At 36.6% G+C, this 288,358-nt stretch overlaps 1 protein-coding gene across 1 annotated transcript; it reads left to right on the top strand.

The window, feature by feature from the left end:
- Positions 1-96,942: 96,942 nt before the first annotated feature.
- Positions 96,943-232,444, top strand: RPS6KA6 (ribosomal protein S6 kinase A6). Its single transcript, XM_032620969.1, has 21 exons — positions 96,943-96,996; positions 133,651-133,767; positions 140,644-140,725; positions 141,395-141,475; positions 152,513-152,592; positions 163,042-163,148; positions 163,442-163,479; positions 170,842-170,984; positions 173,577-173,647; positions 173,882-173,970; positions 175,000-175,058; positions 176,748-176,850; positions 177,482-177,612; positions 178,053-178,175; positions 178,702-178,791; positions 179,966-180,124; positions 182,419-182,580; positions 187,217-187,293; positions 189,105-189,222; positions 230,861-231,001; positions 232,268-232,444. Exons 1-21 carry the CDS (start codon positions 96,952-96,954, stop codon positions 232,391-232,393), a joined length of 2,142 nt encoding a protein of 713 aa, XP_032476860.1. The 5' UTR covers positions 96,943-96,951; the 3' UTR covers positions 232,394-232,444.
- Positions 232,445-288,358: the final 55,914 nt, after the last annotated feature.

The following is a 288,358-nucleotide window of genomic DNA, read 5'->3' as shown; positions in this document are numbered from 1 at the left end:
TACGATTGGTGAGGACAGAGATTCCTGGAGTCCTGCCACTCCCAGGAGTGTATAAATGGGCAGCATTGAATTAGGATCTTCACAGGTGGTAGAGAGAAGGCAGACAGAGTGACCAGCACAGGCTCAGGAGCACAGAGCAGCAATCAGGTAAGATTTCTGATTGCTATGGTATATGAACAGCCTGAGCCTTTCATTAAGATTGTGTGTGTGTGTGTGTGTGTGTGTGTGTGTGTGTGTGTGTGTGTGTGTGTGTGTTCTGGGCACTGAGAGCTTCTCAAGCAAGTGTCACTCAAATCACAGATTTCTCCCCTGGAGAGTGCTCCAGCTTTCTTTCTACCCTGCTTCACACCTACCACATAGGTAGTTTGTGCCTGAAGAGTTGTTGGTGTTATAGAAGATGGATTCTTTTCCTGAGGAGGACTGGACCTCTCTAGGAGAGACTAAAGCTGATGAAGAATAATTAAATTCAGCTGGCATCATTAAGGAGGAAGCTGGCAAGAGAAGGCTGGGTGGGAGGGTTGGTGAAAGCTTCTGTTCCCAAGCCAGGTAGGACTTGGAGGGAGCAACCAGGGATTTGGGGATCCTGTGCCAAAGCTGAGGAGGCCTCGAGGGTGATACCAGAAGGACTGGCATGAAATCTACTTGGATAATAATCCCTAACACTTGTACAGTGCTCTTTGCTTTGCAAAGTGCTTCCACCTCTGTGATTTCATTGTGTTCTTCTAGTACCTCTGTGAGGTGGTTAGATCCGGTATTAGAGGTGAAGGAACTTGCTCAAGGTGACAAAACGAGTCAGTGACAGAGTTGGAACTAAAAAACCTAGGCTCCCGCTTCCCTGTCCTGTGCCCTGCCACCGAAGCAGACTGGCTGCCTCTGCATACCTATCAAAGGCCAACTTCTCTGTGGTGAGTAGTTTTTCAAGAGTGTTATTAGAACAAGCATGGAAGCCCCAGAGTGAAGGATTAACTTGTCACTTGTTATTCCTGGGGACTGGAGCTCCTTTTTCTCACTCAAAGAGCTTTCCAGAATTCAACTTTGCTTTCTTTAGCATCCATTTTCTAATCTCTTTTCTAACAGACAGTTGTTGGTTATTGCTTTCTTTTATTCTTCCATTTTTAAGAAAATGTTTATTTCTGCTATTCAAGCTGATAACCTTGCCAAACATTGATTTTTCTTCCTGCAGAGCACTGGAAATAAACAGGCAGGTCTTACACACCCCTTGTGAGGACCACTAGGCTGTCTTTTGATCACAGTCAGCCATTTGAAGTGTGGTTGCTGTTCTAGAGAAGTACACCAGTATTGGCATTCAGAAACAGAGAGACACAGAGATTAAGCAGGTAATCTCTTTTTGAATCATTATCTTCAAGCATTGTTCTGGTTGTTAAGGTGAGCTGAAAAATGGGCATTTTCTCTCCCTTAGTCAGTAGGCAGAACTGTTCCTGGAATATGACAAGCGGTGCTGATCTTCATGGGGTTGTAAATTTTAGGTACCCCTGTGGGCAGATAGAAAGTAAGGGAGGCACTTCATCAACTGGTACTAAAAGACCTGAAGCATATGTATGCAAACACATAAACATCACATTCCCTCTCTGCAGCCACCCCCACCTTCTGCTCCAAGTTACAGCAGTGAGGGGTGGCTTCCTTTCCTCTCCTTCATACATGCACCCTGAGGCTGACCTCTAAGTGACTACTCTTTCACTCTCAGACTCCTTGTTATTTCTTGTAACACAAATGTTGAAAGAGGGAGAACAACACGTGATTCCCCTAGGGCTCTCAATATCCTAGGGATGAACCTACCTTTAAGCAAGTTATTGAGCACAGACATACCTAGGAAGACTGCCTACCTACTTTTCTTCTCATTCATAATTGCGATATGAATTATGATAGATATGATAGATAGGTCTTTCTATCTATCCGTAACTACAGGTATAGCTCAGCTTCTCTCCAGAATCAAGCAACTCCCTAACTATAGAAGTAAATTTGGTAGTTGCCCTAACTTTGAATCCCTCTAGCTCCTGAGCTATGTCACTATTGTTTAAAACTAAATGAGAGCATATAATAATAATATCTGAAAGAATAAGAGAAAATCTCAAAAGTACATCATGTATATAAACAAGTAGTGACTTACACTCTGGAAGAATCTGATTTACATTACCCCACATGGGTCTCATGTTTCAGTTTTTAAAACACTGACAGTGCTATTAATTGATGATTTAGATATTAGTCTTATCAAAATGAGAATAAATCAGTCTTTATTTCTCAGACCTTAAAACTTTGGAAAGTTGCTACTGGGCGCACAATCCCCTTCCCCACCTCCCAACCCTCCAGTTTCTTCCTTAAGGATGGTTTCCTGCTTTTGTTTACATACAGTTTGTCAATGTTCTGATTCTTCAAATGTGCCCTCCCTCAAATATATACACAGTGGATATGGTATGCTCCATTCAGAGAACTGTGTAAGAGCTTGATCTGGACTGTACTGTTTTAAATGACATTAACTTTATTTTAAATTGCATTAGCTTTGTCTATTGGTGGTGGTGTTTTCTATTCCTGGATTTTTTTTTCCAGCAGCTACTGGCTTATTGTGCTTACAATCAACAAAGAAAAACCTTCCAGTGACCATTATATTGATACTGCTGTTAAGGCAGGTCTCCTTGTATAGATAATTTCATAAACTAAGATATTTTGCATTAATTACTTTTTCCATTTCATGTGGCTAGATTTTATCCATCCTTTCAGATTGGCATCACACTCATGTGCTCTCCCTTCCAGTTTTGTCATCTGCCAATTTAAAAAGCATTCCTTTTCTATTTTAATTTTCAGGCCCCGATAACAATGTGAATAAAATAGGAGAGCCTATAACTTTCCACTCTTGTCAACAACTAATTAATTAATACATTTGGTGGAATGGTTGGTTACCTAACTATAAATCCTCCTATTACCTCAGGCCACACTTTGTCTGTCCTAACAACAGGAAGATGATGTTTTGTTCAATTCAGATATGCTAGCTATAAGGCATTCATCTAATCTTTCAGACTATCAAAAAAGGAAATAAGGTTAGTTTGGCCCAACTCGTTCTTTGTGAACCCTTGCTAACTTATTGAAGGTGAAATGATCTCTGTCTTGCCAGTTCGAGTTATCTGGATTTAACAAGGATAAATTATGTGCCCTCAGACTTCAGAGCACTTGTACTGTCCTAACCAACCCCAGAAGTGGAACTAAAATTCCAGTCGACAGAGCTCATGTTTCAGAAGCAGCCATTTTTGATACAAAACTGACCCAGAAGTCAGGGTGATAGACAGAAATAAAAGCTGGAAAATTATGAGAATATGACCTTTGTCTAATAGGAAAGGAAAGGAGAGAAATACTAGTCTGTCACATTTTTGTCCATTTTAAGCTTGGGTTAGAGACCAGGTGGAAATTTAAAGTATGTGTGTTAATAGTAGGATTGAAGCAGCCTTAAACATCAAAAGGAAGCAAAAGAACTTAAGGCAGCTGTGGTCTAGTAAAAAGAGAGTAACTTGAGGTAAAAACTTGATCTCAAATATGAGACTCTAGTACATATTAGCTAAGTGACCTTGGGTAAGTCATTTAATACTTTTGAGCCCTGGTTTCGGGGTTTTTGCTTTTTTTCAAATGGATGGTACCTCATAAAGTTTTTGTGAAGATTAAAATCCTTCTTCACAAAATATAAAAGCAAAGAGAATCTGTACTCAACAGGGACTTATTTTCCTGCTCTTCTAATTTTGGGTACTGTCTTTTTGGAGAGTCTTAGTTTGCCATTTTGTAAAGTTTCACTAGTGCAGGATACACATGTGAAACTGATAAAGTGTTATAGGAATCTCCATGACTTTTGAATTGATGGCAAAGCTTGAAATTCAGAGAGCATTATTAATGATGACTATTTTACTATTTTTTTACCTTAGAAATTCAAAGTATGTTTTTTCTATAACCTGAATTTCTTATCAATAACCTTGGTTAGACAAATCAATATTTTTTTTTCAGTTTTTCAAATTGGAAAGACAAGGTATAGCTAAATTATTTAGATAAGCGGTCTGCAACATGGGCTGTGCAAAACAAGCTATTGGAATATGGTAAGAACAATAGTATAATTATTTATAGTTACTTTTAACTCACTCTTTTACATTTTCTACTTTTTGTATAAGTTTTATATATAATTAGATTGATACATTAATATAATTGCCCTACAAATTTAGGGGACACATATCCAAAATTTACTGATAGGGTGTACAAAGTTTAAAGATCAGTGGTTTGGAGGATGAAGAAATAAGATTGGAGAACTTTTGCCAGAAATTCATCATGCCTGAAATCAAATGCCTCTGTTTCCCTTATGAATCTACTTTTCCCCTTGAACTACCTGGTTCTATAAATGATATGATCATTCTCCTAGTTATTAAAACTAGGAACTTAGGAGTCATTCTTTGACCCCTCTCATGCATCACATAAAATTAGTTGCCACGTTCATCATTTCTGAAACATCTTTCACATCAGCCTCTCGTTTTTTAATTCTACTGCCACTGCACTAATTCATGCTTTAGGTTATTTTTTTTCTTGTTCCTTGTTTGTTTTTAACGTGGGTTACTGCAGTATTGTAACAGCTTCCTAACTGCCTCCTTTTCTCTTGACACAATTTAACCTACCCACTTTTTTGTATGTATGCATGTCTTATCCCTACTATTTAGAGTATGAGCAGGCATGGGCATGTCTTTTATCTCTTCTTATTTGGTGCTTTGCATGTGGTAGGCACTCAAATATTTCTAAGTGAATAAAATTAGATTGGGATTTGTTTTTCTGTCTGGAACTGAATTAGGGTTCAGGCCTTGGGGTTTAGAACTCACATAATTCTCTCCAATTTATACAATCAAGTAAGGTTAGAGTTAATATGGCACTCTGAAGAAAGCAGTGCTTCCTACGATCATATTCAGCTATTTATTTATTCTTGTTAGCTACTCTGAAGAATCTCACTTTGTCTGAGAAAAGTATTTCATGAAGAAAATAAGCATTATCATGGATGAAATGACACTTCTCTTTCCCAAAACATGCTCACAGGGAGCATTCTTTCATTCTTTCTCTTTGTCTTGGAAATCAGTGTTGAATTCTGGGCTGTACTTTTTATTCAACTTCCTACGATTACCTGGGTGAATTGTTACAAATCATAGGTTTGCTATGTTTATAGAAATAATCAGATCTGCCCTTCCACCTCCCTTTACCTACCTTCCTCCATCTACCTTATAGAGATGGAAGAAATGTGATCCTACATCTGACACGGCTTAATATTCTTAGAAGAAAAACTCTTTATAAATTCAGAACAATGTGATAAAGTTGGGAAGAATGCGGAATGAAAATAAGATCGAACTGGATCATTCCTGTATAATTATGAACTTGCATTTTTACCTTGTTTAAAGATCTTCAGAAATAGTGTATATCAAATAGTCTCCATGAAAAGGACTTATTGAATGAATAGATAGTAACGCCTATAGTCTTTCATATTCATGTTACAAATACACTTGGTGAATTCTGCCCTCCCTCCCTCTACCTACCCAGCCACCAGCTCTAGCATTTCCCTTCGAGTTCCCCATGACAATTCCAATCCAATTTTGTATGGTATTTAGAATATAAACCATGTTCTTTCTATAAATCTCTCCTGTTTTCATTTTAAGCACTAATTCACATATTTAATATACACATCTTTCATTTCATGTTTCAAGCCCAAGTCTTCTTCCTTTTGTTTTTATCCGATCGTTTTAGCACCAGTGAAACTGAGCACTCAATGCTGATGATGACAGCAGTGGCTTCTCCTTGCTTAAGACTGATTATAGCCAACTTCTTTAGGTCTGCATGACAAAGAGGCTGCTGACATCACCATTGATTGCTCTGTTTCTCCCACACCAAAGCAATCTGTTAAATCAGTGCAAAATTGATTTTTGCAACTGAAGCTACAAGGATACAATTGGTTTCTAAGCTGCCACATCAATCAGATGTTTTAAAAAATCGTTAGTGAGGCTGGGCGTGATTCATGGATGTGCCTACCCATGTGATTAGATGATGTGTTCTATCTACATACATTTTTTCCTTGAGGATCATGTAATATGTGCAGAATAAAAAAATGCAGGGAAGTATACCATACTGTGTAGGCTACTTCACGTAGGTTACTTGCTGTGAATTACAGCAATTGTTACAGCAAATTTCTATGCAACACTTGACTGTTGAAGGCCATTTTAAGCTGATAAAATCCCAGAGGCATTTTCTTGACCAGCTTCTAATTTGGTGAATTAAATTTTGCCATAGATCTACTGCTTTTAGTAGTTCCAACTGAGTAAGGTATAATTCTCTGGAGTCATTAGGGCTTCTACAGTTATCTCCATTTCACACATCCTATCGAAGTTTATTATAACAGTTTGCCTGAGCTTTAACTCTGTCAAATGTACTCTACCAAAGAATTAGCTTTGTTATAAAGATGTATGGACAAATTTCTACAACTGTTATGTTTGTGAAGAGTTTTTAGGCTGTGGAGAGTACAAATAACTTCATAGTATTGAGAAGGATGGGATTTTGGTTTCTTTCCAGTACTGAGATTTTTATGAAACTGTCACACATGTTAGAAATAAGAATTTATTGTTTTGTAGGCATTTTCCGGTACATAAGACCAGTACATAAATTGTTTCCTGATTGATATTCCTTCCTACTGGCTTCCTGGTGATTTATTCATGAGTTCTTAATAGCTGAGACCCTTGTATAAGGGTCCAATGCTTCATGTTATTTTAAGATCAGCTATACTTACTGCCACTATGTTCACAAGGAGAGGGAGTGCCTTAGTTCTGCCCTTCTTACCTCCTGTTTATGCACAAGGGAGTGTCTTTTCTCTGATCCACAGACTAAGAATTAATTTTATAAAATTAATGAATTAATTAATAAACTAAGAATTAATTTTATAAAAATGACATATTACATGCAAGGTATTTTCATATAAGCTATAACTATTCATCTCCATTACAATCCCCATTTCACAGTTGAAAGAAGTAAAGCTTACATATGTTAAGTCACTTATCCAAGGTCACAAATTAATAAAAGGCAGAATTGTTATTGGAGCCCCTCATCCTCTTGGATTGTTAATGATGAGACTGGAAGAATTTAGCTCTACCTGGACCCAAATACAAGCACCCAGGAAGAAACCATCTCCTAAGAGATGCTCTTTGTTTGTTGCTAATCTGGCGTAAATTCTTCATAACATGAAATCAGTTGCCCAATATTCTTACAGTAATTTGCTTTGGGGATATAAATATCCTGATAACTTGAAATAGTCTCTATAAATGTCACTTTGTAGATTGCACATGGACATGATCTATAACCAGGATTTATCAACCCTCTCTAGTTACCAAACTGATGCCTGGAAATTTATCTCCCCATTTACCAAAGCTACATACTTAATTATTTTTTATGTAAGTTTTTAAATATATACGTATTGAGAGACAACTGTGGAAAAGCAGCATGAGAGAGACTTAGAATCTGAAGGTCAGATTTTATGTTCTGGCTCTGTTGCTGTGACCTTGCACAGGCTAGTTAGTCTATGGGAAACCAAGCTTAAATTATTGGTTGTAATGACTAACAGAGATGATGTTTGTGAAAGGCTTTGTGAACTGTGAAAGTACTATAAAAAGTTTAGATAGTAAGCATAATAGCTACATCCGAATATAGCACAAGTGAACAAGTGAACTATGTCAGAGGGTTTGCTTAATGGCCAAATTCTTTGTCTCTTGGCCAGACTTTATTGGTTTGTTGTTATAGCTCCTCCCCAATCCATTTCATGATGATGATGAGAAATAGCCATAGAGTTCTTTTATCAGCTTTATTTGAGAGATAATTATTGGTGAACCAAATGTGGTGAGGTCTTGTCTCTTGTTTTAAAATCAACCCTATATTTTTCACATGTCAGTCTCTCTTAATTTGCTGGTGAATGCTGGGACCATTACTTTTATTTTGGTCAATATAATTTAAGAATTGCCACACATATTTGTAAGTTAAATGTGTGCCTCAATCACTCTTCCTTTTTAAAACAAAATGGAAACTTTTAGTTTATCTAAAGGATGTGTAGTATTTTTATAAATCTCTGAAGAATTTGATCTGAATGTTATTTTCAATGACCATAATCCTAAATCACCAAACCCTTCAGTGTCACTAACCAAGCTATCTGTTTTTAGCCTTAAGATTAATTAGATGTATGGGCTTCCCTGGTGGTGCAGTGGCTAAGAATCCACCTGCCAATGCAGGGGACATGGGTTCGAGACCTGTCTGGGAAGATCCCACATGCCGTGGAGCAACTAAGCCTGTGTGCCACAACTACTGAGCCTGAGCTCTAGAGCCCGTGAGCCACAACTACTAAGTCTGTGTGCCACAACTACTGAAGCCCACATGCCTAGAGTCTGTGCTCTGCAACAAGAGAAGCTGATGCAGTGAGAAGCCCATGCACTGCAACAAAGAGTAGCCCCTGCTCACCACAACTAGAGAAAGCCCACGTGCAGCAATGAAGACCCAACACAGCCAAAAATAAATTAAATAATAAATTTTTTGAAAAGATAATTAGATGTAGCTTTACATTTAAAATATTGCCTAAGCCAACATAAATCAGAATAATGAAACTCAGTTTTCAAGGTGGATTTTCCTCTTAGGTTGTTGTAGTATAATTAAGGAACAAATACACCATCACCCACTCTTATTTTAGTGGTGTAGAGCTAGTCATTTCCTCAATACTATTATATAGATTATAATCATACTTGCCCTAAAAGATTTATTTCAAGTGTGACAGTTTGGGGGCAATTTAAATTTTCAATATTTATTATTCCTCTCCTTTGCCTCCATGTGAAAAGCCTATGGTTCATTTGCAGCTTTCAGGTGAGACATGATATTTTGTCATTAGTAGTCTGAGACTTCTGTCTGTTTTGTCCATTCTTATAAGCCGGCAGTCAAGTGTCACCAAAAAAAGTTGAGATTCTTTATAAACCTCTATCCCATTTCCAAATGATTACTAGTAAGTATCCTTAAGTCCTAAACTCCAAACTCACTTTCTCTTTCAGTAGTCCTTACATTGACCTTGCCAGGATGTTCGTATAAATGAGTCCTTTTTCTTCTCTTCACCTCAAATCTCCATCTTTTCACTCTCTAGCATTTCCACATTCCCTTCTCGTTATGGAATGTGTCATTCCTTTATTTACATTGCTAACCCCTATATCCATGTCCATAATTTTACTCTTATTCTGCCTTTATAGGAATTTTGCATCACCTATTATCAAGGTCTGTACACAGGACCAACTTTTGGCCCAATAACAAATCAAGTAAGCAAATTTTTCTTCCTCCTTCCTTTATTTTAATATCTTCTGCTGCAATCTTGCCCTAAGGGTCCTTTCCACCATAGAGTGTAGTACTCTCAACTAGTAGTCACATTTGTGAATTTAACTGTTAAAGTACTATGGTGTTAACAATTGATAATTATAAAAAGATCAGTGTTTGGCCTTCTTGTGGAATAATTACATTTCAATTTGGGGATAAAGGACGTGCTGAAATCTACCAGCTTTGGAAACCTTTTATTTGTGAATCCTTAAGGATGGAATTTCAACCATTAGTTAAAGCGGTAATTTGGGGCATATGCCTTTCCCAATGTCTCGTAAATCATGCCAGATAGGCAAGCGAGCCTATTTTGGCTACTTTAAAATCAGCCTTGTTCACCATTCATATTATTCTTGTCACAGTTTGAGTGGGTATTTTCTAGAATTATTTGGTAGATGGTAAATGTCCACATGGTGGAATTTAAAGCAGTGCTGTCTAGTTCTGTTTTTTACAATATTACCTAGAAATATTTTGCAATAGCTCTGGGTATTGGCATGAGCATCTTGTATTAACAATTCTGCAACAGTTCAGAACCCAGTACTTTCAGATGGCTAATGGGTGTGGATAGAAAATTTTGTCCAGATAGTCTAGTGGGTAACATTTGAATAATTATCCATTAAATAATTTCCCATTTTGTTTAAAGCATGTTGCTTCAGTGCTATATTTTGTTGTTTCCTAAGTGCTTGCCTAAAATTCCAAAACCTTATAACTGAGTGCCCAACCTCCTAATATTCAACTTGGAGCAGTTGTAATCAGTATAGCTTTTATTTTGGTTCTTCTAGAAATTCTTATTGAACTTAGCATGTGAATATTTTTCTAAATAGGTGACTTGTCTTCCCCTTCTGTCCAGCTCAGCTCCTGCTCTTTGAGGCTGGAGCTTATGTAAAATTCCAATTTTCATAAAAAAGTTAATCAAGGGGGCTCCCCTGGTGGTGCAGTGGTTGGGGGTCCGCCTGCCAATGCAGGGGACGCGGGTTCGTGCCCTGGTCTGGGAGGACCCCGCATGCCGCGGAGCGGCTGGGCCCGTGGGCCGTGGCTGCTGGGCTTACACGTCCAGAGCCTGTGCTCCGCGGCGGAAGGTGGGGGGTGGGGGGCCACAGCGGTGAGAGGCCCGCGTACCGCAAAAAAAAATAAAGTTAATCGAGGTTATTCATTAACACTTCTTCTAGACAGTGCTGTGACGTCTATAATCTCTACTATTATGAGACACAGCTTTCTTTTTTTTTAATTTATTACTATTATTTTTTAACATCTTTATTGGAGTATAATTACTTTACAATGGTGTGTTAGTTTCTGCTTTATAACAAAGTGAATCAGCTATACATATACATATATCCTCATATCTCCTCCCTCTTGCATCTCCCTCCCACCCTCCCTATCCCACCCCTCTAGGTGGTCACAAAGCACCGAGCTGATCTCCCTGTGCTCTGCAGCTGCTTCCCACTAGCTATCTATTTTACATTTCGTAGTGTATATATGTCAATGCTACTCTCTTACTTCATCCCAGATTTCCCTTCCCCCTCCCCGTGAGACACAGCTTTCTATTTGTGGCCTTTAAACTAGGCTATTCTTTCCTCTTTATTTGCAAACCTTTAAGTAAATACTTAACAGGGAATGACTAGAGTTTAAAATAAATTCACAATACTTGCTTTGGAATATTTTTAATATTTGACAGATTTGATGATATGTAACTTTTGGAGGAGAACATCCCTGGAATTCTGTCCAATGGAGCTTTAATATTTTTAAATAAGATCATGATAACATTAAGATAGTTTTCTATTACGTCAAACAGTTATAGACTCTTCATCCACAGGCACCACTTGATCTTTCTTTGTCTTCTTTCATCATTCCAAGCAATAGCTTCATCTTCTGATTCATCAGCTGCAGGGGCACCTTCATTTACTATTTGGGTAAGTTTCCATTCTTCTGCGACCTCCTGTTTAAAGGCATTGATTTTATCTGTAGATAGCATGTTTCTTCCACTATGGCTTGCTGCCAATCTGAAATATTTTGTTCATTTTACCTACTTTCCTGTTCTGAATGAGGATGCAAGGGAAGGGGTGGAGGGGAGCTGTAGGGATCCATTGCTGGCCTATCCTTTGTTTTATCAGTTTCCAGTTGAATGGCTTAATAAGAATAGCATAATTCCATCCCACTTGTCTATTTAATGTCCTGGGAAATGTGACTGGGTGATTAGTTGACTTGTATTTCAAACAATCACCCAGTATTTCCCAACCCCCTCTGAGACTATTGTACTGGATCTCTTGAAATCTTTTGTAGTGCCTAATCACTGGGTAGTAACAGTCATTCCACTGTCCACAATTTGAGAGTGACTTTTGGTGAAAGCAATCTTTCACTTTTGCTCTGCCTCTTCTTATTTTAGTCATAGTAATCAAGACCTCCAGGAATGAGCCTTCACCATACTAATTTTATTTTCTCTCTTTTGGGATTGTAAAATCATCTTAAAAGGAACAAAATGGCAACCATTTCTTGATGAGGAGCCACTTGTATTTAACTGAAGGTTGTGATGGCTGCAGATATGCAGGGAAATACAAGCTGCTAATTTAAATGATTAGTTAGCCCTGAACCAGATTGTTGCATGCAACCTCCCTCCACTAGGCTTCTCTGTAAATCTTAGAGAGGAACATGTGATTGGAGAAGCAGACCTACATATCAACCTTTCAACCCTTGATCTACATGGCTTGGAGACCACCCAGGTAAGGCTTTGAGATCTACTAGTAGATCATTATCTAATTGTTGAGGACAGTTGACCTAGGCTGATAGGACTATAAGATGTTATATTTTGAGAGGATTGTTATTATTATTAATGACTAAGAATCCCACTAATAAAGAAAAAGCAGATGGAAAAAGCCATAGGGGAATAAGAAAGGGCATATTGACTCATTCTGTTCTACCCAAGCTGCTGTTCTTCTCCATAAGGGATTGTGGCTGATGATGCAAAGTGGATGGTATAACATCCCTCTGTAAATGATGACTAAGATAATATCTCCAGAAACCCTTATCATTCTCTTCATAACGAGGGATTCATTCAAAACTTATCCTGAAAAAAAATATTTTAAAGTATTTTAAAAGATCATCTCTATTTTCTTTTTTTAAATTAGTTATCATTTCAACCAAATGATTTTGCCTAGATTAAGTATCAGCAAACGAGTCATGAAACTCCTGAGTGGTAAACCATCGAAGCTTGAAATTACAGATAATAAAATGGATTAAAATGTTAAGAGGGGAAGCCACAACAGCGAGAGGCCCGCGTACAGCAAAAAAAATAATAATAAAAAAAAATGATAAGAGGATTTCAAGAGTTGAAAAAAAAACTTAAAAAGAGATAGAAGAGATTATTACAGAAAAAGTAAAGATGAATAATGAGAATTCCAAAAACAAAGAAGAGAATGATGGTCAGTAGGGAAATAGAGATAGACAGTTATTGCCAGGAGAGTTAGAGATTTCTAAAAAAAAAAAAAAAAATATATATATATATATATATATATAGTTTACCAAGAATAGAGGGAAGGAAATAAAATATTGATGCTTCCCCCCTATTTACCCCTCCTCCCCAAAATAATTTTTTTTCTGGAAGAAAGGAGGAGGAAAATGATTATTCAAGAAGAGAATAAAAAGGAAATGAAGCATCTCAAAGCTGTCAGAATTCAAGGACTACAGACCAGGTTGCAAAGAAACTTTTCAATCATTGCTTTGAATGAGGAGATGTTAAATTTGAAAATCGAGGAGGGAGAGGGAGATATGAAAACTAAAAGAAGGAGAATGGGTGGGCAGAAAGCAATGGTAGCTGGCATATCATGGGGTACACCATTAGAGAGGAGAGTGAGCAGGGGAAGAAGAATTAACAGCTTCAAAGTTATTGTTAGAAAGTTATTAGGTTTTTAAGACATCTGAAATCTTTGGGCTCAACTCAAAACTTTATACTGCTAAAAACTTGATCAAAATTAAGTACCTCTGAAGTTTTGAGCTCCTAGTTTGGGCTCACAAGAAAAATAAACTCTTAATTGGAATCTTATTTAACAGCAATCTACCCACCCCTACAGTATTCACTTAGCAGAGCAGAGCAGGCACTGAATATGGATTGAGTAGCTCAGGTTTTCTAATGATTCAACCCACTGTTAATGAAAATGCATCCCTTTATATGACTGCCTTAAGTGATGAATAATGAACTGCTTTGTTTACCTCTCTCTATACCTTCATATCTGGTTACTGTAAACTGTGCTTTTAGGTACATTCAGAAATAAGGGATTCTGGTTTGTGGACTGCTTTATCCTTAGGTCCTTTTGTTATTGCTGTTCCACAAGTATGAGCTATTTGATTTTCTTTTTTTCCTGCAGCTCTAGAAGGTAGACTTCATTTGTAATTTGAGAAGACAAAACTAGAGGGGCAAAAATGGCAGTGTAAGGATTCAGTTTGGAGCCTGCGATTTCCTTTGAGAATTGACACTCTTGTCAACAAGTATTTATTGAACACATAATGCAGATTGGACTTTTTAAAACGTGTGTAATTAAGACGTGGAACACTTTCTTTTTTTGCCAGCTGGTAGAGTTTGAAGTAGCAGGCACAGTGCAGTTAAGTGATTTTCTTCTATTACTCTGTAAGTAGAGGAAAAGAGGTAGGAGTTGGGGGTTGTCAATGAACCAGGCATCCCTATTTTCAATCTAGTATTTCCTCTGGTGGCTCTCTGCTTCTCACTTCAGTCTACTCTAATTCAGCCAAGGACTATACTCATAGAAACAATCAGTAAAATCTAGAAATCAATTAAACATTATATCTAACCCCCAAAATGACTATTCCTTTTAAGACCACAGCAGTCTGCCAGATTGGATATCCAGAGCCTCCAACTAAAAAGAAAACTTGAATCTCATCCATTACCCAAATAGAAAAACTCTTGGAATGCTGTTTGTGTATGCACTGAACTTATTGGGATAAAAGTTTGAGACAGGCAATTTGTATGATTTGTAAAGTATTTGTCATATCAGAGTTTACACCAGATTTCTAATTTTGATTGCAAATCTAAGAGAGTTTACCTATTGTGGAAATATTTCTTCAAGGGAGACAATAATATTTGCCTTCATGGCCATAATCTTCCCAGGAATGTTGAACAGGTTATTAATTTTAAAGAATATTTGGATTTCAATCAGTGCGTGCATCAGTAAATGATTCCACATAGCCTGAGTTAGTATATACCGTTCAGAGGAGAAAAACATTACTCATGTGTACATTAGCATTTTCACTTTTACTGCAGCAATACATCATGCCTTTTTCAGGATGCTGAGAAGTGTTGCTGCAAAATGCACTCCAGATCTCAGGTAAAAGTCCATGACTAGCTTTTAAAAAGCTGCTCATTTAAATACAAATATCAGCTGAAAGGCAAGGGAAATATGCTTCATCATCTTTGCCTATTTGTTCACCCTCTCCCAAGAGAATTAATACCTTCTGCTTCTTCTGTGTGATTATTAATTGCAATTTCTGATGCAGTGCTTGGTCAGTAATTAGGCAGATGGGCAGGAAGGGTTCTAGCACCACTAGTTGACTCCAATGACTCAGAAAAAACAAGTGACATTGGTTACAGCAGCTGCAAAGAATGATCATTTAGTCTCTGACAATGTGGACTGTAAATGAATATGTAGGTAAGAGTATGGGGGAGAAAAGAGACCTAGAGATAGAAAGGGAGATGGAGAGCTAATAGTGATTCATGGTAATTTTAAACGCAATGGATGACAGACTATCAGATAAGCCCACTTAACTCAATACTAAGGAGAAATTGTGCTTAATGCTACCAAGTATTTTTCCTTAAAAAACCCTGTTTGGATGATTTGTATGGCTTTTCATTTTAGAATTTCTATGATAGGTGTTATATAAAACAGAGCTTAAGCTAGAAAAATCTGAGGTGAGGTAATAAAAAATAAAAATTAAAGAACAACTTTCCCATCCACCATTTGAGTTAATAACCAACAGGGAGAAATGGATTTTCTTGACTTGAAATAAACAAAAAGAGCTTTCAGAATTGTGTTTATGGGAAATAATTAAGCAAACTTTGAACTTTAGTGCTTTCAATTGAGCATATGAGCAGTTCTCAAATGGGTTTGGATTTATCCATGGTATTAATGTTTTAAAATGCCATCCCTAGCATATGTGTAAGTAAGTCACAGAGTGTAGCCGAATGATTTGATTAGTGTAGCGGTGAATGGGTCTCTGCAAGGGCTGTACAGAGGCCTGACTAGGCACGTCCCCATTTGGCCTCTCCTTGCAATGCACAGGCACTAATTGGGTATTGCCAGGAATGTGGGATTGAAAGGAGCACTGAACCCAGAGTATCCATTTGCCCCTAAGTGCTAACCAACATGATCCTTTTACTGGTTTACTTATTCTTTCAGTTTATTAAGAAAAAGAAAAAGCCAAATGCAGAGGACTCTTGAGCATATCCATAATTAATAACATAGGTGTCTTTGTCCAGGCACTTAACCACTTGCCAAACAGGGAGAATCACAATGTTAAGGAGGGAAAGAAAGGAGAAGATGCCCCAGGCAACATTTGATAAACTATAGAGGTTCTTTACTTTCACTGATTGTAAGTGATAGGTAATAAGGTTTTTTTTCTTTTCTTTTTTTTTAACATCTTTGTTGTTGTTGTTGTGGAGCACAGGCTCCGGACGCTCAGGCTCAGCGGCCATGGCTCATGCGCCTAGCCACTCCGCGGCATGTGGGATCTTCCCGGACTGGGGCACGAACCCATGTCCCCTGCATCGGCAGGCCGACTCTCAACCACTGTGCCACCAGGGAAGCCCTAACATCTTTATTGGAGTATAATTGCTTTACAATGGTGTGTTAGTTTCTGCTTTATAACAAAGTGAATCAGTTATACATATACATATGTTCCATATCTCTTCCCTCTTGTGTCTCCCTCCCTCCCACCCTCCCTATCCCACCCCGCTAGGTGGTAATAAGGTTTGATAGGTAAGAATAAAAGGAGAGAAAAAGGAAACTATGTGCCTGCTATCAATCTGCAAAGAAGCTCAAGAGATTCTGGTTGGCCTCTGCAGGATGATTTAAGGAGTACTAGAGAAGGCCGAAATCTCTCAAAAGTCTTCCATAGTGCCTGAAACTATTGCACTTTGGGGTTAAGAAGATGTGGAAGGCTCTTATCACAGTCCTAACTTGCTACCTCAAAGCAGAAACTCATTAGGCTTTTATCATCTATTATCTTAATATGGGTTATTTTCTCAGATCAGTTTCAATTACCTAGCAAATGCTTGAGAGAAAAGAACACAATAATAGGTGAGGGTTGCTAGTGAGAAACAGGAGGAGAAATAGCCAGAGCATAAGTGGCTACTCCAGCCAAACAGGTTTGGGTGGGGAACCTAGACAGTCTAGGTGATAATATAAAGACAATGGAGGCCTAGGCATCGTATAGGCAAGGGCTAGAAGAGGTAGAGAAAGAAGACATAAGCACAAGGCCAAAAAAGCTTCTCTCTCTCTTTTATAGCTTAGCTGAGCATACTAGCCAGTCTAATATACTGTCTTCTCTCTATGGCATCTATTTTTTTCAGCCTTTGTTGAGCAGATGATGGTCATGGTAGTGAAAGAAGACGCTTAGTAACCACAGGCCATCTCCTCACCTTTCTGGTCCTTTACTTTTAAGGTTGACAGAGAGCGAGGAAAAATATAAAACCAGCCTGACTCACAAGAGACTAGGACATTGTTATTCCTTGTGGGCATAGAGTATAAAGCTGAGGAGAAAAGTCTTGAGAAAGCGTAGAGTATAATATCAATTAATTGGAAACAATTTTGTCAAAATTTGTGGGTTGGTTAACACACTTCTTTGTGAAAAGCCACCTGTAAGGGAATAATCAGCTTGCAGAAATTCCATATTATTAATATTGCCTTCACGTGGAATCTGGCTGTAAAGAAGAGTGACATTGATAAAGAGCTAGAAGTTGTATACCATGAGTAATTCATTAGTGTTTTTTAACCCCTACACACTCTCATTTGCAGACTGGAATTAATAAGAAAAAAAATAAAGACATTGCCTTTGTGTAGTTCTGAATAGAGGATTGGAAAAGACAAAGGCATTCCTGTTGTTTTGTTAAAATGCAGGTAATTATCCTCTAAGCTGGGTATCTTTTATTACTATAAAATGAGTCTTTAGTTAATTTACTTTTTGGAAGTAACATTCTATTTGGTTTAAGACTTGGAAAAACTGGAGGGACTCTCCTGAAAATAATCAGCAAGACTGAGACTCAGCCCTAACACAATTAAGGCTACTCTGTCCAAAGAAGACAATAATAAGGGATATTGTAGTTGCTGTATACAAGAAAATGTAGGGGGGTTATGTAGAGGAAAGAGAGACGCTGACCACTTGTCTTCTATAACTATGAAATAGTTTGCAGAGGGAAAAAACAACTTAATTTTAAAGCAGAACAGATCTGGGTTGACCCAAAAATGCTTTTGAGCATTAAGTCAAAAAAATTCATGGGAATGAAAACTGTGTGAGAAAGGTTGGGGAGTCTCTCAGTTCTTGAGGGATAATAATCATGAAGACACAGGAATTTGCTATAATATTCTTTACAGCTTTTTTTATTTTATATATATATATATATTTGCCACACCATGCGGCATGCGAGATCTTAATTCCCCGACCAGGGATGAAACCTGTGCCCCCTGCAATGGAAGAGCGGAATCTTAACCACTGGACTACCAGGGAAGTCCCTGTTATAAAAATATTTTAAAATAATAAAAACAGAATAATGATACCATTGTAGGAGATTATTTTCTTTTTAAAAATGTTCTGTATTTTCTGATAATCCTACAATGAACACTATCTTTTTTATAATTAGATAAAAAGTGATTAAAGAGTGTTTATGTTGAGAAAAAAATACCTCTATTTTCTATAGATTGGAAATTTTTATATTTCCTTACCAAAACATCTTTGACATTTTTCTCTAGTTTTCATTTGTCTGCCCTCTTCATTTTGTTAAGATTTAAAAAAAAATATTCAATAACTTTTTAAGTGCCAATGTACTGTATGAAATGCATGGATACAAATATGACCAAAGCACAGCCTCTACCTTCACATTACTTACAGTCTTATGGGGGATACAGAGAAGTCAATGAAATAAATGGGATAATTATCACAGCAGAGTTGTGAATAGTCAGTAATGGAAACCTAGAGGAGTGAAGTCTTGGAGGGATACCTAATATAAAATCTGCAAGAGTCAAACTGAGTGAGATAAGTAGGAAATGTCCTAAGAAAAAAGAAAGAAAGGGGAGAATTTTAGGCACAGGAGCACTATTTGCAAAAGCAGAGTGTAGGGAATGTCTAGAGAAAGGGCTGACCATGTCTAGAGAATGGTGAGAAGTTCAGTGAAGAAGGAGGAGTCAAGGTTGACATCTAGCTTTCTGGGTTAGGAAAACATTTGGTTGGCGAGTCCATTTACTGATAATAGAAACAAAGGGGGAGGAGCTGTTCCAATATTTTTGGGCTGGAGATGGGTGTTGATAAATTCAATTTTGGTTATGTTGAATTGGAGTAGCCTGAAAGACGTTCAAGTGGAGAAATCTAATAGTTTAGAAGGGAAGTCTGGATTGAGGATGAAGTTTGTGATATATTAACATACAGTAATAAGATCACATGGAGAAGAGAGTGTAAAATGAGAAAAGTTAACGGCTAAGGGTAGGACATTGAAAAAGACCAATGTTTAAGGGACTTTTGAAGGAAGTAGAGTTCCCACCAAAAAAGACTATGAAGCAGTAGCTAGGAGGAAAAGCAAGACAGTGTCTTATTGTTTTTTAAACACATTTATTGGAGTATAGTTGCTTTATAATGGTGTGTTAGCTTCTGATTTATATCAAAGTGAATCAGTTATACATACACATATGTCCCAATATCTCTTCCCTCTTGCATCTCCCTCCCACCCACCCTCCCTAACTCACCCCTCTAGGTGATCACAAAGCACCGAGCTAATTTCACTGTGCTATGTGGTTGCTCCCCACTAGCTATCTATTTTATGTCTGGTAGTGTATATATGTCCATTTCACTCTCTCACTTTGTCACAGCTTATACTTCCCCCTCCCCATATCCTCAAGTCCATTCTCTAGTAAGTCTGTGTCTTTATTCCCGTCTTACCCCGAGGTTCTTCATGACCTTTTATCTTAGATTCCATATATATGTGTTAGCATACGGTATTTGTTTTTCTCTTTCTGACTTACTTCACTCTGTATGACAGACTCTAGGTCCCTCCACCTCACTACAAATAACTCAATTTCATTTCTTTTTTGGCTGAGTAATATTCCAGTGTATATATGTGCCACATCTTCTTTATCCATTCATCTGTCGATGGACACTTAGGTTGCTTCCATGTCCTGGCTATTGTAAATAGAGCTGCAATGAACATTGTGGTACATGATTCCTTTTGAATTATGTTTTTCACAGGGTATATGCCCAGTGGTGGGATTGCTGTGTCATATGGTAGTTTTAGTTTTAGTTTTTTAAGGAACCTCCATACTGTTCTCCATAGTGGCTGTATCAATTTACATTCCCACCAGCAGTGCAAGAGTGTTCCCTTTTCTCCACACCCTCTCCAACATTTATTGTTTGTAGATTTTTTGATGATGGCCATTCTGTACTGGTGTGAGATGGTATCTCATTGTAGTTTTGACTTTCATTTCTCTAATGATTAATGATGTTGAGCATTCTTTCATGTGTTTGTTGGCAATCTGTGTGTCTTGTTTGAAGAAATGTCTATTTAGGTCTTCTGCCCATTTTTGGATTGGGTTGTTTGTTTTTTTGATTTTGAGTTGCATGAGCTTCTTGTAAATTTTGGAGATTACTCCTTTGTCAGTTGCTTCATTTTCAAATATTTCCTCCCATTCTGAGGGTTGTCTTTTGGCCTTATTTATGGTATCCTTTGCTGTGCAAAAGTTTTGAAGTTTCATTAGGTCCCATTTGTTTATTTTTGTTTTTATTTCCATTTCTCTAGGAGGTGGGTCAAAAAGGATCTTGCTGTAGTTTATGTCAGAGGGTGTTCTTCCTATGTTTTCCTCTAAGAGTTTGATAGTGTCTTGCCTTACATTTAGATCTTTAATCCATTTTGAGTTTACTTTTGTGTATGGTGTTAGGGAGTGTTCTAATTTCATTCTTTTACATGTAGCTGTCCAGTTTTCCCAGCACCACTTATTGAAGAGGCTGTCTTTTCTCAACTGTATATTCTTGCCTCCTTTATCAAAAATAGGTTGACCATATGTGTGTGGGTTTATCTCTGGGCTTTCTATCCTGTTCCATTGATCTATATTTCTATTTTTGTGCCAGTACCATACTGTCTTGATGACTGTAGCTTTGTAGTGTAGTCTGAAGTCAGGGAGCCTGCTTCCTCCAGCTCCATTTTTCTTTCTCAAGATTGCTTTGGCTATTTGGGGTCTTTTGTGTTTCCATACAAAACTACAGGCCAATGTCACTGATGAGCATAGATGCTAAAATCCTCAACAAAATACTAGCAAACAGAATCCAACAGCACACTAAAAGGATCATACATCATCATCAAGTGGAGTTTATCCCAGGAATGCAAGGATTCTTCAGTATACGCAAATCAATCAATGTGATACACCATATTAACAAATTGAAGGAGAAAAACCATATGATCATCTCAATAGATGCACAGAAAGCTTTCGACAAAATTCAACACCCATTTGTGATAAAAACCCTCCAGGAAGTAGGCATAGAGGAAACTTTCCTCAACATAATAAAGGCCATATATGACAAACCCACAGCCAACATCATCCTCAATGGTGAAAAACTGAAGCCATTTCCACTAAGATCAGGAACAAGACAAGGTTGCCCACTCTCACCACTCTTATTCAACATAGTTTTGAAAGCTTTAGCCACAGCAATCAGAAGAAAAATAAAGAAAAAGAATCCAAATCGGAAAAGAAGAAGTAAAGCTGTCACTGTTTGCAGATGACAGGATGCTATACATAGAGAATCCTAAAGATGCTACCAGAAAACTACTAGAGCTAATCAATGAGTTTGGTAAAGTAGCAGGATACAAAATTAATGCACAGAAATCTCTGGCATTCCTATACACTAATGATGAAAAATCTGAAAGTGAAATTAAGAAAACACTCCCATTTACCACTGAAACAAAAAGAATAAAATATCTAGGAATAAACCTACCTAAGGAGACAAAAGACCTGTATGCAGAAAATTATAAGACACTGATGAAAGAAATTAAAGATGGTCCAAATAGATGGAGAGATATACCATGTTCTTGGATTGGAAGAATCAACGTTGTTAAAATGACTGTACTACCCAAACATTCTACAGATTCAGTACAATCCCTGTCAAACTACCACGGGCATTTTTCACAGAACTAGAACAAGATAGTGTCATAGAAACCAAAAGGCAAATAGGCATTTTGGTAGGAGAGAGAGGTCAATATAACCATTGGATTTAGCAATAATTTGGTCATTGTAGACTGTGGAAATTCCAATGGATCAGAGGAGTGGAAACAATATTATAGTAAGTGGCAGAGTAAATAAGAGGTGTGGACATTGAACCAGTGAGTGTAGACAACTCTTTAAAGAAACTTGGCTCTTATGCAGAAGGAGTAATATTTCAGTAACTAGAAGGGGACATCAGATTAAAAGGAGTCATGTTTGTTTGCTTGTTTGTTTTTTTGAAATAGAGACTTAAGCATGTTTCAGTGCTGTTGGGAACTAGCAGGGAGGTAAAGATTAAAGATACAGGAGAGAAAAAGGGTGAGTTTTGGATGGGGTCTTGATAGAGTGGCAACCCTGAGATATCAGGAAGCAGTAAGATTAAGAACATATGTTATGTGGCAGAAGTGGATCATCTGGAGAGACTGAGAGCTGAGCAGGTATGTCTATAGGTGGCATGGCAGAAAATTTGAGGGTTTCTCATATGATGGTTTTTAATTTCTCTACAAGCAGGAGGTGAGATTGTCTAAAGAGACTACGGGGCAGAGGGGTGGTGGTGGTAGGAGAGATGAGAAGATTTGAAATAGCTGTTAAAAGAGAGGGTGATAGGAGGATAACTGGGTGACATTGAAAGCAAGTCAAGATTAGAGACAAAGAATTTGCATTAGACCAATTTGTAATTTTATCCAACAACATTCATGAGTTCAATACAGTAGGGCTAGAGATGTGGACATTTGGGTTGATATATATTTTGGAATTTACTGTGTGGATGCTACATAAAGACAGTGAGTATGAAAGGTGAGGACATTGGCATACTGAAGTGATAGATAATGGGATCTAGGCTGGATAGGGCAGGTAACATAAGGAAGGTCTCTTGATTAGTCTGCTTTTCCCCTGATTGTGTTTCCAAGGGATATGTAGTCCAAGAAAGCAGGTAGACAGTGGAATTACAGTTTCTGGGTTCTTAACTATGTCAAAACATTAGTAATCTTTATTGCCTAGCAGGGCTACTCGATATGTTATATAGCCTTATCAGAAGAGCAAAGATAAAAATTGAGTCTTGGAAGGCAATAAGTGTTAAATATAAAACACCAATCCTTGTAACTAAGATTTTAGTGGAGAGTCTTGGCAGAAGGAAGTGCTCAATGTATAGTGATTTGGGATAACAGGGTAAGTAGTACAGTGAAAGCATGGGATTTGGATTTAGTGAGATTCTGAAGGCACAATGCAAAATGCTGGTGGTAGCTTTGTATGTCACTCTAGCTGTGGCTTGAGCAGGTGTGTCCAATTGACCTAAAGGCATAAGAACAGTGGGAAAGGAAGAATTTGATAGGAGTTGGTGATTGACTTGATAAAATGGGTAAGATGATGAATTGTAGATGGAAGAATGTTATGAGAGAGAGAGAGAGAGAGAGAGAGGGTGGGAGACAGGAAAGGGACATTTATGAGGAAAATATGATGAGTTCTGTTTTGGACTTGAAGAATCTATAGTAATGATTATTAGCCATGTAAACATTTTTAGTAAGATGTGTGAGACTGGATATCGCCCAAAGATCTAGATTTAGCTGTCATCAACACAGATGTGATAGAATCCATGAAAATGAACGAAATTTCTAAGGTAAAGAGTGAAAAAATGGCGGGGACATTAAAAACTAAGTCCACAGTAGCATGTAGAAGTAAGAATAACCAGTGAAGTAAATAAAGAATAAATATGTGGGGAGAAAGGAAAAGAGTCAGGATAGATACTGTTATGGAGGTCAGAGGAAGAAAGAGCTTCAAGATAGAGGTGATGGGTAACAATGTGCTGTGAAGAGAGAATGTGGATTTTATTTTAATTAATTAATTAATTAATTAATTAATTTTTGGCTGTGTTGGGTCTTCGTTACTGTGCATGGGCTTTCTCTAGTTGCAGCCAACAGGGGTTACTTTTCATTGCGGTGCACAGGCTTCTCATTGCGGTGGCTTCTCTTGTTGTGGAGCACGGGCTCTAGGCACATGGGCTTCAGTAGTTGTGGCACGTGAGCTCAGTAGTTGTGGCTCACGGGCTTAGCTGCTCCGTGGCAAGTGGGATCTTCCTGGACCAGGGCTTGAACCCATGTCCTCTGCAATGGCAGGCAGATTCTTAAGCACTGTGCCACAAGGGAAGTCCCAGAATGTGGATTTTTTAAGAAAGAGGTTAGTGGTGAACTGTAAGAGAGCAGTTGTCCTAGTGGGGTGGGGCAAAGTAAAAATTGAAGTACTATGTATAGGGAGGTTACATAGAAAAAGGAGAACGTTTATGTACACCATTTGAAAAGTTTGACCATGAAAGAAAAAAAAAAAAAGGTAGTAGCTAGAGAGAGCAATAGGATATCATAATAGTTGTTTTCAAGGTTGAGTATATCTATGCTTCCAAAAAGTTGTTAAATATTAAAATATTTAATTATTACATGCATATTCTGGTTATAAAATCTTCTAGTTATTCTTCAGATCCATCAAGCTGTCATCCAATGTACAGAGCCAATAAAGACCTTTAGTTGATTGCACATTGGTGCTAAAATATTAATGCTACAGTCATGTCAGCTCATGTTTAATCATGTATAATATACCCTGACAATGTTTTCCTTTAATTTGATCTTTGGAATAGAGTCTCAAGAGTTTATGTGTCGGTATAAATGATTAGATTATAAACACAGGCTAAATTTGGAGGCTTGAAATATTAATGGCATTTAATGCTTAGAAATAACAGTTCTCAGGTTTAATCCTTAGGATTCATTTTTCTGTTCTTTATTTCTAGATCCAGGAAAGAAAACTCTGAATCCATTTTTATAAACATAATTTATTTAGAAATAGTTCAACTCTGTAAAAATATTTTGGAACTGAATAGAGAAACTATATTATTTTGTTTTATTGTTCAGTCAAAATAGAAGAATAGGGCTTCCCTGGTGGCGCAGTGGTTGAGAGTCCGCCTGCCAATGCAGGGGACGCAGGTTCGTGCCCCGGTCCGGGAAGATCCCACATGCCGCGGAGCAGCTGGGCCCGTGAGCCATGGCCGCCGAGCCTGTGCGTCCGGAGCCTGTGCTCCACAGCGGGAGAGGCCACAGCAGTGAGAGGCCCGCGTACCGCAAAAAAAAAAAAAAAAAAAAAAAAAAAAAAAAAAAAAAAAAAAAAAATAGAAGAATAGTGGGGAAAGGAATGAGCCACTCTACTGGAAATTAGTTTCTGTTTTTGTGCCTCATTCTTCATTATGTTCTCCCTTTACCAGAGTGCTGAGAGATGGAAAAGACACAGCCTTTGGGCTCAGATTTCAATTCCAGTGTGAACTATGCCACTAATTAGCCATGGGCACTTAACCTCTCTGAACTTTAGTTTTCTTACCTGCAAAATGGGGATATTATCTACTTTAGGATTTTAAGGATTTAAATTGTGTAAAGCATCTAGCTGATTGTCTAGCCTAGATTTTTTTCGTTTCTTCTTGCATTTTCTTCTTCATATCAGCTACAAGGCTTATAGCCAACTATTAATTCAATCCAGGGTCATTAACAGTCATGAATTTGGTGGCCTTGGTAATGGATTCTAACAAATGTGAAGAAATGTTTTCAAAAAGTAATGCTGATGAATGAGGAAAAAGACAATGTCATATAGAAGTCATATCTACCTCTAATGAGGTGAACTCTTTTTTTTTTTGAATCACATTGTGTTATTGGAGAGAGTTGAAAAGGAGGGAGATAGGGACACATTAGTTTGATGGAGAAAAATGTTCTATCACCCATCCATTCCTTAAAATAAAGATCTGCTCTTGCAGCAATACACTTTGTAATCCTCATCATCACTAAATACTCCTATAAAAAGGATACAACCATTTTTCAACCTAGTTATTTGGGGATATTTAAGTAAAAATAGAAATGGTGCAAATATACAGAATCTTTTAAAAAATATTTGAATGAAATACTTCAAGAGTAATTGATGATAGCACATCTCCAATTCAATGTCAGCTGCTGTCTCTAATCATTTTTAGAAGTACGTATAGTATAAGTTATAAATAAATAAAATAAAATTTCAATGTCAGACTCCAGCTGTCCTCTGTCCCACATAAATCTAAGTGCTTAAAACTGCAAATTAACTTTACCTACATCAATACTAGGGAAACTGAAATGCCAAGTATCTTTTCAATTAGCACATACTTCAATCTCCCCAAACGCTTAATACTTGGTATTATCTATTTTAAGTTTCAGCACAAACTTACATTGACATAATAATACACTGGTTTATTGTAACTTAGTATATATTGAATGTGAATGGCATAGTAGATGTCGTCGATCAGGTTCACAGTCCAAATTAATTACTCATGATGATATTTGTAACATCTAAATGCTGTATAATTAGGGATAATCTAATTATTGATAGAAGAGACATGCCAGTTGGCTGGAGGCCCAGAAGGCTGAGCTGAGGTGGAAGGGTATATTTATGCCAGGAACTGCCCAGGGATAGAGAAAGTTCTGAGATGGGAATGCCAGGAATTTAAGTGAGAAAGAGTAAGTGAAGATCCCAGGAGAAAATAGATGAAAAGGGAATAATTCAGCCTATTTTCTCCTTCCGTGCCTGAGGAATATGTAAAACCCAGGCTTTATAGAGGGTGAAGTCTCATTCATTTTTTCTCCTGCCTTCTCTTCCCCTTGTCCAAGAGAGGGAGTTAACCTAAAGAGTTGCATTATTATTATTATTATTGTTATAGCAAGCATAAAACTTTCTGCATCCCCAGAGAGAAAGGGTTAAGGTAAGATCACCTATTCTGGAAACTTCTTCCCCCACTCCATCTCCTCTCCCTTCCCATTCATTGAACTGGTGTGTTTTCCAGCTCCACCACTGTTCTCCATCCCAGTCACATGTTTTTTTTCAGGCTGTACTCCAGGGGGAACACACTTATAGATAGTATCCACTTTGAGGCACAATGAGTTCTAGAAGGACACACAGTAGAGCATCTGGCAATAGGTCCAACTCCAATTTAAGCCTGTGCTGTTGCCTTCCACACTTCAAATATCATTGGGGACCTGAGAATCAGATAAGAACATCTAGAAACAGGGCTTTGGGTTGTCTTTTGTTTTGTTTTGTTTTTAAATAATGCTTTAGCCATCTCTGCTTTTATTTTTTATTTATTTGGCTGCGTTGGGTCTTTGTGGCATGTGGGATCTTTCGTTGTGACAAGTGGGCTCTTTGTTGCGGTGCACAGGCTTCTTTCTAGTTTGTGGTGTGCAGGCTCTAGAGCACGCAGGTTCACTAGTTGCAGCATATGGGCTTAGTTCCCCTGCAGCATATGGGATCTTAGTTCCCCGGCCAGGGATCGAACCCACATCCCCTGCATTGGAAGGCAGATTCTTAACCACTGGACCACCAGGGAACTCCCAAGGCTTTGGGTTTTATTAGGCTGTGACTAAGGGGCAAAAATTTGGGAAATGTTGAGTGTCTTAGTGTCATGACTGTGCAGATCTGCTAAATAGGTTTATCATGCTTGAGAGTTTTTCTAAGGAACTCATACAAGTCCAAAGAATTCTGCTTTTGTGGGTGGGTGTGGGGGATTGAGGAGGTGGGATAAGATTGGGATTCCAAACAATTTTGACAAGCTGAAGTGGGTAAAAATAAACAAAACAAAGTCTATTAAAGGCAAACTCACTTAGGGAGGAATACCAGATTACAGAAATGAGTACAAGATGGTTCTGGATTGGTATGTATAAGTATAGGAAATAATTGCCTTGGGACTGTGGGAGTCATGAGTCAAAACGTCAGTAATAAAGTGCCATATGGCTGAAAATGGTGAACATTATCTCCTATATAGATACAGAGATAAATTAATAGCATGAAAGGGCTGAGATGTAATGTTCTTTTTGTATTCTGTATTAGTTAGGTTTTTATCATGTCTTCTATATGATAATATATTCTATATATAATATATATTCTATAATATATTGCTTAAGTATCTATGGCTTAAATGAGATGTGGGGTATTTAGAGAAGGACCAGGGTAAGCTAGCCAAAGTGATTCCTTTGAAAGATTTAGAAAATTTTCTCTGTAAAATAAGCCTAAGAGAACTGAAGGGTTAGCTTAACCACGTCTTCAAATAGTTGGAAAGATATCATATGAGGAGTGGAAGGGGTGGATCAGGCAACTGTTCAACATATCCACTCAAGTCAGACCAGAGGAGATAAGCTTTAATTATAGTGGGGCAATCAAAAGTTTGTTTTTATGTAATAACACTTCTCACTCTACAGTAAGGAAAAAGTAGACTTCTTTAATAGTAAAGATAGATTTAAAATTTTTCCCTTTTGAGATTTCTTTGAATAGAGCAAACAGCTAACTTTATGAAATGACTGTATTGCAGATTGGCCATATGGCAAAGTGAATCTATTAGTAGATTTTTGGAAAGTCTTTTAAATAATAGAAGTCTGTGAAATAAGGTTCATTTACGTTGGCATCAACAGTTCAAAGGAAAAAATTGGATTCCTAAACATCTATTTTGTTTCTCATTATAATTTTGATAGCGTTTGCCCTCAGGGGTGTTGTTAAACAGTTTCATAGACTTTAAGATGTCCCGAGCTCTTTTACATTTGTAAATATTTAACAATGACCTTTATTTTTTCAGTTCTTAATGTGTCTACGCACTTGTAATTTGTTTATCCTAGGCTGTGTTCTACCAACATAAACATGATATATGTGAAAATATTTCTATTTAATCATCACATTTCTGGTTTATCAGATTATTCTAGTTTTACTTAGTTTTCTTTCTCTAGATTTTTTCTCCAAGTCCAATGTAGATATTTGTGGTAATTGCTAAAATAAAGTGAGCTACTAAGCTGCCCCTCAACTCATTTTTTATTCTGTACTGACATAAATTCTCATAACATAAACTTATTTCAAGAGATAAAATGAGCAATTGAAGAAAAGCAAGAATTTTTAATGCTCTAACTCACTGAATATATATGATTGAGCACTGTGGTAGGCATGCTGAAGGGATGCTTATTTTTCTTTATTCCAATTTCACCACGGCTATATCTAAATGCACTAAGGCTGGATAACCAAACAACTGGTAATTTCAGGCAATTAGCAACTTGTTTGGGCTTAAAGATACTCAACACTGGTTTGTGACTATTTTTTTTTTCACTGAAAGTTTCAGTGGAAGTTTCACTCAGTTGTTTCACTCAAAGTGAAGTGAAGAATTGGAGCAATTATCCACATGATTTAAACAAAAAGATGACCTGTTTGACCTCAATTATAGTACCTGAATATTTTAAGCAAAATGTGAGTTTTGCTTGAAAACTGGAAAGAATGTTGGTGTTAAACATTTATAAATGTAAAAATTGTTGAGAAACTGCCTAAATTCTCAAATTATTTATTGGCGTATGTGTGTCTGAATATTAACTGCAATAATGCTAATTAATGCAATGTATAGTATACTGATTCCTGATAAGAAAGGCATTGTTTGAAGACAAATAGCAATTCTAAACTATCCTTGTGAAAACAAGCTTATTAAAAAAGGAGAAAAGATAACAGAGATTCTTAGCTGTCTATAGTTACTTGTGTGGTATTGTACCAAAAATGTGTAATAAGGAAAAATAGCCTCTAAAATTAACATTTGAAATGGCAGCAAGTCAAATAATACACAGCATACTAACAAGTGGCAACAAACAGTGGTGGCTGAGTAATTGGAGGGTTTTTTTCTCCGCTACAAACATGCATCGTTATTTCAGTGAGCTGAAATAGGGCAACAATAGTCATTTATTGCTGAACAGAGCTTTAAAACAATAGAAAATGCAACATAATTAATTTATAATTATTACTTAGCAAATCAAGAAAACAGGAAAGCAAATCAGCCCAGATAACATGACTATGGAATAAGTTGTAGAGTCAGTGAATTTAGAATTTTGAAATTGAGGGTATTTGTATCACTACAGAAAAACAGACAACACAATTATATAAATTTTGGCCTAGTGTGATCAATATAAATTAGTAACAGAATGGGCATACATTTGCAATAATTAACCATTACTATGGCACCTTCCATCCCCACCACCCCCTCCTTCCAATTGCTAGTGGGCATTTCCATATATTATCTTTTATAATTCTCACAACTACTCTACAAGATAGCTTCAGTTACATAAACATAAAAATTGAGGAATTGGAAGTTAAGAGAGCTTAAGTAAATTTCCCAATATCACATAGCCAACATGTGGTACAAGCCATAATTTAAATCCAAGTCTGTCAGAAGATACATCACACTGCTACTTGTTGATGACAGAAAGTCTATATAGAGAAGTAGCTATTAAAACAATTGTTAGTGAATAGATGCCACTGTTTATGAATACATTTATTATGTTACAAGGTTTATTTGGAAGCCAATTTGTAATATTTACTAGCTGTGTGACTTTGGGAAAATCTTTTAATCTGGGCCCAGTTTTCCTCACTTATAGAAAAAAACATGCAAATGTATAAAGCCTTTTCTTGGCACTTCCATCTATATCATGTATGTAATTTCATCAAAACCTCTCTGCTTTCAAGATAGTAGAATAGTCATGTACACAGGTAAGTGCAATAAGAGAGATATGTACAAAGTAAAGAAGTGACACAAAGGATCAATATTTATTCATCCAAAAATTGTTTATTGAGCATTTACTATGTGCTAGGTGCTGTGCTGGATGATGGAAATATGCAGTGGTGAGAAAAAGCAGATATGGCCTTATCATCTTATAGTTTACATTTTAGTGGAAGACTCAGATAATAATAAAATGATATCACAATACCTGTATGTATACAGACTATAAGTGCTCTGAGGGAAAGGTATGTGATGTTATCAGAACAAAAAGGAGAGGAATTTGGCATGATATGTTGAGATAAGAAGGCTTCAGAGAGGAAGGGTTCCTTGAACTAGGCTACAACAGAAATTTAGGAGTCATTTACGTAGGTAAGGAGGAGAAGGGAGAAGTACAGAAATGGCTTATACAAAGACACATAAACTTAAGCAACATGACATAGTTAAGGAAATACAAGAAGTAAATGGAGAATTGTCAGAAGATGAGGCTGGAGAGGTATACAGGTACTAGTTCATAGAGGGTCTTATATGCTACTGAGTTTAGATTTAATTCTGAATGTGATGGGCAGTCGGTGAAGGCTTTTTAAGCCAGGAGATGATGTGATCAGACATATATGTTAGGAAGATCATCTTACCCTTCCTTCAAAGTCCAACTTAAATCTTAAATTCTAAAAAGCCTTCTTTTATTTTCTCATCTTGTAAGAATAAATATTTTCTTTTTCCATAATGACAACATACAATCTGCTTTCTATCAATATTTCTGACATATGAGTCTGTCTCCCACATTAGACTGTAAACTTCTGAAGGTTGGGACATATCTTGATCTCCTACCATATCTTCAGGGGAAAGGCGCATGTGAGAAGCCAGAGAGATAAAAAGAGGAGTCTCAGAGGCTTCACAAGTTAGACTCCCAGTTTAGGTCCAGAAAGCAAGTTAAGGAGACTATTTGGAGGCTCTTGAAATAGTCCAGATGAAAAATTATGGTGGGGACCAGTAAAAGGAGGAATGGAGAGGAGAGGACAGATCTAAGAAATTCATTTATACATGCATTTAATTTTTTCACAAAGATTTATTGAGCCCCTTATATGTGTCAGGAACTAACTTGGCTGTTGAAGATACAGCATCGAACAAGACAAATATAGTTCTTGTCCCAGTGAAGTTGGATGCAGTACAATATGGTAGTTCAAAGCACTGGCTCTGAAACAGCTGGGAATTGAACCTAGGTTCTCTCAGTTAGTTGTGTGACCTAGGACAAGTTATTTAACCTTTCAAATCCTCCTCATCTGTTAAATAGAGATATAAAAACCACCTGTCCCATAGTAAGTTTTCAATAGATATTAGTAAAATTATTATTAATAAGTGATACAAAAGTAAAATAGAGTGGCTTGAAAGTGTTTGGCAGGAGATTCTAATCTAGTGGAAGGGGTGGAGCCAGCAAAAGCTTTCCTAAGGAAAGGAAGGGAGCAGTTACATTGGGCACCCATGGACGAGTAGGAATTAGCTAAGCAAAATCTGAGGCATGGGGAAGAAGGTGGGAAAAGGGTCAGTGTGACTGGAATTTAGTAGTAAAATTAGGCTGGAGAGATACACAGAGCCTAACAGGCCATTGAAAGGAGTTTGGATTTTATTTTAGGCATATTGAAGATCTGGTGAATGTTTTCAGAAAAGGAGATAGGATGGTTTCATTTGTGGAGAACTGACTGAACTTGTCAATGGGATGTGGGAAATGAGGAAGGCAGAGAAGTGAAAGATAATTACAATGTTTCTAACATAAATGGCTGTGTGGAAGATGATGGGGAGAAATAATGAATTTGGATGGTTACACATTGAATTTGAAATGACTGAGGGATTTCATGTAAAGGTGTTTAGCAGGTGTTCAAAGATTACATTCAGAGTCAGGGAGAGGGTCTGACTGAAGACATTGATTTAGGAGTTATCAGTGTATAATGGTATAATGGGCTGGTTGAATCTATAGGAGTAGATGATGGATTGGATATGAGAGAGAAAGAATGAGAGAGAGAGAGAGAGAGAGAGAGAGAGAGAGGAATAAAAGGAAAAAAATGTCTATATTTTAGAGGTGCTCAGAGAAAGAGGAGTCATCATAGAAGACTGAGGAAAGGTCATAAAGTTATGAGAGAACTTGAAAGATACATTGAGAGAGAAGCTAAAATGAAATATAGTGAAGCCCAAACATATTTTATAATCTTTCAGACACAATCTGAAATGGATCATCCTGTTGAGTGTTTGGTGTGAGTACTCTGGCATAAATATTTATAGTATATTGTTCCCTGATGAAATCTGTAATCCCCAGTTGTCTGGAATCTTTCAAAAGTCAGTCAAACCCACCTTGCATTAGTTCTATTCTGGGAAATGACCATTCGTCGTTGAGGAAATAATATATCTCAGTTGAGTGCTAAATATTGCTAATTTCCATCATTTAACTACTTGGATAATCATATGTAGATGAAATAACAGGAAAAGGTAGAACAAGTGATCTACCAAAAGAAAATGGTCAAATTGCCAGAGTAAATACAAAGGACATGAACAGAAGTGACTGCGTTGTAAATCCATACTTTTCAGAAACATTATGTATCATGCATGCCAAAACACACATACACATAAACACAAACTCACCTTTTGCTCCAACACAAAGAAATTATATTCAGTCCCCCCAAAGCAACAGGCTTTCTCATGCTTCAAGACTTTTGTATATGCTGTTTCCTTTTGCCTAGAATATCTCCACTAATCTTCCCCTTTCCCTGCTCTCCCTCCTTCCATCTTCAGGACAGATGCAAGCAAATCTCCATTTTCCCTTAAAGACTAATCTCTTGGAAACTCTCCAAAGATCTCTCTCACTGAAGGTGTCCCCAATTGCCACAACACTGAGTACTGTCACCTTTCCTGTACTCCTAAATTACATTATACCTATAATTATAAAATTTATCACACAGATATACTTTTATTTATCCATTCTCCAGTATTCTTCTCCCACTAGACCATTTCATTTGTAATAAACTTTTTACTCTAAAACTGTTTTAGATTTACAGAAAAGTTGTGAAGATAGTACAGAGAGTTTCCATATATCCCACACCAATTTCCTCTATTGTTAACATTTTACATTAATAGGTACATTTGTCACAACTGATATTGATACGTAATTACTAACTAAAGTCCATAATTTATTCAGATTTCCTAAGTTTTTATTTAATGTTATTTTTTGTTGTTGTTCTGGGTTTCCATCCAGGATATCACATTACATTTTCTAGACTGTTTATCGACATAAGCTACCATGTTTTGTTCATTTCTCTATCACCACTACCTAGTAGAGTGCCTGTAGATGCTTAGAAAATATTTGTTGGATTAATAGAAGAATGAATGAATACAGAAATTGGTGAATAATATTTTGAAGAGGTAATATGCTCTCTACCAAGGGCAACTTTTATCTCTTCTGATAGTGTTAGATTAGAGAATAGATTTGTGACTTTAACTACACCAAGATAAGAAATACATATTGCAGATTTCATATTACACTACATATTATTAAATCTCTAATTACAAAATAAGATACTGCAAATGACTATGAAAGTCAACTGGAAAAATGATCCATTGAAACAGAAAATTAAATAATTAAATGGCATAATTTCTTGTATTTCTCTAATATTTTAATTGCAGAGCTCTTACACATGTATTATTTTACTTGAGCTTCATAACAACGCTATGAAGATACCTTAATACTAAACATAAAGCAGAATCAAGATGGAACTGTTGAGGATTCCTCTACTTATGCACACTTAGGACATTGTGAAAGGGATATCTCATAAATTATGTGTCCAAAACAAGGCTTTTGGCAGCTAATTTCTATTTCTGCACAGAATAACTGTGGGTGAGACCATCTTGTACCCAGGATGAGGGCTAGGATCTTCCCTGTAGAGTTGGTCCTAGGCTGGATCAAGAAAGAGGAGAATGTAAATGAATAACCAAAAGTAGTAGGTTAAACAGAGATTAGGTCTGATAGAGATAGGTCTGGAGGGAACAAATAGTAAAGGAATCTTCTGTAGCAATAAGGTATTATCTGAAGAAATGGGCAGGAAGTGAAAGTAAAGGAATGGAGGGTGGGGTTTGGCAGAGATATCTTCTACTGAAGGTTTTGCAGAAAGAGTAGCTCATCCTGGACCAAATGCTACAATGGGGGGATTTCCAAATGGATTCGTTGTGCTGACAAAAGTTTGTAGCCAAATATTTCTGGCAACACAGTGGTTATGGCCTTTTCTTGACATACTATACACAGACTGAGTTTTCTGGCTTTAAAGACTCCCAGCCCTTGGGGACAAAAGTCTATGCCTTCTTTAGACTAGGAGTTCCTACCTCCCCCTTGCCCCCTGAAAAAATCCGTTTTAGAAAAATGGCATTCTACACTAGAAGGGAGTTGAAGAAATTGTCACTCTGATTTTTCCTTTGGGGTCAAGCCAGCCTCCTGGCAGCCTTGTATTTGACCATAATACTGACAACTCAGGCTCGATGGGGAGAAGTACTGGCAATGTAAAACAAGTTTTATATTGTGATATTTTACTTGTATTTTGTTTTCTATAAATTATCCTTACTTATTTTATTCACTTAGTTCTAGGACAGACTAAAGCAGGGAACAACCAAAAATATTTTAGCTATAAACAAGTTCTTCCAATGATTGAGAAAGAAGACCTGCCAGAACATATGTCAGGGATGATACACAGTTCATTTCTATAATGGTTATAAGGTCAGGTTCATTAAATATTTTCGGGCAGCTTGATTTTTATCTCTGAAAACAAGATAGGATTATTTATCATAATGAATGAATATTTCTAAATCAGGATCTTTATTCAGATAAATGGGACTTACCATATATAATTGATCTAATTCTAATTTATCCTTTAGGCATGTAAATCAAAATGCAGATTATTTTTAGAAGTATAAGTAGAAAAGTGAAAGTAATTTGCTTTAAAATTGCAAGTATATTAGCTTCTATGCTAGGTGGAGGTGATCTAATCAAAGCACAGCCCTGTGCTTCTGATAAAGGCTTTAGTGTTGGTTCTAATCAAGTTGAGATCAATAGTGCATTGTTCTCTTTCTATAATTCAGATGAAACAAATGGGTTACATTAATTCAGGCCTGAGTAGATGGATAGACATATCAGAGTAACACAATTAAGACTGAACAGTATCCTTAATTGAAGAGCTAACATGGATGCAAGTACTGAATAAATTCTAAAGACTCCACTCTTCTGTCTAGTCATTCATGTAGAGTTTACCAAAGTAGCAACTGCCTGAAATCTCTGTAGTAGGAGAGAGATTCAGTATGCTAGGAAGAAAAGCATACTATGAGTGGGTAAATGGATTAAGAATGCCCTCTGCCAGTAGCAGATGGTAGCCATGGGTGGGCCATTATGAAGGCCTAATAGTCTGATGACTCCTCTTTCCTTGCTGATGTCGGGCTGAAAATTTTTCTGACTACATGTACTATACTGACTCTTTCAGGTAACTGGAGCTCAGTATTGCAAGACAAGTGATTTAATAGAGATTTTATGATAGTCACTACATTTTCAGGAATTTGAAGAGAGTATGGCCCTAAGTTGTAGTTTCTTTTATTAAGACAATTTTTTAAGAGCACTTTTAGGTTTATAACAATATTGAGAGGGAGGTACGGATTCCCATATATCCCCTGCTGCCACACATGCATAGCCTTCTCCATTATCAACATCACTCACCAGAACGGTACTTTTTTTTTTTTTAACCATGGATAAACCTACACTGATACATCATAATCACCCACAGCCCATAGTTTACTGTAGAGTTCAATCTTAGTGCTGTACATTCTATAGGTTTGGAAAAATGTATAATAACATGTATCCATCATTATAATACCATACAGAGTACTTTTCTCTGCCTGAAAAATCCTCTGTGCCCAAAGTTCTTTCTCCTTTTGCATAAATTATTGATCATCTCTTTTTCACAGCTTACCTACTACCAGTTCTCCACCCCAATGACTAAAGGAGAAATGTATTTAGACTTCACAATGCTATCTTTTTAAAAATTTTTATTTATTTATTTAATTTTGGCTGCATTGGGTCTGTTGCTACGTGCAGGCTTTCTCTAGTTGCGGTGAGCGGTAGCTACTCTTCGTTGTGGTGTGCGGGCTTCTCATTGTGGTGGCTTCTCTTGTTCCAGAGCACGGGCTCTAGGCACGCAGCCTCAGTAGTTGTGGCGCACGGGCTTAGTCGCTCCGCGGCATGTGGGATCTTCCCGGACCAGGGCTCAAACCCATGTCCCCTGCATTGGCAGGCAGATTCTTAACCACTGTGCCACCAGGAAAGTCCCACAATGCTATCTTATCCAGGCAATATAAATCACTATCTTAGAACATGAGTAGAATTGGAAGGTTTCCACATGCAACTTGATATTACATGTATCACTTCTGTATTGAAATCAAGTCTTTTCAGGAGATGTGATACATTTTTTTCAAATTCCTTGTATTAAAAACCTGCTTGTTGGTCAGCAAGGGAATATTATTTCTACCACCTTAATAAAATTGGAAATTGGATTATGTAACATACAATATGTTCTAAATAATTCTTTACCCATTTTATTAAAGATACTCAGATGTTCTAGCATCCATGTTTACATTATATTCTGTTGTAAGAAGAATAGCAATCAGAATATATGATCACCACTGTTTATATCAGAATGGGAACTCAGAGGAAAGCATGATAGACCATATGCCATGAGAGGTGAGTAACTGGAGTCTAACATGCCCAGTGGGATGGCCACTTTGGAATAAGTTTAGTTGCAGATAATAAAAAGACACACTGAAAGGCAGGTGGGTGTTTAGAAGGCATAGTGGCAGCTAAGAGTTGGTAATCAAAGTAGTAATAGGGAGGTAGTAAATGAGTGTTCCCCAAATCAGATGAGGGCCTAAGAGGAGAAGGGAGGGAGGGCGGGAGATCAGGGCAGACATAAGGAATGAGTGAGAAGGTGGCAAAAGGTTAGGGGACTAGGCCTGATGAGAAGGGAATGAGGGAGTAAGGAGAGAATGCAAAGGAGAGAGAAAGGGTGAGTTCTTGAGGGAAGAAGCACGATAGAAGGGCATGGAGAGAGTGCAAAGGGGCTCAGGAAGCCTGAACATGGAATAGGGAGAGAAGGAAGTGGGAAGGCAGAAGCAGGAGGGGGTTGGGAAGGGAGGTTGAAGGAGATGAGGTATTGTGGAGGCAATCAGCTTGTTATTACAGATTTTATGTTTTGCAAGCAAAGAGGATGGATGACATCTATGGATAATTTAATTTCTATTAATTTGAGTCACGTATTTAATTCCTATTTCTTTGCTCCAGTGAGTTTAAACAATGTGGCTCCTCAAATTGTTTTGGGGCATAGGCAGAGTAAATAAATTATATATGTAAACAAAGTATTAATAAATAATACAACTCTTTCACTACTAATCTACCTTCTAAAAAGAGGTACAATTAAGATTAAGCAATGGGATAATTAACAATGGCGTGTAGCCACCTGTTTGGAAGAGATGTTAGTTACTGAGAAGACTGGTATTATAGCTATCTTTTCTTTTCAAAGAAGATTAAAGTGTTGCTTCTTTCTCTGAAATACTTCCATCTTGAATTTGTGATAATGTGAGAATGTGCACAGGCTTAAATGGTCATAAGAAACTACAAAAGGCAGTGTGCAAGAAGTAGTGTTAGCTTTTACTTTAAGAAAATATTTGCAATATCAGTGTTTATTAAATCTGTACATACAGCATATTTATTTCTCTGATATTGAATATGAATGTTACATTTTAACGATATTGTCTTTCCCAAACATACATTCTTAACTATACATATTTCAAACACTTTCTAAAGGAAATTAAGATCATTCAAATAATGATTTTTATTCCTCTTGTAAAATATGTTAAAAGGTAAGTAATTTCTTTGCCATTTAATAAAGCAATTTATGCTCTACTGTGGCCTCATTTAAAGAAACATATATAAAATGTAAAATATCTAAATTTGAATGTGCTCCTTTCTGGGGATATCCAACAAAAATTTTTTAGGTGGAACAGTTGATGCTAGGGTGTAGCATATCAGAGCTATCCCTCTGGGCCTCCCATTTTAGGATGCTGTGCACTATTGTAGGGAATGTGTTGCTTGCACTGCACAAATACTCTGGAAGGACAGTGACTCAGTATGTTAGTGGGAGGGAAAAATCAGGTGACAGAACAGGCTATTGCTAAAAAGGATTTGAGGTATTCTTGTATAATTAGCACATAAACACCCACACCCATAACCAAGGTAACAAGGCTAGTTTGGTCACAAGGTTTCCTGCCCTTTAAATACTTTCCTTGGGCCTAAAAATGCCCTTTTGCAAAATCCACTCTTTATACTTCCTTACACACTCCTCAACTCTCTTTACATTACCCTTTACTATTGTTCACATTTTGTGTGTGTGTGTGTGTATTTCCTTTATTTTGGTCTGTTTGATGCCCTTTTTAAAAGTCAAGTTTATTGAAGAATACTTTTTATACAATAAAACACTATTTTAGGGTATAGTTCTATGTTTTGATAAACACATAAAGACATATAATCAAAAATACATAACTTTTCCATCACCCACCAAAACATCTGCCTCTTTGAACAAAGCCCTTCCTTTCACCTCCAGCCCCCGGCAACCACTAATCTGTTTTCTGCCCCTACAGTTTGCCTTTACCAAGTTGTCACACAAAAGGTTTAAGAGAGTATGAAGCTTTTTGAGGGTATGATTTTTCACTTAAAATAATGTATTTACAATTCATTCATGTGCTGCAGGCACCAGTGGTTCCTTCATTTTTATTTCTGACTAATATTCCTTTCAATATACCACAGTTTATTTATCCATTTTCCAGTTGAAAGGCATTTTGGTGGTTTCCAGTTTTTGGAGATTAGGATTAAAGCTGCTATAATCATTCACATGCAAGTTATTATGTGAAAATATATTTTAATTTCCTTGGATAAATCTAGGAGTAAGGTGCTAGGTTATTTGATAATTACATGTTTAACTTTACAGGAAACTGTTTTCCTAAGTGGCTGTAAAATTTTGCATTCCAGTTAGCAATCAAAGAGTGTTCCAGTTGCTGTGTGTTCTCTTTAGCTTTTGGTATTGTCAGGTTTTTCTTGTTTGTTTTTTTAGTCATACTATTAGGTATTGTCTTAGTCCATTTGGGCTGCTACAACAAAATACCATAGATTGAGAGGCTTAAACAAAGAGCCTTTATTTTTCACATTTCTTGAGGCTGGGAAGTCCAAAACTAAGGTGCTGGCAGATCTGGTGTCTGGCGAGGGCCCACCTCCTGGTTCTTAGATGGCTGTCTTCTCATTACATCCTCACACGGCAGAAAAAGGACAAGAGAGCTCTCTTGAGTCCCTTTTATAAGGGCACTAATCCCATTTATGAGGGCTCCACCCTCATGACCCAATTATTTCCCAAAGGCCCCATTTCCTAATACCATCACATTGGTGTTATGGTTTCAAAATATGAATTTTGGGAGAAAAGAAACATTCAGTCCCTAATAGGTGCTCAGTGGCATCATATTGTGGTTTTCATGTGGATTTCCCTAATGACTAATTGTGTTTAGCATTTTCTCATATGCTTTTTCTTCATCAGTATATCTTTTTGGTGAGTTGTCTGTTCAAACAATTTGCACTTTTAAAAAGTTATTTTTCTATTTATTATTGGGTTTTGAGAGTTCCTTATGTATTCTGGATACAAATCCTTTGTCAGATATATGATTTGCAAACATTTTCTCCTACCCTGTGGCTTGTCTCTTCATTCTCTTAATCGTATCTTACAAGAGCAGACATTTTAAACTTTGATGAAGTCCAATTTTTTCTTTTATGGATAATGCTTTTAGTGTTAAATCTAAGAAACATTTGCCTTAAAAACGTCACAAAATTTTTCTTCCTTTTTACATTCTTTCTTCTAGGAATTTTATAGTTGTAGGTATTACATTCATGTTTATGATCCATATTGAGTTACTCTTTGTATATGCTATAAGGAGTGGATCAAACGTCATTTTCTTCCACATGGATACCCAATTTTTACACCACCTGTTGTTGAAAAGTCTACTCTTTCTCCACTGAATTGCTTTTCCAACTTTGTAAACAGTTGACTATGCATGTATAGTTCTATTTCTGAGTCTATATTGTGTTCCATCGATCTATATCTAATAATACACTCTCTAGATTACTGTATTTTTATAATAAGTCTTGAAGTCTGACACTGCACATTTTTTAACTCTTGTTTTTGAGTTGTTTTGGCTATTCCAGGTCTTTTGCCTTTCTATATCAATTGTAGAATCAGCTTACAAATTTCTGTAAAAATCGTGCTGGGATTCTCATTTGAATTGCATTGAATCAATAGAGTATATTGGAGAAAATTATGTTAATAATATTGAGACTGAATCCAAATGCAGTCCATCTCTCCATTTACAGAGGTTTTCTTTGATTTCTTTCATCAGTGCTTTGTAGTTTCATCACATAAAGTCTGAAAATATTTTGTTAGGTTTATATCTAAGTGTTCCACATTCTTTTATGCTATTATAAATGGTAGTTTATTTAATATTAATTTCCAATTCTTTGTTGCTAGTATTTAGACATAAAAATGATTTTTTCATATTGGTCTTGTGGCCTGTTACCTTGATAAACTCACTTACTAGTTCTAGTAGATTTTTAATATATATTTTTGGTTTTTCTGAGGAGATACTCGTTTTCTATGAATAAAGAGTTTTAATTTTTCCTTTCCAATCTATATGCCTTTTAATTATTTTTCATCTCATATTTCATTGGCTGGAAGTGCCAGTGTAATGTCAAACAGCAGTGGTGAGAATGGGCATTCTTACCTTTCTTCTCCCTGACTTTTTTTTTTTTTTAATTTAAGGTAACATTGGTTTATAACATTATATAAGTTTCAAGCGTACAACATTATATTTCTACTTCTGTATACACTGCAGTGTGCTCACACACACAACATTTTAGTTTCCATCCATAACCATCTGGTTGACCACCTTTACGCATTTCATCCTCCTCCCCACCCCTTTCTCTCTGGTAACCACTACTCTGTTCTCAGTATCAACATGTTTGTTTTTGTTTGGCTTCCTTTGTTCATTGATTTTGTTTTTGTTTTCTGTTGATTTGTTTTTTTATATTCCACATACAAGTGAAATCATATGGTATATGTCTTTCCCCATGTGACTTATTTCACTTAGCATAATACCCTCAAGTTTCATCCATGTTGTCACAAATGGCAAGATTTCATCTTTATGGCTGAGTAGCATTCCATCGTGTGTGTGTGTGTGTGTGTGTGTGTGTGTGTGTGTGTTTGTGTGTGTGTATCTTACATCTTTATCCATTTGTTCATTGATGGGCACTTAGGTTGGTTCCATGTATTGGCTATTATAAATAATGCTGATGAACTTGGTCATGATCTTAGGGGGAAAGCATTCGGTATTGTATCATTGAGTATGAAGTTAGCTGTATGTTTTTCATAGATGTCCTTATTCAGGTTGAGGAAGTTTCTTTCTGTTCTTAATTTTCTGAGAGTTTTTATCATGAATGGATGTCAGATTTTGTCAAATGCTTTTTCTGCGTCATTGAAACAATGTGATTTTTTCTTCTTCAGTCTCTTAATTTGTTGAAGTGCACTGATTGTGTTTCCAATATTGGACTAATCTTTCATTCTCATGAGAAATATCTTTTGGCCATAATGCCGTTTATTTTTTTTTAATTTACTTGTGGACTCTGCTCATATTTTGGAGAAGATATTTGCTTCTGTGTTCTTGAAGTATACTGTATTTTTATTTTCTTGTTATTTCTCTCTGTTTTGGTATCAGGTTAATATTGGAATTAAAAATAACTTGGAAAGTGTTTCCTCCTTTTATTTTCTGGAAGAGTTTGTGTAGAACTGGTATTAGTTATTAACTAAATATGTGTTAGAACTCACCTATTGAGCTATCTGGACCTGAATTTTCTTTGTTGTAACGTTTTTAACCATGAATTCAATTATTCTAATAGATACAGGATTATATTCATGAGATCTATTTATTTTTATTGATATATAATTCACATACTATAAAATTCACCCTTTTGAAGTGTAGAATTTAGTATATATACGAGATTTTATCACTGACACCACTATATAATTCCAGCACATTTTCATCTCCCCCAAAAGAAACCCACTACCCATTAGCAGTCACTCCTCATTTTCCCGTCCCCCCAGCCCCTGGAAACTACTAATCTACTTTCTATCTTTATGAATTTGCCTATTTTGGACATTTATATAAATGGAATCATAGGGGACTTCCCTGGTGGCGCAGTGGTTAAGAATCTGCCTGCCAATGCAAGGGACACTGGTTCGATCCCTGGTCTGGGAAGATCCCACATGCTGTGGAGCAGCTAAGCCCATGCACCACAACTACTGAGCCCATGCTCTAGAGCCCATGAGCCACAACTACTGAGCCTGCGTGCCACAACTACTGAAGCCTGCGTGCTCTAGGGCCTGCATGCTGCAACTTCTGAAGCCTGCACTCCTAGAGCCCGTGCTTCACAACAAGAGAAGCCACCACAATGAGAAGCCCACACAGTGCAATGAAGAGTAGCCCCCTCTCACCACAACTAGAGAAAAGTCCACACACAGCCAAAAATTAAAAATAAATAAATAAATGGAATCATACAATATGTGGTCCTTTGTGTCTGGCTTCTTTCATTTAGCATAATGTTTTCAAAGTTCATCCATGTTGTAGAATGTTTCAATATTTCATTCCTTTTATGGCTGAATAATATTCCACTGAATCTTGAGTGAGCTTTTGTTTGCTTCTTTCAAGTAACTGGTCATAACCAACACAACATTATAAATCAACTATACTCCAATATATTTTTTTTTTAAAAAGTAAAAAAATTAAAAAATATATAAAAAGAAAGAAACTGGTCACTTTTATCTATTGGATTTATTGGCATAAAGTTGATTTAGTATCCTTTATTATACTTTTCATATATATAGAATTTTTAGTGATATTTCTTACTTCATTCTTGATATCTGTAACTTGTGCCTTCTACCTTTTTTCTTGATTGGTGAAGACAGTGGCTGATAAATTTGATTCACCTTTTCAAAAAGTATCAGATTTTGGTTCTATTGATTTTCTATATTGTTTTCTGTCTTCAATTTCATTGATTTGCAGTCTTATTTTTATTATTTCCTTCTTTATGCTTGCTTTGAGCTCAATTTGTTCTCCTTTTACTACTTTATTAAGGTAGAACTTTAGGTTATTTATTTGAGAAATTTCTTCTTTTCTAATATAAGCATTTAATGCTATCGATTCTAAGTATTTATCTAATATTGGGGAGACAAAAACATTCATACCATACCAATGTTGAATATCTTCTTTTTAAAAAAATAGACACTTTAAAGAGTAATTTTAGGTTCACAGCAAAGTTGGGAAGAAAATACAGAGATTTCTCATATACTCCCTGCCTGTATATATGAACAGCCTCTCCCACTATCAATATCTCACACCAGATGCATTTGTTACAACTGATGGACCTACGCTGAAACATCATTATCACTAAAGTCCATAGTTTACTTTAGTGTTCACTCTTGGTAGTGTACATTCTATGGGTTTTGACCAATATGTAATGGCCCGTATCCACTATTATAGTATCACACAGAATAGTTTCACTGCCCTAAAAATCCTCTTTGCTCCACCTATTTATCCCTTCCTCCTCACTGACTCCTGATAACCATTGTTCTTTTTATGGTCTCCATAGATTTGCCTTTTCCAGAATGTCATATAATTGAAATCACAATCTTTTCAGATTGACTTCTTTCATTTAGTAATATGCATTTAAGGTTCTTCCATATATTTTAATGGCTTGATAGCTTATTTCTTTTTAGCACTGAATAATATATTATCTGGATATACCACAGTTTATGTATCCACTCACCTACTGAAGGACATCTTGATTGATTCCAAGTTTTGGCAATTATTAATAAAGCTGCTATAAACATCCATGTGCAGGGTTTTGTGTAGACATAAGTTCTCAGTTCCTTTGGGTAAATAGCAAGGAGCACAATATCTGGATCATATGTTAAGAGCATGTTAAGTTTTTTAAGAAACTGGCAAACTGTCTTCCAGAGTAGCTTGTACCATTCTGCATTACCATTAGCAATGAATGAGAGTTCCTGTTGTTCTACATCATTGCCAGCATTTGATGTTGTCAGTGTTGAATATCTTTTCATGTGCTTATTGGCACATATGTTCTGTCTGGTGGGGTGTTTGTTCTAGTATTTTTCCTATTTTTAAATTCAATTTTTTTGGTATTTTTTTTTCCTTTTGAATTTACAGAATTCTTTATATATTCTGGATCAAGGCTTTTGTCAGATATGTAATTTGCAAACATTTCCCCCAGTTTGTGGCTTATGTTTTCATACTTTTAATAGGATCTTTTGCAGAAAAAAATTTAATTAGATGATGTCTAATTTATCAATTTGTTTTTCTATGGATCATAGCTTTGATGTCATATTTAAGAACTCTTCATCTATGACTCGTGACCCTAAGTCACAAAGATTTTTCGTATGCTTTCTTCTAAAAGTTTTATAATTTTAAATTTTACAATATGATCCATATTAAATTAATTTGCTGTTACTTTTTATTTGGTACATGCTAGCATAGTGGTAGGACAAGGGGACTTCTCTGTTGTCCCGGTGTAGTCTCAGTCTTAGACAGACCTTGTGTACTTTGGTTTACCAGAGTGGAGTTTTCTCAGCCATACTGCCTCTCCTCTGCATGGCAGCTAAATATTGCCTTATATCTTTGGTGGGCCTTTGAAGGAGAGTTTTCTGCCCCTTCTCATTGCTAGGAAGCCTCTAATTGTCTGGGTCTGGGACAGATTTCTGCCCCTCTCCTAAGGAACAGGGGGATTTTTTTTCCTTTTACCCTTCTTTGGAAACAGGGGGTGTTTACACATTTCCTGAGGGGCAACAGTGTGCACTGCCACACCTCCCCCTACCAGCCAGTAGCATTTGTGCAGAATTTTTGCCTTTTCTATAGCAATGGCTTCCCCTCTCTTCCAGGCCTGCAATATTCAGAGAGGCTTTACCTGGTGTTCTGCCCTGCCACCCATCTTTCTCATGATCACCAGGTGTAAGTCTGTGGAGAACAGCCTGAAAGTGGATGCAAACTTCCCTGGTCTTTGCAGTTCCAAGTTTTGTAATATCATGGCACTCCACATTTGGACTTTAGAAAAATCATTTTAAAATTTAACTCAATTCTTCTTACTACTTTATGGCATCATATATCTTTTACTCCTGTGTTGTGCTACGGGTGAACCAGTGCTAGCATTCCATCTCTCCTTGGAAGGCTTGTCTTTGGATTTTAGGCTACTCTGTTGCCCTGTAACCTCAGCTTTCTGATGGGCTCAAGAAAAGTTATTACTTTGTTATTTATTTTCCTTTTTTGTTGTTGTTAGGATAGAAATGATGCAGTTACCATCTTTTCTACATCCTAGGCTAAAGTGGAATTCTGGGTGATATCTTTTAAAAAATCAATTTGTTTAAAGAATATTTAGGGAGGGGTCATATAGGAGTTTCCTTTGGCACTGCATGTCCTTGTGTATAAGCCTAGTCATCTATTTTAGTTCTAAGATGTATTGCAATGTTAATATTTTATTATTTTTAAAAGGAGGTCAAATCTTCCTTGAGTTAAGGTATAGTATTTATGTTTTTAATGAGATTTTTTCTCATTTAAATGCCATTTGATAAACAACAAAGTGTTTCTAAGGTATGAAATTAGATTCATTTTGAATAGCTATTAATTTAAGTAAGGCTTTAACTTAAATTCTTTTCTTGAAAGGGATTAAAATCCAAAAGATAAGAAATGCCATTGCAGGACCTCTGATTAAGGGTTATTTTACTAAAAATTGAATTACCATATGAACCAGTAATCCCTCTTCAGGGTATATACACAAAGGAAATGAAATTAGTACTTCAAAGAGATATCTGGACTCCCATATTCATTTTGGAATTAGTCACAGTAGTCAAGATATGGAAATGACCTAAGCGTCTATTGATGGATGAGTGGATTAAGAAAATGTGATATTTGAAATATTATTCAATCATAAAAAATAAGGAACTCCTGCCATTTGTAACAATATGGAAGAATCTGAAGGACATTATGCCAAGTGAAATAAGTCAGCCACAAAAACAAAGTACTGCATGGTCTCACTTATACGTAAAATCTAAAAAAGTTGAATAAGGCTTCCGTGGTGGAACAGTGGTTGGGAGCCCGCCTGCCGATGCAGGGGACACGGGTTCATGCCCCGGTCCGGGAGGATCTCACGTGCCGCGGAGTGGCTGGGACCGTGGGCCATGGCCGCTGGGCCTGCGCGTCTGGAGACTGTGCTCCGCGGCGGGAGAGGCCACAGCGGTGAGAGGCCTGTGTACCACACACACACACACACACACACACACACACACACACACACACACAAAAGTTGAATACATGGAAACTGAGAGGAGAATGGTAGTTACCAACGGCAAAGAGGTGAAGGAAATGGGGAAATATTGTTCAAAGGGTACAAAGTTGCAGTTATGTAGGATGAATAGGTCTAGAGATTATCTTCAACATGATGACTCTAGTTAATAATACTGTATTGAAACCTGGAAATTTGCTAAGAGAATAGATTTCAGGTGCTCTCATCAGACATCAAAAATGGTAAATAGGGTGGGATGGGGAGAGTGGGAGGGAGGGAGACGCAAGAGGGAAGACATATGGGAACATATGTATATGTATAGCTGATTCACTTTGTTGTAAAGCAGAAACTAACACACCATTGTAAAGCAATTATACCCCAATAAAGATGTTTAAAAAAAAAAAATGGTAAATGTGAGAATATATGTTAATTATCTTGACTGTAGTAAACCTTTCACTATGTATATCGAATTATCGTATTGAACACCTTAAGCATATACAATTTTTATTTTAAAAATACATTTTATCTTGCTTGAATTAAATGTCCAATTACATATACTAGATCATACTCAAAGATGTAGAAAGCACAGAAGTTAGGTAGAAGCTGTGTTGCCTTTAAGAACTTTTCCTGATTATATAGGTTGTATTTTCTAAGAGTGTGCTAAAGAGTTACAAGATTATTCTCTATAACATTCACTTTGAAAATCTCTTGAAACTAGACTTCAGGTCAATTCAATAAATAATTTAGGAGCTAAATGAACTCTGAACCAATAAATGCAGGAACAAAATAATAAATAGAATCTTCAGTTTTAGGATGGAAAGCCAACTATTGTTTTTTTTATTTTAACACCTTTATTGGAGTATAATTGCTTTACAATGGTGTGTTAGTTTCTGCTTTACAACAAAGTGAATCAGTTATACATATACATATGTTCCCATATTTCTTCCCTCTTGTGTCTCCCTCCCTCCTACCCTCACTATCCCACCCCTCTAGGTGGTCACAAACCACCTAGCTGATATCCCTGAGCTATGCAGCTACTTCCCACTAGCTATCTATTTTACATTTCGTAGTGTATATATGTCCATGCCACTCTCACTTTGTCACAGCTTACCCTTCCCCCTCCCCATATCCTCAAGTCCATTTTCTAGTAGGTCTGTGTCTTTATTCCTGTCGTACACCTAGGTTCTTCATGACCTTTTATTTTCCTTTTCTTAGATTCCATACATATGTGTTAGCATAATGTATTTGTTTTTCTCTTTCTGACTTACTTCACTCTGTATGACAGACTCAAGGTCCATCCACCTCACTACAAATAACTCAATTTCGTTTGGCTTTATGGCTGAGTAATATTGCATTATATATATGTGCCACATCTTCTTTATCCATTTATCTGTTGATGGACACTTAGGTTGTTTCCATGTCCTGGCTATTGTAAACAGAGCAGCAATGAATATTTTGGTACATGACTCTTTTTGAATTATGGTTTTCTCAGGGTATATTCCCAGTAGTGGGATTGCTGGGTCGTATGGTAGTTCTATTTGTAGTTATTTAAGGAACCTGCATACTGTTCTCCATAGTGGCTGTATCAATTTACATTCCCACCAACAGTGCAAGAGTGTTCCTTTTTCTCCACACCATCTCCAACATTTAATGTTTCAAGATTTTTTTGATGATGGCCATTCTGACAGCTATGAGATGATACCTCATTGTAGTTTTGATTTGCATTTCTCTAATGATTAATGGTTTTGAGCATTCTTTCATGTGTTTGCTGGCAATCTGTATATCTTGTTTGGAGAAATGTCTATTTAGGTTTTCTGCCCAATTTTGGATTGGGTTGTTTGTTTTTTTGTTATTGAGCTGCATGAGCTGCTTGTAAATTTTGGAGATTAATCCTTTGTCAGTTGCTTCATTTGCAAATATTTTCTCCCATTCTGAGTGTTGTCTTTTGGTATTGTTTATGGTTTCCTTTGCTGTGCAAAAGTTTTTAAGTTTCATGAGGTCCCATTTGTTTATTTTTGTTTTTATTTCCCTTTCTCTAGAAGGGGGGTCAAAAAGGATCTTGCGGGGCTTCCCTGGTGGTGCAGTGGTTGAGAGTCTGCCTGCCAATGTGAGGGACATGGGTTCGTGCCTCGGTGCGGGAGGATCCCACATGCCGCAGAGAGGCTGGGCCTGTAAGCCATGGCCGATGAGCCTGCGCTTCCAGAGCCTGTGCTCCTCAATGGGAGACGCCACAGCAGTGAGTGGCCCGTGTAACACACACTAAATAAATAAATAAGGATCTTGCTGTGATTTATGTCATAGAGTGTTCTGCCTATGTTTTCCTCTAAGAGTTTGATAGTGTCTGGCCTTACATTTAGGTCTTTAATACATTTTGAGTTTCTTTTTGTGTATGGTGTTAGCGAGTGCTCTAATTTCATACTTTTACATGTAACTGTCCAGTTTTCCCAGCACCACTTACTGAAGAGGCTGTCTTTTCTCCACTGTATATTCTTGCCTCCTTTATCAAAGATAAGGTTACCATATGTGCTTGGGTTTATCTCTAGGCTTTCTATCCTGTTCCATTGATCTATATTTCTGTTTTTGTGCCAGTACCATACTGTCTTGATTACTGTAGCTTTGTAGTATAGCCTGAAGTCAGGGAGCCTGACTCCACAGCTCTGTTTTTCATTCTCAATATTGTTTGGCTATTCAGTGTCTTTTGTGTTTCCATGAAAATTGTGAAATTTTTTGTTCTAGTTCTGTGAAAAATGCCAGTGGTAGTTTGATAGGGATTGCATTGAATCTGTAGATTGCTTTGGGTAGTAGAGTCATTTTCACAGTGTTGATTCTTCCAATCCAAGCACATGGTATATCTCTCCCTCTATTTGTATCATCTTTAATTTCTTTCATCAGTGTTTTATAAATTTCTGCATACAGGTCTTTTGTCTACTTAGGTAGGTTTATTCCTCGATATTTTATTCTTTATGTTGCAGTGGAAAATGGGAGCGTTTTCTTGGTTTCACTTTCAGATTTTTCATCATTAGTGTATAGGAATGCCAGAGATTTCTGTGCATTAATTTTGTATCCTGCTACTTTACCAAATTCATTGATTAGCTCTAGTAGTTTTCCTGCAGCATCTGTAGGATTGTCTATGTATAGTATCATGTCATCTGCAAATAGTGACAGCTTTACTTCTTCTTTTCCGATTTGGATTCCTTTTATTTCTTTTTCTTCTAGGATTGATGCAGCTAAAATTTCCAAAGCTATGTTGAATAAGAGTCATGAGAGTGGGTAACCATGTCTTGTCCCTAATATTAGTGGGAAGGGTTTCAATTTTTCACTATTGACGACGATGTTGGCTATGGGTTTGTCATATATGGCCTTTATTATGTTGAGGAAAATTCCTGCTATGCCTACTTTCTGCAGGGCTTTTATCATAAATGGGTGTTGAATTTTGTCAAAAGCTTTCTCTGCATCTATTGAGATGATCATACGGCTTTCTTCCTTCAATTGGTTAATCTGGTGTATCACATTGATTGATTTGCGTATATTGAAGAATCCTTGCATTCCTGGAATAAACCCCACTTGATCATGGTGTATGATCCTTTTAATGTGCTGTTGGATTCTGTTTGCTAGTATTTTGTTGAGGATTTTTGCATCTATGTTCATCAGTGCTATGGGCCTCTAGTTTTCTTTCTTTGTAACCTCTTTGTCTGGATTTGGTATTAGTGTGATGGTGGATTTGTAGAATGACTTTGGGAGTGTTCCTCACTCTGCTATATTTTGGAAGAATTTGAGAAGGATCGGTGTTAGCTCTTCTTTAAATGTTTGATAGAATTCACCTGTGAAGCCATCTGGTCCTGGGCTTTTGTATGTTGGAAGATTTTTAAACACAGTTTCAACCTCAGTGCTTGTGATTGGGCTGTTCATATTTTCTATTTCTTCCTGATTCAGTCTCGGCATGTTGTACATTTCTAAGAATTTGTCCATTTCTTCCAGGTTGTCCATTTTATTTACATAGAGTTGCATTTAGTAATCTCTCATGATTCTTTGTATTTCTGCAGTGTCAGTTGTTACTTTTCCTTTTTTATTTCTAATTCTATTGATTTGAGTCTTCTCCCTTTTTTTCTTGATGAGTCTGGCTAATGATTTATCAATTTTGTTTATCTTCTCAAAGACCGACTTTTAGTTTTATTGGTCTTCACTATCGTTTCCTTCATTTCTTTTTCCTTTACTTCTGATCTGATCTTTATGATTTCTTTCCTTCTGCTAACTTTGGGGTGGTTTTTTCTTCTTTCTTTAATTGCTTTAGGTGTAAGGTTAGGTTGTTTATTCAAGATGTTTCCTGTTTCTTAAGGTAGGATTGTATTGCTATAAACTTCCCTCTTAGAACTGCTTTTGCTGCATCCCATAGGTTTTGGGTTGTCGTGTCTCCATTTTCATCTGTTTCTAGGTATTTTTTGATTTCCTCTTTGATTTTTTCAGTGATCACTTCGTTATTAAGTAGTGTATTGTTTAGCCTCCATGTGTTTGTATTTTTTACAGATCTTTTCCTGTAATTGATATCTAGTCTCATAGTGTTCTTGTCAGAAAAGATATTTGATATGATTTCAATTTTCCTAAATTTACCAAGGCTAGATTTGTGACCCAAGCTATGATCTATCCTTGAGAATGTTCCATGAGCACTTGATAAAAATGTGTATTCTGTTGTTTTTGGATAGAATATCCTATAAATATCAATTAAGTCCATCTTGTTTAATGTATCATTTAAAGCTTTTGTTTCCTTATTTATTTTCATTTTGGATGATCTGTCCATTGGTGAAAGTGGGTTGTTAAATTCCCCTACTATGATTGTGTTACTGTCGATTTCCCCCTTTATGGTTGTTAGAATTTGCCTTATGTATTGAGGAGCTCCTATGTTGGGAGCATAAATATTTCCAATTGTTATATCTTCTTCTTGGATTGATCCCTTGATCATTATGTAGTGTCCTTCTTTGTCTCTTGTAATTTTATTTTAAAGCCTATTTTGTCTGATATGAGAATTGCTACTCCAGCTTTCTTCTGATTTCCGTTTGCATGTAATATCATTTTCCATCCCCTTACTTTCAGTCTGTATGTGTCCCTAGGTCTGAAGTGGGTCTCTTGTAGACAGCATATATATGGGTCTTGTTTTTGTATCCATTCAGCCAGTCTGTGTCTTTCGGTGGGAGCATTTTAACCATTTACATTTAAGGTAATTATCGATATGTATGTTCCTATTACCATTTTCTTAATTGTTTTGGGTTTGTTATTGTAGGTCTTTTCCTTCTCTTGTGTTTGTTGCCTAGAGATGTAAAGCTCGTTTGGTAGTGTTGAACTCTCTCAGCTTTTGCTTGTCCTTAAAATTTTTAATTTCTCCATCAAATCTGAATGAGATCTTTGCTGGGTAGAGTAATCTTGGTTGTAGGTTTTTCTTCGTCATCACTTTAAATATGTCCTGCCACTCCCTTCTGTCTTGCAGAGTTTCTGCTGAAAGATCAGCTGTTAACCATACCCTTCTGTGTTATTTGTTGTTTTTCCCTTGCTGGTTTTAATACATTTTCTTTGTATTTAATTTTTGACAGTTGGATTAATATGTGTCTTTGTGTGTTTCTCCTTGGATTTATCCTGTATGGGACTCTCTGTGCTTCCTGGACTTGATTAACTATTTCCTTTCCCATGTTAGGGAAGTTGTCACCTATAATTACTTTAAATATTTTCTAAGTCCCTTTCTTATTCTCTTCTTCTTTGGGACCCCTATAATTCAAATGTTGGTGCATTTAATGTTTTCCCAGGGGTCTCTGAGACTGTCCTCAGTTCTTTTCATTTTTTTTTCTTTTTTCTGCTCTGCAGTAGTTATTTCCACTATTTTTTCTTCCAGGTCACTTATCCGTTCTTCTGCCTCAGTTATTCTGCTATTGATACCTTCTAGAGTATTTTATATTCCCTTTATTGTGTTGTTCATCGTTGTTTGTTTCCTCTTTAGTTCTTCTATGTCCTTGTTAAATATTTCTTGCATTTTCTCTATTCTATTTCCAAGATTTTGGATCATCTTTATTATCATTATTCTGAATTCTTTTTCAGGTAGACTGCCTATTTCCTCTTCATTTGTTAGGTCTGGTGGGTTTTTACCTTGCTGCTTCATCTGCTCTGAGTTTTTCTGTGTTTTAACTTTGCTTATCCTACTGTGTTTGGGGTCTACTTTGTGCAGGTGCAGGTTCATAGTTCCCGTTGTTTTCAGTGTCTGTCCCCAGTGGCTAAGGTTGTGGCAGTGTAGGGTTCCTGGTGGAGGGGACTAGTGCCTGTGTTCTGGTGGAAGAGGGTGGATCTTGTCTTTCTGGTGGGCAGGTCCACGTCTCGTGGTGTGTTTTGGGGTGTCTGTGGCCTTATTATGATTTTAGGCAGCCTCTCTGTTAATGGATGGGTCTGTGTTACTGTGTTGCTAGCTGTTTGGCATAGGGTGTCCAGCACTGTAGCTTGCTGTTCATTGAGTGAAGCTGGGTGTTGGTGTTGAGATGGAGATCTCTGGAAGATTTTTGTCGTTTGATTTTACATGCAGCTGGGAGTATTCTTGTGGACCAGTGTCCTGAAGTTGGCTCTCCCACCTCAGTGACACAGCCCTCACGCCTGGCTGGAGCACCAAGAGACTCTTCTCAACACGGCTCAAAATAAAAGGTAGAGAAAATGAAAGAAAAAAGAAAGAAAGAGGATAAAATAAATAAAGTTATTAAATTAAAAATAATTATTAAGGAAAAAAATTTGTTTTATTTTTTTAACATCTTTATTGGAGTATAAATGCTTTACAATGGTGTGTTAGGTTCTGCTTTATAACAAAGTGAATCAGTTATACATATACATATGTTCCCATATCTTTTCCCTCTTGCCTCCCCCTCCCTCCCTCCTTCCCTAACCCACCCTTCTAGGTGGTCACAATGCACTGAGCTGATCTCCCTGCGCCATGTGGCTGCTTGCCACTAGCTATCCATTTTATGTTTCATAGTGTATATATGTCCATGCCACTCTTTCACTTTGTCACAGCTTACCCTTCCCATATCCTCAAGTCCATTCTCTAGTAGGTCTGTGTCTTTATTCCCATCTTACCCCTAGGTTCTTCATGAGCTTTTTTTTTTCATAGATTCCATATATATCTGTTATCATACAGTATTTTTTTTCCCTTTCTGACTTACTTCACTCTGTATGACAGACTCAAGGTCCATCCACCTCACTACAAATAACTCAATTTTGTTTCTTTTTATAGTTGAGTAATATTTCATTGTATATATGTGCCACACCTTCTTTATCCATTCATCTGATGATGGACACTTAGGTTGCTTCCATCTCCTGAGTATTTTAAATAGAGCTGCAATGAACATTTTGGTACATGATTCTTTTTGAATTATGGTTTTCTCAGGGTATATGACCAGTTGTGGGATTGCTGGGTCATATGGTAGTTCTATTTGTAGTTTTTTAAGGAACCTCCATACTGTTTTCCATAGTGGCTGAACCAATTCACATTCCCACCAGCAGTGCAAGAGTGTTCCCTTTTCTCCACACCCTCTCCAGCATTTATTGCTTCTAGATTTTTTGATGATGGCCATTCTGACTGGTGTGAGATGATATCTCATTGTAGTTTTGATTTGCATTTCTCTAATGATTAATGATGTTGAGCATTGTTTCCTGTGTTTGTTAGCAATCTGTATATCTTTTTTGGAGAAATGTCTATTTAGGTCTTCTGCCCATTTTTAGTTTGGGTTGTTTGTTTTTTGGTTATTGAGCTGAATGAGCTGCTTGGAAATCTTGGAGATTAATCCTTTGTCAGTTGCTTCATTTGCAAATATTTTCTCCCATTCTGAGGGTTGTCTTTTGGTCTTCTTTATGGTTTCCTTTGCTGTGCAAAAGCTTTTAAGTTTAATTAGGTCTCATTTGTTTATTTTTGTTTTTATTTCCATTTCTCTAGGAGGTGGGTCAAAAAGAAAAAGAAAATTAAAAAGTAAAACACAAAGAAAAATACGGACGTACGGATCCCTAGGACAAATGGTGAAAGCAATGCTATATAGACAAAATCTCACACAGTAGCATACACATACACACTCACAAGAAGAGGAAAAGGGGAAAAAATAATCTATCTTGCTCCCAAAGTCCACCTCCTCAATTTGGGATGATTCCTTGTCTATTCAGGTATTCCACAGATGCAGGCTACATCAAGTTGATTGTGGAGATTTAATCCGGTGCTTCTGAGGCTGCTGGGAGAGATTTCCCTTTCTCTTGTTTGTTCGCACAGCTCTTGGGGTTCACCTTTGGATTTGGCCCCGCCTCTGCATTTAGGTCGCCTGAGGGCATCTGTTCTTCGCTCAGACAGGACGGGGTTAAAGGAGCCGCTGATTCAGGGGCTCTGTCTCACTCAGGCCTGGGGGAGCGAGGGGTACGGATGCAGGACGATCCTGCGGCGGCAGAGGCCAGCGTGACGTTGCACCAGCCTGCGGCGTCCCGTGCGTTCTCCCGGGGAAGTTGTCCCTGGATCTCGGGACCCTGGCAGTGGCAGGCTGTACAGGCTCCTGGGAGGGGCGGTGGGGATAGTGACCTGTGCTCACACACAGCCTTCTTGGTGGTGGCAGCAGCAGCCTTAGTGTCTCATGCCCGTCTCTGGGGTCCGCGCTGATAGCTGTGGCTCGCGCCCGTCTCTGGAGCTCCTTAAGCAGCGTTCTTAATCACCTCTCCTCGCGCACCAGGAAACAAAGAGGCAAGAAAAAGTCTCTTGTCTCTTCGGTAGCTCCAGATTTTTCCTGGGCTCCTTCCCAGCTAGCCATGGTGCACTAACCCCTTCAGGCTGTGTTCACACTGCCAACCACAGTCCTCTCCCTGGGATCTAAGCTCGGAAGCCCAAGCCTCAGCTCCCAGACCCCGCCCGTCCCAGCGGGTGAGCAGACAAGCCTCTCGGGCTGGTGAGTGCCGGTCGGCACCGATTCTCTGTGCGGGAATCTCTCTGCTTTGCCCTCCGCACCCCTGTTGCTGTGCTCTCCTCCATGGCTCCGAAACTTCCCCCCTCTGCCACCCGCAGTCTCCACCTGTGAAGGGGCTTCTGGTGTCTGGAGACCTTTTCTCCTTCACAGCTCCCTCCCACTGGTGCAGGTCCCTTCCCTATTCTTTTGTCTCTGTTTTTTTCTTTTGCCCTACCCAGGTACGTTGGGGTGTTTCTTGCCTTTTGGGAGGTCTGAGGTCTTATGCCAGCATTCAGTGTGTGTTCTATAGGAGCAGTTCCACGTGTAGATGTATTTCTGATGTATCTGTGGGGAGGAAGGTGATCTCCGCGTCCTACCCTTCCGCCATCTTCTCCTGTCTCCAATTATTGGTTTTAAATGTCTTGTTTTGTCTAAATATGTCAGGACCCTGACATAGGCATACTTGGGATTCTGGATGTTTCCGATAGGGGTTCTGAATGTTACTTGGGAAATTAAAATAATCCTCTGCCCCCTAGTATCCACGGGGTACCCTTTCATAAATGTGTGAGCTCCTTGAACATTCATAATTCTAACAAAGAGTGAGGTTCTAAATAGAAAATAAAAAGTCATTGGTGAGGCTAGACTTAAACTCAAAGCAAATTCTCCTCCAGGGAGCTATCCAGGGTACTACACTACGTTTACCTGAAGTTGTCCTGATCCCCTGGACAAGAACCCTCTGCCCATATCAATGTCTATGTATCTTCCTAATTTCAACTTGCTTATCTCTGACTTGTTGACCATAAAACCTAGAGGCTTTGTCACCTGTCCCGGTCTGTGCCCAATCTGAATCTGAATATATATATATATATATATATATAACTTTTTCTTCTGTAGCCACCTCCAAATTTGCCTATTTTCCCAGTTGAACTCCTAATATAGGGCATCACAAAAAAGGCACTTTTATTACCTTCAACTGTATATACTAATAATAAGTTGTTAGCTTGCCAACTGTTTTTATATAATGAGGTCTTAAAGGGCTTCAGTGGAGTTTGTACCTTTTATAAGATTTCCTTTGTAGATTTTTTTTTGCAGTTTAAATTCGCATTTACTTTCCAATACCTATAATTTTTTATGTGAGTTTAAAAATCTGAAATTTGAATGAATCATATAGGCTTTTTGAACAAAATTACTCTCTAAAATATCTGTCTCTTACTTTGGCTTATTCTAACTTAAAACAGTGGTTCTCAAAGTTTGACTCTAAGACCAGCAGCATCAGTATTACCTGGGAACTTGGTAGGAATGCAGACAGTCAGTCCCCAATCCAGATTTAATGAATCAGAAACACTGGGGCTCAGCAACCTGTGTTTTGACAAAGCCCTGTAGGTGATTCTGATGTGCACGAATCTTACCAATGACTCAGAGTACAACGTTAATAAGACCATGACCATAAGTCTGAAATTATCTGGTTCAGTTTAACATAATTCCTATTTAGAAACTTTAAATACCGGGGGAACCTAGTGAACATGTATGGATGGGCCCAGGGAAATCTTTTATCATTACCTCAGTCATGGGAACTCTAATCACATGTTTTATTGTAGGTGACAAGAGTCTTGAAAATTATATGCAAAAGACAGTCTGACACTAGGTAAATTGGTGGATGCACAAATTTACATTTTTTATTGCTTTACAGATTTATGAGTTATGTTTGAAGTCTTAGCAGGGAAACATGGTTACTCTCATATCCTTAATCAAAGAATGGTCCACTTTTATCTCAGAAAGAACTCTCCTCAAAAAAGTTCTAAGATTTGCAAGGGACCCAATTGAAAATTTGTGAGCTAGGGAAGAAACATTATATAACCAGTCAAATTAATTGGCTCTACCTTGGTTAATAATGCTGTGAAGGATGGGGGCAGCCAGATTACCTTCATATCTGGTGCTATTGCTTGGGCTTATAAAAATGTATCTGTTTTGTCAACTATGGCTCGTTATTACATTTATGTATGTCATCCTCGGAATTCATTTCCTGTTTAGTAGATCCATCATTCTAACATTTTGGCAAACCCACTATTAAGATCAGCTGGTTTTTTTTGTTTTTTTCCAGAAAATGTCATTATAACCAAATATGTTGGCTGGATTTAAAGATATTTAGAAATAAAAAGAAAATAAAATTTTACTTTTTTATATTTTGCTTGTATATAATACAGAAGAACTCCTTTGTAACCTGTGCCATTGTTAAAATGAAATGAGTTGGAGTTCTAGCTAAATGGTAAAATGTAAGTATCTTTCATAAAAATCTTAGGAGTTAGACTACAAACAATGGTTAATACTCTTCTCCCTCTCTAGTATTATTAAGTGATTTTACTCTCTGTGTACTATAAACTTTACTGTCCAAAGAGGAATAACTACTAAACTATGGTCATATCTATCATCTATTTACTGTTTAATCTCATTCATCTCAACAAAAATGCAATAATGAAACATATTTCACAAGTATGTGTGATTTGCTCCCCCTTTTGAAGTTGATTTGTAGAGGGACCGAAGTTACTTAGTATTTTTAGAGAACAAAAGTTATCTGACAATCCTAAGGAATGATTTAAATATAAGTATTTGCTAAAACAAAGGTTTCCTGTTTCTCTACATAGATCCCATTTTTATATTTTTCAATCAGAGTATCTCCAAGATAAAATATTTGAATATCTTTCTAATAGTGCTTTTATGCTCTGTGTTGGCTCATCACTTTCCAGCTATTTGGATTATAAACTTCGGGGAACTAAGCAGAGATTACTGAGAGATTGTGTGGCTCTTTCTATAATTATACCCTAAATATGCATTACTTTGTATATGTCACAGTTTTGGAATCAGAACCACAATGTAGGATCTGTGGGTGTTATGTGATCTTCTGATCAACGGTCCTTGGTTCATATTTCACACCCCCTTAGTGGAGCCAAGATGGGTTGTGTTTTATCTCCATATGGGTCAGTTAACTTTTTTCATCTGAATTGCATGATCACCCACTTTCACACCTGACCCTGATCATCCAGTGTGTGCCATTTGTCACAGGGCAAAGAAGTCAGTGTGGAGGTTTGTGTACCCTTTCCCTAGTCCTGGAAATACTCAGAAAACATGCTCTAATGATGGTAGAGTCCATCTTATCTTTTTTTTTTTTTTTAGTTTTTGTAGCTGAGCATTATTTTCTTAATTTTTAAATGTATTTTATATTGGAGTATAGTTATTTTGAACAATGTATTATTTAGAAACTAGTTATAGTACATCCCAGTTACAGAACCACCAAAATATTGCCAAATATTTTGTAAACTTTTAATGCTATGCTACAATAATTGGAAATCCAGAGATACATAGGCATATAGAAATTTTGAGGCAAAAATATCCTGAAGACTGAAGGGAAAGCAACAAACTCTGCTGTGTATACTTTGTAGAAGATTTAGAATTTCCACTCTTCATGTACTTTGTAGAAGATTTAGAAGTTCCAATCTTCCTTAGTATATGCCTTTGTGCTTAAGTAAAGTCATCATATTTTTCACCAACAATTCAAGGGTCTTCTCGGCTAGTAGAAATTAGATCTAATAGTTCCTGGTTACTAATAACTTAAAATCAGATAATACATCTTTTATACAGGGAGTCAACACAGAACAAATAGGCACTAAGCTTTGCAGAGTTAAGTACTGTCATACATTTTTATATCAGATCACAGCTTTAATACAGTGCCTGGCTAAAGTAGAGACGTGTTGTTTGTCCATCCAACATATTTATTGAGCACCAGCCATATGCTGTGAATGCAGAGCTCAATAGGTTAATACAGTAACATAAAACAGCTCAAAGTTCTCTGGTAAAGAAAGATAAAGAAGTGCTAAAATTAGTATATGGAAAAGATATTATGGAAGTACAGAGGAATGGGTGACTAATTTATCCCTGGGATGAGTGGAAGGATGGAATGAAGAGGGGAAGTTAAGCTCAGAGAGGTTTCACAGAGCACCAGAGTGGGGTAGAAGGTTTGACACCAGTTAGACCTGGTTTTAATTCTAGATTTTTCATTTAATATCTGTGAGGTCTTGGGGGAAATCACTGAACCTTAGGCTCAGGTTTCTCGTCTGTAAAATATAGATAATATAAATTTTCACAAGTTGTTATGTGGGCTAAATGAATTCATGAAGAGCATATGTCTGGAGCATAGTCAGCTCTCAGTAAGTAGTAGTTAATGTTGACTGCTATTAAGAGAAAGTTGTCTAGGAATACTAAGATAGGGAGGAGACAATAACATATGCATAAATTTGACTGGAATATGAACTGGTAGATGAAGCTAGGAAGATAGTCAGAGGCCAGATGGGGAAAACATTTAAACATTTGCATTTAGAGCTAAGGAGTTTGGATATTTTACTGGAGATGATAGAAGAAACATTGGAGAATTTTGATCAATGGGCTGCCAAGTGAGGAGGATGGATTGGGGACAGTATAAATTTAGAGTCAGAGAGATCAGTTAAGAGGAATCATTGTTATCATTGGTTCAAGTAAATATTTTACAAGGTGGACTGAGTCAATGGCAGTGGGATAGAGCAGACATTGAAAAAATATTTGAGATAGAAGAAAAAAGACTTGTTAACTGATGGAAGGATTTGAAAAATGGGAGTCTATTAAAATCATTGAGTTGAGGAAGGGATTTTCATTAATTTTTTAATAAGAGAGACATATGTATGTTTATATGCTAAGGGGAATGTTGAATGAATGAACGTATATGAAAGTTAAATTGTATATAGAAGCAGAGTAATACATTCATAGTGAGGAAGCTTCTTAATATAGTTGATGTGTATTTATCAAATGCATAAAACAAGAGCAAAGGACAAATTCATTCATTCAGAAAATATTTACTAAGCCTCATTATGTTCCAATTATTATGCTAGGTGCTGGAGGGAATAAATACATAAATAAATAATATACCACATGTTGATTGGTGTTATGAAGAAAAAGCAGGGTGAGGTTAGATAGTTATGGGATGGTGTTTTAGAATGGATGGTCATAGAAAGACTCTGAGGTGACAAAACCTAGTGGATGGTGGAGGTCATTAATTATTCTGAAGAAGACTAGGTGAGGAGCTGGTTGGTTAGGGTCGAATCAAGAATTCAGTTTGAATGGGTTGTTTGAGATCCCTACCAGGTATCCAAACAGAATAGGCAGTTGCATGTACAAGTCTTGATTTCAAGAAAGAGTTTATGGTTGGAGGTAAAATTTGAGAGTCCTCAGCATACAGATGGGATTTAAAGCCATGGAACAGGATGGGATATGGAAATGCCTAGAATGTTGGGGAAGGTAGAGGTCAAGGACTAAGCCCTGAAGTTCCAACTTTTAGAGATTAGGAAGGCGAAGGATGATCTGGCAAAGGACACTGAGAAGAAATGGCCAATGATGGAGGAGGAAAATGAACAATGTTTTGTTCTGGGGGCCAAGTGAAGAAAATGTTTAAAGAGTCATGAACTGCATCAAATGCTAATGAGTGGTCCAGCAAGTTGAAGTCAGTAACAGCATGTTTTTTGTTGTTGGGAAATGTCCAGTAGAGGGAGGAAAATAGACGTTGTGAAAGGGGCGGGCGGGGGATTGCAGAACAAAGCCTTTGAGTAGGCAAGAAAAGATGATATCCAAATCTCAGAAGCATTGGCCTAAGACCGTTGTCAGTTCAGCCAAAGGGGAGTTTATGTGCGTGTGCGCACACACTCACATATTTTCACTGTTTATAGCCCCATGCCCCCACTACTTTCAAAACTTTCATTTTCACAGAATCATATTCATAAAGCTCACTTTCTCCCTGGGATTTTAAGCAGAGTAGGTGGGAGTGACCTACTAGTGATCTTTGTTTGCGATTCAGGGACAATCTCTGTGGTCCGCTTTACTTTGCTAACGCTGGACACTAGATGGTGAAATAAATAGAGGGCACAGTTCAACGTTTTCCACGAGCACAGCACCACAGCCCTAGGTGTAGTAGGTGGGAGGGGGTGCTTTATGTCTACCATTAGAAACCTCTCCAAGATACTGAGCTGGCTTAGTCGCTGTTACAGTTGCTTTTTTAAGTTCTTTTAAGTGTCAAATATGGAATAACTTTTTAACTTTAAGTTCTGAAGTATTTCCATGAGCAGGATCTTGATCATCTCCTGTGTATGAGGCTGTCCTTTATCTCAGTTAAATTGCTAGCACCTAGTACAGCGTGTGGCTTAGAGTAGCAAAGCAGTAAATGTTTGATTTGGAGAAGAGAGAAAAATGATAATTACTGTCACTATAGGTCCAATATACTCAGAGCGGGGTGGAGGTGAGGTTAGCTTCATACATTCTGCCTTTACTGCCACAAGTAGAGTCCAATAAGTGGTGGTGTATGTGAATACTGGAAACATTGTGTGTCATCAATAATATGAAGACAACCAGCGTAAACACCAACACCGTGAGCGGAACAAGCGGGGGGCCGGGAGTTAGGGAGCGCAGGTGTATTGTTTTATTTTAAAAGGATTTTATTCCTGTCACCAGCTTCTAGGAGGATAATGTAAAATGGATTAAAACCCCCGCCCTAGTATTTGTCACTAAGTACCAAAACGGGCGTGGTTCGGCGTATAGGGCGCCTGCTTTTGCGAGCCCGGCAAGCAGATATTCCTGGAGTCCTCCCCTGACACTGACCCCTCCAACGCTCAGGAGGGTCCCCGGTTCCCCCAACCTTTTTGGGAATCCTCCCGCCGGCAAGACTGCTCGGTAGACTTGAGAGGGCCTGCTGAGCCTGTGTGAACAGCGCCGCGCATGCTCTGTGGAGAGGGCAGATTTACCGAGGAGCTAGCAGAGGATTTTACTACTCCTCTCCCGCCTCCCCCGCCCAGCACACCCCCCTCCCCTCTTTCCCACCCCCCACCACGCCGTCTCCCACACCCACCCATCCCCTCTTTCCCAACCCCCCTTCACCCCAGGCTGGGGAATCTCCATTGACGTTCGGGTGACGCTGCTGTGCCGCCGCGGTGGGGGGTTTCCAGGCGCCACACAGGTAAAGCCGCCGCTGCCGCCATATTGACAGAACTGGGAGCTGGGAGGGGGCCCGAGGAAGCGGGGTGGCCGCGGGGGGAGTCACCGCTGAGCGACTGTCGCGGAGGCTGCAGCGGTGGCAGTGGTGAGCACGAGCCAAGCGGCAGCTCTTGGAGAGGCAGCACAGAGTTGTCTTCTCTATGGGGAGTAGCAGCCTGCGGCGGCGGCGACCCCTCGCTCCGAGTCTCTGAGGGACCCCACGGCGAGGGCAGCTGTCGCAGAAGGCAAGGCTGGGGATCCCGGCGGCGGCAGCGGCGGCGGCAGTGGCAGGCAAGCTCCAAAGACGGGATGCGCGGCCGCGCGGGCGGTTGGCAGCTCCTGTTCGAGTGCTCCTGAAGGGGCGATGCTACCGTTCGCTCCTCAAGACGAGCTCTGGGACCGAGAAATGGAGCTGTTCGGCGGCAGCGCAAGCGGCTGCGAGGTTAGTGCGGTGGCCAAGAGGGGCTGGAGCTGCCACCCTCCTTCTCTTAGGACCACTGCCGGGGGCCCGAGAGAGAAGGGGCGTGGGGCTGGGAAGCGAAGTGCCCAGGCCAGCCTCCTTGAGGCTGCGGGGCGGCGGAGCACGCTTTGCCCAAACCGAGCTTTCGCTTGGGAGCTGGCGGGGACTGGGCGGTGGGCTCTGGAGTTGGGAGTGAGTGCAGCCCGGGCCCGGGCTCGGCCTCGGGCGGAGTGACTGCCTCGCGGGCCACGCCAGAGTTGTGACTAAGTTTCTTCACTTTGCGACCTGAAGTGGAACTGGGGGATGCGCCAGGTGCCGCGCCTGGCTCCGCGTGTCCCTCTTTCTACGCTGCGCCAAGTTTGCTAGTTGGGAACATTTTGGGGGACAGCTGCTGACTGCAGCTCTCTATTGAACCCCGGGCGCCTTAGGAACCCAGCGCAACAGAAACACAGCAGAGTGACAAACTCTGGGGAGATATGCACAGAGGGATGAGTGCTCCTTTTCTCATTTCTTTGTGGCTTATTGTGGTTCTTTGTAACAACCTAAGTGGAGATTAACTGGAGGCGAGGTTTCTTTATCTACATTCAGGTGATGTTCTGCAGCCTCCTTTGCGGTCCCCTGAATTCTACTGCCCTCTTCCTCCCGCCCCTTCTCCCTTGCCCAACTGTTGTCCCCGCCCCGTTGGTCAGTAAAAGAACACGCAAAGTAAACCCCAGCCCTTATGAGACCAATCTTTGGTAAGACAGCGAGGTTCAACCGAAGTATTTTGGTTTGCCTCTCTTCCCGCTCTTCTTACTTTGAAACTGTTCTGGTTGGGCTTTGGTCAGCTGTACAGTGAGAACTTAGATGTGCACAGGTACTTTGTTTTTATTATTGCTGCTTTGTTGTTTGTTCTTGTTATTAAAGCAAGAGACATTTAAACACAAAAACGAGACTTTGTGGATAGAAAGTCAGATATTTTTCTGATAACCTAATCATTGACAGCCTAGTAGTACAGTAGAGATCATCACAATCACAGACCTAAAAATACTGAATGCCAAATTGATTCACAGTAGGATATTTTGAGGTAGGACTCGCAAGCCTCCACATCTCTAGGTGCAAATTTGTCTTGAAGTACTTGCTTCATTCTTAAAAGTACACGTTGGACTGCTGTCTAACTTGTTCTTTTTTCTTTTCAAATTTCCAACTGAACTGGGGTTAAAGTTACATGCCAGAATAACATTTAACAAGAAATGTAGTGGAAACGTGGAAGGAGTCTAAAGTTGAACCCTCTCTACTTATAGGAAATATTTTACTAGTACAATAAGGAATTCCTAAGTACATTTTAATATTCTACATCTCTTAAGAACAGGATAAATGAAGAGGGGTTTATTTCTTCTTGGAATGTTTCATAGTTGCAAGAATTTTCTAGAATACTATTCAAGGGGAGAGGAATTTTGTTTTATTTATGTATGTAATCTATTGACTTGTAGTTCCAGGCATCTGGTTTATAAAAACAGTTAAATGCTTGGATATAAGGTTGGGATGGGGGGGGTTTCGCATGCCTACTCATTATTTTTGTTAACTTTGAATGTAGAAATGTTTTAAATTGTAATTACTGCATATGGTTTTTTTTTTATTGTTTGCAGTATGTTTTAGGTATTATAGAGATTTAACAATGGGTCTCTCTACCTCAGCAATTTGGAAAAATACTGGAGTGGAAATTGTTAATCCCTATGAAGTAAAACGAAAGGTGAAGGTAATGTGGTAAAGATAGTATTTCTGCCTTCTTTGTCTAAAACAGTTATGATTGGTTAGATTTAACCCTGCAAGTGACTTAATTAAAAATATTCTTGGTGAAAACTAAATGCTACATCTGAATCTGCTTAGACCTGCTTAGTACTTAGAAGAGGGTTTTGTTGTTGTTGTTGTTGTTGTTGTTATTGATGTTTGTTTATAATGGTATTCTTTTGATAAGAAGGAAACAATTTTACTTCCCAGAATTTATATTTATTTTAATTACATGTTTGTTGATGTTGGCTTTAGAAATGTTAACCTTGAGCATGAGCTTTGCAGCCCTCAATCGTGATAGTTTTTAGGACTAAGGGTGCTTTCATTGTAGAATATATTTTTTGAAAATGTGTTGGAGTCCTTAAAGAAAATGTAAGTAAGAATCTGTTAACTTTAATGTCAAAGGAAACTTTAATGTCTATTTCTGTGTGTGTTAAATCTTGGTAAAATTAAAGATTATATACACTATTATATATTGTGGAGTGTTTTTCAACATCTTTTACCTGTCTTGTTTCATGGGCAGCTGTTAACCTTTGAATTATCATCCAGAAGTGTGAGAGTTGGTTGTTTAGACTCAACATATTTTTTCACAGGAAAAAATTATTAAGGATAGTTACATTTTTAGACCAGTGCACAATAGTGAGGTACAGTGATGAAGAGTCTAATCATTGTTTGTAAAATTGTCCTATGGGAAAATGTGTCAGAGGTTTCAAACAAGAATTAGGTTGGCTCCAGTGAGAGGTGGAGAATGGGCCTGAAAAATGGAAATATGGGCTCTATCGACTCCTGAGAAGAGGGTTCTTGGGAGAGGGGAAATAGGATAAGCAAGAAGCTTTGGTTGTGAGAACTCTTACAGGGACTGTCTCAATTAGGTCTACTGGGAATAGGGACTTCAAAGGGTATCAACCCTCAGGCAGCCATATTTTACCTGTTGCCTGGATTCTGTCAGGATCAGGGAAGAGGTATAATGATGAAGAGCCTAATCACTGTTTGTAAAATTGTCCTGTGGGAAAATGTTTCAGAGGTTTCAAGCAAGAATTAGGAGGTGTGATAGGTATTGGTCATTCCTGGACAAGGGTCATTAAGAATAGCCTGTTTTAGTAAAGTGGACGTTTCATGAGGTAGTGCCATGTACATGGTTTGTGCGTTTTGTGTTTTGGTGAGGGAGTGCTTGGTTCCTGATGGAGTTTACTACAGAGTTTTCAAATTGTATATTATATCATATCATCATATTATATTAAATTTTAATTGGTACTTATTTCTTTAGCAATACTGCTTTTGTTTAAGGAAGTTAGCTTTGAAAGTAATACAGTTCACTGCTAAAAACAGTTTGGAGCTAAAGCCACAGACTCTAAAAATTTAACTAGGATGTCAAATATATGTCAGATTGGGAAAAACTGCTAGTTTTAATTAACTTCATGAGACCCTGTAGTAATAGGGGAAAGAATATGGGCTTTGGAGGCCAGTTTAATCTGGGTTCCAATCTCACCTCCAACGTATACTAGCTGTGTGGCCCAATGCAAGTTACCTAACCTCTCTGAGCCTCAATTTCTTCATCTGTAAATGGGAGAAGAACCATCTTCAAGAGTTGTTATGTAAAAACTGAATACTGTACTGTGTTTAATTCACTTGGCAAGGTGCTTTGCACATAGTAGGCCTCCAGTTCCTTCTCTTTCCCCACAGTCATCATCATGCCCCTTGCTCTGCCCCTAAACTCTGAATTATTGTAAACTATGTTAAAACCTTGGGACTTAGATAGCCATGGTTATAGCTCCAGCTTTTTTTATGAGCAGTTTTTCTTAAGACCTCCTTCGTAGATCTGATTATTTCATTTAAGTATGGTGATCACATTTGTAATCACAGGATGATTAAGGATGAAATATGAAGTCATATTTAGGACTACTTTGGGGGATAAAGAGAGAAAAATAATTTAATTTGTTATAACTGGCCAGTGAGGTGTTTCACTGACATTTATTTTTTCCTATTCTAAACTTTTGTCATGGTAGGAATTGGTTTAATTCATGAAGTGTTTATTTGGTACACGACAGTGCAGTACATAGCATTGTAGTGCGAAGTGTCTAAAAATATAACATCCTGAATCCCATCCCAGTCCCATGGGTTTACATTCACGTGGGCTAGATAGACATACACAGAAACTGCTATTATACAGATCACAAGACCATCAACAATGGGGTGGTTGTGGTGGTGGTTTAGGGATGGATCTAGTAAGGCCTTGTGAAACTGGTGGAATTCGAGCAGGGCATTGGAGAGTGGATTATATTTTCACAGACAGATTAAAGGAACATATTTCTGGTGTATGGGGACAATATAAACAAAGGCATGGAGGTGTTCTTGGAGGAAGGAGGAATCTGATATTGCTAGGATATGTCTGTGATGTGAGAATGGGGATATAGTGTGAGATGAGGTATTCATCTAAAGGTAGGCAAGGCCCAGATTGTATGGGGCTTTTAAAGCTAATTTAAGGGTTTTCAGTGTTGTTCTGTAAATGGGAGCTACTGAAGATTTTTGAGTTCATGAATGACATGACCAGACCTATGCTGGCGATAACGGATGGCAGTGTATAGGATAGATTGGAGTTGGGGAGAGACTGAAGGTAGGGAATATTAATCAGTGGAAGTAGTAATGAGATTTTTAAACTAGGACAGAAGGGGTAAAAGGTGAAGACTGATGGGAGATACCTTGCAGACTTAAAATAGTTTGGCAACTGATTAGATGTTGGGGAGTAAGAGAAATTAGGAGTGTTGTGGTAGGACTTAATTCAATATAACAGATATTTAATGCCTGTCTGCCAATAAAAGGGTCTGTGCTAGCCACTGGACTAATATAAATAGATATTTGCAGCATAGGGAGATAGAAAGCTAAAATGACCCCCCCCCACCTTAGTGTCTTGAACAAGAGCAAGCCACTCTAAAGATTTCTGGTTATGCTTGGCATGCTTAAAATCTTTACTAATAATGGTGAATACACTTACTACTAGCTAAAAAGTTTTTCAGTGCTTTTAAAATGGTGCTCAGGCCTGTAATTTTTGCTTTATCAATATTCATCTTAAATAGCAGCCCCCAGTGCAGAGGGCTGTGCTGAAAATAGTGACTGGTGCTTCTTTCTAGAATGTGGAAAAGAGAACAGGCACATCTGTATTTCTTATATACTTCCACCAGGTTTATTTGGACTAGAAAGTGGGGAGTGGCCAACAGGGCCCTGACCCCTCACCACCACTGGTGCCTTCCCAGTTTCTCCAAGACTATCTTCCTTTGAACCAGCCTGGTCTGGAAATATTCAGGTCAGTGCCTTCAGGGCAGGACCTCTATATTTCCCTACCTTGATTATTTCATCGAGAGGTAATCATTACCTCACCATTCCAAAATAAGGCCTGACTTGGTGCCGTTGCTTTCTCAGGCCATGTTGTTGTTTCAGTACCACCCCTCTCAGTCTCTCTCATGTATAATTTTGAGAGGGAAGTATAAGATTTTTTCCCTTGTTATTTCTCTCTTGGTGGATGCTGTCATTATCTTTAGCAGCAGTTCTCAGGATCTGGTAAGTACTTCGAATCTTGAGGTCTTACATTTTAGTACTTTGTCAGAATTTGCTGTATAATATTTACACATTTATGATATTTCTAAAGATTATTTACTGTTCTTGATGATAGTAGTTGTTTTTCTTTGTCTATATTGTTTTATTTTGTTTGTTTTTAGGTGGGAAGGGAGTTGAATGGGAGAGAGATTTAGAGCTAAGCTTAAACTGGCTTTTGTAGATAATAGAGATGTTTTCTGAATTGCCCTGGAGGCATTCTATGTAACTGATTTTGCTGCTGGATTTTAACTTGTATCTGTACATTTGAAGTAGGTCCTGCTGTGTGTGTGTGTTTGTGTGTGTGTGTGTGTGTGAGAGAGAGAGAGAGAGAGATTGAGAGGGAGAGTGTGTTTTGCTTATTCCTTGCTTCATTTCATCAAGTATTTGAGATGGTTTATAGGAAATAAAATCCAATAAAAATCATTTTGATATTCAGGATATAGGAAAACATAAAGTAGAAGGTATATGGAAAGGATGGAGGATGGAGTTGGAGGGCGAACTAGAACACAGGTAAGCAGGTTCTAGAGGTTTGCTACACATTTAAAATATAGTTGAATTGCAAATTTGGCCTTGAATTTCCTTGGGCTGGTAGTTCTCAGTTTTGACTATAGATCAGATATACCTGGGAATTAAAAAAAATTTTTTTCCATGCTAGTGCCTAACACAGAGATTCATATTTAACTATCTGGTGGGTGCCTGGGCATCATTTCCCAGATGATTATGATGTACAGCCAAGGATAAAGAACCATAGCTCTAGGCCAAAGTAAAAAGAGAAATAGTCATATAGTTCTCATTACTCAACAGGAAAACAGCATATCAGTTCCTAAGCTAGCAATTAGCTCTAAAATAAATTTTCTGTGAATTGTAATGATTTTCTGTATGTTTTATTCTGTTGTTGTTCTAAGATATGACTGGGGCAAAGGAAGTATTTGAACTGTCTTGTATGCTCTTGCTGTGTAGTTCTGAGGAATTTGCTTTTCCATAAGAGAAAAAAAAATAGTGTCCCAGCTGATTTTTGATACAGTTTAGCCTTATAATTTGGAAGCTAAATAATCTGCATACCTTATTTCTAGCTAAGTAAGGGGATAGTGACTCCGTTGTGAATAAAATACCCTATCACATGTCTAACAAAAATTTCAAAGGCGACGAATAATTATTCTTACTATAGGACCTGTCTCTCTCTCCTGTAAAGTGGTTGGGGACAGACTTCAAGAGGAAATAGTAATTTTAACACCCAATGTAAATTTTTTTACCCAAAAAGACATTGGACTCCATTCCATCTTAAATGTATCGCTTAACTTAAGGGAGAAATAAATGACATTTATTGAGCATGTATTATCTTTTCAGTTTTATTCACTCTTCAAAACAGTTTGGTGAGAAAAGGTGTATCTTTTTGATACATCTCATCTTTTAGACAGATGAGAAAGACATATAAATCAGTGGAAGGCACAGCTGGAATTTGAACATAGATCGTTTTAAATTCATGCTTTTTCCTCTATACATTGTTGTCTCCCTTATAAGGACGATATTGAAGATACGGAGAAGATACAGACAAGTTGTTGACAACCATATCAGATCAGTAAATCAGACCTGCTGATTCAATAGCTATTTTTACTCAAAATGAAGGTCAATAAAATCCAACAAGGTTTTATGTAGACATAGACAAGTTTATTCTAAATTTCACATGTAAAAGTACAGGACCTAGAATATCTATAACAATTTTGAAAAAGAAGACTAAAGTGCAAGAAATCACTCTATATGGGATGGTAATGCAGTAACAAGTAATTAAGGCGGTGTGATATTGGAAGAATAGACACATAGATCAGTGGAACAGAATAGGGAACCCAGAAATAGATACACACAAATAGGCTCAACTGATTTCTGAGAAAAGTGCAGAAGCAGAGTAAAGGTCTTCAGTTTCCTCATATATAAAATGGAAATTAATGTGTTTATCTCTGATTATTTTGAGAATTAAATAAAATGTTCTTTATGTATAATATTTGACAAGAATAATAAATTTATTGTTTTCAACTCTTGTCTTAACTCTAAGATTTAGGTGTCCTAGACAAAGTACTTCTTTTAGCCAGATAAATAACTCAATGGACAATTTAGACTTATCTCACATTCCCCAAGGTTATATTTTAATGAAATTTCATGGACCTCATATCTCTAAGAAGTTACTACGGTGAGAAGAATTACTGCTAAAGAATGCTATATATATATAGATGTGCATTCATCTGTACTACACACAATACGTGTATCCTTTGAAAGTAAACGTTCCAAAGCATATGTTGTAGTTCATATGAGACTGGCCAGATGGCCAGTGCCTTGGCATGGGGAACATTTTGGAGCTATTTAGAACCATTAAAGTCATTAGCTATGATTTCATCCACACAGAGTAAACATATTCCTGCCTGTACAGTAACCAGGGAAGCTGCTTTACTGTCACTGGACCAAAGTTTTAAAATGTTCCACAGGGCTTCCCCGGTGGCGCAGTGGTTGAGAGTCTGCCTGCCGATGCAGGGGACACGGGTTCGTGCCCCGGTCCGGGAAGATCCCGCGTGCCGTGGAGCGGCTGGGCCCGTGGGCCATGGCCGCTGAGCCTGCGCGTCCGGAGCCTGTGCTCCGCAACGGGAGAGGCCACAACAGTGAGAGGCCCGCGTACCACAAAAAAAAAAAAAAAAAAAAATGTTCCACAGATACCTTCTAATGTATATATAATATTGATATGCTTAGCTCAACTCATAGTAACCTATCATTTGCACAACTACCAGTCCTTTTAAAAGCATGATGATACTTAGATTGGTTTTAATTGGTTCTAAATATTATTTTGCATGCATTAATTAAGCAAATGATCATTAAATGCCTACCTGTGTAAGTTATTGTGTTAGTTACTAGATAGGATTCATTTGGTTATTGCTCCGAGTTTCTATTGTGATAACTGAAAACCAATTAACTGTATATCCATCCATTCTTCATAGTCACAAGGAAATGTCTGAAAGGACAGTATATTATGTCACAAAGACCAACACATTTAGGCTGACAGAAAGCTTTTTAAAATTTTAACTTTTCTGGGGTATTAATGTCTTAATTCCATACTCCTGTGAAATTACTCACAGGTTCACTGATAACTCCTTCCAACTCCTTTGCTTTTTAAAAATATTGATAGTTTTAAAAAATATTAATAGATTTTCTCCTATTCAAATCAGCTATCAAGAGTGGAGCCTCAGTATGTATGGCAATTCTATTTGTCTTATTTTTGCTTTATGTACCTCCACTCCTGGCAGTGGATTATGGCAGTTGAGGAAGATTATTATTTGGGGGCATGTGTCCCTTTTGCTTTTATTTAGTGTTCTTCTACAGCCATTTTTGCTACATGGGAAAGGAAATATATTTTCCTAATGAATTGTCTTTGAATTTGGGTCTCTTAGTTATTGATATAGAAATAATGAAGAGTCTACATGTTGGTTTTCTGGGTTATCAAGTTACCCTTCAAGTTGCTAGTGATGGTTGTGTTTGATCTTGTGTATTTCACCTCCAAGTTTCTGAGGTGTATGCTAAAATATGGCAGAGAACATAAATGACTATTGTAGTAGTAGTAGTAAAATTTTGAAATTAGGTTTATCCTCATTGTTTTCATAATGAGATTATTCAGAAGCTGGGTAGCAAGATAAATAATAGCTTATGTGACCAATTTTAACAGATAATGTAAGCAGTCGCTGGGAAACATGGGCTTGGCTAGATAACATAGGACTGACTTAGGCCCTTTTATTTAAACTTTTGGGCTCTGTGTTGCAGACAGATTATTAAGAGGGCCATGGCATGACTCTTTTTCTAGAAATAACAACGTCTCTGAAGATACAGAGAGATCCTGAATTAGGGTATTATTTTGAAGACTCATCCCAGTTGAATAAATTTAGTAACTTTAGAGTCATTGTCTCTTTTTAATTTGAGAGAAACAGAAATGTCATAATCATTATTTCAGTTTTTACATTTTTAGATTCTTTGTTTTTAAAAAGCAGTGTACTTGCCTCTATTTGTTTTAAATCCTTGTAACACTTAGTATGGCCCAGTGAAATACTGAAAATGATTTGACTGAATTATGCCAGTTCCAAAAAGTGAACTAAATATTCATTAGTCTCTTATTAGGGCTAACAACTTCTAAAAATCTAACATACTCTTCTTCCTGCCTTAAGGGAGGTGATTATCACAAGTTTCTGTCAATAAAGTTATTGGTTTCAAAAAGCATGGAAAATAAGAATCCATTCTGCTGGCCTTTTTTTTTTTTAATTTACAGGGTACAAGGGACATTGGAGTAAAAGTAAATTGAAAATACAGGTGGAGTGGTATGAAATTATGAATATAATCTGGATGAAGCAATATTTGTGTGTACTGCAGCAATTATAATCCCATAGAGTAGATAATTTTAGTTTGTTATTTCTTTGCTAGGCCAGTTTGGTACTCTTGTGCATTTTTAAAAGTAAATGCTTCTAATTACTAAAAAATTATATAGTTTAGACCAAGGAGTGGTAAACTTTTTCTGTTAAGAGTCATATAAATATTTTAGAGTTTGTTTGCCTTTTATAATCTCTATTGAATATGTTTTAAACAATCCTTTAAAAATATTTAAAAAAAAATTAGCCTATGGGGCCCAGTTTAGACAACTGGCTTTAAAATGTGGTTTGCAAAGTTAAGTTTGTACTTATCTGCTGACAAAATTTAGGGTTATGAACCTTACTGAAAAAAAAATATGAACCTTTGAAATAACTCCCATGCAGTATATGAATTATCAAGAATTTATCATTTTTTTCTGAAAAATATCTTACAAATGACCAAAGCTATGTGTTTTTAAAATGATTTTGAAGAAGTTCAATTTCTGTTGGCTGTTAGAATTTAAAATTCAGTCAGAAATGATAAGCAAAATGACTACTGGAAATACTTCATGAAATTAAGTTTCCAAGTTGCTTTTAAATGTTTCAAGTAAGAAAATTAATAAAAACTAAGGAAAACCTATAGCAGCTACTTATTACTGAAGCTATTTTTACATTTAATTCTTTCAGATTACAAATTCAGTCATTCCATTCCACAAATATTTTTCCAGGATCAATTATATTATAGATAATATGCTAGATATTGGGGTTACAAAGAGTCATAAGACATGATCCTTTCCTCAGGAACTTACAGTGTGATAGAGGAATGCGACAGACACCTAAGTAAGACAGTATTTATGGATAGAAGTCTGTGTGTGGTAAGGTGGAAGGAAAAAAGGGAAGATGTGACATTGAGTCTTGATAAAGGTGAGTTAACATTCAAAAGCACAGGTATTTTAGAGATTAATCCTTTGTCAGTTGCTTTGTTTGCAAATATTTTCTCCCATCTTTAGGGTTGTCTTTTTGTCTTATTTATGGTTTCCTTTGCTGTGCAAAAACTTTTAAATTTAATAGTTCCCATGTGTTTATTTTCGTTTTTGTTTTCATTACTCTAGGAAGAGGGTCAAAAAAGATCTCGCTGCAATTTATGTCAAAGAGTGTTATGCCTATATTTTCCTCTAAGAGTTCTACAGTGTCTGGCCTTACATTTAGGTCTTTAATCCATTTTGACTTTATTTTATTTTATTTTTTTATGATGTTATCTATAGGTTTTTTTTGACATCTTTATTGGAGTATAATTGCTTTACAATGGTGTGTTAGTTTCTGCTTTATAACAAAGTGAATCAGTTATACATATACATATGTTCCCATATCTCTTCCCTCTTGCGTTGCCCTCCCTCCTACCCTCCATATCCCACCCCTCTAGCTGGTCACAAAGCACCGAGCTGATCTCCCTGTGCAGTGTGGCTGCTTCCCACTAGCTATCTATTTTACGTTTGGTAGTGTACATACGTCCATGCCACTCTCTCACTTTGTCACAACTTACCTTCCCCCTCCCCATATCCTCAAGTCCATTCTCTAGTAGGTCTGTGTCTTTATTCCCATCTTACCCCTAGGTTCTTCATGACATTTTTTTTCGCTTAGATTCCATATATATGTGTTAGCATACGGTATTTGTCTTTCTCTTTCTGACTGACTTCATTCTGTATGACAGACTCTAGGTCCAATCACCTCACTACAAATAGCTCAATTTCATCTCTTTTTTATGGCTGAGGAATATTCCATTTTATATATGTGCCACATCTTCTTTATCCATTCATCCAATGATGGACACTTAGGTTGCTTCCATCTCCTGGCTATTGTAAATAGAGCTGCAATGAACATTTTGGTACATGACCCTTTTTGAATTATGTGCCCCTCCATCCCCCCAGCCTGAGTGAGCCAGAGCCCCTGAATCAGCTGCTCCTTTAACCCTGTCCTGTCTGAGCAAGGAACAGATGCCCTCCGGCGACCTACATGCAGAGTCGGGGCCAAATCCAAAGGTGAGCCCCGGGAGTTGAGCAAACAAAGGAGAGAAAGGGAAATATCTCCCAGCAACCTCAGGAGCAGCGGATTAAATCTCCACAATCAACATGATGTAGCCTGCATCTGTGGAATACCTGAATAGACAACGAAACATCCCAAATTGAGGAGGTGGACTTTGAGAGCAAGATTTATTATTTTTCCCCTTTTCCTCTTTCTGTGAGTGTGTATGTGTATGCTTCTGTTTGAGATTTTGTCTGTATAGCTTTGCTTTCATTATTTGTCCTAGGGTTCTGTCCGTCTGTTTTTTTTTCTTACTTTAAAAAAATTTTTTTTTCTTAATAATTATTTTTTTAATTTTTATTTCAATAACTTTATTTTCTTTTATCATTTTTCTTTCTTTCTTTCTTTCTACTTTTTCTCCCTTTTATTCTGAGCTGTGTGGATGAAAGGCTCTTGGTGCTCCAGCCAGGAGTCAATGCTGTGCCTCTGAGGTGGGAGAGCCAACTTCAGGACACTGGTCCACAAGAGACCTCCCAGCTCCAAGTAATATCAAATGGCGAAAATCTCCCAGATATCTCCATATCAACACCAGCACCCAGCTTCACTCAACGACCAGAAAGCTACAGTGCTGGACACCCTGTGCCAAACAACTAGTAAGACAGGAACACAACCCCACCCATTAGCAGATAGGCTGCCTAAAATCATAATAAGGCCACAGATACCCCAAAACACACCAGCAGACGTGGACCTGCCCACCAGAAAGACAAGATCCAGCCTCATCCACCAGAACACAGGCACTAGTCCCCTCCACCAGGAAGCCTACACAACCCACTGAATCAACTTTAGCCACTGGGGATAGACACCAAAAACAACAGGAACTATGAACCTGCAGCCTGAAAAATGGAGACCCCAAACACAGTAGGATAAGCAAAATGAGAAGACAGAAAAACACACAGCAGATGAAAGTGCAAGATAAAAACCCACCAGACCTGACAAATGAAGAGGAAATAGGCAGTCTACCTGAAAAATAATTCAGAATAATGATAGTAAAGATGGTCCAAAATCTTGGAAATAGAATAGACAAAATGCAAGAAACATTTAACAAGGACCTGGAAGAACTAAAGATGAAACAAGCAATGGTGAACAACACAATAAATGAAATTAAAAATACTCTAGACGGGATCATTAGCAGAATTACTGAGGCAGAAGAATGGATAAGTGACCTGGAAAATAAAATAGTGGAAATAACTACTGCAGAGCAGAAGAAAGAAAAAAGAATGAAAAGAACTGAGGACAGTCTCAGAGACCTCTGGGACAACGTTAAATGTACCAACATTCGAATTATAGGGGTTCCAGAAGAAGAAGAGAAAAAGAAAGGGACTGAGAAAATATTTCAAGAGATTATAGTTGAAAACTTCCCTAATATGGGAAAGGAAATAGTTAATCAAGTCCAGGAAGCACAGAGAGTCCCATACAGGATAAATCCAAGGAGAAACATACCAAGACACATATTAATCAAACTGTCAAAAATTAAATACAAAGAAAACATATTAAAAGCAGCAAGGGAAAAACAACAAATAACACACAAGGGAATCCCCATAAGGTTAACAGCTGATCTTTCAGCAGAAACTCTGCAAGCCAGAAGGGAGTGGCAGGACATATATAAAGTGATGAAGGAGAAAAACCTACAGCCAGGATTACTCTAGGCAGCAAGGATCTCATTCAGATTTGATGGAGAAATGAAAACCTTTACAGAAAAGCAAAAGCTGAGGGAGTTCAGCACCACCAAACCAGCTTTACAACAAATGCTAAAGGAACCTCTCTAGGAAAGAAACACAAGAGAAGAAAAAGACCTACAATAACAAACCCAAAACAATTTAAAAAATGGAATAGGAACTTTTTGAGTTTATTTTTGTGTTTGGTGTTAGGGGGTGTTCTAGTTTCATTCTTCTACATTTAGCTGTCCAGTTTTCTCAGCACTACCTAATGAAGAGGCTGTCTTTTCTCCATTGTATTGGGTTGGCCAAAAGTTTCATTCAGTTTTTTCTGTAAGATGGCTCTAGTAGTGCTTAGTTGTCGTTAACTTCATTCAAAACATTTTTGTTAGATTGTATTGTGACAGCTGTCATAGCGTGCATTTAAAAAAAAATCTTATCAAAATAGGTGAATTTTTGTGTAGCCATTTTAATATTGAAGATGAAAGGAAAAAAGCAACGTTTTCAGTGTATTATGCTTTATTATTTCAAGAAAGGTAAAAGCGCAACTGAAGTGCAAAAACAGATTTGTGCTGTGATTGATCAAACATGTCAAAACTGGTTTGTGAAGTTTTGTGCTGGAGATTTCTTGCTGGACAATGCTCCACAGTCTGGTAGATCAGTTGAAGTTGATAGCGATCAAATCGAGACATTAATTGAGAACAATCAACGTTATGCCATGCGGGAGATATCCAACATACTCAAAATATCCAAATCAAGCACTGAAAGTCATTCGCACCAGCTTGGTTATGTGAATCACTTTAATGTTTGGGTTCCACGTATGTGAAGTGAAAAAAACCTTCTTGACCGTATTTCTGCATGCGATTCTCTACTGAAATGTAACAAGAACGTTCTGTTTTTAAAACAAATTGTGATGGGCCATGAAAAGTGGATACTGTACAATAATGTGGAATGGAAGAGATTGTGGGGCAAGTGAAATGCACCACCACCAACCACACTAAAGGCCAGTCTTCATCCAAAGAAGGTGATGTTGTGTATATGTTGGGATTGGAAGGAAGTCTTCTAATATGAGCTCCTTCCAGAAAACCAAATCATTAATTCCAACAAATGCTGCTCCCAAGTAGACCAACTGAAAGCAGCACCCGACAAAAAGTGTCCAGAATTAGTCAACAGAAAATGCATAATCTTCCATCAGAATAATGCAAGACTGCATGTTTCTTTGATGACCAGGCAAAATCTGTTACAGCTTTGCTGGGAAGTTCTGATTCATCTGTCATATTCATCAGATATTGCACCTTCAGATTTATTTCAGTCTTTACAAAATCCTCTTAATGGAAAAAATTTCAATTCCCTGGAAGACTGTAAAAGGCACCTGGAAGAGTTCTCTGCTCAAAAAGATAAAAAGTTTTGGGAAGATGGAATTATGAAATTGCCTGAAAAATGGAAGAAGGTAGTGGGAGAAAATGGTGAATATATTGTCCAATAAAGTTCTTCGTGAAAATGAAAAAATGTGTCTTTTATTTTTACTTTAAAACTGAAGGAACTTTTTGGCCAACCCAATATATTTCTGCCTCCTTTGTCATAGATAAGGGGACCATAGGTGTGTGGATTTATCTCTGTGCTTTCTATCCTGTTCCATTGATCTATATTTCTGTTTTTGTGCCGGTACCATGCTGTCTTGATTACTGTAGGTTTGTAGTATAGTCTGAAGTCAGGGAGCCTGATTCCTCCAGCTCCATTTTTCTTTCTCAAGATTGCTTTGGCTATTCGGGGTCTTTTGTGTTTCCATACAAATGGTAAATTTTTTTTCTAGTTCTGTGAAAAATGCCATTGGTAATTTGATAGGGATTGCTTTGAATCTCCAAAATATACAAGCAGCTCAATAACAAAAAAACAAACAACTCAATCAAAAAATGGTAGAAGAAACAAATAGACACTTCTCCAAAGAAGACATATAGATGGCCAACAAACATATGAAAAGATGCTCAACATCACTAATGATTAGAGAAATGCAAATCAAAACTACAGTGAGGTATCACCTCACACTGGTTAGAATGGCCATCATCAAAATCTACAAACAGTAAATGCTGGAGAGGGTGTGGAGAAAAGGGAATCCTCTTAAACTGTTTGTGGGAATGTAAATTGATACAGCCACTATGGAAAACAGTATGGAGGTTCCTTAAAATACTAAAAATAAAACTACTGTATGACCCAGTAGTCCCACTACTGGGCATATACCCTGAGAAAATCATAATTCAAAAAGAGTCATGTACCACAATGTTCCTTGCAGCTCTATTTACAATAACCAGGACATGGAAACAACCTAAGTGTCCATTGATACATGAATGGATAAAGAAGTTGTGGCACATATATACAATGGAATATTACTCAGCCATAAAAAGAAACGAAATTGAGTTATTTGTAGTGAGGTGGATGGACCTAGGGACTGTCATACAGAGTGAAGTAAGTCAGAAAGAGAAGAAACAAATACTGTATGCTAACACATATATATGGAATCTAAAAAAAAAGTGATTTTGAAGAACCTAGGGACAGGACAGGAATAAAGACAGATATAGAGAATGGACTTGAGGACATGGGGAGGGGGAAGGGTAAGCTAGGATGAAGTGAGAGAATGGCATGGACATATATACACTACCAAATGTAAAATAGATAGATAGTGAGGAGCAGCCACATAGCACAGGGAGATCAGCTCGGTTCTTTGTGTCTACCTAGAGGGGTGGGATAAGGAGTGTGGGAGGGAGACGCAAGAGGGAGGAGATATGGGGATATATGTATATGTATAGCTGATTCACTTTGTTATACAGCAGAAACTAACATGCCATTGTAAAGCAATTATACTCTAATAAAGATGTTAAAAAAAAAGACACATGCACCCCAATGTTCATAGCAGCACTATTTACAATAGCCAGGATATGGAAGCAACCTAAATGTCCATCAACAGAGGAATGGATAAATAATATGTGGTACATATACACAATGGAATATTACTCAGCCATTAAAAGGAACGAAATTGGGTCATTTATAGAGATGTGGATGGACCTAGAGAGTGTCATACAGAGTGAAGTAAGTCAGAAAGAGTAAACAAAAAACAAATATTGTATATTAACGCATATATGTGGAATCTAGAAAAATGGTAAAGATGACCTTATTTGCCAGGCAGAAATAGGGACACAGAGGATAAATGTATGGATAGCAAGGGGGAAAGGGATGGAGTGGGAAGAATTGGGATATTGGGATTGACACGTATACACTATTGATACTATATATAAAATAGACAACTGAAGGGAACATACTGTATAGCACATGGAACTGTACTTAATTCACTGTGGTGTCCTAAATGGGAGGGAAATCCAGAAAGACGAGGATATATGTGTATGTATGGCTGATTCAGTTTGCTCTGCAGTAGAAATTAACACAACATTGTAAAGCAACTATACTCTACTCCAATAAAAATTAATTAAAAAAATAACGTTATTGTCAACAATACGAAAGAAAAAAGCACAGGTAACCTGAAATGGTAAATACTTCAATGACCATTCATATTTAAATTTGGACTCTGTTATTATGCTTTGATTTGAACATGGATGTGTTTTATCAGCTATTTTACTTTATAGCAGAGTCTCATATTTGTTTTTAAATACCTGACTAACCGAATAGCTCAGAGGTGGTTCTCTCTATCCCAACCCGAGACTCTCTTTTAAAAAGATAACTCTTTCAGAGGAATTCCTGTGCTGTCCAGTGTGTGACCTACTAGCACGTGGACTTGAGGATATGAGGAGGGGGAAGGGTAAGCTGTGACAAAGTGAGAGAGTGGCATGGGCATATATATACTACCAAACATAAAATAGATAGCTAGTGGGAAGCAGCCGCATAGCACAGGGAGATCAGCTAGGTGGTTTGTGACCACCTAGAGGGGTGGGATAGGGAGGGTGGGAGGGAGATGCAAGAGGGAGGGGATATGGGAATATATGTATACTTATAGCTGATTCATTTTCTTGTACAGCAGAAACTAACACACCATTGTAAAGCAATTATACTCCAATAAAGATGTTAAAAAAAAAAAAAAAAAGACTCCACTCTTCCTATCCCTGGTCAGGGAACTAAGATCTCACAAGCCGTGTGGTGCAGGCAAAAAAAAACCCAAAATAATAACTCTTTCAGATTGATTTGAAACACAATTACCCTTTCTTAAATCTTCCCTGAAGCAGTGACAGTGGTTAGGTGGGTATGTTTGAAAGGACTAACCTATTGGGGTAAAAACAACAGGAATATTGTATAATTAGAAAACCATAAAGATCAAAGCAAATCATTTTAATGAATATTGCAGGTGCTATTAAATTATCTATAAGTAGTCTGTTGACTGTAGAATTCAATCTAAAATATTAAAAATATAAAAAGTCTACTGGGGAAATGGCCATAACTATTAATAAACCTTTGAAAATATTTAGTAGTTTAAAACTCAGGATACAAATTAAACCTTCTATGTGGAAAGCAAAACTAAAAAGACTTATTTTTGGAAATGCCCAACTAAAAGACTGTTAGTGAAATTGATAAAATGTGTTATAGTAAAAATATGCAAAGATACTTTTCACTTCTCTCCAATTTGTGATTCTTAAAGTAAGGCATCTGTGCATGAATGTATGTACCTTTATGAGTTGATTTGGAAGATTGTTTTCAAAAATGATTCTATCATTATTTAAGAGTAATGTTCCCACGATAGAATGTCAAAACTAAATCTATTAAATCAGTAGCATATGATGATGTAGCAGATGATGTAGCAGTAAGTTTTGACTCACAGATATATTATTTTGCACACAGGTAGCATTATGCACCTTTGGTGAATTATTAACTAAAATGTTTCATATACTTTTTTCCTGTATTTTCTTTTTGGCGAGAAAACATTCACACATCAGGTATTTATTTAGCACATGTCAGACACTGTGCCAGCTGCTTTAAGAACATTATATTAATCCTGAAAACAAAATGGGGGTTATCATGATAATATGTTTTGTTGTTGCACAGTGAGGTAAATGTGGGTGTTTGGAAGCTGGATCTGACGTTTCCAGGTAACCTCAGGATTCTCTCGGAACAAATGTTCCTAAGGAACTGTTGGGCATTTGGTCTAGTTCTGTTGACCAAACAGGGAAAGGGAACTGTGGATTTGAGTAGATGGACACAATATGCTAGGAGAATAGATGAATTCTAAACAAGACATGGTGGGGGGATAGCAGTAAGATTGGAGGTAGCTAAGGTAAGGAGATCTCAGTACTCAGTGAGTAGTCTGGGGCACTGATGATATATCCAACAGTCTGTTTGATTTCCTGCAGTGACTAGACTTTGGGAAATGTGGACTAAGGGATTATTTTCCCAGGCATAAGGGGTCTGTATGGATATTAAGAGAGACGTTATAACAACATAACTCTAGTGAAAGAACTATCCCAAGAAAAGTCAGCCATTTTAATATAAAGGGGAGTAAGGGTGCCTCATTGGCCTTGGTTATTGAAAGAATCCCAAGCTGAACAGATTAATCAGATGGCCAAGAATTGGGGCCAGAGGCTTATTCCCAGCAGAGTTAAAGCAAGATCTATGGTTTTCATAGAATTACCACCAACAGAGGATGCCCACTGTATGTAGTAGGGCACAGAGCATTAAGAAACCTGTAGCCACAAGGAAGAGTCCCAAAAGTTCAGTTCTCCAGTCCTTCAAAATTAGGGGACCAAAGGGCCAGAGTCACTTTTTCTGAACTGTCATTCTAGGTGTAAACCCATTCATGAAAATTTTCACTCTTTGAAAATGTGTCTAATATAAGAAGGAGTATAAGGAGAGTGGTAGGTTGATGCATCACCAGATATTACATAATGAAGGAGATATCACAACTCTATGGTGACCACAATTAAAACAAGGGTAATGAGAGAAATTTCATTTCTGGGGATCATGGAGAGTACTGGCCTGGTCCAGAGTCTTGGAAGAGCCATCTATATCAGGTGTCATCTGTTTCACTTCTGGGTCAATTTCAGCTTTAGGTCTCCAACTGTTTCAGAGGCCCACTCAGGTGGAAACACCTTTTTAAAATGTGAAAAATGAATCCAAGAAGCAGTGCTTTTAAGTTTAGCAGCATAGGGGTTGGTTAAAAGTATTATGATAGGGTCCCTTCCATCTGGGCTGTAAGGAGTCCTTTAAAAGATGTCTTTTCCAATAAACATAGTCCCCTGGTTGTAAATTGTGGTGGTCTATACCTTTGTCCCCTGGGAGCACAGTGTGAAAAGATTTTTCAACCAGGTGCTCATTTTTCTTTAGAGCTGTAATGAGACTTTAACAATAATGTAAAAGGTCTCCCTCGACTAGAAGTGGCTCATACAGTCCTGAGTCATGAATCATGGGCCTTCCAGTGATTATTTCAAATGGTGACAGTTTCTGTTTTCCAAAGGGTATATATAGATCTTCAGTTTAATAGAACTATGGGTAGCAATTTAAGCCAACGAAGGCTGAAGGCCTTAGAGAGTTTTGCCAATTGAGTTTTGATTATGCCATTGGTCTTTCTACTAGACCAGAAGATTGAAGATGATAGGCACAGTGGAAATGTAATACAGGCCAGATCACAAACAGCATTTAGAATTTGTCCAGTGAAGTGGGTACCTTTATCTTTATGTAATTCCAAGGACATTCCCCAAGTAGGAATAGTCCTTTCCAACAGTATTTTGTCTACTGCAAGAGCATTTGCTCATTTGTAAGGAAATGCTTCTAACCAATGGGAATACATGCAGACCATCACCAGAACATATCTGTATCCTTGAGAGTGAGGCAGCTGGATAGAATCCAGTTGCCAGACAGCAAAGGAACCAGGAGGTAAAGGAAAGTGGCCTTGAGAAGTATGAGTAGGTTTTACTTAGGACAGATCTGACACCTCTGACATATTTTGGTTGCTACTGTGGGAAAAGGTTTCAAAAAGTATTGTTTTCCCCAGGCTTTCATTTTATCTGTTCCCCAATGAGTCATTTCATATGTTAATCTTAACATGGTTTCAGAAAGAGCAGGGCAACCATTTGGCCCATACCAAAGCCCAGTATGTTGATCAAATGTGCATCCTTCAGAAACTCACCTCTGTTCCTTAGCTGTAGCATGCAATTGCTCATCTCTGATAATACCCTTTCAATCTTGGTGTCCTTCCAAGTAGTAGGTAACATGGTGTAAATAGAATGACCAACAGGAGGAGGTTCCTTTATGGAGCCTGAATCTTGTAATGCTGCCACCTTAGTGGCTCTATCTGCTCATTAGTCCCCTTTCCTTCCTCAGTGTTGTCTTTGGGACATGCTAGGACCATTATTATTGTCAGTTGTTGTGAGCAAGATTGCATCCTGTAAGGCCTTAATAAAGGGGCCACTTTAAATTTCATTCCCCCCTGAGGTCAGGAGACCTCTGTGTTTCCAAAGCATTCCAAAGTCATGAGCTACTCCAAAAGCATACCTGCTATCTGTGTAAATGTTAGCGTGTTTGCCAGAGCCCAGAGTGCAGGCATGAGTGAGTGCTTATAGTTCAGCTTGTTGGGCTGAAGAAGTAAAGGGCCAAGCATTGGATTCTATTAAAGTGAAGGGGATAGTGATAGCATACCCAGTTTTCAGATGCCCATCATCATTTCGTAAGTAGGGGTCATCGGAAAACTAAGAAGCATCGGAGTTGTCTAAAGGTGTTTCTTGTAAGTCTGGATGTGGACTAGTCAAAAGATCAGTTGTGGTTATGCAGTCATGTGGGGTCTCATCTCTTGGTGATGGTAAGGGAATAGCAGTATTTAGGGAGTTACAGTGAGACAAAGTGACATTTGGAGAGGAAAGCAATAAGATTTCATAAGATGTAAGTCAGCTAGCAGATTGTGTTGTGTATAGTGTGAGTTCCTGAGTATCTCAACAGAGTGAGAGACAAACACTTGTAAAGAAGACCCTATAACTGTCTGTTCTGTAGTCTGCAGAAGGGCAGCAGTGGCTGCTGTTGCTCAAAGGCAAGGTGGAAGTCCTTGAGTCAAGGGTTCCAACTGTTGGCTATGATAGCCGATAGGCATGCTTTTGTCTCCGTGCAGCTGAACGAGCACTCCAAGGGTATTTCCATTAACTTCATAGTATAAAAGGAAGAGAATAATTAGGATTTCCTAAAGCAGGGGCTGTGGCCAACTGAGTTTTTAAAGTTTTAAAAGCTGACTCAGCCTCATGATTCTAAACAAGAGGATTGTGTCTCTTGTTCTTTAAAAGGGAATAAAAGGGTTTTGCATAAAAGGAGAAATTGGGGACCCAACTCCTATAATAGCCTGCTAGCCCAGAAAAGCCTCTCAACTGGCATTTGGTGACAGGAAGGGGAAACTGTGATATGCCTTGGATGTATGTAGTATCCAGCATTAGCCTTTGAGGGGTAAACAAATGACTCAAGCATCCTACCTTGGTTTTGTTGACTTAAAGAAAAACACACAACATAAGAGTTGTGAGTTGAAGTTTTATTCAAGGACCTTAATGAACACCTTTTTATATGCCTAGGAGACAGCCTCTCCATAGCTCTGAGGGAACTGCTCCACGGAGGTAGGGGAGAAGCCAGTATATATATGATTTTTTAGCTGGAGAATATGTGCAGGCAAGCATAATGCATCTTCCTAAAAGATTACTGCTAGTCACGAAGAACAGATATCTCAAGTTATGATTTCAGTGCTTTTCTATGTATGGGAAGATGCAAGAATCTGGGTTCATTAAAATTCTTCCTGAGATATATATCTAACTATTTAAGGGGCGTGCTTGTCCAAAGCAGAGAGCATCCTGTTGTTGTCTTAATTTCCTCTCAGACCGTGCTGTTGGTCAGTGACTGCAGTGGGTTGTGACTTAATCCTTGTAGAACTGGGTGGTGAGCAGAAACACTCTTTGCTCTTCTTTGTTTATATCTCGAACAAATTGGAACTTAGCCCTTGAGACCTTATGTTTTTTATGTGCTAGCTGAGTGAGGAGCTGTAGGCTATCCTTGAGGCTTGCTTTCTCAATGGGGGGAGCATAACAAAAGATCATCACCATATTGGAGTAAAGTAGAGCCTTGGGAAAAATATAAATTGGCCAAGTCTTGTCTCAAGATCTGTGAAGAATAAGTAGGGCTGTCTGTGTAGCTCTGAGGCATAACAGTCCGAGTAAATTGATGTCCTTCCCATATAAAGGCAAACAGGTACTGACTATCTGGGTGGAAAGGAATGCTGAAGAAAGCACTACATAAATCTCTGACTGTAAAAAACTGTGTGTTTAGAGGGATTAACTTGAGAATGGTATGAGGGTTGGGGACCACAGGGTGACACGGTATGACTGTATTGTTTATAGCTTGAAGATCTTGAACAAAATGCCAACCTTGACCATGAGGCTTGCATACGGGAAGAATTGGTGTGTTGCAGGTACTGGGGCATGGGCTCATTAGGCCCTTCTGGAGGTGTGCCTCTACATTGAGATAAATTCCTTCCAGGACCTCAAGCCTGAGAGGGTATCATCTGAGGTGAGGCAAAGTTTTATTAGGGTCTACCTGGATCTTAATTGGTGGTGCTGAATGAATGCATCCTATGTTTTATAAAGAGGTGGGCCATAGATAGGAAGAACAGAATTTAGCAAATCCTTGTGATTGGGAGTTGACAAGACAGGAGCAAGGAGGGGATCTCAATATTAGGACTAGAGTTAGAAGTAGATCTTGAGGAGTCAAGGATTTGTAAGTGTATTTCCCCTTTTGGGGAAGAGGAAATATTACGTTGTAATTTTTCCAGGAGGTCTCAGCCCAAAAGGTGTACATGAGCAGAAGGAGCAAGAAGGAACTGGTGAGTTCCCTAAAGAGAGCTTATCTTGAAAGACAAGGGGGCCACCATTTGTACTTTTTCTGTACTCTGAAGAAGGGGGGCCTTGAGACTGGTGGGGTTCAAGACAAAGTTGCTCCTGTGTCCATAAGAACAGTAATAGCCGTGGCTCCTATAAAAAGGTCCAGTTCTCCCAATGGGAGTACTGGGAAGACCCCGACACTTTCCTCAGAGCATCTCTATTCATGAGTGTACAAAAAGGAGGCACTTCTCAAATTTCTCAGAAAGTTCATGAAAAAAGTCAGAGCAAGTGGTCTCGGGCTGCTAATAGAACCTTCTTTTTAACTTTAGGCAATTCTTCCAGTGGCCAGTCTACTTACAATAGTGGTGGGCACTTGGCTCCTGGAAGGGGCCCTTATGGGAACTCTGGTCTTTCCATTGAGGTGGCCACTGAGCAGCAGCAGCCAGTTGATGCAGTTGCAAATTCATGATTTTAGTGGTCTTACATTTTTTTGTACATTTGATTGTTAGATAGCTGATTAGCCAAATTGACTAGATCAGGAGAGACCACTGTTTCCCAATTTGATTGTACCCATTTCATCAGCAGTCCAAGTTCCTCATCTAGTCCCCAACAACGATTGAATTAAAGAGGGTTGAATATTGTTTACCCCAGCATGTAGTCTGGAGTTTTCCCAGAATACTAATTTTAGGTATGAATGATAATCATGGACAGTTTTATCAGGTCTTTGTGTAGTAGACTGAATTTTTCCCAGTCAGTGGGGCGCGGAAAAGCCTAAGGAATTGCTTCATGAAGGGCTTGAGCCACCTGAGAAGCTGGTGCCATCACACTGATGTCCTTTCTGTGGATATCATCTAAAGGGTGAAGCCAGCTGGCAGTAGTTTGCAGTGTCTGGCTTGATTTTCTCCAACTAAGATTCTTTTTAGTTGATACAAGTCAGAGAAGCTTGGATCATAGGTTTATATCACAAGGTTAAATTCTTCTGCAAAGCGGAGGGGATCCTCAGTGACCTTGGGAAATTCCTTGGCTATGACCCGTGATTCTGCAGGGGATGAAGGCCTGTAGTCTACCAGATGGCAAATGCCATCAGTGTTCAAAGTAGTGACAAAGGGAAAGGTTTTTATTGGAGGGCTAGGAGGTGGGGGTAAAGATTTTGGAGGAGGAATAGGAGAAACAGAAAGATAGAATGGCAGCTCAGCAAGTTTAGGATACGTAGGAGCCAAAGGAGAAAGAGGGGAGGAAGAGGGCCCTTGAGCCTTTTCTGGAATATTTAGATGAGAGCATAGATCTTTATTTGCAGCAGTGAGTTTGGAAACAGTATCCTGAAGTGAAGCAGTTTTAGATTTGCAAACCTTTTGGGTTTCATGAGCTCACTGGGAGGCTTCAATGTACTAATTGAAATAGGCTTCCCATTCTATTTGTTTAGTTTTATACCCTTTAGCTTCTAATTGTGCACATAAAAAGACCAATTTTGAAATTTCAGAAGTTCCCCATTGTAGCCAGATGTTATCTCTGGTATACCATTGCCATTCATCTAGCTAAGCACAAGAGGCAGCACCATACTTTTTGTACAGGTACCCAGCTGGAGTCCCATATGGGTGAGAATCCTCCCCCAAAACAGTCTTAGACTATGAACATCCCATTATAGTGCACTCATCAAAAGGGAGCAAGCCCTTAAGCAATTGACCAAACAAAAGACACCCACAATATGGGCCTGACTCTCAACCTAGGAGGGGGGTTTGGGACTGAGAGGACTTATTACCCAGACTCAACGCCACTGGGGAGGCGACAGAGCACAAGGGGCTCATGCAAGTATCTTGCTCGAATCCACGGCGGCTTTGGAGATGGAAGGAAGACTGCTTTGGATCCCAATTCTGACACCAAAAATGTCAACCAAAAGGACCATGAACTGTAAAGAGGCAGAAAGACAGTTTATTTGGGGTCTTAGAATTGCAATTCGGGGATCACAGATTCTGGAGGAACCCAGAATAGTGTCCCACTGGAAGAAAATAACAGGTTTTTTAATAGGAAAAAGAGGGCAGTTAACATAGGCTTTCATAGGTTGTTTACCAAGAATTTGGATTGGAGGGTAAAATTGTTCTTTACATGCAATTGGGTTTTGAAATGTATCTCATTCATTACTAGGGAAAGGTTTGTTTTCTTTAGTCCAGAACAAATCCAGTTCTCAGCATTATTCTTTGCTTTTAGCAACACAGGAACTATTCAGCAGTTTTAAGTTAGAGGGTTCAGCAAAGGTCCAGCATGAACAGCAAACATGGAGGTCCTCAGGTCACATGTCATTCATTCCTGACATAGTTCTTTTCACAACTGATACCAACTTTCCCAAAGTAACCTGGATGATATTTGTAAAAGTTGATCCTGTGTTAATGCATGCCACCAGCATTACCCTGGCCTCCTGGATACTTCTCATGTTTGCCAATGCAGTCATGGCTATGGCTCACATGGCCCTTAAGTGTTTGGGTCTTCCTTAGTTTGGATGGCATGTCGGCAGCCAAGATCTGTGATCAGTGATCTTTGATGTTACTGCTACAATTCACTGAAGGCTCAGATGATGGTTAGACGTTTTTAGCAATAAACTATTTTTTTTTTTGAAAAGACATGGAGTAACTTTATTTTTTTTTTTAACATCTTTATTGGGGTATAATTGCTTTACAATGGTGTGTTAGTTTCTGCTTTATAACAAAGTGGATCAGCTATACATATACATATGCTCCCATGTGTCTTCCCTCTTGCGTCTCCCTCTCTCCCACTCTCCCCCTCCCACCCCTCCAGGCTGTCCCAAAGCCCCAAGTTAATATCCCTGTGCCTTGCGGCTGCTTCCCCCTAGCTATCTACCTTACTATGTTTGTTAGTGTGTATATGTCCATGACTCTCTCTCGCCCTGTCAAAACTCACCCTTCCCCCTCCCCATATCCTCAAGTCCGTTCTCCAGTAGGTCTGCGCCTCTATTCCTGTCTTATCCCTAGGTTCTTCATGACATTTTTTTCCTTTAAATTCCATATATATGTGTTAGCATACGGTATTTGTCTTTTTCTTTCTGACTTACTTCACCCTGTATGACAGACTCTAGGTCTATCCATCTCATTACAAATAACTCAATTTCATTTCTTTTTAAGGCTGAGTAATATTCCATTGTGTATATGTGCCACATCTTCTTTATCCATTCATCCGATGATGGGCGCTTAGGTTCTTTCCATCTCCGGGCTATTCTAAATGGAGCTGCAATGAACATTTTGGTACATGACTCTTTTTGAATTTTGGTTTTCTCAGGATATATGCCCAGTAGTGGGATTGCTGGGTCATATGGTAATTCTATTTGTAGTTTTTTAAGGAACCTCCATACTGTTCTCCATAGTGGCTGAACCAATTCACATTCCCACCAGCAGTGCAAGAGTGTCCCCTTTTCTCCACACCCTCTCCAGCATTTATTGTTTCTAGATTTTTTGATGATGGCCATTCTGACTGGTGTGAGATGATATCTCATTGTAGTTTTGATTTGCATTTCTCTAATGATTAATGATGTTGAGCATTCTTTCATGTGTTTGTTGGCATTCTTTATATCTTCTTTGGAGAAATGTCTGTTTAGGTCTTCTGCCCATTTTTGGATGGGGTTGTTTGTTTTTTTGTTATTGAGCTGCATGAGCTGCTTGTAAATTTTGGAGATTAATCCTTTGTCAGTTGCTTCATTTGCAAATGTTTTCTCCCATTCTGAGGGTTGTCTTTTGGTCTTGATTATGGTTTCCTTTGCTGTGCAAAAGCTTTGAAGTTTCATTAGGTCCCATTTGTTTATTTTTGTTTTTATTTCCATTACTCTAGGAGGTGGGTCAGAAAGGATCTTGCTGTGATTTATATCATAGAGTGTTCTTCCTATGTTTTCCTCTAAGAGTTTGATAGTTTCTGGCCTTACATTTAGGTCTTTAATCCATTTTGAGCTTATTTTTGTGTATGGTGTTAGGGAGTGATCTAATCTCATACTTTTACATGTACCTGTCCAGTTTTCCCAGCACCATTTATTGAAGAGGCTGTCCTTTCTCCACTGTACATTCCTGCCTCCTTTATCAAAGATAAGGTGTCCATATGTGCGTGGGTTTATCTCTGGGCTTTCTATCCTGTTCCACTGATCTATCTTTCTGTTTTTGTGCCAGTACCATACTGTCTTGATTACTGTTGCTTTGTAGTATAGTCTGAAGTCAGGGAGCCTGATTCCTCCAGCTCCTTTTTTCGTTCTCAAGATTGCTTTGGCTATTCGGGGTCTTTTGTGTTTCCATACAAATTGCGAAATTTTTTGTTCTAGTTCTGTGAAAAATGCCAGTGGTAGTTTGATAGGGATTGCATTGAATCTGTAGATTGCTTTGGGTAGTAGAGTCATTTTCACAATGTTGATTCTTCCCATCCAAGAACATGGTATATCTCTCCATCTATTTGTATCATCTTTAATTTCTTTCATCAGTGTCTTATAATTTTCTGCATACAGGTCTTTCGTCTCCTTAGGTAGGTTTATTCCTAGATATTTTATTCTTTTTGTTGCAATGGTAAATGGGAGTGTTTTCTTGATTTCACTTTCAGATTTTTCATCATTAGTATATAGGAATACCAGAGATTTCTGTGCATTAATTTTGTATCCTGCTACTTTACCAAATTCATTGATTAACTATTTTTAAATTAAGGTATGTACATTGTTTTTTAAGATACAATGCTATTGCACACTTAATAGACTACAATATAGTGTAAACATAACTTTTATATGCATTGGGAAACCAAAACATTTGTGTGACTTGCTTTATTGCAATAATCTCTTTATTGTGGTGGTCTGGAACTGAACCTGCAATATTTCTGAAGTATGCCTATATACAGACAAAGACCTTTGTTTTAGGCAGATGTGGACCCACCTCCAAATTTAGATTTGATTTGCTGTAGCTATTTAAATGAAGTGAAAATAATTGAAGAACTTTTGTTTCTGAATCTTTCAGCAACTAACCTGTAAACATGAAGCTTATTTGAGAGAGAACATTTTCTTTATATGTGAACTTCTTAAACAATTTTAACATTAGGTACTATATAAATATAGGACTTCTGTCTACTGGGTGGAATTTGGGGATCCTGGAGACTACTTGAAAGTTTATAATACTATCAAATTTGTTGTGAATACTGGTGTCCTAGGTATGTTTTGTTAATGATTTACATCACCCATACTTCTCACTTACCTTGTACCTTGTTCTTCCTTGCTTGTTTATCTCTCTACTTCTTTCTTCAGTATACCTGTCAACACCAAGTCATGAGCTTCTTGAGTTTGACACTGAGAAACAGATGTATGCTTAATAGTGTTAACATGGCCAGATTGCAGTCTTTTTACAAAACTCTGTGCACTTATGTGTTCATTTCCCACACCACCTCCAATTCTAAGGATCTGAAGGGAAAATATTTTTTCTCAGTTTAATTTTCCAGGATGAGCTGCTTTTGTCATTAGCAGTAAGAAAATGATAGTTTTGGGGTGACCTATATGATTTTCTGAGATCAGGTGAGTACTTTGACTCAGTTTAGTATTTCTATTTGTCCAGAATCTTTTAAAGTGATCTATTTAATTATTTTCTGAGAGGATGAAAATAATTTAAAAGAATTCTCCACTAGGCTCTGATATGAGAGGGTGTTCACTTGGGTTTGAGTATTTGAGTAAATTATTACTATCTTTATAATTGTTGATAAGCTTTTCAGAATCTTATGTAGGAATTTTTTTCTTCCCTATTTGGCACTTAATTGGGGAAAACAGCCTATCTGCTTGTTTTTTCAAATTATAAATTTTATTTTTGAAATAAAGGTTTATCGTCCCAGAGAATTCTGAAAATGTTTTTGTTTTCATGCAGGTAAAAATGACTTAATTTATAGTAAATATCACTGAATACTGAGGTCCCTTATAGGAATGAATATTCTTATGCTTCATGCTAAATTAATCATAAGATGGTATGAATTGGAAGTAACCAGTAACTGAGGTAACAGAGGAAAGCAGTATTACCTTTTTCTACAGATAGTCCTGAGAGCCATTTTGTAGTAAAATTTCAGTATTCTGAAATTATCAGTATTCTGTCTTAATATTGGTTTGTGGACTCTTGCTGAATGTGCCTTTTCCTATATGCTAGTGAGGAATTCATTACCGTGTTTTTTTTTTTTCATTCCCCATAGTCTATATGTGCTTTTGAGTTAAGATGATAAATAGTGGTGCTGTTTATTGAAATCGGGAACCCTGGAGGAAAGCAGATTTATGTGTGTGTGTGGGGGAGATCACTAATTTGTTTTTGTATTGGTTATTTTTGAGACATGTGAGATGAGCAAGTGGAAATGTCAAATAGGCAGTTCATTATATGGATCAGGAGCTCAGAAGAGTAGTGTCTGAGTAAATGTTAGTCATGTCAGTAAATTAGCTATCTGGGGAAAGAATGAGGAGCGAGATGAGAAGGTGAGCCAAGTCCATTTCCTGAGGATATACAATGTTTCAAGGATACTGAAAAGAGCAAAGAAATTGGAGTAAAAGAAAATTAAAGTATGGTATCACAAAAACACAAATAGAAGACAGTGGTTGGTCAACTGTGACATGCTACAGCAAGGTCAAGTAAGATAAGGACATAATTGGTGATGAACCATCATTTATTTGGTTCTTGTTGAGATTTTAGAAGAAAGATGCTAGCCAAGTAAATAATGCAGGGTAAATTACTATTTAATAAGTTAATTTTAAAATTTACCTACAGTAAAATTCACTCTTTTTCACGTAAGGTTCTGAGCTTGGACAAATACGTAGAGTTGTGTAACCACCACCACAATCAAGGTATAGATTAGTCCCATCATTCCCCCCCGCCACCCCCCGTGATTCCCATTGGTGCCTACCCCTGGGCCTAACCTCTGACAACTGCTAATCCATTCTCCATGCCTTACAGTTTTACCTTTTCAAGAATGTCCTATAAATGGAATCATACAGTATGTAGCCTTTTGAGGCTGTTTTTTCCCATTTACTATATAATGTATTTGAGATTCACCCATGTTGTTGAATATATCAATAGATAATTCCTTTTCATTGCTGGATAGTATTCCGCCTTCCTGTCTCCCCTTCCCCTGGAAACCAGTGATATGAATTCTTTCCCTATAGCATTTTTCAGTGTCATATACATGTAATCATACAATATTTAGCCTTTTGGGTTTGGATTCTTTGTCAGCACAATGCATTTAAAATTTATCCATGTTGTTACAAGTATCAATAGTCTTTTCCTTTTTATTGAGTAGTATTCTATTCTTTCTCCACGTTGAAGGACATCTGGAATGTTTCCAAAAAAGTTATGAACAAAGCTGCTATACACATTCATGTATAGAGATTTTTATGTTAACATAAGTTTCCATTTATCGCAGGTAAATATTCTCTTACTGGTTTCCGACCTCCATGATTTCTCATAAGAAGTCTGCAGTTATTTAAGTTGATGTCTATGTAATGTGTTTTTCTCTCATTACTTTCAAAACTTCTTCCTTTTTTCTTTTGATTTAGAGTAGTTTAATTCAGGTATGTCTTGAGGTGGCTTTCTTTAATTTTATACTTTTTGGGTTTCACTGAGCTTCTTAAAACTGTAAATTTATAGTTTTCACCAAATTTGGGAAATTCTCAGCCTTTTTTAAAAAAAATAGCTTTATTGAAGCATAATTCACATACCACATAATTCACCCATTTAAAATGGACAACCTTGTGTATACTTAGTATACAGTTCACAAATATGTACAACTATCACCACAGTCAATTTTAGAACTTCTTTGTCACATCAAATAGAAAGTTTTTACTATAGTTTTAGCTATCACCCCCATCTCCCCATCCCCCAGCCCTAAGGAACCACTGATTTACCTTCTGTCTCTACAGACTTTCCTCTTAACATTTTATGTGAATTGAATTGCCATTATTTATTTAATTTTTTCTGTGATGTTAATGATATAGATTTTAGATCTTCTGATATTGTTCCACATGTCTCTAAGACTCTGTTCATTTGCTTTTAATAATTTTCATTCTCTTCTTCATATTGGTTAATTTCTATTGATCTGTCTTCATTTATGATTTCCTCTGCCATCTCCATTCTTTTATTGAGCCCATCCAGCATTTTAAAAATATTTCATACATTGTAATTTTTAGTTTTAAAGTTATTTACATTTGATTTTTTTATAATTTCTTTTTCTCTGTCTATAACTTTTAATCTTCCCATTCAAGTGTATTTATTTTCACCCAAAAGAGCATAGTTATAATAGCTGCTTAAAGTCCTTGTTAGCTATTTCAACATTGGAGTTGTCCTGGAATTGATACCTGCTGATTTTGATTGTTTCAGCAGACAGTCTGTGTGGTTAGGTTCAGACTCTCAAGTTTTATCTCTCCCTTTTGGATGTTGGTTCCAATGTTAAATATGTTTTCAGAGTGTTTGGGTCAGCACCCTGCATTTGCCACTTAGTGCCTGTGCTAAGTCAGTGGTTTAGTCTGAGACTTGAGCAGTGATTGATATTGCAGTTCCATTTTCAAAGCCTTTTTTAGACTTCTTTGGTTCTATTCCACACATGTGCAGTTTGCTGTTGAGGCCAGGACTGTGTCTGTTCATACACAGAATTAGGGAATATCCTTTTCCCATTTGATCTCCTCCATGATTTCCTCTACGGATTCTCCAGTTGACATGGACTTTTTATTCTTCTTCCTCTGACCAGAACTTTGAATTTCTTGCATAGTCTTAGCCTTTCATGCTGTTACATAGCTTTGCACTGTTGGGGCTGCCTGTTGGGGTGAAGTGAAGGAGAGAGTGAAAAAAACAACAACAGGGATTACCCCCCATACTATTCTTATATGAGCCTCTTTTTCTGGTTCCTCTGACCAGACAGAGAGGTTTTCTCATGAATGAGACTTGCCTTGGAGCAGGAATGGCAGTCAAAAAAGGGGAAAAAAGTGGGAAAGAAAGAAAACGTAGGGTTCTCATTATGCTCACCAGCTCAAAAGTGTGTCTTTTTCTGGTCCTCTGTTTAGGAAGTGGGATTTCTCTTGGAAATTTTGTTCATACAGGTGTTCCATGACTCAGTGTCTCCTTGGTTCAAAATCAAGAGATAAAGGTGAAAAATAAACCCAAGAAACTCACCGGAGTACTAGTTACTATTCAAATTTTGATTTCCCTTCCTAATCTGCTTGCTATTATTTAGTTTTCAGAGTCCTCAGGTAGTTGCTTTTTGTGTTTTGTCCAAAGTTTTTAGTTAATAATCAGAGGAGAGATAGTCTTATTCCATCTTGGCTGTCGTCAGAAGCTCTATTTAATTTACTTTTTTCTTTTCTCTTTCTTTTTTAATATTTAAAAAATTTTCTGTGGACTCATAAATAGACAGTGGTAAAACTTGTTTTTTAGACCATCTTGCTGTTGCTTAATTTTCAAACATTTTAGATCAGTGGTTGGCAGACTTTTTCTGTAAAGGGCCAAACAGTAAATATTTTAGGCTTTGCAGGCATAGGTTCTCTGTCACCTGTTCAACTCTGCTGTTGAAGTGAGAAAGCAGCCATAGATAACATGGAAACAAATGGATGTGTCTGTGTTCCAGTAAAATATTATTTATAAAAACAGTGGGCCAGATTTGGCCCATGGGCTACAGCCTGCAGACCCTTGATCTAAGTTCTCTATGCTCACTCATTCCTGAAGTATTGCTTGAAGAGTATTATTATACACTAAGCTTTGTATTTTGAAATAATTTTGTTTCCATGGCCATTTATATTTTTCTCCTATAGTTTATTATTTCTTCTGTAGAGTAACTCAAATTTTAATTGAACTGATCGAAAGGAAAGGAATTCACAACAGTGCAATTATATGAAATTCTTCCCATCCTAATTTGCTTTGAATATATTCTCACAATAAATTTCCTCTGTGGTATTTTTCCTGTCTCATATATATTTGGTTTGGGACAGTCCTAGTGAATGTATGCAGGTCATATGTTCAGTATATGTTCATTCACCATAGCAAAGCTCTAAACAATATGAAATGAAATACACAGCTCTGAAATTCAAGGATTTTCAAAGACAATCTGGAAATCATATTAATAATGTTCCTTTTTTAAGTACCTTCTATGTGTCCTTTGTCCTTTTGTGTTTCAGTAAGTGTGGATCTTGTTAAATTGTGAAGGGCAGTGCCTAGGGTTATATTTTTCTTAGTTACTACTCTTGTTCTGTTACTCTTGAACTTCAGTTTTTGAACAATATTTTTCAGGTGAATGGTCTTAAAATGGTTGATGAGCCAATGGAAGAGGGAGAAGCAGATTCTTGCCAAGTAAGTACCCATGTTAACTTATTAAGCTACATTTTTAGACTATAAGGAAAGAGAATAATATGAAAGGAGAAAATCTTCTATCAAAGAAATGTATTTAGGTAAGTTAATAAGCAAATTCAATTATTAATAAAATGGCAACAGTTCAAAATACAGGCCAGATTTTCTTGCCAGAAATTCTTATCCATAAAGTTTTTTTTTAACAACTTTATTGGGGCATAATTTGCATGCCATGAAATTTACGCATTTTAAATGTAATGGATGAAATTTTTATTACCAGTATATGAGTAACTGGATTATTTAAATATAGAATCCACTGAATTAAATAAGACTGTCTTCAACTTTAGGGTAGAAAGGAGATCTAACGAGAAAACATTTAACTAAAAGGATAAACCGAGGTCATTTAAAATCTATTTCCTGGCTTTCAAAAAGGATTGCATGTAAATTATTTCAGAAATTTCTAACTAGTTTAAAAGACTGCTTAGCTATTAGGTCATTCTATGCAAGGTCTGTAATCCTAGTCTCTCATTTTACAAGATCTAGTTATACAGAAGAGAGTTCTTAAGATTTTAGGGAGGGCCTGACTAAAGTAGACATCCCCATCGATATTGTTATTTTGATTATCATTTCTATAGATATTTTCATAGAATTGTAGATTTTGTTTAAACCTGGAAGGAGCCTCAGAGATAGTATTCTATAATACCTTAATTGTATAGATAAATCTACTGAGACCTGTAGAGGTTATTATGATTTATACTAGGCCATAAAACTGACAAGTAGCAGAATCAAGGCTTAATGACCCAGTGTGCCTCATGTTAGGTCAGTTGTGTATTGTGTAGATGCAAAGAAGTGGAAAATAAGGCAAGCACTGTTCTTTTCTTATTTAGTTGTGGATAAAATCATCCTTCATGTCTTTATTTTCCCCCTGAAACCGGTTAAAGTGAATTTTTCTCAGATAGGAACCAGCAGAGATTAAAATTGGGTTTGTCCAAGACTCTCCTTTGAAATGTCCTATGTAAAAATCAACTTTCTCTGCAGATACTGATGTTGTAACAATAATCTCAGTTCTGATTAACAAGATGGGAGGTAAAATGTTGTCATTTTAGCTTTTGTAATTTACATAATAACTTTTATGTTAATTTTGAATGTAATTAAATGTAAACTTCTATCAAAATCATCTAGAGCTTTATCTGCAGATCATATGCGCTAAGGCATAGTAATATTTATGTTGTTAGTTTATAAACAATAGAGTGTAAGGAAATACAAAGGCAATGGGGAAGTGTGCATTTCAGTATTAATAAATTAACAGGGAAATACCATGCCCCACAACACAGGAGGGAAAAAAATGTGTGTGTGTATGTATGTATGTGTACATGTGTAGCCAATGTAAACACATAGAAATATGCATAGGATTATTGCTAAATATTTACCTTTCTAACTTTAATTAAAAAAATGATGGTACAAAAGAACTTATTTACAAAACAGTGTCACAGATGTAGAAAACAAACTTATGTTTACCAAAGGGGAAGGGGGGAGGGATAAATTGGGAGATTGTGATTGACATATACACACTACTATATATAAAATAGATAACTAATAAGAACCTACTGTATAGCACAGGGAACTCTACTCGATACTCTGTAATGACCTATATGGGAAAAGAATCTAAAAAGTAGTCGATGTATGTATATGTATAACTGATTCACTTTGCTGTACAGCAGAAACTAACACAGCATTGTAAATCAACTATATTCCAATAAAAATTAATCTTAAAAAATAGGCCAAGAAGTACAGTTTTAATGGAAAGACAGTAAAAATGTAGTGCTCGATGTTAATGTGATTTACATTAGGCAGTCAACTTCAGTGTCTAGAAAGGGGAATCTAAAGTTTTGCAGAATAAGGAACCTAGAATCACTTCCAAGGATTTGATTTAATTTGTGGCCTGAGTTATTGGTCCTTAAAACATTATGTATTTCTGCTGTGTGAGAGTTCAGATATTCATTTTGTGTCAATTAAATGATCTGGGTGATAAGAAACACTAACCATATAAATTTTATTTTATTTTTTAATTTTTTTGCCTTGCCTCACCTGGCTCCTGAGTCTAGCCCATAACTGATCACAGGGCCATGGGAATACTTGGTGCTGCGTGGATTGGATTTGACCAAAATCCTGGGTAGAGAACAGGGGAAAAGTGGGTTCCCAAAGGAAATTCTGGGAGCTGTTTTACCAGATGAGTGATGCTCCCTACTCTCTCTGAGGGAGGCAGGACAGAGAGAGCACTGGATTGAGAGGAGGCCTGGGTTCCCATTCTGGTTCTGCTGTGGACTCACTGTGTGACCTTGAGCAAGTTACTTATTAACTTCTGTGGGCCTGGCTGTAAAATGAGGGGGTGAGGTGGGATGCTCTCTAAGGGACCTTCCAGCATCAACAAGCTTACCACTCGGGGGCCTTTCCCATCTGTTTAGTCCATCTGTTTTCTTGTGCCTCTAGATTCTAGTAGTAAGAATCTTTAGAAAACCCAGTGGGTTTTTTGTAGGGAAAGTTTTGGAGAGTAGGGCTAAGTTTGGGAACTGTAGCACGGCTAGAGAGGTTTAATTTTCCACATGAAGGACTGGGTTCATGGGAGAATTTAGGGCCTGAGCAAATGTCCAGGGACTACTAAGATTTAGGGCTTGTCTGCCATTGGGGTTAAACCTCACCCTGTGCCAGGTGTCAGGGCTTAGTGTGTGGCCAGAGTTGGGGTCATTGTGAGCGTTGGGGTTATTTTTTTTTTTAATTTTCGAATTTTACTTTATTCTTTTATACAGCAGGTCCTTATTACTCATCAATTTTATACACATCAGTGTATACATGTCGATCCCAATCGCCCAATTCATCACACACCCACACCCAAACCCTGCCGCTTTTCCCCCTTTGGTGTCCATATGTTTGTTTTCTACATCTGTGTCTCAATTTCTGCCCTGCAAACCGGTTCATCTGTACCATTTTTCTAGGTTCCACATATATGTGTTAATCTACGATATTTGTTTTTCTCTTTCTGACTTACTTCACTCTGTATAACAGTCTTTAGATCCATCCAATTCTCAACAAATCACCCGATTTCGTTCCTTTTTATGGCTGTGTAATATTCCATTGTCTATATGTACCACATTTTCTTTATCCATTCATCTGTCCATGTGCATTTAGGTTGCTTCCATGACCTGGCTATTGTAAATAGTGCTGCAATGAACATTAGGGTGCATGTGTCTTTTTGAATTATGGTTTTCTCTGGGTATATGCCCAGTAGTGGGATTGCTGGATCATATGGTAATGCTATTTTTAGTTTTATAAGGAACCTCCATACTGTGCTCCATAGTGGCTGTATCAATTTACATTCCCACCAACAGTGCAAGAGGGTTCCCTTTTCTCCACACCCTCTCCAGCATTTACTGTTTGTAGATTTTGATGATGACCATTCTGACCAGTGTGAGGTGATACCTTATTGTAGTTTTGATTTGTATTTCTCTAATAATTAGTGATGTTGAGCAACTTTTCATGTGCTTCTTGGCCATCTGTATGTCTTCTTTGGAAAAATATCTATTTAGGTCTTCTGCCCAGTTTTGGATTAGGTTTTTGTTTTTTTAATATCGAGCTGTTTATATATTTTGGAGATTAATCTTTGGTCCGTTCATTTGTTTGCAAATATTTTCTCCCATTCTGAGGGTTCTCTTTTCATCTTATTGTTTCCTTTTCTGTGCAAAAGCTTTGAAGTTCTATTAGGTCCCATTTGTTTATTTTTGTTTTTACTTTCATTACTGTAGGAGGTGGATCAGAAAAGATCTTGCTGTGATTTATGTCAGAGAGTGTTCTTCCTATGTTTTCCTCTAAGAGTTTTATAGTGTCTGGTCTTACATTTAGGTCTCTAATCCATTTTGAGTTTATTTTTGTGTATTGTGTTAGGGATTGTTCTAATTTCATTCTTTTACATGTAGCTGTCCAGTTTTCCCAGCACCACTTATTGAAGAGACGGTCTTTTCTCCATTGTATATCCTTGGCACCTTTGTCATAGATTAGTTGACCATAGGTGCGTGGGTTTATCTCTGGACTCTCTATCTTTTTCCATTGATCTGTATTTCTGTTTTTGTGCCAGTACCATATTGTCTTGATTACTGTAGCTTTGTAGTATAGTCTGAAGTCAGGGAGTCTGACTCCTCCAGCTCCGTTTTTTTCCCTCAAGACTGTTTTGGCTATTCGGGGTCTTCTGTGTCTCCATACAAATTTTAAGATTTTTTTGTCCTAGTTCCATAAAAAATGCCATTGGTAATTCGATAGCGATTGCATTGAATCTGTAGATTGCTTTGGGTAGTATAGTCATTTTCAAAATATTGATTCTTCCAATCCAAGAACATGGTATATCTCTCCATCTGTTGCTATCATCTTTCATTTCTTTCTTCAGTGTCTTATAGTTTTCTGCATACAGGTCTTTTGTCTCCCTAGGTAGGTTTATTCCAAGGTAGTTTATTATTTTTGTTGCTATGGTAAATAGGAGTGTTTCCTTAATTTCTCTTTCAGATTTTTCATCATTAATGTATAGGAATGCAAGAAATTTCTGTGCATTAATTTTGTATCCTGCAACTTTACCAAATTAATTGATTAGCTCTAGTAGTTTTCTGGTGGCATCTTTAGGATTCTCTATACATAGTATCATGTCATGTGCAAACAGTGACAGTTTTACTTCTTCTTTTCCAATTCGTGTTCCTTTCATTTCTTTTTCTTCTCTCATTGCCATGGCTAGGAATTCCAAAACTATGTTGAATAATAGTGGTGAGAGTGGACATCCTTGTCTTGTTCCTAATCTTAGAGGAAATGATTTCAGTTTTTCACCATTGAGAATGATGTTTGCTGTGGGTTTGTTGTATATTGCATTTATTATGTTGAATTAGGTTCCCTCTGTGCCACTTTCTGGAGAGTTTTTATCATAAATCCGTGTTGAATTTTGTCAAAAGCTTTTTCTGCATCTATTGAGATGATCATATGGTTTTTGTTCTTCAATTTGTTAATATGGTTTATCACACTGATTGATTTACATATATTGAAGAATCCTTGCATCCCTGGGATGAATCCCACTTGATCATGGTATATGATCCTTTAATGTGTTGTTGGAATCTGTCTGCTAGTATTTTATTGAGGATTTTTGCATCTATATTCATTAGTGATATCGGTCTGTAATTTTCTTTTTTTGTAGTATCTTTGTCTGGTTTTGGTATCAGCGTGATGGTGACCTCATAGAACGAGTATGGGAATGTTCCTTACTTTGCAATTTTTTGGAAGAGTTTGAGAAGGATGGGTGTTAGCTCTTGTCTAAATGTTTGATAGAATTCACGTGTGAAGCCATCTGGTCCTGGATTTTGTTTGTTGGAAGATTTTTAATCACAGTTTCAGTTTCATTACTTGTGATTGGTCTGTTCCTACTTTCTATTTCTTCCTGGTTCAGTCTTGGAAGGTTACACCTTTCTAAGTATTTGTCTATTTCTTCCAGGTTGTCCATTTTATTGGCATAGAGTTGCTTATAGTAGTCTCTTAGGATGCTTTGTATTTCTGCGGTGTCTGTTGTAACTTCTCCTTTTTCATTTCAAATTTTATTGATTTGAGTCCTCTCCCTCTTTTTCTTGTTGAGTCTGGCTAATGGTTTATCAATTTGGTTTATCTTCTCAAAGAACAAGCTTTTAGGTTTATTGATCTTTGCTATTGTTTTCTTTGTTTCCATTTCATTTATCTCTGCTCTGATCTCTATGATTTCTTTCTTTCTGCTAACTTTGGGTTTTATTTGTTCTTCTTTCTCTAGTTCTCTTAGGTGTAAGGTTAGATTGTTTGAGATTTTTCTTGTTTCTTGAGGTAGGCTTGTATAGTGATAAACTTCCCTCTTAGAACTGCTTTTGCTGCATCCCATAGGTTTGGGATCATCGTGTTTTCATCGTCATTTGTCTCTAGGTATCTTTTGATTTCCTCTTTGATTTCTTCAGCAATCTCTTGGTTATTTAGTAACATATTGTTTAACCTCCATATGTTTGTGTTTGTTTTTTTTCTCTGTAATTGATTTCTAATCTCATGGCATTGTGGTCAGAAAAGATGCTTAATATGATTTCAATTGTCTTAACTTTACTGAGGCTTGATTTGTGACCCAAGATGTGATCTATCCTGGAGAATGTTCTGTGCGCACTTGAGAAGAAAATGTAACCTGCTGTTTTTGGATGGAATGTCCTATAGATATCAATTAAATCTATCTCGTCTATTGTGTCATTTAAAGCTTCTGTTTCCGTATTTATTTTCATTTTGGGTGATCTGTCCATTGGTGTAAGGGAGGTGTTAAAGTCCCCTGCTATTACTGTGTTACTGTGAATATCCCCTTTTATAGCTGTTTGCAGTTGCCTTATGTATTGAGGTGCTCCTATGTTGGGTGCATATATATTTGTAATTGTTACATCCTCTTCTTGAATTGATCGCTTGATCATTATGTAGTGTCCTTCCTTGTCTCTTGTAACATTCTTTATTTTAATGTCTATTTTATCTTATATGAATATTGCTACTCAGCTTTCCTTTGATTTCCATTTGCATGGAATATCTTTTTCCATCCCCTCCCTTTTAGTCTGTATGTGTCCCTACGTCTGAAGTGGGTCTCTTGTAGACAGCATACAGATGGTTATTGTTTTTCTATCCATTAAGCCAGCCTGTGTCTTTTGGTTGGAGCATTTAATCCATTCATGTTTAATGTAATTATCGATATGTATGTTCCTATGACGATTTTCTTGTTTGTTGTGGGTTTGTTTTTGTAGGTCCTTTTCTTTTCTTGTGTTTCCCACTTAGAGAAGTTCCTTTAGCATTTGTTGTAGAGCTGGTTTGGTGGTGCTGAATTCTCTTAGCTTTTGCTTGTGTGTAAAGCTTTTGACTTCTCCATCGAATCTGAATGAGATCCTTGCCAGGTAGAGTAATGTTGGTTGTAGGTTCTTCCCTTTCATCACTTTAAGTATATCATGCCACTCCCCTCTGGCTTGTAGAGTTTGTGCTGAGAAATCAGCTGCTAACGTTATGGGAGTTACTTTGTATGAGTTTTGTTGTTTTTCCCTTGCTGCTTTCCATAAGTTTTCTTTGTCTTTAATATTTGCCAGTTTAATTACTATGTGTCTTGGTGTGTTTCTCCTTGGGTTCCTCCTGTATGGGACTCTCTGCATTTCCTGGACTTCGGTGGCTATTTGCTTTCCCATGTTAGGGAAGTTTTTGACTATAATCTATTCAAATATTTTCTCGGGTCCTTTCTCTCTCTCTTCTCCTTCTGGGACCACTATAATGCGAATGTTGTTGTGGTTAATTTTGTCACAGGGGTCTCTTAGGCTGTCTTCATTTCTTTTCATTCTTTTCTCTTTATTCTGTTCCACAGCAGTGAATTCCACCATTCTGTCTTCCAGGTCACTTATCTGTTCTTCTGTCTCAGTAATTCTTCTATTGCTTCCTTCTAGTGTAGTTTTCATTTCAGTTATTGTATTGTTCATCTCTGTTTGTTTGTTCTTTAATTCTTCTAGGTCTTTGTTAAACATTTCTTGCATCTTCTCGATCTTTGCCTCCATTGTTTTTCCGAGGTCCTGGATCATCTTCACTATCATTATTCTGAATTCATTTTCTGGAAGGTTGCCTATCTCCACTTCATTTAGTTGTTTTTCTGGAGTTTTATCTTGTTCCTTCATCTGGTACCTAGCCCTCTGCCTTTTCATCTTGTCTACCTTTCTGTGAATGTGGTTTTTCTTCCACAGGCTGCAGGTTTGTAGTTCTTCTTGTTTCTGCTGTCTGCCCTCTGGTGGATGAGGCTATCTAAAAGCCTTGTGCAAGTTTCCTGATGGGAGGGACTGGTGGTGGCTAGAGCTGACTGTTGCTTTCCTGGGCAGAGCTCAGTAAACCTTGAATCTACTTGACTGCTGATGGGTGGGTCTGGGTTCCCTCCCTGTTGGTTGTTTGGCCTGAGGCAACCCAACACTGGAGCCTCCCTGGGCTCTTTGGTGGGGCGAATGGCTGACTCTGGGAGGACTCACACCAAGGAATATTTCCCAGAGCTTCTGCTGCCAGTGTCCTTGTCCCCACGGTGAGCCACAGCCATCCCCCACCTCTGCAGGAGACCCTCCAACACTAGCAGTTTGGTGTGTTTCAGTGTCCCCTGGGGTCACTGCTCCTCCCCCTGGGTCCCGATGCACACACTACTTTCTGTGTGCCTTCCAAGAGTGGAGTCTCTGTTTCCCCCAGTCCTGTTGAAGTCCTGCAATCAAATCCCAGTAGCCTTCAAAGTCTGATTCTCTACAAATTCCTCCTCCTGTTGCTGGACCTCTAGGTTGGGAAGCCTGACATGGGGCTCAGATCCTTCAGTCCAGTGGGTGGACTTTTGTGGTATAAGTGTTCTCCAGTCTGTGAGTCACCAACCCACCAGTTATGGGATTTGATTTTACTGTGATTGCACCCCTCCTACCATCTCATTCTGGCTTCTCCTTTGTCTTTGGATGTGGGGTATCTTTTTTGCTGAGTTCCAGTGTCTTCGTGTTGATGATTGTCCAGCAGCTAGTTGTGATTCTGGTGTTCTCACAAGATGGAGTGAGAGCACGTTCTTTTACTCCCCCATCTTGGTTTCTAATCCTAAGTGTTTCTCAACCATATACATTTATCTTCCCCCTTTTTAATATTTTCATATATAGGATTTGTTTTATTTATTTATTTATTTTTTGTCGTGGTTGCCTATTCCAATGTGATGCTGGCAGCTGTGTGTTTTTTTGTGGGTGGCTTTGTTTTTTTTTATTTTTTTACATAATGGTCGATTGTAGAGACTGCTGTATGATGCATAGATTCTTTGAAACAGTATTCTTTAAATTTGAAGTTTACGTATTGCCTATCCTGGCCTGATGCTGCTTTATGATTGAGTGTTTTAGATAACCAGTCTGCTCCATTGAAATTATTGTCACTTTAGACTTTCATGGCCATTTGATTTCCTCAATTAAAACAAGCAAAATTAAAGAAAATGCTTCCCACACTCCATATATATAATATATGATTGGCAAAGCTGAATTATAGTTAATACAATTTTAATATGTCTAGATTTGTTATGAGGAATTTGTCCATCTCCCTGAAGGCTGGAGACAGCCTTCACATTTGGTAAGCATTCAGTAATAGGTCACTGATAAAACATACCTGATATCATATTTCACCATTTGGTCCCATAATTCTCCAAACACTCTCCAGGTTAGAAAAAATACATTATGATTTTTCATTAGTAGATAACTGAAATGATTTAATTTTTTACATTGTCAAAATAAGCATAGGTATCATATTTGGTAGCTTATGACCCATTTATATTTAATTTTGTGTGTGTGTGTGTGTGTGTGTGTGTGTGTGTATGTGTGTTGCAAAGAGTGGCTGTATCTTTTTTTAACAACTTTATTGAAGTATAATTGCTTTACAATGGTGTATTAGTTTCTGCTTTATAACAAACTGAATCAGCTGTACATATACATATATCCCCATGTCTCCTCCCTCTTGTATCTTCCTCCCACCCTCCCTATCCCAGCCTTCTAGGTGGTCACAAAGCACTGAGCTGATCTCCCTGTGCTATGTAGCTGCTTCCCACTACCTATCTTGTTTACATTTGATAGTATATATATATATATATATATATATATATATATATATATATGTCCATGCCACTCTCTCACTTCGTTTCAGCTTACCCTTCCACCTCCCCATGTCCTCAAGTACATTCACTACATCTGTGTCTTTATTCCTGTCCGGACTCTATGTTTTTCAGAACCATTTTTTTTTTTTTTTAGATTCCATATATATGTGTAAACATAAGGTATTTGTTTTTCTCTTTCTGACTTCACTCTTCATGACAGACTCTAGGTCCATCCACCTCACTACAAATAACTCAATTTCATTTCTCTTTTTGGCTGAGTAATATTCTATTGTATATATGTGCCACATCTTCTTAATCCAGTCATCTGTTGATGGACACTTAGGTTGCTAACATGTCCTGGCTATTGTAAATAGAGCTGCAATGAACACTGTGATACATGACATTTTTTGAATTATGATTTTCTCAGGGTATATGCCCAGTAGTGGGATTGCTGGGTCGTATGGTAGTTCTATTTTTAGATTTTTAAGGAACTTCCATACTGTTCTCCATAGTGGCTGTATCAATTTACATTCCCATCAACAGTGCAAGATGGTTCCCTTTTCTCCACATCCTCTCCAGCATTTATTATTTGTAGAGCTTTTGATGATGGACATTTGACTGGTGTGAGGTGATACCTCATTGTAGTTTTGATTTGCATTTCTCTACTGACTAGTGATGTTGAGCATCCGTTCATGTGTTTGTTGATAATCTGTATATGTTCTTTGGAGAAATGTCTATTTAGGTCTTCAATCAATTTTTGGATTGGGTTGTTTGTTTTCTTGATATTGAGCTACATGTGCTGCTTGTAAATTTTTGAGATTACTAATTTGTCTGTTGCTTCATTTGCCAATATTTTCTCCCATTCTGAGGGTTGACTTTTTGTCTTGTTTATGTTTTCCTTTACTGTGCAAAAGCTTTTAAGTTTCATTAAGTACCATTTGTTTACTTTTGTTTTTATTTCCATTTCTCTAGGAGTTGGGTTGAAAAGGATCTTGCTGTGATTTATGTCAGAGAGTGTTCTGCCTATGTTTTCCTCTAAGAGTTTAATAGTGTCTGGTCTTACATTTAGGTCTTTAATACATTTTGAGTTTATTTTTGTGTATGGTGGTAGGGAGTGTTCTAATTTCATTCTTTTATATACAACTGTCCAGTTTTCCCAGCACCACTTATTGAAGAGGCTGTCTATTCTTCATTGGATATTCTTGCCTCCTTTTTCAAAAATAAGGTTACCATATGTGACTGGGTTTATCTCTGGGCTTTCTATCCTGTTCCATTGATCTATATTTCTGTTTTTGTGCCAGTACCATACTGTCTTGATTACTGTAGCTTTGCAATATAGTCTAAAGTCTGGGAGCCTGATTCCTCCAGCTCCGTTTTTCTTTCTCAAGATTGCTTTTGCTATTTTGGGTTTTTTGTGTTTGCATACAAATTGTGGAATTTTTATTTTTTTATTTTTTTTTGCGGTATGCAGACCTCTCACTGCTGCGGCCTCTCCCCTTGCAGAGCACAGGCTCCAAACACGCAGGCCCAGCGGCCATGGCTCACGGGCCCAGCCGCTCTGCGGCATGTGGGATCCTACCGGACCGGGGCACGAACCCCTGTCGCCTGCATCGGCAGGTGGACTCTCAACCACTGCGCCACCAGGGAAGCCCCAAATTATGGAATTTTTTGTTCTACTTCTGTGAAAAATGCCATTGGTAGTTTGATAGGGATTACATTGAATCTGTAGATTGCTTTGGGTAGTACAATCATTTCCACAATATTGATTCTCCTAATCCAAGAACGTGGTATATCTCTCCATCTGTTTGTGTCATCTTTAAGTTGTTTTATCATTATCCTATAGTTTTCTAAATAGAGGTCTCTTGTCTCCTTACGTAGGTTTATTCCTAGCTATTTTATTCTTTTTGTTGCAATGGTAAATGGGAGTGTTTCCTTAATTTCTCTTTCAGGTTTTTCATCATGAATGTGTAGGAATGCAAGAGATTTCTGTGCATTAATTTTGTATCCTGCTACTTTACCAAATTCATTGATTAGGCCTAGTAGGTTTCTGGAGCACCTTTAGGATTCTCTATGTATAGTATCATGTCATCTTCAAACAGTGACAGTTTTTCTTCTGCTTTTCTGATTTGGATTCCTTTTATTTCTTTTTCTTGTCTGATCACTGTGGCTAAAACTTCCAAAACTATGTTAATTAATAGTGGTGAGAGTGGACAACCTTGTCTTTTTCCTGATCTTAGCAGAAACGGTTTCAGTTTTTGACCATTGAGAATGATGTTGGCTGTGGGTTTGTCATATATGGCCTTTATTATGTTGAGGTAAGTTCCCTCTATGCCTACTTTCTGTGGGGTTCTTATCATAAACGGGTGTTGAATTTTGTCCAAAGCTTTTTTTCCATCTATTGAGATGGTCATATGGTTTTTCTCCTTGAATTAGTTAATATGTTGTATCACATTGATTGATTTGAATATGTTGTAGAATCCTTGCATTCCTGGGATACACCCCACTTGATCATGGTGTATGATCCTCTTAATGTGCTGGGAATTCTGTTTGCTAGTATTTTGCTGAGGATTTTTGCATCTATGTTCATCAGTATTATTGGCCTTTAGTTTTCTTTCTTTGTGACATCTTTTTCTGGTTTTGTTATCAGGGTGATGGTGGCCTCCTAGAATGAGTTTGGGAGTGTTCCTCCCTCTGGTATATTTTGGAAGATTTTGAGAAGGATAGGTTTTAGCTGTTCTCTAAATGTTTGATAGAATTTGCTTGTGAAGCCATCTGGTCCTGGGATTTTGTTTCTTGGAAGGTTTTTAATCACAGTCTCAATTTCAGTGCTTGTGATTGGTCTGTTCATATTTTCTATTTCTTCCTGGTTCAGTCTCAGAAGGTTGTGCTTTTTAAAAATTTGTCCATTTCTTCCAGGTTGTCCATTTTATTTGCATAGAGTTGCTTGTAGTAATCTCTCATGCTCCTTTGTATTTGTGCCATGGCAGTTGTTACTTCTCGTTTTTTATTTCTAATTGTATTGATTTGAGTCTTCTCCCTTTTTTTCTTGATGAGTCTGGATAATGGTTTATCAATTTTGTTTATCTTCTCAAAGAACCAGCATTTAGTTTTATTAATCTTTGCTATTGTTTCCTTCATTTCTTTTTCACTTATTTCTGATGTGATCTTTATGATTTCTTTCCTTCTGCTAACTTTGGGTTTTTTTTTTCTCCTTTCTCTAGTTGCTTTAGGTGTAATGTTTGGTTGTTTATTTGAAATGTTTCTTTTTTCTTGAGGTAGGATTGTATTGCTGTAAACTTTCCTCTTAGAACTGCTTTTGGTGAATCCCATAGGTTTTGGGTCATCCTGTTTTCATTGTCAATTGTTTCTAGGTATTTTTTTTTCCTCTTTGATTTCTTCAGTGATCTCTTGGTTATTTAGTAGTGCATTGTTTGGCTTCCATGTGTTTGTATTTTTTACAGTTTTTTTCGTGCAATTGATCCTAGTCTCATAGTGTTATGGTAGGAAAAAATACTTGATACAAATTCAATTTTCTTTAATTTACCAAGGCTTTATTTGTGACCCAAGATATGATCTATCTTGGAGAATGTTCCATGAGTACTTGAGAAGAAAGTGTATTCTCTTGTTTTTGGATAAAATGTCATATATATATATATATATATATATATATATATATATATCAATTAAGTCCATCTTGTATAATGTATAATTCAAAACTTGTGTTTCCTTATTTTTTTCATTTTGGATGATCTGTCCATTGGTGAAAGTGGGGTGTTAAAGTCCCCTTCTATGCTTGTGTTATTGTCACTTTCCCCATTTAAGGCTCTTAGCATTTTTCTTATGTATTGAGGTGCTCCTATGTTGGGTGCATAAATATTTACAATCGTTATATCTTCTTCTTGGATTGATCCCTTGATCATTAGGTAGTGTCCTTCTTTGTCTCTTGTAATAGTCTTTATTTTAAAGTCCAGTTTTTCTGACATGAGAATTGCTACACTAGCTTTCTTTTGATTTCCATCTGCATGGAGTAACTTTTTCCATCTCTTCACTTTTAGTCTGTATGTGTCCCTAGATCTAAAGTGGGTCTCTTGTAGACAGCATACATACGGGTCTTGTTTTTTATCCACTTGTCCAGTTTATGTCTTTTGGTTGGAGCATTTAATCCATTTACGTTTAAGGTAGTTACCAATATGTATGTTCCTATTACCATTTTCTTAATTGTTTTGGTTTGTTATTGTCGGTCTTTTCCTTCTGTTATGTTTCCTGCCTAGAGAAGTTCCTTTAGCATTTGCTGTAAAGCTGGTTTGGTGCTGCTGAATTCTCTTAGCTTTTGCTTGTTTGTCAAAGTTTTAATTTTTCCTTCGAATCTTAATGAGAACCTTGCTGGGTAATCTTGGTTTATGTTTTTCCCTTTCATCACTTTAAATATGTCCTGACTTTCCCTTCTGCCTTGAAGAGTTCCTGCTGAAAGTTCAGTTGCTAACCTTATGGGGATTCCCTTGTATGTTACTTTTTGTTTTTCTTTTGCTGCTTTTAATATGTTTTCTTTGTATTTAATTTTTGATACTTTGTTTAATATGTGTGTTGGCTTGTTTCTCCTTAGATTTATCCTGTATGGGACTCTCTGCACTTCCTGGACTTGACTGACTATTTCCTTTCCCATTTTAAGGAAGTTTTCAACTATAATCTCTTCAAATAATTTCTCAGTATCTTTCTTTTTCTCTTCTTCTTCTGGGACCCCGATAATTAGAATGTTGGTGCATTTAATGTTGTCCCAGAGGTCTCTGAGACTGTCCTCAATTATTTTTATTATTTTTTTCCTTTGTTTGCTCTGCAGTAGTTATTTCCACTGTTTTATCTTCCAAGTCACTTATCCGTTCTTCTGCCTCAGTTACTCTGCTGTCAATTTCTTCTAGAGAATTTTAAATTTCATTTATTGTGTTGCTCATCATTGTTTGTTTGCTCTTTAGTTCTTCTCAGTTCTTTCTAAACGTTTCTTGTAGCTTCTCCATTCTATTTCTAAGATTTTGGATCATCTTTTCTATCATTACTCTGTTTTTTTTCCAGATAGACTATTTCCTCTTCATTTGTTTGGTCTGGTGGGTTTTTACCTTGCTCCTTCATCTGCTGTGTATTTCAGTGTCTTCTCATTTTGCTTACCTTACTGTGTTTGGGGTCTCCTTTTCGCAGACTGCATGTTCGTAGGTCCCTTTGTTTTTGGTGTCTGCTCCTAGTGGCTAAGGTTGGTTCAGTGGGTTGTGTAGGCTCCCTGGTGGAGGGGACTGGTGCCTGTGTTATGCTGCATGTGGCTGGATCTTGTCTTTCTTGTGGGAAGGACCATGTCCGGTGGTTTATTTTTGGGGTGTCTGTAACCTTATTTTGATTTTAGGCAGCCTCTCTGCTAATGGGTGTGGGTTTGTTCCTGTCTTGCTAGTTGTTTTGCATAGCTTGTCCAGCACTGTAGCTTGCTGGTCATTGAGTAGAACTGGGTCTTAGCATTGAGATGGAGATCTCTGGGAGAGCTTTCACCATTTGATATTACATAGACCTGGGAGGTTTCTGGTGGACCAATGTCCTGCAATTGGCTCTCCACCTCAGACTCACAGGCCTGACACCTGGCTGGAGCACCAAGACCCTGTCAGCCACACGGCTCAGAAGAAAATGGAGAAAAAAGAAAGAAAGAAAGAAAAACATACAATATAATACAATACGATAAAGTTATTAAAATAAAAATTTTAAATAATAATTAAAAGAAATGTAAAACATAATAAAAAAATGGACAGACAGAACCCTTGGACAAATGGTTAAAGCAAAGGTATACAGAGAAAATCACACAAAGAAGCATACACATACACCATCACAAAAAGGGAAAAAGGAAAAAAAATAGCTATATATGAAAACATTTTAAAAGGAAGAGAGCAACCAAATCAATAACCAAATCTACCAATGATAATAAACTCTAAATACTAAACTAAGATAAACATAAAACCAGAAACAAATTAGATGCAGAAAGCAAACCCCAAGTCTACAGTTGCTCCGAAAGTCCACTGCCTCAATTTTAGGATGATTTGTTGTCTATTCAGGTATCCCAGAGATGCAGGGTACATCAAGTTGATTGTGGAGATTTAATCTGCTGCTCCTGAGGCTGCTGGGAGAAATTTCCCTTTCTCTTCTTTGTTCACACAGCTCCTGGGGTTCAGCTTTGGATTTGGCCCTGCCTCTGTATGTAGGTCCACTGAGGGCATCTATTCTTCTCTCAGACAGGATGGGGTTAAAGTACCAGGTGATTAGGGGCTCTGGCTCACACAGGTCGGGGGAAAGGCGGGGTGTGGAATGCAGGGTGAGCCTGCGGAGGCAGAGGCTGGAGTAACGTTGCAACAGCCTGAGATGTGCTGTGTGTTCTCCCAGGGAAGTTGTTCCTGGCTTATGGGATCCTGGCAGTGACGGGCTGCACATGCTTCTGGGAGGTGAAGTGTGGATAGTGACCTGTGCTTGCACACAGGCTTCTTGGTGGCTGCAGCAGCAGCCTTAGTGTGTCATGCCTGTCTCTGGTGTCTGCAGTGATAGCCGTGGCTTACGCCCATCTCTGGAGATCATTTAGGTGGTACTCTGAATCCCCTCTTCTCTCGCACCCCGAAACAATGGTCTCTTGCCTCTTAGGCAGTTCCAGACTTTTTCCCGGTCTCCCTCCTGGCAAGCTGTGGCACACTAGCCACTTCAGGGTGTGTTCACGCAGCCAACCACAGTCATCTCCCTGGGATCTGACCTCGGAAGCTGGAGCCTCAGCTTCCAGCCCCCACCCGTCCAGGCAGGTGAGCAGAGAAGCCTCTCAGGCTGGTGAGTACTGGTCGGCACTGATCCTCTGTACAGGAATCTCTCTGCTTTGCCCTCTGCACCCCTGTTGCTGCACTCTCCGCCATGGCTCTGAAGCTTCCCCCCCATCACACCCTGTCTCTGCCAGTGAAGGAGCTTCCTATTGTGTGGAAACTTTTCCTCCTTCACAGCTCCCTCCCAGAGGTGCAGGTCCTGTCCCTATTCTTTTGTCTCTGTTTTTTCTTTTGCCCTTCCCAGGTATGTGGGGAGTTTCTTGCCTTTTGGGAAATCTGCGGTCTCCTGCCAGCATTCAGTAGGTGTTCTGTAGGAGTTGTTCCACATGTAGATGTATTTCTGATGTATTTGTGGGGAGGAAGGTGATTTCCATGTCTTACTCCTCCACCATCTTGAAGGTCTCCCGTATATTTACTTTTAAAGTTTGTATGGAATGGTTATCATTCCCTGAAATAAAATACATATTTTTAATGCTACCAGTGTTTTAGAAATTTTAAAAGAAGATTTTGTATATTTTATTAGCACAAGGTCAGCAATATTTTAGTCTCTAATTTGATTTATATTTTTATTATCCAGAAATGTAAATGTAACTTTTAACTGAAAATATATATTCAAAAAATAAAACTGATTTCCTGACATTTTTAAGCCATCAGTTTCGAATTTTAGAAACCATTCTTGATGTGTATCTCTCATAAGAATCTTTTAAAAAATAGTCTCACAAGGGTGTTTTACTTAAACTTTTTGTAGCCATAAGTAGGGAGTATTTTAAGTTGGAGGGTCTGCTCCTTATATGGTGTTTTTCGTTCCACTATTTGTCTTTCCATTTTGATGGACATTTAGCCTTTCTCTGCTTCAGTATTTTTCTTCCCTTTCAAAGTTGATGCTTGCTTCTGGTTTTTATTCACTTACCCTGTTTAGAAAGTAATTGGGGGACTTCCCTGGTGGCACAGTGGTTAAGAATACGCCTGCCAATTCAGGGGACACGGGTTCGATCCCTGGTCCGGGAAGATCCCACATGCCACGGAGCATCTAAGCCTGTGTGCCACAACTATTGTCTGCACTCTAGAGCCTGTGAGCCACAACTACTGAGCCCGCGTGCCACAACTACTGAAGCCCACGCACCTAAAGCCCATGCTCCTCAACAAGAGAAGCCACCACAATGAGAAGCATGCGCACCACAACAAAGAGTTGCCCCCGCTCACCACAACTAGAGAAAGCCCACGTGCCACAATGAAGACCCAATGCAACCAAAAATAAATAAATAAATAAATAAATAATTCTTAAAAAATTAATAATAATTGGAACCCTTCTACTACAGATTTGCAAAACAATTATTGTTCAATTAAATGTTGGTGGGCAGCCACTATAAAGTGGAGTTGTATGCTGCACCACAAGGGATGCAAAGGTTAATAGTACAAATAAGTTTAATAGCTTTAATTTTTATAGGTGTTTTGTGGTGTTTCAGAATTCTCAGTTGACTCTTATAACCAAGATCTGAAATGGATTGGGTAGGTTTTATTCCCATTTTATATATGAGGGAACTAAAGAGCTGACTCTAGTAAGTACTGAATAGAATAAACCAACCCCAGTGGGAACTAGTTTGTCACCCTTTTTTGTTTTTCGACATCACTACAAATTGATACAATTTTGCAAACCTAAGTATCCTGCAATTACTTTCCAGTGTGTACATCATTTGATGTGTTTAGTTCACTCTAGTGGCGTTTTGACATGTAAATTATTATTACTGTTAGCCTTCTTTCAAAGTATGCTGACACTTGGCTTGGTTTTCAATGACCCTGGATTATTCACTGCATGAAAACGGTATGTCAAGATGCTTTTCCAGAACTCTGCATGTATCTTCTAACAAATCTGTAGTTTTAATGCTTCTTGGAATTTCAGAGTGATCAAACTGGCCTGTCTATCCACAAATAAAGCAAATGTTTGAACAGGTAGGTGGATGTTGCATTATTACATAAAAACCAAAAATTTAGGCTTTAAAAATCCCTCTTCTTTTGTTTTGTGTGTTTTCTGTGGGTATCTATGCTGAGTTCCACAGTCCTATGAAACTGTTGTAATAGAGTTATATAGTATGGCTTCCTAATAGATTGTCATCACAGTATGTTTCTCCAGTGTTATAGCATTGTTGGCTCCCTGAATTGAAAAAGATGATTGCAGATTTTAGAGGTCAGAGCACATTATTTTGGTTGTGGTTAAGCCTTCGTAGTTTTTCTGTTTATCAACAATTACTATGAAGATCAAAAAAAGAACATCTAACTCATAATGATCCTTGCCTCAAATTTGTCATTTGATGTTGGAAAGAATAGTAATCCCTATTTCAAAGTCATTAAATCTTAATTTTATAGTACCAACTTTTTTTACACAGATAACTATGATTAGGTATACTGAGTATAAGTTTTCTAGGGCTGTCATAACTAAGTACCACATACTAGGTGACTTAAATAACAAATTTGTTTTCTCACAATTCTAGAGGCTATAAGTTTGAGATCAAGGTGTTGGCAGGGTTTGTTTCTTCTGAGGCTTCTCTGCTTTGCTTGTAGATGGTTGTCTTCTCCCTATGCCTTCACATGCTTTTTCCTGTGTGTGTGTCTGTGCCTAATCTCTTCTTCTTATAAGAACACCAGTCATATTGGATTAGGGCCCACCCTATTGACCTAATTTTACCTTAATTACCTCTTTAAAGGCCCTATCTCCAAATACAGTCACATTCTGAGGTACTGTGGGTTAGGACTTCAGCATATGCATTTGAGGGAACATGTTTCATCCCATAACATATTGTATACCTTTTTGTTTTATTAAGGGACATGATATTTCTGACAACATTTGCTCTCCTCAAGTCCACATTTTATCTCTGTATCCCCAGTGTGTAGTATAGTGCCTGATACATAGCATGTGCTTCATGAATGTTGTTGATTTTTTGAGTGAGTGAATATAGAGAAAAGAGTGTATTATGAGAAGAGAAGGTGATATATCACAACTTTATTGTACCAGAATGGGAAGAATTTTTTGGAAGATGATTCACTCAGGAAAAACAAATGGATCACTGTTAAGTACATTACTACCTTATTTTGAGCTAGATTGCTGACACTCTTAAGCTTTCAGAATGGTGCAGAACCAGAAGTAAGGAAGGTAGAGGGAGGAAGGAGGATTGCAGATGAGAAAAAAAAAGAATATTTTAATAGTAAGCATCAATAAATATAACCTCGGGAAAGCTGAGAATTTTTAGGCAATAGACAAGAATGGGGTAGGGAGAAGATGAAATAAGAAAGGCCAATATTGGAAGTGATGGAACAGGAGGATACCAGATAATTTGGCACTACAAAAGAGCTAGTGGCATACAAATACAACAGCACTTCTGTAATAAGTAGCCATTTGTGTGTGTGTGTGTATATATATTTGTGTGCACATCTATCTATCAATCTAACTATATATCTTAGAAGCACCTAGTGTTCCCCAATTCTGACAATTTATTAGAATCATCTGGGAACATTTTAAAAAATACATATGCCTATGCCTGAGCCCCATCCTACATCCTTTTTTTTTTTTTTGGAATATAGCTTCTTTAGGCTGCTGTGTCAGTTGCTGCTGTACAGCAAAGTGAATCAGCCATATGTATACATAATATATCCCCTCTTTTTTGGATTTCCTTCCCATTTAGGTCACAACAGAGCACCAAGTAGAGTTCCCTGTGGTATACAGTAGGTTCTCATTAGTTATCTGTTTTATACATAGTAGTGTATATATGTCAATCCCAATCTCCCAGTTCATCCCACCCCCACCCTTTCCTCCTTGGTATGCATACTCTTGTTCTCTACGTCTGTGTCTCTATTTCTGCTTTGCAAGTAATATCATCTATACCATTTTTCTAGATTCCACATATATGTGTTAATATACAATATTTGTCTTTCTCTTTCTGACTTACTTCACTCTGTATGACAGTCTCTACGTCCATCCACTTCTTTACAAATGACCCAATTTTGGTCCTTTGAATGGCTGAGTAATACTCCATTGTATACATATACCATATCATATTTACCCATTCCTCTGTTGATAGACATATAGGCTGCTTCCATGTCCTGGCTATTTTAAATGGTGCTGCAGTGAACAATTGGGGTGTGTGTTTTTTTTTTTTTTTTTTTTTTTTTTGATACACAGGCCTCTCACTGCTGTGGCCTCTCCCGTTGCGGAGCCCAGGCTCTGGATGCTCAGGCTCAGTGGCCATGGCTCACGGGCCCAGCCGCTCGGCGGCATTTGGGACCTTCAGGGACTGGGGCACGAACCCGTGTCCCTTGCATTGGCAAGCAGACTCTCAACTACTGCGCCACCAGGGAAGCATGTATCTTTTTGAAATATGGTTTTCTGTGGGTATATGCCCAGTAGTGGGATTGCTGGGTCATATGGTAATCCTATTTTTAGTGTTTTAAGGAACCTCCATACTGTTCTCCATGGTGACTGTATCAATTTACATTCCCACCAGCAGTGCAAGAGGGTTCCCTTTTCTCCATACGCTCTCCAGTATTTATTGTTTGTAGATTTTTGATGATGGCCATTCTGACCAGTGTGAGGTGATACCTCATTGTAGATTTGACATACATTTCTCTAATAATTAGTGATGTTGAGTGTCTTTTCATGTGTTTGTTGGCCATCTGTATGCCTTCTTTGGAGAAATGTCTATTTAGGTCTTCCACCCATTTTTTGATTGGATTGTTTTTTTGATATTGAGTTGCATGAGCTGTTTGTATATTTTGGAGATTAATCCTTGTCAGTTGCTTCATTGGTAAATATTTTCCCCCATTCTGAGGATTATCTTTTCATCTTGTTTATGGTTTCACTTACTGCACAAAAGCTTTTAAGTTTATTTAGGTCCCATTTGTTTATTTTTGTTTTTATTCTTATTACTCTAGAAGGTGGGTTAAAAAAAGATCTTCCGGGCTTCCCTGGTGGCGCAGTGGTTGAGAGTCCGCCTGCCGATGCAGGGGACGCGGGTTCGTGCCCCGGTCCGAGAGGATCCCACATGCCGCGGAGCGGCTGGGCCCGTGAGCCATGGCCGCTGGGCCTGCGCGTCCGGAGCCTGTGCTCCGCAACGGGAGAGGCCACAACAGTGAGAGGCCCGCATACCGCAAAAAAAAAAAAAAAAAAGATCTTCCTGCAATTTATGTCAAAGAGTGTTCTGCTGTGTTTCCTCTAAGAGTATGATAGTGTCTGGTCTTACGTTTAGGTCTTTAATCCATTTTGAGCTTATTTTTATGTATGTTGTTAGGGGGTATTCTAATTTCATTCTTTTACATGTAGCTGTCCAGTTTTCCCAGCACCACTTATTAAAGGGGCTGTCTTTTCTCCATTGTATATTCTTGCACCCTTTGTCATAGATTAGGTTACTGTAGGTGCATGGGTTTATCTCTGGGCTTTCTGTCCTTTTCCATTGATCTATATTTCCCTTTTTGTGCCAGTACCATACTGTCTTGATTACTGTAGCTTTATAGTATAGTCTGAAGTCAGGGAGCCTGATGTCTCCAGCTCAGTTTCCTTTCTCAAGATTGCTTTGGCTATTCGGGGTCTTTTGTGTTTCCATACAAATTGTAAATATCTTTGTTCTAATTCTGTGAAAAATGCTGTTCGTAATTTGATAGGGATTGCATTGAATCTGTAGATTGCTTTGGGTAGTGTAGTCATTTTCACAATATTGACTCTTCCAACCATGAACATGGTATATCTCTCAATCTGTTTGTGTCATCTTTGATTTCTTTTATCAGTATCTTACAGTTTTGTGCATACAGGTCTTTTGCTTCCTTAGGTAGGTTTATTCCTAGGTATTTTATTATTTTTGTTGCAGTGGTAATTGGGATTGTTTCCTTAATTTCTCTTTCTGATCTTTTGTTCTTAGTGTATAGGAATGCAGGAGATATGTGTGTATTAATTTTGTATCCTGTGACTTTACTAAATTCATTGATTAGCTCTAGTAGGTTTGTGGTGGCATATTTAGGATTTTCCATGTATAGTATCATGTCATCTGTAAACAGTGACAGTTTTACTTTTTCTTTTCCAATTTGGATTACTTTTATTTCTTTTCCTTCTCTGATAGCTGTGGCTGGGACTTCCAAAGCTATGTTGAGTAATAGTGGCGAGTTTGGATATCCTCATCTTGTTCCTGATATTAGAGGAAATGCTTTACAATTTTCACCATTGAGAATGATTTTTGCTGTGGGTTTGTCATATATGGCTTTTATTATGTTGAGGTAGGTTCCCTCTGGCCACTTTCTTTAGAGTTTTTATCATAAATGGGTACTGAATTTTGTTAAAAGCTTTTTCTGCATCTATTGAGATGGTCATATAGATTTTATTCTTCAGTTTGTTAATATGGTGTATCACATTGACTAATTTGCATACGTTGAAGAATCCTTGCATCCTGAGAATAAATCCCACTTGATCATGGTGTATGATCCTTTTAATGTGTTGTTGGATTTCCTGAGCTAGTATTTTTTTGTGTACTACACTATCTCACTTTTTTTTTTTACATCTTTATGGGAGTATAATTGCTTTACAATGGTGTGTTAGTTTCTGCTTTATAACAAAGTGAATCAGTTATACATATACATATGTTCCCATATCTCTTCCTTCTTGCATCTCGCTAGCTCCCACCCTCCATTTCCCACCCCTCTAGGTGGTCACAAAGCACTGAGCTGATCTCCCTGTGCTATGCGGCTGCTTCCCACTAGATACCTATTTTACATTTGGTAGTGTATATATGTCCATGCCACTCTCTCACTTTGTCACAGCTTACCCTACCCCCTCCCCATATCCTCAAGTCCATTCTCTAGTGTGTCTGTGTCTTTATTTCTGTCTTACCCCTAGGTTCTTCATGACATTTTTTTTCTTAGATTCCATATATATGTGTTAGCATACAGTATTTGTCTTTCTCTTTCTCACTTCACTCTGTATGACAGACTCTAGGTCTATCCACCTCATTATAAATAGCTCAATTTCATTTCTTTTTATGGCTGAATAATATTCCATTGTATATATGTGCCACATCTTCTTTATCCATTCATCCGATGATGGACATTTAGGTTAGTTCCATCTCCTGGCTATTGTAAATAGAGCTGTAATGAACATTTTGGTACATGACTCTTTTTGAATTATGGTTTTCTCAGGGTAGAGGCCCAGTATTGGGATTGCTGGGTCATATGGTAGTTCTATTTGTAGTTCTTTAAGGAACCTTCATACTGTTCTCCATAGTGGCTGTACCAATTCATATTCCCACCAGAAGTGCAAAAGTGTTCCCTTTTCTCCACACCCTCTCCAGCATTTATTGTTTCTAGATTTTTTGATGACCATTCTGACTGGTGTGAGAAGATATCTCATTGTAGTTTTGATTTGCATTTCTCTGATGATTAATGGTGTTGAGCATTCTTTCATGTGTTTGTTGGCAGTCTGTATATCTTCTTTGGAGAAATGTCTATTTAGATCTTCTGCCCATTTGTGGATTGGGTTGTTTGATTTTTTTGTCATTGAGGTGCATGAGCTGCTTGGAAATTTTGGAGATTAATCCTTTGTCAGTTGCTTCATTTTCAAATATTTTCTCCCATTCTGAGCATTGCCTTTTGGTCTTGTTTATGGTTTCGTTTGTTGTGCAAAAGCTTTGAAGTTTCATGAGGTCCCATTTGTTTAGTTTTGTTTTTATTTCCGCTTCTCTAGGAGGTGGGTCAAAAAGGATCTTGCTGTGATTTATGTCATAGAGTGTTCTGCCTATGTTTTCCTCTAAGGGTTTGATAGTTTCTGGCCTTACATGTAGGTGTTTAATCCATTTTGAGCTTATTTTTGTGTATGGTGTTAGGGAGTAATCTAATCTCATACTTTTATATGTACCTGTCCAGTTTTCCCAGCACCACTTAATGAAGAGGCTGTCCTTTCTCCAGTGTACATTCCTGCCTCGTTTATCAAAGATAAGTTGACCATATGTGCATGGGTTTATCTCTGGGCTTTCTATCCTGTTCCATTGATCTATATTTCGGTTTTTGTTCCAGTACCATACTGTCTGGATTACTGTAGCTTTGTAGTATAGTCTGAAGTAAGGGAGCCTGATTCCTTAAGCTCGGTTTTCCGTTCTCAAGATTGCTTTGGCTATTCGGGGTCTTTTGTGTTTCCATACAAATTGTGAAATTTTTGTTCTAATTCTGTGAAAAATGCCAGTGGTAGTTTGATAGGGATTGCACTGAATCTGTAGATTGCCTTGGGTAGTAGAGTCATTTTCACAATGTTGATTCTTCCAATCCAAGAACATGGTATATCTCTCCATCCATTTGTGCCATCTTTAATTTCTTTCATCAGTGTCTTATAATTATCTGCGTACAGGTCTTTTGTCTCCTTCAGTAGGTTTATTCCTAGATATTTTATTCTTTTTGTTGCAATGGTAAATGGGAGTGTTTTATCGATTTCACTTTTAGATTATTCATCATGAGTGTATAGGAATGCCAGAGATTTCTGTGCGTTAATTTTGTATCCTGCCACTTTACCAAATTCATTGATTCACTCTCGTAGTTTTATGGTAGCATCCTTAGGATTCTCTATGTATAGTATCATGTCATCTGCAAACAGTGACAGCTTTACTTCTTCTTTTCCGATTTGGATTCCTTTTATTTCTTTTTCTTCTAGGATTGATGCAGCTAAAACTTCCAAAGCTATGGTGAATAAGAGTCGTGAGGTTGGGCAACCTTGTCTTGATCCTGATCTTAGTGGAAATGCTTTCAGTTTTCCACCATTGAGGACGATGTTGACTGTGGGTTTGTCATATATGGCCTTTATTATGTTGAGGAAAGTTCCCTCTATGCCTACTTTCTGCAGGGTTTTTATCATAAATGGGTGTTGAATTTTGTTGACAGCTTTCTCTGCATCTATTGAGATGACCATATGGTTTTTCTCCTTCAGTTGGTTAATATGGTGTATCATATTGATTGATTTGCGTATATTGAAGAATCCTTGCATTCCTGGAATAAACCCCACTTGATCATGGTGTATGATCATTTTAATGGGCTTTTGGATTCTGTTTGCTAGTATTTTGTTGAGGATTTTTGCATCTATGTTCATCAGTGTTATTGGCCTGTAGTTTTCTTTCTTTGTGACATCTTTGTCTGGTTTTGTTATCAGGGTGATGGTGGCCTCGTAGAATGAGTTTGGAAGTGTTCCTCCCTCTGCTATATTTTGGAAGAGTTTGAGAAGGATAGGTGTTTGCTCTTCTCTAAATGTTTGATAGAAATCGCCTGTGAAGCCATCTGGTCCTGGTCCTTTGTTTGCTGGAAGATTTTTAATCACAGTTTCAATTTCAGTGCTTGTGATTGGTCTGTTCATATTTTGTATTTCTTCCTGATTCAGTCTTGTCAGGTTGTGCATTTCTAAGAATTTGACTATTTCTTCCAGGATGTTCATTTTATTGGCATAGAGATGCTTGTAGTAATCTCTCATGCTCTTTTGTATTTCTGCAGTGTCAGTTGTTATTTCTCCTTTTTCTTTTGCAGTTCTATTGATTTGAGTCTTCTCTCTTTTTTTCTTGATGAGTCTGACTAATGGTTTATCAATTTTGTTTATCTTCTCAAAGAAACAGCTTTTAGTTTTATTGATCTTTGCTATCATTTCCTTCATTTCTTTTTCATTTATTTCAGTTCTGATCTTTATGATTTCTTTCCTTCTGCTAACTTCGGGGGATTTTTGTTCTTCTTTCTCTAATTGCTTTAGGTACAAGGTTAGGTTGTTTATTCTAGATGTTTCCTTTTTCTTAATGTAGGATTGTACTGCTATAAGCTTCCCTCTTAGAACTGCTTTTGCTGCATCCCATAGGTTTTGGGTTATTGTGTCTCCATTGTCTTTTGTTTCTAGGTATTTTTTGGTTTACTCTTTGATTTCTTTAGTGATCACTTCGTTATTAAGTAGTGTATTGTTTAGCCTCCATGTGTTTGTTGTTTTTACAGATCTTTTCGTGTAATTGATATCTAGTCTCATAGCGTTGTGGTCAGGAAAGATACTTGATAAAATTTCAATTTTCTTAAATCTACCAAGGTTTGATTTGTGACCCAAGATATGATGTATATGATCTATCCTGGAGAATGTTCCATGAGCACTTGAGAAAAATGTGTATTCTGTTGTTTTTGGATGGAATGTCCTATAAATATCAATTAAGTCCATCTTGTTTAATGTATCATTTAAAGCTTGTGTTTCCTTATTTATTTTCATTTTGGATGATCTGTCCATTGGTGAAAGTGGGGTGTTAAAGGCCCCTACTATGAATGTATCACTGTCAATTTCTCCTTTTATGGCTGTTACTATTTGCCTTATGTATTGAGGTGCTCCTGTGTTGCGTGCATAAATAGGTACAATTGTTATATATTCTTCTTGGATCGATCTCTTGATCATTATGTAGTGTCCTTCTTTGTCTCTTGTAATAGTCTTTATTTTAAAGTCTATTTTTTCTGATATGTGAATTGCTACTGCAGCTTTCTTCTGATTTCCATTTGCATTGAACATCTTCTTCCATCCCCTCACTTTCAGTCTGTATGTGTCCCTAGGTCTGAAGTGGGTGTCTTGTAGACAGCATATATATGGGTCTTGTTTTTATATCCATTCAGCTAGTGTGTGTCTTTTGGTGGGAGCATTTAATCCATTTACTTTTAAGGTAATAATTGATATGTATGTTCCTATTCCCATTTTCTTAATTGTTTTGGGTTTGTTATTGTAGATCTTTTCCTTCTCTTGTGTTTCTTGACTAGAGAAGTTCCTTTAGCATTTGTTGTAAAGCTGGTTTGGTGGTGCTGAATGCTCTCAACTTTTGCTTGTCTGTAAATGTTTTAATTTCTCCATCAAATCTGAATGAGATCCTTGCTGTGTAGGGTAATCTTGGTTGTAGGTTTTTCTCCTTCATCACTTTAAATATGTCCTGCCACTCCCTTCTGGTTTGCAGAGTTTCTCCTGAAAGATCACCTGTTAACCTTGTGTGGATTCCCTTGTGTGTTATTTGGTGTTTTGCCCTTCCTGCTTTTAGTATGTTTTCTTTGTATTTAATTTTTGAAAGTTTAATTAATATGTGTCTTTGTGTGTTTCTCCTTGGATTTATCCTGTATGGGACTCTCTGTGCTTCCTGTACTTGATTAACTATTTCCTTTACCATATTAGGGAAGTTTCAACTATAATCTCTTCAAATATTTTCTCAGTCCCTTTCTTCTTCTCTTCTTCTTTTGGAACCCCTATAATTCGAATGTTGTTGCGTTTAATGTTCTCCCAGAAGTCTCTGTACCTGTCCTCAATTCTTTTCATTGTTTTTTATTTCATCTTCTCTGCAGTAGTTATTTCCAATATTTTATCTTCCAGGTCAGTTATCCATTCTTCTGTCTCAGTTATTCTTCTATTGATCCTTTCTAGAGTATTTTTAATTTCATTTATTGTGTTGTTCATCATTGCATGTTTCATCTCTAGTTCTTCTAGGTCCTTGTTAAATTTTTCTTGCATTTTCTCTATTTTATTTCCAAGATTTTGGATCATCTTTACTATCATTATTCTGAATACTTTTTCAGGTACACTGCCTATTTGCTCTTCATGTGTTAAGTCTGGTGGGTTTTTATCTTGCTCCTTCATCTGCTGTGTGTTTTTCTGTCTTCTCATTTTGCTTATCTTACTGTGTTTGGGGTCCCCTTTTTGCAGGCTGCAGGTTCGGAGTTCCCATTGTTTTTTGGTGTCTGTCCCCAGTGGCTAACGTTGGTTCAGTGTGTTGTTTAGATTTCCTGGTGGAGGGGACTAGTGCCGGTGTTCTGTTGGTTGATAGTTCCACGTCAGGTGGTGCATTTTTGGGTGTCTCTGGACTTGCTATGATTTTAGGCAGCCTCTCTGCTAATGGATGGGGTTGTGTTCCTGTCTTGCTATTTGTTTGGCGTAGGGTGTCCAGCACTGTAGCTTGCTGATCATTGAGTGAAGCTGGGTGTTGGTGTTGAGATAGAGATGTCTGGGAGATTTTTGCTGTTTGATATAACGTGGAGCTGGGAGGTCTCTTGTGGACCAGTGTTCTGAAGTTGGCTCTCCCAACTCAGAGGCACAGCACTGACTTCTGGCTGCAGCACCAAGAGCCTTTCATCCACACGGCTCAAAATAAAAGTGTGAACAAATAAAAAGAAAGAAACAAAGAGGATAAAAGAAAATAAAATAAAGTAAGGTGAAGTAAAATAAAGTGATTAAAATTAAAAAAGATTAAAAACGGTTTTTTAAAAAGTTAAAAAAAAAGAAAAAACGGATGGATAGAACCCTAGGACAAATGGTGAAAACAAAGCTATACAGACAAAATCTCACACAAAGGCATACACATACACACTCAGAAAAAGAGGAAAAGGGGAAAAAATAATAAATCTTGCTCCCAAAGTCCACTTCCTCTCTTTGGGATGATTCATTGTCTATTCAGGTATTCCACAGATGCAGGGAACATCAAGTTGTTTGTGCAGATTTCATCCGCTGCTCCTGAGGCTCCTGGGAGAGATTTCCCTTTCTCTTCTTTGTTCGCACAGCTCCTGGGGCTCAGCTTTGGATTTGGCCCCACCTCTGCTTGTAGGTCACCTGAGGGTGTCTGTTCTTCGCTCAGACAGGACGGGGTTAAAGGAGCCACTGATTCTGGGGCTCCGGCTCACTCAGGCCGGGCGGAGGGAGGAGTACGGAGTGCGGTACAAGCCTACGGAGGCAAAGGCCAGCGTGACGTTGCCCCAGCGTGAGGTGCGCCGTGTGTTCTCCCGGTGAAGTTGTCCCTGTATCCCGGGACCCTGGCAGAGGCGGGCTGTACAGGCTCCCCGGAAGGGAGGTGTGGAGAGTGACCTGTGCTTGCACACAGGCTTCTTGTTGGCAGTAGCAGGAGCCTTAACGTCTCATGCCCGTCTCTGGGGTCCATGCTGTTAGCCGTGGCTGGCGCCCATCTCTGGAGCTCCTTTAAGCAGTGCTCTTAATCCCCTCTCCTCACGCACCAGGAAACAAAGGGGGAAGAAGCAGTCTCTTGCCTCATTTGCAGGTCTAGACTTTTTCCTGGACTCTCTCCTGGCTAGCCGTGGTGCACTAACCCCTTCATGCTGTTCTCACTGCCAGTTGTCTCCCTGCGGTCTGACCGAAGCCCGAGCCTCAGCTCCCAGCCCCGCCCGTCCCGGTGGGTGAGTAGGCAAGCCTCTAGTGCTGGTGAGTGCTGGTCAGCACTGATCCTCTGTGCAGAAGTCTCTCCACTTTGCCCTCTGCACCCCTGTTGCTGTGCTCTCCTCCACAGTGCCGAAGCTTCACCCCTCCGCCACCCGCAGTCTCTGCCCGTGAAGGGGCTTCTTGTGTGTGGAAACCTTTCCTCCTTCTTGGCTCCCTCCCACTGGTGCAGGTCCTGTCCCTATTCTTTTGTCTCTGTTTTTTTTCTTTTGCCCTACCCAGGTATGTGGGGAGTTTCTTGCCTTTTGGGAGGTCTGAGATCTTCTGCCAGCATTCAGTATGTGTTCTGTAGGAGTTATTCCACGTGTAGATGTATTTCGGATGTATCTGTGGGGAGGAAGGTGATCTCCACATCTTACTCTTCTGCCATCTTCTCCTTGATCCAATTTGCTAGTATTTTATTGAGGATTTTTTCATATATGTTCATCAGTGATATTGGCATGTAATTTTCTTTTTTTGTGATATCTTTTTCTGGTTTTGGTATCAGGGTGATAGTGGCCTTGTAGAATGAGCTTGGGAGTGCTCCTCCCTCTGCAATTTTTTGGAAGAGTTTGAGAAAGATAGGTGTTATCTCTTTAGGTTTGTTGCTTTAGGTTTGTTTTGGTAGGTCATTTTCTTCTCTTGTACTTCCTGCCTAGAGAAGTTTCTTTAGCATTTGTTGTAAAGCTGGATTGGTTGTGTTGAATTCTGTTAGCTTGTGCTTGTCTGTAAAGCTTTTGATTTCTCCATCGAATGCGAATGAGATCCTTACTGGTAGAGTTATCTTAGTAATAGGTTTTTTCCCTTTTATCACGTTAAATATATTCTGCCACTCACTTCTGGCTGCATAGTTCTTGCTGAAAAATCAGCTTGTATCCTTATGGGTATTCCCATGTGTGTTATTTGTTGCTTTACCCTTGCTGCTTTTAATGTTTTTTCTTTGTATTTAATTTTGTTAGTTTGATTAATATGTGTTGGCATGTTTCTCCTTGGTTTTATCCTGTATGGGAATCTCTGTGCTTCCTGGACCTGGGTGACTATTTCCTTTCCCATTTCAGGGAAGTTTTTGACTATAATCTCTTGAAATATTTTCTCAGACACTTTCTCTTCTGCTTCTTCTTCTGGGACCCGTATAATTCAGATGTTGGTGCGTTCAGTGTTGTCTCTGAGACATTCCTCGTTTCTTTTCTTTCTTTTTTCTTTATTCTGCTCCATGGCAGTTATTTCCACCATTCTGTCTTCCAGCTCACTTATCTCTTCTTCTGCCTTAGTTATTCTGCTGTTTATTCCTTCTAGTGTATTTTTCATTTCATTTATTGTGTTGTTGATCACTGATTGTTTGTTCTTACTCCTCTAGGTCCTTGTTAAACATTTCTTGTATCTTCTTGATCCATACCTCCATTTTATTTTCACGATCTTGGATCATCTTTACTGTCATTACTCTGAATTCTTTGTCAAGTAGATTGCCTCTTTCCTCTTCATTATTTGGTCTTGTGGGATTTTACCTTGCTTCTTTGTTTGCAGCATATTTCTCTGTCATTTTGTCTAACTTACTGTGTTCATGGTCTGCTTTCTGCAGGCTCCAGGGTCGTAGTTCATTTTGCTTCTGTTATCTGCCCCCTGGTGGGTGAGGTTGTGCAGGGGTTTGTGTAGGCTTCCTGGTGGGAGGGACTGGTGCCTGTGCTTTGGTGGGTGTAGCTGAGTCTTTTCCCTCTGATAGGCAGGGCCCCATCAGTTAGTGTGTTTTGGGGTGTCTGTGAGCTTAGTACGATTTTAGGAGCCTGTCTGCTGATGGGTTTGGCTGTGTTCCTCTCTTGCTGGTTGTTTGGCGTGAGGTGTCAAGCAGCAAAGCCTGCAGGCAGTTGGGCAGAGCCAGGGCTTGGTGTCGAGATGGATACCTCCAGGAGAACACACACCAATTAATATTCCCTGGGCCTGGGGCTTCCCTGGTGGCGCAGTGGTTGAGAGTCTGCCTGCTGATGCAGGGGACATGGGTTCGTGCCCCGGTCCATGGAGATACCACATGCTATGGAGCGGCTGCACCTATGAGCCATGGCCGCTGAGCCTGTGCCTCCGGAGCCTGTGCTCCACAATGGGAGAGGCCACAACAGTGAGAGGCCCACGTACTGCAAAAACAAAAAACAAAAAAAACATGGTACTTTAATATTCCCTGGGCCTGGGAATCCTCTGGTGATGTAGCATCCTGGACTCAGTACTCCCACCCAGGAGGCCTAGCCCTGACCCTTGGCCAGGGAATGAAGAGCCTGCAAGCAGCGCATTGTGGCCAGAGAAAAAAGAAAAAAAGGGAAAAGAAAACCAACAGACAGACAAAACCCAATGCAAATAGCAGAAACAAAACCCAACAAACTGCAACAACAACAACACAGGAAAAGAAAGAAAACAAACGTACAAACCAAACCCAAGACAATTGATTAAAACAAAAGCAAACAAACAGAAACAAAGAAACACACAAAAACCCCAAGAAAACATAAAACGAGAACAAACAAAATAACTCAAAAATGAAAGCAGTCAATAAAGGCTAAACTAGGGAAAAAAAAAAAGAAAAGCAGAATAAGAACAGAAAGCAAACATCAAAAAAAGCAAAGAAACATAAAGCAAACACATAAAAATGATCAAAAATGGAAAAAAGGGCTAAATACAAGAAAAAAACACAAAACAACAAAAAAATCAAAGTAAAAATAGAAAAATATATATTAAAAAAATTAAAACAACAACAAGAACTTCACCTTCCTGAGTCCCCTTTTCTTTTTTTCTTTCTTTCATCCTACCCCATTGCAAGGGGTTTTTTCTTGTCCTTTTAGGTGTCTGAAGGCTTCCACTAATGTTCATCTGGTGCTTTATGAGAATTGTTCCATTTGTGGATGTATTCTTTATGCACTTGACAGGAGAGATGAATTCTGTCTCCTCCTATTCTGCCATCTTGACTCCTTCCCCCCACCCCATCCTAATTCTAATGAACCATAATCTCTGAGGGTGGGAACCAAACATGCATATTGAATAAATATTTTATAAGTGATTTTTTTGAAACTAGAGCATTGTAAACAACTGTCTACTTAAAGGCAAACTATCTATAATTTAGTAATATACATATAGTTGTTTGTCTAGGAACATATATCTATAACAGGCAGATGAGCAATCAGTAAGTTAATATCAGCATTTTTTTAAAAGTGCAGATTCTGGGGTCATTATACCCTTCATTTGTGTTGAGTACAACACAGTGTAATAAAAATACTGATCATGAGGAATTCCCTGGTGGTCCAGTGGTTAGGAGTCTGCACTTCTACTGCAGGGGGTGCGGGTTTGATCCCTGGTTGGGTAAATAAGTTCCCACATGCCATGTGGTGTGGCCAAATCATGAATTATCTGGAAAAATGTTTATTTATATTCCTCACATCTAAGGAAAAATGCTTATATTATTCAATTTATATATATTGTCATCACAAAGTCAGTTATATTCAAAATTGACATAATTCCCATTATTCAGAATGAATCTCCTGTTTCCCTATTACCTTTATATGTTTAAATTATTCATACATATTTTTCTGTTTTTTATAAAGGTATTTAAAAATAATTTTGAAGTTTCTTATTGATTAATTTTACTGTTACAAATCTTTATTTTAGAAAATAAGTTTCTCTTCATTCCCTTTTTATGAAATTGGTTGGATTTTTTGGGCTGTCTGCTCCCATAAGGTCAAACAAATATTGTGCTAAGCATTATGAATGCAGACATGAATGTGATATTACCTGGATACAGGTTGCTTACCTGTCTAGTGGGAGAGAAAGACAAGGTAATAAGTTGTTAGGACACAGTGTAACAATATTCTTTCCTGGCTGTCTGCTGGAAAAAGATGTCTTTTCTTATCTAATAGCATTTTCATGTTTGAAATTTTATAGTGTAATGCTGCTGAAAATTGAAAGAGATATTGAATTTTTAAAAGATGGGCATATGTGGATTTTAATTAGAAGAGGCATTGAGCAGACATTTCCTTTTGAAGACTTGCTTAGGTTTGGTGAAACTAAGTAGGATAGAGTACAGTTGTTTCCTAGCTCTGAATGTTTTTAAAAACCGATGTCATGACCCATGTTTATAATGATGATCTTAAATGTGGCAGAAACTGAAGTGCCTTCTTAAACATTAAAATATTATATTGTGTTCAATATAATATCACAGACTTGAAGGGGACTTTAAAAAGCAGTCTAACATAATCTGTTTGTCATGTGAGAACACTGAAGTAGAGTAGTTTGTGATTTGGCCAAGGCTGCTTAGCTTATGCATGGGAGAACTAGGAGGAAAAATTAGGGTGTGACTCTTCCATCAGTGTTCTTTACACTGGAGAAAAGTTCCAGTATGCTTTTGTTATATACCATTCTTTGAAGACTATTACTACATTCATAATATGTGGTATAAAATCAGTTAAAATAATATTAATAAGAGTATACAATTTAACATTGCTTTTGATGTACATGTATTGCAAAAGTGCATAAAGATATGCCATACTTTAATATAATTCCAAAATGTCAGCTACAGAACATATGTATGTGCATTAAAAAAGGTCCTTGACTTTTTACAAAAAAGACGCCTTGAAAAGGGGAAACTCACTCTCATAGCTATTTAAAAGAGTCCAGTGAAACCCTCAGAATGGGAGAAAATATTTGCAAATGAAGCAACTGACAAAGGATTCATCTCCAAAATTTACAAGCAGCTCATGCAGCTCAATAACAAAAAAACAAGCAACCCAATCCAAAAATGGGCAGAAGATCTAAATAGACATTTCTCCAAAGAAGATATACAGATTGCCAACAAACACATGAAAGAATGCTCAACATCATTAATCATTAGAGAAATGCAAATCAAAACTACAATGAGATATCATCTCACACTGGTCATAATGGCCATCATCAAAAAATCTAGAAACAATAAATGCTGGAGAGGGTGTGGAGAAAAGGGAACACTCTTGCAGTGCTGGTGGGAATGTGTATTGGTACAGCCACTATGGAGAACAGTATGGAGGTTCCTTACAAAACTACAAATAGAACTACCATATGACCCAGCAATCCCACTACTGGGCATATACCCTGAGAAAACCATAATTCAAAAAGAGTTGTGTACCAAAATGTTCATTGCAGCTCTATTTACAATAGCCAGGAGATGGAAGCAACCTAAGTGTCCATCATCGGATGAATGGATAAAGAAGATGTGGCACATATACACAATGGAATATTACTCAACCATAAAAAGAAACAAAATTGTTATTTGTAGTGAGGTGGATGGACCTAGAGTCTGTCATACAGAGTGAAGTAAGTCAGAAAGAGAAAAACAAATACCGTATGCTAACACATATATATGGAATTTAAGAAAAAAAAAGTCATGAAGAACCTAGGGGTAAGACAGGAATAAAGACACAGACCTACTAGAGAATGGACCTGAGGATATGGGGAGGGGGAAGGGTAAGCTGTGACAAAGTGAGAGAGTGGCATGGACATATATACACTACCAAACATAAAATAGATAGCTAGTGGGAAGCAGCCGCATAGCACAGGGAGATCAGCTCGGTGCTTTGTGACCACCTAGAGGGATGGGATAGTGAGGGTAGGAGGGAGGGAGACACAAGAGGGAGGAGAGATGGGAACATATGTATATGTATAACTGATTCACTTTGATATAAAGCAGAAACTAACACACCATTGTAAAGCAATTATACTCCAATAAAGATGTTAAATTAAAAAAAAAAGAGTCCAGTGAAATACTCTTTTGATGTATAAGAAACATCCATGGACATATTTTCAGAACAGATACTTCATTTCTGACTGATTAGTGGTTCTTAATACCTAAAGCTAAAACTCCTCTGCTGGATACCCTTCTTTGAGAGTAAATGTATGACTACTTATGTAACATGGCAGTTATTTTAGCTGCCATGAAGCCAGCTTACTTGGGACCATGCTCTTGCCCATTATTACCACAGTCACCATTGATTAATCAGTTAATTAAAGGATGAATGGATTGGGAACATTCTTGCCATCCAGACCAGAATTGATATGATATAATGGAAAGCTACCAAGACTTCTAGACATCATGATTAACTAGTCACGTGAACTTAAACTCTGTGTGTCTCAGTTTTCTCCCCTATAGAGTCAGAAGGTTGGATAATATATCCCAGCTTTTGTTATTTTGTGATATATAATATATTTGAGGGTTTTTTTTTCATCCTAGATACTGTGCTAGGGACTAGAATTACAGTTCACCTGAGTGTAGTCTTGATATAGAGTCCTATATGAAGGAGCAGAAACACTTCCAAGGTGACTTCCTTCTGCCTGACCCAGGTGGTAGTAAATCTGGCATATAATTTATATATAAAGTTTAAATAAAAGTAGGCTCATGGCCTGGAAACATATTTTTGGGCTTTGCAGATTTTGTTTGTCTAGGCTAGTTTCTTTTTCATTGATATGGCTAGCTGGGCATTTAAATATTCATATATTACTGACTACTTAAAATGGTATAGTGAAATACTATTTAAAAGAACTCTTGAGGTTCACATTTTTTGTCATGTCCCACAATTTACAAGGTTTTATCTATCTCTTGACTTTCTCTGCATCTACCTCATAAGTCATACTCCATTGAGGTTCTTAAGACTCTGTTAGTTGTTGATGTTTTACTTCTGTCTCTACCTAGTTGGAACAGAAGCTGAAGCATAGATTTTACATGCTTCTGTTTACATGAAATTATATAATAGGGGTGGTGGTGGTGATGTTCTATCTCTATGTGTTAGAAAACCCAGGAAATGGTGATGCTAGTAGCCCATAAAATTCTGTGCTAGATTTAAGGAGTTAGGTATTAAATTATTTCTGTTGTGATTTCTGGTTCTAAATGGAGCTAATAATAAGATGTTGTAAGTATATTTGAGTATTGCTTGGATTTCTTTTTTCAGGATGAAGGAGTTGTTAAAGAAATCCCTATTACTCATCACGTTAAGGAAGGATATGAGAAAGCAGATCCTGCACAATTTGAGTTACTCAAAGTTCTTGGTCAGGGATCCTTTGGAAAGGTAATGGATGCCTTTTTCCCCATTTGTTTTTCTTCTAAACATTTAGCAAAAATGTATACACATAGGTAGAAATCTGATAAATGTGCTGTTTCTAAATTGTCAAAGGATACACACAAAGGCGGCTCTAATTTTACTGCTTTTTATTTCTGTTGTATTTTTAGTTCAATTTCTTTATTCTTCTCTGTAATAATAAAGGTTTTCTAATCCCCTGGGATCACTGATATCTCTAGGACGAAATATAGCATGCTATTTATTAGCTGCCTAAATCAAGAAAGTTTGAATTTTTAAAAGAGATCTTGTTTCTCTGTTCACATGCTGGCATGACCTTAGCTTTCTTTATTGGTGATTTCATCTGTATTCCTTAGCTCTATCACAGAAGTCAGAATGTATGTATCAATTCATGTACCGAATACATGAATTAATCTATCATCTTTTAAAGCAAATATGTGTGTAAAGTACAGCTATGGTAAGTACTGGGTGATATATGGATTATGTGAAACTCCTGCCTTCAAAGGGCTTAAATTTCAAGGGAAAAAGCAAAATTGAGGAAGATAAACTCTGACACTCATTATTAAAATTGGTTATTAAGGGCTTAATGGTATATGATTCTTGGAAAAGATGTATGTAGGTCTGGTTCCTGACTTTTGTATACCTAACATCTAAGACATGAAAAGTATTGCATACACATATTAAGTAACAGCCTTTAGGAAACAGCAACAGTGGCAATTTAAGGGGAGGAAGTTAATGAGAAACTGCTAATTTCAGGGTGGCCGAGATTTAGTTTCAAAGGGGAAAGTAAGGAAGTTGAGCATTGCTTATTTATTATGCTCTGAAACATTATAAAAGAAAGACATTTATTGAACACCTGGTTTGTGTATAACACTTTAAAAAACAGCATTGGTTAATATAAAGTAGACATAATTGTCTTAAAGTAATCTGATACCTGTGTGGTATAGAATACAACATGTAAAATATAGAGAAACATTTTCAGGACACAAAAAGTACAAGCTAAGGTGGATTATGGTTTGGCAGTGAATTGGTACAGGAGGTATATGATGACAGGGAGATAGGACTTGAATAGTTGTGCTAGGGGGAGTAAAACTAGAAGGAGCTTTCAATAGATTGTATGTGTGGGGGGTGTATTTATAGAACTGACCTGTAGAGTAGGCATGTGCATTTTGAACACCTTTATTTTTTAAAGTTACTAAAAGTACAGTATATAAACAAATATTTTACATTATATTTTATGATGTTAATTTTAGAACAGAGATGAAGTTCTTTTATATCCCCAATAATAAATGCTTACATAGCGACTCAAATAAAATATCACCAGGCAATCATTTCAAGCCATTAAAAGTATTTGTTTTGTCATTTGATATAGATAAATTTATTCATATGTGTATTTATTTATATACAGCTTTGTTCCAGAAAGGATTTAAGGCTTTCATAGATGAATACTAAATAAAATAAAATTTAAAGTAAGTGGGGAAGATGATGGAAGCAGAAAAATTAGAGCAGGAAAGATGAGATGAAGCCAGGAATAAACTCTGTTGTTCACAGATGCATGGTATAAGGGCCTAGAAATGGGGCAAAAGTGAAGACAAATATTTTGGCAGCCATTATAAAGAGGCTGAAACATTTAATTGTATGATTATTGACAGTATCTTTAAGAAACAGACCAGAGAAATTTTTCTTATGGGGCTTCATGAAGAAAATACAGTATAACATAATAAAATGTCTTCAGTAACATCTTCACATTAATTATAGCAACACTCTGACAAGTTGTCAATGCAGTCCTTAAAAAATTCAGGGTACACTCAGCTTTGTACAGGAACTTTGGTTTAACAAGGATATCATAGAAGCCTTTAAAAAATTCCTAATACTAAAATACAGAATAGTGATCCTTGTGCAGTTCATCAACCAAAGAAATATTAAGGAGGTGGCTTATTTTTTTCTTCCTAGGATGTGAACATACTTGCTTGTCAGTATTATGTCATTTGCGTAGGCATTGTGTGGGTGGGACTTGTTATATGCTGAACCTATTCAGGAATTTGGCCAAGGCTGTGAATCAGATAAGTGTAGGAGCAATTCCAAGAAACTTTGGGCTGCAGTCTTATTTATAAGTTTTTCTGTGAAAGTCCCATTGTTAAAATGCAGTAAATGGAATTTTAACCTATATAATGCTTTGTGACATTGAACATCTACATAGTCTATTTAATCGGGAAAAATCCTACAAAAATCAGTTGTAAAATTGTACTTTAAAGAAGCATGCATTATCATAAAAGATGCATATAAAATTCTGTACTAAGCACATCAAGTAATGTGTGAATTGAAATGAAGTATACCAAACAACTTACATTACTTATTTTAAAACACAATAAAATAAAACACTTGAAAACATGTTTGACATTGTCAGACTAGCCTTTCATATATTTCACATGTCAAATCATTTACACAAAGCATACATACATTTTAACATTCATGCTTCATATTGTTTTTGCTTTTGTGGTAGTAAAGCCTTTAAATATAGGACTTAAAAATGGATTTTTGAAAATATCAAACCCTTGCCCTCCTTAGTAATTGATTAGCTATCAAGAGATAGTTTTAAAAATATATGTTTACAACTTAAAATTTCTTGCAAATGGTCCTTTCTCTTCAATCAGTGTTAAAGCTGTGCAGTTCTGCAGTTCACTTCAGCAAACACTTCTTAACGGAAAATATAAAAGTCCATATGACAGAGAGAAAAGTATATTGGAGTAATTCACTCATTCATTTCTCTTCTGAACAATTTCTGAGAATTGGATTAGAGTGACTGAAAAGAAACCTCTCTGATCAGCAAAGAGATGTTTTTAGAAACAGTAGTTTGAAGTCATGCAGCTTCTTCTGTAGTTGATGATGGGAAGAGAGCAGAGTGAGATGATGTTTTCTTATGCTAGGAAAGTTCACTCATTAGACCTGAAAAGAACAAATCAGGTAATGAACAAATAAACAGTTATATCTCTAGACTGTTAATGATGGCTTCTATTAGATGCCATATTGAGATACTAGTGAGTGTTTTAAGAGATAGGGGAAAAGTGGCTGCTTTGTGCTTTGTGCTTTGGGTTTTTCTTTCTTCTTTAATTGCCTCTTTTTACCCTCTGTATTCCATTCTTTTCAACTCCACTAAAGGCTGTGTTCTAGAACAGTGGTTCTCAAAGTGGAGTCTACTACCCCTGGATATCCACAGGACACTTTCAGGGGGTTCTCAAGGTCAAGACTGCTTTATAATACTAAGATATTATTCGTAAAACTTTTGGCACTTTGGCACAGTCAAGGAAGTGATTTTAAACTACAACAGTAATCATATTCTTCACTGTCACCCACTTACAGTTAAAAAAAATGTGTTTTACTTAAGAATGTCCTCGATGAGGTTTTAACAGTGATTAAATTTATCAAGTATCAACCCTTGAGTACACATCTTCTTAATATTGTGTGATGAAATTGAGAAGTACACAAAGTACTTTAGCTGCATACCAAAAGTATGATTGTCTCAAGACAGAGCATTTTTTTTGTTGTGAGCTAAATTAGACACTTTTTTCATGGAAAAGTATTTTTACTTGAAAGAATGATCGACAAACTATGGTTACTTAAACTTGGGTATTTGGTAGATGTTTTCTCAAAAATGAATGGAGAGAACCTGTTATTTCATGGAAAACAACTGATAATAATTTTGTCAATGATAAAATTCGACCTTTGAAGCAAAAAATTAGAATTTTGGAAAATTTTTATTTGCCACTGTGGGCTCAACTGTTCTCAATACTCAAAAGACTTTCCTGATGAGATTGCTACTGTCAACTTTTGGAAGATCTGAATAACTCAGTGAACCAATGTTTTTGAGTTGACCAAACACATGATGTTATCAAATCAGACATCAGTACAAAATCCATTCAAAGTGTCAGGTAGACCATGGATTATTATATAAAAGAATATGGACAGTTAATTGATGTGGTTTCAGATTTTTCATTGCAACTAATCTTTAAGAAACTGTCACTTGTCAAATTCTTGTGTCATATCAAAAAAGAATAACTACAATTATATGGAAAGGCTATTAAAATAGTACTCCCTTTTCCAAATACATATCTGTGTGAGGCCTGATTTTCTTCTTATAATTTAAGCAAAATAACTTAATTGCAACAGATTGGATGTAGAAGCAGATATGAGAATCCAACTGTCTTCTGTTAAGCCAGATATTAGAGACTTGCAAAAATGTAGATCAGTGTCAATCTTCTCATTGATTTTTTTGTTTTGGAAAAAATATAGTTATCTGTATAAAAATATTTATATTCACATATAACAAGTATTTATTATTTTTAATGAATCAATACATAGTTAATTTTTTTCTGTTTTAATTTCTAATACAGTAAATATCAATAGATATAACCCACAAAAACAAAAGTACTTTAGAGTCATCAGTAATTTTTAGGATTGTAAAAGAATTATTTTTTATGCTTATCATCTTTAAGGTTTTTATTTTTTTAATATTTATTGGAGTGTAGCTGCTTTACAATGTTGTTAGTTTCTACTGTACAGCAAAGTAAAATTCTTGAGACCAAAAATATTGAGAATTGCTTTCTTGGAAGAGACTGAGAAAGATAGTTCTCTTACTTGTGGTGTAGTCAACACTCACGAAATGACTTGACTCCTCTGTTGTCAACATCTTGGTCACATGATATTGATTAGGAAAGAGGAAACTGTTTATCTACCTTTATTTGCCCATGTCAGTAAAACTGAATGAAAACTTTAAGTCTGGTGCTTAGGGTTAATGCCATTTGCTTAGCTTTGAAGCTTTTGTGTGTGTGTGTGTGTGTGTGTGTGTGTGTGTGTGTGTGTGTGTGTGTGTGTGTTATGGCAATTAATTTAACCTGCTGTTTAAAAAACTGTTATAGACTGAAATCAGCTATACAAATACGTACAAGTCCACTTGTTTGCCAACAGCAGTAAACTTGAAAAATACAGATAAGAAAATGTGCATCTGGGGTCATAGTTTCTTTAGCTCACTTAGTAAGTTTTATATGACATTTAGAACCCCATGGTAATCTAGTTTGTGTTTGTATTCTTTCTAACCCAGATTGAATATATTCTTCTGTGATTAAAATGCCTGATTTAGCACTGTTCATTTATAAAATACTAATTTTATTTTCTAGTGAATCTTCATTATAAAGGAGACCGAGGGTAGGCTATAGGTGTGTTAAATTTGGCATTCTGTTCCATTGCTTACTATTTTCATCAGTGAAAAATCATGGATTTTTAGGACTATCCTCTCCAAGTTTAAATGCACTAAAAATAACTCCATGGAATGAAGCTACTGAAATCTTCTGTGGCAATGCACACTTCCTTGGGGTTCTACATTGTTTGGGGAGATCTTGTTGGAGTTCAGAGTAGATATTAGACATGAAAGTAACATAGGGTAGTAGCTTTGTTAGTTCTTTCAGTACAGAAATGTTTATGGTGATATGCAAATTTATGATTTGGTTCAAGCCCTGAACTTTTCTTTTCTCCAAAGATAGTTTTATGTTGCAAAACCCAGCCATCTGTTAATATGTGAATTCTCTTGATTAGTCTACTCCAAGTGTGGTATGAACTGTTACTGGCTTACTGTAAGACATGTTCAAAAACTGAGAGCATTTAGCAACTTTTACAGAAATTTGACAAAGTAATTTTATGTGTAGAATCAATTAGTATAAAAAGGGATTGTATTTTATGACATTTAAATTTCAATTTTCTAAATAATTCATTTTGATTATATTTTATAGAAGTATGGTCTGCAATGGACTTGGAGAAAAGGGGGAAAAAAAGACTGGTTGGTCTACACAGAAAGTGTGAGAAGCACTACACTAGATGAGTATGAAAACTGTAAACCTGAAATGGTCCTTGAGTTTAGGTCTGATATAAAGAATAGGAGAAGCAGAGATTAAATGAAGTAAAGATTCCACCCCCTCACCTGCCCAGTTGGCTGATACATAATTATCACATAAAATATTTGGATTAAAGGGTTTTAAGCTCTACCTTAGGAAAGAGGCAAGACAAAAAATTACTTAAAATCTCTCCCATCTGCAGTTTTGTGTGAACAAGTTAGTTACTTGACCACATTTTAAAGTTAAGCAACACTTGAATAGAACTTGTTAGAGTTGAGGATGGCAGGTAAGGCAGTGAACACGTTTTACTAAATAATTAAAAAATTGAAACAACCCTTTACTAATAAATAACTCATAAAACTGTAATATACTCATAATTATCTTCATAACTGAGGCTTTTTAAAACTTAGCTTTTAATGAGTCATAATACTGGTTTGAAAATATGAGATATTATTACTTAAGCTTACTTGGTAACTTTAAATAATTTAACTTTCATTTCTTTATTGAAATATTTGCCATCTTGATTCTTTTTCTTGGCAGACAGATAAGAATTGCCTGATTTCTTATTAGAAAATATAATACCTGGTAACTTCTAAAATGGACCAATAGGGAAGTAGAAATGAAGGTATCAAATTAATGGTCATCACATTTGTTTGCTCCTTATTAAGGTAACAAAAAGGAGCTTGGGTCTTATAAGGAGCTCCCTTAGCTCAAATTGTCTTTCGTTATATTATTTATCTCTTACATCAGAAACTTCTCAAATGTTCTTTTAAATTTTCTTTTCCACAATAGGATGTACGGGAGTGTGATTCACTAAGTGACTGAAAGTGAGGAAATATTAACCAAGTATAATTTATAGAGAAAGGCATATCTTTATAAAATTAGAGAAAATGCAAGGCTGTATTTATGTGCTAATGTTTATGTTTAGCAGGAATGGCTTGGGATGTGAATTTCACTGTTTTAATTTTAATTCTCCTATTAGGTTTTTCTTGTTAGAAAGAAGACTGGTCCTGATGCTGGGCAGCTCTATGCAATGAAGGTGTTAAAGAAAGCTTCTTTAAAAGGTAGAAAATTGGAAAGCTTATTAAAATAGAATGTGGTAAAGCTTGTTTTAAGAAATATGCTGTGTACTGCTTATATAAGATGAGTAGATTTAGTTTCCTTTTAACATTAGTAATTGTTACAGATTTCTAGTGGTAAGTGATATTTCTAGGGTTGATATTGGCATATACCCTAATTTAGTGAGAGTGTACCCTAGTAAAAATTTAATGGGATAAAAAGTGACATGTTTTACTTAAAGTGAACTTATTTTATTAAACTATATTCTTTTATTTCAAGATTCTTATTTTTTCTGTCTATCTGTTTTGGTATTGCATATTGAGAAAGCACAGCCACCTGCATACACTTATATACACTGTCTTCCAGGCTGTGATAACAATAACACTGTGCTCAGTTTTAATCAATAAACTCATTTGAACAATTTGGAGACTAATATATAATAAATGCTTATTCACCAAATAACTTTGTGTCTCCTTAACACATCTCTAGATCTAAACTGAATTTGTTAGCTTTCTGAGAATATGGTAATTACTGTCTAGGAATATAGACTGCAAATTTGGGCACTTACAAAGTTATGTTTTATATTTCTGTATTTTTGTTTGGTGAATTGCTGATGGGATCTCTACTGAAATTATATACGAGAGCAATATATTCTACTCTTCTGTAATTTTTAGTTCGAGACAGAGTTCGGACAAAGATGGAGAGGGATATACTGGTGGAAGTAAATCATCCATTTATTGTCAAGTTGCACTATGGTATGTAATCTTTTTTTTAAAAAAATATGGAATTAGAGAACTAAGATTTCCTTTCAGACAATAATATAACAGGGTATAAATACTTCAAACAGGAAATGAATATGGAATGATTTAATACATTCAACTATGTAAAATGTATTTATCTGAAATAAGAATTAATATCTAGCTTTTAGTTGTCTTTCCTGTATTTGTCGGTTAACTTGTCTAAGGTAACAAGATAGTGTCTTCTGATTACTTGTCTAGTAGTATTTCTGTACTAGGCTATACCTCCAGGGCTCTTAGGCTATAAACTACTGTGACAATTTCTTCAAAACATTTTTGTGTTTGGAAGGGCTCCTCTTACATGTTCATAATGAGCATATTAATCTTACTTCCTCATTCTGTTGAAGAGGACCATATGGTATATTAGTCTATTTGAGTTATTTTTTCTTATATTTGGCAGGAGAGGAATACAAGTGAGAAGCAATAGGTACAATGGAAAGAACATGAATTTGGAGTCAGACAGTTCTGAGGTTTTTTTCGTTTTTTTTTTAATTGCGATATAGTTGACTTACAGTATTACATAAGTTTCAGGTGTACAATATAGTGTTTCACAATTTTAAGGTTATATCCCATTTATATTTACTATAAAATATTGGTGATGAATCCTTGTGTTGTACTATATATCCTTGTAGGCTACTTATTTTATACATAGTGGTTTGTACCTCTTAATCCCCTACCCCTATCTTGCCCCATCCCCCTCCCTCTCCCCATTGGTAAACACTAGTTTGTTCTCTATATCTATGAGTCTGTTTCTTTTTAGTTATATTCCCTAGTTGGTTTTATTTTTAAGATTCCACTTAGAAGTGATATCATATAATATTTGTCTTTGATTTTCGCTAAGCATAATATTCTCTATGTCCATTCATGTTGTTGAAATGGCAATATTTCATTCTTTTTTATGGCTGATTAATAATCAGTGTGTGTGTGTGTATGTGTGTGTGTGTGTGTGTGTGTGTGTGTGTGTGTACGCCACATCTTTTTGTTTTTCTTTTATTTTTTTCTTATTGAAGAATAATTGCTTTAAAATGGTGTGTTAGTTTCTGCTTTATAACAAAGTGAATCACTTATACATATACACATGTTCCCATATCTCCTCCCTCTTGCATCTCCCTCCCTCCCACACTCCCTATCCCACCCATCCAGGTGGTCACAAAGCACCGAGCTGATCTCCCTGTGCTATGCGGCTGCTTCCCACTAGCTATCTATTTTACATTTGGTAGTGTATACATGTCCATGCCACTCTCTCACTTTGTCACAGCTTACCCTTCCCACTCTCCATATCTGCAAGTCCATTCTATAGTAGGTCTGTGTCTTTATTCCCGTCTTACCCCTAGGTACTTCATGACATATTTTTTTTCTTATATTCCATATATATGTGTTAGCATATGAAATTTGTCTTTCCCTTTCTGACTTACTTCATTCTGTATGACAGACTCTAGGTCCATGCACCTCACTACAAATAACTCAATTTTGTTTCTTTTTATGGCTGAGTAGTATTCCATTGTGTATATGTGCCACATCTTCTTTATCCATTCATCCGATGATGGACACTTAGGTTGTTTCCGTCTCCTGGCTATTGTAAATAGAGCTGCAATGAACACTTTGGTACATGGCTCTTTTTTTTTTTTTTTTTTTAACATCTTTATTGGGGTATAAATGCTTTACAATAGTGTGTTAGTTTCTGACCTATAACAAAGTGAATCAGCCATACATATACATGTGCTCCCATGTGTCTTCCCTCTTGCGTCTCCCTCCCTCCCACTCTCCCCCTCCCACCCCTCCAGGCTGTCCCAAAGCCCCGAGCTAATATCCCTGTGCCTTGCGGCTGCTTCCCCCTAGCTATCTACCTTACTACGTTTGTTAGTGTGTATATGTCCATGACTCTTTCTCGCCCTGTCAAAACTCACCCTTCCCCCTCCCCATATCCTCAAGTCCGTTCTCCAGTAGGTCTGCGCCTCTATTCCTGTCTTATCCCTAGGTTCTTCATGACATTTTTTCCCCTTAAATTCCATATATATGTGTTAGCATACGGTATTTGTCTTTGTCTTTCTGGCTTACTTCACTCTGTATGACAGACTCTAGGTCTATCCATCTCATTACAAATAACTCAATTTCATTTCTTTTTAAGGCTGAGTAATATTCCATTGTGTATATGTGCCACATCTTCTTTATCCATTCGTCCGATGATGGGTGCTTAGGTTCTTTCCATCTCCGGGCTATTGTAAATAGAGCTGCAATGAACATTTTGGTACATGGCTCTTTTTGAATTATGGTTTTCTCAGGGTATATGCCCAGTAGTGGGATAGCTGCGTCATATGGTAGATCTATTTTTAGATTTTTAGGGAACCTCCATACTGTTCTTCATAGTGGCTGTACCAATTCACATTCCCACCAGCAGTGCAAGAGTGTTCCCTTTTCTCCACACTCTCTCCAGCATTTATTGTTTCTAGATGTTTGATGATGGCCATTCTGACTGGTGTGAGATGATATCTCATTGTAGTTTTGATTTGCATTTCTCTAATGATTAATGATGTTGAGCATTCTTTCATGTGTTTGTTGGCAATCTGTATATCTTCTTTGGAGAAATGTCTATTTAGATCTTCTGCCCATTTTTGGATTGGGTTGTTTGGCTTTTTCTTGTTATTGAGCTGCATGAGCTGCTTATAAATTTTGCAGATTAATCCTTTGTCAGTTGCTTCATTTGCAAATATTCTCTCCCATTCTGAGGGTTGTCTTTAGGTCTTATTTATGGTTTCCTTTGCTGTGCAAAAGCTTTGAAGTTTCATTTGGTCTCATTTGTTTATTTTTGTTTTTATTTCCACTTCTCTAGGAGGTGGGTCAAAAAGGACATGGCTGTGATTTATGTCATAGAGAGTGCTGCCCATGTTTTCCTCTAAGAGTTTGATAGTTTCTGGCTGTACATTTAGGTCTTTAATCCATTTTGAATTTATTTTTGTGTATGGTGTTAGGGAGTGATCTAATCTCATACTTTTACATGTACCTGTTCAGTTTTCCCATCACCACTTATTGAAGAGTCTGTCCTTTCTCCACTGTACATTCCTGCCTTGATAATAAAAATTAAGGTGATTATATTTGCATGGGTTTATCTCTGGGCTTTCTATCCTGTTCCATTGCCTTATATTTCTGTTTTTGTGCCAGTACCATACTGTCTTGACTACTGTAGCTTTGTAGTATAGTGTGAAGTCAGGGAGCCTGATTCCTCCAGCTCCCTTTTTCGTTCTCAAGATTCCTTTGGGTATTCGGGGTCTTTTGTGTTTCCATACATATTGTGAAATTTTTTGTTCCAGTTTTGTTAAAAATGCCAGTGGTAGTTTGATAGGGATTGGATTGAATCTGTAGATTGCTTTGGGTAGTAGAGTCATTTTCACAATGTTGATTCTTCCAATCCAACAACATTGTATATCTCTCCATCTATTTGTATCATCTTTAGTTTCTTTCATCAGTGTTTTATAATTTTCTGCATACAGGTCTTTTGTCTCCTTACGTAGGTTTATTCCTAGATATTTTATCCTTTTTGTTACAGTGGTAAATGAGAGTGTTTTCTTGATTTCACTTTCAGATTTTTCATCATTAGTATATAGGAATGCCAGAGATTTCTGTGCATTAATTTTGTATCCTTCCACTTTATCAAATTCATTGATTATCTCTGGTAGTTTTCTGGTAGCATCTTTAGGATTCTCTCTGTATAGTATCATGTCATCTGCAAACAGTGACAGCTTTACTTCTTCTTTTCCGATTTGGATTCCTTTTATTTCCTTTTCTTCTCTGATTGCTGTGGCTAAAACTTACAAAACTATGTTGAATAAGAGTGGTGAGAGTGGGCAACCTTGTCTTGTTCCTGATCTTAGTGGAAATGCTTTCAGTTTTTCACCATTGAGGATGATGTTGGCTGTGGGTTTGTCATATATGCCCTTTACTGTGTTGAGGAAAGTTCCCTCTGTGCCTACTTTCTGGAGGGTTTTTATCATAAATGGGTGTTGAGTTTTGTCAAAAGCTTTCTCTGCCGCTATTGAGATGAGCATATGGTTTTTCTCCTTCAATTTGTTAATCTGGTGTATCATGTTGATTGATTTACATATACTGAAGAATCCTTGCATTCCTGGAATAAACCCCACTTTATCGTGGTGTATGGTCCTCTTAATGTGCTGTTGCATTCTGTTTGCTAGTATTTCATTGAGGATTTTTGCATTTATGTTCATCAGTGATATTGGCCTGTAGTTTTCTTTCTTTGTGACCTCCATGTCTTGTTTTTGTATCAGGGTGATGGTGGCCTCATAGAATGAGTTTGGGAGTGTTCCTCCCTCTGCTATATTTTGGAAGAGTTTGAGAAGGATAGGTGTTAGCTCTTCAGTAAATGTTAGATAGAATTTGCTTGTGAAGCCATCTGGTCCTTGGCTTTTGTTTTTTGGAAGATATTTAATCACATTTTCAATTTCAGTGCTTGTGATTGGTCTGTTCATATTTTGTATTTCTTCCTGATTCAGTCTTGTCTGGTTGTGCATTTCTATGAATTTGTCCATTTCTTCCAGGTTGTCCATTTTATTGGCATAGAGTTGCCTGTAGTAATCTCTCATGATCTTTTGTATTTCTACAGTGTCGGTTTTTACTTCTCTTTTTTCATTTCTGATACTATTGGTTTGAGTCTTCACCCTTTTTTTCCTGGTGAGTCTGACTAATGGTTTATCAATTTTTTTTATATTCTCAAAGAACCAGCTTTTAGTTTTATTGATCTTTGCTCTTGTTTCCTTCATTTCTTTTTCATTTATTTCTGATCTGATCTTTATGATTTATTTCCTTCTGCTAACTTTGGGTTTTTTGTTCTTCTCTCTCTAATTGCTTTAGGTGCAAGGTTAGGTTGTTTATTCGAGATGTTTCCTGTTTCTTAAGGTAGGAGTGTATTGCTATAAACTTCCCTCTTAGAACTGCTTTTGCTGCATCCCATAGGTTTTGGGTCATCGTGTCTCCATTGTCATTTGTTTCTAGGTATTTTTTGATTTCCTCTTTGATTTCTTCAGTGATCACTTCGTTATTAAGTAGTGTATTGTTTAGCCTCCATGTGTTTGTATTTTTTACACATCTTTTCATGTAATTGATATTTAGTCTCATAGCATTGTGGTCGGGAAAGATACTTGATAAAATTTCAATTTTATTAATTTACTAAGGCTTGATTTGTGACCCAAGGTATGATCTATCCTGGAGAATGTTCCATGAGCACTTCAGAAAAATGTGTATTCTGTTGCTTTTGGATGGAATGTCATATAAATATCAATTAAGTCCATCTTGTTTAATGTATCATTTAAAACTTGTGTTTCCTTATTTATTTTCATTTTGGATGATCTGTCCATTGGTGAAAGTGGGGTGGTAAAGTCCCCTACTATGAATGTGTTACTGTCGGTTTCCCGTTTTATGGCTGCTAGTATTTGCCTTATGTATTCAGCTGCTTCTATGTTGGGTACATAAGTATTTACAAGTCTTATATCTTCTTCTTGGATCGATCCCTTTATCATTATGTAGTGTCCTTTTTGTCTCTTGTAATAGTCTTTATTTTAAAGTCTATTTTGTCTGATATGAGAATTGCTACTCCAGCTTTCTTTTGCTTTCCATTTGAATGGAATATTTTTTTCCAATCCCTCACTTTCAGTCTATATGTGTCTCTAGGCCTGAAGTGTGTCTCTTGTAGACAACATATTTATGGATCTTGTTTTTGTATCCATTCAGCCAGCGTGTGTCTTTTGGTGGGAGCATTTAATCCATTGACATTTAAGGTAGTTATCAATATGTATGTTCCTATTCCCATTTTCTTAATTGTTTTGTTTTTGTTATTGTAGGTGTTTTCCTTCTCTTTGTGTTTCTTGACTAGAGAAGTTCCTTTAGCATTTGTTGTAAAGCTGGTTTTGTGTTGCTGAACTCTCTCTGCTTTTGCTTGTCTGTAAATGTTTTAATTTCTCCATCAAATCTGAATGAGATCCTTGCTGGGTAGGGTAATCTTGGTTGTAGGTTTTTCTCCTTCATCACTTTAAATATGTCCTGCCACTCCCTTCTGTCTTGCACAGTTTCTGCTGAAAGATCAGCTGTTAACCTTATGGTGATTCCCTGTGTGTTATTTGTTGTTCTTCCCTTGCTGCTTTTAATATATTTTCTTTGTATTTAATTTTTGACAGTTTGATTAATATATGTCTTGGCATGTTTCTCCTTGGATTTATCCTTTATGGGACTCTCTGTGCTTCCTGGACTTGATTAACTCTTTCCTTTCCCATATTAGGGAAGTTTTCAACTATAATCTCTTGAAATATTTTCTCAGTCCCTTTCGTTTTCTGTTCTTCTTCTGGAACCCTATAATTCGAATGTTGGTTCGTTTAATGTTGTTCCAGTGGTCTCTGAGCCTGTCCTCAGTTCTTTTCATTCTTTTTTCTGCTCTGCAGTATTTATTTCCACTATTTTATCTTCCAGGTCACTTATCCGTTATTCTGCCTCGGTTATTCTGCTATTGATCTCATCTGGAGTATTTTTAATTTCATTAACTGTGTTGTTCATCATTGCTTGTTTCATCTTTAGTTCTTCTAGGTCCTTGTTAAATGTTTCTTGCATATTGTGTATTTTATTTCCAAGATTTTGGGTCATCTTTACTATCATTATTCTGAATTCTTCTTCAGGTAGACCGCCTATTTCCTTTTCATTTGTTAGGTCTGGTGGGTTTTTATCTTGTGCTTTCATCTGCTGTGTGTTTTTCTGTCTTCTCATTTTGCTTATCTTACTGTGTTTGGGGTCTCCGTTTTGCAGGCTGCAGGTTCATAGTTCCTGTTTTTTTGGTGTCTGTCCCCAGTGGCTAAAGTTGGTTCAGTGGTTGTGTAGTCCCCCTGGTGGAGGGGACTAGTACCTGTGTTTTAGTGGATGAGGCTGGATCTTGTCTTTCTGATAGGCAGGTCCACGTTTGGCAGTGTATTTTGGGGTGTCTGTGGACTTATTATGATTTTAGGCAGACTCTCTGCTAATGGGTGGGGATGTGTTCCTGTCTTCCTAGTTGTTTGGCATAGGGTATCAAGCACTGTAGCTTGCTGGTTATTGAGGGAAGCTGCATGCTGGTGTTGAGATGGAGGTCTCTGGGAGATTTTTGCCTTTTGATGTTATGTGGAGCTGGGAGGTCTTTTGTGGCCCAGTGTCCTGAAGTTGGCTCTCCCACCTCAGAGGCACAGCACTGACTCCTGGCTACAGCACCAAGAGTGTTTCATCAACATGAATCATAATAAAAGGGAGAAAATGTAGAATGAAAGAAAGAAAGAATGAAACAAAGAAAGAAATTCAGAAAGAAAGAAAGAAAGAAAGGATAAAATAAAATAAAGTAAGATAAAATAAAATAGTTATTAAAGTAAAAATAATTATGAAGAAAGAAACTTTTTTAAAAGAAAAAACAAAACGGATGTATAGAACCCTAGGACAAATGGTGAAAGAAAGTTATACAGACAAAATCTCACACAGAAGCATACACATACGCACTCACAAAAAGAGGAAAAGTGGAAAAAAATAATAAATCTTGGTCTCAAAATCCACCTCCTCAATTTGGGCTGATTCGTTGTCTATTCATTTATTCTACAGATGCAGGGTACTTCAGGTTGATTGTGGAGCTTTAATCTGCTGCTTCTGAGGCTGCTGGGAAAGATTTCCCTTTCTCTTCTCTGTTCGCACAGCTCCTGGGGCTCAGCTTTGGATTTTACCCCACCTCTGCGTGTAGGTCGCCACAGGGCATCTCTTCTTCACTCAGACAGGAAGGGGTTAAAGGAGCAGCTGCTTCAGAGCCTCTGGCTCACTCAGGCCACGGGGAGGGACGGGTGCGGATGTGGGGTGAGCTTGCAGTGGCAGAGGGCGGCGGGACGTTGCACCAGCCTGAGGCACGCAGTGCGTTCTCCCAGGGAGGTTGTCCCTGGATCCTGGGACCCTGGCAGTGGCGGGCTGCACAGGCTCCCTGGAAGGGAGGTGTGGATAGTGACCTGTTCTCACACACAGGCTTCTTGGTGGCCGCAGCAGCAGCCTTAGCATCTCATGACCGTCTCTGTGGTCCACACTATTAGCCGCGGCTCATGCCTGTCTCTGGAGCTCCTTTAAGCAGCGCTCTTAGTCCCCTCTCCTCACGCACCAGGAAACAACGAGGGAAGAAAAGGTCTCTTGCCTCTTCAGCAGGTCCAGACTTTTCCCCGGACTTCCTCCCGGCTAGCTGTGGTGCACTAACCCCCTGCAGGCTGTATTCATGCCACCAACCCCAGTCCTCTCCCTGCGCTCTGACCAAAACCCGATCCTCAGCTCCCAGACCCGCCCGCCCCGGCGGGTGAGCAGACAAGCCTCTAGTGCTGGTGTGTGCTGGTCTCCACCAATCCTCTGTACGGGAATCTCTCCGCTTTGCCTTCCGCACCCCTGTTGCTGTGCTCTCCTCCGCTGCTCCGAAGCTTCCCACCTCCGCCACCTACAGTCTCCGCCTGCGAAGGAGCTTCCTAATGTGTGGAAACCTTTCCTCCTTCACGGCTCCCTCCCACTGGTGCGGGTCCCGTCCCTATTCTTTTGTCTCTGTTTATTTTCTTTTCTTTTGCCCTACCCAGGTACGTGGGGAGTTTCTTGCCTTTTGGGAGGTCTGTGGTCTTCTGCCAGCGTTCAGTAGGTGTTCTGTAGGAGTTGTTCCACATGTAGATGTATTTCGGATGTATCTGTGGGGAGGAAGGTGATCTCCGTGTCTTAGTCTTCCGCCATCTTCCCGATTCCTCCCACCACATCTTTTTTATCCATTCTCCTGTTGATGGACACTTAGATTGCTTCTCTATCTTGGCTATTGTAAAAAATGTTGCTGTGAAGATTGTGGTGCATATATTTTTTGTGGTAATATTTTCTTTTTCTTCATATATATACCCAGGAGTGGAATCGCTGGATCGTATGATAGTTATATTTTTTATTTTTTTGATGAACCTCCATACTGTTTTCCACAGTGGCTGCACCAATTTACATTCCTATTGACAGTGTGTGAGAGTTCCTTTTTCTCTACATCTTCTCCAACATTTGTTATTTGTAGACTTTTTGATTATAGCCATTCTGACAGGTGTGAGGTGATACGTCATCATTGTTTTGATATGGGGTTTTGATACTCTGATGATTAGCGATGTTGAGCATTTTTTCATGTGCCAGTTGGCTATCTGTATATCTTCTTTGGAAAAATGTCCATTCAGGTGTTCTGCCCACTTTTTAATTGGGTTGTTTGTTTTTTCTGATGATGAGATATATGAGCTATTTATATATTTTGGATATGAATTCCTTATTGGTCATATCATTTGCAAATATTTTCTCCCATTCAGTAGGTTTGTTCATTTCATTGATGGTTTCCTTTGCTGTGCAAAAGCTTTTAATTTTAATTAGGTCCCATTTGCTTATTTTTGCTTTTGTTTCCATTTCCTGAGGAGTCAGATCCAAAAAAAACATTGCTACGATTTATGTCAAAGAGTATTCTGCCTGTGTTCTCTTCTAGGAATTTTATGGTTTAGGTCTTTAATACATTTTGAGCTTATTTTTGTATGTGGTGTTAGAGAATGTTCTAATTTCATTCTTTTACATGCAGCTGTCCAGTTTTCCCAGCACCACTTATTGAAGAGACTGTTTTTCTCTGTTGTATATTCTTGCCTCCTTTGTCGTAGATTAATTGACCATAAGTGTGTGGGTTTATTTCTGTGGTCTCTATTCTGTTCCATTGATCTGTATGGCTCTTTTTGTGACTGTACCATACTGTTTTGATTTTTGTAGCTTTTAGCATGGTCTAAAAGTCAGGAAGTGTGATGCCTCTAGCTTTATTCTTCTTTTCCATTATTGTTTTTGCTATTCAGGGTCTTTTGTGTTTCCATACAAATTTTAAAACTATTTGTGCTATTTCTGTGGAAAATGCCATTGTTATTTTGATAGTGATTGTATTGTATCTGTAGATTGCTTTGGGTCACCAATATTAATTCTTCCAATCCATGCAGTTCTGAATTTTAAGCATGGCTCCATTGCTAGTTTAATGTATGCATGAGATTGTGCCATTTGGCTTTCCTGGAGAATTCAATGGCATATACATTATTAAATCACTGATCCAATCTACTATGTCACTCTCAATTTTTGAAATTTAAAAAGATAGCAGCTATTGATTTTATTCTTAGGTAATTTTGACAAATAATGCATTATAGTATGTACCCAACTCTCTCTGTAAAAATCCCTGTAGAATTTTCCACCCATTATTCTTTTATTCCCCATTACCCTAATGGAATGAGAGTAGTCGTATTATCTAAAGATCTCCTTTCTTGAGTCTCTAGGATATCATTAGATTAATCACTAAACACAAGTTGTGTTCAAAACATTCTATTCAATTCAGTGGGCTCTAGAGGTGAAATAATCTCTGATCTCAAGAAATTTATAATCTATAGGGAACACAGACATGTAAGTCCAATTAATTGTATAAATCAAAATGGATTAAGTACCATAAGAGAGACATAAATAAAGTGCAATGAGATCTCAAAAGTAGTAACAAGTAATTCTGATGGGGAAGAGGTTAAGGATGCTACAGGGAAATGTGAAAAGAGGGAAATCCTTAATAGAAGAAAGCTAAATAGAGGGGGTGGCATTTTTGTTGAGCTTGACAGAATTAGTAGATTTTCAGTAGGTGGGGAAGTAGAGTTAAGGCAATTGCAGTAGAACATGGTGCTCCATAAATCAGGAAAACGACGGTGGTACAAGTTTCTGTGTAAAGCTACATCCAAGGTTGATTATGTTCTGGCAAGGGGTTTATAGCTTTTTCAACACTAGTTTTAATTTTGAGATAATGTTATCCAGTCATGGACCATGTGAGTAAATGCTTAATTGCTTTATAGTGTTCAGTAATAAAATTCTAAACATATATATTAATTAAAAACTATGCTAAGCTTTGTAAGCCTTAAAAGTTATTATTACTACATTCTAATTTCTAATTAGCCTTTCAGACTGAAGGGAAGCTGTATTTAATACTGGATTTTCTCAGGGGAGGAGATGTCTTCACAAGATTATCCAAAGAGGTGAGTATTTGTAAATTTTTGCTATACTTTATTGAAACAAAACTAAGAATAATTGTTTTCTTTTCTTTTGCTACTTACTTTTTCTCCTATCGAAATTTTAATTATTCTTTTTTTGTTACATAGTATTTAGCGAATGTGCCAGTTAATGGCATTTTCTGTCTGCCTGTCATTTAGATCATCTCAATGTGTTACTCATTTTTCTCTTAGGCACAAGATCAGTATAAATAACCGGATGAAGTAGCTAGGGGCAAACCTAGGACTTTGGCTACTCAAGCTACCAAAATGCCTCTGGGAGTAGTGTTTAATTTATTCATGTTTAAAACAGCTTCATGGAGGTACAGTTGACATACACTAAACTGCACATATTAAAGTACATGCTTTGATAATTTTTGACATTTGTATAAACTTGTGAAACCATCAACACAATAAAAATATTTAGTTTATTCATCATCCCCAACAGTTTTCTTATGCCCTTTTTTAATGCTTCCCTCCTGCCTGACCCCTACTCAATCTGCTTTCTGTCACTGTTTGGTTTGCATGTTCTAGGACTTTATATAAATGGAATCATATAGTATGTGTTCTTTTTTTGGTCTGGCTTTTAAACTCAGCATAATTATTTTGAGATTCATGCAAGTTGTTGCACATATCAGTAGTTCCTTTTTATTGTTGAGTGGTATTCCACTGTATGGATATACAATGATTTGTTTATTCATTCACTTGTTGATGGATATGTGTGGTTTTTTTTGCAATTTTTGGATATTACTAATAAAGCTGCTACAAACTTTCATGTGCAAGTGATTGTATGGGCATGTGTTCGTCTTTCATGGTTAAATACCTAAGAATATAATGACTGGGTTATATAGTAGGTCTATATTTTTAACATTTTAAAGACACTGTCAAACTGTTTTCCAAAGAAAATTGTTATATAATTTGTTAGATAATTTTTACATTCCCACCAGCAGTATATGAGAGTTTCAGTTGCTCCATCTCCTTACCAACATTTGGTATGGTCAGTCTTGTTTTAATTTTGAACATCTGGTAAGTGTGTAGTGATACCATATTGTGGTTTTGAATTGCATTACCCTAATAACTAATGATGTTAGGCATCTCTTCATGTTTTTAGTTGACATATATCTATCTTTTCTGATGAAATGTCTGTTTAAATCTTTGGCTCATTTTCTATTGGGTAATTTTCTTACTGAATTTTGAGTCTTTATATATTTTGGATGGTAAGTCCTTTATCATGTATGTTTGAAAATATTTTCTTCTGGTCTATGACTTGTCCTTTCATACTCTTTACAGGGTCTTTCAAAAAGCAGAAGTTCTTAATTTTGATGAAGTCTGATTTATATATATTTTTTCCTTTTATGAATTGTGTTTTTTGGTGTCCTGCTTAAGGAATATTTGCCTAATCCTAGGTCACAAAGATTTTCTCTTATATTTTCTAGAAGTTTTGTAGTTTCTGGTTTTACATTTATGTTTATAATCAATTTTGAGTTCATTTTCATATATGGTGATAAATATGTGTTGAAGTCCTTTTTATCGTATATAGATATCTCATTGTTTTAGCATCATCATTGGAGAATACTGTGCTTTCTCCACTCAATTACCTTGCATTTTTTGTTGAAAATCGATTGACTGTATATGTGAAGATCTATTTGTAGACACTGTTCTGTTCAGTTGATCTGTTTGTCTGTCTTTATGCCAATACAACACTTTCTTGATTACTGTACTTTTATAATATGTCTTAAAGTCAGGTACTGCAAATCCTTGAGCTTTGCTCTTCTTTTTCAAAGTTGTTTTGCCTCTTCTAGGTCCTTTGCATTTCCATATCAATTTAAAAATCAGCTTTTCACTTTCTACAAAAAAGCCTGCTGGGATTTTGATTGGGATTGTATTGAATCTGTAGTTCAACTTGCCAATAACTGACATTTTCACAGTACTGAGTCTTCCAATCCATGAACATAGTATCTCTCTCCATTTATTTAAGTTTTCCGTAATTTCTCTCGGCAGTGTCTTGTCATTTTCAGTGTACAGGTCTTGCATGTCTTTTGTCAGATTTATCTCTAAGTATTTTCTTTTTAAAAAATGCTGTTGTAACTTGAATTACTTTCTTAATTTTATTTTCAAATTGGATGGAAATATGATTACTATTTTTGTATATTGGACTTTGTATCCCACAGTATAACTAAAATTACTGATTTTATCTAGCAACTTTTTGGTAGACTACAACTAGAACTTTCTATTGGTAATCTGCACATAAGGAGTTTTATTTCTTCTTTTCCATTATGGACATCATTTATTTGTCTTTGTTACACTGGCTTGATCCTCCAGATCAGTGTTGAAAAGTATTGGTAAGAGCAGACATTCTTGCCTTATTTCTGATTTGAGGGGAGAAAGCATATTTTCACCATAAATTACAAAGTTAAGTATAGGTCTTTTTGCATGTTCTTTATCAGGTTGAAAAAGTTCCCTTCTATTACTAGGTTGTTGGGTTTTTATCAGGAATGTATGTTAGATTTTGTCAAATCCTTTTTTTTTGGCAGTTATTGAGATGATGATCATGTTTTTTTCTTCTTTAATATTTTAATATGGTGAATTACATTGATTGATTGTCAAATGTTGAAGCAGCCTTGCATCTGTGGATGAACCCCATGTAGTCATGATGTATTATCCTTTTTGCATATTATTGGACGTTATTTACTAAAAGTTTGTTAAGAATTTTTGCATCTATTTTCATGAGAGATATTTGACTGTTGTTTTCTTTATTGTTTATATCTAATTTTGGTGTCTGAGCAATTCTGGTTTCATAGAATGAGTTGGGTAGAATTTTCTCCTCTTCAATTTTTTGGAAAAGTTCAATGTTAAATTGTCATTAAATGATTGGTAGTATTCACTAGTGAAGCTATATGGGCCTGAAGTGTTTTTTAAATGGTATGATGTTTAACTATAAATTCAATTTCTTTAATATACTTAGGGCCATTCAGTTCATCTTTCTTTTTGAATGAGCTTTAGTATCTTGTGTCTTTTAAGGAATGTGTCCATTTCATCAAAGTTATCAAATTCACTGGCATAAAGTTTTCATAATATCCCCTTATGACTTTTATAGGTATAGAATCATTAATGATGTTGATATCATCATTCCTGATGTTGGTATTTTGTGTCTTCTTTTTTTATCTCACTTAGCCTTGCTAGAGGTTTATCAATTTTATTGTTCTTCTTAGAGAATCAGCCAGCTTTTGGTTTCACTGATTTTTTCTGTTGTATTTGTTTTCTGTTTCATTGTTTTCCACTTTAATTTTTATTACTTCATTTTTCTCTACTTAATTTTGTGTTTCACTAGCTTTTCTGGTTTTTAAGATGGAAGCAGAAATTATTGATTTGAGACCTTTTCTTCTTTTCTAATGTAAGCATATAGTGTTACAAGTTTCCCTCTAAATACTGCTTTAGCATCATCTCACAAATTTTGATATGTGATGTTTTTATTTTCTTTTAGTTCATCGTATTTTCTAATTTCCTTTTATTTCTTCTTTGTCTCATGGATTATTTAGAAGTATGCTAATTAATTTAAAAATATTTAGGCAGTTTCCAGATAAATTTCTATTATTGGTTTCTAAATTAATTTTATTGTAGTCATAAAGCACACTTTGTATGACTTGAATTCTCTTAAATTCACTTAAATTATTTTATGCTTCAGAATATGGTATATCTTGATAAATGTTCCATGTGTACTTGAGAAGAATGTGTATTCTGCTTTTGGGTAGTAGAAGGTTCTGTAAATGTCGATTAGATTAAGTTGGTTGATAGTGGTATTAAGTCTACTATATTCTTCCTAATTTTTTCTCTACATGTTCTAACATTTTTTGAGAGACAGGGATTGAAACCTTTTACTATAATTATGGATTTATCTATTTCTTCTTGAATTTCTGTCAGATTTTGCTTCATGTATTTCAAAGTTCTGTTATTAAGTGCGTAAACCTTTAGGGTTATCATTCCCTCTTGGTGAATTTACCCTTTGGCATTATGAGATGACTTATTTTATACCGGCTAATGTTCTTTGTTTTGAAATCTATGTCGATATTAATACAGGCACTCCAGGTTTTTAAAAAATTAGTGGTAGTTTAGTATATTGTTTTCCATATTTTTATTTAATCTATTTGTCCTTATATTTAATGTGCAGTACTTAAGGCAGCATGTAATTGTCCCTGTCTTTTATACAGTCTGAAAATCTATGCTTTTTAATGGGTGTGTCAGACTTGTAACATTTAATCTGACTGTTGATATGGTTGGGTTTGAATCTCCATCTTTCTATTCATGGAGTTATTTTTGTCCCTTCTGTTCTTTGTTCTTTTATTTCTCCTTTGCTGCCTTTTTTTTTTTTTTTTTTTTGTGGTACGTGGGCCTCTCACTGTTGTGGCCTCTCCTGTTGCGGAGCACAGGCTCTGGACGTGCAGGCTCAGCGGCCATGGCTCACAGGCCTAGCTGCTCTGTGGCATATGGGATCTTCCTGGACTGGGGCACGAACCCGTGTCCCCTGCATCGGCAGGCGGACTCTCAACCCCTGCGCCACCAGGGAAGCCCTGCTGCCTTATTTTTAATTAATTATTTTACATGATTTTATTTTTATACCTTCGGTTGGCTTTTTATCAAAATAACATTTTGTTGTTGTGTTATTTTAGTAGTTGCTTTAGGGTTTGTAGTATAAATTTTTAATTCAGGAGTCAGGAATCTATAGTCTCAGGCCAAATATGGCCTGTTGATTTTTTTGTAAATAAAGTTTTATTGGAACACAACCACACCCATTTGTTTAAGTATTGTCTATGGTTGCTTTTGTGCTTCAGTGGCAGGATAATTGTATGGTCATTTTTTATTGGATGGCAGGTCATTTTTTATTGGATGGCAGGTGTTATGAATTTAATTTTCTTGTACTCTAGATACTTGTGTTTTCTTATAAGTAGTATTTAGCTTTGTTCTGGGAGGCAGTTAGCCTGTTGAGTCTTGCTTTTAACCTTTGTTATGTGGTACCAAAGCAGAATTTAGGATTAATTTTTCCCAATACTGAAACATGACCCTTCTTAGTACTCTAACCAGCCTATCAATTATGAGATTTTTCACTCTCACTGTTTGGTACAGGACTTATCCTGGTCCTTTGTGAGCTCTGTGAATTCTTTTTTTAAAAATCTTTTAGGGTTGTTCTTTTCCTGGGCTCAAGTAGTTTCCTTAGATCCATGATTGGGAATTCTTCATTGGATGGCAGACATCCTGAAATTCACCTTGTTAGGTGATGGATTGTTTTGTATTCCTATAAATATTATTGAACTTTGTTCTGGAATTTGTGCGGAACTAGTTTATTTCAGATTGTTAAACTGGACCAGAGCAGTGTCTAATCGGGATGATTTTACACCACTGTGAAGCATCTGATTACTCTGTCCAGTGCCCTGTGAATTATGAGGTTTTCTGCTCTGTGTGGAGGTAATAGGAACTATTCCTGGCCCTGTGTGAGTTCCATGGATTAGTCCCTCTAATACTTCCATTGGTTATTTTTCTGGCTCAGGTTTCCTCACATGTGCTGAGCATTTCTCTGCTGAATACTTGAGAGAGACCATCTATATAACTCTACAGTTCTCTCTCTGTAATTCTCCCTTCTGTACTCTATCTTATGAATTCTGTCCTTCTTGTCTCCCCACTCTCTCAGCTCCATCTCATCAACTCAGGAGCCTTCCAGGCTCTGGCCTGACTTTGCCCTCCCTGCATTGCTGCTTAAGAACTCTTTCCAGGTAGTGAGCTAGGACAGTTGTATGGTTGTTTCCATCTCTCAATATTCACTGTCCTCTGTTGCGATGTCCAGTGTCTTGAAAAGTGTCATTTCATATATTTTGTCCTGTGTTTTAGTTGTTTCAGATGGGAGATTAAATCCTGTCTTTGTCTACCTCATTTTGTCTTGAAGTGGTAGTCTGGCAGTAGAATTTTAATTGGGTAATAGTGGTTCAACATTTCACTTCCATAATTAAAATATGAGAAAACTACTCTTGATTCTCAGAATTCTAGAACTTGCTGTGAGAAAGGAACAGTGTGATTCTGGGATGCTAGCTAGTGCTTAAGTGACTAAAACCTGTCTCTCTGTCTGCCTCTACCTGTCTACCTCCAGTATAGAACATTCCATGCATGAACATAGACTGTGACCTTGGTATATTCTTTACTCTAAAACAGAGTTCAGTATGTGATGGGGTCTGTCTAGGACCCCCTTCCCAGAGGGTCTTTAAAGGACCTTATTAAAAGCTGGTTCCAAGACACAGAGGGACAATAGTATAACAAGTATTCATGATTTCTTGTGTCAGATTGTAGAAGTGTGAAGAATATGTTTGAGAAATTCTTACTTGTAGTCATTTCTGATTTTCTTTTAAACTCTTCAGACCTCCATTCTCGATGTGGGACTATCTAAACCCATACTAGCACAGAGATGCAGTCAGTAAGTTTTGATTCCTAAGTCTGGAATATTAGGTAAGAACAAGCATTTTAAATGCATTTCCCAAAAGACAGTAAATTCGTATATTCATTGAACAGGCTGCTAAGAAATTATTTAATGGTTACTTCTATAGACAGCTTATTAATAAGTTTTTTATTGGTTATACTTCATGTGTATGTACAAAAAACTGCTATATCATCAAAAATGAGAACTTTATGCCTTAGAAAAAGACTTTTAAAAATACATTTTTGTATTTGTTAAAGAAATTTATAATGTATGTCATATATATTTTAAAGGGAACAGCACCTCCCCAAATTTCTCTCCTCACAAACACACACACACACACACACACACACACACACCTCTTAGATCATACCATATTTTGCTAATGTCAAGAAAATACAATGAGATGAATGGCTGAGAATTATAAAACTTCCAGTTCTTCCAGAATCAATTTGTATACTTAACAAAATTTCAAACAAAGTCCCAATAGGAATTCTTGTTTGAAATTGACAGATGATTTTATCAGCATGTTTGGAAAAGTAAACAAGTGAAAAGAACTAAGACATTTTGAAAATAAAGAACACCATTTCCTTGCCCTACCTCTTGTTTAAAACTTTATAAAGCTACTGCTATAAGCAAACCATCACAGTATCAACACAAGATTAGAAACATACTGTATAGTCCAGGAATATTCTGGTATATATGACTTACCATATATTATTAGAATAGAGGAAGAATCACAAGTTAATGGCAAAGAGATTGATTGTTCAGTAAACCGTATATGAGAAATTGGTTAGGAATTTCAGAAAAAAAACATTTTAAATTGTTATCACTACCACATACAAAGATAAATATTACTTACATTAAAGAGCTAAATCTGGAAACCTTCTCATGGTAAAAGAAAATGCAACTGAATGTGTAGTTGACTATTGAATGGAGGTCTCCTAAATCATTAAAGTAATGAAGTAAAATCATAGAGAAATTATATATAAATTTGACTACATAAAATTAAGAATTACTGAACATCAAAAACCAGCACAAAGTGGGGAAAATGTTTACAAGTAATATGATGGAGGATTGACATTTTTAATATTTAAAGGGCCTGTACCAATTGAAAAAACAGTAAGTAAATAATGGAACATAGGCAAAAACATTGCTGATAATTCACTCAAAAAATGGAAAGGCCACTAGACATGGAAAATTATATAGCCTAAGAATCAGAACAATTGATTCCATTTTTATATATCAAATTAGAAAAGATATTTTAAAAGGATATATTCAATGCTGTCATGGATGTGGTAAGACAAATACTTTCATAAGCTGCTGATGGGAATGTAAGTTATTGGAACCCTTTGACAAATAATTTTGTTCTGTATGTCCAGAGTCTTGGACTATTTATTCTCCTTGACTGCCTAGTATTTGCTTTTTTATTTCTCAGAAATCCATTTTGGGGAAATAACCATAAATATCAAAAATATATATGCATATTACAGAGTTATTTATAATAGTGAAAAACTGGAAATAACCTAAATGAACATTAGGTAAATTATAGTAAATTAGTATGTTGAGATTGTACAGCTATTGAAAACTCTTTATTAATAAGTTAAAGATATAGAAGAATGCCTATAATATAATATTAAGTGGGGAAAAAGGAGGCCACTAAATAGTTTATGTAGTGTGATCTCAAATATGTTAAAACACACACCCTCATACATACATACGTGAACGACTTGAAGAGCAGACAGAAAGACTAGCAGTCCTTACCTCACGGTGCTGGGGCTTTAGATGATTTTTATTTAGGGGGAGACTCAGGATAATTAGTGAATAGAAAAACATTAATGGTAGTGAACCTGAAACTTAAAACATTGTAACATAACATATGGCAGAAGTGGCTTCTGGGGAAGAGGTAGTTCTTAGGGACAATTATTTATGAGTTCAAATCCTACCTGCTTCTTACTGTGTTTTTCTAGGCAAGTTACTTTATCACTCTGAGTCCCCATATGTAAGGTGGTGATAATACCTACCTCATAGGGTTGTTTAGAAGATTGTAATAACAGATTGTAATAACATAATGAAAAGTGGCTGGCACGTGATAGTTACTTAATATGTTTCTTATTTGTGTCCATCATGAAGCTTTCCTCAGAGACAATTTCATGACAAGATAATATGCTTGTCATAAACTGTAAACTAGGCAGTTTTCTTCTTTTAGCGTTTGAAAGACTTTTGTTTAGGGTTTTCTTATGTGTTAAATTTCCATGAACGTTTTGATTAGCCTTCCTCAGAAGTGAAATAGGTAACATCTTTTTTCTTCTTAATAAAATGCCAAGTGAAAATGATGCTCTTATACTTTTACCATTATAATATTCAAATGAATTCTCCTGAAACTTAGATAATGAACAATCATTGTTTTTCTATAGAACATTTTAAGAAGTGGGTATAATATCAAAATTTATCTTTCATTGCTCATTCTCAGAAATTTTACTAGTACCTGAGTCTGCATAATGTAATTCAGTGGCCATAATTCTAAGTGGGCAAGCCAGTTATAAGATTTTATGATATTTCATTAAAATTTTGAGTTTTCCTAATAATCTAGATATTTCTTTAATGAAAATAACCAATTTCTAGACAAGTTATTTGTTTTGCCAATTGGAAGCCCTTGATAAATCTTAAAAATTACATCTAATGGTTGAGTAATGCCCAATTTTGTGTGTAAATTAACACTCACTTTTGAACGGATATAGACATAAACCTATAACAATAATACCTCATGGTTACACACATAGGATTTTACAATTTACAAAGTATTTTTCCCCACATAAACTAAGCTGACTCTTAAAACAACCTTGTTAAGTAGATGTAGCAGATACTATTATCCTTATTTTACAGATTTGGAAACTGAAGCCCCGAGGGCTAAGTGAAATGTCAAACATTACACTGCTAATTCTAATTCTAAGTCCAGTGCACTTTTCACTTCATCATAGCACCTCTGTTCCCAGGCAGAAAAAGATTGAGGAATTCAGTGCCTTTAAGCTCATGTATTCTACTAGCAGAAAAGTCTTGGAGCTACCCCTTAGGTCAGAGATTGGGTTTAGAACCGTGTTTAATATGAGTTACTAATTCGACAACTTTCGTTGATATAATTGAAGCTTTAGGTTAGTAGAGCTGCTAAAAGCAAAATTCCTGAGAAGTGATAGTAGACAGTGAAAGAGAAAATAGTAGAAATAGTGGAATTACCAATGCTAAAACAAAATATCTAATATACTGCAAAGATCCTGAGAGCATCCCTATATAGTAGTGTACTAAATATAATAACCAAATTATGACATTAAGTCATTTTTAAAAAGGTAAATCCTGTGCAGTACATTCAGGGTAAAAAGATATGCAAGCTACATAATATGTTTTAGGAAGATCTACATTAAAATGTTGAAGAGAAGATTTTTTTTAATTTTTCAGTATATTTTATTTTATTTATTTATTTTAATTTATTTATTTACTTTTATTTTTTGGCTGCATTGGGTCTTCGCTGCTGCATGCGGGCTTTCTCTAGTTGCAGTGAGCGAGGGCTACTCTTCGTTGTGGTGCGCAGGCTTCTCATTATGGTGGCTTCTCTTGTTGCAGAGCACAGGCTCTAGGCATGTGGGCTTCAGTAGCTGCAGCACATGGGGTCAGTAGTTGTGGCTTGAGGGCTTTAGAGCGCAGGATCAGCGGTTGTGGCGCACTGGCTTAGTTGCTCCACGGCATGTGGGATCTTCTTGGACCAGGGCTCCAACCTGTTTCCCCTGCATTGGCAGGCGGGTTCTTAACCACTGTGCCACCAGGGAAGTCTGAGAAGGATTCTTAAATAGTTTAGTTCCATCTATATACTTCTTTTATTTTCTTGTTTGCCTAGATTTGTCTGTTTACTGGTTTTTAAAGAAGAAATTTTAAATAAATTCAACATTAAAAAAAAGATCAAATGGTAAATTATTATTTTATTCTAGGTTCTGTTTACAGAGGAAGATGTGAAATTCTACCTCGCAGAACTGGCCCTTGCTTTGGATCATCTGCACCGATTAGGAATTGTATATAGAGACCTGAAGCCAGAAAAGTAAAGCTATATTGTCTTTATGTATCCCTGTTACCAGCATTTCTATAACTACTTATTTCTCCATTAAGTCTTATATTTTAAAGATTATATGAAAATATACGTGAATTATACAGTTATATGAAACTTACTTTAAAAAGTAATCTTCATAAGATACCCATTGATTTTAAATTAGTCATTTCAAAATTTTCCAGTATATCAAATAGATATTGACCTCTTTTCTGATGATTTTTATGTAAATGTTTTATGTAAAAATATTTTATCCCACATTGTTGAATGTGAATTTTGCTTTACAGCATTTTGCTTGATGAAATAGGACATATCAAGTTAACAGGTATGCAAATTTTCTCATTCTACCCTAAGCCTGTTTTATATTTTTTGTTATTTTAATATATATATTTGTCTAAGCCTGTTTTTTTCCCTCTTTCTTGATTTAATTTGCATTTTGTTTATTTCTTTGGTGAACTAAAATTCATTTAAAGGGTGGATAAGATAACTCTCAATATGCTCTAATTGTAATACCAAAAAATTATATGGTAGAGTCACTGTCCTCATTAAGAAATGACATTTGGTTTTCTAGGAAAAATCACATCATTTTTGTTTCAGTCTAGGCTGAAAGATTTATCATAAGTAGTTATCACATTTGAAATATAGTGAATTATAAACTTCTGAACCAAGTGTTTCATAATAAGAGGTTCATTTTATTCTTTCTTTTGTAAAAACACATTTTATTTTACTTTATTTTGAATGTTGAGTGTTTACTGTATGTGAAACACTGATAATTTTCACAGGACCTTTAGGCATAAAGTATCCTTATTATACTATTAAAAAAACCCTTTAATTTTCAAATAATTATAGACTCACAATAAGTTGCAAAAATAGTACCAAGAGGTCCTGTGTACCGTCACCCAGCTTCCCCCAATGGTGACATTTTACAAAATTACAGTGCTTTATCAAACCCAGGAAATTGATAGGTACAGTTACAACTAACTAGACTATATACTTTGCTTGAATTTCACCAGTTTTTGCACATATTCTTTTTTTGTTTGTCTTTGTGTATATCTCCATGACATTTTATTCACATATGTAGAGTCAAATACCATCACCACAATCAATAAGCAAAACTGATCTATAACCACAAAAGAACTCTCCTGTGCTGCCCATTTATAGTCACCCTTCCCACCTTCCGTAAATCCTGGCAACCACTTATCTGTTCTATATCTCTGTTTGTTATTTTAAGAATATGATATAAATAGAACTGTATAGTAGTCACACACCTGAACATTTATCCTAGAGAAATAAATACTTACATGCACACAAAAAACCTAAACATGAATTTTCATAGCAGCTCTGTTTGTAATAGCCCAAGGCTGGAAATGTCCCAAATGTCCTTCAGAGAGTGAATGGATAAACAAACTGTGATACATCTATGCAATGGAATACTACCCAGCAATAAAAAGGAAATAACTCTTGATATATACAGCAACTTGGATGGACTCAAGGGCATTGTGCTGAGTGAGCCAATCTCAAAAGGTTACTTATGTTTTAAATAGATAGTAAATTCTGTATTTAATTATCAGAATGTTAAAACAGAGATAAAATGAAGATGTGGGCTTTACAGAGAATTTTGGACCAGTGCACTTTAAAGGTAAGTTGCTTTAAATTCCTAAGTATACTTCTTCAATGTAAAAATAAAGTATGAAGTTGTTAACTTGAAAGCTCAAGTAAATGTGACAAAGTTAAAGTAAAGTTTAGTAAATCTTTTTTTGATTCATAGCCTGATTCTCTTTCTACTATATGAAAGAAGCAAAGCAGATTTAAAGAGATTCAAAGAGGATAAGGAAGAGAAATATGAAGAGAACAGTTGAGTTTTGAAATTTTATATAATAATTTTTATTTTACAACAGTCAGTCTTTAGTTGCAATGCTAATTAGAATTTAATTCTTTTCATTTTTCTTAATAAGTTATGCCTGTTTTGTCATGGGTGAGGAAGAAAGGTGGGGAAAGAGTAGAATAAATTCTACCTATATCTCTCTTCTACATTAAGGTTAATTGGGTGAATAATGATGTCAACTTGTTTTATATTTAGTCTTATAATATGAATTCTGCTTTTACACCTTTTGGACTTAAACAGGCTGAGGAGTAAAGAGTAGTTAGAATCAATGTTAATTTATAAGCAAGGGACACAAGGCTTGTGACAGGAAGAAACTGTGATTTATATATATTTTTAAACAATTTAATCTATTTTCCTTTAAAGTGACACCAATATTCCTTTAAAGAAAGTACACAATGATAAATATTAGATAATTTACAGTTTCATGATTATAACAGAATTCAAAGTCTTGTAATGAATAATAAATTTATGGATGTAACCTCACAACATTCCAGTAAGGTTGGTTAAAGTGTGACCATTCATAGCAAGTGTTTTAAGACATTTCATTTTTTTTCATTCTTTCCTTTAATTTCTTTTTATTTTTATACTTCCTTTCTTTTTCTTTATTTTCTTTTTATTCCTTTCTTGCTTTCTTACCTGCTGTGCCTTTTTCCTCCTTCCTTCCCTTCCTTTTTTCCCTCCTCTTCCTATCTCCTTCCTTCCGGTTTTTTTTTTTTTTTTTTTATAAATTTATTTATTTATTTTTTGGCTGTGTTGGGTCTTCTTTTCTGTGTAAGGGCTTTCTCTAGTTGCGGCAAGCGGGGGCCACTCTTCATCACGGTGTGCGGGCCTCTCACTATCGCAGCCTCTCTTGTTGCGGAGCACAGGCTCCAGACGCGCAGGCTCAGTAGTTGTGGCTCACGGGCCTAGTTGCTCTGTGGCATGTGGGATCTTCCCAGACCAGGGCTCGAACCCGTGTCCCCTGCATTGGCAGGCAGATTCTCAACCACTGTGCCACCAGGGAAGCCCCTTCCTTCCGTTTTGAATACTATCATCGAGTACTATTTGCTCGATGAACTATGGTTATTCTTTTGGTTTATTTGGTGAACTATGTTATTCATTTCTATCACAGCCTGTGGAATTTGTAGAGGAAGCACAGGTCACACTGGCATCTTTTTAGAAGCAGACAGAAAGATTCCATAGCTGTCTCTTCCTGAGTTCAGTTTTCCTTGTTCAAGTTTGCATGCTTTAGCTGGTCTGGTAAATGTGCTAAGTCATGTGTAGTACTTTCAGTGAGCCCTTAGGGTTCTCATTTTAGGCAAAGGATCTAATTTCTCTGAGACATTAACTCAATTAACAACACAGCCCTGTAAATGAAAAGGCAGGAGAGACCAGAACTGGGAATCAGGTGTGAGGAGAGGGTGCTATGGATGTGGAGGGTCAGGGCATTTGGACAAGGATGGATGTAAGAGTATCACAAACCTGGGTGGGAAAGGGAATCTGGAGTCTCCAGAATCACTTCTGAGGGACATAATTCAGAAGTAATTTTTATAAAGAGAGGGAAGATAAAATATGCAGTGTCAGAAATTATATCACACAGTACTTGAGCTGAATATTTAAGAAAAAATGTATACATAAGAAAATAGTTTTAAGTAATTTTTATGGCTATCTGAAAATTAGGCACTGAAATTACTTTTACATATAGTAGATACTCATAAAAGTGTTGTATTTTGGACATGCTTTTAAAATTTAACGTCTTAAAAAAGTCATTTAAGGAAACAAAGGTATATCCACCCCCCTGCCAAAAACCCTTTATATAGCTGATTTCTACATTTTCTTTTCAAATTAGTGTTTTGGAAAAAACACTGATTAACATATGTCTTATTTAATCTTGTAGCTAACTCTTATTATTGTAAAAATTTTTGTCCGTTGATTGCTGAGCAAATTCTAGTGTTAAATGTCAGTTTTGTCAGAAATAGTACAGCAAAGGACCTTTATGGAGTGGTGTAATTTCTGAAAGGTAACAGAGGATAAGAAAATTCTCTTCCCCTCTTCCTTCTCTGTGGAATGGCCAAAGAAGCCAGTGTTCTTCTCTACAAGGTATGTTGTTATATTCAGCTGAACTGACCTCAGAGACTAGGTTTTATTAAATTTAATTTTGAAATGGAATTGCAGAGTTTAAAAGCCTTAAAATGTGGAGAAAGAGCATAGTACATTGAAAAGATTTTTTTAAATTATGCTGAAAATCATAATGCACTCAGTTATTATACAAGAATAAGTAATTTTTAAATGAAAATATTGAGTATGGTTAAAAAATCAGTTTCAAGGGGTCCTAAAATTAAGTATTAATATTGTATTTTATTTTAAAAGAGAATTATAGGGCTTATAATTTTTTCATTTATAGAATTAAGGTATAATTTACATAGAGTAAAACTCATTGTTCTTGTGATAATGGAACTAATTTGTATCTTGACTGCATCATTGTCATTATTGTGGTTGTGATGTTGTAATATAGCTTTGTAAGATAATACCATGGGGGAGACTGGCTAAAGGGTAAATGGGATCTCTGTAGTATTTCACATAATTGCATGTGAGTCTACAGTTGCCTCAAAATACAAAAGTTTATTTTTTAAAGTTACTTTTTTGTGTATAGTTCTGCAAACTTTGACAAATGCATACAGTCAGCATCAAGATATAAAACAGTTCCCTCACCCCCCAGAATTTTCCCATTATAAGTCAATTCTCCCTTTACCCCTTGACAACCACCAATCTGCTTTCTGGTCCTATGGTTTTGCCTTTTCCACAAAATAATATAAATAGGAAGACAGTATATAGTCTTTTGAATCTGGCTTTATTTATTTAGTATGCATTTGAGATTCATCTATATTGTTGTGTGTATCAGTACTTTCTTTTTTTATTGCTGAGTAGTATTCCATTTTATGATGGTACCATGGTTTGTTTATCCAATCCCCAATTAAAGGGCTTTTGGGTTGTTTCCTGTTTTTGACAGTGACAAATAAAGCAATTAGAAATATTTTTGTACAGGTTTTATGTGAACATGATTTTTTATTTCACATCAGTAAATACCCAAGTGGTGGGATTGGTTGATCATATGGGAAGTGTGTGTTTAACTTAATGAGAAACCTCCAAACTGTTTTCCAAAGTGCTTGTACCATTTTGCATACCCATCAGCGATGTATGAGAGTTCCAGTTGCTCTGCATCCATGCCATTACTTGGTATTGTCAGTATTTTTTTATTTTAGCTCTAGTAAAAGGCATAGAGTAGTACCTCACTGTGATTTTATTTTGCATTTCCCTAACAAATGATGACATTGAGCATCTTTTCATGTATTTCTTTGGAGAAGTGTCTGTTCAGGGTTTTTTGTCCATTAAAAAAATTGGGTTGTTTGTTTTCTTATTACTGAATTTGAGTTTTTAAAAATATACTCTGAATACAAGTCCTTTATATGATATGTGATTTTCAAATATTTTCTCCCAGTCTCTAGTTTCTTTTTGATTTTCTGAACAATATATTTTGAAGAGCACTTTTTGACTTTGATAAAACCCAGTTATCAACTTTTTTCTTTTATGGACTATACTTTTTAAAAAATATATATTTATTTTATTTATTTTTGGCTGCATTGGGTCTTTGTTGCTGCATCCAGGCTTTCTCTAGTTGCGGCAAGCGGGGGCTACTCTTCGTTGCATTGCGTGGGCTTCCATTGCAGTCTTCTCTTGTTGCAGATCACGGGCTCTAGGCGCACGGGCTTCAGTAGTTGTAGCATGTGGGCTTCAGTAGTTGTGGCTCACGGACTCTAGAGCGCAGGCTCTGTAGTTGTGGCACACAGGCTTAGTTGCTCCTCAACATGTGGGATCTTACCAGACCAGGGCTCGAACTCATGTCTCCTGCATTGGCAGGCAGATTCTTAACCACTGCACCACCAGGGAAGCCCTGGATTATACTTTTGATGTTGTATCTAAGAAATCTTTGCCTAACCCAAGCTCACAAAGATTTTATCCTGTATTTCTTTTGGAAATTTTGTAGTTTTAGGTTTTACACTTAGGTCTATGATTCATTTTGAATTAATGTTTGTTTATGAGGTATGGTATGAGGATGGATTTTTGTATATCAATATTCTGTTATTCTGGCACCATTTGTTGAAAAGACTGACCTTTTCTCCATGGAATTGCTTTTACATCTTTGTCAGAAATCAGTTGGCTATATATATAGCCAGTTCTGTTATAATGCAACACATATGATCTTAAAAATCACTGTACTATGCATAAATGCATAGTAAAAAATATGACTTATGGAGAAAATGGTGTTCAGGGTTTAACACTAAAATATATAACCAGTGCCACATTAAAGAAAGATAGGAAGCTGTTAAAAATGATGGCATTGTTTTATATGTTCTAACTGATTAAGAATAGATAAATACTACAATAAATATGATACCTTACCTTGAAAAAATCCTGAGATTTGCTTGTATAATTGGCATCAGAAAGGTTGCAGTTTGTAAGTTATTGTGAAGTAGTGGGAGGTAAATTATCTAGAATTGGGAGTTCTAATACTACAGGTGAACAGAAGTGGCTTGTAACACACATGATGTGCTGAAATAGCTGGTAGATATTTGACGTGTGTGCATGTATGTATTTCTGCTTGGCTCAGTTCAACTAGGTGCAGTTTTCTAGTGTTTCACCTATTATTTCTTGTGGGCAAAATTGCACATAAACCAAGCTGAAATTTGAAATTCATGTTATATTCGCCAAGCAAACTCTAGTGTTAAATGTCAGTTTTGTCAGAAATAGTACAGCAAAGGACATTTGTGGAGTGGTATAAATCTCTGAAAGGTAACAATAAGGTATCAATCACATTGGAACAAATTTGCAGTTTTAAAACAAGAATAGCAGAGCGACTGTATATGTCATTCTATTCTTGGATGCTGTTCTGTTGCATTCATATATGTATGTGTGTGTGTAGTCTTTCTCCAGTACAACACTGTCTTGATTACTATAGCTTTATAGTAAGTATTGAAGTCAGGTAGTGTGAGTCCTTGAATTTTCCTTTTTTATTCAGAATTGTTTTGGCTATTCTATTTACTTTGTCTTTTTATATAAATTTTAAATTCAGCTTGTTGATTTTTACAGAAGAAATCTTGCTGGGATTTTTATTAATGTTTCATTGACTCTGTAGATCAGTTTAGGGAGAATTGACATCTTTAACAACGTTGAATCTTCCAAATCATGACCAGTATCTCTCTCCATTTACTTAGATCTACTCTGATTCCTTTCATTGATGATTATAGTTTTCAGCATGCAGGTCTTGTATATACATTCTTTGTATATTTATACCTGTGGATTTCATGAAGGTTTTTTGGTGGTGTTATAAATAGTACTTTTAAATTTTCACCTTTCAATTTTTTATTGCTGGTATATAGAAATAAGATTGATTTTTATATGTTAGTACCTTTAGCTCTTCGAAGACCATAAACAAAGTGGAAGTTCACCAAAATCAAAGCAAAATTTGCTTTTCTAATATTTTAAAAAGTGAAAATTACTATCATTTTTTTGTCTTAGTCTGTTTTAAAAATTAGATCACTATGACAGTGTTGATTTAATTGTCCTCTCAAAATTTTTGAATCATATTCCTGTATAGACATGAAAACATGTATTTTGAGGATGAGGTTTAACTGAGGTAAGGAGCTTTCTTAATGGTAATCGTAGGCCATCATGAGTAGGTTTAATTCATACTTTAGTTTCTTTTGGTATTTTCTATTTTCTGAAGATCTTCAGATATGTTTTTGTGTAATATTGTTATTATAGATTTTGGACTCAGCAAAGAATCAGTAGATCAGGAGAAGAAGGCCTACTCATTTTGTGGTACAGTGGAGTATATGGCTCCTGAAGTAGTAAATAGAAGAGGTCATTCCCAGAGTGCTGATTGGTGGTCATATGGTGTACTTATGGTAAGTAGTGTTTTTTTTTAATTATGCCAATATTCAATTAGTATTGTTTAGAATTTTAATCTGAGTGTTGGGATGTGTTAGGTGAGAATAGGGTTCTCAAGTTCATGACTGTTAAAAAACTTGATTGGCTAGCTGTTATACAATAAAAATTAGGGTTTTGGTGTTCTGATTTCTTTTAGTTGCTAGATTAAAAGGTAAATGGCAGCATTCTTTTACAAGTTATTCAAATTTAAAACTTAGATAAAGGCCTACCAGATTTTAGATTTCAGAATACTGTGTTTAGTAGTTACATGGTATTTTAACTAGGTATCACAGAATTTAGCACCTTATGGTATATTATCTTATTGTCACATTTTTTCAAGCATGTCCCTAGAAAGATTGTAAACCTCTTAAGGAGGGCAATCCTGTCTTCTACTACTTATAATCTCCCACAGTATCTAGCATAATGAGCATATGGACTGACTGATTTGGTATAAGATTAAGCATAGAATTTGTAGTATTAAGTAGGGTGATAAGTGAATAGCTATTGAATCAGATACAATTTGCTCTAGAAGCCTGATAATCCATTTTTGCCTCTTTATCACTGAATTACCATATGATGTATCAATATATTAAGTGGCTATTATAAGCCTGGGATTTGGTAAGGGCAGTGGGGTGGGAACAGATAGAAGTACAATATTTGGCATTTTCCATGACCTAAGAAAGCATGCTATCTGGTTGGGGAAACAAATGGAATAGCTAAATAAACTGCCTGGAAATACCTTAGAAGTTCAGGCAAGAATTCATATAAGTTGATGTAAGAAAAGTGGAGCAGATAGAACTTAAATTAAGCCCTAAAGAATGGATAAAATTCAAATAGCTGTGTGTCAAGAAGAATAGTATTGTGATAGTATTAGGAAAGACCTGGAGAACCAGTTTGACTAGAGTAGTAGTGGAGAATGAGGGTGAAGGTGGAGGAAATGAGGCTATAAGCCTATAAGGATTTGCACGCAATTCTCTGGGTGGTTGGAAACTTTTGTAGATTCTTGAACACGACAGTAATTAGAGAAAAAATGTATTTTAGGAAAATTAACCTTGGTAGCATTATATAAATGGCTTGCAAATGGAGGAAACTAAAAGTAGGGAGACCAAGAAGTTCTCCTTAGAAGACAGTTGTAAGATTATAGAATGAAAAAAAGGAGATCTTAAAGACATTTCAAGGTAAGAAGTGGCTGACCTTAGTAACAGATTAAATGCCACAGATGAAGCAGAGGGGAAAAGTCAAAGATAGAGATACCTCTAAAACTTCAGGGGATCGAAAGAAAGGTAGTTCAATAGAAAAGAGATAGCTTGGAAGGACAGCTGATTTTGAAAGTGGGGAAATAATTTATTTTTAACACGTTGCATAGGTTACTGTGGGTTAGTGTTTAACCCCTTGATAGTAATGAATTAGGAGAGGGCAGTGGAGAGAGCATCAGAATCATCTGAAGACCTTAAAAAACAACAGCAACAACAAAAAATTACTCTGCCAGCCAGCATATAGTTTATTTGAGGGGAAGGTGTGATTCCAATGTACTATCCTTCTCTTTTTCTTTTTGTTCTTGCCTTTCCACCTCTTATTCCTCCAGTCCCCAGGAGAGAACCATTATTTTAGGTTTGGGGGCAGGGGACTGGAGCTTGAGAGAGATGATCCCCATACACCATACTTCCCTTCGTCTTCATTCCCTTTCTATGACTCCTACCCCTATCTCTTCAGGCTCCAGTTGAGAACCATTACTTTAGATTTGGAAGGGAAAACTGGGGATTGAGAGAGATTGAAACTGGAATCTATTTGAGAGTCATCAGTCATCAGGAGAGAGTTGAATGCATAAGCTAACTAAGGTTGTAAGTTCAAATAAATGAACAGAGGACTGAGGCCAAAGCCATTTTGGAATCTAAGCTTAAGATTTAAATATTAGGGATATAAAAACGTTTCTCTCTAGTGAGCTATAATGGTCTTCATTTTCAGACCTACTTTTTCTTTTAAATATGATTATTTAATGTTCTAGTTATCCACATTTCAATTAACTCTCTTAGGGAAAAAGTTTTCATTATGCTGTGTACAACTGTCTCAAATTAAAATACATATATCAGTGTGTGGTGTGTGTATCTGTGTGTGTAGCTTCTTGTTTGGTTCCTTTTTTTTTTTTGTAAAGAGAGCAAAGGGAATGAGAATGATTATCTTTCTTGAGCATGTATGAATTTGAAATGGCTCAGTACTTATTTTTGCTTTTCTTTCACTGTTAAATGTTTGCTTTAAAAGCTTATCTTTGTTTTAAAAGAAAATGCCTTGTGTCTATTTCCACATTGCTTTGGTTTGAGGAATTTAGGACTGAAAAAATGGTTGGTTACATTTGCTACAAATCACCTCTCATTTGGCCTATATACTGTGGGGTACCAGAGGTGTATTTCCTTAAGCGACCTAGTTTTCTGGTCCTGTTTTGACCTACTATCATGTAGATTCTGCATGATTTGATGATCATGTATGACAAGTCTCATTTTTTTTCCTGAAGAATTTCATTGTAAATTCTAAGTTTTACTAAGTTGACTTGTGGTATTTTTTGTTTGTTTTAGTTTGAAATGCTTACTGGTACTCTGCCATTTCAAGGTAAAGACAGAAATGAGACCATGAATATGATATTAAAGTAAGTGTAAACATTTTTTTTTCTTTTGGGAAAAATTCCTTGCTTTCAGTTTTGAGAAACTTGTTATGGTTTTCATTTGACACAAAAGAACATTTTTCACTGTCTCATTCCCTTCCACCGTATAGGGGACATTATTTGCCATTGTGATAGCATTCTTTAAAATTATTTTTGGGATTTATAAATTTAGAAGTATGGCTAGATTTAAATGAAATTTTCTGAAATCCTCTTTTCCAGAGCAAAACTTGGAATGCCTCAGTTTCTTAGTGCTGAAGCACAAAGTCTTCTAAGGATGTTATTCAAAAGGAATCCAGCAAATAGATTGGGTATTATTTATTTTCTTAGCTTTTATAACAATATACTACATGCTTTGAGAGGATAATTATGACTTTATGTTTTCTGGCCTAAGTTCATTTACTGCTGTTATGTGTTTATACGTAGAATTCTATGTTTTATGTATGCAAAGATTCCAGTAAACTCTGTTATACCCATCATTAGAAATGGAGTGGTCTAGTTATTCAGAACTTTTGTTTAATATATATCATTATATCATATGAATGTCTCTTTTGACATAATTCACAGAGTTCTCCCTTCTATAGGTAATCCTTTCAGATATTTGAAGATAATTATTTTGTCCCTTCCAATATTCATCAAGATAAATGTTATGTTTCCATAACTGCTCATTATTTGGCTGCTTTCTAGTAGCCTTTCCCTGGATCCAAATGTGATCCTATTATCCTGTTTATGTCCATGTGTTAAAATTTCAATGCCACTTTATTCATTACATTTTTAATTTGGCCTATAGATATGAGATCATAAATTGAATTATGAAGAAAATGAAGGGGCTTCCCTGGTGGCGCAGTGGTTGAGAGTCCGCCTGCCAATGCAGGGGACACGGGTTCGTGCCCCAGTCCGGGAAGATACCACATGTCATGGAGCGGCTGGGCCCGTGAGCCATGGCCACTGAGCCTGTGCGTCCAGAGCCTGTGCTCCATAACAGGAGAGGCCACAACAGTGAGAGGCCGGTGTACCGCAAAAAAAGAAAAAAAAAAAGAAAAAAAAGAAAATGAAAATTGCTTAAATTTTAATGCTATGTTAGACATGATTTTTATTTGATTCAGAAGGTATTTTAGTATTTCATGATACCTTATGTACTTCAGCATGAACATCAACTATTTTTTTATTATATTAAATTCAGAGGACCAATTAATAAAACATCAGATAAGAAATCGTAAACTTTTCACTTCAAGGAATCTATGAAATGTGTGTACTCCTATTTACAGATAATAGCCTGGAAGCCAGGTAAGCAGATTAAAAAATTCAGACTGGTAAAAACATTCTTTCCATTTTTATAGGTTCAGAAGGAGTTGACGAAATCAAAAGACATCTTTTTTTTGCAAATATTGACTGGAATGTAAGTTCAGTAGCAAGTTCGTTACTGAGTACCTTTAATAAAAGCAAAAACTCAAGAGTAAATGGTAATATATGGACTTTGCTGATAAACTTAATCCATTTATTTTATTTTTAGTATGAGATTTTATTTACAGGTGTAGCATTTCATGCAATTACCTTGAACCAGTAGATGTGTGGATGATATGTAGTAAATTTTTGTTGCTCATTTGTCTTACCTGTAAAATATGGTTAATATTCTCCCCTATTCTAGGTTGGGGAATGTGGGGGGAAGAAGAGAAAGGAGAAAGGGGATGAATCATAGGACAGATTCTTATAGAAAAATGAATTCTAAAGAATCTAAGATGTTATTTAATTTCAAATGGTTCTTTGTCATGTATTAGAACAAATTTAATTTGTTAAGAAGTGAAAATCTTTGTATATAGGTATTTTACTAAATTTTGAGAGAACATGAAAACAGAAACATTGTGAAATTCTGCAAAGTCATGTATTAAATTTTTTTAAGTTGCAACTCCCAGACTAATGAGCTTTTCTTAGAAAAGCTCACTTTTTATTGTTGTTTACAACACAGCTTTATGTATTTTATGTACTATTAATCATCATAGGTAAGTGTTTTTGATTATTTAATTCTGGCACTGGTATTGAAAATTATCCCTAAAGAAAAAGTGTCTCTTTTGGTTTCTAAGGCAGAGGTAGAGAGCCACTATTCACTGACCAAATTATTTTTTCTGGCTTGTAGAACAGGTTTCAGAAGTTAATATTTTGATTTAGTTTTTATAGTCGTAAAACTGCAACACATTAATAGTATTAATAACCTGAAAGGCCACGCAGTGAACATACTGCATGGGAGTCTGCCCTTTGTCATATCTGTGTGCATCCCTCTTTCGGTGTCCTTGCATTCCCTTGTCATTTTTTTCTAATGCTTCTCTGCTCTTCCTTTTTCTTTAACTAGAAAAACTAGAAATTATTTTTCCATTATTTTTATATCTAAACAGCTTGTTTATTCCTCTTAAATAATAAAAGAGTGGAATGTGTACATGTTTAAATAAATGAAAATTACTTTAAAGTAATCCTCTATTAATTTTCCCTCACTGCGAGACTGTGAGCTTTTAAAAAAATAGATTTCCAAAAAACAGTTATGTTGTAAGATATTTTATATGTCTTTCCAAAACATAAATTTTAGGAAGTTAGATTGTTAGACAAGTTTCAATTTTTGAATTCTATAAAAAGAGCTCTAAACAGTGCATCTAATGCATATTATTATGTGAAAACAAAATAGGTATAATGCATATTTCTTGGAGTTAGACTAATTATTAATTTTGATATCCTAGAATGTTATTAGTTATTTCTGCATGGTAACATTGTGATATGTTCTGTATGGTTATTTTACCAGTGAGAATTCAAGTCAGTTTTTGAAATCCAAAACTGAACAGAATTATTCCTCGTGAATGCAACCTGTGGCATTGCTGCTGTGTTTCTTGGTCTCATTTGATTTTGTACATTATCTCTCAAGTTTAGATGATACACAGAATTTGGTTAAGAGGTTAGAATTTGGTTAACAGGTATCTGAAGCCTGTTGAAATTTCATTTATGAAATTGTGAGTCTTCTGTTAAGGACTGTGAATATCATGTTCTGCTTCAATAATTTTTCAAGTATTAATACGTTTCTGTGTTATTCTGTTATTTCTTCTAGAAATTATACAAGAGAGAAGTTCAGCCTCCTTTCAAACCGGCTTCTGGAAAACCAGATGATACTTTTTGTTTTGATCCTGAATTTACTGCAAAAACACCTAAAGGTAATGCATGTTTATGTGTAACATCAGGGCTTCTATTCAGTTAGATGGTTAAAAAAGTAAACTAGCTTCTTAGGTAAAAACTAAAAAAAATGTAAGTTTGCAGAGGGTGGTTTGCCCTGTGTGGAAGTGTGGATCCTATATACAGCATTGCTTGGACACCTTTCAAACAGAGGCTTTACATGGGAAATATTTACTAGGGAAGCAGAGACTAGAGCAAAGGGTGAACGTTTTCTTTTTTTCTTACTTTAAAAGTTTTTTGACATGCTAATGCATTAGAGGATGGGGGTAAGAGGTAAGATATGAGATATATCACTCTGACTCTTATAGTTTACAATTTAATGAGGTTTACTTTTATTGGCATCTGGTTCATACATTCATTCAACAAATATTGAATACCTACTATGTACTAAGCAGTGACAGTGCAGAAGTGAACAGAACAGACAAAAATTATAATCTACCTGGAGCTTGCATAATAGTATGGGGAAACAGATAATATAAAATAAATCAAATACCTAATATAGTATGTCTGATGATAACATTTAATGGTTTCCTTTATATTCAAAGAAATGTTCACATTTCATATCATAAAATTCTGTGTAGTTCTAATTAAATATAATTATTTGGACATTAGATTCTCCTGGTTTGCCAGCTAGTGCTAATGCTCATCAGCTCTTCAAAGGATTCAGCTTTGTTGCAACTTCTATTGCAGAAGAATATAAAATCACTCCGATCACAAGTGCAAATGTATTACCAATTGTTCAGGTAAATTCCACTTAGATTATTCAGATTAAGGATAATTATTTCTTTCAGTTATTGCTAATGGATTTACAGTGATTTTTAAGTGATTTTCAACTGCTTCATTTATCTCTGTATAAAGAATTAAAGATGTCTCCATATGTTTTGGAAAAAAGCAGACAGTAGTAACCTTTAATTATATTTATGTGATCTCTTTTGGCAAGAAAATGTAATGGGTGATGTATTAGCTAGTTGATTTAATTATTGTATTGGCTTTGGGGATCTAGAAAGTCTACAATTTAGGATCAGTTCAGAATCTGTGTAAACCATTTATAAATACTGATAAAACTTCTCTAGAATTATTCTTGATTTTTAAAAGATTTAAGAAGAATGTATACTTAGGAGAGAAGATAAAAAATGTGAAACCATATCATTCTATTTTGTATTTTACTTTTTAACAAAAACAGATAAATGGAAATGCTGCACAATTTGGTGAAGCGTATGAATTGAAAGAGGATATTGGTGTTGGCTCCTATTCTGTTTGCAAACGATGCATACACACTGCTACCAACATGGAATTTGCAGTGAAGGTATTGTCTCTGAGGCTTTTTTTTGTTTGTTTTATATGTGTAAGTTAAATTGCAGGTCAACTGACAGACAGTTTTTCAGTGGAGCAAGTGGAGAAAGCAAAGATAAAATGATGAGGAAAACCTCTTAAGACTTAATATTTTCATTTTGAATTTCTTTCCAAGACTTTATTTTGTTCAATAAAAAAAGACTTATTTTGGAGGAACAGTGTGTTTCATGAATGTCTTGCTTTTGAATAATTTTATTTTAATGTAGTATGTTAAGATTGAGCAATTGTGACAATTACTGTCACATTTGGATCAAATTATCAGTATAGTTTTAGTTAGATGGAATATAATTTTGAAGAAAGTGCTCTGTTTTTTATTGTTTCAGTTATAGGAAATTTTTAAATATTAAAATAATGTGAGACAAACATTACTCTTGAGTTTTATTATTTGCTTGAAAATACAACCAAATTTAAATTATGTCATTCATTTTTAGACAAAGAAAATATTTTTCCTCTGAGATTTTTCTTGTCTTATTTCTTAGATCATTGACAAAATTAAAAGAGACCCCTCAGAAGAAATTGAAATTTTGATGCGCTATGGACAACACCCTAACATTATAACTTTAAAGGATGTAGGTATTTAAAATCTGTGTATCAGCTAAGCTAATGAAGTTATGACTTGGCACTTTATTTTCTTATTGAAACTTTTCATGTCCATGGTATGTTTACTTTCATGCCACAAAATCTTAAGACTCTTAAATTTGCCACTTCAGTTCTTCTTTTTCCCCTGATGATTTTATACTCCTACCCTTCTTATAAAACGTCAGAAAGGAACTATGACGGTTGGTAAATGAGAGTGTCCTGATTACTTGAATGTATTCTAGCTGTTAACTAGTTAACATTATCACCAGCAACATTTATTATTCTCTAGTACTACAAGTATAGAAGATACAGGAGATTGGGAATCTGCCAAATTCTAGGAGATTTTACTTTCTTGATTGTACAGCAATTGGCTGTAGCACTGTGTATTGTTGCTTGGCTGAAATAGTATTAGTCTACTTTTTTTAAAGTGAACATATGACTCATAGTAATAGATGTTACTGAATGCTAACTTTTCATGTAAAGAAAATAATGCTCTTTCCTCTGTAGAAAAGGCAGACAATAAACCATCACCTTGATCAGTTTGTTTCAGATAATATGATATGCATTTTGATTTATAATCCTTAAATATTATTTTATATATATGTAAATGTATGTATGTGTGTGGATAGATATATGTCTACACATGTGTTTGTATGTGTAGATGTAGATATCACATGCTCTGAATAAAAGGGTGTACATATTTTTAATATATTCTCCTTGATATAGTATTTGAATTCAACAAATATTTAAGACACCATGTCAGATAATAGACTATGGGGAAGATGTTAAAAAACAAATAATATATTTACTGCCAGAAGGAAGCTTACTATCATTAAGGAAGGAAAGTGCCTATAATACAGTAAAAAAATGAGACAGATGCCATTTGAGAGGCACAAAGTTCTATTTTTCCATTTATATTCTTTGATGAAGTATAACAGAAAACTTCAAAAGTTAATACAATTATATGTTTAACATGGTCTCACAGAATGTTGTAAGAGTCCATTTAGCCAGTTTAACCTTCAGTAGAGCCTGCACTATATTAATACTAAAGGAATAATATTTTTAACACTAGAGGTTCATTAGAAAAGCAAAGTAACTATAATTTAAAACATTTCAGAATTGTAATTATAAATAATATCATTTTGAAAATATGTTCTTTTTTAGGTTTATGATGATGGTAGATATGTTTACCTTGTTACGGATTTGATGAAAGGAGGAGAGCTACTTGACCGTATTCTCAAACAAAAATGTTTTTCAGAACGGGAAGCTAGTGATGTACTGTTTATAATAACTAACACAGTTGACTATCTTCATTGTCAAGGAGTAAGTTGTAGTTATAGTCTTCCTTTTAATTCTGGGGCTTATATCTTCACAAAATAATATATAGGATATGACACCTAAAATGAATTACTTTTTATCACATATTTTTATACGGAATAGCCTAATAAAATTCATAATTTAGTGAAGGTTATAGGATTAGGAAATTGGGTAATACCTTATTAATTTTCTTCACTCTACCTGTTAGCCCTAATTTAATAGCATATTAGTTTTAAAAGTGGTTTGAATTATATATCTAACCTTGACTTTTAAATTATTAAGCCTAATCAAACTTAAAAGTGAAACATAAAAGAGTTATCCAAGGGCATGTTGTGAATATTATTCAGATTATACTATGCTTAACATGAAAGTTCTGGCAAGACTGCATATCTTGATTGTTGCCAGCCCCTCCCCCAATACAGTAAGAAATTTGGATTCTAAACATTTGAAGTATTACTATATTGAAATTTCTAGTGGAGGCTCAGGCCTGTTATTTTGCTTCCTATCTCTTCATAAAGAAAGCAAATGAACTGAGTTATCAAACCAAGGTAACTTTTATTATATATATAGCTAAACAAGAAAGCAGAGTCACAAGTAATTTAAAAATGTAAGTTTGAATAGTTGTAGTAGTAGATATGTACCCACTTACATATAAACAATAAAACAATGAACGACTCAGAAATGACATAATGAAAATTCTACAGGGGCCAGAACTCATTTTTGAGAGTGGTTTTACAGAGTACGTTTTCAGCATTTTGAAATGTAAATTGTGTAATGCTAAAGGAGTAGTTCTATAATAATTTAATTCCTTGATTGTCTTTATCGACACACTCTAAAATAAAGGATGACCAGAATTTTTGAGAAGAAGAAAATGATAAACATCTTCTCTTTTGTTTATTATTTTAGAAATTAAACACTACATCAATTAAGTAAATTAATGACAAACATGTGTTGAGCATTTCTACATGCCAGACATTATAAAAGGTATTGCAGATTCAACCATGGGTTTAAGTCTTGATCCTTGTCTTGAAAGACCTTTTAATGTAGTAAACTGCTGATTAAAAATAGGACTAGATTGAATGAAGTAGATAGTGTATCAGAAAGAAAATCATCACAGAGAATTTCAGAATATTTTCCATTTCTAGCATTTCATTTGGTTCTTACTGTTTCTGTTTTTCTGCCGAGTTTTCATGCATTGAAAGTGTTTTGTTTTACTACGTCATTTTTTAAAATTTCTCTTATATTTATTTAGTCTTGTGAATGTTGAACAAAGGCATTTTGATGAGCTATAATTGACATATAACTTTGTGTACGTTTAAGGTATACATGTTGATTTGAGACATTTATATGTTATTTTGCCACCATAGTATTACCTAGCACATCTATCATATCACAATAATAGCCACTTTAAAATGCTTGCTGTTAGGTCCAACATGGTTTATATTAGAGTTGGAATTGATTTTTTTTTCTTGAAATTGTGATCTGTTTTGGGGGGAGGGGTTCTTTGTATATCAGATAATTTTGGATTGTGTACTGCACATTTGTGTATTAATGTATGGAGATTTATTATACTCTGTTATTTTTCTCCAGTGATTATTTTTTGTTCTGTTTTCAGTGGGTAATTTTCTTAGGAGGGTTTGTGCTGAAAAATCTGCTTTTTGACAAGTATGTACTCCCCACCAGAGTCTTGTCTCCTTTTGCTCATTCCCCAGTACCTTCAAGGTAGTTGATTTTTCTACTTAGGTTTTATAGTTGTTTACCGTGGGGAGGGGGTGTTGAGTAGGGTCTTAGTCCATTATATCTACAAGTGGAACTGATAATTGAGTTTTGAGATTGGAAGTGGTTAACAAAACTGGTGGCTTGATAAAAACTGGAACATCTGGGACTTCCCTGGTGGCGCAGTGGTTGAGAGTCCGCCTGCCGATGCAGGGGACACGGGTTCGTGCCCCGGTCCAGGAGGATCCCACATGCCACGGAGTGGCTGGGCCCGTGAGCCATGGCCGCTGAGCCTGCGTGTCTGGAGCCTGTGCTCCGCAACGGGAGAGGCCACAACAGTGAGGGCCCACGTACCGCAAAAAGAAACAAACAAAAATAAAAAACCTGGCACATCTGTCTGATAGAGATAATTTTGTCTGTGTACTTCAGGTTGTCAGGGCCATCATGGTTGGAGAAAGTATCATTTTCAAAATTTTATGATTGAGACATTTCCCTTTCCTGGAAATATATTAACTTACAATGTTTTATTCCACAGGTATTTAGTTAGCTATAGAATTGTAAAGCTTTTTTTTTTAATGTTCAAGGTTGTTCATCGTGATCTTAAACCCAGTAATATTTTATACGTGGATGAATCAGCCAACGCAGACTCCATTAGGATCTGTGATTTTGGGTTTGCAAAACAACTTCGAGGAGAAAATGGACTTCTCTTAACTCCATGCTACACTGCAAACTTTGTGGCACCTGAGGTATTCTTTAAAACTTCAGTATTTGCCTTTCATTCTTTTCCTTTAGTTAAATGTATTTGATATCATGTATATGTTATGGTAGGTAGGTAAAAGCTGAGTTATCTTGTCCTTTCCCAGCTATAAAGCTCTTTAAATCATTGAATTCTGATAACTCCCAATATAAATATTCAAACTAATAACTAGCATCTGAAACCAACCTGAATGTAATAATCAGATTATTCTATTCTGCTGGGTTACATAGTGGTTTCAGAATCATACCCTTTTAGAGCAGGGCAGAGAGTGAAGATAACCTCACCTTAAACATATTAAATATTCTAAAGGAGGAAACTGAGGCTCAAAATACTTAATATCAGCATTCACTGTGTAACAAAGCCAGGATAGATTTTCAGATATTTTGGTTTGTGCTGAACATGAGGTGATTTATATTGTTTAGCATTATACATAACATGGGCAATGCCATCCCCGATTATCTTTAAGATCTTCTAATTCATGGAGAAAACAGCTTCACAGGGTTTTTTTTATAAGCGGTAGGGTTTTTCTTGGCAAATAACATTCGTATGTAGATCTTAGAAGAGACAGGAAAGGTGAAGATGAGGAAGTCAAGGGGTGCACGTTTCACATTTGGCAAGCTCCAGCAGTCTATCAGTTCTGATAATGGGGATGGGAGCTTTGACCGTAGCAACTCCCACAGCAGTGAAAGTATGGGTGATGAAAAATGAATCAGGGATGGCATTGGTCATATAGATTCTTTATAAGTTTTCTTTGTAAAAGTCAAGAACTGTTCTTATATGTTATGAATAATGCTAAGTCATATGAATTATCGGATGTTTAACACAAATCAAAATACACAGATATCCTCAGGTTAGAAAAATTGAATTTTCCAAGTCAGAAGAAGAATAAAATAATTTGAGGATGAATTCCTATCTCATGTGCATTTTTTTTTGCATTAAATACTAGTCCTTTATGGATAATATTGCATATCAGATATAATACAAGATACAGCATATTTCTTATATTGAAATATCAACAAATCTGTATTTTAATGTAGCTATTAGAAAAATAATATTTCTAGTGAAGAAAATAGAAACATAGAAATTAGGAAAATAACTTTCTAATAGTGAAAAGTTCCCATGTTAAAATTTATTAAATCTTCCTTTAAGATGTTAATGTTGAGGAAGAAGTATAACACCTGCTTTACAGGGTTTTTGTGATAATATTTTCCCTGTAAGAAATTGTGTATGTATGCAGAGAATGTGCTCTAATCTATATTTTAATTATATTCATAGAATAATGAATGTACAAATTTTTATCACATTAAAATATATAGAAACTGTATGTCCAAAACAAAAATTGGGATGCATGCATGATCCAAGAAGGGGTTATCGTACTGCCCCCAGGTGTAAGAGATATCTTAGACATAAAAAATTAGCTTTTCTAGGGCATTTTAATGGTTTTATAGAATAGGAAGGTAGAAATTTGAGATTAAGGCTCTTCTGTTAAATATAGGGTATACTGTATATTTCTCATTTCATTAAAATGAAAAATATACAGTATGTCTGTGTTTAGATTAATGGTTAGGTAAACATTTTTAGATTAATGGCTAGGTAAACATTTTCCTAGGTAAATGAGTACAAATCTGCAGAGTAGAATACAGCCCATTGATGCTTTTTATCCTAACAGACTTCCATTGTAGTAAGACACTCTCACCATTGTAATAGTGAAGGTTTTCAGGTGGGCATGTGGAGACCACTTGTCTGTAACTAATGCCTCTAGTGTCTGAACTACCTTTGGCTAGGTTAGAATTTGTATTTTCAAAATGCTTTGAAAAGTTTTATTATAAAGAGCTGAAGCCTCTGCTAGCAATCAATGCATATTTGTAAATTGTTATAAATGTAAAACAGGTTTGGGGTAAGATTTGTTTCTAAAATTTCAGACCCCTTCAAAAATTATTAGTGAAGTGTATGAAATGCATTATCTTTTCAACTAGAATCAGAAAGATTCAAGTATCCATGCAGATATTTGAATAAATAATAGCATTTATGAGAGTATATATTCATTATTCATCACAGTTCATTATGATCCCTTATTTGCTAAAAGAGAAACTAATTAGTAGTACTAATTTCAGCTGAACAATAAGGAATATTCATTCACTTTTTTGATATGCATCAATTCAGTTAACCTCTTAAGGCTTATTTACTTAATAGATGTGCTTTTGTACTATATCTATGTCACAAAAATTAATGTATCTCAAAAATATTTATTCTTTTATAAAAACACATCTATCATATTATTCAACTGACATTTAATATCTACTGAGGTCTAAGAATGATCCTGAGCTAAAGGAATTTACAATATATTGGATGGATGCTGTGCCTGCAACTCTTTTTAAAAAGTAAATGTGAAATTACCCTGCTTTGCTCTGGCTTTAGGCTGTCATATGTTTTGCTCCAAATATGAATTTATCTGAATGAGCATCTCTGTCTATGTTACATTTTGATGATTTGGGAAGCCAAATGAGAGAGAAAGTAAAGTCATTAACTACTTTAATTCTGACTTCTATCTTCTTTGTATTTAACTTGATGCAAGTAAGAAGGTATGAAACACGTTACTTTCTACATTGTACTCTTTCATTCATCCCGCTACCTTCCTTTTTTTTTATGGCTCTATGTTCTTACTATTAATAGGACATTGAGATCTAGAACAAAAGTAGACTGCCTCTTCTTTACACCTACAAAATGGGTTTAAGTGTGTGGTAAAGCTAAACCAAGTTTTTCATGATTGATCCTAATTAGATTAAGCAATATGATCCCTCCAGTGCCTTTCTTCTCATTAACTCTGAAGGTTTTGGGAGTATGAAATACCTATAGCTGACTCACTGATTAACCCTTGCCTGTCCAACTAGTTCACTAAGCAGTCCCTCAGCCTTGGCTTTGCATTGGATCATACGGGAACCTTTAAAAATATTGCCCTAAGGGAACCAGGGAAAACACAGTGATGCCCAGAACTGCAAGAAATGATGAGAGGACTTCCCTGGTGTAGCAGTGGTTAAGAATCCTCTTGCCAATGCAGCGGACATGGGTTCGAGTCCTGGTCCGGGAAGATCCAACATGCCACAGAGCAACTAAGCCTGTGCACCACAACTACTGACCCTGTGCTCTAGAGCCTGTGCTCCACAACTACTGAAGCCCACAAGCCACAACTACTGAAGTCCGCATGCCTAGAGCCCATGCTCCACAACAAGAGAAGCCACTGCAATGAGAAGCCCGTGCATCGCAACGAAGAGTAACCCCCACTCACCGCAACTAGAGAAAGCCTGCGCACAGCAACAAAGACCCAATGCAGCCAAGAATTATAAATAAATAAAATAAATAAATGTATTTAAAAAAAAGGAAGTGATGAGAAAAGGAAAGAGATAAGGGAAAAAAGCAGGAGAGGTTTATGTTTCACTAGAGGATGCCAGGTTAGGCTTATCGTGATGTGAATTGTTTAGCTCTACCTCATTATTTATTAGGGCCTTTGTAGTCTCCACTAGTGTTATTTACATAAGCCAGTTAAATAGGTATTTTGATAGCCTATTCAGCTTCCCACGTTTGCAGATATGTGTGTTCTTATAAATACACTTTGACTATGAAAAAAACATAATATCTTGAATTTTAAGTTAGTTAGGTACTTATTATTCAAGTCTGGCCATTGTCAAAGCTAAACATTAATATTTTTAGCCTTTTATAAATGAAATGTCCATTCTGGTGGTTATACAATCCCCAGTGTTAATGCATTAATAATGTTTCTATTTTGTTCCTATGTCTAAAGGCTTTAGCAGTGGGCTTGTTTTTCTAAATTTAAAAAAAGGCCTCATTTCACCTCAAACTAGCTATTAACTTCACAGAGAATATTCACATGAATATATAATAAATATGTTATTTGATTTTTATTAATACTAGTCTCAAAAGGAAAAACTACCTAAATTATTATATGAAAAATTAACAAAACCATTCAGAATTTATCAAATGTGTGTTTGTGATCCAGAAATATACTGATTTTTTTAAGACATGAGCCTTGTATATAAAATATAAATTCATCTTTCATGAGATTATATATTATCTTACCACCTCTTGTGTAATAAGGAGGCAATTATCATAGATATTAAAATCACAGACACTAGAGTAAGAATGCCTGCTCCACTACTCACTAGTTTTGTGATATTGGGCAAATTATTTACCATTTACGTCAGTTTCCTCATCTTCAAAATGGAAGTAATATCTATCTCATAGAGTCAGTGTTAGGGTTAAAAGATAGTACTCTGTGTAGAATATATTAAGCTCTCTATACATATTATTTTAAATTTTGATGTGTCTGGATTTCCTGAGAGGAGGAGTGAAAGCTCATTGAGGTCAGGGATCATATCTTTAAAGGCTGTTTTTTTGTATCACTCATGTTGCTTAATCACATTAATAGCCACTTATTGAATGCTTGTTAATTGCAGAAGACTTTCCCTTTAACATTGTGAATCTATTTTTGAAAAGATTAAAATGAGCTAAATTGTGAACATTTGTGAGATTATTAGAAGCACAACTTTCTTTTAGATGAGAAAACTGAGTTTATACTGAGTAGTACCAGATGAATATTTCTTTCTCAGGTTCTTATGCAACAAGGCTATGATGCTGCTTGTGATATTTGGAGTCTGGGAGTCCTTTTTTACACAATGTTGGCTGGGTAAGAAATTTATATACTCAAATTAATTCACATAATTATTTGAATTTCACCTGTATATTTTCATCTAGAAAGAGGACAGATGAAAATAACCTTAAGGAAAATGCTATCAATATTTCAAAATATTATATATTATATACTTATAAAATAAAAAAACATAAGGTAAGGTGTTTAAGGAGTCATTATTTAGATATATAATTAAAAGATTGCTCAATTAAAACTAAAACTTCAAAATAAAGCCTTTATTTTTATTTTAATATTTTACATTTGAGTGCATTACTTTTTGAAAATGTTTACTTGAGCATAAAATAATTTCATGGTTCAGCAGGTGCTTACCCACTGAACTTGCTGATGTTAATTTTTTTTTAAGTACTTGAATTTTGGTTCTCTTGGCAATAGAAATTTAGTAAGATCGAGCTTTATAACAAAGCTAAATAAAGTGGTAATAATACTAAACTACAGAAACACGCACAGCTGCCTTCTTTTAAAAGGATAAAGAAATACTAAAAAATGTAACCATTGGATTGTGTTAATATTGTTAATTTATAAATAATACAAGTGCTGTTTTAATAATGAGTAGCACTTTTATTTAGGAGTAAAAATATGTAGCCGTAGATAAAGGCTAGGTTTAGCAAAGTCTAATGTGTAGAATGAAATTTGAAGAATTATAATATAATTATAATGTACTTAGGTGTGAGTTTTTAAAGAAGCCATTTAGTATAATTAAATATGCTTGATATAGCAGGAGCTTTATAAAGATAAGTTATGAAAATGGTGACTCTAAATTATTTATTGGCTTGGTGATAATTACATGTCAGTATATTCCACGTACTTTTAGACATAGGCAAAATAGTTATAGACCACAGCAAGTGCTAAAGTTAAGGGTAGCTCAAGTTTTCATGTGAACATCAATCAGCAGTATTGGTTTCAAACCATGGGATACAATTTCTAGATAGCTGCTTTCAAATATTTACTTTATGACTAAACAAAACACTTTGTGTGTGTGCATATGTATGTGTGTTTTTGTCAACTTAATGGTTACATGAGAGAATTAACACATTAACATATTAAGACATCTTCCTCATACTTTTTAACCATAAGTCTTTCTGTTCCCAAGTTTGAATACCATTTTTAGTTCCATTTGTTACAATGGTATAAAACTGATCACTTTTTGTCATTCTATAATTATTTTTCAAACTATTTTAACTTCATACAATGTATTTGTCTTCCTGTCCATGAATACTGATCCATGTAATAATTTTAATGGCTATAGAGGATTTTTCTGTTACATTGATATAACTATTTAACCAGTTTTTCATAAACATTAATTAAAACTATTGTTAACTTGTTTTCACTGATAATATTGATAAAATGCTAATGAATAAATTTGAGCCAATTCAATAAATATATTATGAATATATAAAATTAACAATTTCTTCATAGTAGGTATATTTGGTTTGCTAACTTATGCCCGTGAGAATATAAAATTTGCATGTTTCATTCTGGTCTGATTTTTAGAATGTAAAGCTACATAAAAAGCTACCTTTATTTTATTTTACATTGATTAACCGATCAAAGGCAAAAAAAAAAAAGATTGATGTAGACAAGACTCTTCATTTTATTAAATAATTCATTAAGATTAAGTTTATTGTTTGAAATATAAAATTTGATATGAACAGTAAAGGGAAATTTTAGGTGGTATTCTTAATTTGCTATAGTAAATATATTCTTATAGTTCTATACTCATAACTTTCAATTAGATTTAATATATATGTTAGGCCCTTATGTATACTTAAATCTTTTTTTATTAATAGCTATACTCCATTTGCTAATGGCCCCAATGATACTCCTGAAGAGATACTGCTGCGTATAGGCAATGGAAAGTTCTCTTTGAGTGGTGGAAACTGGGACAGTATTTCAGATGGAGCAAAGGTATAAATTATAAATGTTTTGTTTTGTTGAATTACTGTTAATTCCTGAAATCTTTAAGTTATAGCCTAGTCTGCATTCGCAGAGTATCTGATGGTGTTTTATGTCAGTATTTGTTTTTAAATCACAGTATTTGTTTTTAAGTCAACTCACGTATATGTGTGGATTGAAGAAGACAAAGGCTGAATTTTTTTTTTTTTTGTCATGCTTCTGGGACACATTTCTCTCTTATCAGTTCACATGTGATCAGGGAATATAAACCACTTCCAGTATTAACCAAAACCAAAAATGTAAATCTACTGAGGAAAAATACATAAAGCCAACTGAAGTTGGTTTCTGCATTTAGTATGTTTTTACACATCATATCTTCTTTAGCACAGACATTGACTAGTGATTATGTAGGTGATTTTTATATGTTAACTTGTTCTTAGAGAATATACAAACTTTTTATCAGTTGTACCTAGATATTTATGATTGATGGCTAAGAGCTGTTCAATAGAAATGTTCAATATGCAAGCCACGTATGTAATTTTAAAATTTCTAGTAGTCACATTAAAAAAAAATAAACAGGCAAAATTAATGTTAATAATATATTTTATTTAACCTGGTATATCCAAAATATTTCAACATCTAATCAATATTTTAAAAATTAGTGAGATTTTACATTCTTTTTTCATACTAATTTTTCAAATTCTCGTGTGTATTTTATACTTATAGCCCGTCTGAATTTGGACGTACCTACATTTTAAAAGTGCTTAATAGCCACAGGTGGCTAGTGGCTGTCGTTATTAGTGAAGTTTCAAAGTAACTGGCCTTACTTAATTTAGGGAAAAAAATAATAAGTCAAGGCTTGAATATTAATTCTTACATTTATAGTCTAAAAATTTTAAGTTTTAAAACAACAACCCAAAGTTGTCAGCACGTGGTTTATAGGGCCCTGAAGCTTTTAAGCTACATTTTGAAGTAGAAAACATTTTAAGACAAAAGGATTTGCTTGTATTTAATATCTGCTAATGATAAAACCTAATTGTCTCAGGGACATTAGCTAATCTGTAGGATACATTATGGAGTAAATCTTGTATCCTGATCACTGTAGAATAAAAAAATCAGGGATTTGATTATCATTACCTTTCAGACATTAGAAACACAGGGAGGGGATTGTGTTTGGATCTTAGCCATAACACAAGTGTGCTGTGTGGTGTAGTAAAAGGAACACCTGATTGGAAGCCAAGAGAACTGAGTGCTAGTTTTTGATCTACTAACTACCTGCCTCAGTTTGCTCATCTGTAAAATTTGGGGATTAAGTTCTCCCTTTGATTCCTTCCAATTCCAAAATTCCATTGCTATGCAATTTGGTTTATTTATAATTTGTCAGATTTCCCTTTATAAAGTGATTTAAACTACTAATATTATTCATTAAATATATGTATTTTCTAATCAGCCAGGTCATGCGTCAAAAAGTACATTTTCCCAAGGAACAATTCCAATGTTTAAAGCTATACACATGAAACTCTTGTGTTTCTCTAAAAAAAAATAACTAGCAACAGTGAATCTAATGCTGAAATAGAGATTTATATGCCACTTGTGCTTAGATTTTTGGTTTTCCATGTTCTGTGTGTTTTATGTTTGCGTCTGTGTAATGCTTAAGGAATAATAGATATCAAAATTCAGTTTTATTCTTACCTCATTTAGTCTGATGTTCTGGAGAAATTAACATAGAAAAATATATTGGGGGATGTTGAAATATTTCACAAGGTCTTTCATGTATTCCCTTTTTATGGATTAAATTACTTTAGTTCTGTCTTTGGAATTTTTCTGAAAATGGTGGCAGATTACTGAGCAAATGAGCTATATGAACTTTAAAAAAAATCTGTACATTTTAACAGTTCGATAATTTCTTGTCTGTTTTAAATTAGTGATGAAGGTAAACTATTGTTCAGTTACCTATAACTCCTTATACTAGTTCCCTTTAGTTGGGAGAACTGTAACATTTACTGTCACCTCATGACAATTGTTTTACTCAATTATAGTTCCTTATAAATTGTTTTTCCCTTTCCAGTGCTTTTCTTGACATTGGTGAGTGTCACTATCAGAAGCATATAGAAAATGATTCTGTTTGCCTCCTGTCCATGCACAGTTCCTAGAATTTGTTCACTCAATTAAATGGGGTGGGGGTGGGGGTGATAGTGGAAGTCATGTTAGCTTTGTGTGTCTTATTGCTACAATAGTTTCAGCATTGAGAACATTGACATTGCTGCTTCCCTTTTGTTAAACAGTGGGGACAAGGAGAAGAATCTGGTAAACAAAACAAAAGTAGAAGAGGCAAGAGAGTAATGAAATTTTCATGGTGTCACAGTACATTAAAAATAAACACAGTAATACCTGATTAATTACAAGGCATTTCTATCTAAATTTTACAATAATTTAAGTAAGTAAAATGTCACTTATTTCAAATACATACACCCTTGACCAAAAAAAGAATTGCCCAGTAGAAGTTTTTACAGGACGGTTATTTGTGGCTTCCTCCCTTGCCTTCTTTAAAAAGAACAACTTGTGCTTTTCCTCAACTGCATTCCTATTACTGCATTGTATGTACTTTTATTAGAGTATTAGTACTTAATCACTTTCTCCCTGGTTATATATTCATTTGTATGCATTTTTACTTTTCCCACTCAGGGAACTTTAAATGTCATATTCACTTTTGCATTTCCTATCATACCTAGCATAATAAATACTTAATTGAATACTCTTTTCACAAGCTATTTAATCTTTTCCTTAAGTATACCTTGCATTGTTAATTTACACTCTAAGCTTTTATTTGTCCAATATAGAAATATAAATATTTTCCTATTGTGAATGACTATAAATTTGAAATAAGTGGTCGTTTTTTTTTGATTAATCAATATAATGCCAATTTATAATAACACCAAGTTCTCATTATATGTGGGTCATTTCTTGAGCACTCTGAACTGTTACATGGACATACAGTACTTGCCCACTCCCATGCCAACATTACACTACTTTTATTTTAAAAGTCTTGTTATTGCATAAATAAGTCTCCACACCTTATCACTACCACATCTTCTTCCTCTTCAAAATTGTCTTGGCTGTTTTGGTTCTTTCTATTTCTTTTATACAGCAGGTTCTTATTAGTCATCAGTTTTATACACATCAGTGTATACATGTCAATCCCAATCGCCCAATTCATCACACACACCCCCCAGCCCCCTGCGGCTTTCCCCCTTTGGTGTCCATACGTTTGTTCTCTACATCTGTGTCTCAATTTCTTCCCTGCAAACCGGTTCATCTGTACCATTTTTCTAGGTTTCACATACCTGCGTTAATATACGGTATTTGTTTTTCTCTTTCTGACTTACTTCACTCTGTATGACAGCCTCCAGATCCTTCCACGTCTCAACAAATGACCCAATTTCATTCCTTTTTATAGCTGAGTAATATTCTATTGTATATATGTACCACTGTGAATGGCTATAAATTCAAAATAAGTGGTCAGGTTTTATGTAAATATTTCTTTACCATTTTTGGCTTGAAGTTGCTTTTAAGTGAAATCTTTTGTTCGCATATTTAAAAGTCATAGATTTCTAGAGCTAGGTGGGATCTGGTCCATCATTTTGCAGAGAGATAAACCAAGGTGTGCAGAATTTATCTTGTCCATGGTCATACACTGAGTGGCATAGCTGGAATTGATTTTCAGTCCAGTACTCTTCAGTCTACCACATGTTAGGGAAGACTTTCTGGAGGAAGAAAGGCTTGATTAGCTTGGATTATGTGGCTGGAATGGAGAAGAAAGAGGTCTATAACCCTTTAAGACTCAGAGGAAAGGTGTTATCGTTCACCTACTTCTTTCCTATAATATGGAAATTAAGTATACCGAAGCTTATTACTTGTTACTTAGTCTATATTGAACAGCAGCTTTACAGTTAAAACACTATATTGAAATGTAAGGCTGGACACTATAAAACTCTTAGAGGAAAACATAAGCAGAACACTCTTTGGCATAAATTGCAGCAAGATCTTTTTTGATCCACCTCCTAGAGTAATGAAACTAAAAACAAAAACAAGTGGGATCTAATTAAACTTAAAAGCTTTTGCACAGCAAAGGAAACCATAAACAAAACAAAAAGACAGCCTTCAGAATGAGAGAAAATATTGGCAAATGGGGCAACCAACAAGGGATTAATCTCCAAAATATACGAACAGCTCATGTAGCTCAATATCAAAAAAAACAAACAACTCAATCAAAAAGTGGGTGGAAGATCTAAATAGACATTTCTCCAAAGAAGACATGCAGGTGGCAAAAAAAAGCTCATAAAAAGATGCTCAACATCACAAATTATTAGAGAAGTGCAAATCAAAACTGCAATGAGGTATCACCTCACACCAGTCAGAATGGCCATCATCGAAAAATCTACAAACAATAAATGCTGGAGAGGGTGTGGAGAAAAGAGAACCCTCCTACACTGTTGTTGGGAATGTAAATTGGTACAGCCACTATGGAGAACAGTATGGAACTTCTTTAAAAAAACTAGAAATAGAGCTACCATATGACCCAGCAATCCCCACTCCTGGGCATATACCCAGACAAAACCATAATTCAAAATGATAGATGCACCCCAATGTTCATTGCAACACTATTTACAATAGCCAGGACATGGTAGCAATCTAAATGTCCATCAACAGAGGGATGGATAAAGAATATGTGGTACATATATGCAATGGAATATTACTCAGCCATAAAAAAGAACAAAATAATGCCAACTGCAGCAACATGGATGGACCTAGAGATTATCATACTGAGTGAAGTAAGTCAGAGGAAGACAAATATCATATGATATCACTTATATGTGGAATCTAAAAAAAGGTACAAATAAACTTATTTACAAAATAGATGTAGAGTCACAGATGTAGAAAACAAACTTACAGTTACCAGGGGATAATGGGGGGGTGAATTTGGAGGTTGGGATTGACATATGCACACTACTATATGTAAAATAGATAACTAATAAGAACCTGCTGTATAGCACAAGGAATTCTACTCAATACTCTGTAATGACCTATATGAGAAAATAATGTAAAAAAAAAAAAGATTGGATATATGATGTATGTATAACTGATTCACTTTGCTGTACACCTGAAACTAACACAACATTGTAAATCAACTATACTCCAATAAAAATTTAAAACAAAAACAAAAACACTATACTGAAATACTTGTAGAACTTCTAGTACTATAGCTTTCAAACACCTTGTGCCAAATAATACTAGAGAAAGACTACAATGTCTAAACAAAGCTAGGGAAGTGCACTAGCAAATTCAATAATTAGAATTTTATTCTTATTTAATTGTGAGAGATAATTTGTTGTTACCTTTAATCAGGGCAGAAAGTGTTACTTATGTATGGAACTCAGTCTTTTATACTGAGGAAATATGAATTGTAATACATTTGACCAAATTAAAGTGCTTGCAGTATAATTAGTAATAACTGCAGTGAAAATAATGGTTTATCTTAGTCACATGATTAAATTTGAAATAGAAGTGATGAATTATTAATCAATAGTTTCCAAGCTTTAATGAATTTGCCATCTGAGTACTGTGAGAAGAATAGGAAAATTGCTATTCTCCCGTATTAGTGTTTGTTCAAAGAATTTAGAGTTTTGCTGACTTTTACTTAAAATGGATATTAAAAAAATAGGAAATCTTTAAGTCTAGATTAGATTAAGTTAATCATTTTAATTAGTAATGGCTTTCTTCCAACTAGATTATCTAACTAAATACCCAGTGATTGTATATAAGTGATCATTCTTGTCGTAGCTCAGTATCTTTTCTTAAAACTGGCCAACACTACTATATCTACTTTGAAAAAAGTGCAAAATTATTCATAATGTAGGGACAGATTTTTGTGTACTGTGGGTGAGCTCATTTTCCTCTTAGCTATCAAGAAAATTCAGTGAATATTACCTAAGATAATGACACATTTGCTTTTTCATCCTCTCGTCATTCTGTCAAGGAGATTTTACTTCTTATTTTTCAGGGAGGTTAAAAAGAAGTAAGATAGATTAAGCCCTATTAAAACAACTTCAAGTTCTTTAAAAGAAAGTAGCAAAATGTTGATACTGTGCTATGAAGCTATTTGATATTGTAAACTAAGCAGCATTCTGTTCGTCTTTCCAAGGAAACAATAATTTAAAAGTTTTATAAGCATTTAGGATATGGCCATGTTTACTGCATTTTCATTTTCATTTAAGGAGAATCCACTTTGTTTTTGGAAATCAGTCTTTGTCTCCAAATATAAATTGACAATTTCAGTCTTATACAACTTAGCTGAATTTTAACCCAGAAATAATTATATCCTTTTTGCTTTAACAGGGTTCACCATATATCACAGTTTGCTTGGAACAGTCCTGGTTTATGCCTTTGGCTCTCAACTTTCCCATTTTGGATAACAAATTGTATGGCCATCTTAGCTTTAACTGTCCTTAATTTCAGTTAAATTTTTTCAACGAATATATAATAAAGCAATATTGTTGAACTTTGTTATGAAAAACTGATTTTTTTTCTGAAACAGATTTTGATATTTTTCATGAATGCTTACTTAGTGCTGTGAACATTGAGCACTTATTGTGTGTACATGATAGTTATTACTTTAGAAAGAAAGCAGCAATTAATTATGTAAAATTCAGACATCAATATTGAGTTTAATAGGGAAGATTGAGAGGTAGTATAGTTTAATACTTATGAGCCAGACTCTGACTGACTGCCTGGATGCCTATCCTTACTTACTAGTTATGTGCTACATACTTAAAAGCTATGTGACCTTGGGAATGGTGCTTAACCTCTTCATGCCTTAGTTTTCACATCTGTAAAGTGAAGATAGTAATAGTACCTACCTCAGGGTTGTTATGAAGATAAACCAGGTTAATAAATGTAGCACATAGTCATAATAAGTGTTCAGTTAGTGTTAGCTAATATCATTAAGAATGTATAAAGCACTTTGATGATCAAATGTTAATCTTTGAAATTCCCATTAGCAGTAAAAACCCTCATGAGTGAAATTAAAGCCATAGTAGTATATTTCAATATTTGTATAGGCCCATCTCCTAAAATTCTTTTTCATTCTCTCACCATCACTACCTGTACCTTTCAGTAACCCCTCAGAATCCACAGGAAAGTACTAAAGCTCAAATAAGGTTTAATGAGGAGCAGAGTAGTGTTAAATTTTAGTATGTATAGTTAATTTATATGTTGAAACATACTTTGGTGAGTGGGAGTAGAGGAACCTATTGTTTTGGGCTAGACCATTGATTTTTTAAAACAACTTTACTGAGGGGTGCTACATAACAAAATGAATATATAATTTAATGTCATGACATATTTACACACCAATGAAACCATCACAAAATCAAGATAATAAACATATGCATCACCCCTAAAAGTTTCCTCATGTTCCTTTATAATCCTTCCCTCCTGCCTCACATCCTGAACTCACAATCCCCCGCCCCTCACTCCCTGGCAACCAGGGACCTACTGTTTGATGCTACGGGTTAGTTTACATTTTCTCGAAATGATTATAAATGGAAACATATAATGTATACTCTTTTTTGTGTCTTTCTCTCATAATTATTTTGAGATTCATCCATGTTGTTGGAGTGTATCAATATTTTGTTACTTTACATCACTGAATAATAATCCATTGTATGGATACACAGCAGTTTGTCCATTTACCTGTTGATGGACATTTGGGTTGTTGGCAGTTTTGTGATATTCCAGTAAAGCTACAGTGAGTATCCATGTGAAAGTGTTTACATGGATGCATGTCTTTCATTTTTGTGTGAATACTCAGGAGTAGAATGATTGGATCATATATTTAACTTTTTAAGAAACCACCAAACTGTTTTTTAGTTCCTGTACCATTTTACATTCCCACCAGCAGTGTATGAGAGTTTTAGTTCTTCCATATCCTTGCCAATACTTGATTTGTTTGTTTTTTGTTGTTGTTGTTTGTTTGTTTTTTTCTTCTTTGGCCGTGCGGCATGTGGGATCTTGTTCCCCAACCATGGTTTGAACCTGCGCCCCCTGCATTGGAAGTGCGGATTCTTAACCACTGGACCACCAGGGAAGCCCCCACCAACACTTGATAATGATCATTCTTTTTTAATTTTAGTTCTTTTAAAATGTATGTAATGGTATCTCATATTATTTTAATTTGCACTTCCCTAGTAACTAATGATATTGAGCATTTTTCATGTGCTTACTTGCCATCCATTTATCTTCTTTGAATTGCCCATTGACATCTTTTACCCCCTTTTTTTATTTTGGTCACTTTTTTTATTATTGAGTTTTGAGAGTTCCTAATATAGTCTAGATGTAAGTCCTTTATCAGAGCTATGCCTTACAAATATTTTCTCTCAGTCTATAAATTGTCATTTAATTCTCTTAATTGTTTCTAATGTTGATAAAGACAGTGTTTCACTTTTATTTTCTTCTCTGCAGCATATTTTTGGTGTAATAGCTAAGAAATATTTGCCTTGCCCAAAATTTCAAGTGTTTGCCCCTGTGTTTTCTTTTAGAAGTTTTATAGTTTTAGGTTTTATCTTTAGATCTATGATACATTTTGATTCAGTATTTGTTTTTGGTGCAATATATGGTTCAAAACTAATTTTTCCACACAGACACCTGATTATTCCAGCACCATTTGTTGAAAATACTATCCATTCTCTGTGGAATTACATTTCTATCTTGATCAAAAATCAGCTGCCTAAATATGCATGGTTCTATTTCTATAAAGTAAGTCCCCTACATACGAATGAGTTCCGTTCCAAGAGCACGTTCATAAGTCCAGTTTGTTCGTAAGTCCAACAAAGTTAGCATAGGTACCCAACTATCATAATTGGCTCTATAGTACTGTACTGTAATAGCTTTATAATATTTTCACACAAATGATACATAAAAAATGAACAAACAAAAATATAAAACATTTTTAATTGTACAGTACCTTGAAAAATACAGTAGTATAGTACAACAGCTGGCATACAGGGCATTGGCATTGAGTGAAGAGGCAAGAAGCGTTACTGACTGGAGGAGGGAGAGGAGGTGGGAGATGGTAGAGCTGAAGGATCATCAGCAGTAGGAGACAGAGGGAAAGCTGCAATTTCACTCATGCTTGACGTTGATGGCACAGGTTCTGGTTCCTTGCTGGATTCAATTTTATCTACCCTCTAGAAAAAATGATCCAGTGATATCTTGGTAGTAGCTCTTTTTTTCTCGTCATAAATGACACAGCACTGGATTGCATTCTGAACGGCTGCTGCAACCTTCGTGTACTGTTCTACATTCAGATCCTGTGCCTCAGAAACTAACAGTGCCTCCTCAAATAAAGAAAATCCCCTTGCCATTTCCTGTGTCGTGAATCTCTTTGATTCTTCAGTTACTTCTTCTTCCTATTTTCTCTCTTTGTCCTTTCTCTGGGCTTCCAATTCCTGGTGCTTCTTATCAGTACCAGCTACATCACCACTGCTTTTACACTTACTTCCAGACATCCTGGGCTTGAAATAAAGATACTCTACTACTGTACTCTATACAGTACTGTACAGTAAGGTACACAAAAGCACAGCCACTTATACATGATTGGACATGCGAATGCATGTTCTCATCTTTGAAAGTTCGCAACTTAAAGGTTTGTATGTGGGGGACTTACTGTACTTTCTATTCTGTTCCATTAATCTGTCTGTCTGTCTTTACTCCGTTGCCACACTGCCTTCATTACTGTTTCTTTATAATTAAGTTTTGAAATTAGGTACTGCTAATCATCCAACCATTTTCTACTTATTCAGAGTTGTTTTGAAATGTGTCCTTTGCATTTCTTTATGAATTTTAGAGTCAGCTTTTCAGTTTCCACCAAAAAAGGCTACTAGGATTTTGATTGAGATGGGATTGGATCTATAAGTCAATTGGGGGAGAACTGACATTTTAACAACACTGAGTCTTCTGATCCATGAACATGGTATCTCTTTCCAATTCGTTAGACCTTCTTTAATTTCATCAATGTTTTATAGTTGTCAATGTACACATCTTACACATCTTTTATTGTGTATTTTACCTGTTTCCTATTTTTCATGCTATCGTAAATGGCATTGTTTATAAATTCATGTTCAGCAAAATTTTTTTGCTGCTAGTATTTAGAAATACAATTGTTTTTTTTATATTGAACTTGTATACTACAACTTTGATAAAATGACATTCTAGTAGCTTTTCTGTAGATTTCATCAGTTTTTCAATGTACACAATCATGCCATTCATGAATAAAGAGTTTTAATTCTTTCTCATGGATGTATTTTCTTTATTTTCAATGGCTAGAACTTGCAGTATAGTGTTACAGAAGTGAAGAGGATGGACATTCTTTTGTTCCTGGTCTTGAGGGAAATCATTCATTTTTTTACCATTAAGTATGATGTTGGCTGTGATTTTACATAGATGCTTTTAACTAGGTTGAGGAAGTTCCATTCTGTTCCCAGTTTGATGAACATTTTTCTTAGGGATGGATGTTGGATTTTTTTCAAATGCTGTTTGTATATCTGTTGAGGTAAATTACATGTTTTTTTGTTTTTTATTATAACATTTATAATTAGATTGATTTTCAATTGTTAAACTAACCTTGTATCCCCAGGATAAACACTTGGTCATGATATGTTATCCTTTTTATATGTACATATAACTGAACTTGATTTGCTAAATTTTTGTTCACAAGTTTTATATTATGTTGATGAGGGATTTTGGTTTGTGGATTTCTTGTAATATCTTTCTGATTTTGGTATCAGGGTAATGCCTCATTAAATGAGTTGGGAAACATTACCTCTTCTTCAATTTTCTGGAAGAATTATTTAGAATTGGAATTGCTTTTAAAATATTTGTTATATTGACCTTAAAAAAAAAAACAGAAGAGCCAGTTATTTTACCAGGAAAATGAGTTTATTTGGGGAAAAGCAGAGAATTGCAATTCAGGACAAGCAAACTAGGGCAACCTATAGGCAAGACTCCATTTAAAATGAGGTTTCCTTTATTTATTTTATAGTTATAATTCACCAGTGAATTCATTTGGGCTTGGGGTTTTCTTTATTTCTCCTTGAGTGAGCATTGGTATTCTTTTCCTTTCAAGGAAATTGTTCATTGTTGAATATGATGTCATAAAGTTTTTCATAAAATCTCCTTACTAATCTATTAGTGTCTGTAGACACTGTTGTGATGTCTACTTTCATATTTCAACCATAATTATGGATTGGTCTTTATCTCTTTACAGATATATCAGTTTTTGCTTCATGTATTTTGAAGCTCTGTTTTTAGGTGCATAAATCGTTTATAAATTTGACCTCTTGATTAGTTGTCCCCTTTGTCATTATGAAGTGACCTTCTTAATCCCTGGTAATTTTCTCCATTATTATTGAAAGATATATTCACTCAGTATAAAATTCTAGATTTTCATTTCTTTGTGTTTTTTTTTTAATTTCCAGTTTTTTGAGATATAATTGACATACAGCACTGTATAAGATTAAGGTGTGCAACATAATGATTTGACTTATATACATCATGAAATATTTGTCACAGTAAGAACATACAGCATCTCATATAGATACAAAATTAAATAAATAAAACCCAATTTTTTACTTGTAATGAGAACTCTTAGAATTTACTCTAACAACTTTCATATAAAATATACAGCATTTTAATTATATTTATCATGTTGTATATTACATCCTTAGTACTTACTTATCTTGTAACTAGAAGTTTGTACTTTTTAGCTACTTCACACAGTTCTATTTCCCCCACACCCTGCCTCTGGTAACCACAAATCTGATCTCTCTTTCTATGAATTTGCTTGTTTGTTTTTGAAATATAATTGACCTACAACACTGTGTTAAGTTCCTGTTACACAACATAGTGATTCAATGTTTCTATAAATTTCAAATTGGTCGCCACGATAAGTCTAGTTACAATATATCACCAAAGATTGACTATATTTCCCACACTGTACATTTCATACCCATGACTCATTTATTGCACAACTAGAAGTTTGTACCTCTTAATCTCCCTTACCTATTTCTTTCTTCACTGTACTCCCCTCCTCTCTCACAAACACCTGCTTGTTCTTTGTATCTATAACACTGTTTATGTCTTGTTATGTGTGTTCATTTTGTTTTTGTAGATTCCACATATAAGTGATATCATGTGGTATTTGTCTTTCTCTGACTTATTTCACTTCACATAATACCTTCTAGATCCACTCATGTTCTTGTAAATGGCAAGATTTCATTTTTAGTGGTTTATTAAAATTCCATTGAATGTGTGTGTATATATACACACATATATATACACATATATATGCATTTGTTATTGATGGACACGTAGGTTGCTTCCATATCTTGGCTATTGTAAAAATTGCCACAATGAACATTGGACTGCATATAACTTTTTGGATTAGTGTTTTTTGTTTTCTTCGGGTAAATACCCAGATGAAGTTGCTGGATCATATGGCAGTTCTATTTTTAATTTGTTGAGGAACCTTAATACTGTTTTCCTTTGTGGCTGCACCAATTTACAGTCCTACCAACAACAGTGCATGAGGGATCCCTCTTCTCCACATTCTCTCCCAACACTTCTTCACATTCTTGCCAACACTTGTTTGTTGTCTTTTTGATAATAGCCATTCTGACAGATGTGAGGTGGTATCTCAGTGTGGTTTTGATTTTCATTTCCTTGATAATTAGTGATGTTGAGCATCTTTTCATTAGTCTGCTGGCCATCTGTAGGCCTTTGGGAAAATGTTGATTCAGGTATCCTGTCCATTTCTTAATCAGGTTGTTTGTTCTTTTGCTGTTGAGTGTATGAGTTGTTTGTGTATCTTGGATGTTAACTCCTTATCAGTAATATTATTTACAAATATTTTCTTCCATTCAGTAGGCAGCCTTTTTGTTTTCTTGATAGTTTCCTTTGCTGTGCAAAAGTTTTTATTTAGTTTGATGTTGTCCCATTTCTTTATTTTTGGTTTTGTTTCCTTTTCCTGAGGACACATGTTCAAAAAATATTGCTATGTCTGATGTCAAAGAGTGTACTGTTTATGTTTTCTTCTAGGAGTTTTATGGTTTCAGGTCTTAATTCTTTAATCTATTTTTAGTTTATTATTGTATACGGTGTGAGAAAGTAGTCCAGTTTGATTCTTTTGCATGTAATTATTCAGTTTTCTCAACACCTTTTATTGAAGAAACTGTCTTTTCCCCACTGTATTGTTTTGCCTCCTTTGTTGGAGATTAATTGACCATATATGCATCAATTTGTTTCTGGGCCTTGTTCTTTTCCATTGATCTATGTGTCTGTTTTTGTGCCAGTACCATAATGTTTTGATTACTGTAGGTTTGTAGTATAATTTGACATCAGGGAGCATGATATCTACAGCTTTGTTATGTTTTCTCAAGATTGCTTTGGCAATTTGGGGTCTTTTCTGGTTCCATATAAATTTTAAGATTATTTGTTCTAGTTCTCTGAGAAATGTCATGGGTATTTTGATAGAGATTGCATTAAATATGTAGATTGCTTTGGGTAGTATGGACATTTTAACAGTATTCTTTCAATCCAAGAACAAAGGGTATCTTTCATTTCATTTTATTGTCTTCAGTTTCCTACATCAATGTTTTACACTTTTCAGAGGATAGTCTTTCACTTCCCAGGTTAAGTTTATTCCTAAGTATTTTATTCTTTTTAATGTGATTTTAAATGGGATTGTTTTCTTGCTTTCTCTTTCTGATAGGTTATTATTCATGTATAGAAAAGCAGTAGATTTCTGAATATTAATCTTGTATCCTGCAACTTTACTAAATTTATTTTTTCTAATAGCATTTTGGTGGAGACATGAATTTTCTCTATATAGCATCATGTCATCTGCAAATAGTGACAGTTTTACTCCTTCCCTTGCAATTTGATGTATTTTATTTCTATTTTTAAATTGAAGTATAGTTGATTTACAATGCTGTGTTAGTTTCAGGTGAACAGCAAAGTGATTCAGTTGTACATATACATGTATATATTCTTTTTCAGATTATTTTCCCATATAGGTTATTACAAAATATTGAGTATACTTACCTGTGCTATACAGTAGGTCCTTGTTATTTATCTATTTTATATATATTAGTGTGTATATGTTACTCCCAAACCTACAATTTTTCCCTCCCCCGCCACCATTTCCCTTTGGTAACCATAAGTTTGTTTTCTACATCTGTAAATCTGTTTCTGTTTTGTAAATATGTTAATTTTGAATCCCTTTTTTTTACATTCCACATATAAATGATATGATATTTGTCTTTCTCTATCTGGCTTACTTCACTTAGTACGATAATCTCTAGGTCCATCCATGTTGCTGCAATTGGCATTATTTCATTCTTCTGCATGGCTGAGTATTATTTCATTGTATATGTATAAAACATCTTTCTCATTTCATCTGTTGATGGACATTTAGGTTGTTTCCAAGTCTTAGCTATTGTAAATAGTGCTGCAATGAACACTGGGATGCATGTATCTTTTTGAATTATGGTTTTCTTCAGATATATGCCCAGGAGTAGGATTGCAGGATCGTATGGTAACAATATTTTAATTTTTTTTAGGAACCTCCATACTGCTCTCCATAATGGCTGCACCAACTTACATTTCTACCAACAATGTAGGAGGGTTTCCTTTTCTCCATACCCTCTCCAGCATTTATTGTTTGTAGACATTTTGATGATGGTCATCCTGACCAGTGTGATGTGATACCTCATTGTAGTTTTGATTTGTATTTCTCTAATAATTAGCAATGTTAAACATCTTTTCATGTGCCTGTTGGCCATCTGTATGTCTTCTTTGGAGAAATGTCTATTTAGATTTTCTGCCTATTTATTGATTGGGTTCTTTCATTTTTTGATTTTGAGCTACCTGGGCTGTTTGTATATTTCAGAGATTAATCCTTTAACTAGTCTATAAGATGTCTTTTCATTTTGTTTGTGGTTTCCTTTTCTGTACAAAAGGTTTTAAGTTTAATTAGGTCCCATTTGTTTATTTATTTATTTATTTTCATTACTCTAGGAGACAGAGCCAAAAAGAAATTGCTGCAATTCATGTCAAAGAGTGTTCTGCCTGTGTTTTCCTCAAGGAGTTTTATGGTGTCCAATCATACAGTTAGGTCATTTTTTTAAATTTTATTTATTTCTGAATGTGTTGGGTCTTTGTTGCCATGCACAGGCTTTCTGTAGTTGTGGGAGTGGGGGCTACTGTTTGTTGAGGTGCATGGGCTTCTCATTGAGGTGGCGTCTCTTCTTGTGGAGCACAGGCTCTAGGCTCGTGGGCTGTAAAGCACAGGCCCAGAAGTTGTGGCACAAAGACTTTGCTCCATGGCATGTGGGATCTTCCAGGACCCAGGCTTGAACCTGTTTTCATGGAAAGCAGGTGGATTCTTAAACACTGTGCCACCACGGAAACCCCACATTTAGTTCTTTAATCCATTTTAAGTTTATTTTTGTGTATGGTGTTCGTGAATATTCCAATTTCATTCTTTTACATGTAGCTATCCGGTTTTCCCAGCACCACTTATGAAAGACACTGTCTTTTCTCCATTCTATCCTCTTGCCTCTCTTGGTGTAGATTAATTGACCAAAGATGTGTGTGTTTATTTCTGGGCTTTCTATCTTATTCCATTGATATATATTTCTATTTTTGTGCCAGTACCATACTGTTCTGATTACTGTAGCTTTGTAGTATAGTCTGAAGACACAGAGTGTGATTCCTCCAGCTCTGTTTTACTTTCTAAAGTTTATTTGGGCTATTCAGGTTCTTTTGTGTTTCCATACAAATTTAAAAATTTTTTGTTCTAGTTCAGTGAAAAATGCCATTGGTATTTTGATAGGGTTTTCATTGAATCTGTAGATAGCCTTGGGTAGTATATTCATTTTCACAATATTGATTCCTCCAATACAAGAACATGGTATGTCTCTCCATCTGTTTGTGTCATCTTCCATTGCTTTCATCATTTTCTTATAGTTTTCAGAGTACAGGTTTTTGCCTCCTTAGGTAAGTTCATTCCTATGTATTTTATTCTATTTTTAACATCTATTTTGGAGTATAATTGCTTTAAAATGGTGTGTTAGTTTCTGCTTTATAACAAAGTGAATCAGTTATACATATACATATGTTCCCATATCTCTTGCCACTTGCATCTCCCTCCCTCCCACACTCCCTATCCCACCCGTCTAGGTGGTCACAAAACACTGAGCTGATCTCCCTGTGCTCTGCAGCTGCTTCCCACTAGCTATCTATTTTACGTTTGGAAGTGTATATATGTCCATGCTACTCTCTCACTTCACTTTATCACAGCTTATCCTTCCCCCTCCCCATATCCTCAATTCCATTCTCTAGTAGGTCTGTATCTTTATTCCCCTCTTGCCCTAGGTTCTTCATGACCTTTTTTGTTTTTTCTTAGATTACATATATATGTGTTAGCATATGGTATTTGCTTTTCTCTTTCTGACTTACTTTACTCTGTATGACAGGCTCTAGGTCCATCCACCTCACTACAAATAACTCTATTTCTTTTCTGTTTATGGCTGAGTAATATTCCATTTTATATATGTGCCCATCTTCTTTATCTATTCATCTATTGATGGACACCTAGGTTGCTTCCATGTCCTGGCTATTGTAAGTAGAGCTGCAATGAACATTTTGGTACATGACTCTTTTTGAATTATGGTTTCCGCAGGGTACATACCCAGTAGTGGGATTGCTGGGTCATATGGTGGTTCCATTTTTATTTTTTTAAGGAACCTCCATACTGTTCTCCATAGTGGCTGTATCAATTTACATTCCCAGCAACAGTGCAAGAGTGTTCCCTTTTCCCCACACCCTCTCCAGCATTCATTGTTTCTAGATTTTTTGATGATGGTCATCCTGACCAGTGTGAAATAATATTTTATTTTAGTTTTGATTTGCATTTCTCTAATTATTAATGATGTTGAACATTCTTTCATCTGTTTGTTGTCAATCTGTATATCTTCTTTGGAGAAATGTCTATTTAGGTCTTCAGCCCATTTTTGAATTGGGATATTTGGGGTTTTTTTATATTGAGCTGCATGAGCTGCATGTAAATTTTGGAGATTAATCTTTGTCAGTTGCTTCATTTGCAAATATTTTCTCCCATTCTGAGGGTTGTCCTTTGGTTTTGTTTAGGGTTTCCTTTCCTGTGCAAAGGTTTTAAGTTTCATTAGGTCCCATTTGTTTATTTTTGTTTTTATTTCCATCTTTCTAAGAGGTGGGTCAAAAAGGATCTTGCTGTGATTAATGTCATAGAGTGTTCTGCCTATGTTTTCCTCTAAGAGTTTGAGAGTTTCTGGCCTTACATTTAGGTCTTTAATCCATTTTGAGCTTATTTTTGTGTATGGTGTTAGGGAGTGATCTAATCTCATACTTCTACATGTACCTGTCCAGTTTTCCCAGCACCACTTATTGAAGAGGCTGTCCTTTCTCCACTGTATATTCTTGCCTCCTTTAGCAAAGATAAGGCGACCATATGTGCTTGGGATTATCTCTGGGCTTTCTATCCTGTTCCATTGATCTATATTTCCGTTTTTGTGACAGTACCATACTGTCTTGATTACTGTAACTTTGTAGTATACTCTGAAGTCAGGGAGCCTGCTTCCTCCAGCTCCATTTTTCGTTCTCAAGATTGCGTTGGCTGTTCGGGGTCTTTTGTGTTTCTATACAAATTGTGAATTTTTTTTGTTCTAGTTCTGTGAAAAATGCCAGTGGTAGTTTGATAGGGATTGCATTAAATCTGTAGATTGCTTTGGGTAGAAGAGTCATTTTCACAATGTTGATTCTTCCACTCCAAGAACATGGTATATCTTTCCATATATTTGTATCACATTTAATTTCTTTCATCAGTGTCTTATAATTTTCTGCATACAGGTCTTTTGTCTCCTTAGGTAGGTTTATTCCTTGATATTTTATTTTTTTTTGTTGCAGTATTAAATGGAAGTATTTTCTTGATTTCACTTTCAGATTTTTCATCAATAATGTATAGGAATGGCAGAGATTTCTGTGCATTTATTTTGCATCCTACTACTTTACCAAATTCATTGATTAGCTCTAGCTGTTTTCTGGTAGCATCTTTAGGATGCTCTATGTATGGTATTATGTCATCTGCAAACAGAGATAGCTTTACTACTACTTTTCCAATTTGGATTCCTTTCATTTTTTTTTCTTCTCTGATTGTTGTGGCTACAACTTCCAAAACTATGTTGAATAAGAGTGGTGACAGTGGGCAACCTTGTCTTTTCCTGATCTTAGTGGAAATGGTTTCAGTTTTTCACCATTGAGGATGATGTTGGCTGTGGGTTTGTCATATATGTCCTTTATTATGTTGAGGAAAGTTCCCTCTATGCCTACTTTCTGAAGGGTTTTTATCATAAATGCGTGTTGAATTTTGTCAAACGCTTTCTCTGCATTGATTTAGATGACCAAATGATTTTTCTCCTTCAATTTGTTAATATGGTGTATCACATTGATTTATTTGCATATATTGAAGAATCCTTTCATTCCTGGAGTAAACCCCACTTGATCATGGTGTATGATCCTTTTAATGTGCTGTTGGATTCTGTTTGTTAGTATTGTGTTGAGGATTCTTTCATCTATGTTCAGCAGTGATATTGGCCTGTAGTTTTCTTTCCTTGTGACATCGTTGTCTGCTTTTGGTATCAGGGTGATGGAGGCCTCGTAGAATGAGTTTGGGAGTGTTCCTCCCTCTGTTATATTTTGGAAGAGCTTGAGAAGGATAGGTGTTAGCTGTTTTCTAAATGTTTGATAGAATTCGCCTGTGAAGCCGTCTGGTCCTGGGCTTTTGTTGTTGGAAGATTTTTAATCACAGTTTCAATTTCAGTGCTTGTGATTGGTCTTTTCATATTTTCCATTTCTTCCTGGTTCAGTCTTGGAAGGTTGTGAATTTCTGAGAATTAGTCCATTTCTTCCAGGTTGTCCATTTTATTGGCATAGAGTTGCTTGTAGTAATCTCTCATGATCTATTGTATTTCTGCAGTGTCAGTTGTTACTTCTCCTTTTTCATTTCTAATTCTATTGATTTGAGTCTTCTCCCTTTTTTTCTTGATGAGTCTGGCTAGTGGTTTATCTATTTTGTTTATCTTCTCAAAGAACCAGCTTTTAGTTTTATTGATCTTTGCTATCGTTTCCTTCATTTTATTTTCATTTATTTCTGATGTGATATTTATGATTTCTTTCCTTCTGCTAACTTTGGGGGTTTTGTGTTCTTCTTTCCCTAATTGCTTTAGGTGCAATGTTAGGTTGTTTATTTGAGATGTTTCCTGTTTCGTAAGGTAGAATTGTATTGCTATAAACTTCCCTCTTAGAACTGCTTTTGCTGCATCCCATAGGTTTTGGGTCGTTGTGTCTCCATTGTCATTTGTTTCTAGGTATTTTTTGATTTCCTCTTTGATTTCTTCAGTGATCACTTGGTTATTAAGTAGTGTATTGTTTAGCCTCCATGTGTTGTATTTTTTACAGATCCTTTCCTGTAATTGATATCTAGTCTTATAGCATTGTGGTCGGAAAATAACTTGATACAATTTATAATTCTTAAATTTACCAAGCCTTGATTTGTGACCCAAGATATGATCTATCCTGGAGAGTGTTGCATGATCACATGAGAAGAATGTGTATTCTGTATTTTTTTGGATGGAATGTCCTATAAATATCAATTAAGTTCATCTATTTAATGTATCATTTAAAGCTAGTGTTTCCTTTTTTATTTTCCTTTAGGATGATCTGTCCATTGATGAATGTGGGGTGTTAAAATTCCCTACTATGATTGTGTTACTGTTGATTTCCCCTTTTATGGCTGTTAGTATTTCCCTTATGTATTGAAGTGCTCCTATGTTGGGTGCATAAATATTTACAATTGTTATATCTTGTTCTTGGATCAATCTCGATCATTATGTAGTGTCCTTCTTTGTCTCCTCTAAAAGTCTTTAAAGTCTATTTTGTCTCATATGAGAATTGCTACTCCAGCTTTCTTTTGACTTCCATTTGAATGGAATATCTTTTTCCATCCCCTCACTTTCAGTCTGTATGTGTCCCTAGGTCAGAGTGGGTCTCTTGTAGACAGCATATATATGGGTCTTGTCTTTGTATCCATTCAGCCAGTCTGCGTCTTTTGTTGGGGGCATGTTATCCATTTACATTTAAGTTTATTATCGATATGTATGTTCCTTTTCCCATTTTCTTAATTGTTTTGGGTTTGTTATTGTAGGTCTTTTCCTTCTCTTGTATTTCTTGCCTAGAGAATTTCCTTTATCATTTGTTGTAAAGCTGGTTTGGTGGTGCTGAACCCTCTCAGCTTTTGCTTGTCTGTAATGGTTTTAATTTCTCCATCAAATCTGAACGAGATCCTTACTGGATACAGTACTCTTGGTTGTAGGTGTTTCTCCTTCATCACTTTAAATATGTCCTGCCAGTCCCTTCTGGCTTGCAGAGTTACTGCTGAAAGATCAGCAGTTAACCCTAGGGGGATTCCCTTGTGTGTTATTTGTTGTTTTTCCCTTGCTGCTTTTAATATATATTCTATGTATTTAATATTTGATAGCTTGATTGATATGTGTCTTGGCATATTTCCTCTTGCATTTATCTTGTATGGGACTCTCTGTGCTTCCTGGAATTGGTTAACAATTTCCTTTCCCATATTAGGGAAGTTTTCAATTATAATCTGTTCAAATATTTTCTCAGTCCCTTTCCATTTCTCTTCTTCTTGTGGGATACCTATAACTCGAATGTTGTTGTGTTTAATGTTGTCCCAGAGGTCTCTGAGACTGTCCTCAGTTCTTTTCATTCTTTTTTCTTTATTATGCTCTGCAGTAGTAATTTCCACTATTTTATCTTCCAGGTCACTTATCCATTCTAGTGCCTCAGTTATTCTTCTATTCATCCCTTGTAGAGAATTTTCAATTTCATTTATTTTGCTGTTCATCTTTGTTTGTTAGCACTTTAGTTCTTCTAGGTCCTTGTTAAAAGTTTCTCGTATTTTCTCTATTGTAGTTCCAAGATTTTGGATCATATTTACTATCATTATTCTGAATTCTTTTTTAGGTAGACTGCCTATTTCCTCTTCATATGTTATATCTGTTGGGTTTTTACCTTGATCCTTCATCTGCTGTGTGTTTTTCTGTCTTCTCATTTTGTTTAACATAATGTGTTTGGAGTCTGCTTTTCGCAGGCTGCAGGTTTGTAGTTCCTGTTGTTTTTGGTGTCTGTACCTAGTGGCTAAGTTTGGTTCAGTTCGTTATGTAGGCCTCCTGTTGTAGGGGATTAGTGCCTGTGTTCTGGTATATGAAGCTGCATCTTGTCTTTCTGGTGGGCATGTCCACGACCGGTGGTGTATTTTGGTATGTCTGTGGCCTTATTCTGATTTTAGGCAGCCTCTCTGCTAATGGATGGTGCTGTGTTCCTGTCCTGCTAGTTGTTTGGCATAGGGTGTCCAGCACTGTAGCTTGCTGGTTGTTGAGTGGAGTTGGGTCTTGGCATTGAGATGGAGATCTCTGGGAGTTTTTTCCCATTTGATATTACCTGGAGCTGGGAGGTCTCTTGTGAACCAGTGTCCTGAAGTTGGCTCTCCCACCTCAGAAGTACAGCACTGACTCCTGTCTGGAACACCAAGAGACTTTCTTCCACGTGGCTCAGAATAAAGGGGAGAAAATTTAGAAAGAACGAACGAAAGAAAAAAGATAAAATAAAATAAAGTTACTAAAATACAAAATAGACATAATTATTAAGAAAATACTTTTAGAAAGTAAAAAAACAAACAAACAATGGATGGAGAGAACCCTAGGACAAATGGTGAAAACAAAGCTATGCAGACAAAATCACACACAGAAGCATACACATACACATTCACAAGAAGAGAAAAAGGGGCAAAAATAATATATCTTTACTCCCAAACTCCACCTCCTCAGTTTGGGATGATTCGTTGTCTATTCAGGTATTCCACACATGCAGGTTACCTCAAGTTGATTGTGGAGATTTAATCTGCTCCTTCTGAGGCTGCTGGGAGAGATTTCCTTTTCTCTTGTTTGTTCGCACAGCTCCAGGGGCTCAGCTTTCGATTTGTACCCACCTCTCCGTGTAGGTCACCTGAGGGCATCTGTTCCCCCTCAGACAGGATGGGGTTAATGGAGCAGCTTATTCGGAAGCTATGGCTCAGTCTGAGGGGAGGGAGGGTATGGATGTGGGGTGACCCTGTGGCCTCAGCAGCTGGCGTGATGTTGCATCAGCCTGAGACACACCGTGCATTCTCCCAGGGAAGTTTTCCTTGGTACTCAGGACCCTGGCAGTGGTGGGCTGTACAGTCTCCTGGGAGGGGAGGTATGGATAGTGACCTGTGCTCGCACACAGGCTTCTTGGTGGCTGCAGCAGCAGCCTTAGAGTCTCATGCCCGTCTCTTGGGTCCGCGCTTATAGCGCTGGCTCGCACCCGTCTCTGAGCTCCTTCAATCGGCGCTCTTAATCCCCTCTCCTCATGCACCAGGAAACAAAGAGAAGAAAAAGTCTCTTGCTTCTTCGGCAGGTCCAGACTATTTCCTGGACTCCCTCCAAGTTAGCCATGGTGCACTAGCCCCCTTCAGCCTGTGTTCACGCAACCAACCCCAGTCCTCTCCCTGGGATCTAATCTCTGAAGCCCGAGCCTCATCTCCCAGCCCCCGCCCTCCCTGGTGGGTGAGCAGACAAGCCTCTCGGGCTGGAGAGTGCGGGTCGGCACTGATCCTCTGTGCGGGAATCTCTCCGCTTTGCCCTCCACACCCCTGTTGCTGTGCTCTCCTCCGTGGCTCTGAAGCTTCCACCCTCCACTACCCACAGTCTCTGCCCGTGAAGGGGCTTCTAGTGTGTGAATACCTTTCCTCCTTCACAGTTCCCTCCAGGTGCAGGTCCCATCCCTATACTTTGTTTCTGTTTTTTCTTTTTTCTTTTGCCCTACCCAGGTACGTGGGGAGTTTCTCGCCGTTTAGGAGGTCTGAGGACTTCTGCCAGCATTCAGTAGGTATTCTATAGGAGCAGTTCCACATGCATATGTATTTCTGATGTATCTCTGGGGAGGAAGGTGATCTCCTCATCTTACTCTTCCGCCATCTTAAAGCTCCTATTCTTTTTGATACAGTGGTAAAGGAGAATGTTTCCTTAATTTCTCTTTCTGATCTTTCATTGTTAGTGTATAGGAATGAAAGAGATTACTGTGAATTAATTTTGTATCCTGAAACTTTACCAAATTCATTGATAAGGTCTAGTAGTTTTCTGGTAGCATCTTTAGAATTTTCTATGTATAGTATCATGTCATCAGCAGGCAGTGACCATTTTACTTCTTTTCCAATTTGAATTATTTTTATTTCTTTTTCTTCTCTGATAGCCGTGGATGGGACTTCCAACACTATGTTGAATAAAAGTAGCAAAATGCACATCCGTGTCTTGTTCCTGATCTTAGAGGAAAAGCTTTCAGCTTTTCACTGTTGGGTATGATGTTAGCTGTGGGTTTTTCACATATGGATTTTGTTATGTTGAGGTAGGTTCCCTCTTTGCTCACTTTTTGGAGAGTTTTTATCATAAATTGATGTTGAATTTTGTCAAAAGCTTTTTCTGCATCTGTTGAGATGATCATATGGTTTTTATTCTTCAACTTGTCAGTGTGGTGTATCACACTGTTTGGTTTGCAGATATTGAAAAATCCTCATATCCCTGGGAAGAATTCCATTTGATCTTCTTGTATGATCTTTCTAATGTATGATTGTATTCAGATTTCTAGTGCTTTGTTGAAAATGTTTGTGTCTTTTGTTCATTGGTGATATTGGCCTGTAATTTTCTTTATTTATGATATCTTTATCTGATTTTAGTATCGGGGTTATGGTGGCCTCACAGAATAAGTTTGGATATGTTCCTTCCTCTGCAATTTTTGTTTTCGTTTTTTATTTTTATTTTCTTATTTTTTTCGGTATGCAGGCCTCTCACTGTTGTGGCCTCTCCCATTGCGGAGCACAAGCTCCAGATGTGCAGGCTCAGCGGCCATGGATCACAGGCCCAGCCACTCTGTGGCGTTTGGGATCTTCCCGTACCAAGGCACGGACCCGGGTCACCTGCATCGGCAGGCGGACTCTCAACCACTGCGCCACCAGGGAAGCCCCTCTGCAATATTTTGGACTAGGTTCAGAAGGATAGGTGCTAACTGTGCTCTCAACGTTTGGTAGAATTCGCCTGTATAGCCATCTGGTCCAGGATTTCTATTTGTTGGGAGTGTTTCTTTTGTAATTTTATTCAAGTATAGTTCATTCACAATGTTGTGTTTAATTTCTGCTGTACAGCAAAGTGACTCAGTTACATATATATATATAGATAGATAGACAGATATATTCTTTTTCATATTCTTTTCCATTATGTTTTTTTAAATCTTTATTAGAGTATAATTATTTTACAATGGTGTGTTACTTTCTGCTTTACAACAAAATGAATCAGTTATATATATATACATATGTTCCCATATCTCTTCCCTCTTGTGTCTCCCTCCCTCCCACCCTCCCTATCCCACCTGTCCAGGCGGTCACAAAGCACCGAGCTGATCTCCCTGTGCTATGCGGCTGCTTCCCACTAGCTATCTACCTTACGTTTGGTAGTGTATATATGTCCATGCCTCTCGCTTTGTCACGTCTTCCACTACCCCCTCCTCATATCCTCAAGTCCATTCTCTAGTACGTCTGTGTCTTTATTCCTGTTTCACCCCTAGGCTCTTCATGACATTTTTTTCTTAAATTCCATATATATGTGTTAGCATACGGTATTTGACTCTTTCTGACTTACTTCACTCTGTATGACAGACTCTAGGTCAATCCACCGCATTACAAATAGCTCAATTTCGTTTCTTTTTATGGCTGAGTAATATTCCATTGTATATTTGTGCCGCATCTTCTTTTTTTTTAACATCTTTATTGGGGTATAATTGCTTTACAATGGTGTGTTAGTTTCTGCTTTATAACAAAGTGAATCAGTTATACATATACATATGTTCCCATATGTCTTCCCTCTTGCATGTCCCTCCCTCCCACCCTCCCTATCCCACCTCTCCAGGCTGTCACAAAGCGCTGAGCTGATCTCCCTGTGCCATGCGGCTGCATCCCACTAGCTATCTACCTTACTACGTTTGTTAGTGTGTATATGTCCATGACTCTCTCTTGCCCTTTCACAGCTCACCCTTCCCCCTCCCCATATCCTCAAGTCCATTCTCCAGTAGGTCTGCGTCTTTATTCCTGTCTTACCCCTAGGTTCTTCATGACATTTTTTCCCCTTAAATTCCATATATATGTGTTAGCATACGGTATTTGTCTTTTTCTTTCTGACTTACTCCACTCTGTATGACAGACTCTAGGTCCGTCCAGCTCATTACAAATAGCTCAATTTCGTTTCTTTTTAAGGCTGAGTAATATTCCATTGTGTATATGTGCCACATCTTCTTTATCCATTCATCTGATGATGGGCACTTAGGTTGTTTCCATCTCTGGGCTATTGTAAATAGAGCTGCAATGAACAATTTGGTACATGACTCTTTTTGAATTTTGGTTTTCTCAGGGTAAATGCCCAGTAGTGGGATTGCTGGGTCATATGGTTCTTCTATATGTTGTTTTTTAAGGAACCTTCATACTGTTCTCCATAGTGGCTGAACCAATTCACATTCCCACCAGCAGTGCAACAGTGTTCCCTTTTCTCCACACCCTCTCCAGCATTTATTGTTTCTAGATTTTTGATGATGGCCATTCTGACCAGTGTGACATGATATCTCATTGTAGTTTTGATTTGCATTTCTCTAATGATTAATGATGTTGAGCATCCTTTCACGTGTTTGTTGGCAATCTGTATATCTTCTTTGGAGAAATGTCTATTTAGGTCTTCTGCCCATTTTTGGATTGGGTTGTTTGTTTTTTTGTTATTGAGCTGCATGAGCTGCTTGTAAATTTTGGAGATTAATCCTTTGTCAGTTGCTTCATTTGCAAATATTTTCTCCCACTCTGATGGTTGTCTTTTGGTCTTGTTTATGGTTTCCTTTGCTGTGCAAAAGCTTTGAAGTTTCATTAGGTCCCATTTGTTTATTTTTGTTTTGATTTCCATTACTCTAGGAGGTGGGTCAGAAAGGATCTTGCTGTGATTTATGTCATAGAGTGTTCTGCCTATGTTTTCCTCTAAGAGTTTGATAGATTCTGGCCTTACATTTAGGTCTTTAATCCATTTTGAGCTTATTTTTGTGTATGGTGTTAGGGAGTGATCTAATCTCATACTTCTACATGTACCTGTCCAGTTTTCCCAGCACCACTTATTGAAGAGGCTGTCCTTTCTCCACTGTACATTCCTGCCACCTTTATCAAAGATAAGGTGTCCATATGTGGGTGGGTTTACCTCTGGGCTTTCTATCCTGTTCCATTGATCTATCTTTCTGTTTTTGTGCCAGTACCATACTGTCTTGATTACTGTAGCTTTGTAGTATAGTCTGAAGTCAGGGAGCCTGATTCCTCCAGCTCCTTTTTTCGTTCTCAAGATTGCTTTGGCTATTCGGGGTCTTTTGTGTTTCCATACAAATTGTGAAATTTTTTGTTCTAGTTCTGTGAAAAATGCCAGTGGTAGTTTGATAGGGATTGCATTGAATCTATAGATTGCTTTGGGTAGTAGAGTCACTTTCACAATGTTGATTCTTCCAATCCAAGAACATGGTATATCTCTCCCTCTGTTTGTATCATCTTTAATTTCTTTCATCAGTGTCATAATTTTCTGCATACAGGTCTTTTGTCTCCTTAGGTAGGTTTATTCCTAGATATTTTATTCTTTTTGTTGCAATGGTAAATGGGAGTGTTTTCTTGATTTCACTTTCAGATTTTTCATCATTAGTATATTGGAATGCCAGAGATTTCTGTGCATTAATTTTGTATCCTGCTACTTTACCAAATTCATTGATTAGCTCTAGTAGTTTTCTGGTAGCATCTTTAGGATTCTCTATGTATAGTATCATGTCATCTGCAAACAGTGACAGCTTTACTTCTTCTTTTCTGATTTGGATTCCTTTTATTTCCTTTCTTCTCTGATTGCTGTGGCTAAAACTTCCAAAACTATGTTGAATAAGAGTGGTGACAGTGGGCAACCTTGTCTTGTTCCTGATCTTAGTGGAAATGCTTTCAGTTTTTCACCATTAAGGATGATGTTGGCTGTGGGTTTGTCATATATGGCCTTATTATGTTGAGGAAAGTTCCCTCTATTCCTACTTTCTGCAGGGTTTTTATCATAAATCATTGTTGAATTGTGTCGAAAGCTTTCTCTCCATCTATTGAGATGATCATATGTTTTTTCTCCTTCAGACTGTTAATATGGTGTATCATGTTCATTGATTTGCATATACTGAAGAATCCTTGCATTCCTGGAATAAACCCCACTTGATCATGGTGTATGATCCGTTTAATGTGCTTTTGGATTCTGTTTGCTAGTATTTTGTTGAAGGTTTTTGCATCGATGTTCATCAGTGATATTAGCCTGTAGTTTTCTTTCTTTGTAACATCCTTGTGTGGTTTTGGTGATGATGGCCTTGTAGAATGAGTTTGGGAGTGTTCCCCCCTCTGCTATATTTTGGAAGAGTTTGAGAAGCATCGGTGTTAGCTTTTCTCTAAATGATTGATAGAATTCGCCTGTGAAGCCATCTGGTCCTGGGCTTTTGTTGGAAGATTTTTAATCACAGTTTCAATTTCAGTGCTTGTGATTGGTCTACTCATATATTCTATTTCTTCTTGCTTTAGTCTTGTCAGGTTGTGCCTTTCTAGGAATTTATCCATTTCTTCCAGGTTGTCCATTTTATTGGCATAGATTTGCTTGTAGTAATCTCTCATGGTCTTTTGTATTTCTGAAGTGTCAGTTGTTACTTCTCCTTTTTCTTTTCTAATTCTATTGGTTTGAGTCTTCTCCCTTTTTTTCTTGATGAGTCTGGCTAGTTGTTTATCTATTTTGTTTATCTTCTCAAAGAACCAGCTTTTAGTTTTATTGATCTTTGCTATCATTTCCTTCATTTCTTTTTCATTTATTTCTGATGTGATTTTTATGATTTCTTTCATTCTGCTAACTTTGGTTTTTTGTTTTTTTTTACTCTTCTTTCTCTCATTGCTTTAGGTGCAAGGTTAGGTTGTTTATTCGAGATGTTTCCTGTTTCTTAAGGTAGGATTGTATTGCTATAAACTTCCCTCTTAGAACTGCTTTTGCTGCGTTCCATAGATTTTGGGTCGTCGTGTCTCCATTGTCATTTGTTTCTATGTATTTTTTTATTTACTGTTTTATTTCTTCAGTGATCACTTCACTATTAAGTAGTGTATTGTTTAACCTCCATGTGTTTGTATTTTTTACAGATGTTTTCCTGTAATTGATATCTAGTCTAATAGCATTGTGGTTGGAAAAGGTACTTGATACATTTTCAATTTTCTTAAATTTACCAAGGCTTGATTTGTGACCCAAGATATGATCTATCCGGGAGAATGTTCCACGAGCACTAGAGAAAAATGTGTATTCTGTAGTTTTTGAATGGAATGTCCTATAAATATCAATTAAGTCCATCTTGTTTAATGTGTAATTTAAAGCTTGTGTTTCCTTATTTATTTTCATTTTGGATGATCTGTTCATTGGTAAAATTGGGGTGTTAAAGTCCCCTAGTATGAATGTGTTACTGTCAATTTCCCCTCTTATGGCTGTTAGTATTTGCCTTATATATTGAGGTGCTCCTATGTTGGGTGCATAAATATTTACAATTGTTATATCTTCTTCTTGGATCGATCCCTTGATCATTATGTAGTGTCCTTCTTTGTCTCTTGTAATAGTCTTTATTTTAAAGTCTATTTTGTCTGATATGAGAATTGCTACTCCAGCTTTTTTTTGGTTTCTATTTGCATGGAATATATTTTTCCATCCCCTTACTTTCAGTCTGTATGTGTCTCTAGGTCTGAAGTGGGTCTCTTGTAGATAGCAAATATATGGATCTTGTTTTTGTCTCCACTCCACCAATCTGTGTCTTTTGGTGGGAGCATTTAGTCCCTTTACATTTAAGGTGATTATCGATATGTATGTTCCTATTCCCATTTTCTTAATTGTTTTGGGTTCGTTATTGTAGGTCTTTTTCTTCTCTTGTGTTTCTTGCCTAGAGAAGTTCCTTTAGCAGTTGTTGTTGAGCTGGTTTGGTGGTGCTGAACTCCCTCAGGTTTTGCTTGTCTGTAAAGGTTTTAATTTCTCCATCAAATCTGAATGAGATCCTTGCTGGGTAGAGGAATCTTTGTTGCAGATTTTTGTCCTTAATCACGTTAAATATGTCTTGCCAGTGTCTTCTGGCTTGAAGAGTTTCCAGTGAAAGTTCAACTGTTAACCTTATGGGGATTCCCTTGTGTGTTATTTGTTGTTTTTCCCTTGCTGCTTTTAATATGTTTTCTTTGTATTTAATTTTTGACAGTTTGATTAATATGTGTCTTGGCGTATTTCTGCTTGGATTTATCCCATATGGGACTCTCTGTGCTTCCTTGATTAACTATTTCCTTTCCCATATTTGGGAGGTTTTCAACTATAATCTCTTCAAATATTTTCTCAGTCGCTTTCGTTTTCTCTTCTTCTTCTGGAACCCCTACAATTCGAATGTTGGTGCATTTAATGTTTTCTCAGAAGTCTCTGAGACTGTCCTCAGTTCTTTTCATTCTTTTTTCTTTATTCTGCTCTGTAGTAGTTATTTCCACTATTCTATCTTCCAGATTACTTATCCGTTCTTCTGCCTCAGTTATTCTGCTATTGAATCCATCTAGAGTATTTTTCATTTCATTTATTTGTTGTTCATCATTGTTTGTTTCATCTTTATTTATTCTAGATCCTTGTTTAATGTTTCCTGCATTTTGTCTATTCTATTTCCAAGATCTTGGATCATCCTTACTATCATTTTTCTGAATTCTTTTTCAGGTAGACTCCCTATTTCCTCTTCATTTGTTAGGTCTGGTGGGTTTTTATCTTGCTCCTTCATCTGCTGTGTGTTTTTCTGTCTTCTCATTTTGCTTATGTTACTGTGTTTGGGGTCTCCTTTTTGCAGGCTGCAGGTTCGTAGTTCCTGTTGTATTTGATGTCTGTCCCCAGTGGCCAATGTTGGTCCAGTGGGTTGTGTAGTCCCCCTGGTGGAGGGGACTAGTGCCTATGTTCTGGTGGTTGAGGCTGGATCTTATCTTTCTGGTGGGCAGGTCCACATCTGGTTGTGTGTTTTGGGGTGTCTGTGGACTTATTATGATTTTGGGCAACCTCTCTGCTAATGGGTGGGGTTGTGTTCCTCTCTTGCTAGTAGTTTGGCATAGCATGTCCAGCACTGTTGCTTGCTGGTCGTTGAGTGAAGCTGGGTGCTGGTGTTGAGATGGAGATCTCTGGGAGGTTTTCACTGTTTGATATTATGTGGAGCTGGGACCTCTCTTGTGGACCAGTGTCCTGAAGTTGGCTCTCCCACCTCAGAGGCACAGCACTTACTCCTGCCTGCAGCACCAAGAGCCTTTCTTCCACACGGCTCAGAAGAAAAGGGAGAAAAAGTAGAAAGAAAGAATTAGTAGAAGCAGAAAGAAAGAAAGATAGAAAAAGAAAGAATGGAGGGAGGGAGGAAGGGTGGAAGGAAGGAGTGAAGGAAGCAGAAAAGAAAGACAGAAGATAAAGTAAAATAAAGTAAAGTAAGATAAAATATAATAAAGTTATTAAAATAAAGAAAATATTTATTAAGAGAAAAAGAAAACAAAAAAACGGACGCATAGAACCCTGGGACAAATGGAAGCAAAGCTATACAGAGAAAATCTCACACAGAATCATACACATAAACACTCACAAAAAGAGGAAAAGGGGAAAAAATCATAAATCATGCTCTCAAAGTCCACCTCCTCAATTTGGGATCATTTGTTGTCTAAAGGAGGGAAGGAAGGAAAGAAGGAACCAAGATAAAGTAAAATAAAATAGTTATTAAAATAAATACTAATTATGAAGAAATTTTTTTTTTTAAATAGGAATGGATAGAAACCTTGGACAAATGGTGGAAGCAAAGCTATACAGACAAAAATCACACACAGAAGTATACACATACACACAAAAAGTGAAAAAGGGGAAAAAATCATAAATCTTGCTGTCAAAGTCCACCTCCTTAATTTGGGATGATTCTTTGTCTATTCATGTTTTCCACAGATACAGGGTACATCAAGTTGATTGTGGAGCTTTAATCCACTGCTTCTGAGGCTGCTGGGAGAGATTTCCCTTTCTCTTCTTTGTTCTCACAGCTCCCAGGGGCTCAGCTTTGGATTTGGCCCCGCCTATATGTGTAGGTCACTGGAGGGCGTCTGTTCTTCACTCAGATAGGATGGGGTTAAAGGAGCAGCTGATTCGGGGGTTCTGGCTCACTCAGGCCAGGGGTAGGGAGGGGCACAGAATGCGGGGCGAGCCTGCAGTGGCAGAGGCCACCTTGACGTTGCACCAGCCTGAGGCACACCGTGCATTCTCCCTGGGGAGTTGTGCCTATATCACGGTACCCTGGCAGTGGCGGGCTGCACAGGCTCCCTGGAAGGGGGGTGTGGATAGTGACCTGTGCTCGCACACAGGCTTCTTGGCAGCAGCAGCAGCAGCCTTAGTGTCTCATGCCTGTCTCTAGGGTCCACGCTATTAGCCGCAGGTCACACCCATCCCTGGAGCTCCTTTAAGCAGCATTCTTAATCCCCTCTCCTCGTGCTCAAGGAATCAAAGAGGGAAGAAAAAGTTTCTTGCCTCTTTGGCAGGTCCAGACTTTTCCCCAGACTCCCTCCCGTCCAGCCGTAGTGCACTAACCCCCTGCAGGCTGTGTTCACGCCACCAACCCCAGTCCTCTCCCTGCGCTCCAACCGAAGCCCGAGCCTCAGCTCCCAGCCCCGTCCATTCCGGCGGGGGAGCAGACAAGCCTCTCGGGCTGGTGAGTGCCAGTCGGCCCTGATCCTCTGTGCGGGAGTCTCCCCGCTTTGCCCTCCACACCCCTGTGGCTACGCTCTCCTTCACATCTCCAAAGCTCCCCCCTTCTGCCTCCCGCAGTCTCTGCCCACGAAGGGGCTCCTAGTGTGTGGAAACCTTTACTCCTTCACAGCTCCCTCCCACTGGTGCGGGTCCCTCCCCATTCTTTTGTCTCTGTTTATTCTTTTTTCTTTTTCCCTACCCAGGTACATGGGTAGTTTCTTGCCTTTTGGGAGGTCTGAGGTCTTCTGCCAGTGTTCAGTAGGTGTTCTGTAGGAGTTGTTCCACGTGTAGATATATTTCTGGTGTATCTGTGGGAAGGAAGGTGATATCCGTGTCTTACTTTTCTGCCATCTTCCCGGAAGTCCCCCATTATGGTTTATCACAGGATATTGAATATGGTTCCCTGTGCTATACAGTAGGACCGTGTTGTTTATCCCTCCTACATGTTTGTATCTGCTAATCCAGAATTCCCAATCCTTCCTTCCCCCACCCTCCCCACCTTGGCAACCACAAGTCTCTTCTCTATATTTGTTAGTCACTTTTTGTTTCGTAGATATGTTCATTTGTATTGTATTTTAGATTCCACATAAAAGTGATATCATATGGTATTTGTCTTTCTCTTTATGACTTACTTCACTTAACATGATAATCTCCAGGTCCATCCACGTTCATGCAAATGGCATTATTTCATTATTTTTTTATGGCTGAGTAATATTCCGTTCTATGTATGTACCAGAACTTCTTTATCCATTCATCTGTTGATGGACACTTAGCAATGGTTGCTTCCATGTCTTGGCTATTGTACATAGTGCTGCTATCAACATAGAGGTGAATGTATCTTTTTGAATTATAGTATTGCCTGGGTATATGCCCACGAGTAGGATTGCTGGATCATATGGCACCTTTATTTTTAGTTTTTTGAGAACCTCTGTACTGTTTTCTATTATGGCTGCACCAATTTACATTCCCACCAACAGCGTAAGAGGGTTCCCTTTTCTTCACACCCTCTCGAGCATTTTTTATTTGTAGACATTTTAATGATGGCCATTTTGCCTGGTTTGAGATGATACCTCATTGTAATGTTGATTTGCATTTCTCTAATAATTAGTGATAATGAGCATCTTTTCATGCGCCTTTTGGCCATCTGTATGTCTTCTTGGGAGAAACGTCTATTTAGGTGTTCTGCCCATTTTTCATTTGAGTTATTTGTGTTTTTTTGTTATTGAATTGTAGGAGCTATTTGTATATTTTGGAAATTAAACCCTTGTTGGTTACATGATTTGCAAATATTTTCTTCTAGTCCATAGGTTGTCTTTTCGTTTTGCTTATGGTTTCCTTTACTGTGCCAAAGCTTATATGTTTGATTAGGTCCTATTTATTTTTGCTTTTTTTTCTGTTGCTGTGCGAGACTGACCTAAGAAAACATTAGTAGAATGTATGTCAGAGAATGTTTTGCCTGTGTTCTTGTTACCGAATCCATGCTCGCTCTGCTTGCCACATGACTGGTCAATAAATTGGGAGATGAGGTGTTGAGGCACGGAATATGACTTTTTTTGGGAAGCTGGCAGACCGAGAAGATGGCAGGTTAATGTCTCCAAAAAACCATCTTATCGGGGTCTGGATGCCCATTTGTTTTATAGAAGAGAAAGAGGGAGGAGGTGAGGAAGTAAAATAAAAAGGCTATGTCTTGCAAATATCTCCTGGAATGGCCAGCCTTGGGGAGGAGATGTGTTAATTTCTTCTTTCTTGCAGCCATTCACAGGTAGACAGGATCAGGATGTTTCCCTGAACAAAGGCACTTTGGTTTAACATTTACGCAGAGGGGCAGGGTTCCCCAAGGCAGGCCGTTATGTATAGACAGTATCCTGTCAGTGAACAAAAGTAACAGGAAGCAAAGGTTAAAGTAAAGAAACAGATCCAACATGGAGTCAGGATTGGCTCTTCCCTGTTACACTCTCTTCTAGGAGTTTCATAGTATCTTGTGTTATATTTAAGTCTTTAAGCCATTTTGAGTTTATTTTTGTGTATGTTGTGAGAGAGTGTGTTCTAGCTTCATTGATTTACATGTGACTGTCCAGCTTTCCCAGCATCACTTGCTGTAGAGACTGTCTTTTCCCCATTGTATATTCTTGCCTCTTTTGTCAACGATTAATTGCACATAGATGTATGGGTTTATTTCTGGGCTCTCTGCTCTGTTCCATTGATCTGTCTCCTTTTGTGCCAGAACCACGCTGTTTTGATTACTGTAGCTTCATAGTATTGTCTGAAATCTGGGAGGGTTGGTTATGCCTCCTGCTTTGTTATTTTTCCTCAGGATTGCTTTGGCAGTTCTGTGTCTTTTATGGTTCCATTTAAATTTTAGGATTATTTGTTCTAGTTCTTTGAATAATGTCATAGGTATTTTGTTTAGAGCTTTAAATCACAGATTCAATTTCACTACATGTAATTGGTCTATTCGTATTTTCTATTTCTTCCTGATTAAGTCTTAGGAGATTGTACCTTTCTGAGAGTTTGTCCATTTCTTCTAGGTTGTCCATTTTATTGGCATACAGTTGCTTGTAGTAATCTCTCATGATCCTTTGTATTTCTGTGGTGTTTGTTGAAACTTCTCCTTTTTCATTTTTAATTTTCTTAATTTGGGCCCTTTCCCTTGTATTCGTGATGAGTCTGGCTAAAGGTTTATCAATTTTGTTTAACTTTTCAAAGAACCAGCTTTTAGTTTCATTAATCTTTTGTATTGTTTTCTTAGTGTCTATTTAATTTATTTCTGCTCAGATCTTTGTGTTTCCTTCTACTACCTTTGGATTTTGTTTGTTCTTCTCTCTCCAGTTCCTTTAGGTGTAAGGTTAGCTTCCTTATTTGAGATTTGTCTTGTTTCCTGAGGTAAGCTTGTATTGCTATAAACTTCCATCTTAGAACTGCTTTTGCTACATCCCATATCTTTTGGATCTTCATGCTTTCATTTTCACTTGTCTCTAGGTATTTTTTATTTCTTCTTTGATTTCTTCAGTGATCCATTGGTTGATTAGGAGCATATTGTTTAGCCTACATGTGCTTGTGGTTCTTTTTGCAGTTTCTTTCTTGTAGTTGATTTCTAATCTCATAGCATCATGGTTAGAAAAGATGCTAGATATGATTTCAATTTTCTTAAATTTACCAAGGCTTGCTTTGTTGCCTAGCATGTGATCTATCCTGGAGACTGTTCAGTGTGCACTTGAAAAGAATATGTATTCTGATCCTTTTGGATGGAACACTCTATAGATATCAGTTAAGTCCATCTGGTGTAATGTGTCACTTAAGGACTGTGTTCCTTATTGATTTTATTTCTTTTCCTTGTCTGATTCCTTTGGTGAGGACTTCTAGTACTATGTTAAATACAAGTGGTGAGAGTGGACGTCTTTATCTTGTTCCTGATTTTAGAGGAAAAACTTTTAGATTTCATCATTGACTATGATATTAGCTGTGGGTTTGTCATATATGGCCTTTATTATGTTGAGATATATTACCTCTATACCAACTTTGTTTAGAGTTTTTATCATAACTGATGTTTAATTTTTTTCAAATGCATTTTCAGCATCTATTGAGATAATCGTGATTTTTCTTCTTCAATTTGTTAATGTGGTGTATCACATTGATTGATTTGCAGATACTGAAGCATCCTTTACATCTCTGGGATAAATCCTACTTTATCATTTTGTGTTCCGCTTAATAGGTTGTTCAATTTAGTTTGCTAATATTTTATTGAGGGTTTCTTATCTATGTTCATCAGTGATATTAGCTTGTAATTTTCCTTTTTTTGGTGGTATCTTTGGTTTTGGTATCAGGGTTATGCTTGCCTTATAAAATGAGTTCAAAAGTATTCTTTTTTGTTTAATTTTCTAGGAATTCTTTGAGAAGGATGTGTGTTAACTCTTATTTAAATGTTTTTAGAATTCATCAGTGAAGCCATTTGTCCTGGACTTTTGTTTGTTGGGAATTGTTTTTATTACTGATTCAGTTTTATTACTCGTAATTGGTCTGTCCACATTTTCTAGTTCTTCCTGGTTCAGTCTTGGAAGATTGTATGTTTCTAGGAATTTATCCATTTTTTTCTAGATTGTCCATTTTTTGGAGTATAACTGTTTTTAGTAATCTCTTATGATCCTTTTTATTTCTGTGCTATTAGTTATTTATCCTCTTTCCCTTCTGATTTTATTGATTTGGGCTCTTTCTCTTTTTTTCTTGATGAGTCTGGCTAGAGGTTTTTAATCTCTATTTCATTTGTTTCTGCTCTGATCTTTATTATTTCTTTCCTTCTACTAACTTTGAGTTTTGTTTCTTTCTTCTTTTTCTAGTTCCTTTAAGTGTAAGGTTAGATTGTTTGGCATTTTTCTTGCTTCCTGATATAGGTGTGGATCACTATCCACTTCCCTCTAATAACTGCTTTTGCTGTGGCCCATAGATTGTAGATCATTGTGTTTTTGCTTTCATTTGTCTCTAATTATTTTTTTATTTCCTCTTTGATTTCTACAGTGACCCATTGGTTGTTTAGTGCATGTTGTTTAGACTCCACATTTGTGGAGTTTTTTTTTTTAAGTTTTTTGTTGTTCTTGTACTTGATTTCTAGTCTCATACCATTGTTGGAAAACATGCTTTATATGATTTCAGTCTTCTTAAATTTATTGAGGCTTGTTTTGCAACCCAGCATGTGAACTGTCTTTGGAGCATATTCCATGTGCCCTTGAAAAAAATGTGTGTTTTGTTGTTTTTGGATAAAAAAGTGCTGTGTATTTGTATTATTTCCATCTATTCTAATGTGTCATTTAAGACCAGTTTTTCCTTATTGATTTTCTGTTTGGATGATCTCTCCATTGATGTAAGTGTGATATTGACATTGACTACTATTATTGTGTTACTGTCAATTTGTCTTTTAATGTCAGTATTTGCATTATGTATTTAGGTATTCCAACTTTGGTTTCATATATATTTACAATTGATATACATCTTGCTGGATTGACCCCTTCATCATTATGTAATGTCCTTCTTTGTCTCTTGTTACAGTCTTTGTTTCAAAGTCTATTCATCTAATATAAGTATTGCTACCCCAACTTTCTTTTCATTTCCATTTGGATGGAATACCTTTTTTATCATGTTACATTCAGTTCTTGTGTGTGTTTACATCTGAAGTGAGTCTCTTATAGGTAGCATATAGATGGTCTTGTTTTTTTAGTCATTCAGCCACTTTCTGTGTATTTTGATTGGAACATTTAATTTATTTACATTTTAAATAATTATCAATAGGTATGTATCAATACTTATTGCCATTTTGTTAATTTTTTTCTGGTTGTTTTTGTCTTTTTTATCTTTCTTCATCTTTCGCTCTCTTCCCTTGTGATTTGATGATTATCACCAGTGTTATCTTTGGATTCCTTTCTCTCTCTCTCTCTCTCTCTCTCTCTCTCTCTCTCTGTCTCGTGTGTGTGTGTGTGTATGTGTGTTATAGGTTTTTGCTTTGTGGTTACCATGATGTTCGTATTTCACAATATATATCATTATTTTCAGTTGATGATCTCTTAAGTTTGAACTCATCTAAAAACCCTGCATTTTTATACCCCTCTTATGTTTAATGTTTTTAACATCATATTTTCCATGTTTTTTATGTGTATTTCTTAACTACTTTATGTGTATATATAGGTGATTTTACCACTCTTGTCTTTTAACCTTCCTAGTAGTTTTATAAGTGGTTGACCTTTACTGTGCCTTTGCCTTTACCAGTGAGATTTTGCCTTTTGTAATTTTTATATTTCTAGTTTTGGTCTTGTCTTTGCTACTTATAGAAGTCCCTTTAGCATTTCTTGGAGAGCCATTGGTTTAGTGATACCTAACTCTTTTAGTGCTTGCTTCTCTGTAAAACATTCTCTCTCCTTCAAATCTGAAGATAGCCTTGCTGGGTAGAGTAGTCTTGGTTGTATGTTTTGTCCTTTCATCACTTTGAATATATCACTTTGGCACTCCCTTCTGGCTTGCAGGTTCTGCTGAAAAGTCAACTGAAAGTCTTATGGGAATCCCTTTGTATGTAACTAGTTGCTTTTCTCTTGCCGTTTTTAAGATTCCCTATCTATAATTTTTGCCATTTTAGTTATAGTGTGCCTTGGTGTGGATCTCTTTTTGTTCAGCTTGTTTTGGACTCAGTTGCTTCCTGGACCTGGATGTCCATTTCCTTTCCCAGGTAGGGGAAGTTTCCAGTTAATATTTCTTCAGATAAATTGTGTCCCTTTCTCTCTTCTCCTTTGGGACCCTTATAATGTGAATATTTGTACTCTTGGTATTTTTTCCAGAAATCTTTTAAAAGCTATCCTCATTTCTTAAATTCTTTTGTTCCCTTTTTCTGTTCAGCTTGGATGATTTACATTATTCTGTCTTTCAGTTCACTGATCTGTTTCTCTGTATCATGTCATGTACTCTTGATTCCTTCTTAGTGTTATTTTTGTTTTTTTTTTAATTTCAACTATTGTATTCTTCAGCTCTGTTTTATGGTTCTTTATACTTTGTAGCTCTTTGTTAGACTTCTCACTGTGTTCATCCATTATTCTCCCAAGTTCAATGAGCAGTTTTATGATCATTACCTTGAAGTCTTTATTGGGTAGGTTGCTCTCTTCCAATTTGTTTAGTTCTTCTGAGATTCTGTCTTGTTCCTTTGTTTGGAACATATTCCTCTGTCTCCTCATTTTGCCCAGTTCTCTGTGTTTATTTCTATTTATTAAGTAGGTCAGTCATGTTTCCTGATCTTGGAGAAGTGGCATTATGTAGGAGATATCCTATGGGGCCAATCAGCATACTCCACTCTGGTCACCAGAGCTATATGTCCTAGGGGTGCCCCATGTGTGTGCTGCATGGGTTCTTCTGTTGTGGTGGGGCCACTACTCTGGGTGTGCTGGCAGACAGGGCTGGCTCCCAGCCCAGTTGGTTGCCAGGCCCTGTGTTGTGGTGGCTGCCAGCCCACTGTTGGGCAGGGCTGGGTCCTGGCATGAGTGGCTGTTCATCCCCAGTGGTCCCAAGGCTTGTGCTGCCTTGATAGTAGGTGGGACCAGGGGCCTAAGTGACTGTCTGCAGGGTCTGGAGGGACCTAGGGCTGGTACCTCACCACTGGTGGGTGGGGTTGTCCCAGGGCAGCTTAATGTATGTGCCTATGGGGCTTTTATTTTTATCTTTGTTTCATCATATGTAACATGTCTTTCATTTCTCAGTTACTTTTAAAGTTTTCTCTGTATTGGGTTTTGAGCAATTTGGTTTGATGTCCCTTGGTGTATAATTTTCTTTATTTCTTTTACTTGGGGTTCACTGACCTTCTTTGATATGTGGGTTCATAGTTTCCATAAAATCTGGAAATTTTAGAGACATTATTTCTTCAAATATTGTTTTTTCCCTCTTACTTTCTGGGACTCTAATTGTAGTTGTGTGCTTTGTCAGTTGAAGTTGTCCCATAGCTCATTGATGCTCTGCTCTTTTGCTTGCTTGTTTTTCACTTTTTTTTTCTTTTTTATAGTGTTTATTGCCATGTCTTCACCAGTCTTTTTACCTGCCATCTTAAATTTGCCATTAATCCTATTTGGTTCTTTTTATTTTTTTGTCTCACATTTTAGTTTTCATCGCTGTTTTATTTGTTTCTTTTTATGTCTCTCTACTTAACTTTTGAACATATATTTCAGTTGTGGGTCAATTTTGATTGATTGATTTTTTTCTTTTCATTTTGCATTGTATTTTCCTTCTCTTTTGTATGCCTTGTAATTTTGGATAAGAAGCTTGACATAGTGAATTTTACCTTGGTGAGTGCTGGATGCTTTTGTATTCCCATTCTTGAGCTACTTTCTGAGTTAAATTAGGGAAAACAATTGATACTTTTGTGCCTTCATTTTAAGATATTTTTAGGCAGGACCAGAGTAGTGTTTAATCTAGGGATACTCACTACTCAGGCAGGTTTCTTTCAAGTTCTCTACCAAATACTCAATGAATATGAGATTTTCCAGTCTGACTGGTGGGAACAGGCAATATCCTTCACCCTGCATGAACTCCCATTTCCCTCTAATCTTTTCATACAGTTCTTCCCATGACCTTTGTTATTTTTTTCACCACATATGGGTTTGTGGTGAAGACACTTGAAAGAGACCCCCTACAGTGTTCTCTCTCTGCTCCTCTTACCTCTTCATTAATCTTTCTTGCTTTTTCTGCCCTGATCTTCCCTGACTCTCAGTTCTGCTTCATCACCACAGGGAATTTGCCAGGCTCTGCCTGAGTTTTCCTTACCTACCCAGCATCCTGAAAACTCTTTCAAGGTTCTAAGCTAGAGCAATCATAGGGCTTACTTGATTTGTTTCCCATCCTTTAGGGGTTACTTTCCTTCATTGCCTAATATCTGATCTCTTGAAAACTGTTGCTTCCTATATTTTATGGGTATGTTTTTTTGGAGGGGCTGGGTTTCAACCAAGTGAGTGAATCCAGTTCCTGGTTTTACATCTTGGCCAGAGGCACAGAAGTTCTGGGAACTTTAATCATTTTTATGATTATCATTTATGTCTGTTTTATTGATGTAATTCACTGTTATGTTCTTTTTAATATTATTTTTTCATTTATTTCTGCACATATGTTCTTTTTCCAATAGATTTTTTTGATTGGTTGTTCTACTCCTCTACATAGTTTCAACCAATTACACTATTCTTCAAATTCTGACATTACAGTGTAGTCTTTGGTTTCTCACTACCTCTGCTAGTGATAAAAAGTTCACAAATGCTTTTGTTTCTATATTAGAAGATGCTTGTTAAGGAGAGTTTAATTCTCCTTTCTATAAAAGATGCTTGGTAGAGAGTTTATTTTAAATTGTTACATCATTTAATAGATTTAAAATTGTGTTTTACTATGAGGTTATATTACATTTATAAGTTTTTATTACAACATAGAGAAAATAAGCATATTTACATTTACTCTGATGAAAAATATATGATATTCTGACCACTACATTGCTAGAAATCAGCTGCTAACCTTGGATTTATGTTTTGCTTTCTTTAGTATTTTATACAGTAAACCACCAGTTACTGAGCATATTAACAACATGGGACTCCCCTTCTATGATGTTGTATCTGTATACAGATACACTTATACTTTGGGGCCCAGATTACCAGCAAAGATCTATAGTTCCTTTCTCCTCCTGACCATTTAGCATATTCCACCATAGTTCCTGCTACTTTACATTTTTCTCCTCCCTCACTAACCACATTCAAGTTACACAGAATTGGTATCCCCTGATTTTAGAATGGTAAATAAGGATATGCTGTATTTTGAAAAATCTGTTTTAATATTCTCTTTTGACAGTTAACTATGCAGTATATGGGTTTTGTTTACCCTAATGATAGGTCAACTAAAACAGATTGCAAAGCTATTAATCCTCTCATACTTTGAGAAAATGTGAAATGATATATTTTACTAAAACCTTTAATGATATGTAGTTTCATGTATGTGTATATATATATATATTTTTTTTCATTTTAATTTAGGATTTGCTTTCCCATATGCTGCATATGGACCCACAGCAGCGGTACACTACAGAACAAGTATTAAAACACTCATGGATAACCCACAGAGATCAGTTGCCAAATGATCAGCCAAGTAGAAATGATACATCACATGTTGTTAAGGTAAAACAAACATACTTTTAAGCACTTTCTAAATGCTTGATACTAATAATGCCATTGCATGCCATCCACTGATGACACATATAATTACTTTAAAGTATCTTTATTTTTTAAAGGTATATTTATAGATTTTTTGTTTTGGTTTGCTTTTTTAAGTAACAAACTTCTTTAGCTACTGCCTTACTGATGATAAATAAAATTTTCTTGATTGTATTTGACTTGCTCTTAAGAGACACTGGGGCTAGGAGCAGACTAAATTCAAGTTTTGTATGGAAACAAAAGATGGCTAGTGGTTCCTAAATTAATAACCATTGGTTTCCATATTTATAGGCATTGAACCTAGATTTTAAAGTTTAGTGTTTTATCCATTTATCTCTTGATGGACACTAAGATGTTTCCATATCTTGGCCATTGTGATATTGCTGGAATGAACATGGGAGTGCAGATAATCTCTGAGGGTAAAGAAATTGTGATGTGTGTGTGTGTATGTGTATGGAATATATTATATATAGTAGAATATTACTCAGCTTTTTAAAAGGAGATCTTGCCATTTGCCACAACATAGATGAACCCATAAGACATTATTGCTAAGTGAAATAATGTAGACACAGAAAGAAAAATAGTACATGATCTCTCTTATATGTGGAATCTAAAAAAGTCATATATGTAGAAACAGAGAGTAGAACAGTGGTTACCAGGGGCACGGAGGTGGTGGAAATAGGGAGATATTGGTTAAGGTATACAAAGTTACAGTTATGTAGGATGAATAAGTCTAGAGATCTAATGTGAAGCCTGATGACTATAGTTAATAATACTATATTGAGTACTGGAAATTTTCTAAGATTTCACTCATCACACAAAAAGTGATAACTGTGTGAAGAGAAAATATGTTGACTAGCTTGACTGTAGTAATAATTTTACTATAGATATCAAAATAACATGTTATATGCCTTAAATGTATACAATTTGTATTAAAAATAAGATTTAAAAGATATTTAAAAGCAAATTCAAAGAGTTTTGAAAGACTGATAAAAATAATACATTTTAGTGTTTTAAAAATTTGTAAGAAGCATAGTTATTGAAGCAAAAAATATACAAGTAATCAAGTGTTAATGAATCAAAGGAGCATCAATGCACAGATTAAGGATTCTCAATTATTTTCCTGGGGGGAAGAAGTTGTATTCTAGTTAAATTTCTCATGATATAATGTGGAAGTTTTCTTACTTCCAGAGATTGTTATTCATTTTGTGATATTTCTCATTATTTTAGGGAGCAGTGGTCGCCACATATTCTGCCCTGACTCACAAGACCTTTCAACCAGTCCTAGAGCCTGTTGCTGCTTCAAGCTTAGCTCAACGTCGGAGCATGAAAAAGCGAACATCAACTGGCCTGTAAGATTTTTAGTGTTCCTCAGCCTAACTGGATGAATAAAAATTTAAATGTGTGGCTTTTTGTCTAATCTTATATCAAAGGCACTGTTTTCTACTACATTACTTGAATATTCTGTTTAAGCTTCCTTTTTTTAAGGGGGAGTGAGATTAAAAACATATACAGGTCCACAATATTCATACCACATTGTTTTTCAGTAGTGTCCAAGTGTTTATTTAAGTATAAAATTGGTACCTACAAGGTCCTACCAACTTCTCTGCACATTAACTTCTAAAGTTCCTTTCAAATAAAGTTACTTTAATAGTTTTTCTGGTTGTGTAAATTAATGGTTTGGGGAATCATTACCAACAATTAAGATGGAAGTATAATAGTATAATGCCAAGCAATGTCAGTATTTTTTAACATTAGATCCTGAAAGGATAGGCTTCTTTTTTTTTTTAAGAAAAACAAACAAAAAATGTATTGTAGAAGCTTATTGTGTGTAACCAAAGGACTCCGTTCATTTGACTCTGTAGTTACTAAAATGTAAACATAGTAGTTTGGTGCCAGATTAAAAAATCATTTATGCTAATATGTTAATTCCTAATATGGTTGATGCTAAATTTTACAGGAGAATTAAATCACAGATAATGTGTGCCGACAGACCTGTGTATTATCCATAAAGGGCCTCATCTAGAAATAAAGGTTTTCATAAGGCTTCTGTAAATTTTACATCTAATGGAATTGTAGTACAAGTGAAGAAAATTTTAGCCAAAGGCTTTCTATTGGTGTTGTAATCTACTGAATAGGTCATAGTTAAGCCTTTGAAAATAAAGTACATGGTGTTGGCACTACCTTGGTGTTATGTAAGCTGACTTTCAAGTTAACCAATTGGATTTAATTATCATCTGTCCCTTTATACTGAACTACACTGTTGTTTTTTGGACTTCCATGTGCTTTGAATTACAGTGTAGCATATTAATATACCTTTAATCCTATGGTCATATAGTTGAAACTTTACTATAGTGGACTTGTGAGCTTAGCACACATCATATAGTTATAATGCACTTCAGTAAACTTTAGATAATGCTACATAATAGTTTACTTCAAGAAAATAAAGTCTTTTTAAATAGGAAGTAATGTTAATGATATGCATAAAATTTGAACACATTTTAAAATCATATTTATAATAAAAAGGTCTGGCCAAATTTGTCCTATTATTAAATTTTATGATTCAGAACCACTGCGTAGTATGTATTGTTTTCTCTAAATGATGGAATTTGAAAGAATCTTTTAGTGTTGTTGAAGAAAATACCATTACTACTACTTTAAATACCATTACTACTACTACTACTGCTGCTACTGCTACTGCTACTGCTACTGACAGAAGGAACTCATGAATGTAAACTGGAGGATATTATACTTTTCTTTAGTGAATATAAGTGATCTACTTGTGCGTGCTTGGTATTCTGTTTGCTGTGTATTTTATTTTGCTTAGTTCAGAGAGAGGTGATTACTGAGTGCTGAAGTATACAATTTAGTCTAGGAGACTTGTAACTTCTGTATTTAATAAAAGAAACTATACATAATTCTCTTTATAATGTAAGTGATGTATATTCCATTCACAAAGGTCTATTTCTTGTGTATAATATATAAAAGTATGTATCCTTATTTTGAGGTGTCTTTTTGCAATAATGGAAAGACATTAAAGAACATCTAGTGTTACATGTAAAACATTACTTAGAAACATACTGGGATCATATCTTGTAGATTTTTATGTCCCAGTTTGGCTTTTTCTTTCCTCATTTTGCTTTATTACTAGAAGTACTTGTGTGTGACAGTTTGTGTTCTTATATTCTGGCTTATTTTCCTCTTGTCATTATCTTGTTTGTGATGTTATATCTTCTTATCAGAATTGATATGACAAACTCAGAGGTATGATTTTGGTGTTCAGCTTTTCAGGACAGAGATGCTCTTTCCGTGTATGCTTTTGTAGTAGTAGAATTAGGGTAAGTTAAGTTGGAAAATGAAAAATGACCACAAAATAACTTTCAGTCTTTCAATAATCAGTAGTTTTTGAAAGTAGATGATCTTAATTTTTCAATGAGTTTGCTCAGAAAGATCATGTCATACAGTCCCTTCGTGAAAGGAACGTGATCAGAAATAAGCAATGAACAGCATGTTTCCTTATCACTCAGTGAGGATTGACAGTGTATAAAAGATGCAGATGTGCTAGTGGATTTTTCCAATAATTGTGAGAGCTTTCTTCTGGAAAATTCAAACATGGTAGCTTAACAGTAGTAGGGGGCAACCTTATTATAAGGGAAAACTTCAAATTACACCCTCATTCTGTAGGAGGAACCCAAGTAGGGATACCTAACCATGTCTATTTTGGTTAGAGCTCTAGAGCAACAAGAGCAGATATGAATGGGACATTTTTTTGATGGGATTTCTACAAATACTTAACCAGTATAAACAAATCCTTTCTTTGAGACTTTAGAATACTTTGGTTTCTAATGGATTTGTGAACACTATTTTGCATTGCTTTTCTTTCTAGCTGATGGTTCTTGGTAGTATTTAATCATAGCACAGTTTGGGGGTTTTATTGTTGTTCTGGAAAGGAGAGGATATTGTATTGTTTTTCTCGAAGGGAAAAACCAGATTTTCTCAGATAGACTTTACCATCTATTGTACTAAAGCACATATTATTATGAATAAACTCAGGAAACCATTTGTATGAAAATTAAAATGTAATGCTGGTATTGGTGATTTTGTGGAAAAAAGCAATGGTTTTAGTTCTTTCATGAAAATCAAACTTTAGCCTATTTTCTTAGATCCATGAATGCCTAAACTTTGATTTTTGTCATTCATTGCCATTGGTAATTAAACATAGTAAAGCATTTTGATAGCACCTCTGGTTAGCCCAAAGAGATTTTATATGTATAGGCAACTTGAAACCTTAAGAATAGATGCTTGGTGTTTATAACAGGGTTCCCCAATCCCCCGGGCCGCAGACCCATACCGGTCTATGGCCTGTTAGGAACCAGGCCACACAGCAGAAGGTGAGCGGTGGGTGGGCAAACGAGCGAAGCTTCATCTGCTGCTCCCCATCGCTTACATTACCGCCTGAACCACCCCGCCCCCCAACCCCGATCCATGGAAAAATTGTCTTCCATGAAACCAGTCCCTGGTGCTAAAAAGGTTAGGGACTTCTGGTCTATAATGCCTCCTCTTTGAAACATCATGTTAAAATAGTACTTCCCACAGAAACTTATTCATACTGATTGAGTAGCATTTTCCTGACAGTAAGAGGCCCTTCATATATGAAGAAGGAAAAGAACCACTTACCTTGGCTTTAAGATCAACTAGAAAACTTAGGCTTTAAACTAGGCAAAGTATGTCTTTGGCATTCTCTTCCTCCTGACTTTCCAGCTCCTGCATGCTATCCTACTTGAGTAGCTCACAGAGGACTCCAATGATTAAAGCTTAATCCAGAAGGCTTCTGTGCTCCAAAAGGACCTCTACCCTTCCCCTTCCATGAATCAGAACTTCCATTCTCACAGAGCAGCTATTTTCAGCTAAAAAGGTGAAAGGAAAGTGATTTTATTAAATTAATTCACATTTTTCTGTCAGTGGCTAATAGATAATTTGACATTTTTCAAGGAAGAGATCCATTAATCAAATGAGTTTCTAGTTGCTGGATTTTCAGGCAGTCTAGCCAGATGAGAATAATTTTAAAATCAGTTATTATCAGGGAAGATATTTTGGGGCAAGGAACTTACACAACGTGCCCCTAGTATCAGATTATCAAAAAAAAAAGTGTCCTTTTTGTGTTTTTTTTGTTTTTTGTTTTTTTGCACAGCTCCTTCCTTACTACTTCTCAATCTACATTTTCTCTTAAAAACTTCTAAGCTCTTTCATCACAATGAACTTCACAATGAACTTTTATGACAGAATTGTGTGGAGGGAGGCAGTTGTTGTTAAGCCCATATTTATCTGTATTCTTGTTTCTCATATTACATAGTCCATATAGCATAAGTAGTCTCCCCCCTAGCCCCAGACTCTATTCCTATTTTATTGATAGAGAAACAAGAGCACAGAAAGATTGAATGCAAACTATCAGTGCAGTCAAAGTCTCCAGATCCTTTGACTAAATTTCAGGACACAGAGAACCTATTTATCACAATGTTATTCCTCAACAAGAATGCAAGCCATATTAAGTATAGATTGGTCAACTACACTTAAACTCCTTTAGAACAGGTTCTTACATTTCAAAGCTTATTCAAGTATTTTTGGCATGTATCTCAAAATGAATTAACAGAATAATTCAGTAGTGTGCTACCTGCCTTCCTATGCAAGAGTGTAGTGTCATTGATAGTGATTATTATCAAATACATTATTATCAATACATTATGCTCATGGATGCACTGTTCCTGGTTTTAGTCATACAATATAGTGAAGTCCATCATATAATTTGAATGAAATGATAAAGCTTGATCATCTAAAATTCAGTTTGATTGCTAATACTTGAAGGTATAGTAAATCCTAAATTATAGGCATAAGCTTCTTTGAAATATGAAGAAAAACACAAAGGAAAATAATTTTTATAATATAGAAATTCAAGATTGCTTAGTTAGATAATATTCCACAAATTATGTACCTTTTAGTTTATTGACCAGCAAGAATTCTTAGCTGAATGCTTAGGAATATAGACATATATATGTATATATACATATGTATATGATAGACACATTCGAATTTGTTTTATATTCACATTTCTAAACCGTGTACAATAGAACTTCTTTGGATGACTTTTGCTTTCATTTTGTTTGTGTAATAACATGAACTAATTTACTCATCAAAAAATGTCTTATTAAGCATCTAATTTTATGTGGGACAGTTTTAGAGAATGTACAAAGTGCATTAGTTTCTTAATAAATTGTCAGAATGTGACCAATTATATTTATTTGCTTCTTTTCTTTCCTATCAACTAATATTTCTCAGGTCACATTTGAGTTCTCTTTTCAAATTCTCTCCCTCTGAAATTGATGCCACTTATAGCAAAAATGTTGTTTGTTTTTTAGTATGATAAAATCATTTTAAACATCACGGAAGCAGTGTAGCAAGAAACAACCATTTTAAAAGTTATACAAGGGAACTTCCCTGGTGGTGCAGTGGTTAAGAATCTGCCTGCCAATGCAGGGGACACGGGTTTGAGCCCTGGTCCAGGAAGATCCCACATGCCGTGGAGCAACTAAGCCCAGCACCATAACTACTGAGCCTGTGTTCTAGAGCCCCTGAGCCACAACTACTGAGTCCACATGCTGTAACTACTGAAGCTCGTGCACCTAGAGCCTATGCTCCACAACAAGAGAAGCCACTGCAATGAGAAGCCCACGCACTGCAATGAAGAGTAGCTCCCACTCGCTGCAGCTAGAGAAAGCCCGCTCACAGCAATGAAGACCCAACACAGCCATAAATAAATAAATAAATAAATAAATAAATAAATAAAAGTTATACAAGAAACTTTGATTTAATATCCAAATGCAAGCATGGTTTGGAAATGAGAATTTATTTTGCATTAAATTCCATACTATAAGAAAAGGAGAAAGAGGTTTTCCTGTGTTTGATTTTTTTTTTAAACAGTAAATAGTGTTGGTGGTTGTGAGTTACATAGATTTATGCAGAAAGAGCATAGTTTGCTATAGCCACAGTGGCAAAAAAAAAAGAAAATTGTCCTGCCAACACTTCCCAAGCACTTTGGGATTCATCGGCTTATTTTCTGATGTAAGAAATATGATATTTACTGACGTTTTTTGCACTTCTCAAGACAGAAATGGCATTAAGTAGAAGTTGTGTGTATATTTGATTCATGTGTACTTAAAAACTTAAAAGCTGAAATTGAAAGAAAAGGTCCTCAGTAGTCAGATTTTTAGTATTTTCTTTTTCTGCCTGCATTATGGAGTTTATACCATAATTTATTTTATAAATGTTTTCTTTAAGATACTGTTCCTTTTGACATTAAAGTTTTTATTGTATTACATTTTTTGTGTAAGACCAAATCCAGTACTGCATTTTATAGTGTTTTTCCCCCTCATAGTGCTGCTAAAGAAATAGCTATCATTTTGAATTTACAGCATGCCAAACATGACATAGAAATTTTATTTATTTTTATTCTTGTTAAAACTGTGAGCAACATTTATCAAGTTAAATTACTAACATTCTCTGGGTACTAAATAAAAAGGCTGCAACTTTCTAACATTTTACATTAGACCTTGCTTGATCATTTATGGATATAAAATTGTGTCAGCTTTTATACACACGTATATCTTCTTGCATATTTCATTGAAAATTGCTATACATTGTTCAGGAGCCAGTTGTAAAAAAGGCATATCAAGATATAATTTGTTTATGCATATAACCTTGATATTTGAACTGTAATATTTTCCCACTTTAGGATTACTCTTCTAATGTTATTAAAAGGCATGGGAATTCAAGAAGATAAAGATGAAAACTTACAGTAGTTTTAGGACTTATCAGGAGAATTCATCTGTCTGTAAGTTAAGGTGACAACTTAATCTTTTCTACAGTAAGGACAAATGAAAATCTTAGTCTCTAAATATTGGAAAATTTATTTTAAGCTTGAAATCAAGTAGAATAACAGAAATTATATCCCCTAACATTTGTAGGCCATGTTAGGTTATAGCAGCTATGCATACACATGTAGAAACTTAATTTCATATGAGGTTCAGAAATGCATCTAGAGCCTGGCAATCAGAATCTCCATATACCTCTTCTGTTTTTCTCAACTTCCTAAAAGTAAATAAATAGACCCTAGTACAACTTTGCGAGGACTTCAGAAATTGCTTTCTCATTGGCCACATCTTTTTCATCACTCTTATGCTTTTGCTTCTTTCATGCCTCCCATCTACACTATCCCTTAATAAAATATCTGATCACTGCTTATACATCATAATACTTTAAGAAACTTCTTCCAACTAAAGTATACTTCATTCTGCATTTGTCTTTTAAACATTAGCTACCAGGATAAAGAATGCATTTTTGTTGACTGGTGCCCTGAAATAATTTAGTCCTACCAGGCTCAACTTGGTTTAATCTTCTTAGGTTGACTTGGAGGGTAGGGTGAGGGGTAGAAGAAGCAGACCACAATTTGTTTCTCCCATGATTCCCCCAGTGCCCTCCTATTTACTTGGAGAGATAGATTGAAAATTTTGGGGACCTACTTGTGAAGGTAGGGTTTATGTTCTTTTACCGCTGGATTTTTCTAGAATTAGAACCTGCTCTATTCAAGCCTACAACAGCCTCTGTTTCTTTATCTCTTTCCCTCATCTCCATGCCCCATCTCCCTGCCTAAGCACAGGTTAGGAGCCAAGCCTTGCCTTTCTCTCTCCTTTTGCTTCAAGACTATCAGATACATTTGTTATATTTTCTAAACATAGGTATTTTACATTTTCTTTTAGTATTGTAAAGTAAGCCACTGTATTTTACTTCCTCTGATTATTCAGATTCTGACAAAAAATACATTCTCTTTGTTAATAGATGCAATTTTTACTTAACAGATGTATGTTGTGTTTTCTTGCCAGACACTATTACTGATTTTATTCTTCATTCTTCTAAAGGAGATTCAAGGTTATTTATAGTAATAAATATGTATGCAATAAGGCCGTTAAAATCGAAACACAAAAACAAAACTGTGAAAAATGATAAGGAAAGTGTGCTGAGAGCCAGGGCTAACAGGTCATTTAATTGAACATTAAATTGAGCTCTGAGCTTCCTGACAGGGAAGGCAAGACAAGAAACTCAGCAGATTATATAACAATTATGTGACAAGAAGCATGCCAGTTCTGCAAGAGATGCTTTTTGCTGATGCTGAAGTTTTGAAAGTATTTAACATAGGATAACCTTATATAAGGGGCACTGAACTAAATAATGTCTTAAACCATGGTGTTGTAGCAAATCCATTAGGATCTTTTTAGTTGAAATGCTAACACCTAACTCAAACTGACTTAAACAAGCAAAGGGGGTTTGTTGACTGGATTCATGTCTTAGGCAGTATCATGAGGACATTTTTTCTCCATCCTTCAGATCTATTTTCAATGCTGACCCATTCTCAAGCTCTACATGATGGCAAGATGGCATTAACAGGTCCAAACATTATCTTTTCCCTCATGTTTAACTCTTGGGGCTAGAGTCAACTCTGAAAGAAATACTTGAATAGAAAATGGGAAGAGGAGTGATCCTTCAGATGGAAATTGATGTAGCCATAATAAGGGCAAATTGATGCAGCATAACAAATCATGTCCGCTATTCCCCTATTGGCTACCCAGTATCCTTCCCACATATACACTTTTTTAAATGCCTATGTCTACATAAAATTCACATAGCACTCTTCCCCAAACAGAATACTTAAAGTATGTTCCACTTAAACAATGTACTTTCAGGACCATGAACTCTAGGTGACATGCAGTTTCCTCAGTCAGGTAGGGATGCTGGATGACTTAATGACTATTTTTTTGTTGTTTCTCTTTAGTGTGGTTATGTTTTTCATTTGATGTTCATTTGGGTTTGTTTAATTTCATTTGAATTTTACCTCCCCCTTTCTATTCTTATTGGTTTAATTTAATTTAATTTGAGATATAATTGACATATAACCTTGTATTAGTTTTAGGTGTACAACGTAATGGTTTGATATATGTATATATTGCAAAATGATTACCAGAATAAATTTAGTTTAATATCCATCACCACACAAGTTATAATTTATTTTATTGTGATAAGAACTTTTAAGATCTAGTTTCTTAACAACTTTCAAATATACAATACAGTATTAACTATGGTCACCATGCTGTATATTACATCTTCATTACTTATTTATCTTATAGCTAGACGTTTGAACCTTTTGACGATCTTCACCTATTGTATTAATTTTATTTTTAAGAATACATAGAATTTCAGTGTTTTCAAAAGTCAAAACTGTACAGAAAGGTATACTCAGAGAACTATCACTCCCTTCAGTATCCTCTCTACCCCATTTTCCCACACCCCTTATATGTAGCCAATTTCATTGTTTTCTGGTTCATCCTTTCAGTGTTTCTTTATGTAAAGATAAACAGATAAATGCATGCTTTATTATTTTCCCTCTTTTCTTGCATAAAAGATAGAATACTCTGTGTTCTCTTGCACTTTGCTTTTACACTGAATATATTTTGGAAATTCGTATAGGTTTATAGATATCCTCCATATTCCTTTTTACCGTTATTTATGGCAGCCTAGTTTGTTATTGTGAAATATTGGAAACTACATAAATGTGAAAGCATGTGAGTATATAAGTTTTCTTATTTTTGAAGTTGCATGGTCAGAGTAAATTTCTAAAAGTGAGATTGCTCGATTGAACGGTAAGTAAATATGTAGTTTTATTACATATTTTGCATTCTCCCCAGCATGTATGAGATAACCTGTTGTTCCTAGCCTCATCAGCTGAGTATATTGAAGGACTTTGGTACTTTTTTTAAATTTTTATTGTGTATTGGAGTATAGTTGATTAACAATGTTGTGTTAGTTTCAGGCATACAGCAAAGTGATTCAGTTGTACATATACATGTATCTATTATTTTTCAAGTTCTTTTCCAATTTTTATTGGAGATTACAGATTTTTACAGATTTTTTTACAGTGTTGTATTATTTTTTTTAATTTTCATTTTATATTGGAACATACTTGATTAACAGTGTTGTGTTAGTTTCAGGTGTACTGTAAAGTGATTTAATTATACATATCATGTATAATTAAATCACATATACATGTATCTATTCTTTTTAAAATTCTTTTCCCATTTAGGTTATTACAGAATATTGAGTAGAGTTCCCTGTGCTATACAGTAGGTCCTTGTTGGTTATCTATTTTAAATAGAGTTGTGTGTATATGGCAATCCCATACTCCCACTCTATTCCTCCTCCCCACCCTTCCACACAAGTTCGTTCTCTGAGTCTGCTTCTGTTTTGTAAATAAGTTCATTTGTATTATTATTTTTTAATTCTGCATGTAAGCAATATCATATGATATTGTCTTTCTTTGTGTGACTTACTACACTTAGTACGATAATCTCCAGGTCCATCCATGTAGCTGCAAATGGCATTATTTCATTCTTTTTTTGTGTGGTACACGGGCCTCTCACTGTTGTGGCCTCTCCCGTTGTGGAGCACAGGCTCCGGATGTGCTGGCTCAGCAGCCATGGCTCACGGACCCAGCCACTCCACGGCATGTGGGATCTTACCAGACAGGGGCACGAACCCATGTCCCATGCATCGGCAGGCAGACTCTCAACCACTGTGCCACCAGGGAAGCCCTATTTCATTCTTTTTAATGAATGAGTTATATTCCATTGTATATATGTACCACATCTTCTTTATCCATTCATCTGATGATGGACATTTAGGTTGCTTCCATTTGGGCTATTGTAAACAGAGCTGCAATGATCATTGAGGTGCATGCATTATTTTGAACCATGGTTTTCTTCAGATATATGCCCAGGAGTGGGATGGTGGCATCATATGGTAGATCTGTTTTTAGATATTTAAGGAACCTCCATACTGTTCTCCACAGTGGCTGTACCGATTTCCATTCCCACTAACAGTGTAGGAGGATTCCCTTTTCTCCACACCCTCTCCAACATTTACTGTTTGTAGTCTTTTTGATGATGGCCATTCTGACAGGTGTGAGGTGATACCTCATTGTAGTTTTTATTTGCATTTCTCTAATAATTAGTGGTGATGAGCATCTTTTCATGTGCTTGTTGGCCATCTGTATATCTTCTTTGGAGAAATGTCTGTTGTGGTCTTCTGCACATTTTTCTGATTAGGTTGTTTGTTTTTTTGATATTGAGCCACATGAACTTTTTGTGAATTTTGGAGATTAATCCCTTGTCAGTCGCATTGTTTGTATATATTTTCTCCCATTCTGTGGGTTTTCCTTTTCTTTTGTTTATGGTTTCCTTTGCTGTGAGAAGCTTTTGAGTTTAATTAGGCCCCATTTGTTTATTTTTGTTTTTATTTACATTACTCTAAGAGAGAGATCCAAAAAGATCTTGCTGTAATTTATGGCAAAGAGTGTTTTGCCTGTTTTCCTCTAAGAGTTTTAGAGTATCAGGCTTTATATTTAGGTCTCTAATACATTTTGAGTTTATTTTTGTGTACGGTGTTAAAGAATGTTCTAATTCAATTTTTTACATGTAGTTCTCTAGTTTTCCCAGCACCACTTATTGAAGAGACTGTCTTTTCTCCATCATATAGTCTTGCCTCCTTTGTTGTAGATTCATTAACCATAGGTGCATGGGTTTATTTCTGGGCTTTCTAGCCTATTAAATTGATCTATGTTTCTGTTTTTCTGCCAGTGCCATACAGTTTTGATTATTGTAGTATAGTCCAAAGTCAGAGAGCCTGATTCCTCCAGCTCCATTTTTCTTTCACAAAATTGCTTTAGCTATTTGGAGTCTTTTCTGTTTCCCTACAAATTTTAAAATGTTTTGTTCTATTTCTGTGAAAAATGCTATTGGTAATTTGATAAGGATTGCCTTGAATCTGTAGATTGCTTTGGATTGGATAGTCATTTTGAAAATATTGATTCTTCCACTCCCAGGACATGGTCTATCTTTCCATCTAGTTGTGTCATCTTCCATTTCTTTCTTCAGCATCTTACACTTTTTGGAGTACAGGTCTTTTTCTTCCTTAGGTAGGTTTATCCTCAAGTATTTTATTCTTTTCGAGGCTATGGTAAATCGGAATTTTTAATTTAATTTCTCTTTCCAATTTTTCATTCTTAATGTACAGGAATGCCACAGATTTCTGTGTATTAATTTTGTTTCCTGCAAATTTACCAAATTCATTGATGAGCTGTGGTAGTTTTCTGGTAGCATCTTTAGAATTTTCTATGTATAGTATCATTTCATCTGCAAACAGTAACAGTTTTACTTCTTCTTTTCCAATTTGAATTCCTTTTATTTCTTTTTCTTCTCTGATTGCCATGGCTAGGACTTCCAAAACTATGTTGAATAATAGTGGCAAGAGTGGACATCCTTGTCTTGTTCTTGATCTTAAAAGAATGCTTTCAGCTTTTCACTGATGTGTATGATGTTAACTGTGGGTTGTCATATATGGCCTTTATTATATTGAGGTATGTCCCTCTATGCTCACTTTCTGGAGAGTTTTTAATCATAAATAGGTGTTGAACTTTGTCAAAAGTCTTTTCTGTATCTATTGAGATGATCATATAGATTTTAGTCTTCAGTTTGTTAATGCAGTATATCATGTTGATTGATTTGCAGATATTGAAAAATACTTGCATCCCTGTGATAAAACCCACTTAATGATGGCATATGACCCTTTTAATTTATTGTTGGATTTGGTTTGCTAGTATTTTGTTGAGGACTTTGCTGCTATGTTAATCAGTAATATTGGCCTGTAATTTTGTTTCTTTATGATATCTTTGTCTGTTTTTGGTATCAGGGTGTCGGTGGCCTCATAGAATGAGATTGGGTGGCTTACTTGCCCTGCAATTTCTTGGAATAGTTTCAGAAGGGTAGGTGTTAATTCTTCTCTAAATGTTTGTTAGAATTTGTCTATGAAGCCATCTGGTCCTGGACTTTTGTTTGTTGGAAGTTTTTAATCACAGTTTCAATTTTAGTACTTGTGATTGGTCTGTTCATATTTTCTATTTATTCTTGGTTCAGTCTTGGGGAATTGTACCTTTCTAAGAATTTGTCAACTTCTTCTAGGTTGTCCATTTTATTGGTGTATAGCTGCTTGTAGTAGTGTCTTATAATCCTTTGTATTTCTGTGGTAACTTCCCATTTTTCATTTATAATTTTACTAATTTGGGCCCTCTCCCTTTTTTTCTTGTTGAGTCTAAGCTAAAGATTTATCTATTTTGTTTATCTTTTCAAAGAACCAGATTTTAGTTTCATTGATCTTTTCTAATGTTTTCTTTGTCTCTATTTCATTTATTTCTTCTGTGTTCTTTATAATTTCTTTCCTTCTATCAACTTCGGGTTTTGCTTGTTCTTCTTGCTCTAGTTGTTTTAGGTATAAGGTTAGGTTGTTTATTTGGTATTTTTCTTGTTTCCTGATGTAAGATAGTATTGCTATTAACTTCCCTCTTAGGACTGCTTTTGCTGCATCCCATAGGTTTTGTATCATCATGTTTTCTTTTTCCATTGTCTCTAGATATTTTTTGATTTCCTCTTTGATTTCTTCAGTGATCCACTGGTTGTTGAATAGCATATTGTTTAGCCTCCACGTGTTTGTGCTTTTTACATTTTTTTTTTCATGTAGGTGATTTCTAGTCTCGTTGTGTTTTTGTCATAAAAGATGCTTGCTATGATTTCAATTTTCTTAAATTTACCAAGGCGCACTTTGTGACCCAGCATGTGATCAATCCTGGAGAATATTCCATGTGCACTTGAGAAGAATGTGTATTCTTCTGCTTTGGGATGGAATGCTCTATAAATATCAATTAAGTCCATCTGGTCTAATGTGTCATTTAAGACCTTTGTTTGCCTTATTGATTTTCTGTCTTGATAATCTGTCCATTGATGTAAGTGGAGTGTTAATGTCCCCCACTATTACTGTGTTACTGTTGATTTCTCCTTTGATGACTGTTAGTATTTGCCTTATATATTCACGTCTTCCTATGTTGGGTGCATATATGCTTACAGTTGTTATATCTTCTTCTTGGATTGATATCTTGATCATTATGTAGTAACCTTCTTTGTCTCTTGTAACAGTCTTTATTTTAAAGTCTATTTTTTAATGAGTGTCGCTACTCCAGGTTTCTTTGATTTCCATGGAATACCTTTTTCCATCCCCTTATTTTCATTATTTTTGTGTCCCTAAAGCAGAAATGGGTATCTTGTAGATAGCATATATATGCATCTTGTTTTTATATCCATTCAGCCAGTCTCTGTCTTTTGGTTGGAGCATTTTGTCCATTTACATTTAAGGTAATTACCTATATTTATGTTCTTATTGCCATTTTCTTGTTTTCGATTTGTTTCTGTAGGTGTTTTTTCTTCCCTCACTCTTTTGTTCTCTTCTCTTGTGGTTTGATGACTTACTTTAGTGCTGTGTTTGGATTCCTTTTTCTTTTTTGTGTGTGGGCAGCTATTGTAGATTTTCAGTTTGCAGTTACCATGAGGTTTTGCTATAGCAGTCTCTCTCTCTCTCTCTCTCTCTCTCTCTCTCTGTGTGTGTGTGTGTGTGTGTGTGTGTGTGTGTGTGTGTGTGTGTGTATGATTGTTTTAATTGTTTTAATTTTCTGGGCTTTTAATTTCAGATGCATTTTCTATATCCTTAATTTGTACTCTCCTCACAATTGCTGGTTTTGAAATCATTGTTGTGTGTGGATGATTTCCTACCTTTACTGTATGTTTGCCTTTACTGGTAAACTTTGCCATTTGTAATTCTCTTGTTTCTAGTTGTGGCTTTTTGTTTTCAGTCCAGAGAAGTTCCTTTAGCATTTGTTTCAAATGTGGTGTGGTGGTGCTGAATTCTCTTATCTTTTGCTTGTCTGTAAAGCTTTTGATTTCTCCATTGAAACTGAATGAGACCCTTGCTGGATAGAGAATTCTTGGCTGTACATTCTTCCTTTCATCACTTTAATATAGCATGGCACTCTCTTTTGGACTGCAGAGTTTCTGCTGAAGTATCAGCCGTTAACCTTATGGGAATTCCCTTGTATATTATTTGTTGCTTTTCCCTTCTTGATTTTATTATTTTTTCTTTGTTTTTAATTTTGTCAATATTTTTTTACTGTGTCTTTTGTCATGTGCCTCCTTGTGTTTGTCCTCCCTGGGACTCTCTGTGCTTCCTGGACTTGGGTATTTCCTTTCCCATGTTTGGTATGTTTTCAGCTATTATCTCTTCAAATATTTTCTTGGGTCTTTTCTCTCTCTCTTCTCCTTCTGAGACCCCTGTAATGTGAATATTGGTTCATTTAATGCTGTCCCCGAGATATCTTAGACTGTCTTCATTTCTTTTCATTCTTTTTTCTTTATTCTGTTCCATGTCAGTGATTTCCAATATTCTGTCTTCCGACTCATTTATTCATTCTTCTGCCACAGTTATTCTGCTATTGATTCCTTCTAGTGTATTTTTCATTTCAGTTATTGTATTGTTCATCTCTGTTTGTTCTTTAGTTCTTCTAGGTCTTTGTTAAACATTTCTTGTATCTTCACAATCTGTGCCTCCATTCTTTTTCAGAGATCTTGTATCATCATTACTATCATTATAGATATGCTTGTCTCTACTTCACTTAGTTGTTCTTCTGGGGTTTTATCTTGTTCCTTCACATTTCTTCACATTTCTCTGCCATCTCATTTTATCTAACTTTCTGTAATTGCAGTTTCTCTTCCACAGGCTGCAAGGTTGTAGTTCTTCTTGCTTCTGATGTGTGCCCTCTGGGGGTTGAGGTGTCTAAGAGGCTTGTGCAGGCTTCCTGGTGAGAGGGATTGTTTCCTGCCCACTGGTGGGTGGAGCTTGGTCTTGTAACTCTGGTGGGCCAGGCCATGTAGAGGGGTGTGATTAGGAGGCAGCTGTATGCTCAGGAAAACTTTAAGTAACCTGTCTGCTGATGGGTGAGGCTGTGTTCCCACCCTCTTGGCTGTTTGGCTTGACACATCCCAGCACTGCAGCCTATAGACTGTATGGTGGATCCAGGTTTTGGTGAGAAAATGGTGGGTTCCAAGATGGCTCACACCAATGAGTACTCAGGAAAAGAACTGCTGCCAGTGTCTTTGTCCCTGCAGTGAGCCACATCCGACCCCCAACTCGGGAAGAGACACTCTGATACTGGCAGGTAGTTCTGTTCCTGTTTCCTATGAAGTCACTGCTTTTTCCCTGGGTCTTGGTGTGCACAAGTGCTTGTGTGCACCATCAAAGAGTGGAGTTTCTGTTTCCTGAATCCTGTAGAATTTCTGCAATCAAACCCTGGTTGCCATCAAAGCCAGATTCTCTGGGGGCTTCTCCACCCATTGCCAGACCCTTAGACTGGGGAGCCTGACATGGGGCTTGGAACTTTCATTCCTATAGTAGAACTTCATTAGTATAAGTATTTTTCAGTTTATAGGTCACCCACCCAGCAGGTATGGGATTTGACTTTATCACAATTGCACCCCTACTACCTTCTTGTTATGGCTTCTTCTTGGGCTTTTGATGTACGGTATCTTTTTTGGTAGGTTCCAGCTTTTTTTATTGATGATGGTTCAGCAGCTAATTGTTATTTTGGTGTTTTCCTAAGAAGAGGTGAGCTCACGTCCTTGTACTCTACCATCTTGTCTCCATCTCCCTATATCTTTTTCTCTGAATATGTCTGGTTCTGAGCATCTGATGACCTCATGAGTCAGAGACTATAGTTCAGGGCTCTGGTAATTTTGCCAAGCTGAGGAGTGAGAAATGATACCTCAGTAGAGTTTCAGTTTGCATTTCTCTAAATATGAGTGAAGTCGAATATATTTTCATAAGTTTGTGTCTATAGGATTTCAGTCTTTATTCCTCAGCTTTTAAAAGTTTTTTTTATATAACTTAGGGCTGTTAACTCTTTATCTATGATCTATTATTGCAAAAATTTTTTCCTACTTTGTCATATTTTATAACATCTTTATTCGAGTATAATTGCTTTAAAATGTTGTTAGTTTCTGCTGTATAACAAAGTGAATCAGCTACATGTATACATATATCCCCATATACCCTCCCTCTTGCATCTTCCTCCCACATCCCCTATCCCACCCTTCTAGGTAGTCAAAGAGCACTGAGCTGATCTCCCTGTGCTATGCAGCTGCTTCCCACTAGCTAACAATTTTACATTTGATAGTGTATATATGTAAATGCTACCCTATCACTTCATCCCTGCATACCCTTCCCCCGCCCCATGTCTGCAAGTCTATTCTCTACCTCTGAGACTTAGTCCTGTCCTGCCCTTAGGTTCATCAGAAAGACTTTTTTTTTTTTTTAGATTCCATATATATGTGTTAACATACAGTATTTGTTTTCCTCTTTCTGGCTTACTTCACTCTGTATAACAGACTCTAGGTCCAACCACCTCACTATAAATAAACCAACTTTGATTCCTTTTATGGCTAATATTCCATTCTATATATGTGCCACATCTTTGTCCATTCATCTGTTGATGAACACTTAGGTTGAATCCATGTCCTGGCTATTGTAAATAGTGCTGCAGGGAATATTGTGGTATATGACCCTTTTTAAATTATAGTTTTCTCAAGGTATATGCCCAGTAGTAGGATTGCTGGGTCATATAGTAGTTCTACTTTTAGATTTTTAAGGAACCTCCATACTGTTCCCCATAGTGGCTGTATCAACTTACATTCCCACCAAAAGTGCAAGAGGGTTCCCTTTTCTTCACACGCTCTCCAACATTTATTGTTTGTAGATATTTTGATGATGACCATTCTGACTGGTATGAGGTGATACCTCACTGTGGTTTTGATTTGGATTCCTCTAATGATTAGTGATGTTGAGCATCCTTTCATGTGTTTGCTGGCAATCTGTATATCTTTGGAGAAATGTCTATTTATATCTTCTACCCATTTTTGGATTCAGTTGTTCATTTTTTGAATATTGAACTGCATGAGCTGCTTGTATATATAGAAGATTAATACTGTGTTACTTGCTTCATTAGCAAATATTTGTTTCCAATTCTGAAGGTTGTCTTTTCGTCTTATTTATGGTTTCCTTTGCTGTGCAAAAGCTTTCAAGTTTCATTAGGTCCCATGTGTTTATTTTTGTTTTTATTTCCATTTTTCTAGGAGGTGGGTCAAAAAGGATCTTGCTGTGATTTATTTCATAGAGTTTTCTGCCTATGTTTTCCTCTAAGAGTTCTAGGGTTTCTGGCCTTACATTTGGGTCTTTAATCCATTTTGAGTTTGTTCTTGTGTATGGTGTTAGGAAGTGTTCTAATTTCATTCTTTTACATGTAGCTGTCCAGTTTTCCCAGCATCACTTCTTGAAGAGACTGTCTTCATTATATATTCTTGCCACCATTGTCAAAAATAAGATGACCATATATGGGTGGGTTTATCTATGGGCATTCTATCCTTTTCCATTGATCTATATTTCTGTTTTTGTGCCAGTACCATAATGTCTTGATTACTGTAGTTTTGTAGTATAGTCTGAAGTCAGGGAGCCTGATTCCTCCAGCTCCGTTTTTCTTTCTCAAGATTGCTTTGACTATTTGGGGTCTTTTGAGTTTCTACAAATTCTGAAATCTTTTGTTCTAGTTCTATAAAAAATGCCACTGGTAATTTGATAGGGATTGCATTGAATCTGTAGATTTCTTTGGGTAGTATTGTCATTTTCACAATACTGATTCTTCCAACCAAGATCATGGTATATGTCTCCATCTGTTTGTATCATCTTTAATTTCCTTCATCAGTGTCTTATAGTTTTCTGCATACAGATCATTTGTTTCCTTAGGTAGGTTTTTTCCTAGGTTTTTTATTATTTTTGTTGCAGTGGTAAATGGGAGTGTTTCCTTAATTTCTCTTTCATAGATTTTGTCATTATTGTATACGAATGCAAGAGATTTCTGTGCATTCATTTTTTATCCTGTTACTTTAACGAATTCATTGATTAGCTCTAGTAGTTTTCTGGTAGCATCTTTAGGATTCTCTATGTGTAGTATCATGCCATCTGTAAACAGTAACAGTTTTAAATGTTTTCCAATTTCGATTCATTTTATTTCTTTTTCTACTCTGATTGCTGTGGCTAAAACTTCCAAAACTATGTTGAGTAATAGTGCTGAGAGTGGGCAACCTTGTCTTCTTCCTGATCTTAGTGGAAATGGTTTCAGTTATTCACCATTGAGAACGATGATAGCTGTGGATTTGTCATACATAGCCTTTATTATGTTGAGGTAAGTTCCCTCTACACCTAATTTTTGGAGAGTTTTGATCATAAATGGGTGTTACATTTTGTTGAAAGGTTTTACTGCATCTATTCAGATTATCATATGGTTTTATCCTTCAATTTGTTAATATGGTGTGTCAATTGATTGATTTCTGAATCTTAAAGAAGTCCTGCATTCCTGGGATAAACCCCACTTTATCATGGTGTATGACCCTTTTAATGTGCTGTTGAATTTTTTTTTGCCAGTATTTTGTTGAGGAATTTTTCATCTATGTTCATCAGTGATATTGGCCTGTACTTTGCTTTTTTGTGACATCTTTTACTGGTTTTGATATCAGGGTGATGGTCGTCTCATAGAATGAGTTTGGGAGGGTTTCCCCTTCTGCTATATTTTGGAAGAGTTTGAGAAGGATAGGTGTTAGCTCTTCTGTAAATGTTTCATAGACTTTGCTTGTGAAGCTGTCTGGTCCTGGGCTTTTGTTTGTTGGAAGATTTTTAGTCACAGTTTCAATTTCAGTGCTTGTGATTGGTCTGTTTATATTTTCTATTTCTTCCTGGTTCAGTCATGGAAGGTTCTGCTTTTCTAAGAATTTGTCCATTTCTTCCAGGTTGTACATTTTATTGGCATAGAGTTGCTTGTAGTAATCCCTCATGATCATTTATATTACTGCAGTGTCAGTTGTTACTTCTCCTTTTCCATTTCTAATTCTGTTGATTTGATTCTTCTTTCTCTTTTTTTTTTTTTTTTTTTTTTGATGAGTCTGGCTAATGGTTTATCAATTTTGTTTATCTTCTCAAAGAACCAGCTTTTAGTTTTATTGATCTTTTCAATTATTTCCTTCATTTCTTTTTCATTTATTTCTGATCTGACCATTATGATTTCTTTCCTTCAGATAACTTGGATTTTTTGTTGTTGTTCTTCTTCTTCCTCTAATTATTTTAGGTGTAAGGTTAGGTTGTTTATTTGAGATGTTTCTTTTTTCTTGAGGAAGGTTGTATTTCTATATACTTCTCTCTTAGAACTGCTTTTTCTGCATCCCATAGGTTTTGGATCATCGTGTTTTCACTGTCATTTGTTTCTAGGTATTTTTTGATTCCCTCTTTGATTTCTTCATGGTTCTCTAGGTTATTAAGTAGTGTGTTGTTTAGCCTCCATGTGTTTGTATTTCTTACATATTTTTTCCTGTAATTGATATCTAGTCTCATAGCATTTTGGTCACAAATGATACCTGATATGATTTCAATTTTCTTATTTTTACCAAGGCTTGATTTGTGACTCAAGATATGATCTATCCTGGAGAATATTCCATGAGCACTTGAGAAGAATGTGTATTCTGTTGTTTTTGGATGGAATGTCCTATAAATATCAGTTAAGTGCATGTTGTATAATGTATCATCTAAAGCTTGTGTTTCCTTATTCATTTTCATTTTGGATGATCTGTCCTTTGGTGAAAGTGGGGTGTCAAAGTCCCCTACTATGATACTGTTACTGTCGATTTCCCCTTTTATGGCTGTTAGTATTTGCCTTATGTATTGAGGTGCTCCTGTGTTTCGTGCATAAATATTTACAATTGTTATATCTACTTGGATTGATCCCTTGATCATTATGTAGTGTCCTACTTTGTCTCTTGTAATAGCCTATATTTTAAAGTTTATTTTGTCTTATATGAGAATTGCTAATCCAGCTTTCTTTTGATTTCCATTTGCATGGAATATCTTTTACCATCCCCTCACTTTCAGTCTGTACGTGACCCTAGTTCTGAAGTGGTTCTCTTGTAGACAGCATATATATGGATCTTGTTTTTGTATCCAGTCAGTCACTCTATGTCATTTGGTTGGAGCATTTAATCTTTTTACATTTAAGGTAATTATCGATATGTATTTTCCTGTTACCATTTTCTTAATTTTGAGGGGTTTACTTTTGTAGGTCTTTTCATTCTCTTGTGTTTCTTGCCTAGAGAAGTTCCTTTAGCATTTGTTGTAAACCTGGTTTGGTGTTGCTGAATTCTCCTAGCTTTTTCTGTAAATATTTTAATTTCTTTGTCAAATCTGAATGAGATCCTTGCTGGGTAGAGTAATCTTGGTTGTAGGTTTTTCTCCATCACTTTAAATATTTCCTGCCACTCTATTCTAGCTTGCAGAGTTTCTGCTGAAAGATATCCTGTTATCCTTATGGGGATTCCCTTGTGTGTTATTTGTTGTTTTTCACTTGCTGCTTTTAATATGTTTTCTTTGTATTTAATTTTTGATAGTTTGATTGATATATGTCTTGCCATGTTTCTCCTTGGATTTATCTTGTATGTGAATCTCTGTGCTTCCTGGACTTCATTAACTATTTCCTTTCCCATATTCAGGAAGTTTTCCACTATAATCTCTTCAAATATTTTCTTCATCCCTTTCTTTTTCTCTTCTTCTTCTGCAATCCCTATAATTCAATTGTTGGTACATTTCATGTTGTCCCAGAGGTCTCTGAGATTGTACTCAATTCTTTTCATTCTTTTTTCTTTATTCTGCTCTGCAGTAGTTATTTCCAATATTTTATATTCCAGGTCACTTGTCCGTTCTTCTGCCTCAGTTTTTCTGCTATTGATTCCTTCTAGAGAATTTTTAATTTCAGTTATTTTGTTGTTCATCACTGTTTGTTTGCTCTTTAGTTCTTCTAGGTCCTTTTTAAGCATTTCTTGTATTTTCTCCATTCTATTTCCAAGATTTTGGATCATCTTTACTATCATTATTCTGAATTATTTTTCAGGTAGACTGCCTATTTCCTCTTCATTTATTATGTCTGGTGAGTTTTTGCTTTGCTCCTTCATCTGCTGTGTGTTTCTCTGTCTTCTCATTTTGCTTAACTTACTGTGTTTGAGGTCTCCTTTTCACAGGCTGCAGTTTCGTAGTTCCTGTTGTTTCTGTCCCCAGTGGCTAAGTTTGGTTCAGTGGGTTGTGTAGGCTTCCTGGTGGAGGGGACTAGTGCCTGTGTTCTGGTGGATGAGGCTTGATCTTGTCCCTCTGGTGGGCAGGTCCATGTCTGGTGGTGTGTTTTGGGGTGGCTGTGGTGTTATTATTATTTTAGGCAGCCTCTCTGCTGATTGATGGGGTTGTGTTCCTGTCTTGCTAGTTGTTTGGCATAGGGTGTCCTGCACTGTAGCTTGCTGTGTGGTGAATGGAGCTGGGTATTGGCCTTTAGATGGAGATCACTGGGAGATTTTCACCATTTGATATTACGTGGAGCAGGGAGGGCTGTTGTGGACTAGTGTCCTGAACTTGACTCTCCCACCTCAGCTGCACTGCCCTGGCGCCTGGCTGGAGCACCAAGAGCCTGTCCTCCACACGGCTCAGAATAAAAGGGAGAAAAAAAGATAGAAAGAAAGAAGAAAAAATTAAATTAAATTAAATTAAATTTAAAAGTATAATAAAATAAAATAAAATAATCAAAATGAAAAGTAATTATTAAGAAAGAATATTTTTAAGTTATTTTTAAAAAAACCCATAAAAGAACGGACAGACAGAACCCTAGGACAAAGGGTAAAAGCAAAGCTATACAGAAAAAATCACACCCCGATACTTACACATACACACTCTCAAAAAGAGAAAAAGGGAAAAAAAAAAGGGAAAAAATATATATATTGTTGCTCCCAAAATCTTTCCTCTTTCACGGCTCCCTCCCACTGGCGCTTGTCCTGTCCCTATTCTTTGGTCTCTGTTTTTCTGTTTTTGTTTTTTTTGTTTGGTTTTTTTGCCCTACCCAAGTACGTGGGGTGTTTCTTTCATTTGGGGACGTCTGAGGTCTTCTGCCAGCATTCAGTAGGTGTTTTTTAGGAGTTGTTACATATGTAGATGTATTTCTGATATATTTGTGGGGAGGAAGGTTATCTCTGCATCTTACTCTTCCTCCATCTTGAAGCTCCTCCTTTGCTTGCTCTTTAGTTCTTCTAGGTCCTTGTTAAACGTTTCTTGTATTTTCTCTATTCTATTTCCAAGATTTTGGATCATCTTTACTATCATTACTCTGAATTATTTTTCATGTACACTGCCTATTTCCTCTTCATTTCTTTAGTCTGGTAGGTTTTTTACCTTGCTTCTTCATCTGCTGTGTATTTTTCTGTCTTCTCATTTTGTTTAACTTACTGTGTTTGGGGTCTCCTTTTTGCAGGATGCACGTTCGTAGTTCCCGTTATTTTTGGTGTCTGCCCCCAGTGGTTGAGGTTGGTTCAGTGGCTTTTGTAGTTTTCTTGGTGGAGGGGACTGGTGCCTGTGCTCTGGTGGGTGTGACTGGATCTTGTCTTTCTGGTGGGCAGTGCCACGTTGGGTGGTGTGTTTTGAGGTGTGTGTGAACTTAGTATGATTTTAGGCAGCCTCTCTGCTATTGGGTGGGTTTGTGTTCCTGTCTTGCTAGTTGTTTGGAATGGGGTGTCCAGGACTGGAGCTTGCTGCTTGTTGAGTGGAGCTGGCTCGTAGCTTTGAGAAGGAGATCTTTGGGAGGGCTCATGCCAATTGATACTATGTTGAGCCGGGAGATGTCTGGTGGTCCTGTGTCCTGCACTCAACTCTCCCACCTCCGAGGCTCAGACCTGACACCCAGCCAGAGCATCAAGACCCTGTCAGCCACACATCTCAGAAGACAAGGGAGAAAAACAAAAAGAAAGAAAGAAAAATAAAACAAAGTTGTTAAAATAAAAATTAAGGAAATATTATTAAAATAAAGTATTTAAAAGTAATTAAAAAAATAAGACAGCAACCAAATCAATAATCAAATCCACCAATGATAACAAGTGCTAAATACTAAACTAAGATAAATATATAAATCAGAAACTAGTTGGTCACATACAGCAAAACCCAAGTGTATAGTTACTTCTAAAGTCCACCACCTCAATTTTGGCATCATTTTTTGTCTATTCATGTATTCCACACTTGCAGGTTTCATCTAGTTGATTGTGGAAATTTAATCAACTTCTCTTGAAGCTGCATGGAGAAATTTCCCTTTTTCTGGTTTGTTTGCACAGCTCCTGGGGATCAACTTTGGATTTGGCCCTGCCTCTGTATGTAGGTTGCCCTCTGGCATCTGTTCTTTGCCCAGACAGGAGGGGGTTAAAAGTGCAGCTGATTAGTGGGCTCTGGCTCTCTTAGGCCTGGGGGAGGGAGGGATACACAATATGGAGTGAGCCTGTGGTGTCAGACGCTGGCGTGACATTGCAACATCCTGAGGCATGCCATGTTTTCTCCTGGGGAAGTTGTACCTGGATCACAGGACCCTGCCAATGGCAGGCTGCACAGGCTCCTGGGAGGGGAGGTGTGGATAGTGACCTGTACTTGCACACAGGATTCTTGGTGGTTGTAGCAGCAGTGTTAGCATTTCATGCCCATCTCTGTTGTCTGCACTGATAGCCATGGCTCGCACCAGTCTCTGATCTAGTTTAGGTGGTGCTCTGAATCTCCTTTCCTCGAGCACCCTGAAACAATGGTCTCTTGCCTTTTAGGCAGGTCCAGATATTTTCCTGGACTCCCTCCCTGCTAGATTTGGTGCACTAGCCCCCTTTAGGCTGTGTTCATGCAGCCAACCCCAGTCCTCTCCCTGGGATCTGACCTCCGAAGCCTGAGCCTCAGCACCCAGCCTCCACCCGCCCCAGCAAGTGAGCAGAGAAGCCTCTCAGGTGAGTGTTTTTTGGCACCTATATTCTGTGTTGGAATGTGTCTACTTTGCCCTTTGCACCCCTGTTGCTCTGTTATCCTCTGTGGTTCTGAAGCTTCCCCCCTCCCCCCCGTCTCCACCAGTGAAGGGGCTTCCTAGTGTGTGGAAACTTTTCCTCCTTTACAGCTCCCTCCCAGAGGTGAAGGTCCCATCCTTATACTTTTTGTCTCTGACTTTTCTTTTTTCTTTTGCCCTAGCCAGGTATGTGGCGAGTTTCTTGCCTTTTGGGAAGTCTGAGGTCTTTTGCCAGTGTTCAGTAGGTGTTCTATAGGAGTTGTTCCATATGTAGATGTATTTTTGATGTATTTGTGGTGAGGAAGGTGATCTCAATGTCTTACTCCCCTGCCATCTTAAAGGTCCTCCTTCCAGCTTTCTTGTTATTTCCATTTGCCTGGGAAAATTTTCCATCTCCTCACTTTCATGCTGTATGTGTCCCTAGGTTTGAAGATGGTCTCTTGTAGATAACATATATACAGTTCTTGTTTTTGTATCCATTCAGCCAGTCTGTGTCTTTTGGCTGGAGCATTTAATCCATTTACATTCATGGTAATTATCGATATGTATGTTCCTATTAACATTTTCTTCATTGTTTTGGGTTTGTTTTTGTGGGTCTTTTTCTTCTCTTGTGTTTTCCACCTAGAGAATTTCCTTTCATATTTGTTGTAAAGCTGGTTTGGTGATGTTGAATTCGCTTATGTTTTTCTTGTCTCTAAACCTTTTGATTTCTCTGTCAAATCTGTATAAGATCCTTGCTGGGTAGATTAATCTTGGTTGTAGGTTTTTTCCTTTCATCACTTTAAATACATCTTGCCACTCCCTTCTGGTTGCAGAGTTTCTGCTGAAAAATCAGCTGATAACCTTACTGGGATTCCCTTGTTTGTTATTTTTTGCTTTTCCCTTGCTACTTTTAATATTTTTTCTTTGTGTTTAATTTTTGTTAGTTGATTAATATGTGTCTCAAGGTGTTTCTCCTTGGGTTTACCCTCTATGGTACTCTCTGTTCTTCCTGAACTTGGGTGGCTATTTCCTTTCTCATGTTAAGAAGTTTTTGACTATAATCTCTTCACATATTTTCTCAGACCCTCTCTCTTTCTCTTCTTCTTCTGGGGTCCCTATAATTTGAATGTTGGTGCATTTAGTTTTGTCCCAGAGGTCTCTGATACTGTCCTCAATCCTTTTCGTTCTTTTTTCTTTATTCTGCTCCTCAGCTGTTATTTCCATGTTTCTAAATTTGTGCTCACTTATTCGTTCTTCTGCCTCAGTCACTCTGCTATAGATTCTTTCTACTGTACTTTTCATTTCAGTTATTGTGTTGTTCATCACTGTTTCGTTTTCCTTTAGTTCTTCTAGGTGTTTGTTAAACATTTCTTTGATTTTCTTGATCATTTCTTCCATTCATTTCTGAGATTTTGAATCATCTTTACTATCATTACTCTGAATTTTTTTTCACATAGGTTGTCTATTTCCTCTTCATTTGTTTGGTCTTGTAGGTTTTTACCTTGCTCCTTCCTCAGTAACATATATTTTTGCATCTAATTTTTTTTTGATGGGTGGGGCTCCTTTCCTATCTTACTGGTTCTTTGCCCTGAGGCTTCTAGCACTGGAGTTTGCAGGCTCTTGTGTAGAGCCAGGTCTTGGTGCAGAGATGAGGACCTCTGGGAGACCTTAAAATGATTAATATTCCCTGGGGTCTGAACTTCCTTGTTAGTCTATCATTTTTGGCCTGGTGCTCCCACCACAGGAGCTCAGACCCAACCGCAATCCTGTCTTCTTCTTGTATTGATCTCTTGATCATTATGTAGTGTCCTTCCTTGTCTCTTGTAACAGTCTTTATTTTAAAGTCTATTTTGTCTGATATGAGTACTGTTACTCCAGGTTTCTTTTGATTTCCATTTGTACAGAATATAATTTTCCATCCCCATACTTTCAGTCCGTATGTGTCCCTTGATCTGAAGTTGGTCTTTTGTAGACAGAATATATATGATTGTTGTTTTTGTATCCATTCAGCCACTCTATGTCTTTTGGTTGGAGCTTTTAATTCATTGATGTTTAAGGTAACTATCAATACATATGTTGTTACCACCATTTTGTTAATTGTTTTGATTGTTTTTTTATAGGTCTTTTTTCTTCCTTTCCTCTTTTGTTCTCTTCTCTTGAAATTTGATAACTAATTTTAGTGTTGTCTTTGTATTCCTTTTTCTTTTTGTGTGGTATCTATTTTACATTTTTGTTTTGCATTTATCATGAGGTTTTGATATAGCAGTCTATGTATAAATAAGACTGTTTTAAGTTGCTGGTCATTTAGCTTCAAATGCATTTCCAACAACCTGTATTTGTACTCTCCTCACCATTGCTGGTTTTGATATCATATTTGTGTGCAGATGGTTTCCTACATTTACTGTATATTTGTCTTTACTGGTGAGCTTTTCCATTCATAATTTTCTTGTTTTTAGTTTTGACCTTTTCTTTTCCACCTAGAGAATTTCTTTAGCATTCATTGCAAAGCTGGTCTGGTGGTACTGAATTTTCTTAGCTTTTGGTTTTCTGTAAAGTGTTTGATTACTTCATCATATCTTAATGAGAACTTTGTTAGGTAGAATATTCTTGTTTGTAGATTCTTCCCTTTCATCACTTTAAATATATCATACCACTCGCTTCTGGCCTGAAGAATTTCTGCTGAGAAATCGGCTGATAACCTTATTGGGGTTCCTTTGTATGTTATTTGTTGCTTTTCCCTTGTTGCCTTTAATATTTTTTGTGTCTTTAATTTTTGTCTATTGGATTACTATGTGTCTCAGCCTGTTCCTCCTTCAGTTTATCTTGCCTGGGACTCTTTGTGCTTCCTGGTTTTGGATGACTCTTTCCTTTCCCATGTTAGGGACGTTTTCAGCTATTATCTCTTCAAATATTCTCTCAGGTCTTTTCTCATTTCTCTTTCTGTTTTCCTTCTGGGAACCCTTATAATGTAAATGTTGGTGTGTTTAATGTTGTCCCAGAGGTCTCTTAGACTGTCCTCATTTTTCCATTATTTTTTCTTTATTTTGTTCCATGGCAGTGATTTCCACCATTCTGTCTGGCAGGCCACTTACCTGTTCTTCTGCCTCAGTTATTCTACTATTGATTCCTTCTAATTTATTTTTCATTTCATTTCATTTATTGTATTGTTCGTTTCTGTCTGTTTCTTCTTTAGTTCTTCTAGGTCTTTCTTAAACATTTCTTGAATCTTCTCGATCGGTGCCTCCATTTTTTCCCAAGATCCTGAATCATCTTTACTCTCATTACTCTGAATTCTTTTTCAGGTAGATTGTATATCTCCACTTCACCTAGTTGTTCTTCTGAGATTTTATCTTTTTCCTTCTTCTGGAACATATTCCTCTGCTGTCTCATTTGTCCAACTTTCTGTGATTGCAGTTTCCTTTCTGCATGCTGAAGGTTTATAGTTCTTCTATCTTCTTATGTCTGCCCCATGGTGGATGAGGCTAAGAGGCTTGTGCAGGATTCCTGGTGCAAAGGACTGTTTCTCACCCACTGGCAAGTTGAGCTGGGTCTTATCCCTCTGGTTGTCAGGGCTGTGTCTGGGGATTTGTTTATTATCAGGCAGCTGTTTATTCAGGAAGATTTTAAGCAGCCTTTCTGCTGATTGTTGGGGCTGTGTTCCCAACTTATTGGTTGTCTGCCATGAGGCGTCCCAGCACCGGAGCATGCAGGGTGTTGGGTGGGGCCCAGTCTTGGTGAGAAATGGCAGCCTTCTATAGGACCCATATTAATGACACTCACCAGAGCTGCCATTGCCAGTGTCCCTTTCCCCACAGTGAGCCATAACCACTCCCTGTCTCTGCAGGGGTCCCTCCACTACTATCAGGTAAGTCTGCCCCAGTTGCTTATGAGATCACCACTTTCTTGCCCGGGTCCTGGTGTGCACAAGACTTGTGTGTGCCCTTCAAGAGTAGAGTTTCTGTTTCCCCTAGTCCTGTGTATTTCCTGTGTTCAATCCCTGCTGGCCTTCAATGCTAGACTCTCTGGGGGCTCCCCCTCCCATTGCCAGACCCCAGACTGGGAGCCTCATGTGGGGCTCAGTCAGAACTTCCACTCCTATGAGAGAACTTCTGTGGTAGAATTATTTTCCAGTATGTGGGTTGCCCAGCTGGCGCGTATGGGATTTGATTTTATCATGATTGCCCCCCTCCTACCATTTTGTAGTGGCATCTTCTTTGTCTTTGGATGTAGGGTTGAATCTACAATCTTTAAAATTGGTGTCATTGTGTTATGGAAATATACACCTTATAGAAACAAAATTAGAAATTACTTTTAGAAGTGTGATGATCCTTGGAGAGTTATTATTGGATACACTGTCCTTTGAGAACTTTCTTATAAAATTCTAGGTAAGTAGTTTGTAGCAATTAACAAAGCAAGGGAAAAAATGCCAGTAAGCCTCTAAGATTATATGTCAGAATGCGTCCTATGTGTCTAGGGTGCTGTGGCCACAGAGAGATTAGTTTAACATAATTGATGATTAAAAATGACCCTGATATTTCTACCTAATAAACAGTACTCCTACAGTTCACTAAGAATACCCAATGGTCAGTGCAGAGGAAATTTTATGGCTATAGCCCTGTTTTTTCTTTTTCTTTTTTTTTTTGACTTTGAAATTAAGAAAAGAGAAGAAGTGGACATGACAAAAAAATTGAGCCTCTTCTTGAGCTTTAAATTTGTGTGAGTGGAGTACATTCAACTCTGGTTAAGAAGCCAAATTCATTCTTATGCACCAGTGAAACGGGGAGGCCTTGCAAAGCGGAGACTGACTCAGGACACAGAGTTTTACAGGGCTAGAAATCTCTCATTAGCCTAATTGGGAAGACAGTAGCCTGTGTGGGAGAAGAAAAGATTTTTTTTCCTTACTCCTGTCTCTGAAGAATTAAACTACTAAGCAGAGCTTCCTTTTAGTTAGTTGGTACACTTTACTGTTTTTTGAGAAAAGACTCTGTTTCAGAAACAGTCCCCTGTAGCTTTTTTTTATACTTATGTAATAAATGATAATGTCAATGGTAACTTAAGTAGAATTAAACCTTTCTTACCTCATCCTACTTGATTTAACTTTGTCTGGCACTGAAACATAGGCTGGGTGAGGTTTGGGGGAGAGAGTGCAGCGGTGTGTGAAAGCTCTGTACACACCAAGAAAGTGAGTTCTGCCAGTTATTTCTGAAGTGTACACTTTAGCTCTCCAAACCCAAACAGCAGAATATTTGGCATCCCTTGTGTTTCTTCCTTTTATTTTTCACCATCTTATGCTTTCCATATTTCCTTCCCCCTCCTCAGGACCTTGTCTCCAAAACCTTGCCTTGGGTTATTCTCTCATACGGAAGAGGTGGTTGAATTGTTACCTTTTTTCTAAAGAAGATTAGTTTAACTCCATTGTAGGAGACTTTTAGGAGTGTTTCTAAAAAGAGGCTTAATATCAGATCAAAGTAAGAGCCCTTCAATGTAAATTATAGGTATTGAAATAAGATAAACTTTGTAAGAGAAATTCAGTTTGTACCATCAGAAAAGGGTATTGTATGGCTTTGAAAGTTATCTTCAGTCACCCCGACTTTGTTTCCCATAACTTTTATAGACAGTGAGGGATATAGAGTGCCTATACCTTTCAGTTCAGTGTACAGATCAATGTTTAGTTCTTGACTTAAAATGTGAAAATCTTGTATTATTACTATTTTTTATGAAAGAATGCATGCTTACTGTAACAAACTCAAATATTACTGAACTGTTTTAGTAAGAAGTCAAATCCCACCCCACCCACCTGTTTTCTCTCCATTCCACCCCTCAAAGTAACCTGCATTAATATTTTAGAGTGTATCTTTCCAAATAGTTTCTTATGTTCGTAAAAATAATTTTGTGCACATTTTTCTTTACTATACATATTGTATACCTGATTTTTTCAAACATAATGAGATTTTATTTAATTAACAATATTTCTTTCCACAACAATACATACCTCATTTTGTTCAATGTCTACCGAATGTTCCATTTTGTGGATGTGCAATAATGCATTTAGTCTGTTATTGATAGTCTTTTGAAACACATCCAATTTTCCCATGTTATAAACAATACTAGAAAGAATAACCATGTGAATTTATATCAGTATTCACACATGATAGATTCTTATAAGTGGGATTTTTAGGTCATAGGGTCGTCAAGGATATACATTTAAAATTTGAAAGATATTGCCAATTTGTCCTCCAGGAAGTTATCAATTTTCACTCCCACTAAGTATGTATGTGTGAGTGCCAATTCTTCAATGTTGAAAAACTTGAAAAGTATATTTTAAATACCAATAGCTATCATATTGAATTTCTAAGAATGTGGGACCTAATGTGCATTTTCTCTCTAGCTCAGCACTTCTAAGATGCTCTACAGCCTAGGTACGAGAGTGACAAATGTGGTTTCTTGGATTTACCCAGGATCAAAAAGTAATAAATTTAGGTTGCTGTTGAATACACTACTACTGAAATGGTATTCTTTGACATCTAGGCTGGATAGGAGGAAGATCCCAAATTAGTACCCTAATTTTCCATCTTAAGACACTAGAACAAGCAGAGCAAACAACTAACTCCAAAGCAAGCAGAAAGAAGGAAATGATAAAGATGAGAGCAGAAATAAGTGAAATAGAGAATTTTTTTCTTTTTTTGTAGCTATTTAATAATTTATTAACTATTTGGGGATACAGGTTGCCTTATTTCACTGTTTGCAAAGCATGCTTAGTTTCAGTCATTCATTCCTGCTTCCAATTACAAAACTTTTGTCAAAGAAGTTTGTTGAAGAATAAATTATTGTTTAATAGGGATATAACCTCCTAAAAAGCAATAATGTGGTAATCTAATTTCCAAAAAATCAATAGTACTTCCCTCAAGCCCTTCTCTTTTCTCTAAACCACTTAGTTTATTTTTTTCACTCTAAGCATTTCTTGGGGGAGGGAAAGCTCTAGAAAAGCCACCTTCACATCTCCAATCAGATAAATCCTGTTTATAAGTAAAATGGCTTAAAAGCTAGTTCAGCTGTCATATGAATAATTTCATATTCATTCCTTCTGTAACGTGCATCATTTTGGAATGTTTTTCAGGATAGACAGAGATTTCCTAAGAAGAAGTACAGGAGCAGCTTTGTGAAACATCTGACCTGCAACCAGGTCCCTGGCCAGGGTCGAAGGTCCTCCCTGAGCTGCCTCTGACATTGTGGGTCATGGGGCAGGTGGTTTCTGCCACTATCATAAGTAATGGGCTGTCTCCGCGGGACTGGCAAGAAAGAACTAAGAGTGAATAGTACATTAGCCCATAGGAGTGAGAAGATGACCCAGTTTAAGACAAGGAGAGGTTTCAGGATGAGTTCAGAGGCATCATGGCAGAGTAACAGGATGGCTGGATCAATGCCAGTGGTCATGTTGCTGTCCCACCAGCCAGCCTGTGGCCTTGCCCAGCAGCTTACTTCTCTACTTGGACCACACTTTTCCCTTCCGTAAAATAAAGGGCCTCTGAAGAGCTTTCTGCCTCCTTCCAAATGTGTTTTTATGAGGACAGGTTTTCAGATATGTATGTTCAGCTCTGGAATATGCTGATGTCTCTCCTCAGTAGACACATTTTTTTTTTCATCTGTGCCCATCATTTGCCTCAGAACCAAACTGATTTTGTTTTTCTCTCTTATCTGAAGAGCTATCCATTCTCCAGAACAACACAATCATTTAGTTTGTAAGGTAGTTTCCCTCTCTGATTTGCCTAATCCGGAAGCTATTTGGTGTCAAAATATTAGAATTATCCTAACATTTTTGAATAGCTTTCTTCCAGTTCCTAATCAAAAACAGAAAAGGCCAGCTGCTTTTACTAATCTGGGTTATTTCAGTGAATGGAGACACAGTGCAGGATGACCATACAGTTATTGATGTTATAGCGACCTTGGCTGTGGCCTTGGATGAGGGTAGCTCAGTCTGTCTGTCCATCTATCCATTTATCCATCCATCAATTTATCTGCCTATTACCCATTCATCCACCCATCTATCCTACCTTCCTCCCTCTATCCCTCCCTCATTTCTCTTCATGCATCCCTACCTATCTATCCCATGTTATAAAGAAATTTTTCCTTAAGCAACATGCTTTTCCTTCCTTTATAAATGCTTCATTGAATCATCTATCATTCATTTCAAAAATTAGAATCCTGTGTTACTATATAGCTGTAGCTTATTTCATGCAGGATTACAAGGAATTTGGTTTTTTTTTTACATCTTTATTGGAGTATAATTGCTTTACAATGGTGTGCCAGTTTCCGCTCTATAACAAAGTGAATCAGCTATACATATACATATGTTCCCATATCTCCTCCCTCTTGCGTCTCCCTCCCTCCCACCCTCCCTATCCCACCCCTGCAGGCAGTCACAAAGCACCAAGCTGATCTCCCTGTGCTATGCGGCTGCTTCCCACTAGCTATGTACCTTATGTTTGGTAGTGTATATATGTCCATGCCTCTCTCTCGCTTTGTCACAGCTTACCCTTCCATTTCCCCATATCCTGAAGTCCATTCTCTACTAAGTCTGTGTCTTTATTCCTGTCTTACTCCTAGGCTCTTCATGGCATATTTTTTTCTTAAATTCCATATATATGTGTTAGCATACGGTATTTGTCTTTCTCTTTCTGACTTACTTCACTCTGTATGACAGACTCTAGGTCTATCCACCTCATTACAAATAGCTCAATTTTGTTTCTTTTTATGGCTGAGTAATATTCCATTGTATATATGTGCTACATCTTCTTTATCCATTCATCCAATGATGGACACTTAGGTTGTTTCCATCTCTGGGCTATTGTAAATAGAGCTGCAATGAATATTTTGGTACATGACTCTTTTTGAATTATGGTTTTCTCAGGGTATATGCCCAGTAGTGGGATTGCTGGGTCATATGGTTCTTCTATTTGTAGTTTTTTAAGGAACCTCCATACTGTTCTCCATAGTGGCTGTACCAATTCACATTCCCACCAGCACTGCAAGAGTGTTCCCTTTTCTCCACACCCTCTCCAGCATTTATTGTTTCTAGATTTTTTGATGATGGCCATTCTGACTGGTGTGAGATGATATCTCATTGTAGTTTTGATTTGCATTTCTCTAATGATTAATGATGTTGAGCATTCTTTCATATGTTTGCTGGTAGTCTGTGTATCTTCTTTGGAGAAATGTCTATTTAGGTCTTCTGCCCATATTTGGATTGGATTGTTTGTTTATTTTGAGCTGCATGGGCTGCTTATAAATTTTGGGGATTAATCCTTTTTCATTTGCTTCATTTGCAAATATTCTGTCCCATTCTGAGGGGTGTCTTTTGGTCTTGTTTATGGTTTCCTTTGCTGTGCGAAAGCTTTTAAGTTTCATTAGGTCCCATTTGTTTATTTTTGTTTTTATTTCCATTTCTCTAGGAGGTGGGTCAAAAAGGATCTTGCTGTGATTTATTTCATAGAGTGTTCTGTCTATGTTTTCCTCTAAGAGTTTGATAGTTTCTGGCCTTACATTTAGGTCTTTAATCCATTTTGAACTTATTTTTGTGTATGGTGTTAGGGAGTGATCTAATCTCATACTTTTACATGTACCTGTCCAGTTTTCCCAGCACCACTTATTGTAGAGGCTGTCCTTTCTCCACTGTACATTCCTGCCTCCTTTATCAAAGATAAGGTGACCGTATGTGTGTAGGTTTATTGAAATAGAGAATTTTTTTAAGTAATAAGGAAATATCGAAGAAACAGAAAATTAGTACTTGGAAAAGTTCAATAAAATAAGCAAAACTTTGCTATACTGACTAAGAAAAAAAATTCAGGTTATTAATATCAGGAATGAAAAAGAAGATGTTATTTCTTATCTTACCAAAATAAAAAGGATAATAAGGGAATACCATGAACATGTTGGTAAAATAGATAACATAGATAAAATGAACAATTCTTTGAAAAACACACTACTAAAACTGGCTCAAGAAAAAATAGAAAAATCTGAACAGAACTACAGTAAGTATAAATATTGAATTAGTAATAAAAACAATTACACACAAAGAAAAGTACAGGCTCAGAGGGCTTCCCTAGAGAATTCTGACAAACATGTAGAAAGAATTAATACTGGAGTGATTTCACCAACCTGGCAACATAGGTTGTTCCTGACTTCATTTCCCCTCACAAGAAGAAAAACTAACAGCTATTCATTGACAAGACACCACTGAGAAAATTCTAGAACATGGAAGTGAGGCTGAAGCACCCTCATGCACTACAGAGACCAAGACAGACTGAATTAAAAGGATAAGAAGAGTGGCTACATGCAAACTGCATTGCTTCTCCCCCAGACGCGTGTAGTGCTGCACTGAGAAGGCCCCCCTGAGTCTATAGTTCCTCCAGTGGGAAAAAAGAGTCCAGGAGGACATCCATTTCCTCCAGCATCGTGTGCCACTTCTAGGGAGCCCCCACTCTGATATTGCCCTGTGGGGAGTATGGCAGAATATGCAGGGTTTGACCACTAGGAATCTGATTGTGATGGAGAAGGCGGGAAGGGCTTGAAACAACAAGCATTCAGATCTTAGCAAACCAAGCTCCTTCCTGCAGCACCCAAGTAGTAGTCCCAACCAGCTGCTTTGCTCATCTGCAGAGTCAAATGGTGGCACAGTCTGACCAGGGAACTTGGCAAAGTTCAGGTCTGCTTCATTTGGGTCCTCAGAAGAAGAACATTATCAACACTGTTATCTGGTTGGCCCCCACCAAGGCAGGGGAGCTGAGTCATAGCCTTGCCAACTTCTGAGTGTAGCTCCAAGCCCCACCTGATCCAGAAAGGCTGGCTAGAATACCTGGAAGCTGTGTAGCCCAACAATGTTCAAGCGGAGAGTACAACAGGCAAAACTGATCATCCACAGAGAAAAGCCAGTACCCTGTTCAGCCAGGGAATGTGGGGATCAGGTTGGCTTGATTCAAGATCACAAGCAAAGAGTCTTGCTGGATGTGGAGTCAGTTCAGTTGCTCTTCCCAGGAAAGGGAACTAAGTCACAACCCCATGTACTTCTGAGTGTAGTTCCTGGCCCCCTTCTGACCAGGAAGTCTGATCTGGAACACCTGGGAGCCTACTTAGAGTGGGCCCTCCCATGCCACACATGCAGGGAGCTAATTTGTATCCCTGCCACGGCTGAGTATAGCTCCTGGCCCCTCCTGACCAAAATGCCTGATCTGGAATATCTGGTAGGTTGCTTGGAACCTATCCCACCCAGGCAGGGAACCTGAGTCATATCCTGGTCAACTACTGAGTGTAACTTACAGCTCTGCCAGATCAAAAAAGCTGGTCAGGACAACTGGAAGCTGTGTAGCTCAGTGACACATGAACAGAGTTCAGCAGGCAGAGCTGATCATCTGCAGAGCAAGGCCAGTATCCCTGTTTGGACAGACTACTTGGGACACAGGTTGGCTTCAGTCAAGATGAAAAAAAGAACCTTGCAAGCCTTAGAGCTTGTTCTCCTCCTCCACCTAGGCAGGGAAACTAATTCATAGCTTCTCCCATTGCTGAATACAGTCTTTGGCCTGCCTGACCAGAGAAATAACCAAAGCTGTATAGCCCAACCAACAATACTACATACAATGGCACTTGAACAGAGAGCACAACCTGTGGCTTTCCTTATCTGCAGAGCAAAACTGGTGTCCCTGTCTGGCTGTAGAATTCAATGCAGAGTCCTGCCTAATTCTGGTCTCCAAACAGCAAGATGGGCAGGCCCTGTGGCTTGTCCTGCTGCCCTGTCATATTAGGAAAGACAATTCATAGCCCTGCCTACTTCTGAGTGTAGTACCCAGTTCTGACAGTGTAGAAACCTTATGAAAGAACCCAGTCAACCATGGAGCCCATTCTTCCATCTCACTTGGGCAGAGAACCAAGCCAGCAGTCCTATGCAACTGTTTTCAGTCAGCAGCATTCCCTCCCCCAGATGTTAGAGCTTGGTCAGTGACCTCACCCCTAAATAGTCCTTTATAGCAAGTCCCACCTGCAGAAGGACATTACCAGCAGACATGTCCAGACACTCAAATTGAGCTGACTGCTGAAGAACTGTCTCTGCCAAAGCAAACCTGTAAAGTCTGAAAGAGGAGACCACTTACTAAAAATTGCAGATGCCCTTTTAAGAAATCAAGGATCATGAAAAATAAGATAAACATGACAACACAAAAGGAAATTAATAAAACTCCAGTAACTGACCCTAAATAAATGGAAACCTATAAGCTGTCAGACAAAGAATTCAGACTAATTCTCTTAAAGTAGTTTAGTAAACTACAAGAATACACAGGCAGACAATGAAATTAGGAAAACCATAAATGAGCAAAATGAGAAGTTCAACAAGGAAATAGAAACAATAAAAAATTAAACAGAGATTCCAGAGCTGAAAAATACAATGACTGGAGTGAAGAATCAATAGAGAGCTTCAAAAGTGGACTTGACCATACAGAAGAAAGAATCAGTGATCTAGAAGATAGGACATTTGAAATTAGAGGAACAAAAAGAAAAAAGAATGAAAAAGAGTGAAGAAAGCCCGTGGGACTTATTAGAGACAAACAAAAGAAACAATATCCTCATTATCGGAATTCCAAAAGAAGAGAAAGAGAACAGGACAGAAAGTATATTTAAAGCAACAGTGGCCGAAAACTTCCCAAAACTGGGAAGACATTCAGATCCATGAAGCCCAAAAGATGCCAAATAGGTTGAACCTGAATAAGTTTACACTGAAACACATTATAATTAAATTCTCAAAATCCAAAGATAAAGAAATAATTTTGAAAGCAACAAGAGAAAAGAGATAAGTACATACGCAGGAACCCCCATAAGACTATCATCAGTGGCTTTTTTCACATAAATGTTTCAGGTCAGGAGAAAATGAAAAGATATATTCAAAATATTGGAAAATAAGTCAATCAAGTATTCTATGCCTGTCAAAGCTGTCCTTAAGAAGTAGAGATAGAGGTTTTTCTGAACAAACAAAAGCCAAAGGAGTTCATCACCACTAGATCTGCCATACCCCCTTTAAGACCTATCTTCCTAAAGGGAGTTCTTTGAGTGGAAGTAAAAGATTGATGATCACCATCATAAAAACATAAGAAGGGGGCTTCCCTGGTGGCGTAGTGGTTGAGAGTCCACCTGCCAAGGCAGGGGACATGGGTTCGTGCCCTGGTCCGGGAAGATCCCACATGCCATGGAGCGGCTGGGCCTGTGAGCCATGGCCACTGAGCCTGCATGTCCAGAGCCTGTGCCCTGCAATGGGAGAGGCCACAACAGTGAGAGGCCTGTGTACTGAAAAATAAATAAATAAATAAAATAAGGTAACATAAAACTCAGTGGTAATGGTAAATATATTGTTAAAATTAGATTCTGCAATATGGTGATGGTGGTGTGTAATTCACTTTCAACACCAGTTTAAAAGTTAAGAAAAAAACATAGTAAAAATAACCATGTCTACAATTATCTGTTATTGGTTACACAATATAAAACATATAAATTGTAACATCAATAACCTAAAATGTGAAGGAGAGGAGGAGTAAAAGTGTAAAACTCATGAATACTATTGACGTTAAGTTGTTATTAGTTTAAAACAGGGTGTTATCATTTTAAGGTTTTTATTGTAAGCCTCATGGAAACCACAAAGGAAAAACCTGAAGCAGTTACACAAAAGAACATGATAAAGAAGTAAAAGCATACTGATACCAAAAGATATCAAAAACAGAAAAAGACAACAAGTTAAGAAGCAAGGAACAAGGGATCTACAAAACAACCAGAAATCAACAAAATGGCAACAGTAATTCCTTACCTATCAATAATTACTTTAAATGTAAATAGATTAAATTCTCCAATTAAAAGACAAAGAATGGTTGAATGGATAAATAAAATGTAACACAATTCTGCCCACAAGAGACTCATTTTAGCCCTAAAGACATACATAGACTAAGAGTGAGGGGATGGGAAAAGATATTTCAAGCAAATGATAACCAAATAAGGCAGGGGTAGCTATTCTTATATCAGTAAAAAAAAGACAAAGAAGGTCATATAATGATGAAGGGACAATATGTCAAGAAGATATAAAAATTGTAAATGTTTATGCACCAAATTGGGCACCTAAACGTATAATGCAAAAGCGAACAGAGATAAAAGGAGAAATAAACAGTAATGCAGTGGTATCTGGGGACTTCAGTACTCCACTATCAACAATGGATATATCATCCAGACAGAGAATCAATAAGGAAACAGCAAATTTGAAAAACACTATAGATCAAATAACACTAACAGACATATACAGAACAATCCAATCCATCAGACAACAGCAGAATACACATTCTTCTCAAGAGCATATGGAACATTTTCTAGGATAGACCGCATGTTAAGCCATAAAACAAGTCTTAGCAAATTCATGAAGATTGAAATCATACCAAATATCTTCCCTGACTATGGTATGTCATTAGAAATCAATAACAAGAGGATTAATACCAAATTTTCACACATTCTTCCAAAAAATAGAAGAGGAGGGAATGCCACTCAACTCATTTTTTAAGGCCAGTATTAGTCTGATATCAAAACCTGACAAGAAAATAAAACTACAGACCAATTTTGCTTATGAATATAGACACAGAAATCATTAACAAAATACTAAAAAAAACCAAATCCAACAACATATAAAAAGGATTATATATCATGACCAAGTGGGATTTATCCCTGGATTGCATGGTTGGTTCAACCTGTGAAAATCAATTAATGTACTATACCATATTATTATACTAATGGATAAAAGCCATATGTTCATTTCAATAGACACAGAAAAAAGCATTTGTTAAAATCCAACACCCTTTAATGGTAAAAACCCTCAACATACTAGGAATGTAAAGGAACTTCCTAAACCTTATAGAGTGCCTGTACACAAAACCCACAGCTAACTTAATATTTCATGGTAAAGACTAGATGTTTTCCCCATAAGATCAGAAATAAGACAAGGATGAGGACTCTCATTTTTATTCAACATTGTACTAGAGATTCTAACTAGGGCAATTAGGAAGAAGAATGAAATAAAAATAATCCATGATTGGAAAGGAAGAAATAAAACTACCTCTATTTGCAGATGACATGATCTTCTATATAGAAAACATCATAAGGATTAACTAAAAAACTATTAGAGCTAACAAATGAGTTCATCAATGTTGCAAGATATGAGATCAATATACAAAAATCAATTATATTTCTATACACTAGGAATAAACAATTCAAAAATGAAATTAAGAAAATAATTACATTTACTGTATCTTAAAAATAATAAAATATATAAGGATAAAGTAGACAAAAGAACTTCAAAGCATGTATGCAGAAAATTGAAAATGGCAGCATTATTAATTTAGATTCATCTCCTAGAGTAGTGGAAACAAAAGCAAAAATAAAGAAATAGGACCTAATTAAACTTAAACCTTTTTGCACAGCAAAGGGAAACATAAACAAAACTAGAAGACTACCTACAGAATGGGAGAAGACATTTGCAAATGAGGCAACTGGCAAGGAATTAATTTCCAAAATATACAAACAGCTTATATAGCTCAATATCAAAGAAACAAACAACCCATTCAAAAAATGGGCAGAGGACGTAGATAGATATTTCTCCAAAGAAGACATACAGGTGGTTAACAAACACATAAAAAGATGCTCAACATCACTAATTATTAGAGAAATGCAAATCAAAACTACAATGAAGTATCACCTCATACAAGTCAGAAAGGCCATCATCAAAAAATCTACAAAAAATAAATGCTGGAGAGGGTGTGGAGAAAAGGGAACCCTCTTGCACTGCTGGTGGGAATGTAAATTGATACAGCCACCATGGAGAACAGTATGGAGGTTCCTTAAAAAACTAAAAATAGAACTACCATGTGACCAGCAATCCCATTCCTGGGCATATACCTAGGGAAAGCCATAATTCAAAAAGATACATGCACCCCAATGTTCATTGTGGCAGTATTTACAATAGCCAGGACATGAAAGCAACCTAAATGTCCATCAACAGATGAATGGATAAAGAAGATGTGGTACATGTATACAAAGGAATCTTACTTAGCCATAAAAAGGAACAAAATTGTGTCAATTCCAGAGACGTGGATGGACCTAGAGACTGTCATACAGAGTGAAGTAAGTCAGAAAGAGAAAAACAAATATCATATATTAACTCATACATGTGGAATCTAGAGAAACGCTAAATATGATCTTATTTGCAAAGAAAAATAGAGACACAGATGAAGAGAACAAACATATCAATACCAAGGGGGAAAGAGGGTGAGGGTAGGATGAATTGGGAGATTGGGATTGACATATAAGCACTATTATGTATAAAATAGATAACTAATGAGAACCTAATGTATAGCACAGGGAAGTCTACTCGGTGCTCTGTGGTGACCTAAATGGGAAGGAAATCCAGAAAGATGGGATATATGTATATGCATGGCTGTATCACTTTGCTGTACAGCAGAAACTAACACAACAGTGTAAAGCAACTATATTCCGATAAAAATAAAGTCTACAAATAATAAATGCTGGAGGGTGTGTGGAGAAAAAGGAGCTCTTGTACATTGTTGGTGGGAATGTAAATTGGTGCAGCCACTATAGAGAACAGTATGGAGGTTCCTTAAGAAACTAAAAATAGAGCTACTATATGATCCAGCAGTTCCACTCCTTGGCATTTATCTGGAAAAGATGAAAACTAATTCAAAAAGGTACATGCACCCCAATGTTCATAGAAGCACTATTTATAATAGCCAAGAATGGAAGCAACCTAAATGTCCATTGATGAATGAAAAAAGAAGATGTGGTATATATATATATATATATATATATATATATATACCACATATTTATATATACGTTACATACACACACACACATATATACACATACATACATATGAATGGAATATTACTCAGCCATAAAGAAGAATGAAATAATGCCATTTGAAGCAACATGGATGGACCTAGAGTTTATCATACTAAGTGAAGTAAGTCAGACAGAGAAAGACACATATCATATGCTATCACTTATATGTGGAATCTAAAAAAATATACAAATCAAGTTATTTACAAAACAGAAATAGACTTACAGACATAGAAAACAAACTTATGGTTACCAAAAAAGAAAGGGGGGAGGGATAAATCAGGAATTTGAGATGAACATATACACACTACTATATATAAAATAGATAAACAAGGACCTACTGTACAGCCCAGGGAAGTATATTGAATATTTTGTAATAACCTATAATGGAAAAGAATTTGAAAAAATATATATATATATAATATAATATATGTGTATACCTGAATTACTTTGCTGTGTACCTGAAACATTGTAAATCAACTATACTTCAATACAAAAGGAAAAAAAACTGCAAATATTGTTGAAGTAAATTAAAGAAGACCTAAGTAAATGGAAAAAAAAATCATGTATATGGAAATGTAAGGTATCCAGAATAGCCAAAACAATCTTGAAAAATAAGAATAAAATTGGAGGACTCATATTTCCCGGTTTCAAAACTTGCTACAAAGTTACAGTAATAAATACATTGTGGTACTGGCATAAGAATAGATTTATAGATTAATGGAATAGAATTTAGAGTCCAGAAATAATATGATGTATTCGTGGTTAATTGGTTTTCAACCAGGATGCCAAAATAATTCAATGGAGAAAAGAATAGTCTTTAAACAAATGGTGCTGAGGGAAGTGAGTATAAAGTGCTAGCACATGGTACAATGAGGATGAACCTTGAAAATATGCTAAGTGTACATAGCCAGACACAAGAAGTCACTTACTGTATGTTTTCATTTATATGAAATGTCAAGAATAATCAATTCCAAAGAGACAGAAAGTAGATTGGTGGTTGCCAGGGGCTGGGGGAAAAGAAGAATGGGGAGTGACTGCTAATGGGTATGGGGTTTCTTTTTGGGGATGATAAAAATGTTCTCAAGTTAAATAGTGGTGATAGTTGCACAACATTGTGAATATACTAAATTCCACTGAATTTTATACTTTAAATGAGTGAAATATATGATATTATAATTATATCTCAAGTTTAAAAGTATTTGGGGCAGCTATTCCATGCCAAACACTATACTAGGCAGTATCTATAATGATTGTGTAACTGGAGTGTGTATCACTTGTCTAGTTTATTGACATGCAGATTATCAAGCATATATATATACATATATAAATATATATACACATATACATATTCATATACATATTTATATAGTGGTAATGCTTATATATGCTAAAAAAATACTTCTAGGAGGGTATTCAACAAATGGGTAACAGTGGTTGTGTCTGGGTAGGAGAGCAGTGTACAACCAAGGATATATGAAGGTTTATTTTTCATTGTATACTCTTTTGAACTGTTTGAATTTTTTACCATGTTTGCATATTTTATAAAGTTTTTCTATTAAATTTATTTGAGACATTCATTATTGTTATAGAATCATCTAGGGAGCCTGTTAAAAATTTAGTTTGGCAGCACCACTGCGAGATGTTCTAATTCAATGGGTCTTGGGTGGGTCCTGTGGTACCTTATTTTTAACATGCTCTTAGATGACTTTGATGCAGGTGGTTCTAAAACCACACTTTGACAAGGGCTTTTGTAAGGAATATCCAGAGTGTAAGAGAGTCCTTGCCTGTGAGCATAGGACAGAATGACAAGGCAAAAAAGATTCCTGAATGGCTGTTAATTTTAGGGAAATCTGTTTTTTATTGAGCTGTGTATTGTTCTCTCCTTTTGATTTTATTTCTACCTTCACAATGGATAGAAACACTTGACAAAAGTATCAAAATGCCAAAAAGTTCACAGTGGATGTGCTAGAGCAATGGGTTACTTTATTCTTTTCTTTAGTTTGCATAATTTCTTCTGCAATAAAAATACATTTATAAGAAAAAGAAACACACATACTGGACAAAACAAATCTAATTAGTTTACTCTGAGCCTCAGAGGAAAAAAAATGGCCTGAAATTCAAACTTCCAAGAAATGAGGTGCTTAAAAGAGTAGATTGATATATGAAACGCCCAACCCCTCAATCACCCTTTCACATACACACACACACACACACACACACACACACACACACGCACGCACACGGCGGGTTATATTTTCATTCACCTATAAGAGCATTTTAATTAGCAACAGCAGCAGGCTTGACTCATTCTATTAGAAAATAAATTTAGGACGAAGGAAGGTTGAAAATAAATTTAGGAGGAAGGAAGGTTGAAAATAAATTTAGGAGAGTGGCAATAACTAGATTATCTTCCTCATGATAATAGAAGTGCTGCTGAGCATACTAATGAGAACACCTTACATTTCCATTGCATTATGATTTTGCAAAATAATTTTATATTCTCATCCATTTTGCTCTGGAGCACTTCCAACAAATTTGTAAGTAAGGTAAGAAAACTGAGGCCTGGAAAGTTTGTATGACTTGACCAGAGTCACATAACTAGTTGATATCTTCTGACTCCTAAATGCTGTGGTCTTTGCATCTGATGAAAAGGGCAGAAGGAAAAGAGCTTGTATTTGTTGGGTACATAAACTATCTTCCATGCACTTTGTATTTATAATTTCATTGAATTTTCAAAATAATTCAATGAAGCAGGTGTGATTGCCATCTCCATTCCGCACAATGGGAGAAGGGAAATCAATTAATTACTCACAGCCACAGAGTTAGTATGTGACAGATCCAGGATTCAAATCTTCATCAATCCAATTCCAACACCAGATCTGTCTTCTTCATGCTGTGTTCTAGAAGCAAAGGCTTAAGGAATGGAGACCATCTGTCCCAATGATTTGAGATGGAGCAGACAGATGTAACTTGAATGTTTAGTTGCCTTTGTGATGAGACACTGGTGCCCACCAAATGGTGGTCTGTGGTCAGCCTACTAGTTCCATTAGCTTGATCTGGCTTGCTTTCTCCCTTTATCCCGAATCTTTTGCCGTTTATGGCTGATTATAGCTGTGAGTGTTTTGTTGTTTGTGCACATGCGCTGCATGTGCTGTTTCAAAAATTCCTCAAATCACTTGATACATTGTCACCTAGAAGCTGTGCCACAAGTGCTGTTGACTGGCTCATAAGATATAAAACCCCTAGAAATGAAACACCTTCTTTAGATAGGAATTATTTGTATAAGAACTTATTTGGCAGCTGATTATAATGAATCAGACTCTCAGATGTACAGAAAAACTGGTCAGCTAGGCTTTTATAATAAAAAGGCATCCATGACTGTGTCAGAAACACTGGCAATAAGGCAAAAGCTGTGTAGTGTATGGTACTGTATTTTTCCTACCAACTCCCATTTTAAAATTGGGGAAACCATATTCAGAGAAAGAATGGACAGCACATATAATGAATTCAAATTTAAGAATGAAAACAAAAACAAAGAGAAGTAAAATCCCCAAATGCCACCCCGAACCCTTTTTGCACCAGTTTGGAGAAAAACTGACAAGAAAATATGTGGTCAAAGGATCATAAATTCCACAAATGTCAGAGATGCTCCTCACGGATTCTGGAGCTGCCAGTGAACTGAATAGCAGCAGGAAGAAACTTTATGATTTGCTTCACTCTGTGAGTTAACTCCAGCCCAATGGCCCCTGCTTCTCTTGATCTCCCAGAACACACACTCTTTATGCTGTCTGGCTAGTATAATTGTTATTTATGTAGCTACCTCTGCTCGCAGACTGTGAGCTCCCTTTTCTCCCCTACAGGCCAAGCACAGTTCTCCACATAATAGTCACTCAGTAAAGGTTTTTTGAATAGAACAAATGAATGAATAAAAGATGAATGAGTGATTCAGGCTAGGCTGCCAGGGTAGGAAGGAGAAATTCTGTGGTTTTCTTGTATTTGGACATCTCAATCAAGTTTTTGTTTTGTTTTTGTTTTACTCCCTCTAACTCTATTGCATCTTTATAAAATTTTGGCAAGCTTTTTTTTAACCCATTCTTGCCTGCACACTTGCTCTGCCTCCCTTTCGCTCTTGCTTGGCAAATGAGTTGAAACATATTAGTCTGAGAAGCTTTAAGCTTTTAGGACCAAAGACTATGCTTACAACAGAATCACCTTACATATACTCAGTAGGTTCTCCATAAAACTTTTTTTATCAAATAAATACATTTCTAAAAATATTTTCAGTAATCTTTTCATCTTCTTCCTAGAACGTATTCAACATTCCCCTACTTTTCACCAAAGCAACTTAGTATTGGAATTCTGAGAAACAAGCCCAGAAATTAGTCTTCTTTTTTGCATTCCAGTTATAATTACTAGGTTTTCAATTTAACAAGTTGATGTTGAGCACCGATTGGGTATTTAGCACTGGAAGATAAAGGAGACAAGGTCCCTGCCTTAAGCAGCTTATTGTCCCATGGAGGATAACACAAGTATACAAAGTACTGCAATTTGGCTTCAGAGGAGGCACTAAGCACATCTTTTCATCAAGGGGACAAGAAACCTTACTTGGAACAGATGGCATTTGAATCAGACTTGCATGAATTTTGCTAGATATACATGGAATAAAAGGCATTTCAAGCAAAGAGATTAGCATGAGTAAGTGTCTTGGGTTGTTTTGCCATAACAAAATACCATAGGCTTGGGTGGCTTGAATAACAGACATTTATTTCTATAGTTCTGAAGTTTAGGAAGTCCAAGATTAAGGTGCCAGTCAGTTTTGGTTCCTGGTTAGAGCTTTTTCATGGCTTGCAGATGGCTGTATCCTCACATGGTGGACAGATAGGAAGCTCTGGTGTCTCTCCCTCTTCTCATAAGGGCATTGAAACCATCATGGGGGTTCTACCCTCATTACCTCATTAAACTTAATTACTTCCCCAAAGCCCCACCTCCTAATACCGTTGCACTGGGGGTTGGGTCTTCAACCTATGAATTTTAGGAGCACACAAATGCTCAGTCCATAACAGTAAGTGTGTGGAGAAGTGAAAGTGATGATTCAGAGAACAGCAAGGGGTCCAATTTGGGGAAGAGGCATTGATGTAGAGAAGGCTGTAAAGGTAATTTGAAATCAGAAAGTGGAAAGATTTAAAATGCTAGGCTAAGTTTGGACTTAATTTAGTAAGTAATGGGGAGACAGTCTAGGTTTTTGAGCAGAGAGAGATAAATATCGTGAGCAAAGCTGTCCTTTGTAAGACTAGTCTAGAAGTAGTATGGAAAAAGGAATAGGGATGGAAAGTGATTTTGAAACAAGAGGACGGTCACAGTCTTGGTGAGATGTGGAAATAACTAACACTGATTGAGTCATTACTGTACTATATATCTGGAAGTTTAAAAAGTGCTTTGTAAGTATAGGTCATTTAATCATTAGCAAAAGTTTTAAAGTAGATGTTTTTGCTATCTTCATGATATAGACAACATAATGGAGGCACAGAGAACTTAATTACTTCCCTCAAATTCACAAAGTTAGTGATAGAATCAGAATTCAAACAAGATCTATATGTCTCAAGATTCTAAGGTTTATTTGCTTGTTTTATCTTCTTTTTTTTAACACAGAATGTATACAAATTAATAAGAGAAACTCTAAGACTCAGAATGTGTATATATAATCATGATCAAGTGAATTCAGCATATAACAATGAGATACTATACTGGTAAATTTAGTCTTTTAATATAGAATTTTAAAAACTATAAAAATAGCTAGAGTTAACATTTATTGAGTGCTTATTATATGGCAGGCAATATTTAAGGATCAGTGTATTAACCTTTACAACAACCCTAAGAGGTCAACAATTGCATTAGCTCCACTTTACAGATGAGAAAATTGAGACTTACAGAGGTCAAGTAATTTGCCCAAGCTCACAAAGCTACTAAGAAACAAAGGAAAAATGCACAACCAGGTAGCTTGGCTTGAAATTACACTTTTAGCCATTAAACTACATTATGGCGAAGAGAGGGGAGATAGCCACTATCTAATAGATTGTTGATGAGGTTTTGTTTATTCATTTACTTTTTAAAAACATGTATAAACCATCTAATATGTTCCAGGCATTGTCTTACGTGATGAGAATATAGTTGTATAAGGAAGACAGACATGATGTCTGCCTGAATAACTTTTACAACCTCATAAAATGATACAACCTTTCTAATGAGATATTTGGCAATTTATATCAACAGCCTTGTAATGTTCATATCCTCTAACTTAGTAATTCCACTCTTAAGAATCTATGCAAAAGACATATCGAGAAAAGACAGATATAGATTTATTATTCGAGTTTTTTGTGGTAGCATTATTTATAATAGCTTGAACTGAAGCGTTATGAAGACTACACACACACACACACACACACACACACACACACAAACACACACACATACCCCTGCTATATTCCTAGTGACATACACAGTGACTGACATATGGCAAACACTTATTAAATATTTGTCAAATGAATCAAAGGCAAATATAAAGAGCAAAACTGAATGTTAAACAAGATGGCTTAAGTGTATTGCAGTATATTCACATAATAAAGATGACTATTAAAATAACTATTGAGAGGGGGTCAAGACAGCAGAATAGGAGGATGTGGAGCTCACCTTCCCCTACAAATACCTCAAAAATACATCTATACGTGGAACAATTCTCATGGAAAACTAACTGGAAAGTGGCAGGAGAACTCCTATAATACCAAAGCTGCAAAAAAGATCTCCATGTAACTGGGTAGGACAAGTAAATAAAGGAATCATGTCAGGACATGTGCCCCTGGGAGGGATCTGTAAGAAGAAGAAGATCCATACAGGTGGACCCTCACCCTGGGTTGTGAGTAGGTCAACTCACAATCTGGGAAACCTAGTCCTGAGGTCCAGCACAGAGAAGACAAGCCCCCTTGCCTCCTGGGAAATCTACTGAGACAGATAGAAGGGCTGGAGAACCCTAGACTCTATTCATGAAGAGTGTGAACGTGTTGGCTTGCTAAAAATCAGATAAGAGAGAGCCTTGCACTGGCTGCTGCCACCTCACTACACTTCCCAATCTGAGGGAGTGAACATCCCAGCTCTGCTCATTCCACATCACAGCCTAGCACAAGATCAAGGCAAAGATTCAGTCTAGCTACAAAGAGACAGACTCAGGTGCCTGGGGTGTGATCTAGGCAGAGCCGTGGACACCATTCAGTGCATGCACTGGTGTGGGTGGCAAGTCTGTGTAGACACTGTCAGCTTGTGCACAAGGAGGTGAAACTAGATGGGCAAACCCTGTCAGTGTACACAGTGGTCGGCACCACAAGAATGTGCTAACACTGAATCTTGGTCAGACAGGATCTGGGCAGGAATATGCAGTGTTTCCTTGCCCAGCAAAAGCACCCTGGCTCCACCCACTCCATGCCGTAGCTTAGCCCTAGATCTGGGGCAGACAGGTCCTGGGAGAAGTCTGCCATAGAGGCAGCCCAGATCTCAGGAAGCACAAAGGCCAACTCAATTCCCACAGCCACAACCCTAAATCGCAAACCACAGCCTACTCCACATCAAAGCCTTGCACTAGATCTGGGACAAACACAGCAGAGAAAGGACTCGACCTTGGGCTGCTTCTGAGCAGAACCATGGACACATACATGGGCAGTGCGTAAGTTTGCTGAGACCTCATTGGTTTCACATGCTTCAGCAATCACTTCCTTTAAGGTAGGACATTTACTCAAGGGCAATGGAGCCTAATAGACTCCAACCCTTAGGGCCTCTACCCTAACAATTGCAGAGCAGACACCATGCCACACAGGTTACAGGTACAGAGATAGTCATGAAGCAAAGAGGAAGACCTGCCTCACATCCAGCACAGTCTCTGGACACCAAAACACCAACCACATGCCTTATCAAGGGGATAACAGTCAGCACATTCTGAGGAAAGATGTGGCTGGCATCCATACCAAAACCAACCCTTGCACCAAAAATATTGGACACACAGTCTACAAAGGGATGTTCCCAAATTTAAACACCCCTTCAAGGCCGCAGTAGTTAACTGTTTCTCCTAAATTTATATATAGAGAGGAAGTTAGGTAAAATGAAAATGCAGAGGAACTACTCCCAATTTAAACAATAAGAGAAATCCCCTAAAAGAACAAAAAAAGAAACAGACCTCACCAATCTACTATACTGCAAGTTCAAAAAGAAGGTAATTACAATGCTAAAGGAATTAAGAAAGGTTATCAATAGAAATGCAGATCACTGTAACGAGGAACTAGAAACTTTAAAGATGAACCAATCAAAAATAGACAAGTCAATTGTTGAGATAAAAGCCAATCTAGAAGTGATGTTATTGCACATTAAATAATGCAGAAAAACAAATAAGTGATCTGGAATAATAGAAATCATCCAATCAGAACAGCAGACAGAAAGACAAGTCATTTGTTGAGATAAAAGCCAATCTAGAAGTGATGTTATTGCACATTAAATAATGCAGAAAAACAAATAAGTGATCTGGAATAATAGAAATCATCCAATCAGAACAGCAGACAGAAAGACAAGTGAAAAAAAAAAAAGTAAAAGCAACATATGAGACCTATGGGTTAATATAAAGTATGGCAACCTATGCATAATAGGGGTTCCAGAAGGAGAAGAGAGAGAGGGGGGATCAAAAATGTATTTGAAGAAATTATAGCTGAAAAGTGTCCAAACCTAAAGAAAGAAATAGGTATCCATTTATAGGAAACACAGAGGGTCCCAAACAAGACAAACTCAAATCGTTTCACACCAAGACATATTGTAATTAAAAAGGTGAAATTTAAAGAGAGGATTGTAAAGGCAGCAAGAGAAAAACAAAGAGTCAGTTAGAAAGGAACCCCCGTGAGGCTATCAGCTGATTTCTCTGAAGAAATTTGCAGGCCAGAGTGTCATGATATATGCAAAGTCTTCAAACAGAAAAGCCTGCAATGTAGGATACACTACCCAGCAAGATTATCATTTAGAATAGAAGGAGAGATAAAGAATTTCTCCGACAAGAAAAAACTAAAACAATTCGGAACTACTGAACCTACGATAAAATAAATATCGATGGGTCTTCTCTAAATAGAAAAGAAGTAAGAATCTATACGAAAGGGAAAATAACAATACAAAAGCTAAATATATAAAAGGATTGAAGATCACTTAAATAAACCAGTACATAGATTAAAAACCAAACAATTGTAAAAGCAATTATAACCACAATTAATAGTAAAAGAGTAAGTACGAAGATGTAAAATAGGATATCAAAATCACAAAATGTGGGGGAGGGGAGTATAAAAATGTAGATCTTTTAGAATGAGTTTGAACTTGAATGACTATCAGTTTAAAGCAGATATGTATATATGTATAGTTATGGGTCAACATACTGGTACTACATGATAACCACAAATCAAAAACATACAGTAGAATCACAGAGAATAAAAAGAAAGGAATTCAAGCATACTACAAAAGAAAATCATCAAACCACAGAAGGAAAAACAAAAAGAAGGAGAAATGAACAAAGAAGAACTACAAAAACAACTGGAAAACAAGGATTAAAATGTCTGTAATTACATACCTATCAATAATTACTTTAAATGTCAATGGGATAAATGTGCTGATCAAAAGACACAGAGTTAGAGATTGTATTAAAAAAAAACAACCCAAGAACCTACATTACGCTGCCTATGACAGACTCACTTTAGGGTGAAAGACAAACAAAGATTGAAAGTGAAAGGATGGGAGTTTTGGGAAGATTGCAGAGGAGTAAGATGTGGAGCTTACCTTCTTCCCCACATATACATCAAAAATACATCTACATGTGGAACAACTCGTACAGAACACCTACTGAACACTGGCAGAAGACCTCAGACTTCCAAAAAGGCAAGAAAATCTCCACATAATTGGGTAAGGCAACAGAAAACAGGAGAAAAAAAAGTGACAAAGGAATTAGGAGAGGACCTGCACCTCTGGGAGGGAGGTGTGAAGGAGGAAAAGTTTCCACACGCTAGGTAGCCCCCTGACTGGCAGGGACATGGGAGAGTTTCAGAGCCTCAGAGGAGAGTGCAGCGACAAGAGTGCAGAGGGCAAAGTGGAGAGAATCCCGCACAGAGGATCGGTGCCAACCAGCACTCCCCAGCTTGAGACGCTTGCTTGCCTGCCAGGGTTGGTGGGGACTGGGTGCTGAGGCTTAGGCAGAGGTCAGACCCCAGGAAGAGAACTTCAGTTGGCTGCATGAAGACAGCCTGAGGGGGCTAGTGCACCACAGCTGAGGGAGTCCGGGAAGAAACCTGGGCCTTCCAGAGAGGCAAGACCATTGTTGTGGGTTCATGAGGAGAGGGGTGTGCCCGCCATAGAAGCTTCTTTCTCCGTGTGCTCACAGAGAGCAGGGCACCACCTACATGACTTCTAGGACTGGGTGCAAGCCACAGCTGCTATCTAGGACCCCAGAGGTGGGCACGACGACTACCTAGCACAGCCGCTGCTGCCACCAAGGTTCCTGTGAGCAAGCGCAGGTCACCGACCAAACCTTCATGGGAGTCTGTGCAACCCACCACTGCCAAGGGTCCTGCGAGCTGGGGCCAAACTCTCCGGGAGAGCAAATGGCACACCTCAGACTGTTGCAACTTCCTGCTGGTCTCTGTTGCTGAAGTCAGTCCCTGAATATCCTAATTGTGACTGTCGTTTCCCTTCTCCCTGGCCTGAGTGAGCAAGTGAGCCCTAATTAGCCACTGCTTTTGCCCCTCTTGCCTGGATGGGGAACAGACGCCTGAGGGTGACCCAGTACAGAGACAGGGCCAAAACCAAATTTGAACTCCAGGGGTAATGAGATCAAAGAAGGGAAAGGGAACTCTCTCTGTGCAGTTGCAGGAACAGCAGATTAAATCCCCGCAATCAGCCTGGTAAACCCTGAATATCTGAATATCTGAATATCTGAACCCAGAATATCTGAATAGATAATGAGTGTTCCCACAATTGAGCCTGTGAACTTTGGGGGAAAGTACATGGAGGACTAAGGCCAGGTCAGAGTCTGAGCTGGCCCCACAGTGCCCCCAGCAGGTCCAGAGACCTACCTAGAGTTTGCTTTCTGCTTTTAATTTGTTTTGGGTTTTATGCTTTTGTTATTTACTTTCAGTGTTTGTTTTCACTTTTGTGTTCGTTTATTTGACTGCTTTCTTCTTTTTTGTTTTCTCTCCTTTGTGTATGTGTGTGTGTGTGTGTGTGTGTCCTTCTGTGTGTCTGTTTGTTTTCTTGATTTTTCCCTTTGTTTCCACACCATATAGCTTGTGGGGTCATGGTGCTCTGGACAGGGGTGAGACCTGAGCCTCTGAAGTGGGAGAGCTGAATCCAGGACATTGGATTGCCAAAGAAGTCCCAGCCCCAGGGAATATTAATTGGCAAGAGGTCTCCCAGATGTCTCAATCTCAACACAAAGACCTGGCTCCCCTCAACGGTCAACAAGGATCATGACAGATTTCTACAAGCAACAATATGCCAATAAAATGGACAAGCTGGAAGAAATGGACAAATTCTTAGAAAAGCACAACCTTCCTAGACTGAACAAGGAAGAAATGGAAAATATAAACAGACCAGTCACAAGCACTGAAATTGAGACAGTGATTAAAAATCTTCCAACAAACAAAATCCAAGGACCAGCTGGCTTCACAGGTGAATTCTATCAAACATTTAGAGAAGAGCTAACACCTATCCTTTTCAAACTCTTCCAAAAGATAGCAGAGTGAGGAATACTCCCAAACTCATTCTACAAGGCCACCATCACCATGATACCCAAACCAGACAAAGATGTCACAAAGAAAGAAAATTACAGGCCAATATCAATGATGAACAAAGATGCAAAAATCCTCAACAAAATACTAGCAAACAGAATCCAACAGCACATTAATAGGATCATACACCATGATCAAGTGGAGCTTATCCCAGGAATGCAAGGATTCTTCAATATATGCAAATAAATCAATGTGATACACCGTATTAACAAATTGAAGGATAAAAACCATATGATCATCACAATAGATGCAGAAAAACCTTTTGACAAAATTCAACACCTATTTATGATAAAAAAAAAAACCTCCAGAAAGTAGGGAGAGACAGAACTTACCTTAACAAAATAAAGGCCATATATGACAAACCCACAGCCAACATCGTTTTTAATGGTGAAAAACAAAACATTTCCACTAAGATCATGAAAAGGACAATGTTGCCCACTCTCACCATTATTATTCAGCATAGTTTTGGAAATTTAAACCACAGCAATCAGAGAAGAAAAAGAAATAAAAGGAATCCAAATCAGAAAAGAAGTAAAGCTGTCACTGTTTGCAGATGACATGATACAATACATAGGGAATCCTAAAGATGTTACCAGAAAACTACTAGAGATAATCAATGAATTTGGTAAAGTAGCAGGAAACAAAATTAATGCACAGAAATCTCTTGCATTCCTATACACCAATGACGAAAAATCTGAAAGAGAAATTAAGGAAACACTCCCATATATGGTTGCCACAAAAAGAATAAAATGCCTAGGAATAAAACTACCTAAGGAGACAAAAGACCTGTATGCAGAAAATTATAAGACACTGATGAAAGAAATTAAAGATGTTACAAACAGATGGAGAGATATAACATGTTCTTGGATTGGAAGAATCAACATTGTGAAAATGACTCTACTACCCAAAGCAATCTACAGATTCCCTGCAATGCTTATCAAACTACTACTGACATTTTTCACAGAAGTAGAACAAAAAAATTCACAATTTGTATGGAAACACAAAAGACCCCGAATAGCCAAAGCAATCTTAAGAAAGAAATATGAAACTGGAGGAATCAGGCTCCCTGACTTCAGACTATATTACGAAGCTACAGTAATCAAGACAGTATGGTAATGGCACTAAAACAGAAATATAAGTCAATGGAACAGGATAGAAACCCAGAGACAAACCCACGCACATATGGTCACCTTATTTTTGATAAAGGAGGCAAGAATATACGATGGAGAAAAGAAAGCCTCTTCAATAAGTGGTGCTGCGAAAACTGGACAGCTACATGTAAAAGAATGAAAATAGAACACTCCCTAACACCATACACAAAAATAAACTCAAAATGGATTAAAGACCTAAATGTAAGGCCAGAGACTATAAAACTTTTAGAGGAAAACATAGGCAGAACACTCTATGACACAAATCACAGCAAGATCCTTTTTGACCCACCTCCTAGAGAAATGGAAATAAAAACAAAAATAAACAAATGGGACCTAATGAAACTTTAAAACTTTTGCACAGCAAAGGAAACCATAAACAAGACGAAACGACAACACCCAGAATGGGAGAAAATATTTGCAAATGAAACAACTGGCAAAGGGCTAATTTCCAAAATTTACAAGCAGCTCATGCAGCTCAATATGCACAAAACTAACAACCCAATCCAAAAATGGGCAGAAGACCTAATTAGACATTTCTCCAAAGAAGATATACAGATTTCTGACAAACACATGAAGGAATGCTAAACATCACTAATCATTAGAGAACTGCAAATCAAAGCTACAATGAGGTATCACTTCACACCAGTCCGGCCATCATTAAAAAAATCTCCAAACAGTAAATCCTGGAGAGGGTGTGGAGAAAAGGGAATCCTCTTACACTGTTGGTAGGAATGGAAATTGATATAGCCACTATGGAGAACAGTATGGAGGTTCCTTAAAAAGCGAAAAAATAGAACTACCATACAATCCAGTATTCCCACTACTAGGCATATACCCTGAGAAACCTATAATTCAGAAAGAGACATGTACCACCATGTTCATTTCAGCTCTATTTACAATAGCCAGGATATGGAACAACCTAAGTGTCCATGGACAGATGAATGGATATAGGAGATGTGGCACATATATACAATTGAATATTACTCAGCCACACTAAGAAACGAATTTGAGTTATTTGTAGTGAGGTGGATGGACCTAGAGTCTGTGAAGTAAGTGAAGTAAGTCAGAAAGAGAAAAACAAATACCATATGCTAACTTACATATACGGAATATTTCAAAAAATAGTTGTGAGGATCCCAGGGGCAAGACAGGAATAATGATGCAGATTTAGAGAAGGGACTTGAGGAGATGGGGAGGGGAAGGTTAAGCTTGAACGAAGTGAGAGATTGGCATGGACTAATATATGCTACCAAATGTAAAATAGATAGCTAGTGGAAAGCAGCCGCATAGCACATGGAGATTATCTTGGTGCTTTGTGACCATCAAGAGGGGTGGGATAGGAAGGGTGGGAGGGAGACACAAGAGGGAGGAGATATGGATATATATGTGTATGTATAGCTGATTCACTTTTCATAAAGCAGAAACTAATACACCATTGTAAAGCAATTAT

Source organism: Phocoena sinus, chromosome X, assembly GCF_008692025.1.
Source record: "Phocoena sinus isolate mPhoSin1 chromosome X, mPhoSin1.pri, whole genome shotgun sequence".
In the NCBI taxonomy this organism is placed as follows: domain Eukaryota; kingdom Metazoa; phylum Chordata; class Mammalia; order Artiodactyla; family Phocoenidae; genus Phocoena; species Phocoena sinus.
This window is presented reverse-complemented; position numbering and strand designations above follow the sequence as displayed.

Excerpts from the sequence above, each read along its gene's own strand:
- RPS6KA6 (XM_032620969.1), top strand. The coding sequence starts at position 96,952 with ATGGTTGATGAGCCAATGGAAGAGGGAGAAGCAGATTCTTGCCAA. Across the intron at positions 175,059-176,747 it reads TTGCAAATATTGACTGGAAT|AAATTATACAAGAGAGAAGT; the intron begins GTAAGTTCAGTA and ends TATTTCTTCTAG. Across the intron at positions 177,613-178,052 it reads ATGTATTACCAATTGTTCAG|ATAAATGGAAATGCTGCACA; the intron begins GTAAATTCCACT and ends TAACAAAAACAG.